Below are 243,793 nucleotides of genomic sequence, written 5' to 3' on the forward strand. Positions count from 1 at the left end.
GTAGCTTAAAGCACCTTCTCTCGGTTAGTCAACAAAACATATTTTGGACCATTGTGGACCGACTAATGGATCTTTAAAAAATCCCTTTGGTACAATTGTTTGTTACATTAGACTCTAATTTCGGGCCGAGTTTGAAATTTATAGGTTAATATTATAGGTAGTAACGGGGTGCGATGTGCGCGTGCCTCCTGATACGACTTTTGTCCCTTTTTCAGACATTATACGCTCTTTAGCGAAGAAAAATAATTCTTTTCATATACAGAACTATTTATTCATTTAAAATATGGAAAAAGAAATTAAAAAAATAACATAAAATAAACTAAATAAATAAATAAAAAATAATCAGTTTTTAGCTGTTATTTGCTATTTCCCAAAGGAAAAACAGTTATTTCTATGTACAGAACACTTGATTCACGTTAAATTGTTGAAAAGTATACTAAAAAACATAATATAAAATAAATTTAAAAATTTTAAAGTCGACCATTGCAGGGATTCGAACCCAGGACTTCTTGAGCTACATATCAACCTAGCCCGCAGCGCTACCAACTGCGCTACGCTTCACATACCCGTGCCGCGATTATTTAGCTTAATGTACCTTCTCCCGGTTAGTCAGCAAAACATATTTTGGCGCATTGTGGGCCCAATAATGGGTCTTTAAAAAATCCCCTTGGTACAATTGTTTGTTACATTAGACTCTAATTTCGGGCCGAGTTTGAAATTTATAGGTTAATATTATAAGGAATAACGGGGAGTGATGTGTTCGTGCCTCCTGATACGACTTTTGTCCCTTTTTCAGTCATTATTCACTCTTTAACAAGGATAAATAATTCTTTTCATATAAAGAACACTTTATTCATTTAAAAATATAGAAAAAGAAGTTATAAAAATAACATAATATAAATTAAATAAATAAATAAAAATTTCCCGAAATTTAACCGTTTACTAAAAAATTTATAATTTGTCCTTGTCCTTCTACTTTCTTAATGCAGATGTCGTTAAAATGCTGTGAATTATTATTAGGAAAAAAATGTTGTAAAACAATTTTATACAGCTTATATTTTAAGGATCCAACACACTGTAACGGTTTATGTTGTTGTTTTCTTTTATTTACATGCTGTTATTAATTGCCGCATTTTCGTGGATCATTTCCTGGACACTTTCAAAATTTTTCTAATTTTTTTGGTTTCAAAGAGGTTCTTGGTATTAATTTCATGCGAAAGGATATGTGTCTAAATTTTCAAAAATATATATATTTTTGTGAAAAAATATTTGTAGAAGATTATTAAAAAAATTGTAATTTGTCCTTGTCCATCTACTTTCTTAATGCAGATGTCGCTAAAATCGGAGATGCTATAAATTATTTGGAAAAAAATGTTTTAAAATAATTTTATACAGCTTATATTTTAAGGATCCAACACACTGTAACGGTTTATGTTGTTGTTTTCTTTTATTTACATGCTGTTATTAATTGCCGCATTTTCGTGGATCATTTCCTGGACACTTTCAAAATTTTTCTAATTTTTTTGGTTTCAAAGAGGTTCTTGGTATTAATTTCATGCGAAAGGATATGTGTCTAAATTTTCAAAAATATATATATTTTTGTGAAAAAATATTTGTAGAAGATTATTAAAAAAATTGTAATTTGTCCTTGTCCATCTACTTTCTTAATGCAGATGTCGCTAAAATCGGAGATGCTATAAATTATTTGGAAAAAAATGTTTTAAAATAATTTTATACAGCTTATATTTTAAGGATCCAACACACTGTAACGGTTTATGTTGTTGTTTTCTTTTATTTACATGCTGTTATTAATTGCCGCATTTTCGTGGATCATTTCCTGGACACTTTCAAAATTTTTCTAATTTTTTTGGTTTCAAAGAGGTTCTTGGTATTAATTTCATGCGAAAGGATATGTGTCTAAATTTTCAAAAATATATATATTTTTGTGAAAAAATATTTGTAGAAGATTATTAAAAAAATTGTAATTTGTCCTTGTCCATCTACTTTCTTAATGCAGATGTCGCTGAAATCGGAGATGCTATAAATTATTTGGAAAAAAATGTTTTAAAATAATTTTATACAGCTTATATTTTAAGGATCCAACACTCTGTAACGGTTTATGTTGTTGTTTTCTTTTATTTACATGCTGTTATTAATTGCCGCATTTTAGTGGATCATTCCTGGACACTTTCAAGATTTTTCTAATTTTTTTGGTTTCAAAGAGAATTTTGATATTAATTTCATGCGAAAGGATATGTGTCAAAATTTTCAAAAATATATAGTTTTGAGTAAAAATATTTGTAGAAGATTATTAAAAAAATTCTAATTTGTCCTTCTCCATCTACTTTCTTAATGCCGATGTCCCTAAAATCGCAGATGCTGTAAATTATATGAAAAAAAATGTTGTAAAACAATTTTATGCAGCTTTAATTTTAAGGATCCATCACTCTGTAACGGTTTATGTTGTTGTTTTCTTTTATTTACATGCTGTTATTAATTGCCGCATTTTAGTGGATCATTCCTGCACACTTTCAAGATTTTTCTAATTTTTTTGGTTTCAAAGAGAATTTTGATATTAATTTCATGCGAAAGGATATGTGCCAAAATTTTCAAAAATATAGTTTTGTGTAAAAATATTTGTAGAAGATTATTAAAAAAATTCTAATTTGTCCTTGTCCATCTACTTTCTTTATGCTGATGTCGCTAAAATCGGAGATGCTATAAATTATTTGGAAAAAAATGTTTTAAAATAATTTTATACAGCTTATATTTTAAGGATCCAACACTCTGTAACGGTTTATGTTGTTGTTTTCTTTTATTTACGTGTGGTTATTAATTGCCGCATTTTATTGGATCATTCCTGGACACTTTCAAGATTTTTCTAATTTTTTTGGTTTCAAAGAGAATTTTGATATTAATTTCATGCGAAAGGATATGTGTCAAAATTTTCAAAAATATATAGTTTTGAGTAAAAATATTTGTAGAAGATTATTAAAAAAATTCTAATTTGTCCTTGTCCATCTACTTTCTTTATGCTGATGTCGCTAAAATCGGAGATGCTATAAATTATTTGGAAAAAAATGTTTTAAAATAATTTTATACAGCTTATATTTTAAGGATCCAACACTCTATAACGGTTTATGCTGTTGTTTTCTTTTATTTACATGCGGTTATTAATTGCCGCATTTTATTGGATCATTCCTGGACACTTTCAAGATTTTTCAAATTTTTTTGGTTTCAAAAAGGTTCTTGAAATTAATTTCATGCGAAAGGATATGTGTCAAAATTTTCAAAAATATATAGTTTTGTGAAGAAATATTTGTAGAAGATTATTAAAAAAATTGTAATTTGTCCTTGTCCGTCTACTTTCTTAATGCAGATGTCGCTAAAATTGGAGATGCTATAAATTATTTGGAAAAAATTTTTTTAAAATAATTTTATACAGCTTATATTTTAAGGATCCAACACTCTGTAACGGTTTATGATGTTGTTTTCTTTTATTTACATGCAGTTATTAATTGCCGCATTTTATTGGATCATTCCTGGACACTTTCAAGATTTTTCAAATTTTTTTGGTTTCAAAGAGGTTCTTGATATTAATTTCATGCGAAAGGATATGTGTCAAAATTTTCAAAAATATATAATTTTGTGTAAAAATATTTGTAGAAGATTATTAAAAAATTTTAATTTTTCCTTGTCCATCTACTTTCTTAATGCAGATGTCGTTAAAATCGGAGATGCTTTAAATTATTTGAAAAAAAATGTTTTAAAATAATTTTATACAGCTTATATTTGAAGGATCCAACACTCTATAACGGTTTATGATGTTGTTTTCTTTTATTTACATGCGGCTATTAATTGCCGCATTTTAGTGGATCATTCCTGGACACTTTCAAGATTTTTCAAATTTTTTTGGTTTCAAAAAGGTTCTTGAAATTAATTTCATGCGAAAGGATATGTGTCAAAATTTTAAAAAATATATAGTTTTGTGAAAAAATATTTGTAGAAGATTATTAAAAAAATTGTAATTTGTCCTTGTCCGTCTACTTTCTTAATGCAGATGTCGCTAAAATAGGAGATGCTATAAATTAATTGGAAAAAATTTTTTTAAAATAATTTTATACAGCTTATATTTTAAGGATCCAACACTCTGTAACGGTTTATGATGTTGTTTTCTTTTATTTACATGCAGTTATTAATTGCCGCATTTTATTGGATCATTCCTGGACACTTTCAAGATTTTTCAAATTTTTTTGGTTTCAAAGAGGTTCTTGATATTAATTTCATGCGAAAGGATATGTGTCAAAATTTTCAAAAATATATAATTTTGTGTAAAAATATTTGTAGAAGATTATTAAAAAATTTTAATTTTTCCTTGTCCATCTACTTTCTTAATGCAGATGTCGCTAAAATCGGAGATGCTTTAAATTATTTGAAAAAAAATGTTTTAAAATAATTTTATACAGCTTATATTTGAAGGATCCAACACTCTATAACGGTTTATGATGTTGTTTTCTTTTATTTACATGCGGTTATTAATTGCCGCATTTTAGTGGATTATTTCCTGGACACTTTCAAGATTTTTCTAATTTTTTTGGTTTCAAACAGGTTCTTGGTATTAATTTCATGCGAAAGTATATGTGTCAAAATATTCAAAAATATATAGTTTTGTGTAAAAATATTTGTAGAAGATTATTAAAAAAATTATAATTTGTCCTTGTCCATCTACTTTCTTTATGCCGATGTCGATAAAATCGGAGATGCTATAAATTATTTGGAAAAAAAATGTTTTAAAATAATTTTATACAGCTTATATTTTAAGGATCCAACACTCTATAACGTTTTATGTTGTTGTTTTCTTTTATTTACATGCGGTTATCAATTGCCGCATTTTTTGGGATCATTCCTGGACACTTTCAAGATTTTTCTAATTTTTTTGGTATCAAAGAGGTTCTTGATATTAATTTCATGCGAAAGGATATGTGTCTAAATTTTCAAAAATATATAGTTTTTTGAAAAAATATTTGTAGAAGATTATTAAAAAAATTGTAATTTGTCCTTGTCCATCTACTTTCTTAATGCAGATGTCGCTAAAATCGGAGATGCTATAAATTATTTGGAAAAAAATGTTTTAAAATAATTTTATACAGCTTATATTTTAAGGATCCAACACTCTATAACGGTTTATGATGCTGTTTTCTTTTATTTACATGCGGTTATTAATTGCCGCATTTTATTGGATCATTCCTGGACACTTTCAAGATTTTTCAAAATTTTTTGGTTTCAAAGAGGTTCTTGATATTAATTTCATGCGAAAGGATATGTGTCTAAATTTTCAAAAATATATAGTTTTGAGTAAAAATATTTGTAGAAGATTATTAAAAAAATTCTAATTTGTCCTTGTCCATCTACTTTCTTTATGCTGATGTCGCTAAAATCGGAGATGCTATAAATTATTTGGAAAAAAATGTTTTAAAATAATTTTATACAGCTTATATTTTAAGGATCCAACACTCTATAACGGTTTATGTTGTTGTTTTCTTTTATTTACATGCGGTTATTAATTGCCGCATTTTATTGGATCATTCCTGGACACTTTCAAGATTTTTCAAATTCTTTTGGTTTCAAAAAGGTTCTTGATATTAATTTCATGCGAAAGGATATGTGTCAAAATTTTCAAAAATATATAGTTTTGTGAAAAAATATTTGTAGAAGATTATTAAAAAAATTGTAATTTGTCCTTTTCCGTCTACTTTCTTAATGCAGATGTCGCTAAAATCGGAGATGCTATAAATTATTTGGAAAAAAATGTTTTAAAATAATTTTATACAGCTTATATTTTAAGGATCCAACACTCTGTAACGGTTTATGACGTTGTTTTCTTTTATTTACATGCGGTTATTAATTGCCGCATTTTATTGGATCATTCCTGGACACTTTCAAGATTTTTCAAATTTTTTTGGTTTCAAAGAGGTTCTTGATATTAATTTCATGCGAAAAGATATGTGTCAAAATTTTCAAAAATATAAAATTTTGTGTAAAAATATTTGTAGAAGATTATTAAAAAATTTTAATTTTTCCTTGCCCATCTACTTTCTTAATGCAGATGTCGCTAAAATCGGAGATGCTTTAAATTATTTGAAAAAAAAAATGTTTTAAAATAATTTTATACAGCTTATATTTGAAGGATCCAACACTCTATAACGGTTTATGATGTTGTTTTCTTATATTTACATGCGGTTATTAATTGCCGCATTTTAGTGGATCATTTCCTGGACACTTTCAAGATTTTTCTAATTTTTTTGGTTTCAAAGAGGTTCTTGGTATTAATTTCATGCGAAAGTATATGTGTCAAAATATTCAAAAATATATAGTTTTGTGTAAAAATATTTGTAGAAGATTATTAAAAAAATTATAATTTGTCCTTGCCCATCTACTTTCGCTAAAATCGGAGATGCTTTAAATTATTTGGAAAAAAATGTTTTAAAATAATTTTATACAGCTTATATTTTAAGGATCCAACACTCTATAACGGTTTATGATGTTGTTTTCTTTTATTTACATGCGGTTATTAATTGCCGCATTTTATTGGATCATTCCTGGACACTTTCAAGATTTTTCAAATTTTTTTGGTTTCAAAGAGGTTCTTGATATTAATTTCATGCGAAAAGATATGTGTCAAAATTTTCTAAAATATAAAATTTTGTGTAAAAATATTTGTAGAAGATTATTAAAAAATTTTAATTTTTCCTTGTCCATCTACTTTCTTTATGCCGATGTCGATAAAATCGGAGATGCTATAAATTATTTGGAAAAAAATGTTTTAAAAAAATTTTATACAGCTTATATTTTAAGGATCCAACACTCTATAACGTTTTATGTTGTTGTTTTCTTTTATTTACACGCGGTTATCAATTGCCGCATTTTTTTGGATCATTCCTGGACACTTTGAAGATTTTTCTAATTTTTTTGGTTTCAAAGAGGTTCTTGATATTAATTTCATGCGAAAGGATATGTGTCTAAATTTTCAAAAATATATAGTTTTTTGAAAAAATATTTGTAGAAGTTTATTAAAAAAATTGTAATTTGTCCTTGTCCATCTACTTTCTTAATGCAGATGTCGCTAAAATCGGAGCTGCTATAAATTATTTGGAAAAAAATGTTTTAAAATAATTTTATACAGCTTATATTTTAAGGATCCAACACTCTATAACGGTTTATGATGCTGTTTTCTTTTATTTACATGCGGTTATTAATTGCCACATTTTATTGGATCATTCCTGGACACTTTCAAGATTTTTCAAATTTGTTTGGTTTCAAAGAGGTTCTTGATATTAATTTCATGCGAAAGGATATGTGTCAAAATTTTCAAAAATATATAGTTTTGTGTAAAAATATTTGTAGAAGATTATTAAAAAATTTTAATTTTTCCTTGCCCATCTACTTTCTTAATGCAGATATCGCTAAAATCGGGGATGCTTTAAATTAATTGGAAAAAAATGTTTTAAAATAATTTTATACAGCTTATATTTTAAGGATCCAACACTCTATAACGCTTTATGTTGTTGTTTCCTTTTATTTACATGTGGTTATTAATTGCCGCATTTTATTGGATCATTCCTGGACACTTTCAAGATTTTTCAAATTTTTTTGGTTTCAAAAAGGTTCTTGAAATTAATTTCATGCGAAAGGATATGTGTCAAAATTTTCAAAAATATATAGTTTTGTGAAAAAATATTTGTAGAAGATTATTAAAAAAATTTAATTTTTCCTTGTCCATCTACTTTCTTAATGCAGATGTCGCTAAAATCGGAGATGCTTTAAATTATTTGAAAAAAAATGTTTTAAAATAATTTTATACAGCTTATATTTGAAGGATCCAACACTCTATAACGGTTTATGATGTTGTTTTCTTTTATTTACATGCGGTTATTAATTGCCGCATTTTAGTGGATCATTTCCTGGACACTTTCAAGATTTTTCTAATTTTTTTGGTTTCAAAGAGGTTCTTGGTATTAATTTCATGCGAAAGTATATGTGTCAAAATATTCAAAAATATATAGTTTTGTGTAAAAATATTTGTAGAAGATTATTAAAAAAATTATAATTTGTCCTTGTCCATCTACTTTCTTTATGCCGATGTCGATAAAATCGGAGATGCTATAAATTATTTGGAAAAAAAATGTTTTAAAATAATTTTATACAGCTTATATTTTAAGGATCCAACACTCTATAACGGTTTATGATGCTGTTTTCTTTTATTTACATGCGGCTATTAATTGCCGCATTTTTTGGGATCATTCCTGGACACTTTCAAGATTTTTCTAATTTTTTTGGTTTCAAAGAGGTTCTTGATATTAATTTCATGCGAAAGGATATGTGTCTAAATTTTCAAAAATATATAGTTTTTTGAAAAAATATTTGTAGAAGATTATTAAAAAAATTGTAATTTGTCCTTGTCCATCTACTTTCTTAATGCAGATGTCGCTAAAATCGGAGATGCTATAAATTATTTGGAAAAAAATGTTTTAAAATAATTTTATACAGCTTATATTTTAAGGATCCAACACTCTATAACGGTTTATGTTGTTGTTTTCTTTTATTTACATGCGGTTATTAATTGCCGCATTTTATTGGATCATTCCTGGACACTTTCAAGATTTTTCAAATTCTTTTGGTTTCAAAAAGGTTCTTGATATTAATTTCATGCGAAAGGATATGTGTCAAAATTTTCAAAAATATATAGTTTTGTGAAAAAATATTTGTAGAAGATTATTAAAAAAATTGTAATTTGTCCTTTTCCGTCTACTTTCTTAATGCAGATGTCGCTAAAATCGGAGATGTTATAAATTATTTGGAAAAAAATGTTTTAAAATAATTTTATACAGCTTATATTTTAAGGATCCAACACTCTGTAACGGTTTATGATGTTGTTTTCTTTTATTTACATGCGGTTATTAATTGCCGCATTTTATTGGATCATTCCTGGACACTTTCAAGATTTTTCAAATTTTTTTGGTTTCAAAGAGGTTCTTGATATTAATTTCATGCGAAAAGATATGTGTCAAAATTTTCAAAAATATAAAATTTTGTGTAAAAATATTTGTAGAAGATTATTAAAAAATTTTAATTTTTCCTTGCCCATCTACTTTCTTAATGCAGATGTCGCTAAAATCGGAGATGCTTTAAATTATTTGAAAAAAAAAATGTTTTAAAATAATTTTATACAGCTTATATTTGAAGGATCCAACACTCTATAACGGTTTATGATGTTGTTTTCTTTTATTTACATGCGGTTATTAATTGCCGCATTTTAGTGGATCATTTCCTGGACACTTTCAAGATTTTTCTAATTTTTTTGGTTTCAAAGAGGTTCTTGGTATTAATTTCATGCGAAAATATATGTGTCAAAATATTCAAAAATATATAGTTTTGTGTAAAAATATTTGTAGAAGATTATTAAAAAAATTATAATTTGTCCTTGCCCATCTACTTTCGCTAAAATCGGAGATGCTTTAAATTATTTGGAAAAAAATGTTTTAAAATAATTTTATACAGCTTATATTTTAAGGATCCAACACTCTATAACGGTTTATGATGTTGTTTTCTTTTATTTACATGCGGTTATTAATTGCCGCATTTTATTGGATCATTCCTGGACACTTTCAAGATTTTTCAAATTTTTTTGGTTTCAAAGAGGTTCTTGATATTAATTTCATGCGAAAAGATATGTGTCAAAATTTTCAAAAATATAAAATTTTGTGTAAAAATATTTGTAGAAGATTATTAAAAAATTTTATTTTTTCCTTGTCCATCTACTTTCTTTATGCCGATGTCGATAAAATCGGAGATGCTATAAATTATTTGGAAAAAAATGTTTTAAAATAATTTTATACAGCTTATATTTTAAGGATCCAACACTCTATAACGTTTTATGTTGTTGTTTTCTTTTATTTACACGCGGTTATCAATTGCCGCATTTTTTTGGATCATTCCTGGACACTTTGAAGATTTTTCTAATTTTTTTGGTTTCAAAGAGGTTCTTGATATTAATTTCATGCGAAAGGATATGTGTCTAAATTTTCAAAAATATATAGTTTTTTGAAAAAATATTTGTAGAAGTTTATTAAAAAAATTGTAATTTGTCCTTGTCCATCTACTTTCTTAATGCAGATGTCGCTAAAATCGGAGATGCTATAAATTATTTGGAAAAAAATGTTTTAAAATAATTTTATACAGCTTATATTTTAAGGATCCAACACTCTATAACGGTTTATGATGCTGTTTTCTTTTATTTACATGCGGTTATTAATTGCCGCATTTTATTGGATCATTCCTGGACACTTTCAAGATTTTTCAAATTTGTTTGGTTTCAAAGAGGTTCTTGATATTAATTTCATGCGAAAGGATATGTGTCAAAATTTTCAAAAATATATAGTTTTGTGTAAAAATATTTGTAGAAGATTATTAAAAAATTTTAATTTTTCCTTGCCCATCTACTTTCTTAATGCAGATATCGCTAAAATCGGGGATGCTTTAAATTATTTGGAAAAAAATGTTTTAAAATAATTTTATACAGCTTATATTTTAAGGATCCAACACTCTATAACGCTTTATGTTGTTGTTTCCTTTTATTTACATGTGGTTATTAATTGCCGCATTTTATTGGATCATTCCTGGACACTTTCAAGATTTTTCAAATTTTTTTGGTTTCAAAAAGGTTCTTGAAATTAATTTCATGCGAAAGGATATGTGTCAAAATTTTCAAAAATATATAGTTTTGTGAAAAAATATTTGTAGAAGATTATTAAAAAAATTTAATTTTTCCTTGTCCATCTACTTTCTTAATGCAGATGTCGCTAAAATCGGAGATGCTTTAAATTATTTGAAAAAAAAATGTTTTAAAATAATTTTATACAGCTTATATTTGAAGGATCCAACACTCTATAACGGTTTATGATGTTGTTTTCTTTTATTTACATGCGGCTATTAATTGCCGAATTTTAGTGGATCATTTCCTGGACACTTTCAAGATTTTTCTAATTTTTTTGGTTTCAAAGAGGTTCTTGGTATTAATTTCATGCGAAAGTATATGTATCAAAATTTTCAAAAATATATAGTTTTGTGAAAAAATATTTGTAGAAGATTATTAAAAAAATTGTAATTTGTCCTTGTCCGTCTACTTTCTTAATGCAGATGTCGCTAAAATCGGAGATGCTATAAATGATTTGGAAAAAAATGTTTTAAAATAATTTTATACAGCTTATATTTTAAGGATCCAACACTCTATAACGGTTTATGATGCTGTTTTCTTTTATTTACATGCGGTTATTAATTGCCGCATTTTATTGGATCATTCCTGGACACTTTCAAGATTTTTCAAATTTGTTTGGTTTCAAAGAGGTTCTTGATATTAATTTCATGCGAAAGGATATGTGTCTAAATTTTCAAAAATATATAGTTTTTTGAAAAAATATTTGTAGAAGATTATTAAAAAAATTGTAATTTGTCCTTGTTCATCTACTTTCTTAATGCAGATGTCGCTAAAATCGGAGATGCTATAAATTATTTGGAAAAAAATGTTTTAAAATAATTTTATACAACTTATATTTTAAGGATCCAACACTCTATAACGGTTTATGATGCTGTTTTCTTTTATTTACATGCGGTTATTAATTGCCGCATTTTATTGGATCATTCCTGGACACTTTCAAGATTTTTCAAAATTTTTTGGTTTCAAAGAGGTTCTTGATATTAATTTCATGCGAAAGGATATGTGTCTAAATTTTCAAAAATATATAGTTTTGTGTAAAAATATTTGTAGAAGATTATTAAAAAAATTCTAATTTGTCCTTGTCCATCTACTTTTTTTATGCTGATGTCGCTAAAATCGGAGATGCTATAAATTATTTGGAAAAAAATGTTTTAAAATAATTTTATACAGCTTATATTTTAAGGATCCAACACTCTATAACGGTTTATGTTGTTGTTTTCTTTTATTTACATGCGGTTATTAATTGCCGCATTTTATTGGATCATTCCTGGACACTTTCAAGATTTTTCAAATTCTTTTGGTTTCAAAAAGGTTCTTGATATTAATTTCATGCGAAAGGATATGTGTCAAAATTTTCAAAAATATATAGTTTTGTGAAAAAATATTTGTAGAAGATTATTAAAAAAATTGTAATTTGTCCTTGTCCGTCTACTTTCTTAATGCAGATGTCGCTAAAATCGGAGATGCTATAAATTATTTGGAAAAAAATGTTTTAAAATAATTTTATACAGCTTATATTTTAAGGATCCAACACTCTGTAACGGTTTATGACGTTGTTTTCTTTTATTTACATGCGGTTATTAATTGCCGCATTTTATTGGATCATTCCTGGACACTTTCAAGATTTTTCAAATTTTTTTGGTTTCAAAGAGGTTCTTGATATTAATTTCATGCGAAAAGATATGTGTCAAAATTTTCAAAAATATAAAATTTTGTGTAAAAATATTTGTAGAAGATTATTAAAAAATTTTAATTTTTCCTTGTCCATCTACTTTCTTAATGCAGATGTCGCTAAAATCGGAGATGCTTTAAATTATTTGAAAAAAAATGTTTTAAAATAATTTTATACAGCTTATATTTGAAGGATCCAACACTCTATAACGGTTTATGATGTTGTTTTCTTTTATTTACATGCGGTTATTAATTGCCTCATTTTAGTGGATCATTTCCTGGACACTTTCAAGATTTTTCTAATTATTTTGGTTTCAAAGAGGTTCTTGGTATTAATTTCATGCGAAAGTATATGTGTCAAAATATTCAAAAATATATAGTTTTGTGTAAAAATATTTGTAGAAGATTATTAAAAAAATTATAATTTGTCCTTGCCCATCTACTTTCGCTAAAATCGGAGATGCTTTAAATTATTTGGAAAAAAATGTTTTAAAATAATTTTATACAGCTTATATTTTAAGGATCCAACACTCTATAACGGTTTATGATGTTGTTTTCTTTTATTTACATGCGGTTATTAATTGCCGCATTTTATTGGATCATTCCTGGACACTTTCAAGATTTTTCTAATTTTTTTGGTTTCAAAGAGGTTCTTGATATTAATTTCATGCGAAAGGATATGTGTCTAAATTTTCAAAAATATATAGTTTTTTGAAAAAATATTTGTAGAAGATTATTAAAAAAATTGTAATTTGTCCTTGTTCATCTACTTTCTTAATGCAGATGTCGCTAAAATCGGAGATGCTATAAATTATTTGGAAAAAAATGTTTTAAAATAATTTTATACAACTTATATTTTAAGGATCCAACACTCTATAACGGTTTATGATGCTGTTTTCTTTTATTTACATGCGGTTATTAATTGCCGCATTTTATTGGATCATTCCTGGACACTTTCAAGATTTTTCAAAATTTTTTGGTTTCAAAGAGGTTCTTGATATTAATTTCATGCGAAAGGATATGTGTCTAAATTTTCAAAAATATATAGTTTTGTGTAAAAATATTTGTAGAAGATTATTAAAAAAATTCTAATTTGTCCTTGTCCATCTACTTTTTTTATGCTGATGTCGCTAAAATCGGAGATGCTATAAATTATTTGGAAAAAAATGTTTTAAAATAATTTTATACAGCTTATATTTTAAGGATCCAACACTCTATAACGGTTTATGTTGTTGTTTTCTTTTATTTACATGCGGTTATTAATTGCCGCATTTTATTGGATCATTCCTGGACACTTTCAAGATTTTTCAAATTCTTTTGGTTTCAAAAAGGTTCTTGATATTAATTTCATGCGAAAGGATATGTGTCAAAATTTTCAAAAATATATAGTTTTGTGAAAAAATATTTGTAGAAGATTATTAAAAAAATTGTAATTTGTCCTTGTCCGTCTACTTTCTTAATGCAGATGTCGCTAAAATCGGAGATGCTATAAATTATTTGGAAAAAAATGTTTTAAAATAATTTTATACAGCTTATATTTTAAGGATCCAACACTCTGTAACGGTTTATGACGTTGTTTTCTTTTATTTACATGCGGTTATTAATTGCCGCATTTTATTGGATCATTCCTGGACACTTTCAAGATTTTTCAAATTTTTTTGGTTTCAAAGAGGTTCTTGATATTAATTTCATGCGAAAAGATATGTGTCAAAATTTTCAAAAATATAAAATTTTGTGTAAAAATATTTGTAGAAGATTATTAAAAAATTTTAATTTTTCCTTGTCCATCTACTTTCTTAATGCAGATGTCGCTAAAATCGGAGATGCTTTAAATTATTTGAAAAAAAATGTTTTAAAATAATTTTATACAGCTTATATTTGAAGGATCCAACACTCTATAACGGTTTATGATGTTGTTTTCTTTTATTTACATGCGGTTATTAATTGCCTCATTTTAGTGGATCATTTCCTGGACACTTTCAAGATTTTTCTAATTATTTTGGTTTCAAAGAGGTTCTTGGTATTAATTTCATGCGAAAGTATATGTGTCAAAATATTCAAAAATATATAGTTTTGTGTAAAAATATTTGTAGAAGATTATTAAAAAAATTATAATTTGTCCTTGCCCATCTACTTTCGCTAAAATCGGAGATGCTTTAAATTATTTGGAAAAAAATGTTTTAAAATAATTTTATACAGCTTATATTTTAAGGATCCAACACTCTATAACGGTTTATGATGTTGTTTTCTTTTATTTACATGCGGTTATTAATTGCCGCATTTTATTGGATCATTCCTGGACACTTTCAAGATTTTTCTAATTTTTTTGGTTTCAAAGAGGTTCTTGATATTAATTTCTTGCGAAAAGATATGTGTCAAAATTTTCAAAAATATAAAATTTTGTGTAAAAATATTTGTAGAAGATTATTAAAAAATTTTAATTTTTCCTTGTCCATCTACTTTCTTTATGCCGATGTCGATAAAATCGGAGATGCTATAAATTATTTGGAAAAAAATGTTTTAAAATAATTTTATACAGCTTATATTTTAAGGATCCAACACTCTATAACGTTTTATGTTGTTGTTTTCTTTTATTTACACGCGGTTATCAATTGCCGCATTTTTTTGGATCATTCCTGGACACTTTCAAGATTTTTCTAATTTTTTTGGTTTCAAAGAGGTTCTTGATATTAATTTCATGCGAAAGGATATGTGTCTAAATTTTCAAAAATATATAGTTTTTTGAAAAAATATTTGTAGAAGTTTATTAAAAAAATTGTAATTTGTCCTTGTCCATCTACTTTCTTAATGCAGATGTCGCTAAAATCGGAGATGCTATAAATTATTTGGAAAAAAATGTTTTAAAATAATTTTATACAGCTTATATTTTAAGGATCCAACACTCTATAACGGTTTATGATGCTGTTTTCTTTTATTTACATGGGGTTATTAATTGCCGCATTTTATTGGATCATTCCTGGACACTTTCAAGATTTTTCAAATTTGTTTGGTTTCAAAGAGGTTCTTGATATTAATTTCATGCGAAAGAATATGTGTCTAAATTTTCAAAAATATATAGTTTTGTGTAAAAATATTTGTAGAAGATTATTAAAAAATTTTAATTTTTCCTTGCCCATCTACTTTCTTAATGCAGATGTCGCTAAAATCGGGGATGCTTTAAATTATTTGGAAAAAAATGTTTTAAAATAATTTTATACAGCTTATATTTTAAGGATCCAACACTCTATAACGTTTTATGTTGTTGTTTCCTTTTATTTACATGTGGTTATTAATTGCCGCATTTTATTGGATCATTCCTGGACACTTTCAAGATTTTTCTAATTTTTTTGGTTTCAAAGAGGTTCTTGGTATTAATTTCATGCGAAAGTATATGTATCAAAATTTTCAAAAATATATAGTTTTGTGAAAAAATATTTGTAGAAGATTATTAAAAAAATTGTAATTTGTCCTTGTCCGTCTACTTTCTTAATGCAGATGTCGCTAAAATCGGAGATGCTATAAATGATTTGGAAAAAAATGTTTTAAAATAATTTTATACAGCTTATATTTTAAGGATCCAACACTCTATAACGGTTTATGATGCTGTTTTCTTTTATTTACATGCGGTTATTAATTGCCGCATTTTATTGGATCATTCCTGGACACTTTCAAGATTTTTCAAATTTGTTTGGTTTCAAAGAGGTTCTTGATATTAATTTCATGCGAAAGGATATGTGTCTAAATTTTCAAAAATATATAGTTTTTTGAAAAAATATTTGTAGAAGATTATTAAAAAAATTGTAATTTGTCCTTGTTCATCTACTTTCTTAATGCAGATGTCGCTAAAATCGGAGATGCTATAAATTATTTGGAAAAAAATGTTTTAAAATAATTTTATACAACTTATATTTTAAGGATCCAACACTCTATAACGGTTTATGATGCTGTTTTCTTTTATTTACATGCGGTTATTAATTGCCGCATTTTATTGGATCATTCCTGGACACTTTCAAGATTTTTCAAAATTTTTTGGTTTCAAAGAGGTTCTTGATATTAATTTCATGCGAAAGGATATGTGTCTAAATTTTCAAAAATATATAGTTTTGTGTAAAAATATTTGTAGAAGATTATTAAAAAAATTCTAATTTGTCCTTGTCCATCTACTTTTTTTATGCTGATGTCGCTAAAATCGGAGATGCTATAAATTATTTGGAAAAAAATGTTTTAAAATAATTTTATACAGCTTATATTTTAAGGATCCAACACTCTATAACGGTTTATGTTGTTGTTTTCTTTTATTTACATGCGGTTATTAATTGCCGCATTTTATTGGATCATTCCTGGACACTTTCAAGATTTTTCAAATTCTTTTGGTTTCAAAAAGGTTCTTGATATTAATTTCATGCGAAAGGATATGTGTCAAAATTTTCAAAAATATATAGTTTTGTGAAAAAATATTTGTAGAAGATTATTAAAAAAATTGTAATTTGTCCTTGTCCGTCTACTTTCTTAATGCAGATGTCGCTAAAATCGGAGATGCTATAAATTATTTGGAAAAAAATGTTTTAAAATAATTTTATACAGCTTATATTTTAAGGATCCAACACTCTGTAACGGTTTATGACGTTGTTTTCTTTTATTTACATGCGGTTATTAATTGCCGCATTTTATTGGATCATTCCTGGACACTTTCAAGATTTTTCAAATTTTTTTGGTTTCAAAGAGGTTCTTGATATTAATTTCATGCGAAAAGATATGTGTCAAAATTTTCAAAAATATAAAATTTTGTGTAAAAATATTTGTAGAAGATTATTAAAAAATTTTAATTTTTCCTTGTCCATCTACTTTCTTAATGCAGATGTCGCTAAAATCGGAGATGCTTTAAATTATTTGAAAAAAAATGTTTTAAAATAATTTTATACAGCTTATATTTGAAGGATCCAACACTCTATAACGGTTTATGATGTTGTTTTCTTTTATTTACATGCGGTTATTAATTGCCTCATTTTAGTGGATCATTTCCTGGACACTTTCAAGATTTTTCTAATTATTTTGGTTTCAAAGAGGTTCTTGGTATTAATTTCATGCGAAAGTATATGTGTCAAAATATTCAAAAATATATAGTTTTGTGTAAAAATATTTGTAGAAGATTATTAAAAAAATTATAATTTGTCCTTGCCCATCTACTTTCGCTAAAATCGGAGATGCTTTAAATTATTTGGAAAAAAATGTTTTAAAATAATTTTATACAGCTTATATTTTAAGGATCCAACACTCTATAACGGTTTATGATGTTGTTTTCTTTTATTTACATGCGGTTATTAATTGCCGCATTTTATTGGATCATTCCTGGACACTTTCAAGATTTTTCTAATTTTTTTGGTTTCAAAGAGGTTCTTGATATTAATTTCATGCGAAAGGATATGTGTCTAAATTTTCAAAAATATATAGTTTTTTGAAAAAATATTTGTAGAAGATTATTAAAAAAATTGTAATTTGTCCTTGTTCATCTACTTTCTTAATGCAGATGTCGCTAAAATCGGAGATGCTATAAATTATTTGGAAAAAAATGTTTTAAAATAATTTTATACAACTTATATTTTAAGGATCCAACACTCTATAACGGTTTATGATGCTGTTTTCTTTTATTTACATGCGGTTATTAATTGCCGCATTTTATTGGATCATTCCTGGACACTTTCAAGATTTTTCAAAATTTTTTGGTTTCAAAGAGGTTCTTGATATTAATTTCATGCGAAAGGATATGTGTCTAAATTTTCAAAAATATATAGTTTTGTGTAAAAATATTTGTAGAAGATTATTAAAAAAATTCTAATTTGTCCTTGTCCATCTACTTTTTTTATGCTGATGTCGCTAAAATCGGAGATGCTATAAATTATTTGGAAAAAAATGTTTTAAAATAATTTTATACAGCTTATATTTTAAGGATCCAACACTCTATAACGGTTTATGTTGTTGTTTTCTTTTATTTACATGCGGTTATTAATTGCCGCATTTTATTGGATCATTCCTGGACACTTTCAAGATTTTTCAAATTCTTTTGGTTTCAAAAAGGTTCTTGATATTAATTTCATGCGAAAGGATATGTGTCAAAATTTTCAAAAATATATAGTTTTGTGAAAAAATATTTGTAGAAGATTATTAAAAAAATTGTAATTTGTCCTTGTCCGTCTACTTTCTTAATGCAGATGTCGCTAAAATCGGAGATGCTATAAATTATTTGGAAAAAAATGTTTTAAAATAATTTTATACAGCTTATATTTTAAGGATCCAACACTCTGTAACGGTTTATGACGTTGTTTTCTTTTATTTACATGCGGTTATTAATTGCCGCATTTTATTGGATCATTCCTGGACACTTTCAAGATTTTTCAAATTTTTTTGGTTTCAAAGAGGTTCTTGATATTAATTTCATGCGAAAAGATATGTGTCAAAATTTTCAAAAATATAAAATTTTGTGTAAAAATATTTGTAGAAGATTATTAAAAAATTTTAATTTTTCCTTGTCCATCTACTTTCTTAATGCAGATGTCGCTAAAATCGGAGATGCTTTAAATTATTTGAAAAAAAATGTTTTAAAATAATTTTATACAGCTTATATTTGAAGGATCCAACACTCTATAACGGTTTATGATGTTGTTTTCTTTTATTTACATGCGGTTATTAATTGCCTCATTTTAGTGGATCATTTCCTGGACACTTTCAAGATTTTTCTAATTATTTTGGTTTCAAAGAGGTTCTTGGTATTAATTTCATGCGAAAGTATATGTGTCAAAATATTCAAAAATATATAGTTTTGTGTAAAAATATTTGTAGAAGATTATTAAAAAAATTATAATTTGTCCTTGCCCATCTACTTTCGCTAAAATCGGAGATGCTTTAAATTATTTGGAAAAAAATGTTTTAAAATAATTTTATACAGCTTATATTTTAAGGATCCAACACTCTATAACGGTTTATGATGTTGTTTTCTTTTATTTACATGCGGTTATTAATTGCCGCATTTTATTGGATCATTCCTGGACACTTTCAAGATTTTTCTAATTTTTTTGGTTTCAAAGAGGTTCTTGATATTAATTTCTTGCGAAAAGATATGTGTCAAAATTTTCAAAAATATAAAATTTTGTGTAAAAATATTTGTAGAAGATTATTAAAAAATTTTAATTTTTCCTTGTCCATCTACTTTCTTTATGCCGATGTCGATAAAATCGGAGATGCTATAAATTATTTGGAAAAAAATGTTTTAAAATAATTTTATACAGCTTATATTTTAAGGATCCAACACTCTATAACGTTTTATGTTGTTGTTTTCTTTTATTTACACGCGGTTATCAATTGCCGCATTTTTTTGGATCATTCCTGGACACTTTCAAGATTTTTCTAATTTTTTTGGTTTCAAAGAGGTTCTTGATATTAATTTCATGCGAAAGGATATGTGTCTAAATTTTCAAAAATATATAGTTTTTTGAAAAAATATTTGTAGAAGTTTATTAAAAAAATTGTAATTTGTCCTTGTCCATCTACTTTCTTAATGCAGATGTCGCTAAAATCGGAGATGCTATAAATTATTTGGAAAAAAATGTTTTAAAATAATTTTATACAGCTTATATTTTAAGGATCCAACACTCTATAACGGTTTATGATGCTGTTTTCTTTTATTTACATGGGGTTATTAATTGCCGCATTTTATTGGATCATTCCTGGACACTTTCAAGATTTTTCAAATTTGTTTGGTTTCAAAGAGGTTCTTGATATTAATTTCATGCGAAAGAATATGTGTCTAAATTTTCAAAAATATATAGTTTTGTGTAAAAATATTTGTAGAAGATTATTAAAAAATTTTAATTTTTCCTTGCCCATCTACTTTCTTAATGCAGATGTCGCTAAAATCGGGGATGCTTTAAATTATTTGGAAAAAAATGTTTTAAAATAATTTTATACAGCTTATATTTTAAGGATCCAACACTCTATAACGTTTTATGTTGTTGTTTCCTTTTATTTACATGTGGTTATTAATTGCCGCATTTTATTGGATCATTCCTGGACACTTTCAAGATTTTTCTAATTTTTTTGGTTTCAAACAGGTTCTTGGTATTAATTTCATGCGAAAGTATATGTGTCAAAATATTCAAAAATATATAGTTTTGTGTAAAAATATTTGTAGAAGATTATTAAAAAAATTATAATTTGTCCTTGTCCATCTACTTTCTTTATGCCGATGTCGATAAAATCGGAGATGCTATAAATTATTTGGAAAAAAAATGTTTCAAAATAATTTTATACAGCTTATATTTTAAGGATCCAACACTCTATAACGTTTTATGTTGTTGTTTTCTTTTATTTACATGCGGTTATCAATTGCCGCATTTTTTGGGATCATTCCTGGACACTTTCAAGATTTTTCTAATTTTTTTGGTTTCAAAGAGGTTCTTGATATTAATTTCATGCGAAAGGATATGTGTCTAAATTTTCAAAAATATATAGTTTTTTGAAAAAATATTTGTAGAAGATTATTAAAAAAATTGTAATTTGTCCTTGTCCATCTACTTTCTTAATGCAGATGTCGCTAAAATCGGAGATGCTATAAATTATTTGGAAAAAAATGTTTTAAAATAATTTTATACAGCTTATATTTTAAGGATCCAACACTCTATAACGGTTTATGATGCTGTTTTCTTTTATTTACATGCGGTTATTAATTGCCGCATTTTATTGGATCATTCCTGGACACTTTCAAGATTTTTCAAAATTTTTTGGTTTCAAAGAGGTTCTTGATATTAATTTCATGCGAAAGGATATGTGTCTAAATTTTCAAAAATATATAGTTTTGTGTAAAATATTTGTAGAAGATTATTGAAAGAATAATAATTTGTCCTTGTCCATCTACTTTCTTTATGCCGATGCCGCTAAAATCGGAGATGCTATAAATTATTTGGAAAAAAATGTTTTAAAATAATTTTATGCAGCTTATATTTTAAGAATCCAACACTCTATAACGTTTTATGTTGTTGTTTTCTTTTATTTACATGTGGTTATTAATTGCCGCATTTTATTGGATCATTCCTGGACACTTTCAAGATTTTTCTAATTTTTTTGGTTTCAAAGAGGTTCTTGATATTAATTTCATGCGAAAGGATATGTGTCTAAATTTTCAAAAATATATAGTTTTGAGTAAAAATATTTGTAGAAGATTATTAAAAAAATTCTAATTTGTCCTTGTCCATCTACTTTCTTTATGCTGATGTCGCTAAAATCGGAGATGCTATAAATTATTTGGAAAAAAATGTTTTAAAATAATTTTATACAGCTTATATTTTAAGGATCCAACACTCTATAACGGTTTATGTTGTTGTTTTCTTTTATTTACATGCGGTTATTAATTGCCGCATTTTATTGGATCATTCCTGGACACTTTCAAGATTTTTCAAATTCTTTTGGTTTCAAAAAGGTTCTTGATATTAATTTCATGCGAAAGGATATGTGTCAAAATTTTCAAAAATATATAGTTTTGTGAAAAAATATTTGTAGAAGATTATTAAAAAAATTGTAATTTGTCCTTTTCCGTCTACTTTCTTAATGCAGATGTCGCTAAAATCGGAGATGCTATAAATTATTTGGAAAAAAATGTTTTAAAATAATTTTATACAGCTTATATTTTAAGGATCCAACACTCTGTAACGGTTTATGACGTTGTTTTCTTTTATTTACATGCGGTTATTAATTGCCGCATTTTATTGGATCATTCCTGGACACTTTCAAGATTTTTCAAATTTTTTTGGTTTCAAAGAGGTTCTTGATATTAATTTCATGCGAAAAGATATGTGTCAAAATTTTCAAAAATATAAAATTTTGTGTAAAAATATTTGTAGAAGATTATTAAAAAATTTTAATTTTTCCTTGCCCATCTACTTTCTTAATGCAGATGTCGCTAAAATCGGAGATGCTTTAAATTATTTGAAAAAAAAAATGTTTTAAAATAATTTTATACAGCTTATATTTGAAGGATCCAACACTCTATAACGGTTTATGATGTTGTTTTCTTATATTTACATGCGGTTATTAATTGCCGCATTTTAGTGGATCATTTCCTGGACACTTTCAAGATTTTTCTAATTTTTTTGGTTTCAAAGAGGTTCTTGGTATTAATTTCATGCGAAAGTATATGTGTCAAAATATTCAAAAATATATAGTTTTGTGTAAAAATATTTGTAGAAGATTATTAAAAAAATTATAATTTGTCCTTGCCCATCTACTTTCGCTAAAATCGGAGATGCTTTAAATTATTTGGAAAAAAATGTTTTAAAATAATTTTATACAGCTTATATTTTAAGGATCCAACACTCTATAACGGTTTATGATGTTGTTTTCTTTTATTTACATGCGGTTATTAATTGCCGCATTTTATTGGATCATTCCTGGACACTTTCAAGATTTTTCAAATTTTTTTGGTTTCAAAGAGGTTCTTGATATTAATTTCATGCGAAAAGATATGTGTCAAAATTTTCAAAAATATAAAATTTTGTGTAAAAATATTTGTAGAAGATTATTTAAAAATTTTAATTTTTCCTTGTCCATCTACTTTCTTTATGCCGATGTCGATAAAATCGGAGATGCTATAAATTATTTGGAAAAAAATGTTTTAAAATAATTTTATACAGCTTATATTTTAAGGATCCAACACTCTATAACGTTTTATGTTGTTGTTTTCTTTTATTTACACGCGGTTATCAATTGCCGCATTTTTTTGGATCATTCCTGGACACTTTGAAGATTTTTCTAATTTTTTTGGTTTCAAAGAGGTTCTTGATATTAATTTCATGCGAAAGGATATGTGTCTAAATTTTGAAAAATATATAGTTTTTTGAAAAAATATTTGTAGAAGTTTATTAAAAAAATTGTAATTTGTCCTTGTCCATCTACTTTCTTAATGCAGATGTCGCTAAAATCGGAGATGCTATAAATTATTCGGAAAAAAATGTTTTAAAATAATTTTATACAGCTTATATTTTAAGGATCCAACACTCTATAACGGTTTATGATGCTGTTTTCTTTTATTTACATGCGGTTATTAATTGCCGCATTTTATTGGATCATTCCTGGACACTTTCAAGATTTTTCAAATTTGTTTGGTTTCAAAGAGGTTCTTGATATTAATTTCATGCGAAAGGATATGTGTCAAAATTTTCAAAAATATATAGTTTTGTGTAAAAATATTTGTAGAAGATTATTAAAAAATTTTAATTTTTCCTTGCCCATCTACTTTCTTAATGCAGATATCGCTAAAATCGGGGATGCTTTAAATTATTTGGAAAAAAATGTTTTAAAATAATTTTATACAGCTTATATTTTAAGGATCCAACACTCTATAACGCTTTATGTTGTTGTTTCCTTTTATTTACATGTGGTTATTAATTGCCGCATTTTATTGGATCATTCCTGGACACTTTCAAGATTTTTCAAATTTTTTTGGTTTCAAAAAGGTTCTTGAAATTAATTTCATGCGAAAGGATATGTGTCAAAATTTTCAAAAATATATAGTTTTGTGAAAAAATATTTGTAGAAGATTATTAAAAAAATTTAATTTTTCCTTGTCCATCTACTTTCTTAATGCAGATGTCGTTAAAATCGGAGATGCTTTAAATTATTTGAAAAAAAATGTTTTAAAATAATTTTATACAGCTTATATTTGAAGGATCCAACACTCTATAACGGTTTATGATGTTGTTTTCTTTTATTTACATGCGGTTATTAATTGCCGCATTTTAGTGGATCATTTCCTGGACACTTTCAAGATTTTTCTAATTTTTTTGGTTTCAAAGAGGTTCTTGGTATTAATTTCATGCGAAAGTATATGTGTCAAAATATTCAAAAATATATAGTTTTGTGTAAAAATATTTGTAGAAGATTATTAAAAAAATTATAATTTGTCCTTGTCCATCTACTTTCTTTATGCCGATGTCGATAAAATCGGAGATGCTATAAATTATTTGGAAAAAAAATGTTTTAAAATAATTTTATACAGCTTATATTTTAAGGATCCAACACTCTATAACGGTTTATGATGCTGTTTTCTTTTATTTACATGCGGTTATTAATTGCCGCATTTTTTGGGATCATTCCTGGACACTTTCAAGATTTTTCTAATTTTTTTGGTTTCAAAGAGGTTCTTGATATTAATTTCATGCGAAAGGATATGCGTCTAAATTTTCAAAAATATATAGTTTTTTGAAAAAATATTTGTAGAAGATTATTAAAAAAATTGTAATTTGTCCTTGTCCATCTACTTTCTTAATGCAGATGTCGCTAAAATCGGAGATGCTATAAATTATTTGGAAAAAAATGTTTTAAAATAATTTTATACAGCTTATATTTTAAGGATCCAACACTCTATAACGGTTTATGATGCTGTTTTCTTTTATTTACATGCGGTTATTAATTGCCGCATTTTATTGGATCATTCCTGGACACTTTCAAGATTTTTCAAAATTTTTTGGTTTCAAAGAGGTTCTTGATATTAATTTCATGCGAAAGGATATGTGTCTAAATTTTCAAAAATATATAGTTTTGTGTAAAAATATTTGTAGAAGATTATTGAAAGAATAATAATTTGTCCTTGTCCATCTACTTTCTTTATGTCGATGCCGCTAAAATCGGAGATGCTATAAATTATTTCGAAAAAAATGTTTTAAAATAATTTTATACAGCTTATATTTTAAGAATCCAACACTCTATAACGTTTTATGTTGTTGTTTTCTTTTATTTACATGTGGTTATTAATTGCCGCATTTTATTGGATCATTCCTGGACACTTTCAAGATTTTTCTAATTTTTTTGGTTTCAAAGAGGTTCTTGATATTAATTTCATGCGAAAGGATATGTGTCTAAATTTTCAAAAATATATAGTTTTGAGTAAAAATATTTGTAGAAGATTATTAAAAAAATTGTAATTTGTCCTTGTCCATCTACTTTCTTTATGCTGATGTCGCTAAAATCGGAGATGCTATAAATTATTTGGAAAAAAATGTTTTAAAATAATTTTATACAGCTTATATTTTAAGGATCCAACACTCTATAACGGTTTATGATGCTGTTTTCTTTTATTTACATGCGGTTATTAATTGCCGCATTTTTTGGGATCATTCCTGGACACTTTCAAGATTTTTCTAATTTTTTTGGTTTCAAAGAGGTTCTTGATATTAATTTCATGCGAAAGGATATGTGTCTAAATTTTCAAAAATATATAGTTTTTTGAAAAAATATTTGTAGAAGATTATTAAAAAAATTGTAATTTGTCCTTGTCCATCTACTTTCTTAATGCAGATGTCGCTAAAATCGGAGATGCTATAAATTATTTGGAAAAAAATGTTTTAAAATAATTTTATACAGCTTATATTTTAAGGATCCAACACTCTATAACGGTTTATGATGCTGTTTTCTTTTATTTACATGCGGTTATTAATTGCCGCATTTTATTGCATCATTCCTGGACACTTTCAAGATTTTTCAAAATTTTTTGGTTTCAAAGAGGTTCTTGATATTAATTTCATGCGAAAGGATATGTGTCTAAATTTTCAAAAATATATAGTTTTGTGTAAAAATATTTGTAGAAGATTATTGAAAGAATAATAATTTGTCCTTGTCCATCTACTTTCTTTATGTCGATGCCGCTAAAATCGGAGATGCTATAAATTATTTCGAAAAAAATGTTTTAAAATAATTTTATACAGCTTATATTTTAAGAATCCAACACTCTATAACGTTTTATGTTGTTGTTTTCTTTTATTTACATGTGGTTATTAATTGCCGCATTTTATTGGATCATTCCTGGACACTTTCAAGATTTTTCTAATTTTTTTGGTTTCAAAGAGGTTCTTGATATTAATTTCATGCGAAAGGATATGTGTCTAAATTTTCAAAAATATATAGTTTTGAGTAAAAATATTTGTAGAAGATTATTAAAAAAATTCTAATTTGTCCTTGTCCATCTACTTTCTTTATGCTGATGTCGCTAAAATCGGAGATGCTATAAATTATTTGGAAAAAAATGTTTTAAAATATTTTTATACAGCTTATATTTTAAGGATCCAACACTCTATAACGGTTTATGTTGTTGTTTTCTTTTATTTACATGCGGTTATTAATTGCCGCATTTTATTGGATCATTCCTGGACACTTTCAAGATTTTTCAAATTCTTTTGGTTTCAAAAAGGTTCTTGATATTAATTTCATGCGAAAGGATATGTGTCAAAATTTTCAAAAATATATAGTTTTGTGAAAAAATATTTGTAGAAGATTATTAAAAAAATTGTAATTTGTCCTTTTCCGTCTACTTTCTTAATGCAGATGTCGCTAAAATCGGAGATGCTATAAATTATTTGGAAAAAAATGTTTTAAAATAATTTTCTACAGCTTATATTTTAAGGATCCAACACTCTGTAACGGTTTATGATGTTGTTTTCTTTTATTTACTTGCGGTTATTAATTGCCGCATTTTATTGGATCATTCCTGGACACTTTCAAGATTTTTCAAATTTTTTTGGTTTCAAAGAGGTTCTTGATATTAATTTCATGCGAAAAGATATGTGTCAAAATTTTCAAAAATATAAAATTTTGTGTAAAAATATTTGTAGAAGATTATTAAAAAATTTTAATTTTTCCTTGCCCATCTACTTTCTTAATGCAGATGTCGCTAAAATCGGAGATGCTTTAAATTATTTGAAAAAAAAATGTTTTAAAATAATTTTATACAGCTTATATTTGAAGGATCCAACGCTCTATAACGGTTTATGATGTTGTTTTCTTTTATTTACATGCGGTTATTAATTGCCGCATTTTAGTGGATCATTTCCTGGACACTTTCAAGATTTTTCTAATTTTTTTGGTTTCAAAGAGGTTCTTGGTATTAATTTCATGCGAAAATATATGTGTCAAAATATTCAAAAATATATAGTTTTGTGTAAAAATATTTGTAGAAGATTATTAAAAAAATTATAATTTGTCCTTGCCCATCTACTTTCGCTAAAATCGGAGATGCTTTAAATTATTTGGAAAAAAATGTTTTAAAATAATTTTATACAGCTTATATTTTAAGGATCCAACACTCTATAACGGTTTATGATGTTGTTTTCTTTTATTTACATGCGGTTATTAATTGCCGCATTTTATTGGATCATTCCTGGACACTTTCAAGATTTTTCAAATTTTTTTGGTTTCAAAGAGGTTCTTGATATTAATTTCATGCGAAAAGATATGTGTCAAAATTTTCAAAAATATAAAATTTTGTGTAAAAATATTTGTAGAAGATTATTAAAAAATTTTATTTTTTCCTTGTCCATCTACTTTCTTTATGCCGATGTCGCTAAAATCGGAGATGCTATAAATTATTTGGAAAAAAATGTTTTAAAATAATTTTATACAGCTTATATTTTAAGGATCCAACACTCTATAACGGTTTATGATGCTGTTTTCTTTTATTTACATGCGGTTATTAATTGCCGCAATTTATTGGATCATTCCTGGACACTTTCAAGATTTTTCAAATTTGTTTGGTTTCAAAGAGGTTCTTGATATTAATTTCATGCGAAAGGATATGTGTCAAAATTTTCAAAAATATATAGTTTTGTGTAAAAATATTTGTAGAAGATTATTAAAAAATTTTAATTTTTCCTTGCCCATCTACTTTCTTAATGCAGATATCGCTAAAATCGGGGATGCTTTAAATTATTTGGAAAAAAATGTTTTAAAATATTTTTATGCAGCTTATATTTTAAGGATCCAACACTCTATAACGCTTTATGTTGTTGTTTCCTTTTATTTACATGTGGTTATTAATTGCCGCATTTTATTGGATCATTCCTGGACACTTTCAAGATTTTTCAAATTTTTTTGGTTTCAAAAAGGTTCTTGAAATTAATTTCATGCGAAAGGATATGTGTCAAAATTTTCAAAAATATATAGTTTTGTGAAAAAATATTTGTAGAAGATTATTAAAAAAATTTAATTTTTCCTTGTCCATCTACTTTCTTAATGCAGATGTCGCTAAAATCGGAGATGCTTTAAATTATTTGAAAAAAAATGTTTTAAAATAATTTTATACAGCTTATATTTGAAGGATCCAACACTCTATAACGGTTTATGATGTTGTTTTCTTTTATTTACATGCGGCTATTAATTGCCGAATTTTAGTGGATCATTTCCTGGACACTTTCAAGATTTTTCTAATTTTTTTGGTTTCAAAGAGGTTCTTGGTATTAATTTCATGCGAAAGTATATGTGTCAAAATATTCAAAAATATATAGTTTTGTGTAAAAATATTTGTAGAAGATTATTAAAAAAATTATAATTTGTCCTTGTCCATCTACTTTCTTTATGCCGATGTCGATAAAATCGGAGATGCTATAAATTATTTGGAAAAAAAATGTTTTAAAATAATTTTATACAGCTTATATTTTAAGGATCCAACACTCTATAACGTTTTATGTTGTTGTTTTCTTTTATTTACATGCGGTTATCAATTGCCGCATTTTTTTGGATCATTCCTGGACACTTTCAAGATTTTTCTAATTTTTTTGGTTTCAAAGAGGTTCTTGATATTAATTTCATGCGAAAGGATATGTGTCTAAATTTTCAAAAATATATAGTTTTTTGAAAAAATATTTGTAGAAGATTATTAAAAAAATTGTAATTTGTCCTTGTCCATCTACTTTCTTAATGCAGATGTCGCTAAAATCGGAGATGCTATAAATTATTTGGAAAAAAATGTTTTAAAATAATTTTATACAGCTTATATTTTAAGGATCCAACACTCTATAACGGTTTATGATGCTGTTTTCTTTTATTTACATGCGGTTATTAATTGCCGCATTTTATTGGATCATTCCTGGACACTTTCAAGATTTTTCAAAATTTTTTGGATTCAAAGAGGTTCTTGATATTAATTTCATGCGAAAGGATATGTGTCTAAATTTTCAAAAATATATAGTTTTGTGAAAAAATATTTGTAGAAGATTATTAAAAAAATTCTAATTTGTCCTTGTCCATCTACTTTCTTTATGCTGATGTCGCTAAAATTGGAGATGCTATAAATTATTTGGAAAAAAATGTTTTAAAATAATTTTATACAGCTTATATTTTAAGGATCCAACACTCTATAACGGTTTATGTTGTTGTTTTCTTTTATTTACATGCGGTTATTAATTGCCGCATTTTATTGGATCATTCCTGGACACTTTCAAGATTTTTCAAATTCTTTTGGTTTCAAAAAGGTTCTTGATATTAATTTCATGCGAAAGGATATGTGTCAAAATTTTCAAAAATATATAGTTTTGTGAAAAAATATTTGTAGAAGATTATTAAAAAAATTGTAATTTGTCCTTGTCCGTCTACTTTCTTAATGCAGATGTCGCTAAAATCGGAGATGCTATAAATTATTTGGAAAAAAATGTTTTAAAATAATTTTATACAGCTTATATTTTAAGGATCCAACACTCTGTAACGGTTTATGATGTTGTTTTCTTTTATTTACATGCGGTTATTAATTGCCGCATTTTATTGGATCATTCCTGGACACTTTCAAGATTTTTCAAATTTTTTTGGTTTCAAAGAGGTTCTTGATATTAATTTCATGCGAAAAGATATGTGTCAAAATTTTCAAAAATATAAAATTTTGTGTAAAAATATTTGTAGAAGATTATTAAAAAATTTTAATTTTTCCTTGTCCATCTACTTTCTTAATGCAGATGTCGCTAAAATCGGAGATGCTTTAAATTATTTGAAAAAAAATGTTTTAAAATAATTTTATACAGCTTATATTTGAAGGATCCAACACTCTATAACGGTTTATGATGTTGTTTTCTTTTATTTACATGCGGTTATTAATTGCCGCATTTTAGTGGATCATTTCCTGGACACTTTCAAGATTTTTCTAATTATTTTGGTTTCAAAGAGGTTCTTGGTATTAATTTCATGCGAAAGTATATGTGTCAAAATATTCAAAAATATATAGTTTTGTGTAAAAATATTTGTAGAAGATTATTAAAAAAATTATAATTTGTCCTTGCCCATCTACTTTCGCTAAAATCGGAGATGCTTTAAATTATTTGGAAAAAAATGTTTTAAAATAATTTTATACAGCTTATATTTTAAGGATCCAACACTCTATAACGGTTTATGATGTTGTTTTCTTTTATTTACATGCGGTTATTAATTGCCGCATTTTATTGGATCATTCCTGGACACTTTCAAGATTTTTCAAATTTTTTTGGTTTCAAAGAGGTTCTTGATATTAATTTCTTGCGAAAAGATATGTGTCAAAATTTTCAAAAATATAAAATTTTGTGTAAAAATATTTGTAGAAGATTATTAAAAAATTTTAATTTTTCCTTGTCCATCTACTTTCTTTATGCCGATGTCGATAAAATCGGAGATGCTATAAATTATTTGGAAAAAAATGTTTTAAAATAATTTTATACAGCTTATATTTTAAGGATCCAACACTCTATAACGTTTTATGTTGTTGTTTTCTTTTATTTACACGCGGTTATCAATTGCCGCATTTTTTTGGATCATTCCTGGACACTTTCAAGATTTTTCTAATTTTTTTGGTTTCAAAGAGGTTCTTGATATTAATTTCATGCGAAAGGATATGTGTCTAAATTTTCAAAAATATATAGTTTTTTGAAAAAATATTTGTAGAAGTTTATTAAAAAAATTGTAATTTGTCCTTGTCCATCTACTTTCTTAATGCAGATGTCGCTAAAATCGGAGATGCTATAAATTATTTGGAAAAAAATGTTTTAAAATAATTTTATACAGCTTATATTTTAAGGATCCAACACTCTATAACGGTTTATGATGCTGTTTTCTTTTATTTACATGCGGTTATTAATTGCCGCATTTTATTGGATCATTCCTGGACACTTTCAAGATTTTTCAAATTTGTTTGGTTTCAAAGAGGTTCTTGATATTAATTTCATGCGAAAGGATATGTGTCAAAATTTTCAAAAATATATAGTTTTGTGTAAAAATATTTGTAGAAGATTATTAAAAAATTTTAATTTTTCCTTGCCCATCTACTTTCTTAATGCAGATGTCGCTAAAATCGGGGATGCTTTAAATTATTTGGAAAAAAATGTTTTAAAATAATTTTATACAGCTTATATTTTAAGGATCCAACACTCTATAACGTTTTATGTTGTTGTTTCCTTTTATTTACATGTGGTTATTAATTGCCGCATTTTATTGGATCATTCCTGGACCCTTTCAAGATTTTTCTAATTTTTTTGGTTTCAAAGAGGTTCTTGATATTAATTTCATGCGAAAGGATATGTGTCTAAATTTTCAAAAATATATAGTTTTGTGAAAAAATATTTGTAGAAGATTATTAAAAAAATTGTAATTTGTCCTTGTCCATCTACTTTCTTAATGCAGATGTCGCTAAAATCGGAGATGCTAAAAATTATTTGGAAAAAAATGTTTTAAAATAATTTTATACAGCTTATATTTTAAGGATCCAACACTCTATAACGGTTTATGATGTTGTTTTCTTTTATTTACATGCGGTTATTAATTGCCGCATTTTAGTGGATCATTTCCTGGACACTTTCAAGATTTTTCTAATTTTTTTGGTTTCAAAGAGGTTCTTGGTATTAATTTCATGCGAAAGTATATGTGTCAAAATATTCAAAAATATATAGTTTTGTGTAAAAATATTTGTAGAAGATTATTAAAAAAATTATAATTTGTCCTTGTCCATCTACTTTCTTAATGTAGATGTCGCTAAAATCGGAGATGCTTTAAATTATTTGGAAAAAAATGTTTTAAAATAATTTTATACAGCTTATATTTTAAGGATCCAACACTCTATAACGGTTTATGATGTTGTTTTCTTTTATTTACATGCGGTTATTAATTGCCGCATTTTTTGGGATCATTCCTGGACACTTTCAAGATTTTTCTAATTTTTTTGGTTTCAAAGAGGTTCTTGATATTAATTTCATGCGAAAGGATATGTGTCTAAATTTTCAAAAATATATAGTTTTTTGAAAAAATATTTGTAGAAGATTATTAAAAAAATTGTAATTTGTCCTTGTCCATCTACTTTCTTAATGCAGATGTCGCTAAAATCGGAGATGCTATAAATTATTTGGAAAAAAATGTTTTAAAATAATTTTATACAGCTTATATTTTAAGGATCCAACACTCTATAACGGTTTATGATGCTGTTTTCTTTTATTTACATGCGGTTATTAATTGCCGCATTTTATTGGATCATTCCTGGACACTTTCAAGATTTTTCAAAATTTTTTGGTTTCAAAGAGGTTCTTGATATTAATTTCATGCGAAAGGATATGTGTCTAAATTTTCAAAAATATATAGTTTTGTGTAAAAATATTTGTAGAAGATTATTGAAAGAATAATAATTTGTCCTTGTCCATCTACTTTCTTTATGTCGATGCCGCTAAAATCGGAGATGCTATAAATTATTTCGAAAAAAATGTTTTAAAATAATTTTATACAGCTTATATTTTAAGAATCCAACACTCTATAACGTTTTATGTTGTTGTTTTCTTTTATTTACATGTGGTTATTAATTGCCGCATTTTATTGGATCATTCCTGGACACTTTCATGATTTTTCTAATTTTTTTGGTTTCAAAGAGGTTCTTGATATTAATTTCATGCGAAAGGATATGTGTCTAAATTTTCAAAAATATATAGTTTTGAGTAAAAATATTTGTAGAAGATTATTAAAAAAATTCTAATTTGTCCTTGTCCATCTACTTTCTTTATGCTGATGTCGCTAAAATCGGAGATGCTATAAATTATTTGGAAAAAAATGTTTTAAAATATTTTTATACAGCTTATATTTTAAGGATCCAACACTCTATAACGGTTTATGTTGTTGTTTTCTTTTATTTACATGCGGTTATTAATTGCCGCATTTTATTGGATCATTCCTGGACACTTTCAAGATTTTTCAAATTCTTTTGGTTTCAAAAAGGTTCTTGATATTAATTTCATGCGAAAGGATATGTGTCAAAATTTTCAAAAATATATAGTTTTGTGAAAAAATATTTGTAGAAGATTATTAAAAAAATTGTAATTTGTCCTTTTCCGTCTACTTTCTTAATGCAGATGTCGCTAAAATCGGAGATGCTATAAATTATTTGGAAAAAAATGTTTTAAAATAATTTTATACAGCTTATATTTTAAGGATCCAACACTCTGTAACGGTTTATGATGTTGTTTTCTCTTATTTACATGCGGTTATTAATTGCCGCATTTTATTGGATCATTCCTGGACACTTTCAAGATTTTTCAAATTTTTTTGGTTTCAAAGAGGTTCTTGATATTAATTTCATGCGAAAAGATATGTGTCAAAATTTTCAAAAATATAAAATTTTGTGTAAAAATATTTGTAGAAGATTATTAAAAAATTTTAATTTTTCCTTGCCCATCTACTTTCTTAATGCAGATGTCGCTAAAATCGGAGATGCTTTAAATTATTTGAAAAAAAAATGTTTTAAAATAATTTTATACAGCTTATATTTGAAGGATCCAACACTCTATAACGGTTTATGATGTTGTTTTCTTTTATTTACATGCGGTTATTAATTGCCGCATTTTAGTGGATCATTTCCTGGACACTTTCAAGATTTTTCTAATTTTTTTGGTTTCAAAGAGGTTCTTGGTATTAATTTCATGCGAAAATATATGTGTCAAAATATTCAAAAATATATAGTTTTGTGTAAAAATATTTGTAGAAGATTATTAAAAAAATTATAATTTGTCCTTGCCCATCTACTTTCGCTAAAATCGGAGATGCTTTAAATTATTTGGAAAAAAATGTTTTAAAATAATTTTATACAGCTTATATTTTAAGGATCCAACACTCTATAACGGTTTATGATGTTGTTTTCTTTTATTTACATGCGGTTATTAATTGCCGCATTTTATTGGATCATTCCTGGACACTTTCAAGATTTTTCAAATTTTTTTGGTTTCAAAGAGGTTCTTGATATTAATTTCATGCGAAAAGATATGTGTCAAAATTTTCAAAAATATAAAATTTTGTGTAAAAATATTTGTAGAAGATTATTAAAAAATTTTATTTTTTCCTTGTCCATCTACTTTCTTTATGCCGATGTCGCTAAAATCGGAGATGCTATAAATTATTTGGAAAAAAATGTTTTAAAATAATTTTATACAGCTTATATTTTAAGGATCCAACACTCTATAACGGTTTATGATGCTGTTTTCTTTTATTTACATGCGGTTATTAATTGCCGCAATTTATTGGATCATTCCTGGACACTTTCAAGATTTTTCAAATTTGTTTGGTTTCAAAGAGGTTCTTGATATTAATTTCATGCGAAAGGATATGTGTCAAAATTTTCAAAAATATATAGTTTTGTGTAAAAATATTTGTAGAAGATTATTAAAAAATTTTAATTTTTCCTTGCCCATCTACTTTCTTAATGCAGATATCGCTAAAATCGGGGATGCTTTAAATTATTTGGAAAAAAATGTTTTAAAATAATTTTATACAGCTTATATTTTAAGGATCCAACACTCTATAACGCTTTATGTTGTTGTTTCCTTTTATTTACATGTGGTTATTAATTGCCGCATTTTATTGGATCATTCCTGGACACTTTCAAGATTTTTCAAATTTTTTTGGTTTCAAAAAGGTTCTTGAAATTAATTTCATGCGAAAGGATATGTGTCAAAATTTTCAAAAATATATAGTTTTGTGAAAAAATATTTGTAGAAGATTATTAAAAAAATTTAATTTTTCCTTGTCCATCTACTTTCTTAATGCAGCTGTCGCTAAAATCGGAGATGCTTTAAATTATTTGAAAAAAAATGTTTTAAAATAATTTTATACAGCTTATATTTGAAGGATCCAACACTCTATAACGGTTTATGATGTTGTTTTCTTTTATTTACATGCGGCTATTAATTGCCGAATTTTAGTGGATCATTTCCTGGACACTTTCAAGATTTTTCTAATTTTTTAGGTTTCAAAGAGGTTCTTGGTATTAATTTCATGCGAAAGTATATGTGTCAAAATTTTCAAAAATATATAGTTTTGTGAAAAAATATTTGTAGAAGATTATTAAAAAAATTGTAATTTGTCCTTGTCCGTCTACTTTCTTAATGCAGATGTCGCTAAAATCGGAGATGCTATAAATTATTTGGAAAAAAATGTTTTAAAATAATTTTATACAGCTTATATTTTAAGGATCCAACACTCTGTAACGGTTTATGATGTTGTTTTCTTTTATTTACATGCGGTTATTAATTGCCGCATTTTATTGGATCATTCCTGGACACTTTCAAGATTTTTCAAATTTTTTTGGTTTCAAAGAGGTTCTTGATATTAATTTCATGCGAAAGGATATGTGTCAAAATTTTCAAAAATATAAAATTTTGTGTAAATATATTTGTAGAAGATTATTAAAAAATTTTAATTTTTCCTTGTCCGTCTACTTTCTTAATGCAGATGTCGCTAAAATCGGAGATGCTTTAAATTATTTGAAAAAAAATGTTTTAAAATAATTTTATACAGCTTATATTTGAAGGATCCAACACTCTATAATTGTTTATGATGTTGTTTTCTTTTATTTACATGCGGTTATTAATTGCCGCATTTTAGTGGATCATTTCCTGGACACTTTCAAGATTTTTCTAATTTTTTTGGTTTCAAAGAGGTTCTTGGTATTAATTTCATGCGAAAGTATATGTGTCAAAATATTCAAAAATATATAGTTTTGTGTAAAAATATTTGTAGAAGATTATTAAAAAAATTATAATTTGTCCTTGTCCATCTACTTTCTTTATGCCGATGTCGATAAAATCGGAGATGCTATAAATTATTTGGAAAAAAAATGTTTTAAAATAATTTTATACAGCTTATATTTTAAGGATCCAACACTCTATAACGTTTTATGTTGTTGTTTTCTTTTATTTACATGCGGTTATCAATTGCCGCATTTTTTTGGATCATTCCTGGACACTTTCAAGATTTTTCTAATTTTTTTGGTTTCAAAGAGGTTCTTGATATTAATTTCATGCGAAAGGATATGTGTCTAAATTTTCAAAAATATATAGTTTTTTGAAAAAATATTTGTAGAAGATTATTAAAAAAATTGTAATTTGTCCTTGTCCATCTACTTTCTTAATGCAGATGTCGCTAAAATCGGAGATGCTATAAATTATTTGGAAAAAAATGTTTTAAAATAATTTTATACAGCTTATATTTTAAGGATCCAACACTCTATAACGGTTTATGATGCTGTTTTCTTTTATTTACATGCGGTTATTAATTGCCGCATTTTATTGGATCATTCCTGGACACTTTCAAGATTTTTCAAAATTTTTTGGTTTCAAAGAGGTTCTTGATATTAATTTCATGCGAAAGGATATGTGTCTAAATTTTCAAAAATATATAGTTTTGTGTAAAAATATTTGTAGAAGATTATTAAAAAAATTCTAATTTGTCCTTGTCCATCTACTTTCTTTATGCTGATGTCGCTAAAATCGGAGATGCTATAAATTATTTGGAAAAAAATGTTTTAAAATAATTTTATACAGCTTATATTTTAAGGATCCAACACTCTATAACGGTTTATGTTGTTGTTTTCTTTTATTTACATGCGGTTATTAATTGCCGCATTTTATTGGATCATTCCTGGACACTTTCAAGATTTTTCAAATTCTTTTGGTTTCAAAAAGGTTCTTGATATTAATTTCATGCGAAAGGATATGTGTCAAAATTTTCAAAAATATATAGTTTTGTGAAAAAATATTTGTAGAAGATTATTAAAAAAATTGTAATTTGTCCTTGTCCGTCTACTTTCTTAATGCAGATGTCGCTAAAATCGGAGATGCTATAAATTATTTGGAAAAAAATGTTTTAAAATAATTTTATACAGCTTATATTTTAAGGATCCAACACTCTGTAACGGTTTATGATGTTGTTTTCTTTTATTTACATGCGGTTATTAATTGCCGCATTTTATTGGATCATTCCTGGACACTTTCAAGATTTTTCAAATTTTTTTGGTTTCAAAGAGGTTCTTGATATTAATTTCATGCGAAAAGATATGTGTCAAAATTTTCAAAAATATAAAATTTTGTGTAAAAATATTTGTAGAAGATTATTAAAAAATTTTAATTTTTCCTTGTCCATCTACTTTCTTAATGTAGATGTCGCTAAAATCGGAGATGCTTTAAATTATTTGGAAAAAAATGTTTTAAAATAATTTTATACAGCTTATATTTTAAGGATCCAACACTCTATAACGGTTTATGATGTTGTTTTCTTTTATTTACATGCGGTTATTAATTGCCGCATTTTAGTGGATCATTTCCTGGACACTTTCAAGATTTTTCTAATTTTTTTGGTTTCAAAGAGGTTCTTGGTATTAATTTCATGCGAAAGTATATGTGTCAAAATATTCAAAAATTATATTAAATTTCAGAGGCATCAGCCATTTTACACAAAACTATATGAAATATAGTTTTGTGTAAAAATATTTGTAGAAGATTATTAAAAAAATTATAATTTGTCCTTGTCCATCTACTTTCTTAATGCAGATGTCGCTAAAATCGGAGATGCTTTAAATTATTTGGAAAAAAATGTTTTAAAATAATTTTATACAGCTTATATTTTAAGGATCCAACACTCTATAACGGTTTATGATGTTGATTTCTTTTATTTACATGCGGCTATTAATTGCCGCATTTTAGTGGATCATTTCCTGGACACTTTCAAGATTTTTCTAATTTTTTTGGTTTCAAAGAGGTTCTTGGTATTAATTTCATGCGAAAGGATATGTGTCAAAATTTTCAAAAATATATAGTTTTGTTTAAAAATATTTGTAGTATTTATAATAATAATCTAAATATTTGTAAAATACCGCACTTCTCTAGGAGGCTTTGTGCCAGCGCGATCGCCTCTGGGCAAAATTTGCAACTACAAGAAATTCTTACTTTTTTTTAAATATCTTGCTAACAATGAAGAAATGTATCTTGAAAAAATGAACAGATGAAAGTATATGTAATAACAAAACAAAATGTAATAGCAGAATATTTAAAAAAAATTTCGGGGGGAGGGGAGGGTAGTTTGTTAGAGGGTTGCACCCCCTTTTATATTATTCTGCCGGCGCCCTTGGATCGTCTCAATTTCCTAATTAATTGCTACACAATAAAGAGCTTAAGTTTTAATTTTTTTGTTCATTCCTATCCTTTCTGTAAGGTTGAGGAATAGAAGGGAAGCAGGCGTTTAAAAAAAAAGAAACGTTTAGACACAAACTGTGGTGGTGCCATCTACAGAGGCATTATTGAAATATAAGACTTTTTCTAAAAATGACATGTAATTCCTTCGTGTAAATTAGTAACTTAACTTAATACATTGAGTTAGGGAAAAGAATGTGAAAATGATAGGTTTAAATTAATTCGAATTATGTCAGCCAATTTCATGCAAAAAATTCTTGATTTTGTCGATGATTTTTATCAAGTCTTTTTCGCATAGAAATTAAAAATATTGGCATAAAATTTTTAAAAAGCTTTTGAATTCATCACTTTGTAGTGGACTCATACCTTCCTCAAATGTGATGGAAAATTTACCTACAATCAATAAATAAATGCCTCAAATCTTACATTGTTGCTAAAATTAATTGAGTCACGTGCTTGAGTTATATTTTATTGTGTTTATAAAATATTTGCTAAGTATTTTTCATTAAGTTATTTTATTGAAATAATGAAGAGGAAAGCGATATTCTTTTTATGAGGAAATACTGCCTTTTCTCTACATTGAATGATCGTTAAATACTGAGGATAGTAAAAATATATTTCTATTTAAAAAGAATACTTAATTTATCCAGATTTCTGGTGCGAAATAAACACATAAAACTTTAACAGATTTTAGACTCGATCTTGACTCAGTGTATGTGTTTTTATATTCAATGTTCACTTTAGCTTGATATATGGGTGATTCTCACGAAATATGACACTGTCCCTTGCTTCAACATCTAAATACTAAAAGAACTTTTTTTAAAAATATCGCACTGCCGTTAGCATTTTAAAATGACTTTGTACTAGCATTGACTGTCTTGTATAGTTAAAAAATTTAATTGAACTTCAAAATGTCATTTTCCTGGCATGTCCCAAACAATGCTTCCAATAACAACTAGCTTCAAAACTTCCTATAAATTTTTCAATATCTAATTTCTTTTATCTCAACCGGTGTGAGCATTTTTAGAATGTACGCAGAGGGTATTATTTACAAAAACTTCGTTTAAAAAAGTTTTTTCTGTCAATAATTTGTTTGTCCCAAGGGATTCTGTCATTTTCCTGGCTACTTTTATTTAGTGATTTATATCCAAAATAGATAGAGCCAGCAATCAATATCTTATGCTAATAGATTGATTAGATACCCTCCTATATGAACATATGTCTCGTAGCATGAATAAAAAGCCAATTTTCTGGTTCAAAATCTATTTCAAAAATTTTTTCAAGATGAGTAGGTTTTTGTGTTGTCATTTTCCTGGCTTCTTGAAATTATTAAAAACATAAACTACCTAGATTTATCTGAGTTATTTTAAAAAAGCCTGTTGTTTTCTGCAGAATGAAAACGTCTTAGGCCAAAATATGAAATTAAATTAAAGTTAGATGCTATAAAATGGCAGATTTGTCATTAACCTGGCTTATAAATATTAGGACATTGAAGAGTTAACAAATTTTTTTTTTAGCTGCTAATACTGCAAGGAGGAAAAGCAAATATTAACCTAATACCAAGTTTAAGTATGATTGTAATATGATTGAATGCAATAAAAGTTATTTATTTATTTAATGATTGATTATTACTATACACAATTTTATTCTGTATATATCAGCAACAACAAAAAATTTGATTCTTTCTACAGTGGATAAAAAGAATTAATTTAAGCAATTTATGGTCCGTCTAACATAAAAGCTTAAGTTGAGTTACTTACTATTAACTTAAAATGACGGTTTTTAAAACTTCTAAGATAATATGTCATTTTCCTGGCATTCAAGATTTGGTTAATTTCTATTTTATTTTTTTTCTCGAGTAAATGTCAATAAACTACACTGCTGTCTGTCAGATATTAATAAATGTAACTATAGATATTAATAAATAGATGTCAGATATTAATAAATGTATGTATAGAAAAAAAAATTAGATTATTTTGAAAACTTTAAATTTGAAGAAATTTTTTGGTCCGAATTGTCATGTTTAAAAAAAAGCACCCAGCATATACTGTGCTAAAAATAAAAAGCGAACGCTCAGAAATTTTTTTTGTTGATATAATCCACTGTGGGGCAGAAGATCATGATCTTTGGCCAAAAATCAAATTTTCAACTAAAAATTTTAGGCATGTGTATCATATATATGTGTAGGCTGTTTTAATATAGCTCAAATTAAGTATTCATAATCATTCCAAACATTATATTTACTTTTTGGATCAACTTAGAGAACGATATAATGAAAAATATGTTTAAAAATTTTTATTTAAAATAAATTTTTTTTAAAAGTTTTTATTTCAGAAATATATATAGGAATTTCACCTTACTGTTGCATTTTTATCAGAGTAATTAGTCTGAAATTATGGTACAATTTTTCAATTTGTTGGATTAGTTAATACTCTTGAGAAACTTATAGTTTATATCTTATCATATGACATTTTACAATGTTTGACTGACTTTCGAAACTTAGTTCCACGAGGCAATTAGCTAAACTTTTTTTTTGTTGTCTTCTTTCTAGGTGTTTCTTATTTCTAAAAAACCTGCCCCATTTTGCCCGTATTGCAAAGGTGAACTAAATATGTAATGAAAAACAAAATGTATGTTTTTTTTCTTCATGTTTTCGGGTTATTTTGTTATTAATTCAAGTTATTTTGTAATATTACTTAACATTATTAATGTTACAAAACGGAAATATAATTTGCTTTTCATTTTTAAAATAAAATTACGAAAATTATTATATTTTCATTGCTATACCTAATTGTTTAAACGTACTATATATATAGTTTTATTTTTACTCGCCATATTTCAGCAGCCATTTTGCTTTTTGGGGGTATTTTTAGTGCATTTCAAAATTTTAACTATGAATTCAATTTACCTGCACATAAAAACCCCTAAATAAAAATCCCAAATTTCATCGAAATACTAATTTTGGCGACACGAAACCTTGGATGCTGTGTAATCTAAATGAACGGATTTTCACGTACTAACAGTTTGAGAATTCTCTATATGTTAATGAATATAGTATTAAGTTGTGACACACACACAAAAAAAATGCTTTCTCAGAATAAGCATATTTTTTTAAAACCTGTTTTGAAAGATTTTGTATTATAGGAAAAAGAGGGGTAGCAGGAATGTGAAAAATTTTGTCCCAATAATTTATACAAGAAAGTCACTCTTCACTTGATGTCTGGAAATTGCTAAGCGAATCAAAGAGCACGAAATTCATTTATTTGATTCAATATAAAATATACTCATTATAATTTATTTTATCTAGTGAAGAAGGCAATTGTAAAGTATAATATTGCTCTTCAACGATAAAATTTTTTATTTTGAATTGATGTTCTCAAGAAATCAAGTTGATAATTTATCAACTCGGAGACAATTCGTTCTAATTTTGTATTTGAAAATTACGTACTTTAAAATGGTGTCGTATACATTACAAATCAAAAAAGCTACTTTTAGATAAAATAATTAAGAATTGTAAATATTTTTAATAAAATTTTCTTTAGATTAACGAATTTTGTACAAAAATCTTTTGATTTGCTTAAAAATTTCTCCTGCATTAGCGAAATGTGCAAAAAGTGAATATTTATATAGACTTTTAACTATAGACTAAAATATAGACTTAACTTTTAAAAATAGACTTTTAAAACCATTATTTAAAATTACTTAAATTATAAACACTCAACATACTGCAGTACTGGCAATAGCACCATCTGTTGAGTATTTTTGCCATCAGCGGATATTATATCGATAATTTAAAGACATATTTTATCGCCAAATTTTTTCTTCTTCAACAAATACAGGTTAACAAGAGATAGTAGTAAAAAACAGGAAACTTGGCAGGTATGAGGAGAACTCTGCATAACCACAAGCCTTTATAGTTTGTCTAAAGTAAGAACTCCCCCAGCCATTCGTTTGAACCTGTGGCGGTGACTATGGAAACGAGATATAATTATTTAAAGTAGGGGTGTGGGGTCATTGTTAAAGACAAGTTATGGATAGGGTCGGGTAGAGAAAGGTAATCTTTTTCTCCGGTCTATTGTGCTAGAGTGAAGAGAGCTACCCTCCCTGAAATACGCTATTCTTGTTTCCATAGCAGCAGACGGTCTCAGACTTTGTGGCGGATGGAGTTCTCACCGTATACAAACTATAAATAAGGGTATATTCTTTGTTGTTAAATGTCTGTAAATCCTTTTGGTGATTGGTACGGATACAGAAATACCGCCCACCACAATTTCATGATGGTGGTAATATAATCAATATTACATAGTGGCAGCTTATACTTTCCAGACAAGGCCTATAAATCTAAAACTGGGGTGAAATTCAGTATACTTTTAAAAATAAAATTAACAATAGCAACTAGACAGTAATTAACAATTTATTAGTTATTAAATTGAAGATGACTAATTTGAATTAAATGTTGGAAGAAAAAAAAAAAACTCTCTGACAAACTATTATACAAATACTTTGGATTCTCCATTATCTGAAGAACAATCTTTCACTTCAATCAAATAATATTCTTTTCCGTCTTGCCCGAGATTCTGAATATCTTCCATAGAGCAAGCCGAACCAATAACAGTCACGTTTCCCTGTCCATCAGGTTCACCAATCATAAGCGTCTCTCCCTCCATTGAATTCAACACAATATTATCACTGTCAAATTCTCTTATCGATACTTCAGGAGACATCAAGTTAGAGCTCTCCTCATCATCAATGATATTATCCTCATCGTCATCCTGTAAGAGATACATATCGTGATCGTTTCTGCCCTCCAGTTTGATACGCGTGGCTTCTTTGAAACCTTCATTGTGGTTGCGCAAGTGACGCCTATAGCTTCCAATCTGTAAGAACTTTTTACCACATATGTCACACACGTGAGGCGTGTACCCAGTGTGAGTTATGAGATGGTTTTCAAAGTTACCCAGTCGCCGGAACCGACGCCCGCACACGTCACATACGTGCGGTTCGTCCTCGGTGTGGGTAACCAGATGCTGTTTTAAGCTACTTTCCCTAATGAAACCTTTCTTGCATATATTGCACATGTAAGTTTTGTCTGTGTTGTGCATTAAGGCGTGCTTTTCCAAGTTGCCAGCTTTGTAAAAGGTCTTATCGCACGAGTCACACTGGTAAACACTTTTCTGCGTGTGCTTCAGTAAGTGTTTCTGGAGAGTGGCTTCCTCAACATAGGTTTTACCGCAATATCGACAGGCGTGGTTTCTTTCCGACTCGTGGGTCTGCATGTGACGCCTGAGATTGCTCATCTGGTTGCAGCCACGGCCACATATGTCGCATCTGAAAGGGCTCTGCTTCGTGTGGGCGATAACGTGCAATTTCAAATGATGTGATCTATTAAATGTTCGTTCACAAATGTAGCAACTGTAAGGACGCTTGTCGGGGGGCTTATGAATAATAAGATGTTGCCTTAGTTGATTTCCTTTCTTGAATCTTTTGCCGCAAATGTCACAGCCATGAGGACGTTCTTGTTGATATTCATAGTCTTGCAATGTATCAATTTCCATAGTCTGGAGAAAAAAAATGCTCCGAATTAATAAAAGCACCATAATATAACAATTCAATACAAATTCATAATTTTTTTGTTCTTAATTTCAAAGATGAGAATATACATGTAGCAGGGGTCTCTCTAGGTTTTTTCCTATTTTGTGAAACTTTAGACATAATTTGTGAAAATTAAAAATTATATTAAAAAAATTAACACAAAAATATGGTAAGGTAAGAAAATATTTTCAGAAATTATCACTTCAAATAAAAATCATATTGGACTGGTTAATTTTCATATATTTTCTCCATATATTCAAAAACAATTTTGCCTTTGTTAAATTTTGGGAATCCATTGTTAAATCCATATTTAAATTTCACAAATATCAGGTTTGACAGCACATTAACTTCATATTACAATTAATTTATCTCTACAACTTCATATTTGACAAGAAAAAAAAATATGCCTGACGGAAATCACTAGATTTTTAGCAATGAAAAATTGTTAAATTTTTTTTAATGTAATTTGTGAAATATGAAAGAAAAATCATATTTTGTGGAGTTAAATAATAAGTAAATCCTTAAAAGGCAAGACATTTAACTGGTAGTCACAAGCTATTCGAGGTAAATTTATTCAAGTTTTTTTTTCTTCCACTGAACCCTTTTTGTGTTAAAAGTACCTTAATAATAATTTATCTTCAAAATTGTTATTAAAAAATATATTATTATAACATACTATGTTTTAAGGAAAAAAAATAATAATTAAAAAGAACGAAAAAGAATATATATATACACAACGCAGGGTTGGGTTTTTGACGTCAAAAAGTGGTTTTTGACATGACAAGAGTATAATACTGGTTTAAACCGTCAAAAACTGAAGTTTGCCAAGAAAATATATAAACTTCAAAACTACCAACAGTTGCCATGCATTATATTGAAATTTAACTATACTAAAGGTAATCAGCAGGTTTTAAAATATTTTTTAATTAAAATTAAAGTAAAATAACAGATTTAAAATCTCAGAATTTTATATTCAAATGCATGTGCAGAAAAATTTTGCACAAAAATTGCTTAAATATTTATACTTAAAAAAAATTTTTTTTTTTGATACTTAAGAAAATTAAAAGTTTATTACTATGCATTTTTGACATATAAGGAACATATAACTAATATTTATAAGGAACTCACAAGTTATGTTGTATAAATACAAACTTGATACAAGCGTATAAAAATTTTTTTTCTTCATGTTATACCGAATATCTTTATTATCCAGTATGTTAATTTGAATTTAAAAGTAGTTATATTTATGAATAATGATAAATATAATTCATATTGTTTATATTTATTTATAATTATTACACTTATCATTTTAAAACAATTTTTACCTCTTAATTTTTTTTTCTCCTCTTGTATTAAGAATACAAATAATGCATATCTTGAAAGCAAGAAGTAATTATTCAACAGCTGAATATTTAGATATTCAACAAAACTATATCGTATTCAGCAAAATGAAATTCACAAGTATTTGGATAGACTAAATTTTCAGCATAGTAAATGAATAGGCTGAATATACTGTAAATCGACACTTAACTACTCTGTGTATTTAACAGAAAGCACTTAAATTTGTATTGTCTTATGTTAGAAAGATTATTAAGAAGATTTAAAAGAATATTAAAAAGATTTTTCTTTAAAAGAAGATGTCTAATGTACAAAACTGCTAATGTTTATCTTTAAAAATGTCTAATTTTTAGTATAATCTATACCAGGGATGGCGAACCAATGGCACGCGTGTTATTTCTGGCACTCCACCGATCACGAAGTTCACTGTGAAGCAATTTACCAATTAAATTAAAATTCAAAATAACAAACTTAAAAAAATAAACAATTATTAGCAAAAAAATTACAATTTATGCCAAAAAACAATTAATTACCATAAAAAACAAGCTAACAATAAATAACTAGCAAAAAAAAAAACAGACCTGCTTAAAATAACATCTTACAACCTAATATAAGTTATTTGTCATCCAATCTGCAACAACAGAAGTCACACTGATGTTACTTTAAGTTGCATTACGCATATAACTGAGACATTGCGAAATGTATTGTTTTTCATAGTAAAAACAGAGTTTAAAACAGAGTTTTGAGTTGATAGCATTTAGTGTTATTATTTTCCCAATAATCACGAAATCAAAATTGTTTGACGGCACGTCTATGACCAAATTAAGCAATTTTTTTTAGAAAAAATGGCACGTTGGTGCATAAAGGTTCGCTACCCCTGATCTATACTATACACTAAATTTGGTTATAAATAAATTACTTAATATCACTGCAGATTTTCAATAACACATGAAAATGAATACATAATATTACAAAAGATGTGAGTTCTCAAAAGTACAAGATTTGGTTACTATTCAAAATATAAGTGTTTCTTCAAAATTTTAAATTTATTTTTTCTAGAACATATTTAGAAACGCTATCCTTTATAAAAAATATATAAATTTTATGTATTCATTAAATTTCACATACGAATATAGGTTTTTGACATTTCCGACAGTGAGGTTCTTGACGTGACGGTTTAAACTGTCACATGTCAAAAACCTGCCAACCCTGATACAAAGGTTTGATTTTAGATTTGTTTTTCTTACTATCAATTTTAAACTTCTGTATAATAACTAATTTTAGAATATGAAACCTTTTAACGTGCTTCGTTATGTTAAATTTCAAAGCACTAAGATTTAATCGAACCTGAAAAATGGAAACGATGTCAGATTCCTATGTTACGCCGCAAGGGCTGCGTCCCGATAGCTCACTAGATTTTTAAATGATTCCAAATCTACCAAACGATTACGAGTATGGAGGTAGTGGGTTCAAATTGGGGGGTTAGGGGAAAAATAATATAAATTCTAAAAAAAAAAAAAAAAAAACCAGTTATGCTCACAAAATGAAAGTATAAAAAAATACAAATTTTAATGAGTATAATATAAATTTGAACTAATTCATTTAATTAAAAAAAATGTATAAGGTTAAAATTTTTTTTTTTAAATATAATCATTATAGTACAAAATAAGACTCAATATTTATTTCATATTACACATAATATTTCATGGATTATTAGAAATTATAAGAATTTTAAATATGAAATGTTTTTTTTCCTTAAAAAAAAAATCATATAAGCTACAAAAAATTTAGAACAAGATTACAAACAGTTTAAAAATATGCTATTTCATTCACTTCTCGAATTTTTGGTATTGCAATTACATTGTACTAAAATATGGGAATTTTATGTACCAAGTACAAATGCATGGCGCCAACTGCCGAAAAAATAACTCGACGAGAGAAAATGCATCTTTGAAATTGTCTACTCTTTAAATCCTGCGATTATTTTTGTATTTCTGAATATTGCTAAAAGATGGTGCAAACAAGTCCCACTTTCTTCACAATGAGATTTCCTGCCTTGAATTGAAATCAAAATCATTTTGTACTTTCAGCAGTTTTGCAGTCACCATTGCATGTCAAAATAGTTATGATGATGTTTTTTAGATAATGTTAGTCAGAGGACAGTAAATTTATTGTCTTTTAGTCAGAAGATGATAGTTCTGATTTGTTTGAAAAATTATTTTTGAAATTTTTTTTTGTGCCTAATTTTAATAATTATTTTACGCAGATATTTATCTTAAAACATCTTAAAGCAAAAGAGTTAATAAATATGTAATCACAGTGTATTTTTTAAGATATAACTTGGGTGCATTACAGGGAAAACTGCAGATCAGTGGATCGGGCATTACATATTTCACCATCAATAAGTCAAGCAAAACACTGCTTGTTGACAAAAATATTTTGCTTTTCTAAATTAAGATAGAACATATATTAATTTTCTGCAATAAAAAAATGCTTTTTTCGGTTGGAAATTCAAAGGAAAAAAAATCAGACAGAGAATGGGTTAAATATGTGATTAGAAACTCTCGTGCCGTAATAAAATCATAGTTAAAAAAATTGGATCAACAAAATCAGGAGGAATAGCAATGTAATAGTTTAAAAAAACATATTTACGATGAAATCAGCACAAATAAGGCGGGTCAATAAATAATTATTTAAGAGACTGATTTAGGGTGACCTGGGGTAATTCCTGATCAAAAAATGCAAACATCTATTTTGTGAAAAAACTATTCAAGATAGAATTTTAATATTTATTGGAAATTTGAGGCTATATGGGATGAGATGCTACCTTCTTTTGTTTGAAAATCTAATTTGAATTTTAAAGATTTTAAATTTTTAGTGATCAGGAATTATCCCTTCTCTTGATCATTTCTGGGGTAATTCCTTATCATTTCTGGAGTAATTACTGATCACCAGTTTATATAGTAAATGGGCTGTTTAAAAATAATTATACAATGGTAATTAACAAATAAGACATTAAGATCAAACAAATAAACCAAAAAGATATGTTTAAGCAGCTATTAAAATGTTTTATTTAAAAGCCGGAATAAAGATTAACACTTCAGCTCTGGCAGCAGCTCTCACACTGAAATTTTCATTTTCAATCTTTAAAAGAAATTTGCTATTTTTGCTTTCTAGAAGCTTAGTATCCTTTTTAGGCTTATAATTTCTCACCATATTTATATTAGGTTAATTTATCAACTTAAAAATTATTCTAACAATGTACACACATAAAAATAAGATAGAAGAAAGGTAAGACAAGCTAGAAATGGTGCATATCAGAACACATTTGTCTTGCATACAGTTAAAAACAAATTTCGTGATTATAGTTAAAATATATTTTATAGTTGTTCCACTTAATAAATATGAACTGTTATATACGAAAAGACGATTAACTATTTATTAACTATTTTTTATACTATAAGAAGAAATGAAAATGATCAGGAATTACCCCGGTGATCAATAATTACCCCATCTGTAGGGGGCAACATTTGATATTGTTTCCAATAATCAATTATAATGTTTACAGAAGATGTGAAACAATTGAAAAAAAGCTTACACTATTTTTATATCAAAGAAAAAGAAAGTAACTCAAAATATTTATTATTAAGAGAAGGAGGGGGATCTTTGCAGAAATGTGCACAATTTGAAACCCATCTTTGAAATGGAAAATGTAGAAAGCATTTTAAAAGATACTTATTTTGTTAAATTAAACAAAAAACTATTAAGTAAATGTAGTTATACTTTAGTAAAGTGTACAAGCTTTCTTGTCCATGTCTCAAATTTAAAAAAAATAATTTTTTAAGAAATAAAACTTAGGTGATCATTATTTACCCCAGAAACAGAGTGATCGTGAATTACCCCGGGTCACCCTAAAATTCGCATATCAGAGTAAAAATTCAACATTTCAAAACTACATAGGAATGCATTGTAAAAACTGTTGAAAATTTAATTTAAAAATAACCTGGATTTCCACTGAAATTAAAAAAAAAAAAAGTGTGTTAAAAAGTGATTATTTAAACGAGCTATTCGAAACTCTCGTCACTGCGGTTCAAATGGTAACGCACCACACACATGTGTTTGCAAAGAGACCGAAAAGTAATGTTCATTTATGCTAGGGCTGCACAATTTTTTGAGTGAAATGGCCACTTGCACAGCAAGTTCACTAACGAACATATTTAGTCAAATTGGTGGCAAATATGATAATTCTCATAAAACGTTAGTGTTTTAGCAGAGCATTTTTTTTAATCAAAATTTTTTGCATATTCACTGAAAATTAAATACTTTTAATAACTTGAATTCGTTCCAAAATTTTTTTTCATTAAAAAAGACATACTTTTCTCCAAAACATTTTTCCTTTCATCAATAATTGAATTAGCAAATATATATATATATATAGGACGCTAAAAAAACATAATGCTCACAGAATGTAAGCATACTAATGCATTAAAGAAAATTTATAGGGTTTAAACAAAAACCAAATCCTTATAGTATGTACAAGATAAGATTTATTAATTATTCAGTACAATACTTCAGATATTAATTCTATTCTTTAATGCTATTGTTTTATTATTTACGCAATTTCTGTCTTTTACATAATTAAAATAGCATAAATTCTTTTGTGATTATGAACTGCACAATTTCGTCTTCTTTTCCACCGATCATGCATAAAAAATTACCGCGCAATTTGAAAAGTATAACTCATAGCCGCTTCCTTGCAAACACCTATTTTATTTTAAAAAATATAAGGAAGTTTAAAACTTGCAAATTTTTTAAAAAAGATGCAGAGGTTTGTTCGGAGTAGTTAGACCCTTCAAGCTGGTTCCCTTCTGTAAGGGGTTTTAGTTTCTCGCAATCCACTGCACGAAGGTAGCCAAGATTACGGCAATCATTCTGCCGCAGATCACAATACAGCAATCTTCCCTCATCCACACCTTTGCGATTGAAGGCGGTACTGCTGACCACGATATGGAAATACCACCACATCAAAGATTTCTTTAAATTGAATTCTATTATTTAAACCATGTTAATCATAGGAAGCAAAATCGAAATTGGGGGATATTTCTATATCGTGATCAGACACGGCAACTACAATTGCCTAGTTGCCATATAAATTTTATACTTTCTAACTTTCCAGTTGGTCTGTCTCTTTCTGTGATGTTTTATTTAATGATATCTTGATTTGGGGCAGAATAATCTCCAAGTCTTGGCAACTTCAGGGCAGCAATCAGCGAGAAACTAAAAAAAAAAAAACACAGAAAGGAACCAACTCAAAATATATAACTCATAGCCACAACATCTACATGTTTTTTGTAGTTATCACAACAGATGAGGATACGGAAATGTCCCCGGAAAAAAAAAAGCATTTTGTAAAAAAATTCTTTTAGTGTATATCAAGCATGAATATCTTGTATAAATATATATATGTATCATGCATTAATGAATAATAGTCAGTTATAAATTACATTAAACGAACAGAATATAAACGTGTAATCAATGTTTTATTAAAGTAATTCTCCGTAAAACTAAACAAACGTACGAGCAACAACATAACTTAAGTTTACTCTTTAACATAAGTTTTATTATTGAGTTAAATTACAGCGAAGGAAAAAATGTAGTCAATAAGAAAGATAACAATTGTTTTATTTTTAAAGCCGAACAAACAGATTATTTAAAATAGTTGTATGAAGTATTCAAATAAAATTAATCTTTTATTTCTAGACGAAGAATTAAGTCTACTCTTTTTAATTCTTTGCAGCATTTCTTCAATATCACATTTCTTATCGTTACATATCTACTAGAACACGTTTAAATTTGAAATAAATATTCGTTTCAATATCCAATTAACAATGCCATTGTAGAAGAAACAATGAATAAACAAATAATCGGCATTTTTCAAAAAAGATTGTAACTTACGGATGGGCAACAGAACGATCTTCACAAACTTTGCATTAAATAAAAGTGGCACCATTAATAAAATCCTTACTGGGAATGTTTTCAAGTAACTTGTGCAATTGGTACATATCAAATCTTTTGAACTTTTGAGTTTATTCCATTCTTCTGCAAGCAACTATAGCTTCCTGAATTTTAGTGAAAAACTGTAAAAACTGGTTAGAGCATATCATTCTCATAGTTTTGTTGATTAGTACCAGAACTGCGAAGTAATTGCCAGATACAAATTTTTTTTTTATTTTTACAATCATTTTAGCATGATCATTCATACCTGTACAGTTTAACGTGAACAATATTCTTTTTTTTAAGAAATGGGTAAAATGAATTGTAAATTTTTTTTTATGGAGATATAAATAGAATTCGTAGCTATTAGCATCAGAATTTCATGGATTTGGTAACCGGCTAAAGAGAAACATTTATTCCATTTCGGCTCAATAACTGTATAAATAACTGTGTATAGCAAGCGGCTTGAAGAGGAGAAATAAAATTTGTGATCTGCGCGATCGTAGCTGTTATTTAATTATTTTATTATAAATCTGAATTTTTTTGCACCTTTTCAAATGGATGCTCCACAACTCTACTTAGCATCAGTGGAACTGGAAGTTAGTAATACACCATGGTGTGTTCGTAGTCAATTTGATCCTGTCGCTCATGGTTTAGACGCCTCATTCCGCCTTACTAAGTTTGCAGAGATGCGAGGATGAGGGTGTAAAGTCCCCCAGGAAGCCTTAAATAAGCTCCTGGAGGGGCTAGATCAAGATGGTTACATTTCCGATGTCGGTGAGCAATTTATGCAAGTACCTGTCACTAGGGTCGGCATTGGTATGGACTGTAGTGTCACTCCTACGAGGCATGGCTTATCTCTAGTACAGACAACCGATTACTTTTACCCGCTCTGTGATGATCCCTACTTGATGGGACGGATCACGTGCGCGAATGTTCTCAGTGACTTGTACGCCATGGGTGTTACAGATTGTGACAATATGTTGATGCTCCTTGCTGTCAGTAATAAGATGACCACCATTGAGAGGGACGTTGTCATTCCTATAATGATGAAAGGGTTTAAAGATTGTGCAAATGAAGCGGGAACTAATGTGACGGGAGGTCAAACCATTCTCAATCCTTGGCTTACGATAGGTGGGGTTGCTTCTTCTGTGTGTCAACAGAATGATTTCATTGTTCCTGACAACGCCGTGGTGGGAGATGTTTTAGTCTTGACGAAACCACTGGGCACTCAAATCGCTGTGAGTGCCTATCAGTGGTTGGACGTGCCCGAGAGGTGGAACAGAATCAAATTGGTAATCACGAAGAGTGACGTCGAAAAAGCATATCAGAGGGCCATTGACGTCATGGCACGCCTTAATCGAGTAGCCTCTCGCCTCATGCACAAATACAACGCCCACGGAGCGACGGACATCACCGGTTTCGGACTTCTTGGTCATGCACAAAATCTCGCTAAAATCCAAAAAAATGAAGTGTCTTTTGTAATCCATAATCTTCCTGTCATTGCGAAAATGGCAGCTATCGCTAAAGCCTGTGGTAGTACCTTTCAACTATTGCAAGGACATTCCGTAGAGACCTCCGGGGGTCTTTTAATCTGTTTGCCGCGCGAGCAGGCGGCTGCGTACTGCAAAGAAATCGAAAAACAAGAGGGCTTTTCCGCTTGGATTATCGGCATCGTCGAGAAAGGCAATCGCAACGCTAGGATCATCGACCGGCCGAGGGTGATCGAAGTACCTTCTAAAGAAAAAGACGGAGAGCTTTGGTGAAAAACTCTTGCATTCAATTGTAATAATAGGTAGCGCTGTATGGAGTTATGATTCTATTCTACTAAATCTTAATAATAGAATAGAGGATGTCCTACTGTATAGCAATACTTTGTGACAACTAAAATAAATGCCGCTTTGTGTGTAATTATTCTTCTTTACTATTTACTTGATAATTTACAATAATTAGTGTCTAATAAAGTTTTTTATTTTCGTACATATTGAGATTACCTGTCAATATTTTTTTTTATCTGGGATTTATAGCTAAAATGTGGTTACATAATATCAATAATTTGTAAGGACCATGAAGTCAATGCGTAAGAAGATTGTTGTTGCCGATCTTGTTTACAGGTCTATCAAATACCACCATAAATATTGCACATACAGGGGTCTGTCCATGCCAAATTTTCTACCGTTTAGCGTTACCTTCACAAATTCAACTTTCAGAAAAACGGTAGTTTCACAAAATACTTTTTCTTAAAATTTTAGTTTTGTATTCCGTAGGAAACAAAAAGTCCATATTTTTGTGTTGATTTTTTAATATAATTTTCACAAAATAGGTATCTCAGAAAAACCATGACAAACCCCTGATATAACAGCACATATTAATAAATAGTTAAGAATATTTACAATTTTCAATCTCAAAATTAATCTTTTTAAATTAATTTTTAAAGTGAAATGGTAATAATTATCTTAAGTTAATTATAAATTCAATTTTTCATTGTTATTTTTCTTTTCTGAAGTAAGTAGCAGATATGACAGTACAAATGTGGTAAGATAGTTTATCATGGAAAATTTAAATATTACTGGTAAATATATTTATTACAGTCTTAGTGAAGGGTTAAAACTCTGATCACATTTTACAAAATTTCATGTAAACGATATCCTTACCATTAGTTAGAGAAAAGAAAATGTTAAATTCAAATGTACGGTTCAGGAAAAATATATATCAGTATTATAATAACTTAATTTTCAATTGTAAGAATATAAACATTGAAAATGAGATTTGTCTGACAATCTTCTATTTGAAGGTAATTTGTTGAAGAATCTGTCCTTTTCCACAAAATAAGCAATACTGAATACACAAAATTACTTTGAAATTTAAAAGAATTTTTAATGTTATTTTCATGGTAGTAGGATTGATGAAAATAATGCTTCATTTTTTTATTAAATTCATTATTTTTATAATTTAAATAAAGGGTGCAATATACTTGAAAGCATTTTATATTCTACTAAAAACATAACCACAGAACAATGTTATGTATTAGGAAATTAAATGTTTCTTCGAATTTGCAGTGCTTTTATTTTCAGTGAAAATGTTGCTATTAGTGTTATGCTAAAAAAATTTTCTTACCGGAATGCAACAACAGGGAAGATGAACATCTCAAGTTGTCAGAGTTTTTTTCTCTTCTTAAGTTTCCTTATTTTTATATTCTTATTGCTTCTTGTCATTTATCAAAAATGATTTGAAATTTATTTTTACTTTTTCTATCTTAGAAATCATACAAAAATAAATTAAACCTTAAAGATTCATGATTTATAAATAAAAACTGTAGCAACCACAGAGCCATCTGAACAGTTAGTAGATGCTCAGACTTTCCTTTTACTTCCTTCTCGTAATTATTCAAATTTCTGTTTGTTCACCTGCTATTTGATATTAATAAAAATATTTTGCACTAAGTTTTTCTTTATTTCAACCCCTGGAGCTCCAGCCAAGGCAATTACTTTAAACAACTGTGTTTTCCACTTTAGCAACTAAATTTTCCCCGAAAGATCTATTAAAGAGTAAAACATCATAATCAGAGTTTAAAAATAGAAATAAAGAATTTCTCATCTCGCAATTGACTAATAGTACATTAGGGCAGCAAAGTTAAGAGTTTAATTATATAGTATATATTTTTTAATAAAAAATAAAGGCTATAAAATGGAAATTTGTTATATGTTCGGTATTGCAGGGAAAATGTTGCATTTTTTAAACTTTTGAAAAGATTTTTAGTTTTTAAAGAAATCTTAAAAAAGTCTTGAAACTCTTGTTAATGAATATTTATACTATACTATGCAAATAATAATAATTAAAGAAAAAAAAAAGAGCTGATAAGTGTGTTATTAAATTAAAAGATGAGAAGCAGTAAAGGTGCTGTTTTATTAATCCAAAGCCACTCTTGGTTTATTCTTATTACTGACTATCGCTAATGGGAATTCCAAAAACTTGAGACAAATATTTTAATGTGTTAATGAAAAAATTAAACTATTAAATAAAAAAGAAATTTTTCTTGTTCCTACAATACCACTTCTGAAATATATGAAAATGGGGATACCAAAAAAAAAAAAAAAATAATTTAGCTTTAGAGGGTCGTAAAGAATCAAGTTTATATGTCAATCATCAATAATTATTCTTTGATTTTATAAGAAAAATGCTAGTTTGCTGTAAGAAATGGAAAAAAGTACAGCATATTCATTTACAAAGTATGCCTATATTTTTTAAGCTAAAAAAAGATTAGCTATCTTAAATATTTCATCTACTTTATGCATAATTTTTTTATAATGAAACTAAATTATAGAGTATAACTTTTATAGAAATTTTTTTTATTCATACTTTGCTGTGCATATATAATTTACTTGTTTGATTTTTAAATAAATCTTATTATTACTACTTCTGCATTACAGAATTTTATAGTTATATTTTTTCATTTGAAATTAGTTTAAAGAATAATTATGGTTTATGTTATTGGGTTTTTTTTCCACTTATTTTTTTGGGGCAAAAGATGAGGGATGAAATTCACTTACTATAGTTTGTGCACTTAATTCAATGCTATTGCATGTTATTTTTCATCCAATTTTCAATGTGTAATATTCTGCAATTATTTTAAAATGTAAATGAACTCTGCCAATTGTAGTAACAAAAGATTTTTTGGAAAAACTTTTTTCTTAATGGAAACGAACCGTATTTATAAGATTTTGAACTTGATAGGAAAGGTTAGAGGTAAATATGAATTTCACTTTGTACCCCTCAACAGTATTTTTTACAAAGAAATAAATTTTTTAATAAAATTTTGGACTAAGTTGCGGAGCACATGGTTTTTTACTCTTTCTTTCTACTTAATATTCATAATTCCTTTATTATTGCTCTGGAAATTATCAATGATCATACAAATGAGTATAAAAATGTTGAAATAAGAGTCCAATTCATTTTTATTTTAATGAAATATCATGCTCTACAATTTTTATATAAATATTTTTATTAATCATTTAACATTTTATTGGATATTTAATCTTATATGCATTTTTATTTTTAATTGTTTATAGTACCACTCAGAGCTACAATCTCTACTAACAATAGCAAGTGTTCATAAAAGCTCTCTTGGTGGTCAAAAGAAAGCTATTTGAGTTTGGTGCATGCCTTACACAGAGCCTGACTAAGGTAGGGACAAACGGGGCAGTTACCCCGGGACCCCAAATCAAGTAGAAAGTTTATTTTAAGTATCCTTCTTTAAAGAAATTTTTTTTTTAACAAAATATCAATTCAGTGTAAAATCCGTCAGTTTTATATTAGCTTCTTCATTAATCTATCGAATAAACACAATCTATATTTCGTAACTTCATGGCTTTCTAAGGCCGAATTCAACTAAATCTTCGCAATTATGGGGACAAATTTACCTATCGCAAAATTCAATATGTTTACAAAAATACAGGCTTCTGACTGGCTTAATTGCGAAAATTTAGCTGACTATTACCTTTATGTCAGCAAGGATATGAATTTTTGGAAGATAGATGAGAAAGTTAACAATCAGAAAACTGCATTCGGCATAATAGACATAGAACTGTCAGAAAATCAATAAAATGGCCCGAAAGCTATTTCGTCTGACCATTGGGGGAGGATTTTAGGTTCTAGTAAATTTTCTTGTTATCTATAATGAGGTGAAAATACCTCCATAAAGTTCAGTTCTTCATTACTGAAGTTTTTGCCCTGGACCCCAATTACGCTAAGTCGGGCCTGGCCTTAAAAATATTTATGTTCCAGTTAAAAAAAAAAAAAAACAGGGTTTGTGTAACCAAGTTTTAAATTTAGGATTTTCATAGCGAAGGAATCCATATTCAATATAATTTTTTTAAAATAAATTTTTACTTGGTTTTTAATTTGTTATCTAAAAAAATTTTAAAATATTTAGAGTCATTAAATGCTGTATTTTACATTGGTAAGTACTTACATAATTTTGGTGATTGAAATTTTCAAACAATAAATGTTAAAGCTTTAAAAATTTCATAAAATGCTTTGTAAATTTCAATAGAATAATCATCGATGATTCCTTTAAAAAGATATAGATTTAATTCTATTTAAAAAAAAAAAAAATCACTGGATTAAAGAGAAAAAGTACTCAGTCGGCAAAAACGTTAAAAAACTCTTTTGCTGTTACCTTTTTTTTTCATATTTCTAATTATTTGCATATTATTAATTGTATTTATATATTATTAGATATATTTTATTAATACTATTATATTTCTTTTGTACTTAATTTGCTATCAAAGTTTTTTTATTTATTTTTTTTTTGCTATACTGCATAAAACATTGATGATGTAGCTTTCTTGTAATTCATTAGTATTTTTTCTGAGCAATAAGCATTTTAAATTGCCTGAAAAGAACCAATTTTCATAACTTCTTGTTGCTTTGTTAGAGAACTCAGAAAAAATATTCAAATTGGTCACTAAATGATATAGGCTTTATCCGGCCTATGTGAAAACTAGAAATAAATTATTAAACTTTAATTGAATGTGAAAATAAAGCATAAAACAAAACATACACTTTTTTAACACCCGCAATTCCTAGAACACTTTGGCTAATCATAAACTAAAATTAGAAAAACAATCCCATTCCTCTTACAATATGCGAAAAAAAGAACTGTGATCATTTCTGTTTTCTTGCTTGTTTTAATGTGTAAAAATGAGTAAAGCTCTCTGAAAGCAGAATTTTATACATTCATACCAAGCATTTTTTTTTAAAAATTGGGATGGCATTTACGGTTCATAGCTTTTGAAAGTGGGGGCAAAATTTTTTCAGCAAAGCGAAACAATTCTTAGTTTTGATTACTGATTGTGTCCAAACCTCTAAACCTAAATCAATATTTAAGAATATCATTTCAGATAGCATTTATTCATCTTAATTCTTGTAGGGTTAAATTTGCACTTTTTTAGCTGTTATGTGGCAAAAACTAAAAAAAGGGCTGAAAATGTAGTTTTTTTTTAAAATTTTCAAAAGTTAAGCTGACTTCATAATCTGTTTGCCCACTTATATAATTCTTGTTTGGGATGTCCAAAGTGAAATAAAATCAATTTCAGCTTTCTGGGAATCAGTTCGAATCAAAAGTCTTTATAATCTGTTGCAAACTTATATAATTAACAATTGAATATTTTTGAACATATTTTTGAGGTTAAAATATAATAATACTTCTAACTGAAGACATAATTTTATGAAAATAATTAAATCAATGTAACCGAAATTTCACATACTTATTTTAAATAGGTTAGATCAGTGATTTTTATTTAAAAAAAAAAAAAAAATTATTAATTATTCCATTTAAGTTGATTTTAATTCAAACCAATAAGAAATTAATTTTAAAATTTTTCATTGTAAATGAGAATGAAATTTTTTTCAGTATTAATTTCAGTGAATTAGAGAAGCTGCAATTAAATTTAAAAGCACAGATTCTGAAAAATATAATAAACGAATATATAATATTAGTCAACATTAAATATTTTTATTATAAATTTATAGATGTAAAATTATATAAAAAAAATGTTGATAAAGATGGGGGGAAATTTTAACAATTAGAAAATAATCTTGCCAAAGTACAAAACAAAGTAGAAGATCTATATAATGCACACATTAACTTATAGTTAACTTATAATTAAGCTCTAATACAAACCAAAATTGATAAATTTGTTAGATATTATTTCAAATGCTCTTAATTAAAAATTTTTTTTTTGTAAATAATGCATATTTTTTTAAGTATTTAAAAATTGTTTTGAAACATTACTACTATTAATTTGTTATCTTGCCATAGGTTAATTTATGAACACAAAACTCTGTACATTGAAAAGTTTAGACTTGGGTTATAAAGATTTTCTATTATATTAACGATTAGAGCTTTATCACTCTTATAATGAACCTGACATTATTAACTCCATTAAATGAAAAACAAAGAATAAAATGGGCAGGCCATGTTATCAGAATGGATGAAGACTGTATCACATAAAGAGTTTTCAATGCTAGACCAGTTGGCAAAAGAAAAAGAGGCAGGCCGAATTTGAGATGGATAGATGGCCTAGAAAAAGACCTTTTGGTCTTAAAACAGGGTGCTTAGCCAGATTCTTTAACAAAAAAGAAGCATCTTTTAAGTACTTCTAGCACTTTCCAAAAAAAAAAAAAAAATCATATTTAGGATCTGCACAGTAATAATTATTTTTTCTCCTATTGTTTAATGTTCTTAATTCATAAAAATAAAATTCCAAAACTTTACATAAAATAACTAGTTTCTGTTAAATATTGCAGAGAAAATTATGAATATCATGGATTTTTTTGCAATTTAGAATGACAATCAACAAGGCAAAGAAAAATATCTCTATTTAAAAGATAGAAAAATTTAGCACTTTTTACAAACCCCGAATTAAAAAAAGCACCTGAAAGGGCTTTTAAAAAACGTAAATAAAAAATAAGCACTTTTTAAAAACGCTATGCACCCTGTAAAAACTGGAAACGGTTGCGGGAAAAAGGTTAGCATTGAAAAAACTTATCAAGAAGGCCAAATCCCACCCTCTGCAGTCGAGCCATTGATGATAATGATGATTATATTAACATATGTTTAGAATAAAAATATTTAATAGTATAGTAATAAATTATTTTAAAAAGTTTATTAAAAGAATTCAGAATTGCAACACATAAAAATAGATCGACATAAAATTTTTCAACAAACAGCATGTTTATTCGTCTCAAAATAAACCTAAAAACAATATGCAATGAAATAATTTTCCAAAATATGTGTTTGAAAGAGAGACAGAATTAATATAAATTTTTAAATTAGAACAATTCCCTAAAAAAAAAAAATGCACAAATAACAAATATATATTCTTACATTCAACATTGAAAATGAAAGTGTTTTTTTATAATCTCCATTAGAAGTAGTAGTCTCTTTTTTATTTTATACAAATCACCAAGACGCAATAAAAACATTTCCCTCTCATTGGCCAGTTTAAAATAACGAATTTACAATCCAATAGCTCGAGTGTCACGTAATTACTGGCAATGTTTCAATGTTCTTTGGCATAGGACTCAAATCCCATAAAGAGTCTTTATTTATTATTACATTTCACTATTTAGGACAGAATGTCAAGCTAGTACCCAATGTGTTTTTTTTTTGGGGGGGGGGGATAAGGGGTGTTCAGAATGGCAATAGCTTGAGATCACAGATACAAGACATGTTTTCAGCCTCAAATTGAAAGTGTTCATGTTCCTAACGTCGCACATATCTCAGCTGTCATCACCTTGGAGGATAGAGACGAGCTTAGAGGCCGATTTCAAGAGCAATTCAGCCCACTGCTCGCTGTTGTCCTCGTTTTTAGGCGAACTTCCGGGAGAATTTAGTTTCTGACGTTTTATTGCACGCTGGTCATCTGCTGATGTTGTTGCTTCTTCCTCTGAGAAGAAAGAATAAAGAATATTAAACAAATGTAACTAAATGAATCAAAAGCACTTCATTGATTATAAAAATTTAATGACAATTGATTCTGGTCTCTGATCTCATATTTAATAAAATTAAAATAATAATTTGAATGTAATTAGGTGTTTTTTAAATTTTTTTAAATTGAGATAGATACAAAGTCACACCTGCCAACGGAGAAATAAAGTAACATAGATTTCACTAGCAACATTTTTTAGGCTACGAGTAAAGTTATGATACATCATGTAAGCAAAAAGAGAAATTCAAAATTGGAAATAATATAAGCACTTACATTTAGCGAAGTAAAAAATATGTATATAACACTTAATCTAAAGAAATATTTTTTAAACAATTATTTATAATTGTTTAAAAAAATTATTTATTTACACTCAACATATTGCAGTACTGGTTATTGCACCATCAGCGGAGATTTTATCTCCAAAATTTTCTTCAAGTACGTAGAAATTTGAGAATATACAGGTAAACAGGAGATAGTCGCAAAATACAGGAGTCTTCATTAAAAAACAGGAGACTTGGCAGGTATGCAAGTTTATTTTGAAGGGAAATGTTTTATTTTTAATTCTAAATACAATTCTATATTCAGAGTGAAGAAAAAGTGTACAATCAACAAATTAGTACAGAAAACATGCGTAAACTGGAAGACATAGATGTTGGTCTATGTCTAGAACCCCAATAATTAAAGATAAAATAATTTCAATTTTTTAAAATTTATTATTATATTTTGTTCCTGCCGATGGCTTTAGATTATAAGATTAAGCATAACACATTTTTAGCAGTTTATTCTATCAAAGATTATTGGAAAAATATTAAACAAATGTAACAAAATGAATCACGAGAAAAAAGCACCAAATTGATTATATAAATTTAATGATATTTGATTCTAACGTCAGAACTCATACTTAATAAAATTAAAATAATAATTCGAATGTAATTAGATGTTTTTTAAAAAATTGAGATAATAAAGAGTAAAAATATTAAAAAATTGAGATAATAAAGTCTAAAAACATTAAAAAATATAAGGCTAACAAAAGCATGAATAAACGAAACATATAACAAGATCTTTATGGAACATCAGAGAGTTGTTGATTTTTGAGAAGATAGTTTTTGAGGTTTATACTAACCTGTTATGGGATTTTATATATATATTTTTTGCACGGTTATTACTACCCCATTACAGGTACTTTAATTTTGTTCATTAATGTTTTGTTAAATAAATTAGCTTTATTTTAAATAAAAAAACTGTTTCTTAATATAGCTTGATTCGTTACAAGATAGACACAAAGTTTATTATGAAGGTCATTTTCAATTCTAAATACAATTCTTTATACAGAGTGAAGAAAAAGTAAACAAGCAATAAATTAGTACTGAAAACATGCTAAAATCATGCATAAACTGGAAGACATAGATGTTGGTCTATGTCTTGGTTGGTTCTAATGCCGCTTGCCACACGGCAAGTTTGCTTGGTGAAACCGAGCAAATTTAAGGCAGAGCGTGCGATTCTTGTTTTTCAGTGGCGCCATCTATGGCCAAGAATTCGACTTCGCCACATCATACGTCACACCAGTTTATAAGGCGGACCCATTCATACATCCATTCATTCGTTCACAGATCGTAATTTTGAATTGAATCAGAGAACGATCGATCTCCAATCTAGTACCTCCAGAGGTATTGATTTGTTATGGGAACATAGAGGACTTTTGCGACTCGACAGATTTAACGTGCATCAGTCACTTTACTACACTTTACTTTGGCCCGCGGGGTTCGAACCCACGAACTCTCAGACATGGGCCCAGCACCCTACCGACCAGGCCTAGGTCTATGTCTTAAGCCATGTGTATGGTCTGTGTCTAAAGCTACAATAATTACAGATAAAATAATTTCAAATTTATTTACTATTTTATTTTGTTCTTGCTGATGGCTTTATGTTATAAGATTAAGCAAAACACATTTTTAGCAATTCATCTTATCAAAATAAAGATGAACTACATCCAGCATCATTTTGCACAACATAGCTCAAAACTAACTCATGATAGTCAAAATTTACTACAATCCAGAAATTTTCTCAAGTACTTGTACTTATCTCTTTCGAGAAGCTGAAAAAAGCACTTTTCACAGTAACTATATTATTACCACACAATTAAGATGTGGTTTCAAGAATGTGTCAATTTACACAATAATTAGATATTAAATATACTAATATCAGAACCACTAGTATACTTGGTAAGTAATTTAATATATTGGGTATCTTATAGTAATCTTTGTTATCTAATTTGGTAATGAAATTTAGAACTGTACTTAAAAGTTTTATTCATTCAGTTAAATTGTATGAAGTCGGTAAAGTTTATTTTCTTAAAATTTAAACTAATCCTTGAGAATATTAATTTTTTAAAAAAATATCTAATTTTATTTAGATAATTATTTGATTACATTATATTTATAGTTAGATACCAAATATACTAGTGGTACCGATAGCAGTATAGTTGGTACCTAGTAAAACTGTACCACCTGCAATAAGTAAGTTAGTTAAATAATTTAGTTTTATAGAAATACACACAGAGAATCCTTACCTTTATTGTCTTGAATTTTTTCATTATCTACAACATTTAATTCATTGTTATCACAATCTTCACATTTGATGAATTGATCACAGATTTCAATTAAGCGATTCATGATTTTTATGAATTCGGTAGGAACTTCATTGGGTGGCTCCACAGAGAAGATAAGACACAAAGCTCTCAAGTCCTGAAAAATAAATAACAATTAAACATTTAAAATAATACAATTATAAAATTATGCCAGAAGACTACAATTCAGAGTTGGCAAGGTTTAGGACAAAATGGATTCATCCACAGTTTAAACAGTCCTGTCCAAAACCCTTTTGTCCAAATTATGTCACAATTTAAAAAAAATAGTGTGAAAAATAAAAGGTTAATTTTTAAACAATAAACAGAATGTAGACAAGCTTTTGTTTCATTAAAAAAGTTTATTATTATTTTTTAAATATTGCCTTATTTATTTTTATGCAACAACATAATTTATTAGCATTAAAAGCATATTTATTCATATTTAAAGTTTTTCACTTTTGTTGTTTAATGAATTACGGAGCTTGAAAACTTATAAATTTTTTCATATTATAATATTTTGCTTTACTAAGGTAAAGCAAATATATTAATAAATATTTGATACTTTTTATACAAGAAATTATTATGAGTGCAATAGTTACACTTATAGAATTTTTACCTTTTACTAAAGTTCAAGATTTTGGACACTTTAAGACAGTAAAACTTACGTCCAAAACCCCAACCCTGCTAGAATTCAAGAGTGATGAAAGTTTTGAAACTGTGAGAAAGGTTTTAGTTGTAAATAAGGATTTTAATGTAAATAATAATTAGACAAAATAAGTAACATTTCAGACACTACAAGCCATAACAACCCTCTAGCCACACCTAAAAAAACAATATCAGGGTTCTTGCTCAATTGTTTCAAAAAAAATTTAGGACTTTTTTAGCACTTTTTTATGACTAAAAAAAAAAAATTAGCACTTGATGTAAAATAAAAATAACATAATTAATCTATGCATGATATTAAAAATATACAAATAAAGTGTTTCATGAAGTAAAAATTACATAATTAATCTGTACATTATGTTAAAAATTTACAAATAAAGTGTTACACAATTTTAAGGTGAAGTTATGAGTTATACTAGAGAACAGTATGAAACTGAACAATTAGAACTAGCACAATGTAAAAAAAATAACCTTTAAAATTTTTTTAATTGTTTTAGTACATATTGTTTTAGTACATATTTAATTGTTTAGCACAAAATTGTTTTAAGTACATATAAGATGGCCCAAGGTACAACAAGACTTTGGCAGAGCTTGTAACTAACTTCTATGGCTGACAATATTCTATTTTCAAAGTGTATGCATTTTTTTAAAATAGATTACAATGTATTTAATTACGGATTACAATGTATTTTATTACGTGTAAATGTTACAATGTATTTAAATATTTTTTAAGATATTAAACCAGATTCTAAATATGAAAAGCGTCGCAAGGTACAACACGCTCCCCTAACAAAGCCTAAAACACAGAACATAAGACATCAATTTATGGTGTAAAGCAAGAACAAAAAACAAATATACACATACAAACATAACATTTATTTGTTTCAGACAGAAAATGGAAGAATTTTAATTGCACAAATGAACTGCATAATAAATAAAAAGGGAATTTAGTTCCTTTTTAACTACTCAGAAAAGATTTATTCAGCAGTTTTCTTCAATAATTCAGCTTCTAATTCCACTATTTTTGTTTTTTTCTGAGAAAGGGATTTCCTCAAATTATTTGATTTTATGAACAAATTTATATCTCTCTTAGCTTCTGCTTCATTAGTTAGAAGTTCTATTTCCTTTTCTGATTCTTCGCAATCTTTCATCAAAAAACTTTTTTTTTGCTTTAAATATGAAATGTCCTCTTCCTTTTTCCTCTTATTTTCACTGATGTTCAGCAATTTTTTTTGATCGTCTAAAAAACTTCGATATTTAGAACGTGCACTGGCAGCAGACACCCGCAGTTCTTTAGATATAGGGACATTTAATATACCCCCAACTTGTTTTATATAGTTACAAATAACACGTTGTGCTATATATGAATCCCCTTTTCTGTTCTCAACTTCAATATTTCGATTCACAGAAAATCCTCTCTCAACAGACGCTTGTCCATGGGACAATGTCATTATTATTTGCATAACATACCACAGTTCTGCAAAGTTCTTGTCATCACCAACATAACTCTGCAAAAATGTGTCCAGCCTTGTTTCTTTTTCATTAAAACGTTTAAATTCTACTAAATTGCACTTAACAATTCTGTCTAAAAAGTCTACAAATTGCAGTTTAATTTTGTCACAATCTTTTTCCTCAATTTTCTTTTTTTGACTCAAGTAATTTAATATGTTTCTCATTTTTAGAACACACTTACTTTTGTTTTCTGACATTAATTTTGGATTGATGCAAGCAGCATTTCTTACAACAGAATAGTTTATTGGACATTTTTCTAGTAAACTTTCCAACATTTTGGTGATAAACTTTCTGCAATCTTTCTTTATATTCATATGATCCTGGTCAGAAATAACTTTTGAGGCCAACAGCTGTTTTAAAATTTGGTCGCCTTTAAAACCTATACTGATTTTTGTCAGAGAGCCATAATTCTTTTCATCACAAAAATTAAAATGGCACAGTTTCTCTAGAGAATTTAAGTTTTCTATAGATTCTGGCTTCAGAATGTTATATAATTGCACACTATGTAATACCAAATTCTGAATATCTGCAGCAAAAAATGGTAAAAGTGGCCGATCTGCTTGATACAGTTTCAAATATGGTGAAACTAGCTCTGACACACTTAAGAAAAAGTTCAGCTTAACAAGAATTAATTTGTCTTTTGTTGCTTCCTGTAAAGTTAAAAAGGATTTACACTTCACTTTACCAAACTTGCCACTTTCAACATTTTTCACATAAGATTTTAGATCATTCCAAATCAATATTGCTCTTTCAGCTGCAGGTGCATTTTCCAGCCAACGGTGGTTACAAAATTTTAGTGGTAATTTGCTCTCAGTTGATTGATTAATAAAATCTTCTTTTCTTGCTGGTGAATCTTTAAAAAGATAGAAGATTGAGCTCAGGATGGAACCAACGAGCCATTCTGTTTCAGATTCACCTTTGTAGAATGCGTTATTTAAAATATGAAGCCCACAGCTTCCTATTGAAATACATTGAACACCATGTTCTTTTAACAAATCTTCTTGAATACTATTATAAAACTTCCAATTAACAGCAGGACCGTCCATAGAAATCTGCAATAATTTCTTCAGGTCTAAATTTTTGACTGATGCATAAAAGCAGGCTAAAAGGTCATCTGCTGTAGAATGGCCCAGAAATGCTGATGTTAAGTATTGCGTCTCTACAATGTTCTTATCTGAGTTCCAAAAGCGGATATGTATATCCAACTGCTTCTGCTGCGTCGCTTTGTTCAAAGACTCATCAAAAAGCAATGTATAAAACTTGGCATTATCAATGCACTTCAGAAGTAGCATGCTAAAATGAGGAGCAAGTCCAAAATGACAGAGATATCTGCACTTAGATTCATTGCAGGCGAATTGACGTGCTATTGAACTGTCTGGAAACATTGCACTAAATAATTTTCCAGTGTCTTTGGAAGAATTGTAGGAGTAGTGGCTTTCGACAACTTTCAAAACCCATAAAATTTCAGATGAAAGAACTTCTTTCCCCAAAGCCCAAGAATCTTCTAAAGAGCTGGAGGCAGCAGTAGAGCAAGAGGCAACAGAATTTAAGGATTTAGTGGAGGGAACAACCTTTCTAAACTCATTCATTGAAATTGCTTTGGTCTTCATGGCATTGAACAGTTGTTGATGCTTCATTCCTAAAATATGAAGCATTAAAATTTAATTAAATTCTAAAATTAATTTTTTTTAAATTTCAAGAAAAAAAAGTTACGCAGCAAGAGGGTTAAAATCTATGTTCACGGGTAAACCGGCTTAAATATGAAATAGAATAAAAATAAGATAATAGAAAATTTAAAAAAAAAATTAACTACAAACAATTATAAATTAAAAGCACAAAGCTAAAGTAGACCTAATAAAAAACGGTACACCCCGGGGTCATTTAAGTTAATCCACAGAACAATAATTTCACAATCCAAAGAAAATGATGCTATCCTATTGCTATAATATACAATTACCTATTTTATTAGTGGCAAGTATTTAAATTTAAAAAAAAAAAAAAAAAAAAAACAGGACAAAATCTATTTTCCCTTATCTTACACTTACAGCATTTTATTTTCCAAAAATCTATACATATAATAAATATATAATATAAAAGAAAATACTATTTTTCATGATTTATAAGTTAAAAATATGAGTACTTCTTATGGGTACAAGTTAAAATTTTAAGACTTCTTTAGCCATTAAAAAAAGTTATTTAAAAAATATTTTTTTATACAGTATGGGACCCTTAATTCGGCACTTAATACGACCGTTTTTTTTTTCCCCCTCCCTAAAGATATTTTTATTGATACGAGAAAGAAAAAAAAAAGTCATATTTTCTTTTTATTTGGAAATTTTTTTTCTTGAAATAAATAACTATATTTTATCTTTTAAAAAGAAACATAGAAAAAAAAAGTAAAAACATTTCCATTTCCAATGAACAAAATAAAGAAATGCAAGTTGGGAGAAACTGACAGCTGTGCTTTACTGCTTTGTGCCCCCCCCCCTCAGATTTCCCTCTCCCGTTTGACCATAAATTGGCCACACCCTGTTGACATTCATTTTGTACACCCTACCACGTGGTGTACAAAATGAATTCTATCCCTTTTGCTTTTTTTATTCGATTAATTTATCTTTATATTTGTCATTAACTGTTACTTTTTTTTGTTAATTGTTAACTTGTTTTTTTTTTTTTTTTTTTTTTTAATCCTTTTTAGTTGTTTGGTTCTTTTCTGCAGTTATTCATTGTTAGTTTCTTAGCATTAATTGTTCATTTTTTTTTCTGCAGTTCCTTGTTAGCTTTCTTTCTTTTTTTTGCGGGATGAGCGTCTTTTGTAACTAAATGTTATGTAAAAAAAAAAAAAAAAAAAAAAATGAGAACAATGATCTCGAGCTGTAGAAAAAACGATTATTTCTGTTTCGGAGGATTCGGATTATTTCATTTTCTGAGTGTATTACGATCGCAAAGAACTGTTAATTCATTCCTCAAGAACCATGAAATCTGAATTCAAATCATCTAAATTCTTTTTTTTTTTCCGAGATTTTTATTGATAGTTTATTTTCGAAGTATTATCTTTCAATACATATTTAAATAAAATTCAATTTCATGTGCCGAATTTATTTTTTTTCCCGACCAAAAAGACGTCGGATTAATTTTGTCCATTACCACACAATCGAATTTTACAATTTTGACGATCCGAAAATAAAGAAATGCTAGTAAAAACAATATAGAAAGGCATTAAGAGGAAAATTCTCATCCCTGTTACAAATAGAATACTTTAAATATTTAATATAATAAGAATGAAGCATCTTATATTTAAATTGGTGTTCTTATTCTTATTCATTGATAAAGGATATTAATTTACTTGAATAAAATAAGAAAAGCGGCGACGCATAATAGTCGAAATGTTGAAAATGGGATATAAGAAAAATGAACGAAAAACGTCGGGGATTTTTTTAAACTATCAGAAAAACAATTAATGCGTATCTATAACAACCAGGCTATAAAATAAAAACACAAAGTTATAATAAAACATCCACTGAATTCCAATTTATAAGCGTAATAAAAATGAAGAAAAGAATTATTAAAATATTTTGCACAAAAAATATAAGCTAAGTGATCGTTTTCACAAACAACATAACTGATCGATGTCCTGTCGTACTACTGAAATTAAAACAGCCAAAAATAAGAAATTCGATCTTTTTTATTTAAAAGATTAACAAAGCGCGAGCATGTCCAAGGTAATGATGCGTATTCTCAAATCAATTTATTAAAGAACACGCTTAATTTTATTACACAAGACAAGCAAGTTCATTCCGAGTCAAAATTAGTTTCGGATTCCGATGACGTCATACAGTCTTTCATTGATCCCTAACCCATATCTTTTTAAAAAATTATGCGTATAGAATAAATGTTAGAAATTAGAAAAACAATTTTAGAGCAAACGATAGTATAAAATTCGTTGTTTAGAAACTTTCTTTTTATATTTTCAATATAAAGCAAAGCTCATATTCGCTGAAAATTCCACCTTACTTTTACAAGGAACAAAATTGTTATTCACTAACAAAATTTCTTTAAAATAAAAAAAAACAAGATAATTCAAAATAAAACTATAAATTCGATAATGTCATCAAACATAAAAACACGCGGTTGATACACTTTTGTTCGTTCGAGGTGGGGGGAGAGGAAGAGGAAATATAATTAAAAAATATTATACCAATGAACGAAATTATTAGAAATATAAAAAGTCGATCACTTACCTTTCATATGAGACTTCACTTGTCCTTCGCCCTGTCCGGCAATATCAAACTCTTTATTGCAAAGACGGCACTTAGCTTTGTGACGATTGTCTGAAGAACAAAGCCAGTCTTTGAATCTTTCGTCTTTCGTCCATAATGTGTTAAAAACACATTTCCCCATTATTTACAAAGTAAATATAAAAAAAATATTAATAAATACAGAGAAGGCCGATATTAAAAAGAGGAGTTACGATGAATCAAACTACATGGATGACCTTCGACCTTGCCGTGGACGATAAAGAATTGCATTCCATTCCATTCTTCTTTTTATCTCCCTTACCCCATGCAGCTTCTACCCGGTTTCTTAACCCCTTCTACAAGAACTCAATGCAACGTCGCATCCTCTACGGGATTAGCAACAATCCGAAAATGGCGCGAAACCAATCGCTCAAAAAAAATTTCGAAACGCCGAAATAAAAAATATTTAGCACTTTTTTAGCACTCAGAAGAAAATTTAGCCCTTTTTAGGCCCTAAAAAAGTTGGGGAAAAATTTTAGCACTTTTTTAGGACATTTTAGGACCGCACGAACCCTGAATATGTACGTTTTCCCACTCAGGGGAAAATTTTAATCATTCACCCTTTCAATTTTTCTTTTTTGCTCTGAATCTCACTCTGTGTATTAAATTAAGTGTATTAAATATGACATCACATACTCCATTTAATTTGTAAGCCTGCTTTGTCAATTCTGTTTCTTCAAATGATTTCACAAAAGACGTCATAAGAGATGAAACAAGGGAAAGCATTTGGTCATTAATAACTTGTTCAGAAACCTATTAAGAGAAAAATAATGATTAAATTTCAATTGATACAATGAAATCAATAAATTGAAGATCTAAAGTTCTGAAATTGTTAACAGCTCTAGATGCACAGGAAAATATTTAATTACTGTATGATTCCGAAGATAAGTTCAAGGATTGTAGTTATGATCGATAAATAATTAGATCTAATTATCTATAGTTGGAAACCATTGCAGGGTGAGTAGCTAGATTTTTTCAACAAAAAATAAGCATGTTTTAAGTGCTTTTTACGCACTCAAAAAATATTTTTAATCACTTTCAAAAAAAAAAAAATTATAATTAAAAAAACATAATCATATTTAATTATCTGTGTAGCAATAAAAATTATCGTTTTCTATTGTTTAAAGTTCTTAATTTATAAATATAAAAATCAATAAAATTCAAAAACATTTTCTAAATTTTACATAATCAAGGTAAAATAACTAGTTTCTAATAAATATCGCAGAAAAAATTGTGAAAATCATGCAATTTTTTTGTAATTTAAGACGACAATCGACATGGCAAAGAAAAAATCTCTTTTTTTAAAAGATAGAAAATTAAGCACTTTTTAGAAACCCCGAATAAAAAAAGGCACCTTTCACGGCTTTTATAAAATGTAAATCAAAAATAAGCACATTTAAGCATTTTTTAACAATGCCCTGCTTTGAATAGTTCATGCAACATGTAAAACAATTAGCACTTATGTATCAGACGACCAAAGAGGATTACGGAACGACACAGTTGTGAAAAATCACTCTTCTCACCTTTTTGCGCAATGCATGGTCACAATTGATATGCTCAAGAAGAAAAAAAATCTTTTTTGAAATGTTTCACACCCTGTTACAAATATTTTTGAAATGAGAATTCATCTTGAGTTACTTTCGTTTTTCGTTTTCGTCTACTCATTTATTTGAATGCCTCTTTGTTTCATTATGGGAGCAAATTTCCCTCATTGATTTTTGAAAGTCAGATCCAGACCTTTCTAGAGGTAACTACCACTTATTCAAATTTATTCTAGTGATTTTGTCTCCTGAATAAGATGTAAAACTAAGAAAAGTTATTTAGTGGTTCAAGATAGCAGTAAATAAAAGTACTTCTATCAATATTAAAGTACAGTAACTAAAAGCACTGTACAAATCAAAAGATTTCTTCAGAGATCACAAACACTTCTGAGTAGTAACTAAAAGATTAAATTAATGGACGCAGAAGCATATTTTGATTCTCAATGACATTAAAAAATACAAAAGTTCATTCCCACAAAGAAAAATGTGTATATGATACACGAATAGTCTTTCACTTTGATCAACTGTATACTTGATCTTGCCTGGAATAAACTTATTTTAGAGATTTTTTTATTATTTTTTATCTGATGCTTTTTCTTTTTTGGTGTCTGGAAAAAATGTTTCTTTCTGATTTATAGTTCTAATTTAAATACTTCTGCTTCCTTAGTGTATTGAAATTTTTTTAAAATATGCATTGTAACTTATAAAACTTAGGTGATCATTATTTACCCCAGAAACAGAGTGATCGTGAATTACCCCGGGTCACCCTAATTAAAATAACGATTGATACACCTTTATCATGTAAACTAGTATCTACTATTTATTTTATAAATCTTAACCATAGAAATCTGCATGGAAAACAAGAATAGAGCAAAACATCACTATTATGCTACATACAATTTTAACTAAAAAAAAGCTAAATTTATGTATAAAACTATAGCTGCATTTATTATAAAAGAGATTTTAAAGATACATTACCACATGCGTTCGTAAGTTAAATGGCTACTGATAAAATCTGCTAGTTTTGTCTGAGTTTTTTGTTCAAATATCAAACAAAAAGGGAAAGGGATTTTACAGCTTTCTCTAAAAGTTAAGTGGCTTGGAAATAAAATTCAAGGTCATTTTCCTCATTTAATGCATCAACATGTATGAAATGTCCTGAAATATTTTGGGAAATAGAGAAAGTGGATCTCATGAAAAGCTCGTTAAATTGAAAATTCACTTTGCTATTTGGAAGTTATTTCAGGCAGAAATTTCTAAATTGTTCTCGAAAAAATCCCAAACCCGAGAAATTCGCAAAATGAAAGTTGGTTAAATAGAAGTCTGACTGTATATATAAAACTGAGCATGTTTAGTTATTAAATAAACAGTTATAGGTTTTCAATTAGGTACTTTAAGAGAGCATATAATATTCTTACCTTAGGTAACAAAACAGAAAATACTTGAAATATTGATGACTGATTTAGACACAACCGTTCATCTAATAGAACTGATTCTAAGTAATCAATAAAATAACTGCTATTGCACAACAATTGAATGAATTCTTTACCCATCTGAAATATAGAAGCATCAATTAACAAAGCAATCATTTAAATAGTTCAAGATATGATATAAATAAATGTCTACACAGAGATTTGTTTTTACCAATTAGTAAACATTTAATTACAAATAAACAATACATTTTTATTAAAAAGTTAAGATTTTAACACTTAAATTATATTCAAAAATTAGTTACATTTTGCAATGTTAATTGTTTTAAAATTAAATTTAATAATTTCATAGATCTTAAATATATTCTCTGAAGTCTTTTCTCTGAAGACTTTTTTCCATTGCTTTGGAGGAAAAAAAAAAAGATTGTCCAGTTATATTTTAAGTTGCAAGTTTATTTATGTCAGTTGAAGACTTATATTCTTAGAAATTCATTTAAGAAAATTCATCATGGCTTAAATGAAAACTATAAATATCCTGATTTGGGGCATTTACCGAGTACAAGGGTAAATACTCATTAATAAATACCTTACGCATTAGGTATTTACTCAATCGACATCTATAGTAAAGGTCACTGTGGCAGAATTTTTTCGTGCTTTCTGCGACATACCTCTCTAATACTAATATCTTTCGGCAAGATACTTTTAAAAATAACAAACATACATGTTACTAATTTAAAGTAACAGAAGTGTCAACTTCAAAGGAAAAAAATTCTTTTTTTAATTGAATATGCAACACTTCTTTTTTAAAATTCTAATATTATGTTGATATTCTTGCATTTTGTGGGAGGAAAAGACACTAATTATTTTTTTTAGTCTTTGTAAATCATCATCAAATTAAAAAATAATGAAATCCGCTTCAGTAACTTCTGTAAAAAAAAAAAAAAAAAAAAAAAAACATCGATGGCAAAATCATGCAAAACCGATTTGTCAAAAAGGGGTTACTAAATGCGTGTTTTCATTTTGAGAATCAGTTGTTGTAATAAATAATACAGTGTTCAAAATATTTGATTTTAAAAACTATGTGGAAATCAATAGTAATAATTGCATAAAAAAATAGAACGAAAATTTCGGCAGAAAATATAACTAAAACTGTTTACTTTATTTTTCATTATTCTAAAATGAGAACAGAAATAATCACAAGCATTTTTTTAAAACTCCAATGCATCTTTTGAATATAATTCTGAAGAAAAGTATTGTTTGAATATAATTTTGAAGAAAAGAAAAAATTTTTCAAAAATTTCTGCAGAAAAGAAAACTAAAGTTTTTTTCTTCCCAAAGGAAAAATCTTTCTGTAAGAAGTCAGTAATGTTCTGCGACAATGCCGCCACAATTCTGCACAGGGGTTAAGGTCAATATTCAAATTGAGCCCGATTTGTCAAAAAAAAAAGAAGAAACTATTCTATCAAGTTATTGAATTATTTTGTATCTTGTTATGCTCATTTAATGGAGGTTGAATTTGCAGAGGAAACACACCAGAACCTCTCAGACCATAAATGCAATAATAAAACAAAAAGTTCATTGAATTATCAAAATTTACTTTAAAAAGGCATTCCTAGCTGTATGGATATGAAAAATGTTTTTAGCCATCAATCTTTACATTTCTTTTTATGGGATGTTACTATATGTCTATAAGAAAGATTTTAGTAGAGACGGGAAGAGGCACATTGCCTGGCCATAGACAGTGCATGAAAAAAAGATTCGTGGCATTATGTGCCAGTTCCGCAGGAAGGGGATAACAAAGTAAGTACCTAAGAAGTATTAACATTAGAAAACCTAAGTATTAATAAATCAAGCATTATATAAATGCTTTCCCAAACACAATAATGTCGTTTACTTGGGTTCTGTAATCAACATCAGGAACAATGGAAATAGAAAGAAGAACTACTATAGATGTATTAATCAGGGATGAGATTAGTCAAAAGGCAAAAAAGCTGAATTTCCACGATAGTAAATTTTACACAAGCGCAACCCTCTAATAATAAATTCCAGACAGTTTAAGGTAATAAATAATGTGTTGACATACAATTGTGTACTAATCTATTATTACATAAATGATTACATTGATACTTAACATTTAGTAAAAATAAAAATTACCAATTGAAAAAATAAAGCTGGAAATTATATTTTTCCTCAGTTCACATAAGAGACAATTATTAATTGAAAAACTACCTGGTGTAGCAAATTAAAACTACTGAGAATATACATTAATATTTCATTTCTTTTAATAAATACTGTTATGTGATTTATAGCAAATATATCAGTAATATTACTTTTTAAATTATATTGAAAAAAAAAAACTTTAACAATGGACCGAATCATTATGTTCATATTATAGTCTAATCTAACTAGAGCCCTTTGAAACATATCAATAACAGTGAAGTAGAAATATATAGTAACTCCTTAAGATACAAAAATTGCTATTTTAGTGTGAAAAATTACATGACAATCAGCAACTGTTTAGATAATTGTTTTTTATTTGATAAGAATTTTGCCTTTTATAGCATAAATAACAGCAATTATAAATAAAATTTTGATGATGAGTTAATTAACTCTTTTTCCAAAAATAAATAAATAATAATAATTAAATTAAATCCCTTTTTAAATGATTGCTTTAGTTTGCTATATCTTTTATGTTTGCTATATTTAGTTGTTAGTCCATCTTCAAACATCTTGTGACAAATCCTATTTTTTCTTCTTTGCAAGCACAGAATGTAAGTTTTGAATATATTCCCTTCCAGTTTCTCTGATGTTGTAACACTTACCAGGGCTTAATCCAGGTTTTCAATCCTAGTACCTATTTTTGTGAATTTTTTTTTTTTTTTTTTTTTGTGAAAATTAAGTATTGATAAAAAAAAAAAAAAAAAAAACTATTTTTTTTTTTTGTAACAAAACTTGAATTGTTTTGCTCTTCAATCATTGGTTCCGTAGCATTTTTAATACACTGTGCCTCGTTATCAACTGTGACGGTTTCTCCTCAGTTTTTTCAGACTGAAAAAATGTTTTAATTGATTTCGTTCCTATACTATCGATCGTGCGTAAACGCTTCATATAATAATCGCTATTCCGTGAGCCACCCGCTCCACTTAAATTTCTTCCTCGCTTCATTATAAAAACTTTTCATAAATCTTGTTAAAAAATACGAATAGAACACGTTTTACGCTAAATCATAACAAAAACACTTGTCTGGGAAAATGAGTTGAGTTGTTTACGCGCTGGCTCAATTTAGCCGGTTGCCTAGTATAAAAACTTCACCACTCACTCCGATTGAATGGCGTATTTAGCAGAAGTGACGTCAGCATATCAAGCCTGTTTTCGAGCTAGTGCGGTTGCGCGGAACGCCGTTCGATGGCGTACCATACGGCGTTCACTGTGAATCCGCTTTTCCGTGAACCGCTCGGAAAACTATTCAGCACTTTAATTCCTTCTTACTTTCTTTTTTATTTTCGTGAAGATGCGTTTTTTTTTTCAAAGTTTGTTGAAGTACTGATTTTTTTTTGTGAAGGTACCGATATTTTTTTTTAATTTTGTAAAGGTACCGATTTTTTTTAAAAATTTTTGTGAAGGTACCGAAAAACGGTACCAAAATCGCCCTGGATTAAGCCCTGCTTACATATACTAATAATCGTCGTTAGAAAAACAGTCCCCTTTATAGTAACTAATTAAAAAAAAATAATTTACTTCCTACAAGAATCGCGATAGTTGATCTTAAAATTGCGTGAATATAAATAACAATTATGGATTTTGAAATCACATGAATATGAAACTAGATATACGATTTTGAAAATGAGAAAATACAAACTGAGATTCCTAATTTTCAGATCGCGTAAATACGAATCATGATGCATAATTTTTAGATTGCATAAATAAGAATTATGAATTTTTAGAATGCGTGAATGCGAATCCATATGCTTCATTTTAAAATTAGTATAAATACAAAAATCAATGTTTGAAATTATAATCCGAATGAGCAAATCAAGACATTGAATTTTAAACTTGCGTGAATACGAATCGCTACATAGGTTTTTAAAAAGGCGCAAATACGAATCACAATATCAGATTTTTAAATCTCGTAAATAAGAATTGCAACGTTTAATACTCAAATCGCGTGAATAAGAATCACAACACGCTAATATTAATAGCTATGTTTCATATTAAAATCGTGTGAAAAAGATCGAGATATTAGCAGATTTCAGGCTTGGAACCTCTAAAAGGCTTGTCAGAAGCAGCGTCGTTTGAACTACAAAAATCGGATCTATCTGGAGGGCGGTTAAAAAATTCGGAAAATCTTATCTGCTGTGAGTAAAAGGGGAGAAAATAGCTAAAAAATAAGTAAAAATGAGAAAGGATTGGTAGCTATGTAGTTTGAATTTTGTCTCTCTTTGAAAATCGGTGAATTTTCTGAAAAAGCGGAATACTTAAAAAAAAAGTGAGATTTGTAGAAAAATCTGAATTTTTGATTAAAAAAAAAAGCTGAAATTCAAGAGATAAAAGTGAAAAATGAGGAAATCCGCTAAAAAGCGGAAAAATCTCATCCCTGAATGGAATTCGAAACTACGTAAAATCTAATGTAATTCAAGCAATCTAAAGTGATTCAATTTCTTTTAAGATCAATTTTAACATATGCTTGCGAACCATATCTTGTACGGATGAGGCTATGTTGGGTAACTTTGAGAGATAGGTCTCAGGTATTTTTGGAGGAATTCAAAAAAAGGGTGTATGGCTTAGAACAAATCTAGAGCTTTATCACTCATATAATGAACCTGATATTATCAACTTTATTAAACCACAAAGAATAAAATCGGCAGGCCTATCAGAATGGACGAAGACCGTACCACAAAAAGAGTTTTCAATGTCAGACTAGTTGGCTCAGAAAAAAAAAAGGCCGGTCAAATTTGAGATGGATAGATGGCCTAGAAAAAGACCTTTTGGTCTTAAAAGCTAAAAAACGCTAGCAGGAAAAATTTTAGAATAGAAAAAAACTTCTTAAGAAGGCCATAGCCCACCCCGGGCTGTCAAGCCATTGATGATGATGAAGAAACACAGAGTTTCTTAAATCATGTTCTGTGGAGCCATTAACCCAGAGCTTTGCCAAAAGGTAGGACATGTTTTAAGTTCACTTAACTAGCTATACTTTTAAATTTTTTCTAAAAAAAAAATATACAGGAAATTATTTAATATGATTTTTACGCTCCTGGCATGTAAATTAAAAATCAAAACAGAATAATAAGTGTTTATCATTGTTCAGGGGAAGAGATTGACTATATAATATAGAGATCAGTACCATATTTGTCTGCTATTTGGCGAAACAAATTCCCAAATAACGGCAACACTATCTGCATGTCAGCGAAACATATTCCTATTTTGCAGATTACAACAGTCTCGCCCCTATCATTAAATTAAATGTTTAACAAAATCAAATAAATTTTTAAAAAAAATTGAAGATTTGCAATATTTACCTGGAATTAATAAATTTTTTTTTCATGATCACGTATGCTTCTGTCTTTAATGGGAAATAAATCCAAGATGATTTACTCTAATGTTCTGCAAGCTTTTAATAGATGTTGCATCATAAACGTTAATGTGTCGTTCAATTTATTAAATATAGAATATAGTTCAGAGATAAATTTAATGCCTTGCTTAGAATTCCAAATTTCGTAGGTTCTTCGAAATGAAAAAGTTTGAGAACCTCTGCCCCTCCTAAATTCCAGAAACAGAGTTTTGTTTGTTTTTAGCAATGCCTTTATCAAAAATGAAAATTAAAAAAAGTAGAAAAAAAGAAAGTTTTTAACGGGATGATATTCCTTGATTCTGTTTTGGTGTCTAGAGAATTTTCTTGGATTTAGAATGAGGGAAGACCAACTTATAAAACTTGAAATACAATACAATTCAAAAAATAAAAATTAACTTGAAGCTTTATTTTCTTACTTCAGTATGAATAATATCAAGCCATAGTTTAGGAAAAATAGGTAAATGCAGTGGAGCACCTTCAATAGCAAGCATTGCACCTAAAAAGATAATGGGATTATGATATTTAAGTCAAAATACAAATTTGGAATGAAATAGACAAAATAGTTTCAAAGAATTCAAATACAATTAAAACATATCACTAATTTGAAATTTGATTTCTTCGAACTATTGAACCGATTTTGTCTAAATTTTGTATTTTGCCTTATAAAATTACATTCATTAAAATAATTTAAAAATTTGGATACCTTACAATAAATTATGTTTTTCACTTTTATTAATAAAATAAGAAAAAATATAAATAATTATTAAAAACTATTTTTTGCACGCAATTGTCTTTGATCTGATTCAGCAATAATTTATTCTGAGTAAAATGAAGGGATTCATTTCTCATGCTAACTACATTATATTTCATAAACATTTCAGATTTCTCTTATTAACCAAAAACACACTGGTTTTGACATTGTTAGCTCTAGTTTTTCTCATTTCTTTTCTATTGAAAGAAGTTTTTTGTCAAAATCAAAATGGTTATTTTAAAATCATGTGCTAGTTGAAATGGAACGTTTTGCAGGGATGTAAGTACCAGTTAGCAAAAAAAGCTGAATTCTACATAAACACAATCAAGTATTATGAAATTAGCAAATGTATGGATCTTAAAAAGCTGAAATCAGAGTAAAAGCTGAAAACTTACTTGCCTGGTTTTGATCAGGGAAAAAAAAATCAAGAATAATAAGACAAAACGCTAAAAATCAGGACTATTTTTAACACTAAACATACTATAAAAGGTCAAATGACCGTTTAAGAACTTTTGCATCGAAAATCCGCATATCATCTTATCGCTTTCTCACATTTGACTACATGACTTTTCCTAAAAATTATATACCGTTAATATTTTATAGACATTTTTTTTTGTATTTTGTTTCTTTAGAATAATACTTGTCATATACCTATTTATACCACAACCGGTCATTTGACCGGCAGAACAATTTATTACTTCTCCAATCAGAAATTACAATGCATGTTCAACATATTGCATTCGATTAGTTACACATTTCTGCAAAGACTGTTGCTTAGTTAAATCAATCATAATAAATGTGAATTCAAATTTCAAGAAAGTACCTAAAATTTTAAATTGGCATTTTGTGTCAGAAAAAGTGACAAAAACTAAATGTTTTGGTAAATAGCTTATCTTTTATTTTGATAGCTTTACATCATTTGTAACTAACTGTTAGTTTTTACCCAGAAAAATGTCGAAACAATCAAGACAGCACAAGTTCTTAGTTAATATTAATTATAAGAATCACAATTTTTATATATTATTATAATTATAAGAATTATATAAATAATAATAATTAGAAGAAATATGTTTGCAGAAAATGTACAATTGAAACACCCTGTATTTGTAAAAAATGCATTAAGTAATGAATTAAAAATTCTTATTCTTTGTGTTGGTAATACATAAAAATTGGCAATGTACAGTTTCATTTAATTATAATAAAGTTCTTGAGTTCATTTCCTTGCTTACATCCATGTTTCATACATTCAATTAAGAAATATAAAGTCTGGTCACTTGACCGGCAATGGTGGAAATAGGTATATATTAAGTGTTGGTATGTTTAGTGTTAACCAGGACAACTACGAATTCTGGAATATTTCATAAAAATAAATAGCAAAGAAAAATACTTACTTAAGCTTACAAGGTCAATAGTTATAAATTCATTGGATATGGCCACTCTACAAAGCATATCAACAAACTGATGATACGGTAAATAAAATTCTAACAACTGACGATCATAGTCTTCATCAACGTTCTAAAAAACAAAAATCAAATCTTGAGACAAGACATTTTTTGTTAAGTGAGTTCTTTACAACATAGTCATAATTTTTTATTGCAAAGAAATATATTTTTAAATGTAGAAATAAAATGAGAGAACTAATATTTTGTGATTAATGATAGATTGATGTTACAATGTGATTTAAAAGTACTTTTTAAACACAAAATTCAAATCTAAAAAGATTAAGCACATGAACAAAGTTAAAGAAATTTTTCTTTTAAGATATCAATGAAACACTAAAGAATATCTCAATGAATTTAATATGTAATATTCTACAGTTGTTTGAGTGCAGGATTTTTACTGATGATTTATTTTAAATTTAATGTGTATTCTTTCAAATTTTACTAAAAATAAGTTATCGCTCTATTTAAAAAGTTTCAAGGATAAAACTCAGTACAGTAGAGAACCAATTATCCGGGATGCTCAGGACCATCGCTATCCCGGATGTCTGAATTTTCCGGTTTTCTGGATCGACCAAAAAGTGTCGTTAATCGATGTTTTATTGAACTCGTATTAGAAGGAAAAAGTGTAATGCATAAAGTAAGAGAAAAAAGAAAGGTACTCCTAACTTTAAAAAAAAAAAAAAAAAAGAAATGGTAGAAAAATAACATTTAAAAGAATAAAAAAATTTGCAAGTTTAGACAAGAAAAACAAGTTTAAAAAATAAAAAATTCTCGTATTTATTTTTTAAAAATAATTACAATTCTTAAATTAACTAATATAAACAAAACCAATGGTTAAATAATGCAATATATTTCATACCCAATTATACGGGGGAAACGATAAAATAAAAGGAAAACTTATTAATCTAAATAAAAACACTTGAAAACTATCGAACCGAAACGATAGTTAAAAAGGCACCAGCATAAATATTAAAATCCAGAACAAGGCAAGATCAACAGAATTTTTTTAAAAAAACCTAATGATAAAATTTAAGAATAAAAAGAATTAATTTATTACAGCAATTAATATTTAATTACAGCAGATGTGATTCCACATCAATCAAAACTTGCAAATGATACCGCACTTCCAAAGAATGACAATTTATTCAGAAGAAAAAGATTTTATTTTTATTAATCGATGTCAAATAGATAAATATATTTTTCTCTTTCATCTTCTGTTCACTGATATGCACGCAATGTATTTCCCCCACCCCCCTCGTAAATCAAACACAAAACGAAATCAGCATGCCACACCCTTGAGATTAATTGACGGCCTAAAGGAGAAAATAAAAAATTCCTCCCTTCCCAGCCTTCAAGGTCACGGAGGAAATGACGTTTCTCTGGGTAAACGGGGAAAAAAAAACTTCAATGATGAGTTCAATTACCGCTTTTTTTATAATCGTTCTAGTTTAAAATGGCGGGAAAACCGATCAAAATTTTCCCGCTTATCTGGATACCGGATAAATGGTTCTCTACTGTACCTGTTTCTCCCATGCTTTTAAGAAAATCAGACTAGCCTTTTTTAAACAGAAAAATATTAGCTGAATACCTGTTTTTCGGAATATTATAAGGCTTTTAAATATCATTCCAAATGTGCTGTGTTACACATTAAGCAATAATGTAATTTTGCTAATAGAAATTTATCAACACAAAAATAAGTTTACAATAAATTGTAAAACTATGAAAAGATTTAAAAAATTAAATAAACTCATATTAAAAGACTGTAAATTTTTAAATTTATAATTTTTCCTTTAAAAAAATCCTTTGGTTTTTACCTCTGGTTTTTTTTTGTTGAAAAAAAATCAGTCGATTTGTATTATTAAGCCCCAGCAAATAATTGATACATAAATTTTGGCCACAGGATCCTTTGTGAAGAACATACTTCTTTTTGCCATTTTCAGAAATTTTTTTTAAAAAATAGTTTTATTTATTTCAACCACTAGTATAAAGTTGATGCCTAGCATTATTGTATAATCTTATTCATAATTTCTACACTTCCTTCTTAACTTAGCTTCGATTGATAACTTTTTCAAAATTTTGAATGATTTGGTCTTTTATTAAACTTTTTGATTTTTAACACCAACAAACAATTTTATTAGGTTTCTTCTCTCCAGCATCGAGGAAAAAAACAACAGCTTTAGTTGAAAAAACGAGTTGGGAAAACATATGAAATGATAAAATAAATTATAGGGAATTCTGTACTTCAAAGTTTTGATTGTGTATATAATTGTACAGATAAAAAACAAAGCTTATAAATAAATTACAGTACACACTGTACCTAAATTCATGATAAAAGAGTTTGCTATATAAATGTCATTAAATAACTGTTATTCAAATAATATCAACAATCTTACTTTAGCACATTCTAGTTGATTGGCATGCAGAAACATTTGCACCACAGGCCTCGGAGGTCGGACACTAGTTTTGGTTGGTAGTAATTTTTGTCCTCTTCTAGGAAAGAAAGGTCCTGTGCTACCTAATGATGGTTTAAAGTTTCTATTTAATGATGACATAAAATTTACATAATGAAACAAATATATTTGCAAGGGTAAACATTTCAAACAGGGGATGCTGACATAAATTGTTTCCCAACTAATATCAAAATGCTGATTTTAATACAGTAGAGAACCAATTATCCGGGATGCTCGGGACCATCGCTATCCCGGATGTCTGAATTTCCCGGTTGTCTGGATCGACCAAAAAGTGTCGTTAATCGATGTTTTATCGAACCCGAATTACAAGGAAAAAGTGTAATGCATAAAAGTAAAAGAAAAAAGACAGGTACTCCTAACATTAAAAAGAAATGGTACAAAAATAACATTTAAAAGAATAAAAAAATTTGCAAGTTTAGACAAGAAAAACAAGTTTAAAAAATACAAAATTCCCGTATTTATTTTTAAAAAATAATTATAAATCCTAAATTAACTAATATAAACAAAACCAATGGTTAAATAATGCAATATATTTCATACCTAATTATACGGGGGAAACGATAAAATAAAAGGAAAACTTATTAATCTAAATAAATACACTTGAAAATTATCGAACCGAAACGATAATTAAAAAAGGCACTAGCATAAATATTAAAACCTGAAACAAGGCAAGATCAACGGAATTAAAAAAAAAAAAATACCTAATCATAAAATTTAAGAATAAAAAGAATCAATTTATTAAGTGCAAAATTAATCGTGAAAAGAAAAAAATATCAAATGTAGTGGAATCAGAAAAACAAAACTGCAATCTGCTTCATAAAACAATCCTATGTTTAAATTAATAAACAATTCTCCTTTTATTATTTTTTTTTTGTTGATAAAAACACGATATTTAATTACAGCAGATGTGATTCCACATCAATAAAAACTTGCAAATGATACCGCACTTCCAAAGAATGAGAATTTATTCAGAAGAAAAGGATTTAATTTTTATTAATTGATGTCAAATAGATAAATATATTTTTCTCTTTCATCTTCTGCTCACTAATATACATGCAATGCATTTTCCCCACCCTCCTCGTAAATCAAACAGAAAACGAAATCAGCATGCCACACCCTTGAGCTTGATTGACTGCCTAAAGGAGAAAATAAAACATTCCTCCCTTCCCTGCCTTCAAGGTCACGGAGGAAATGACGTTTCTGTGGGTAAACGGGGGGGGGGGAATTCTCCCCTTCCTTACATTTTCCTCTACTCAACTTCAATGATGAGTTCAATTACCGTTTTTTTCTTAATCATTCTAGTTTAAAATGGTGGGAAAACCGATCAAAATTTCCCCCGGTTTTCTGGATACCGGATAAATGGTTCTCTACTGTACAACCCTAACAACAATTAAATAAAACATCTACAACAAAATTAAATACAACATAAAATAAATGGTGTTGGGGCTGTTTTAAAATTGTGTAACTTGTGGATCATTATGAGCTGAGAAAGAAAAGAAATCATACAAACCAGCAGAATTGTTTTCTTGAAATGTAGCATGGCAACTTGCAAGAAGTGGCACTAACGTAGTCAAACTTTCAGTTGGATAGAGTAAAACCACCTCACGTAAGATTTCTGAAATGTTAAAGTATAGCTTTATTTTCAAAAATACTACTAATTATAAAGACTTCAAAGCATTGTCAGTAGTTTGCAAGCCCTTCCAGTAATTTTACAACAAAATGTCAATCGACAAATTTAAGACACGCAATAGTTAGTGTTAAATTAAAATATTGGTGTCTTTGTTTCTCATTTTAAAAACTGGGTGGAAATGGCTGATAACAAGATAAATAACTGTAATAACTAAATGATAAACTGTTAACTATGATGATGAAAAAATTCTCGAAAATAACCCTTAAAAAATGCAACAAAAAAAAAGTTTTTAAATAAAAAATTAAATAATTTTTTTAACTATTTAATACCATCATCAGGGGTGATTGTGAGCCCAAGTCAAGATTCCGGAAAATTTTCTGAGTTTAAAAAAAAAAAAAAAAAAAAAAAAAAAAAAAAAAAAAAAAAAAGAACAGTTTAAATTGAAAAATTAGAAAAAAAATTAAACAAGGTTTTTTTTTCTTCCTTTTTCTCAATATTTCTTAGTTTACTTAAAATATATTTAAAATTTTAAACATACCTAGAGCATTTACACATACCTATGATGACCTGGAGAATTAATTAAAATTTACAAATATGTCTTTCTTTTTTGAGTTTATGATTATAACAACTATTTACTGATAAAAAATGAATATTAATCATGAATATAAGCTTATAAAGTATCTCTCTGGCTCTCCCTTACAAACAAATAAAATAAACTGTGTTTTTAAGTTCCACCTTTGAAAATTTGATTTCCGGAAACTTCAGTGATCAATGATTTTTTGAAACGTCTGGACCTTTGATCTCCGGAAATTTCCGGATCACTGTTAACGAAAAATCCGGATTTTTTCCGGAGCACAATCAGCCCTGCATCATTATATCTAAGCTTTTTATGAAATTTTTTTCCAAAATCTTAAATCTATATTTATAAATTTATTAAAAATAAAGTATATAATAAATAAATGCCTGATAAAAATACATAAGAACATATTAATCTTTAGCTAAAATCTTACATCACAATAGTACTATTACATCAAAATGTATTATCAAATGCTTTTAGACATTCTTAAAATCAATAGAATGCCTTTTGTCCATTTTCAAATTTTTAGATCTTGATAAACTTGGATCAATACCAACGCTTGTAATAGGGGCATATTTAAAATATACGCAAGATTTTTTAGAAAACTAATTTACATAAAAGTAAGAACATCAATAAAAATTGATAAAAAATGATTAAGTAATTGAAAAATGATAAAAAAAATGTGGAGAAAAATTTATAAATAATACCCTATAAAGATAAAAAATAAAAATAGGTACCTATGCAGATCTGGCGCAGTTCTGGTGGCGTGAAAGAGTTGAGCAAAGTTAATAATTTGCGCATTATGTCTGGCTGATCTTTCCAAGAAGCTAGCCAATTATGTAACTCTATAGTATCCCTATTAGCACGAGCTGTTTTCAGGAGATCTTGAACAATGGCCAGTAAGTCCACCATGTCAGAAGTCACATGACAGGCTGTAGCTTCATGATACATCATGTGCAGGGTGTAGAAAGCCTGAAATTGGGAATTACATGCATTTATGTCAAAATAAAATAAAAAGAACAGACTGAAATTAAGTTTTAACAGATGATCTTGTTTCACACTAATAAGTTCAAACTATTGCAGACTTAAGATGCTAAAAGTTCACTAAGATAAACCCTGATACAAAATTTATGCTCATAGAAATGTGCTGACATTACATTCATTAAGACACACAAGAAACTTCATGTATAAAAAATTACATTCTATTTAAAAAATAAAATGGCGAATATCAGTACCATACACCAAATCAATGAACAAACCATTTAGTAGAACTCGTGTTTTTTATGAAACTTGTTTTATTTATTATTTACTGACTTGTAACTTTAATCCACCATAAAAACATAATGATAAATCTCAAAAGGAATAATTATACATTTTCAGAAAATTTCATTTGTCAATTGCCGTTTTAAACTAATAATTTAAGCTAAACTGACTGTTTCAAACTAAGCTTTAATAGTTTTAAAAATTTCTCAACAGAAAGTGCTTACTCCAATTGAATTACTATTAGGTTTTGGGTGTCTTAAGAGCCCTTGACAATAGCAGAAAAATAAAAATAGTGAAAAAATAGGTCACAGTGTTAATAAATTTTTGTTTATATTGAAATGGTGCGTTCTGGCCGAAAATGGGTAAACGGAGGATATGTATATAGATAGATCAGAAAAGTAATTTTATCAGTGTGAAATTTTTTTCTTACAAACAATTTTAATAACTTAACTATAGCAACTAAATCAAAAAAGTTTGACTAAAATTTAAACCATTATAAAACTTTAAAACAGTTTTTCTTATCATAAAATTCATGTTTTAAATTAAATTTTTTAAATTAAATTTGGTATATGCAGGAAAGAAAACAAAATTAATTCTACTGTTCAATAACTTTTATTTTCAATACATTTTAAATTTTCAAAAAGGAAAAAATAAATAAAGTAAATAAAAAAATTAGTTAACTACAGCATTTAACTTAAAAATGCAATCTTTGAGCTTTGGTTATACAAAGGGAGCAGCTTCAATATGATATGTGATTATTAGCAGTATCTATAATTATTAAAAAAAATAAATAAAACATTTTGAAGCCAATTATAATTTTTAATTTTTTGGACTTCCAAGAGACAGGAAGAGGACCCACTTCATGAAAATAAGAAAGAGGAAAATAGTAAATGAGGTATAATAGAATAAAAAATAAAATAAAAAACTCACTTGAAAAAGTAAAGGTAGGCCATTGTTATAAATAACAAAAATCCTGTCTTCCGTGGTTTCAACTAATATCCTTAAAACATTTATAAGAGTTGACCAACAAGCTCGAGCATCCAAAACTCCAAGATATAATCTAATGGTAGTTCTTTTAAAATTATGAATTTCCCGTATTTCTGTCTCTGTAGCATCACTGTGCTTTGTAACAAATAACTTCATCAACTTAAAGAGTTCACTAATAGCCTGTAAATACAGTAAAAGAATAAAAAAAGTATTATTATTATAGTATTAAACTATATATAGTGAAAACAGTCACAGTTTTATAATGAATAAACACTGTTTAAAATATGCTCTTCAAAAGTAAAGAAAACTAACTTATCTATCTACTTGCATGTTATTCATACCTGCAACATTGGAGATATAAAATAACGAGGATTTTACAAGTGACATATTTCAGGATACGAGTAAAGTTTTGATACATCATGCATAATCATGTAAGGAAAAAAGAGAAATTCAAAATAACATAAGCATTTACATTTAGGGAAGTAAAAAATATGTATATAAATCTTAATCTAAAGAAGATTTTTTTTAAAAAAAATTAGTTATAATTACTTAAACTTTCTTATTTTATAACCGCTGGCCCATTGCGACTATTAACATTCAACTCCGTAGCCTTGTAATTTTGAACCCAATCTAGAAGACAAAGGAGCTTCTTTATTAAGTATTAGGAGAAATTTACCTTCATGGAAGACTTTTTGATGAAACTAACCCGCATATACGTTACATGAAGAAGAAAACTACAAAGACCTCTGGCAACCATCACTGGGATTCGAACCCAGTTCACCTCATTGGAAGGCAAACGCTCTATCCCCTGAGCTACCACTCAACATACTGCAGTACTGGCAATAGCACAATTTGTTGAGGGATAAGAGAAGTATTTTTGCCACCAGCGGATACTTTATCGAACTTTACTTAAAAAAAGTTTTCTTTAACAAACAAGGAGAAATTTGAGAATATGCGGGTAAACAGGAGTTAGTCGTAAAATACAGGAGTCTTTGTTAAAAAACAGGAGACTTGGCAGGTACGGTTGATTCATGTAGTATACAGGGATGAGATTAGCCAAAAGGCAAAAAAGCTGAATTTCCACGATAGTAAATTTTACGCAAACGCAACCCTTTAATCATAAATTCCGGACAGTTTAAGGTAATAAATAATGTGTTGACACACAATTGTGTACTAATCTATTATTATATAAATGATTACATTGATACTTAACATTTAGTGAAAATAAAAATTACCAATTGAAAAAATAAAGCTGGAAATTATATTTTTCCTCAGTTCACATAAGAGACAATTATTACTTGAAAAACTACCTGGTTTAGCAAATTAAAACTACTGAGAATATACATTAATATTTCATTTCTTTTAATAAATACTGCTATGTGATTTATAGCAAATATATCAGTAATATTACTCTTTAAATTATATTGGAAAAAAAAACTTTAACAATGGACCGAATCATTATGTTCATATTATAGTCTAATCTAACTAGAGCCCTCTGAAACATATCAATAACAGTGAAGTAGAAATATATAGTAACTCCTTAACATACAAAAATTGCTATTTTAGTTTGAAAAATTACATGACAATCAGTAACTGTTTAGATAATTGTTTTTTATTTGATAAGAACTTTGCATTTTATAGCATAAATAACAGCAATTATAAATAAAATTTTGATGATGAGTTAATTAACTCTTTTTCCAAACAAACAAAAAAAAAATAAATTATATCTCTTTTTAAGTGATTGCTTTTGTTTGCTATATCTTTTATGTTTGCTATATTTAGTCGTTAGTCCATCTTCAAACATCTTGTGACAAATCCTATTTTTTCTTCTTTGCAAGCACAGAGTGTAAGTTTTGAATATATTCCCTTCCAGTTTCTCTGATGTTGTAACACGTACATATACTAATAAACGTCATTAGAAAAACAGTCACCTTTATAGTAACTAATTAAACAAAAATTTTACTTCTTACAAGAATCGCGATAGTTGATCTTAAAATTGCGTGAATATGAATAACAATTATGAATTTTGAAATCACATGAATATGAAACTAGATATACGATTTTGAAAATGAGAAAATACAAACTGGGATATCGATTTTTTAAAAAGCGTAAATACAAATCACCATTCATAATTTTTAGATCGCGTAAATACGAATCATGATGTGTAATTTTTAGATTGCATAAATAAGAATTATTATGCATAATTTTTAGAATGCGTGAATGCGAATCCCAATGCCTTATTTTAAAATCACGTATAAATACGAAAATCAATGCTTGATATTATAAACCGCATGAGCAAATCAAGACATTGAATTTTAAACTTGCGTGAATACGAATCGCTACATGGATTTTTAAAAAAGCGTAAATACGAATCACAATATCGGATTTTTAAATCTCGTAAATAAGAATCGCAACGTACAATATTCAGATCGAGTGAATAAGAATCGCAACATGCAAATATGAAAAGCTATGTTTGACATTAAAATCCTGTGAATATGAATCGAGATATTAGCAGATTCCAGGTTTGGGACCTCTAAAAGGCTTGTCAGAAGCAGCGTCATTTGAACTACGAAAATCGGATCTATCTGGAGAGTGGGTAAAAAGTTCGGAAAATCTTATCTGCCGCGTGTAAAAGGGGAGAAAATAGCTAAAATAAGTAAAAATAAGAAAGGATTGGTAGCTATGTAGTTTGAATTTTCTGTTTCTCTTTGAAAGTCGGTGAATTTTCTGAAAAAGCGGAAGACTTATAAAAAAAGTGAAATTTTTAGAAAATCTGAATTTTTGATAAAAAAGCTGAATGTCAGGAGATAAAAGTGAAAAAACCGGAAAAATCTCATCCCTGAGTATATAATCTATTCGAGGAAGAACAGATGATGTCCACCCATATTAAGCAGTACTGCAGAGTACAGTGAGTGTATGGAAAAATCGATTAATTTATGTAAACTAGTGTATTAAGCAAAACTTTTAAGAGCTTGGGTGCTTAAAATACTAAAATTTTTAAAATAAAAAATCCAACACGATAAAAGAATTATCTCCAAAGAAAATACTTTTTTACTTAAAGTTATCTACTTACAGCACTATACTGAGTTGTGTAAGGAGTAATATTTTTAAAAGCCCATTGAATGTTTTGATGATTTGCAAGTTGTCGAGTAAAAGTTCGAGACTGTTGGCAACAGAGACGTAGGAGTCCATAGTAAGCTGGTAGCATGCACCGGTTGAATACTATAACCTCTTGTTCTTCATGGTCAGCGCTAAAATGAATAAAAAAGTTGCTTAAAATCAAAACAGTTAATTAATTGTTCCTAAAAATTACAAAAATAGATAAAATTAATAATTTTACAATGATATGCAAATTAATAATTTTACAATCATACATTACTCGGTCTGCAAGGTACTATTTGTTTTGATACCGCCAAACGCTTGCAGGTTTCTCCTTTTTTTAAATAAATAAAAAAAAAGACATTTAATGGTTCTGCAACAAAGTCTTAAAAATCAAAAATTAATAGAATCAAAACCCGGTTATCAAGAATTCGACTAACTGGAAAGCTCTTACACCTTCTCTTTAACAGTTTTTAAAAACAACTTTTGAAGTTTTGATTTCTTTGTCATTATTTTTTAAAATTATTTGTCAAATCTTTGTCATTTCGTTGTCAAAATTTTAAAAATCTAAAATTATTAGAATAAAAGCCCGGTTATCTGAAATTTGACTAACTAGAAACTCCCACACTTTTTTAAAATTTATTTCAATAGTTTTTTCTCCTTTGCCATTATTTGTCAAAATTTTGAAAATCTAAAATTAACAAAATAATAAAAACTAGATTATCTGAAATTTGACTAACTAGATGGAAAGCTCCCTCACTATTTAAAATTCATTTTTAATAATTTTTAAAAACAACTATTATAGTTCACTCTTTTGTCATTATTTTTTAAAATTTTAAAAATCTAAAATTAATAGAACAATAAAAACTAGATTATCTGAGATTTGATTAATTTCCTCACTTTTTTAAATTTATTTTTAAAAACAACTATTATAGTTTTTACTCTTTTGTCATTATTTTTTATGAGTGTCAATTGTCATAGTGTTTTTTCCCCCTTAAAGAGGTTTTTTTTAAATTTTTTTATAATATAGATTTTTTATAAAAATATAGATTTTTCGTGCTCAAGTATTTAGAATTTCTTTAACATCCTGAATTTTATGGTTCTGGTTATTTGATCTTTTATTGAACTTATCCAGGGCGCGCAGCCAAATTTTTCCAAAAAAAAAAATAAGCACATTTTAAGTATTTTAAGCACTATATACATTAACAAAATAATTTTCAGACTTAACATGATCATGATAAAATAACTAGTTTCTGACAAAGAACTCGTTTTTTGATTATATCAGCCATTATAAAAAGATAAAGAGATTTTTTGATTCGATTTCAGAGGGTGGAAAATAAAGCCTGAAATTGAGAATATCTTGCAAAATGCAGTAGAGTTGCACCTGAGAGTGCAATAATCTATCCGAACGTAGCTCAGCACATGCAAACTCTCAAGTATTTCATCAAACAAGAAAAATGATTGGCACTTTCATACGCTATGCCAAAATGGATTGTGGTTGAATGAACTGTGAAAACATTGAATAGAACAATGTGAAAAGCACGCTTTTGCATAATATGTGGCAAAAATCAACATGGTAAAGAAAAAAAAATCTCATTTTCAAAAAGGGTAAAATTAAGCACCTTTTAAAAACGCCCAATGAAAAAAGCACTTTTAAAACACAAAAATTGAAGATAAGCGCTTTTTAAAAATGCTACGCACCATATTATCTGAGTAAAGCATGCGTACTTCACACCAAATTTGAAAAAAAAAAATTAATTGGTCAAAGCTTATTATTTTTTCATATATTTATGGGACGTTGTTAAAGATTCGTTTACTAACAAAAACACAATGATTCTATAATTCTTACCAAAATGAAAGAAAAAGTTTACTTACAGAATGTAATTAAAAGCAATATTCTTGGTAACATGAGGATTTTGAATGATGAGCTTCACGTTTTCAGGACAGTCAATGCAAACATGATACCAAAACAGAAGCAATGCCTGCAAATTTAGAGCATTCGATTAAAACATATTCATCATTCAATGAATAATATAAAAAATAAACTAAAATTAAGAGACATAAATTAAGTGACTTAGAATTTAACCTAATCAGAAAGTAAATCTAATTTACAAAAGCAAAAAAGAAACAAAGAAGTAAATTAACTATTAAAACATTAAATCAAAATGGAAAAGCACCTAAAACCAAATTTGCTTCATTTTAATTTAGATATTCAAACAAACATGAAGCAGGAAAAAGTAATAAAATGGAATGTATGTGTGTTTGTAAGACAGCACTACTTCAGGGGACACACTGTCTACAAACACACAGGAGCCTTTCTGTTGTCAGTGAATATATGGGGTACTGTCAGTTTTGGTTTTTCCACTGACAACAGAAAGGCTCCTGTGCGTTTGTGAACAATGTGTCCCCTGAAGTAGTGCTGTCTTACAAACACACATACATTCTATTTTATTACTTTTTCCTGCTTCATGTTAGTTTGAATATCTAAATTAGAATTTAACCTATCAGGGGTCTGTCTGGGTTTTTCTGAGAGGTATCTATTTTGTGAAAATTTAGACATAATTTGTGAAAATTAAAAATTATATGATAAAATCAACACAAAAAATGGTAAAAATATAGATTTATGGTTTCTTATGAGACACAAAAATTTATTTTTCAAGAAAAAGTATTTTGTGAAACTACCGTTTTTCCTAAAGTTGAATTTGTGAATGTACCGCTAAACGGTAGTTAATTTGGCTTGGACAGACTCCTGCCTATTTTATTTTTACCAGAAGCATTTGGCAAACAGCTTTTTCGTCCCTCAATGAAATAGATACCCCACAAATGAAAGAAATGTTATATTCCTCAAGAACAAATTACTAAGATAAGGCTTTCTGCATTCCAATTCTTCATAAATCTTTCAGTCCTTATTTCCCCCTGTTCAACCCCCATCCTCTACTATCCACTAAGTAAAAGGGGGCAACCACAAACTATTTGTAGATTACAAATTTTCAATTTGTTTTGGTGGGGTATCGATTTCATTAAAGAATGAAAAGCTGTTTGCACGTAACCTAATCAGCTTTGATTCCAGCTACGAAATTTAACCCCACCACAAAACGTTTCTGGTTGTCCCCTTTAACATAGTGGACACTACAGAATGGGGGCTGAGATGTGGAGAGGACCACCAGTAGGGTCAGCAGAAGGGGAGATAAGGACTGATAGATTTATAATGAATTAGAATGCAGAAAGCCTTATTTTAAAAATTTGTACTTGAGGAATATAACATTTCTTTCAATTTGTTTTTGTAAGATATCTATTTAATTGAGGGGAAAAAAAGCTGTTTGCACGTAGCCTTATACAAAAGGAAATGATTTGCTGCTTTTGAAATTCCTTCAGTTAAGGAACACTCTAGTGCAGGGGTGGCGAACCTTTATACACCAACGTGCCATTTTTTCCAAAAAATTGTTTAATGAGGTCATAGACGTGCCGTCAAATAATTTTGCCTTCGTGATTATTGGGTAAATAATAATACTAAATACTATCAACTCAAAACTCTTTAATTACATTGAAAAAATATATATTTTGCAATGTCTCAGTTATACGCGTAATTCAACTTAAAGTAACATCAGTGTGACTTCTGTTGTTGCAGATTAGATGACAAATAACTTATACTAGTTTGTAAGATGTTAGTTTAGGCAGAACTGTTTATTTTTTTTGTTAGTTATTTATTGTTAGCTTGTTTTTTATGGTCATTAATTCCTTTTTAGCATTAATTGTTAATTTTTTTCATTAATAATTGTTTATTATTTTGCGTGCTTTTTGTGAATTTTAATTTAATTGTTACATATGCTTCATAGTGTAATAGCATTTGAGTAATAACAATTCATAGTGTAATAACAAATATGATCGGTGGCGTGCCCAAAATATTGTGTTGGGTGCCATAAATGGCACGCGTGCCATTGGTTCGCCATCCCTGCTCTAGTGCATTGGTTTCCAAATGGTGACCCAATAAACACTTTCCTCCCCAGGCATATCATTTAAAGAAAATTATAAGGATATTGTACAACATGCTAATTATTAGTTCAGAATGTTAAATATGTAATATAGACACCAAGGTAATCCATTACCAAAATAATAGAACACACAAAATAATAGTTTTGCCAGCTAATCTTACTTTTAAAAAATTGCCTAATAAATTATGCTATCGCAATTTCGTAGAGACATGCCACCCTGCAATATACGCTACACCCATACAATTTTACTAAAAAGGGGAAAGCTTTTTATCAGATGGGCCGCACCAGCTGCACAAAATTTTCCGACAACTAGTGAAGATGTTGGGCGGAAACATTGTTATAGATTAATTTCTAAAAATTTTCAGTAATCAATTAAAATACTCACCTGTTTGTTCATGTGTATAGGAATGGCTGGTTCAGACAGTTTGGGTTGAAACAAATTCCATAAATCAATAAAATAAGGGCTGAACTGTAAAGAAGAAAGATTTCAAATATTTAAAAATAAGATATGGATGTTAGTTAGACAAATAAAGGAAAATAATGAAAAAAAGTTCCTTTAAAAATGTGCATGTTTAAAAAATGGAAATTTTGCGAGGATAAAGTATACCTTTTATTCAACTTTAAATGCAATTGAATAATTAGATAAAATTAAATCTATATCTATTTTAAAAGATATTCCGCAATCACTACCCACAATAAATATTTTTGAAATGAGAGTAAAAAATGAAATTAGATCCTAGATAGTTTTTTCTAATTAAATTAAAGTATAACAAAAACTCATTACATATTATGCATAAAAAGAATGATTAGTATAAATTAAATAATTTTATATTGTTTATTATGTAATTATTAAGAGTCACATTTTAAAACGAAAAAAAATTAGCACCAATTTTTAACAAATCGTTATTAAGTTAACTATCTTTACAATGATTGACAATGTTTAACAATTGTCAAGTTAAAACAAGTTTATTCCTCACACAAAATGGCAGAGTGACCCCTTTACATCTCCATACAGTGAAACTCATATATAATGAGAAGATTAAAAGAGTTTAAAAAAGGGTGTTTGTTATACCAGAGTTGGTGAAATTATGAAAAATAAAAGCTATAATATACATATTAAGAAAAATAATAACTTAAATGTTTAAAAATAGGTGAATATTTTTAATTTACATTTTACAGATAATATGCAAACTATTTATTCATTGTTTTGCATAGCAATATTTTCTTTTAGTTATTACAATAGCGTGTTTTAAGTTTTTTCATAGCAAAGCATCTTTGCAAAGATAAGGTAAGGTGACAGGAGAAAGATTGAGTAGATTGATTGATTCTTTAGTAGTGAAATAGCTTAATAATATTTTTAGCCATGGATAAGGCAAAAAAAATTTCATTCTTTAAAATGGAGCAATTTTTTAAATTCTTGCAATTTAAACGAAAATATTCTTCTTTTTTTCAAATTTAGAAAAAGTAATTTCTGGTTAGAAGAAATAGAAAATAACATTTCAGGGCAAAAATGACTCTCCGCGTCCGCATACTGAAGTGTCCGCTTAGCGGAGAATGTACATTATGGTTTATTCATAGGAGATTCCCGGGGAATTAAAAATATGTCCGTATTGAGAGGTGCCCATAACAAGAGGTTTCACTGTATATATATATATTCAAACCATTGTTCTATGCGCAACTTCAAGACACATTGTAAGTTGTATTACCAACAAACATTACAGATCTTTTTAAGTGTTTAGAACTGCACCTATATTCGCTACATCAAATTATACATTAGTTCAATTGAAAAATGGAATTTATATTTATAATGAGAATTTTCAGAATTTAAGGTTTCCAACCAGATTATAACATATATATAGTTTATAATAATCTTTGAAGTTATAAAAATCACTTTACTAAATGACAAAAAAAAAAAGGTATGTTAGGTCAACATGAACAAATAAGTTAGTAAAAGGTAGGACTGGGCGATGTTAAGATTTCAGCATTGTGATGCATCGCCACTCAAACATCGCGATGTTTCGACACATCACGATGTCACGTTAATGTTTCACATTTGGTTTTGCCAAATTTCGCATTCTTGCACAACTTTGCTTTTTATTTATTTGATGCTACTGTAAAGTAAGACTAAAACTGAAATTTTAAATATACATATTAGATTTTTAGAATTTAAACTTTGTGTGTTTGGGGAAAAAAGAGAGTAAGATTTCAAGACAGGGATAGTCAGATAAAATGTAGGAAAACTGAAAATCTGCCAAAATGCATCAAACTAACATTATACGAATTATATTCATTTTATAGGTATATATAAACAACTAAGCGATTTGTAATTGAATGTTGTATTTAATTTCAATAAAGTTACACAAAAAATATAATCATTAGGGAAAAAGTAAAGATAGGAGTAAATTAAATGTATGACTTTATAGCCTGGTATATCAATGTTTAGTAAAAAATATTTATTGTTATGGTTTTTTTATTTTGATTTTCTTCTTTTGGATTAAAATAATTCAATAGACTGTCTTTTTTAATTTAAAGAAAACACATCTTTTCAACCTTCAGAATTTGCTGAAAAAAATCGGAAGTTTTTAAATTAAAGAGAGTATTGAATAAATAGTTCGAATAATTCATAAACGAATAATTCACTAAAGTTTTGCATGCAACTTTGGATAAAATTAGTAAATTATCTTTAAAGATGAATTAAGAAGGGTAAAAAAAAAAAAATATTATTTCAACCTTGGCCAAGAAAAATTATTGTTAATTTTTAACATTCTTAAAGACAAAAACACATTAAAAAATTATTACATTAATAAATAATTTTTCTAGAAAATAAAATTAGAAGAAATTGGTGCATATTTTTCAGCATTTTTTATATTGTAATAAATTTATCTTAACATGAATATTTTAGCAATTAATATTTGATATTTGTGGATAGAGTGTAGTGCATGAAAAAAAATTACTTTTGACTTAGTAATCGGATTTCAAAAAGTCTCATTTTTTGAAATTTATTTTTCAGAAACTATTAAACTAATTTCTTTTAACTTTTTTATTTTAAAATAAAAAATTATATTCTTTTAAAAAAAAAGTACCTTACAATTCAAACTTTTTTTGACTATTACTAAAAAAAAAAAAAAAAAAAAAAAAAAAAAAAAAGAATTAAAATAATTTTTGCATAAAATTAACTTTAGATAAACGAATTTTATAATTTTGAGCTAAAATTTTTCTATTTGAGTAAAAAGTTCTCGAGATATGATGAAGTACGAAGTATATGAAAGTAGCATTAACCTCAAGAGATACTAACTTTCAATCTCTCTCCTGACAAAATTATTAGGACTATATTTCTCAGATATCGGCTACGCCTTATATTTTGAGGGTCAGGAATCATAATCCGTCAAAAAATTTAATCAGGTAAGTACGTTTTTGTGTCATTTAAAATATTGTCTGCTTAAACTAATTAGCATATTTGAGGTCTCTCCCTCAAACCACTTAAGATTAAGTCCTAATACGTAGAAATCAGATCAATAGGTCATAAGTATTAGCCTGCTGCAAAGTATGTTAGCCAACTGTAAAATTAAAATAGATACAATCATAAAAATAAAATAAAATTTAAAATGCGCATTGAGCCAACAATTTAAAAATCTTTATAAAAAACGGAAAAATAAAAAACGCAAGATGGATTGAGAAAGATAGAAAACTTAGAACAGCTGATGCGTATAACCTCTTGGCCTTTCATTCTCCAGAATTTCTTGAAGAATATCCTTCAATACAGTAGAAATATTGAAGGTAGTAATCTTCAATATTTTTCAGGAAATAGCGAAAAAACTAGTATAAAAACAAAATTTTCTGGAAAAGGATACAATGGAAATTTTTATGGCTTCAATATTGTAAAAATCAATTATTTAAAACTTTATTTTCAAAATTATTGCTAATGTATTATTATGTTGCTAAACTATATTTCGTGAAAATAAAATTTAACTGCACACTCTTATAAAAATAGTTATAAATAAGGAAGATCGAAAAGCAATCAAGTTAAAAATGAAAATGCTAAAGAAATTAAAACGATAAGACTGTCTTAAAAAGAAAATTTGCGATTTATAAGTTGTCGGTTTAAAAACTCGTTTGCCAAAATTTTTTGCAAAAATATTAGATTTTTTAAATATTTTTGAACAATAATAATAATCATTTTTTAATAATTGAAAACGTGGTCAATATGCAAAATTGCAGCTGTATACAAAATTATTAGTGGAAACATTTTATCCACATTGAAGAAATGCAATTCTTCAGATTTAACAAAGAAAATAAATAGCCAAAAAAAATAAATAAACAAAAAGTCTTATCGGAACAGATCAAAAATGATCTGTTCTTCAACAAGACAAAAATGATCTCAAAGTATTATCAAATAATAAAACATAAATAGAGAATCAATTTCTTTTCTTGGATTTGCACGAATTGAAGAAAGCACTTTTTCCATCTTTCATTGGCGGTGAGTTAGTTTCACTCCTAGTCACATCGAAATTCAATGTGTGAGCATATCGTTACTTGATAATTCGCGAAGAAAGAAACACGCAGGAAAAGGTTGTAATCGCAATCGATGTCGCCTCGTGATCGGGGGAAATGCTCATTCCGCGAACATCGATGTTGAATCTGAAGAATTGCTTTTCGCGGCATTGCCCATACATCGGAATTTCCGATGTTTCGTAAAAGACGCCAACCTAAACATGGGATCGGTGATGATTACACAACATCGATGTTTTCAGATGTATCGCCTAGTCCTAGTAAAAAGAAATATTAACTAAATTCAAAGAAACAAAAATTGTATAAAGCATGAATTTAAAGACAATCTTTAATTTTAAACAACATAGCAAAATAAAATTTCACTGGTAAAAAATGCATTTTATAAGAGTCATACCATCAACTTTTCATTTTTAGAAAGAAGGCAATAAGTCATGACAGCAAAGTATGACGTCAGCTTTGTCGTACCATGGATAGCAGGATCTATATAATAGTAGAAAAAGAAAGCTTTATAACAGCAACTATACAACAATATTGGCAAACTTATTGAGAGTACTATGATATTAATATTCTCAATAATTTTCTGTGTAGTGCATATATTGAGAGTTAATAAAAATGAAACCAAATTATAGTATCAATAATTAAATTTGTGCAGAGCCAAATTTAAGATATATATATATATATATATATATATATATATATATATATATATATATATACAGTACAGAACCCGTTATCCGGAAATCAGAAAACCGGAAAACCAAAAAACCGGAACGAAATTCGATAAATTTTCCCACCATTATAAAAAAATTTTTTTTTTCTTTATAAAATTTCAGGATTTTTCGTTCTTTTTTGAAAGATGTTTACCTTACCATCATTTTGGAAATAATCATTAGTGTATTGCTCCATCGTTTTTTCTTCTTTTTTAAGATTATTTCAAAAAAAAAATTTTTTTTAGTTGTGTTTAACAATAAAAAAAACGGCTTTTTGTAGCGATTCAGAAAACCGGAAAAATCAGTTATCCGGAATAGCGATGGTCCCGATCGTTCCGGATAATCGGTTCCCTACTGTATATATAATAAAGATATGAGCACAAATAAAAATGTATTTGTGATTGTCATCCCACTGATCACACACTGTTACTGCATCATCTACGTTTACAAAGTCATGAAATTCCATGTCATCAAGTTTCATGAGTCCGGTCAATCTGTCTCAACCATTTTCGGTGTAGTTTTCCGCAGAATTAACAATATTGATTGTTGGACTACTTTCGTGATATTTAATAAATCCAGCTATCTTGAAGCCATTCATTATCGTAGAGAAAGACACATCATTCCATGCCACTGACGTCTTTATGTCCATTTTTTAAAAAAAGTTTATCATTATGAAAATTGGTTTTCTATTCTTAAATTTTTTATTTTTTTTTTGAATAGTTTTTTTATTTTCAGAAGAAAAATCTACACTCTTTATGGAGAAAAAAAATTCAAGTTATCGAGGAATTAGAAAAAAAATTCGTGAAATCAAGTTTTTTTTAACATTGAGTATATAGGAAATTTGAAGGGAATTTTTTCTTCTTCGAGATATCGAAAAATTCGTGAAATCGAGGTTCGACTGTATATATATATATATATATATATATATATATATATATACACAAAAATTTGACAAAAAAGTGCAATTTTTAAACTTGTAAACCATGTGATTATAAATCCCAATGATTAATTTTAAAATTGCATGAATATATAAATATGAATCAAATGCATGATTTTAAATTAAGAGAATATGAATCACATGCATGATTTGAAATTAAATGAATATGAATCCCAAAATGAGGCTTTTAAATCACGTGAATATAAAACTCTATATCGAATTTAAAAAATGCGAAAATACAAATCATGATGCGTAATTTTTAGATCACGTAAATACGAATCACGATGCGTAATCTTTAAATAGCGGGAACACGAATCCCACTGTCAAATTTTTAAAGCACGTATAAATTGGAAAATCGATGTTTGATATTACAATCGCAAAAACGAATCACGACATTGGATTTTAAGCTCGCGTGAATACGAATCGCTAGATAGGGTTTTAAAAGTGTGTAATTACAAATCGCGATATTGGATTTTTAAATCTCGTAAATAGGAATCGCAATGTACGACATTTAAATCAACTGATTAAGAATCGCAACATTCAACTTTTAAATCAGGTAAATACAAAAATCAATGTTTGAGGGCGGAATGAGGACTTCAATACTTTCGCTTCGGGGAAAATTTAATTCCTCATAAAATATTTAAACTTGTGCAAAAAAAATTTTCAGCTGAAATTAGCGGAAAAAAAAGGAAAAATCTTAAAAAAAAAAGCGGAAATCCGCGAGTCCGCAGAAGAATCACATCCCTGTTTTATACATGTACAAACAATGTTAATGAAGTAAGTGATTAAAAAAGTCAAATCAAAATTATAATTTTTTTTGCAGAAAAGACAAAACAAATGAAAGAGGGTTTTAGTACCCTCTTGGGTCACCTCTATCATAAATGTAATATCCCAGATACCCTAGCAGCAAAATAACTTGGGCCCTCATTAGACCAATACTTAGGAATCAAAAAGGATTACCGATATTAGCCCTGGATAGAATTGTCTGATTTACCTGACATTTTACAACTACTTTAGAACCAATACTGGCCCTATATAGAATTATCAGGGTGTGCTCCTTCAGTGAGAAAGCTAGAGAACGAAATGAAATGCTTTGTGTGGGTCACGTCAAATCATACAGGATTTTACAAAAATGGCACCCACCGTCTCAGATTTTGATGAAAATTTGTACACTTATAGAATTTTTGATGTTGATTTCAAAAATAGCGATTATATTTAAATCAGTTAAGGGGTTTAAAAGTTATAAGCATTTATATTTTTGCCAAAATGGCACATTTGCCGCCATTTTGATTCATACATCAAAGGCTATTAATGGTTGTAACTCACCTTATATTTGTCATAGAGCAATAATTTTTTTTTTAATTTTGCTCAGAATAAAATAATCTGTCATTTAAACACATTTGTTTGCAAATAATTATCTTACTTATTTGGTAAATGGGTCTGTTTTGCAGTTTTTTGATCAACGGAGTTGAGTAACTTCAGGAGCTGATTTCTGGCAACTCGCCCCCTTCAATTTCAAAAATATTTTAGGCAAAGTTAGTTGAAAGTGCAAACTAACATCTGATATAAAAATTTAGATGGGCGGTTCACTCACTTTCTAAAAAAAAAAATATTTTTCTTACGAATTATTATGCATTAAAAGTATTGGTAGTTTGATGATTCATAGTCCTTAATTGTAACTGTAACTGGAGTATAATAAAATGAGAATGGTAGAAAAATATGTAAAATAAAGTAATAATTTATTAAATTATTTTTTTCTTCTTTATTTGATCCCCCCCCCCCCTTCAAAAAAGAAAAGGAAAAAATTTGAGAATGAACAAAATTTCACCTTTTTTGTAAAAAAATTTATCCAGAATCTTATAGCTTTGATAAATGAGAGTGATCAGAATCTAAAAAAAGATAAATAAAAGTTTCTCTAAAAGAGTAGAGGGCAATACCAAGTAATAAAAAGCAGCCATTAAATTTTATTTTTAATTGAACTAACTTTGATCTTTATGGAAGGAGAGAAAATCATTGTACACTTTATTTTAATTCAAACATTTTGTTTGATTCTAAAATGTAATTCAAGACCAAATTATGAATATTTATAGTTAATTTTATCGTTTTATTTGTCACAATCAGGGTTGGCAAGGTTTAGGACAGAATGGATTAATCCACGGTTTAAACCGTCCTGTCCAAAACTGTCTTAAATTGTCCAAAACCCTTTTACTCAAATTATGTCACAATTTTATCTGAACAATATTTAGAAGGTAAAATAAACATAGAACTAATAACATATTGATAATTAAATCTACTAGAGAATATTTGTTTTTAAAAATATAATGTTTTATTAATATTGTTTGACTCTTCAATTTGAACAATAAACAAAGGAAGATTAATCAGTAATCAAGTTCAATTGGTCCTCTCCTGCAATAGTACATAACTGAAGTTTGACCTTTGCCATACAGGTTAAGCTATTAGGGACAAAGTGCTTGGTTACTCATAAACAGGTTATTTTGTACTTCCAATTTAAACTAATATCTTCATATTAAAAAAAATTTTTTTTTTTAAATAGATGTCTTTATCATCCTGTGATGCAGAAATTATAAAAATTTTTTAAAAAAATATTGTAAAAAATAAAAGGTTAATTTTTAAACAAATTTAGTATTTTTTTAAAAAATTATTATTATTTAATATTGCATTATTTATCCTTATGCAAAAACATTATTTATCAGTATTAAAAGCATATTTATATTTAAAGGGTTAGGTATTGATTTTTGTTGTTCAATGAATTGTGGAGCTTCAAAAATTATAAACCTTTTCCTATTATATATTATTTTCCATAAGTTAAAGTAAATTGTATAAAAAATATCAAATATTTATTGATACATGTAATTATAATGTGTATAATGGTTACACCTATAGATTTTTTACCGTTTACCAAAGTTCAAGGTTTTAAACACTTTAAGACAGTTTTATCCAGTTTAGGACAGTTTAAGACAGTAAAACCCACATGTCCTTTTCAAAACCAGTTTAGGACGTCCAAAATCCCAACCCTGGTCACAATGATTGTTATGGTAATGAGATACTCCTAAAAAATTTCATTTAAAACGCTGGTAAGGCTCAAAATATTTATTTTTTATTTATTTTAATTATATTGAAATGCTTTTAAATCACCAACTATCTGATAATTTGTATGCTCTTATTTCATAACTAACACCTGCAGGCCTTTTTTATTCTGTAAGACTTTTATTGTAATTAGATACATCTAAAATTTTTTTTAAATAAAACGTCTGAATAGAAAAAAAAAACTAAAAACTATTGACACACCTTTCCTACCTTCCCAAAATAGAAATCTGACTAATCAGAATGTATCATTTGCCAGAACATTTCTGTTTGTTCCAATCAGAATTGAGTCTCATGTAAAATTTATTTTCTTTCAAATCAATAAAATGGTATTTCCATTAATTTAGAACAGAATAGAAATAAGTTTTCAAAAATTTTATATGTATCAATTTGGTATTTAAAGAAGAGTTTTATTATGGAAACCCAAGTATTATATAGTATTGGATTAACTTTGAAAGATTTTAAATGCAGTTTAAACTCACAGAAGATTTTGGAACTTTCTTTTGAGAACATAGAACTTATTTTAATAAGGAGCAATTTAAATTTTAAGGAAAGTTCAACTATATACCTCATACATGAGGAGCATATCTTGTATCAGTATAAAATATATATATATATAAATAAAACGTTGTGAATTATTTAATTCTCCTTCCAATAAGACCAAGAAAGTCTCCTTTCATGTCATAAGTGTAGATCAAGTTAAAACATATAGAGCTAAATTGCAAATTTCAGCAATTCCTGGCCAGAAATTGTGTTCGTGATGCAGAATTTGTGTTTGTCTTGTTCATTCTCAATTTTTTTCCTTTCTTCCTTTCTTTTTTGAGGGGGGAGGGGGCTCAAAGAAAGAAGAAAAAATATAATTTAATAAATGATCACTTTGTTTTACATCATAATCTACCATTCAAATTTTTTTACATCATTTTATTATAGTCAAGTTACAATTACAATTAAGGACTATAACTCTTCAAACTACCAGAACTTTTAATGCATAATAATTCATAAGAAAAATATTTTTTTAAAAAAAGTGAGTGAACCGCCCATCAAAATTTTTATATTAGATGCTAGTTTGCATTTTCAACTATCTTTGCCTAAAATATTTTTGAAATTGAAGGGGGCGAGTTGCCAGAAATCAGCTCCTGAAGTTACTCAACTCCGTTGATCAAGAAACTGCAAAACAGACCCATTTACTAAATAAGTAAGATAATTATTTACAAACAAATGTGTTTAAATGACAGATTATTTTATTCTAAACAAAATATAAAAAAAATATTGCTCTATGACAAATATATGGTGATGTATGAATCAAAATGGCGGCAAGTGTGCCATTTTGGCAAAAATATAAATGCTTATAACTTTTAAACCTCTTAACGGATTTAAATTAAATTGATATTTTTGAAATCAGCATAAAAAATTCTATAAGTGTGCAAATTTTCATCAAAATCTGAGATGGTGGGTGCCATGGCTGGATGAACTGACATGGAATGACGTGTATGAAATGTTTATGGTTTTGAATCAATTTTAATTTGACAAATTTTATCTTTCATACATACAAAAGAATAATTTGGAGAAAATTCCTCAAATTATTATACCATCTCAAACTAATTTTAAAAATGCATAAAAAATTCAAAAAGAAATTTTTTTATTCACTTAAACAAAATTTTTTTAAGTCAAATACTCCAATTCAAATACACATTAGAAATTTTTTGACACACCATCGTGAGGAAAATTGAATATTAACTCGTAACACGAGTTCTGGGTAAAAGAAAAAAAAATGTAAAATCTATCTATATTTATCTAAATAACTTAAAGAAAGATTTAAAACTTACGAAGTAATTAAAATTGACAAGTGAACAATTTGTGCGTAAATAACATGTTTGTCAGTTATTGATAGGCATTATTATTAAGAGACTAAGGGGAAAAAGATAGTAAGAAAAAAAAAAAAACTAAATTTAAATACATTTAACTACAAGTGTGTACAAAAAAGAGAGGATAAACTAAGAATATACTCACCAACATACATTTTGGCTTTTTTAAGGAGTTTTAAGAGCAAATCATAAATCTAAATGAAAAAAAAAAGATATTCATAAGAAGAAAGAATATCTAAACATTCAGAGAAAGGAAAATTCATGACCATGGTACACTATTTAAAAAAAATTTTTTTTTTTAACAACAATGCTACATTTGATTTCTATTAAGCCTCTACGTACGGCTCTCACGATTTGAGAGGGGTATCAATATCAGTAAACGTAAAAGTTAATAAAATTCTTGAATTTTTTAAAAACAACTGATGCAGATGTGAATTGTAACATATGTAGATAAAGAAAATATAAAAAAAATCTTCCCATATTTCAGGACTCGAAAGTATAAAAACACAGTTGTAGGCGGAGGGTTAAGATTGCATTACACGTTGTTCACTAACTAAAGTTATTCATCAAAACTCGGGATTTGTTACTTTAGAGGTTTTTGCTTATACCTCTTTCCATAACCACATGGTAATTTGTCTGGTGCACAGCTGTTGCTATACAGATAAAAAAGAAATTAACACATAACTTAAGTTTTCTTCTTCTTTGTCAGCGCAACAGTCCCTTGGCTGCCTCAATAGCTGACAAATGCCAGCGCCTCCTATCCATGGCAACTCATCTTCCAATTTCTAATCTTCACAGGTCGTTTTTGATGTCATTGAGCTATCTAGTAGAGGGTCTTCCTTTGGGATGTGATCTCTCGGCATTCTTAAAAGTGAGGATTCTCATGGCGCTACTTTCAGGGCTCCTCCATAGATGGCTCAGTCTATTACTGAGGATTATTTGTGCAATTTGGGGCAGCTTATAGAGTCGGTAGAGCTCAAAGTTATATCTGGTTTGCCAGCATCTCTTTTCTTAAATTGCGCCAAAGATGGCTCTAACAATCTTTTTTGAAGGTTTTTAAGTTTTAATAGTTACATTTCTGAGTAAGTTGTTGGCTTCGACTTTATGTAGATAAGATTGAAGTTAAAAGCTAAGTGTCTGGCGTCTTTGAAACTAAAAGAAGTTGCATTGCTTCTGAGTAAAGATCCTCATGAGGTAGAAAAAGATTAGAAACTGTTGACTGACATATTCCCCTCTTGAAATTAAGAGAGTATTACAAGAAAGCTGACAGTGTTTTCCAAAAATACTCGAGTCAATTATTTGTCGAATGACTCAGCAGAATGCTGGAGATCCACTGCCTAAATTTATTCGCTCTTAGTTAGTGGATCTTAGGCTGTATTTAATGTTAGTAGATCTTTTTAATGTTGTTATTTAGTGGTTGTTTTTAATGCTGTTGTTTAGTGGATGTTTTTAATGCTGTTTAGTGATTGTTTCTTTTTTCATGTTATTTTATTTTGAATATTTACACAGTAAATACTTCCCCTCCAATTTTTTTTTTTAAAAAAAAGAATAAAAACATGTTTAAATTCAAGAGAGAAAAAGCTCAACACCTCTTCTGCTTATTTTCTTTTTTTATAATTGTATTCTATTAGTGGCAAGTAATTTATAACGCTAAACATCTCTAAGTTCTTGGATGATAGTCGAGCATGTTCTACTTTCCATCCAAGTTTTTTCTCACTTAACCAATCAGTTTGTGAAATCAACAAGCAGGCATCAGATTATGTTATTTTCTTGCCTGTTTTCATATACTTTAGTCCAAATAAACCGATCTGTTATGGTCTATTTGTGTTATTATGATTTTGTTTGAATTTATTCAATTATTTTAAACTCATGTAAGTATGATTTTATAATGTTGAATATGAACAATGAGTGTGCGCAAGTTTTTCTTCGGACCAATCAGTGACATTTAAGAGCTTGGATATCATGGACAAATCATCCAATTTCTTGGAGAGAAATTCCTCCAATTTCTCGGATTCAAAGAGCTTGGACCGTGTTAACAGGTCTTAACACATTCTTGAAACTTTGTTTACATTTATGACCAATAATCAATCTATTCTACTTTCATTTATTTTCTAAAATCTATTTCGAGACTTGCCCGAATTCCAACAATTTCAGTGTACATCATTTGTCTATGGAAATCTCGGCAAAATATATAGAATCATCAACACTAAATAAAAATAAAATAAAGTATATGATTTTATTCTTACTTTGTGCATAACTTCAATTGCATCATTGCTCATCTAAAATAAATATATATTTAAGTAAAGAAATATAAACAGAAATAAATTCAATAAGGTAATCATGTTATTCATAATCAACAAACGAATGAATTGACAGTTATTAAAATCCAAAAAAATTATTCATACAAAATTCTATAAATATCTTAACGCAAGCTCTCAGACCCTCAGCTTTATGAATAAGACTTTAACGAAGCTTCACCACCTTAATGTTTACAAATTGTGTTAATAATAATCAAAAAATTATGTTAATAATTAAACAAAATAAATATTCAAAAAATGCGTAAAGAATGAAGAGAAAAAGGAGGAAAATGGAAAGGAAAAGAGGTGATAAAATCTAAAATAAAACACAAAAATTTATTCAGAGGAAACAATTTTTTTGTGCCTTAATTTATAAATTAAAATATTGTTAGAACTATCAAATTAGCATACTTATGGTACCCTTTTTAAATGAAACTCAATATTTTAATACATGAAAATGCAATCATTAGATCAAAAGTTATAAGGATATCACTTTTTTCTTTTACATTGTATACATTTTTAAAAACACAGAAGGAGTTTAAAAATAAAAGATTCAGATTATGTTAAACAGATTGTATGATGAAAAAAAGCGAATTACTTTTATATTGCAGTTAGCATGTGAAACTAGGCTTACAAGGATATCTTTATGAGGCATCATGACACTCCTAGCTGCACGATAAGTTTGCCTGAACTGATTACTAGGAACTAGAGATATTAGCAGAAGAGCAACAACTGAAATAAAAAAACATTGCTTAGTGATTAAAAATAATTATTGTACAAATCAAAACATTGTAAACACAATCCTAATAAATTCCTTCTATTTTAATTTAATAAGAATTCAACATTATCCTCTGCAATTTAATTCTTTTTTATAATCTCATTTGCTCATGATTTCCTCATTGCACTTTATCACTATTATTAAAACATTTATTGCCATTTTGCAGTGCAAAACCTTTCTTCAATATTGCTTTCTACAGCTAACTAATTAACTGGCATACCTTAATTTACTCTCCACTGAACACTTACTCAACAAATTAGTGGCTCCCAACCAGGGAGGAATTTCACAGTTTTAAGGAGAGAATGAAGTCAGTCTGAATACTCTTGATTTATACTACAGACTTAATAGCATGCTTAGAAAATGAATTAGAGGTATAATTTCCTGAACTTCCTGATGGGAAGTTAAATTTAGTTTGCTTGTTGAAAAAGTTCGATATTTTCTTGGACTGAAAATTGTTACCCAAACTTAAGAAATACTTGAAGTGAGGAAAAAAATACAAATTTTTGGTCTTAAAGTGCACAGGTCTTAGAAAAAAGAAGGTATCAGATCACTGATTTTGTTTTCTTATCTTTGAGAGTCAGGTTCTTAATTAGGTTAAAAATAAATTCGACTTATTAAGGAAATAAACTTAATGTTGAAAGTGACCTGCTTTGCAATCCAGTACATCCAAGAATTAACAAACAAAATACAATTACAGACTAAAGAAATAGTAATTTTTAAACAAAAAGTAACAAATAACACATTGCTTTATAAAAATAATATCCTTTTTATCCAATAATTCATTTTGCTTAAAATATTAGTTTGTTAATGTAAATATATATATATATTAATATATAAAAAGGTTTTATGCTATTATTGTTTAATTTTTAAAGTATTTTAAAAAATAACTAGATCAGGTTGGCCACTTAAATCAGGTTTTAAATTTTCCCGATTTTTCCAGGTAAAAAACCTAAAATTTCCAGGTTAGCATGTTTTTTTTTTCCTTCTCAAAAAGTGCAGGATGGGTTTCTGAAATGTGTATTTTATTTAAAATGCTATCTTTCTTAACATATAATTTTGAAAAATAATTAGACTACATTTATTTTAACAACTTAGCAAGATTTTGCTTTTCTTTTCTTAAATTTTTAATGTTTTGGTACAACATTAATTAAAAAAAAAATCAAGATAGATGTGGAGAAAATAATATGTTTAGCTTGCAGAATACATTGTTTTATTGATTAAAAATTTTACCAAATGGTAATAACAGAAGGACCCAAAAGACCTTGGTTAAGAGCTGTTTAACATATTTCCAATAAGCAGAAGAATATAATTCCAGGCAATTATTTATCAATAAATTTTTAAATTTATTTCGATTTCAATATAGGGCTACTTTATGCTATATTATATCCAAGCAATGCTCTTTATAAAATTCATTGATTGTATCTTCTTTAAACCAATATCTTAAGTCAAATGTTTTAATTATGTTGTTTGTTTTGAATAAGCATTATTATTTGAAAAGATATTCAGTATTTAAAAATAAACGTCACAAATACAAAATTTTTAAATTTCTTGTTACATATTCAGTAGAAAAAAAAAAAAACATTTAGCAACCACAGGAGAGTTTCGCACAGCATTCTAATTTAACAGGGTTATAATGGAGGAAATTTTAACGCAAGCAAAGTATTGCCAAGTTGATGATATTGCTCTAAGTTGATGATATTTTAACAATTTGTCAATAAATTTTCGTCTAAAAAAAAGAGGGTATAATGGATAGTAGAATAATTTAAATTAGGAAAAAAATTCAAGCTTCTCTTTAAAATTTCCTGATTTTTCCAGATTTTAATCCAAATTTCTGTCTTTTTCCAGTATAAAAAATTTCCCTGATAATTCCAGGTTTTCCAAGTGGGTGGCCACCCTGTAAATTCTAAATGGTTTTTGTATATGTACAGGGTATCTGTTACATTTTAGATTTTCATATTCATGACTAATTCCAAGAATTTTTCATGACTTAACGAAGTTACAATTTTCTCTGACAAAAACACAACAATAAATTTAAGAAAGCATTATAAAAACAGTCATTGAATTGATAGATATAATCAAAACTGTTATACTCTGCATCTTCATATTTATAGATTTTAAATTTAAAAAACAGAGTAAAGAAAGAATTGAAGTAATAAAATAGCTGAAAAAATACAAAAGTGAACAATTTTTCTTTCTTTTTTTCTGCAGAATTACATTCTAAACACTTTTCTTGCTCATCCGAAAGGAAAAAAATACTCCTGATATTTCTGTTCTCATTTCGGAACAAAAAAATTCGCCAATGACTGTGACATCGAGTCACAAGTTTAATTTAATATCTTTTCCAATTTTTGTTAATTCTAGATGCAATTCTTAAATTTGCCGATCCGATTCCTCTCACCCCTTAAGCTTTTTACAATTGAGACACTCTCCCCCGTAAATTCCTTTCGCTTCCAACCCCTTTTTTTCTTGGAACAACACCTGCTTGCCGGTATCTTTGATCTCCGCGTGTCATGTAAATACTGGATGTGTTTCTCAACCGTAACGTTTAAATAAAAATGGATGAAACATCTCAACTTGTAAAATTTGTATAATTCTACTTTTACTTTCAAAATAAGTAATACGACTTCAACTGTAAATTTTTGTTTGGTATAAAAGGAGCGCGAAAGATGAAGAGGTGCGTCAGAAAATTCATCGACTCTTAGATACCATCTCCCGTGCGGAGAGTTTTTTTTGTTTTGATTTTCTTTGCCCTCCTCTCTTTGAGGGACAGAGTTTTAATTTTTTTGATGGCTTCGACATTCCCACCATTGCGGCTTCCCCAAAATGCTGCAAGATTGGTTTGGCGTTTACATATTTATTCATCCCACAACTAAAATTAAAGCGTTTTTTTATGGAATTACTCCTTCTTCTTCAAAAGATTGCCTTGATCTTCAATAATAAGCAAACTTCATATCTCTTCAATTCAACATGTACGAAGGTAAAAGTTCCAGTTCTTTTTTGAAGTTCACAATGAAGATCAAAGATACCGGCAAGCAGGTGTCATTCCAAGAAAAAAAAGGGGTTGGAAGCGAATGGAATTTACGGGGGAGAGTGTCTCAATTGCAAAAAGCTTAAGGGGCGAGAGGAATCGGATCAGCAAATTTAAGAATTGCATCTAGAATTAACAAAAATTAGAAAAGATATTAAATTAAAGTTGTGACTCTATGTCACATTATACCCCCCACCGCAGAAAAAAAAAATTTGAAAAAAATACTTTGTTTTTTTTTTGAAAAAAATTAATAATTATTGCCAAAAAGAAAATTTATTCCAAAAATTGAAAGGGGTAAAAATTAAATTAATTATTCACAGCCTGCCACTCCAGTCCACTACCTTTGCACTTACTGATATTCAGATGCTACATATAAAACTACATATCAAACATTTTGACAGTAAATTAGTCTAGAATTAGGAATTCTGTGCCCCAAACATACAGTTACAATTGTTATCACAACACATACATATAAACAGCTCCACATGGCGGAGTCGAGATTACGAATGAAAAAAAAAACAATCTTAATTGTTTGCTAAAATACTTTTTGCATACACAATAGTCAAAACATGAAAAACATTAGAATATGCATGGTTACATGCAAATGGATATGGCATTAAGATACCTGTAACAAAATATTCAGACTACCTGAAGTAGACTGCAAAAATCATCTTCAAAGAAAACGTTAAGGAGATAAAATAAAATAAAAATGTATAAATGAGTATTTAAAATCTCACTTAGAAAATGTGAAAAATTGTGGGGTAAAGTATTACTCAAATGATTCCTTGCAAGTAGGAATGAAAAAAAAAATATTATTTGTATGCTGAAAATTATTATGAAAAAATTATAAAGATGCAAACAAAAGAAAAAAGATCAGGCTACCTTTGTAGACTGACAGTATTCCAAGCTTAAACAAAAGAAAAAAAAAATTGTACAACTACATTTTGTACAACAATCCATTAATTGAAAATTCCGAAAAAAATTAAAATCAATCGAATACGACTGATAATTGGTATTCCGAGTTAATGACAGCGCCCGCCCTTATCGCCTTAGGCTTTTTTTCTCTTCTCGTGAAGAATACGAGCCATCCATCTGCTACCGGTCACGCTCCTGCTGCATTGGTTATGTTCTAGTTATCCAGAGTGATTGTGCCCTCATGATGCTGTGTTCATCTGTGTTTTGTCTTCCATTTAAAAATAGAACTCTCTAATAATTCCTGCCTGAATAAAAGAATTTTAAGTGCTCTCCAAAATGGTATTAATTTTTGATTCGGCTACTGTAAACTTTTTTTGTTAGTGCTTTATGGAGAAAATTTTAGATCTACGGTGACTTCATCATCCTTGTTCTTCAAAAGGCATGTCTCCTTGATCACCCTGATTGTTGTTAATTTTGAATGTATTTTTATTACAAGGGTTTTATTGCGGTATTTTATGTCCGCCACTATCATGACAAACCATCAATTAACGTTTACTTTTTGTCAGTTTTTTTATTATTTAAAAAATTAGCCTTTTTTATTTTTTTGGTAAATTATCTAATTTTTTTTGTTTACCCAACCTTTAATGGGACACTATGTGAAAGTCCTAACAGCGCAATGACTGGCTTGCCTTCAGCTAAAATTTTAAATTGATAAAATTAAAATAATAACAAAAATTCTGAAATCACAGAAGTTTAAAAGATAATTCGCTCTAGAAATGATGTTTTTTCTTTCATTTTTTGAAAGAACACCATAATTTTTAAAGAACACTATAAACACATTTCATATTTTAATCAAATATGACTGTGAGTGGGGATTTTGTTACAAATTCAGATGTTTGGAACACTATGAAATTGGGAGGGGGTAAATTCTATTTTAAAAATTAGATTTTTTGACGACCTAAATCCATGACTTTTCATGATTTTTTTAAAAAATAGTTAAAATTGCGACATTTCATGACAAATTTTGTTCAATACCAAAATTCATGACTTTCCATGACTTTTTATGACTTTCCAGGTGTGCGGATACTCTCTATGTATGTTTTTAGTTCTTAATGGAGGGAAAATAATTAGCTGCTTAAAATAATTAAAACCGGGGAATGGTTCAAAATAGATTGGGAATCACTGCAATAAACTTAGTGAAAAAATTAACTTAAACAAATCAAGCACTAATTACTATAATGTTATAATGATATTAGGAAAAGTACTAACCATTTCTAACCCTTTGTACATTATGGGCAATAAGAAATCGTTCCACCCAATTGTCCATACTTTGTAGCACCCATTGGTGAGCAATTTTATTTTTAGGAACTTGCATAGTTAACCACTCCATGCACTGTTGTGGACAATATTCAGCAGTCTAAAAATATTAAAAACATTTTATTACTAAACATACAGTGATATATAAATATTGATAAAAAAAAAAAGAAAGAAATAGATTGACTATCTTTCACAATATTTCGGGTTGATACCAGTTAGCAAAATACCTGCCAACATTGGAGGAATAAAATAACCGAGATTTTACCAGCAACATTTTTTTAAGCTATGAATAATGTTTTGATACATCATGCAAATCAAAAAGAGAAATTCAAAATTGGAAATAATTCAAGCAATTACATTTAACAGAAAATATGAATCTTTATCTAAAGAAGATTGTTTAAACCATTATTTATAATTACTTAAATTATTTTATAACTGTCGTTAAATAGTCAACCCAATTTTTGGTTTACGGCTACTAATGTTCAACTCTGTAGCCTTGTGATTTTGGACTCAATCCAAAAGACAAGGGAACTCCCGGATCAGTCAAGTACTGGGAGAAATTTGCCTTCATGGAGGACTATTTCATTTAAATCACTTTTGAAATTAAATAGATAACATTACCCCGAATTGTAGTATTCCATATTTTAATTTTTCTTGCCGCTTAAAAGCAAGTTTTTCTTTAACACTTTTCATATTGCGACATTGTTTTGCTTGAGGTAGAAAATACAAATTGTTTGTTTTAAATATTACTTAGAAACATTAACTCTATTTCACTGAAAAAAAAAGAAAGTGCTCACTTTCCATCAAGCCAAACTTCTCCAAGTTAGTAATAAATCATTTAATAAATAATTAATAGTGTATTTTATTCTTCTGATTGAAAAATGACATAATCTAATTTTTTAAAGAAATTGCAAACATGCCAAGGCAGAAAAAGTAGAACTTAGTGTGGTAACATACAAAATTAAAATAATAATTTTCAAAGTACATAAAAAACTTAAATTAAAAATTACAATTTAAAAGAATTATTATATTTAGCAAAATATAAATTAAACTACAAAAGATTTTTTTTATAAACATATTCACTTTAAGCAATAAGACTTTTCTGTTAGCTGTTTCAAAATCTCCTTACATTTCAAACTCAGAATTAAAATTATTTCTTACTAAGAGAATCGGAATAATTAATATTTTGTTTACCAAATAGTAATTTAATCAACACACTTTTTTAATCACAACTTAATATTTTTAATTTAAGTGCCACACAAATTTTAATTCAACGAAATAAAAAAAATAATTAGAGAATGAATCTCAGTCGACCATTTTAAAAAGTCTGTGTTTAATGAATTGTTAATTGAATTAAATTCATTTTAAATCAATTGTACAAAGCGATTAATTAAAATTTTTGGAACAAAATCTCCTTCTTATAATTTCCTCTTCCAAAAAACATCAATTAGCATATGACCCCTGATTTTTTTTAAAATTTCCTAATGGCAAAATTTATATTAGCTAGTTTCTTTCCTTTCATAATAATACTCAAGAGGCTTAAAAAATCTGAAACAATAAATTAATTAGAATATACAAGTTAATTCAATCACTTTTGTATAATTTGTGGATGGTTTTTAATGTAATAAATTTGCATAATTTTAGAATGGTTATTAATGTTCCATAATGGAAATTTTGGAGAAAAAAAATGGAATTCTATGGATTCAAAGAGCAGCAGCACTTCTGACACTTTAAAATTAAGAAAATATATCACATAAAACTATTAAAGAAAGTTAAAAATGAATTTTTTTTTTTAGTTCTGTAGTTGGTAATAGAATCACTTAAACTCTGCAATGAAAAAATGCTTAGCTTTTCATGAGGATAAAAAAGAATGTACTGCTTTGAAAGGTGAGATTTGTAAAATTGAGAAAATATGAAATTAAATAAAAAAATAAAACTATTAAAGAAAATGAGAAATGAACTAATTTTTAATTTTAGATAATAAAAAAAAGGCTCAGCATTTAATGAGGACAAAAAAGAATGTACTACTTTGAAGGATGAGATTTGTGAAATTGAGAAAATATGAAATTAAATAAAAAATGAAACTAATAAAGAAAATCAGAAATGAACTTTGTTTTTAGTTTTAAATAATTTGCTTCAGTTCTGTAGTTGCTAACAGAATCTATGTAATTCTGTAGTTTTAAATTAAAAGAAAAAAAGGCTTAACTTTTTATGAGGATAAAAAAGAATAAAGTAAAAATGATCTTACTTCCCAAATTCCTTGAATGATGAGATTTGTGAAATTGAGAAAACATGAAATTAAATAAAAAATATAACTATTAAAGAAAATGAGAAATGAACTTTTTTTAAAGTTTTAAATAATTTGCCTAAGTTCTGCAGTTGGTAATAGAATCTATTTCACTCTGCAGTTTTAAATTACAAAAAAAAAGGCGTAGCATTTTATGACGATAAAAAAGAATAAAATTAAAATATTCTTACTTCCCAAATTCTTTGAAGAATGAGATTTGTGAAAGGCGGCATGCCAGGTGGACCTCCAACAAATTCCACCATTAGTGTCAGAAGCTTGAAAAATGATGCATTCTGCTGGGGAAATATTGATATACATATATAATGTTCTTGATACCATCAATATAACATTTTTATAACATTATTAACAGGGTTGCCACTCAAATGTAGAAAAAAAAATTCCTGCGTTTTTCCGGTAGATATTATATACAATACTTTAAGAGGAAACGCAATTACTGAGCTTTCTTGTGAGCTAACTATACTAGTTTTAATTGCTAGTAAAACTTAGAGAAATAAAGGGAAAAGCTAAACAAATTTAAATAATGCTATAGTAAGCTCAAGTCAAAATTCTTAATGGTTCCATCAAAAAATTTTGATGGTTTCTACTGGTTTCTGTGTGATTTATGATGGTCCAACATCATTCGATGGCCATCATCATTCAACATTTTCCATTATGTGTTCATGGTTTTTGACATGCTAACACGCTCCCATCATTCCAGGATGCATTAATACCATCATGGTTAACCATCAAGAGAAGCTTTCTTGTTTGTTCCCTGGAATATACCATCAAAACAATATAGGTTTTTATTGTTGGCCCATCATAAATCAGTCCGACTGAGAAGACTTTAAGACTGAAGATTGTTCCAGCATTTGATTTCTAAGATACTATGATAGAAATTCGTGACTGTTAAACATGAACAAACCATCAAAACAAGTCGCTATTCTTATGTTTGACCATCATAAATAGGTCTGAATTCCCGCATTGAGATGATGGTTACTTATGTTGTTTACTATCAACATTATGTTACGGAAAATCATCAAAAATTTTGACTTCTGAATAAAATAATTTAGTATAGCTGGAATATTAGCCTTGAATATCCCATTCAGTGGTTACCATTTTTTAACCCACAGGTGGTTTAGAAAATGGGCAAAATTGAGTGAATATTTCACCCCCACATACTGTTCCCTTATCTATTAATATGAACAAAATCGGTTTTGCTATGCGGAGAAAACTGCACATTAAAGTAGGAACTTTTTATGTGCAGAGTGGGTTAAATGGCTAAAATAAGAAACAGAATTTCTTGTATTTTCCAAGTTTCTAAAGACCCCCCCCCATCGAAATTCCCTATATTTTCAGGGATGAGATCGGCCAAAAGGCAAAAAAGGTGAATTTTCACGCGAGTAAATCTTACGTGATTTACAGCAAAAATATCAGTAACATATTCTCATCTAGTTTTGCTGATGTTGCAATGCCTATATATAGCAATAATCGTTGATAGAAAAACTGCTACATTTATAGTAACCAATTCTAGAAAAAACTTACTTTTTACAAGAATCACGATAGAGGATTTTAAAATTGCTTTAATATAAATCATGATTTTGAAATCACATGAATGAAATTCAATATTGGATTTCAAAAATACGAAAATACAAATCATGATGCGTAAAGTTCAGATGGCATAATTACGAATTACGATGCATAATTTCTAAATGGTGTGAATCCAAAACCTAATTTTTAAATAATGTGTAAATACGAAAAATAGATGTTGGATATTACAACCGAAAAAACGAAACACGACTTTGGATAAAATCGTGCGAATATGATTCGTTACATAGAATTTTAAAAACGCCCCAATACAAGTCGCGATGTTGGATTTTTAAATCTCGTAAATAAGAATGGCAAAGAACGATACTGAAATTGTGTGAATACGAATCGCAACTTTTAAATCAGGTAAATACGAACTATCTAGCGCATGGCAAAAAATGGGGAAAATCTTATTTTCTGCTTGTAAAAGCTAATAGCTAAAATACGTAGATATGCGGAAGGGTAGGCAGCTACATAGTTTGAATTTTCTATAGATCTTTCGATATATCATATCATATTTATATATCAAATTGGAAATAAATATAATTTTATTTCAACGGCTGAATTTTCAGAAAAAGCGGAGTATTTCTAAAAAAAACTTTAACTTTAAGAGAATCGGAGTTTTTGATAAAAAGGCTGAAATTCGAGAGACAAAAGTGAAAAAGGCGGAAAAATCTCATCCCTGTATTTTCCAGGTTTTCCCTGTGGAGTGGCAACCCTGATTGAAAACTGAGAAGACACAGTAGAGCTTGCTTCTTCCTTTTAAGAAAAATTATGATACCATTCGGCAAAAACTTGGTCTTTTACTTAAATTGATAAATGAAAATAACCTTTAGCTATGCTTAAGTATAGAAAAGAAATAATAGGAACACATTTTTAAGCATAAAGAACATATTTTTAATTATAACTTTATAAGAGAAAAATCAAAGGAGGAGAGTATTTCTGAAACAAAGCAATAGATTATGTCTGCTTTAAAATATATATTCTACGTATGTTAAAACAAGAGATAGCTTTCATTTTAAATAAACCTGAAAATAATGATTATTTTCAATAATTTAGAAATTATTGAGAATAAAGAGCTTGTTACAGACATAATATATTCTGCCAGTTTTCGATTTGAAAGTTGCTAAAAATTAAAATGGCATTTTATTCGTAATAATAAAAGGTGCTAGAAATTGTTTTAAAATTCTCAAGTTCAAAGTCAGCAAATGTCACAAGAGATGATCAAAATTATGAAAATAGAAAGAAAAGAAAATCATATTAAAATAAATTTTAGCTATTTAATACTAAATAAGTACACATAAAATGAAAAAAGATAACTCTATAAAAAAAAAAAAAAAAAACGCAAGACTTACCTCTTGTTGCTTAGTAATGGATGCAAATATCATATTAATGATCTATAAGAAACAAAACATTAAAGTATCAATTATATTTTATGAAAAATAAATAACAATGGATACAGCACCAAAACACAACAGTTAATTATAGTAAAAATTATATTTTATTGAAGCCAAAATAAGAACAGAATTAAATGATTAAAAAAACAGTATATTTGAATACATACCATCACAGCTAGAGCATCATTCCAGCGACATAAGCTAAATATCAGATTGCACGTTTGCCTTATATTGATTCCATCTCGTATTTGCTGATACAAAAATGGAAAACTCTAAAACAACAATTTTCTAACTTCATTTTCACATAAAAAATATAACAATCAAAATACTTTATATATTTTAACATCTTAGTATGTGCACCTCTAATGATAGGGTGAAAATCCCATTGTCAGATTTTTTTCGAGCTTTCTGCGATAAAACTCTCTAGCACGAATATCTTTCGGCAAGATACTTTTATTAATAACAAAGATGTATGTTGTTTAAGGTAACAAAATTGCTATAATTACAAAAAACAATATAATTTTTTTAATTGAGTATGCAATATTTATTTTGTGCATTTTACAAATCATCATCATATAAAAAAATAACTACTAAACATCATGAAATCTGTAGCAGTAATTAATGAAAAAACAGATCAACGACAAACTCATGTGAATTGGACTCTTCAGAAAGGGGTTATTCAAATACATGCTTTGTTTCAAGATTTGATTGTTGTAATAAATAATATCGTAAAAATATATCTGGTTTTAAAAGCTATGCTGAAATCAGAAGCAATAACTGTGAAAAAAAATTGATATAATCATTGCCCTAAAAAGTAAATTATCAAATGCACAATTCGAATTTCCCATATCACTCCGAAATATATCGGAATATCTAAAAGCCACGCGGAAATCAATGTCAATAACTGCCGAAAATACAATCAAAATGTATTTTTGATATCGGCATGAATTGAGTGCCTCAAAAAGTGATTATATAAAGGCGTGATTCAAATTTTGCGTGTAAATTCAGCAGAAAAGCAAACCAAAATTTCTTACTTCCCAAAAGAAAAATCTTTCTGCAAGAACACAGTAAAGTTCTGCAACAATGTCGCCGGGATTCTGACACTGGGGTTAAAATTTATTCAGAATGTATTTTTCTGTTAGTACTACAATAAAATAAAGCTATTTAAAAAGGCTTACTTTTCCACCAGCTACTGCATTGAAGTCATTAGTTGACAGCTGAAGACGTTCTTCATCTCTAGATTTTTCTACCAGAAGAGCTATTAAAGATATCATTTTTTCTAAGGATGCAGATTTATACTTGTCATCAACAGCAGTTACAATATCATCATCTTCTTCTTCCTCCTCATCAGAAAGAACCTCAACCTAAAGTATGAAAGCTTGTTTCAGGGATATGAAATTATATTGAGCAGTTTGATATTCTAACTGAAAAATTTCTATTAATTTTGTCAGGGAGCGTAGCCAAATCTTTTAACAAAAAATAAGCACCTTTCAAGCACTAAAAATGTTTTTAGGCTCAATATATGTTTTACATAATGCAAAAGACTTTACATGGTCATAATAAAATAACTAGTTTCTTACAAAGAACTCTTTTCTTGATCATATTAGCCATCATGAAAAGATCGAGAGATTTTTCGGTTCAATTTTAGAGGGTGGAAAATGAGGCCAGAAATTGAGATGCAAAATGCAGCATAGTTGCACACGAGAGTGCTAGAATCTCACTGAACATACTCGCAAGTGTTTCACCAAACATGTAAAATGTTCATACACTACGGACCAACGATAGGCCTAATTGTGAAAACGTTGAATAGAACAATGAGAAAAGCTCACTTTTGCATAACACGCAGCGAAAATCTACAGGGTAAAGAGAAAAATCTCATTTTATAAAAGGGAAAATTAAGCACTTTTTAAAAACACCCAATGAAAAAAAGCACCTTTAAAATACAAAAAGCGAAAATAACAGGATCGCCACTCATATCTGGAGAAAAAAAATCCTCGTGTTTTCCCTGTAGGTATATATTATACACAATATATTAAGAGGAAACAACAATGACTGTGCTCGTGTGTGAGCTATATTGGACTATGTATATTTATTAGTTTTAGTTGCTGGAAAAACAGCTGAACATACTTAAATATTGCTATAGTAAATGAAATAGTTTAGTATAGCTGAAATATCATGGTTAAATATTCCATAGATTACGCTTTGAGAGGTGACCATTTTTTAAAAGACAAAAATAAGAAACAAAATTCCCTGTATTTTAGGTCATTTTTAAATTCCCTGTACTTTCCAGTTTTTCCCTGTGGAGTGGCAACCCTGAATGAGCACCTCAAAGCAATTTTTAAAAACACTATGCACCATGTTTGTTTAACAAAATTATTAATAAAACCTGATAAATTTTAATTAAAACTGCAAAAACAAAACGAAATGTTGAATTTTTAAAATCGTGGGATTACAAATAATCTTGATGCACAATTTTTAAACCATATGAATACAAATCGCAATGTGTACCTTAAATAAGGTAAATACGAAAATCTATGTTTGATATTCAAAAGGCGTGGATAGGAAGAATGATATTAGCGGATTCCGGCACAGTTTTAAAAATTCAGATTGGCAAAAATCCGCTAAACTAAAAGAATCATGTGTATGTAAGCGCCTCATCAGCGAAACCTTCAAATTTTAGATAGAGGAATTCCGTGAAAATTTCGTCAGATTATAGTTATAGATAAGTTTTGGATTAATGAAACAGAATTTCGGGATGTTCTCGGAATACAATCAATCACCCCTGATGAGCACAAACTAGTGAAATTGGTAATTTTCCATTTTGTCCACACAAGCGATAAGTCGCAAATGCAAAGTCATCAGGCCCTAATTGAGCTGTTTCTTTCTTACTTTTTTATGCGACAAATTTAAAAAAAATAAATAATAATAAAGTAGCAGAATTCACTTGCGTCAGTGAAATGGAGAAGTACAGTGAAATCTTACTGGTTCTTCGAACCAGAGACTAAATTTTCTTAATTTCTATATACCAAATTTTTTATTTAAATGCTAATCTTACATAATCTGATGATTTTTGTCCAAGGTAGAAGCTAACTATAGAAGATATGGCTTCAATTGATAGTAAAAAACTACACTCTTCCTCTCCCATTTTAGCAAATTCAAGCAAAAAAGCGAAATATTCCGTCAGGTGTTTCAAGTGCTGCTTGGCACCATGCTCAACCTATAAAACAAAGAAGTTTATACATTATGGAAAATATAAGAAAGATGAATTTTTGAAAGAAAAATACTGTTCACAAACAGTTAGAGCGTTATACAAACGTTTTCTTACATTATTTTGTATTTTTTTTAAACATTTCATTTTAACAAAGCTGCCAATTCTACTGGATTATACAGTAAACCACTGGATTTAATAAAAATTCTCCTGGTTTTTGTACATTTTAGAAAATTTCCTAAAATTAATTGAGTAAGTTTCCTAAAAAAATCCTTATTGAAATAGAATTTTTGCTGCTTGCTTGAATATTTAAATAGGCATCACTAATACATAATAAAGCGAGCCTCATTTATAAAATTCAGTTAACTATCTTTGATGAATTAAATGCCTATTACTATTCAAAATTATGAATAAACATAATGCATAAAATTTCAAAATCATTTAATGTGAAATCATAACTGGAAAATATTGCAGTTGATGATTATAAAAATCCCTAAAATTCTCTATGAATAAAATATTTAGTATATTTTGCAACAATTATACAGAAATTTGTGTTATTTCGTAAAATCTGCTGGATTTTTTCCTACTCGTGTTGGCAGCTATGTTTTACTATTACGTTCAACTAAAATCTGAGCAAACTGAAAAAAATGAAAGTGTATGAGTTTTGGAGTGAATGTAGATTAATTTCTTTCCATTTTAGGAAACTTGAAAAACTAAATTAACCGTATACATCTGACTATAGAACGAGAAATTTCGGAAAGTGTTTAAAAAATTAAATTGGTTAGGGTGAGGATTTGACTTATAATCGGGACCATTAACCTTGCAAAATTACATGCCAGCATTACTAACAAAAATTAGCCATATATAGCTGAACATTGTGAGTGGTACACACAGGGTATCTGCTACATTTTAGATTTTCAAATTCATGACTTTTCATAACTAATTCCAAGAACTTTTCATGACTTAATGAAGTTACTATTTTCTCTGACAAAAACAGATTAATTAATTTAAAAAGCATTATAACACTATTAATTGAAATGATAGGTATAACCAAAACTGTTATACTCTGCATCTTCATATTTATTGATTTTAAATTTAAAAAACAGAGTAAAGAAAGAGTTGAAAAAATAATAGCTGAGCAAAAAAATTTTTTTCTGCAGAATTATATTCTAAAGATACTTTTCTCGTTCATCAGAAAGAAAAGAAATACTCCTGATTATTTTGCTTGCCTTCAGCTAGAATTTCAAATTGATAAAATAAATAATAATAATAATAATTCTGAAATCACAGAAGTTTAAAAGATACTTCGCTCTAGAAATGATGTTTTTTCTTTCATTTTTTTTAATGAACACCATAATTTTTAAAGAAAATGATAAAAACATTTTATATTTTAATCAAATATGACTGTGAGTGGGGATTTTGTTAGAAATTCAGATATTCGGAACACCATGAAATTGGGGGCGGGGGGATTCCATTTAAGAAATAAAATTCTTTGGTTACCTAAATCCATGACTTTCCATGATGATTTTTTTTTAAATAGTTAAAATCATGACATTTCATGACAAATTTTGTTCGAAACCGAAATTCATGACTTTCCAGGTGCGCGGATACCCTGTACACACAAAACATATAAGTACAAGAAAATAAAATGCTTAAAAATAACTATCTATAGAAAAAGGAAACGAAAAAAAAATAATAAATATAAAAATTAAATTAAGAAAAAAAATATTTTTGGAGTTTCTTTCACCACTTATTTTTCCCTCATAAAATACCAAAAGATTAGAACAGTAAATGAATAGAACTCAGTTTATGCCATTTAGCACAGAATATTTTTTATAAAATATGCTATTATTTTCTTTGAAATGTGCTCAAACTACATTCATTGATACTGAAAAAATAGTGTCAGGCATGAAAAATAATATTTTATTTAAGAAATGACACATTGCATAAATGCTAACAGTGAATAAAATGGTAATTTTGTTTACAAAACTAGCAATTTTTATTGATCATTAAACATATGATTAATCTCACTTGGATTAACTTTATAATTTCAAAAAACTAAATTTGTCAGGAGCTGCTTCAAGTTTTTTTTTTTCAATCAGAAATTTTTCGTTTATTGAAAATAACAATGAATTAACCTGTGCATTTCACTATTTATTTATTTATTTTTTTTAAAGTATGGAATTATGAAGTATAATTTCTAATATTCAAAACTACTTTATTTCATGCTTTTTCTAAAAAAATTTTCATTTTAAAAATGAAACATGTTATGTTTAATATATTTCAAGAAACACTTTTATAGAAATAAATTATTAGGATCAACAAATATTTTAATCATCTAAAAAATTCAATTTCTGAAAAAATGGCAGCATGTTTTAAAAGGGAGCCATTGTTACAAGTGCAAAATTTCCTGATTTTGCTCTATTGATACTAGCATTCATGCAAACATCATTCACTTACAAAAATTTAAAAAAACCACTGATTTCTTTCATAATTATATTTTATTAACAACAGAACGATAACAGCCCATGAGTTGAAAATTCATATTGTCATAATATACATTTCTAAACTATACATTAGATGTAAGAAAAAGTTTCTCACCAAAGATACCAGCTTTTTTATGAACTTAGTGACACAGGAATATTGCCCAATTTGTGAATTATCGCCATCAGAAGACTCCTCACTGAAATATAAAACAAGACAAGCAAGTTTTAAACAGAAGAAACAGCATACTTGAGCAAGAAATATCAGGGTAATATTGTTTTAGGTCATAAACATTTAAGCTGTTTTTTATAATGGCACAGCTGCCAACAAGAAAGGAAAAAAAAAGAGAGTAGAATTTAATAAGCAGTAAGACATTTGATAAAAATTATTAAGCAGTAAATGAAAAAAAAGGAATTAATTGGATTTTCTATAATTAATAAGGAGAATAAAATACAAAAATTATGTTGCACTGATAAACACAAATTTAAATTGCAAAATTATTTTCAAAAGGACATTAAAACTTTTTTTATGATGTTAATTACAATGTAAAATTTATAATTCTGAACAAAAAACAGAGATAGTTATTTCTCTTTTTCAAAAAAATGTAATTTCATTCTTGAAAAATATGAATGATAAAAATTTTCATGATAGCAAAAATCAATAGTAACTGACTTAATTACTGGAAGTTCTCAATAAAAAATGAATTAAATTTAAACACATTGAAACCTGAAAAAACTGAGTATATCCAGAAGGGTTGCAGGGTTCATCATGACAATGTTTCTTTAAACCTATTAAATATACACTTTTTGGTAAATGAGGCAATGAGAAATTTTAAAGAATGTTAGTTACTTTACAAATAATAAATCAAATCTTTTTGATTAAATGAGGAGAAAGTAGAGTTGGCAGCTATGTAATTGCAGTGTTTATTTCATTACAACTAGTTTTATTATGAATGCATTTTTCACTTTCTTATACTTTAAGTATCATGCTTCAAAAGTTTGCTCCTTATTTAGTATAACACATTGACAATTACCCCATGGCAGAATAGCAGCAACATTTTCACAGAACATTACAGAGTTATTGCAGAAAGATTTTTCTCGTAAAAAATAAAAAATGCAAGTTTTATTTTGTACAGAAATTTACACATAGTATTTGAATCATGCATTTATAGAAATACTTTTTGAGACGCTCAATTTACGCCAATAGTATCGTTAAACGACATGTTTCAATTCCATTTTAGGCAATTATTGATATTGATTTTTATGTGGTTTTTATATAACACAATAGATTTCAGGTAATATGAAAAATTCGATTCGTGCATTTGAGTATTTACTTTTTAAAGCAATATTTCTATTGAATTTTTCACAGTCATGGCAATTGATTTCTCCATAATTTTTAAATCTGATATTTTTTTTATACGATATTATTTAATAAAACAGCATAATATTGAAAGGAAACACACATTTGAGAAGTCCGATTCCAGTGATTTCGTCATCAATCTTTTTTCGGCAATTACTACTAAATGAATTTCATGATTTTCAATTATTTTTTATTGTGATCAATATTTACAAAATGTGAAGAAGGAAATACTTTGAGCGTTTTCCCCAAAAATATTACATATTCAAGTAAAATATTATACAGGGTGCTTAGCCAAATTTTTGAATAAAAAATATAAGCACCTCTTAAGCACTAAAAAAATATTTTTAAACTCTTTTTTTAATAAAAAAAATAAAGGGATATTTACGTATTGTGATCCCTCGTGTCAACTACACTCGCCTAATAGATTTTAAACTTGCAATTTAATACATGTAGCTGTTTGTCTGAGGGTGGCTATAATTCAAGTAGGTCCTTTTCCGTGATTTTCCTTTAGTATCTAGCAGGCCGCTACCAGGAAGTTGCCAATACTCTGCGATTATTCTGTCACAGATCACAATACGGATTTCTCCCCAAATATAATTAGGATACACTCACTTATAAAAAAATTTTGTTGCAGATAGCTTGGAAAAATTCTACTACAGGGGACAATTATAATAATACTTACCTATCTGAATACGGTTGAAGGTACATAGTACAGTGGACAGGTTTCAACTGATTGATAACATGGATGCAAAGTCGTTGAAACAACTAGAAGGAACAAGAGAAACTATTCATATTACAATAGTAAAAGAGAGAAGAGTTGATGACAAACTATTTAGATATTACCTGACGAACAACTTGATTGGGGCATTTTATTAATATCTGCACAGGCCACCAGCTGTTTTCAGCCATGTGATCCAAGAACCACTATAAAGCAGAAATAAAAGTTCAGGATAACATTTAGAGGGCATACACTATTAAAGAAGCAGGGGAACAAGTTTACCTCACATGCAGGTTGGCTAGCACTGAACTGTTTAGTAAGGAGTTCAATCCACTGAGAGATGGTGGGCTATGAAAATGACACACAAGATTTTAAATAAATTTAATACAAATATATTCTTGTTACATAGCAAGGTATGTAGCCAGATTTTTCAATAAAAAATAAGCACATTTTAAGCACTCCAAAAATATTTTTAATAATTTTCCAAAAATAAATCATAATTAGGATTTGTGCAGCAATAAAAATTTATTTTTTCTATTATTTAAAATTCTTAATTTATAAACATAAAATCAATTAAATTTAAAAACATTTTCAAAAACTTAACATAATTATGATAAAATAAGTAAAAGTCAGCGGCACGACAGCCCATTAAGGGCCAAGGCCTACTGTGCCCATCTCAGTTTTCTTGACCTTGGGCTCTGGGGTAGCAGGAGCAGATGTTACGGTCAGGTGGTCAGCCTAACGGGGAACCCCCAGTGTTTAGTTCCCAAGCAGGCCTGGTACTCATTTATCGACCCACTGAAGGGATGAAAGGCTGAGTCAACCTTGCCCGGTCCCAGGATTGAACCAGGGACCTGTGGCACGACAGCGCAACCGCTCAGCTATGGGGCATCGATAAAATAACTAGTTTCTGATAAAAATTGGAGAGAAAATTGTGAAAATCATTCATTTTTTGAAGTTTAGAACTACAAAGAAAAAAATATCTTTTTAAAAGATAAAAAATCATGCACTTTTTACAAACCCAGAATAAAAGAAAGCACCTTTAAGGGTCTTTAAAAATGAAAATCAAAAAAAAGTACCTTTAAGCACTTTCTAAAAGCACTACACACTTTGACAAATTATTCAAACAATGAGAATGGGAACATTTCGATATCAATACCAGTACATGTCAACAACTATGGACAAGGGGTCGAAGGGTTTCTTACAGCTACAAAAATTTCAATATTTAGACACAGGTACAGTTAAAATATTGCTCATTGAAGGGTCAGAAAAATATATTTCTTAAATTTTTTTTGTCTACGTAGCAAAAAGCTAGTAGTTTTTAATTTATTGAAAACTAACTGTATACTTATTATTAAGATTTTGTCAGGGACTCGGAAACTTGTCGTAATGGCAAGTTTTCTTAATATACAGTGTTCGTTATATCTGTATATCAACTGAGAATTTTAGAAAATATATTTATTGAAAAAGGTATCACGCTGTAGCAAAACACATCCAATGAATGTTTAAGAAAAAAAAAGAAATATAAAATTTTATTTTAGTTACTTTTTATTAAATAATTACAATTTTTTGGCCAATATAAAACTAAAATTAATTAATTGAATTTAATGAATGAATTAACATTTTAAAAAACTGTATTAACACCAAGTGTCATTCAATACAAGTTTAAAAAAGTATTTGAATGGATGAATAAAAAGTACTTCATTAAGGATTGAAAATTTGAACAAGATATATGGAGAGTGTAAAATAATAGTAGGAACAGAATAAATAAGTAAAATAACCTTTTCCTTTGCATGAATGAGAGTTTCCAGTACGAAAGATGTGCCGAGTTTGGCAGACAACAGTATGATGTCATTGTGACCCGCTAAGGTTTGAGGAATATAACTGCATATTTGCCACATGAAGCTAGAGAGAAGAATTTCATCAGTTAGAAAAAGATCAATACTACTAAATATGAGAATGCAGTATAAAAGAAACCTGTTTGATACCTACTCAAAGTATGTGTGCTCAAAGAGGCTTTTGTCTTGAAGGAATTGCATGTTGTCTTGCCAAATCCACTGCAGAAAAGAAAAAAAAAATCTGATGATGACAGCCAGGGATTAAAAAGAGCAAAATAAGCTTTATTTAACTACATGGTGCATAGCTCCCAACATGGATAGGAAAAAATCCAGTAGATTTTACGAAATAATATAAATTTCATGATAATTGTTGCATAATGTAATAAATAATTTACGCATAGGGAATTTTAGAGATTTTTACAGTCATCAAAATAGAGAAACTGCAATAATTTCAAGTTTTGATTGACATTAAACATACTTGAAATGTTATGTATTATGTTTACTCATCATTTCGCTTATTAATAGGCACTTAATTCATCCAAGTTAGTTCAAAGATTTTTTTAATTAATTTAAAAAAGATAGTTCCAAATAAAACTAAACTGAACATTTTATAACAAAATCTTTTTAAAACTGATTTCTATAAATGAGGTTCGCTTCATGTATTAGTAATATTCAATTCAATATTCAAGCAAGTACTAATCTGTGTAAAAATTCCATTTCAATAGGGATTTTTTTTTTATTTTTTTTTTTTTAGAAAACTTCAATAGGGAATTTTTTTAAATGTACATAAACTTTTTAAGTTACACACAAAATGTTAAACGTCAGTAATTATAATTATATTAAATATATTGAGGGAATAATATGGTTCTGTTTAAGGGAAAATTTAAAATGTTAATTGATGCATAATTCAGATTTAAATATAGAACCAAAAAGGCAGATGTGAATAATAAGGTGTGAGAAAGTATTTAATTTCGAATAATAAATTAAAAAGATGAAATCTTATATAGATTTATTGTATTATATATATATATATATGTATTCAAATGCATTTAATGGAGAAGTTAAAATAAATACAAAGTAATGAATTCCTCTATAGTAATTTCGAAGTTGCCAACCTCAAATGAAATTTTTCTTAAAAAAATAATGAGAATCAAAATAAAAACAAAATAATTAAACTCTTAAGAAATTTGCCAAAAAATGATTATTTCAATGTTTTTTATTAATTTAGAGTAACTTTGTGATAACAGAACTTAAAAAAAAAGAAGAAAAAAAACGACAATATTTTAAGTGTTAAGAATATTTTATTGTTAGAGTAACTTTATATTATATAGAGAATATTTATATAGAGAATATTTTATATTGTTAGAGTGACTTTGTCATAACAGAACTTAAAAGAAAAAGAAAATACGACAATATTTTTAGTGTTAAGAATATTTTAACACATAGTTATAATAATAAAACTTTAATTATAATAGGCCAGTTTCTAAATACTCTAATGCAATGAATATTGATTTAGTCTAAAGTAGGGGTGCATAACCTTTTTGAGTGAAGGCAGAGCCGGATTATACCTTTCGTAGGCCCTAGGCATAGCCGTTTTTGGGCCATCCCCTCCTTCCCCCACTCCTCCCCTCTTTTTCAAAATATATGCTAAAATTTTCTTGCATGTTTTTTTTACATTTTTATTAATATGGATTTTAATTTACAAATTTGTTTATCGAACTTTATCTGCAATACCGACATACTGTCGATATAGCAGTCGATATCGATAATACCATTATGATTAGTTCGAGCGATAACTATGTAAACACTTCACGTCAACAATACAACAACAAACCAGCAAAGAAAACAGTGAAATTGATAGTGAGATTAATTACAAGAAATATTTATACTACAAATAGCTTCATAGTTTTCATGATACTACTATGAAAATTTTTTTCTCCCAAGTTTTTTGTAGGCCCCTGAATTTCGTAGGCCCTAGGCACGTGCCTAGTGTGCCTATAGGTTAATCCGGCCCTGAGTGAAGGGCCACTTTCAAAGCAGGTAGATTAATGAAGGGCCGCACTCATATTTAGTCATGTTAGTGGCAAATATGATAATTTTTATATAAACATTAGTGTTCTAAGCACTAAATATTTTTGATTATTTGAATTTGTTTTAAACTAAAAAAAACATACTTTTTTTATTTTTTCCATTTTTCACAATTATTAATTTATCAAATATTTATATATATACATAAATATTGGGGGGGGGGGATATATACTCTAACCAAAAAGAAACTTACAGAATGAAGTGCACACACACACAAAAAAGCATTTTATAGAGTAATATATATTTAAATTAAATATTTTAATAAAAGAAAATTTATAATGTTTAAACAAAAACCAAATGAAATTTTTTTAAATTTTATATTGAATTACATTTCTATAAATCATAAAATTTTTTTTAAATACTTTACATTTATTATTAGACCCACTATTACAAGACTTAATAAAATTATAACTTTTAAATTGCAAGAGAAATTTTTCCTGAACATCAAATTGTTCTACAACTTAGAAATTTCTTAATTTCTTCGAATACTCTTCTTTCTTAATAATTTCAAAATTTCTTAGAAACTTTCAAATTTAATTACATACAATGAAATTACATAATAAATTTTTATGTAAAGTTTAATAACATCCAATGAAAAAAAGCAATGAAGTGACCAAGGCACATAGAGGATAAGTAAGTTACTTACATAAATAAATAAAAAGTAGATAAACACGTTTTTCAAAATAATTAGAGGATTTATTAGGAAAAAGAGGAAAACTAAAGAATAAATAAAATATTAGTATTAAACAGATAAACAACATACCTCAGCAAGTTCTGGAGAAAGTTCAATTTGAGGGAGATGATTTGGATTATCTTCAGAATTATGAAATTTGGGTTTGTAATTGTCTGCATTTGGAATGATTCGCTCATAAAAAAGCATATAAGCACTATTTGTCTGAAATCAGAACCACAAACAAAAGAAATTAAGACATATTTCACTTTTATATACCCAAATTATTATTTATTTAAACAAACTCATTATGACATATAAATATATACTATATTAGATATACTCAAATTTAACATCATTAATGCCCGAAGTTAGCAACAAGTAAGAAAACATTCAATAGGTACTTTTCAGAAAACTTACTAATTAGGGAATTTTCTAGAATCAGGGATGAGATGCTCCAAAAGACAAAAAAGCTGAATTTCCGTGAGTAAATCAAATGCGCATACAATTGTGTAATAATAAATTTTAGACAATTTAAGATAATAAATAATTATGTGTTGATATAAAACTAATTGCATAATAATTTATTAATATATGAAATTACATGGACATTTAACATTTAGTAAAATAACCCATTGAAAAAATAAAGTTAGAAATTATATTTGTCTTCAGTTAACATTCAATTTCTTTTAATAAATACTATTAGGTGATTTATAGCAAGAATATCGGTCACAATTTTTTTTTTAATTATTTAGAAAGGAACATAAACTTTTACAATTGGAATCATAATATTCATATTACAGTAGAGAACTATTTATCCGGTATCCAGATAACCGGGAAGAATTTTGCTTGGTTTTCCCGCTATTTTAAAGCACTATAACGATTATTAAAAAAAAAAGCAGAAATTTGACTCATCTTAAAGTTGAGTAGAGGGAAAGGGGGGAATTCTTCTCCTTACTTGCCCAGAGGACCTTCAATTCTTCCCCTGACCTTGAAGATCATTAGATCCTGACGGGGCAGGGAAGGGACAAATGTTTTATTTCCTCCTGCTTATTTTCTTTTTCTGACAAGCTGCCATCAATCAAACTTAAAGGAGTGGCAAGCTGATTTCTTTTTCTCTTTGATTTACAAGGGGGTGGGGAAAATGCATTGCACAGGCATAGCAATGAGTGTTTGAGTTAAGGAACTTGGAACATCTGGCTAAGAGTATTGATTTTAAAGGTGAAATGTGAGATTTATTTTGAATCATCGACTTCAGTTGCTCAGTTTTGTTATTTATTATGGTGAATTGCTTTATTATTTCAGATAATGCATTATTTAATCAATAGTTATATATATCTATTTGACATCAATTAAGAAAACAATATTTTTTTGTTGAATAAATTCTGATTTCTTAGAAATGCGATATCATTAGCAAGTTTTTCTTGACGTGCAATCACATCTGCTTTCCTTAAAAATAGTCTTTTAATAAAAAAATAAAATAAAAGGAGAAGATTGTTTATTAATTTATATTATAATTATTTGTTAATAAAAGCAGGCCATTATTTTATAAAGAAAATAGTAGTTTCTTTTCTTTTTTTTAAAATTTTGATTATGTTCTTCTGATTCCACTGCATTGTTTTTTTTTTAAGGATAAATTTCGTTACTCAATAAATTAATTCTTTTTATTCATAAATTTTATCATTAAGTTTTTTTTTTTTTTTTTAAATTCCGTTTATCTTATAATATCCTGTCTCTTCCAGGTTTTAATACTTATGTTAGTGCCTTTTTTAAATATTGTTTCTGTTCCATAATTTTCAAGTGTTGCTTTTATTTAGATTAATAAGTTTTCTTTTCATCCCCCCCCAGTAGAATTAGGTATGAAATATATTGCGTTTTTTAATTATTGGTTTCGTTTCATATTAGTTAATTTGGGGATTTTAATTATTATCAAAAAATAAATATGCAAATTTTGTATTTTTTAAACTTGTTTTTCTTGTCTAAATTTGCAAATGTTTTTATTCTTTTAAATGTTATTTTTCTACCATTTTTTTTAAATTTAGGAGATCTTATTGTTTTTTTCCTATTTTTAAAACTGTTAAATTTTTTCCTTGTAATTTGGGTTTGATAAAACATCGATTAACGGCACTTTTGGCCAATCCAGAAAACCGGGAAATTCAGACATCCGGGATAGCGATGGTCCAGAGCATCCTGGTTTACTGGTTCTCTACTGTATAATCTAATCTAGCTAACGCCCTGTGAAACATATCAACAATTGTGAGGTAGAAACGTTAAGTAACTCCTTAACACACAAAAATTGCTATTCTAGTGTGTAAAACTTGCTTGAATTTTCTGTTTATCTTTGAAAATCAGGCATAAATATGCTCATTATTTCAACCGCTAAATTTTTAGAAAAAGTCGAATATTTATATAAAAAAAAGTTTTTGATAAAAAAAGATCGAAAATTGAAAGACAAAAATCTCATCCCAGTAAAATGTACAAAAATCAGGAGAATTTCAATTAATCCAGTAGATCTGAAAAAACTGGCAAAATCCAGTAGAGTAATTTCAATCAGTAAGTGACAAACAGCAAATTGATATTTGTGCAGAGAAATAAGTGATGAAAAAAAAAGAGACTTATATGAAAGAATTTAAAATGAAAAAAAGTCGTCCTAGATAGTAACAGAAAAAAATTAACCATTTTTATACAAAAATCCATAGTGTTTTATCTGCTATTTATTAATATGGGTAAATGGGGTACTAACAAAACCCAAAGAACAAGAACACATTGTCTAATTATTTCAGGGTTCATCTTCTCTTTTATCAAAGCAAAAATTATAGAATTTCAAGAGCCTTTTTTGAAAAAATTCAAGAGTTTCTTATGAAAAATGAAGGACATTAAAAATAGTCTAGTAATTATTTATTATCAAAAATACATATCCCATAGTGACAGTGCCAATTATTTACCGCTAAAAAAATATTGCAAGGATTGATATAATTGTATCTATTACAGCATTATTTATTTTAGTACAATTATGAATTTTAAAAAAACGTAGCTGCTTTTAAAAAACTTAGTCAATTGTAACACATTTGAATAACATACACATTTGATTCTTCAAGTTTCTTAGAAATAGTTGTTTCTTTTATTGACTTGAGTTCAAAAATATTTTGCGTTACTTCTTTTTTATAAGCACTAATAGTAGAATTTAATTTCTTGAACTCTGTCGACATTGAAAATCAATGTGAGCATCCCAAAACAAAAAAATCAGGGCTTCATTCTAGGTGAAAGAAAGACAAACCTTTTGTTTCAAACATTCTTGCAAGTCTGAAAAACTGTTCAAATTAACTACAATTACGAGAAATTAAGGATTTTTAAAAACCTTGAACCAAAAATAAGTACTTATAAGGGGCTTTTACAATAAAAATTAAGCAGTTTTTAAGAAATGAGGGAACAATGAATTTATGCACAATTATTACTGATATAATATATAAATATATATATATATATATATATAAATTTCATACTTTTTCGAAAGAGAAATCCATAAATTTATCTGTTACAGAATCATACGTCTTACTCTGAAAAAAGAAAAGAAAAAGATAATTATACAAAAAGGAAAAACACTACGCACCATGGATAAATTGTTTCAATATTTCAAGTTTGATCTTATATAAATATAATAACAAAAGGTATGGTCACAATCTTTAACTAAATGACCATCTAAGACTTAAACAATTATGTACATAAAATTCTTATCAACACACTTTTCTCTTATTAAATAACAAAGGAAAAAACTGTTTTCTTTTTTTGGCAGGAGTTAAAATACATTTTTAGGCCTCACACATGTTGCATGGAAACAAAGAGAAAAAAAATTACTCTGACTTTACTCAATATTTCTGATTTTTTTCAACTGGTTATATAAATTTTAATATTAATTTTTCAGTTAAGCTTTATTTCTAAACATAAAATATATTGTAAAACTTGTACATGAATTGTAACACCTGCATTTGAATAAAAAATAAAAAAACATTTCTTTAAAAAAAAAATTTTAACAAATTTTTTAAAGAAAAAAAAATATTGCACTTACTTTAAACATAAATTTATTCATTTCTCCCAACTTTTTGGGTATTTTAGTTTAATTACCTGACATTTCTCTGATTTTATCCAAAGTGATAAATTTCTAATTCTCAACCTTGATGACTCAAAGGTGACATGATACTACTACTAGTATAGCAAGTACTAGAGTTTGTCTATGGTAAGAAATCTCCCTGCCACAAAGTCTGAGGCTGCCTGCTGCTATGGAAACAAGAATAGCTTATTCACTCCAGGGAGGATAGCTTTTCTTCACTCTAGGGCTAACACAACAGCCGAAAAGAACAAAAAAGAGATTGCCTTTCTCTAGCCGACTGGAGCCATAACCTGTCCTAAACAATGACCCCACACCCCTACTTGAAATAGTTATACCTCGTTACCATAGTCACCATCATGGGTCCAGACGAATGGCTAGGGGAGTTCTTACTTTAGACAAACTATAGAAGTTATTAATCTGGTAAACTGATAGCAAACAAAACTGACATTGATATCAAAAGCCAAACTCTTCCTTAATCAACTAATAAAAATGATTTTAAAAACATGCCTCATTTCTATTTGCTGACAAAAGATAAGAGTAATGTTTTATCTTAATTACATTTTTGAACAAAGAAATCTGCAGCTAATTTTCATTAATAAAGCATAAACTGATTCGGCAACTTTATTTTTTTAATTTGCTTTATTTTAAGCCTATGTAAGACTTATAATATATTAATAGATAGTCTTGTTTACAGTGCAAAATGAACATATGCTTTTATGAATTAATAATCTTATTTACAATACTAATATAGAATAACAGAAAAAGGAATCATTTTTTGCTGAATAAATGCTCTACATTTTTAAATTATTAAGAGTTTAAGTTTTTAATTAATAAAAGTTGTATTATTTTCTTATTTAATAAAAAAAGGAATTTTTCAAGTAACTCAGACCCATTTTTAATTTTGTGTTACATAAAAGATCACATTTTTCATACAGAAAAATAACTCACAATGAGTTTTGATAAGCTATGCCAATGAACTTATTTGTACAAACGATTAATATGCAGACTTTATCCAGTAAAAGTTATTCTAGTGCAGTCTCTGTATACCAAATGAGATCAAAATATAAATTCAGTATAGTCGTTCCCCAGGAGTTGACACGCCTTCGTCACGTGGTATCCGACGATACTATTTCACTAGTTTTGGGAGAAGGATGTGAACAATCCTGAACAAGGTTGCTGTTTAGCGATCGTACGACAAAATTATCCAATTCACAATCTTTATGTGAATTTTTTTAACATAAAATAATTCATAAATTTGATGATATTTCTCTCTTTTGAGTGAATAGTTTGTCCCTTTTGAGACATTTTGCTGCAATACATGTAATTAGCTAGAGTAACGAAAGGTATAATAGAACATGATAAAGAGAAGTGACTGATTGAAAATGAATTCTCTGTTTGCGTTTGGCACGCATTAAGGATTGTCTCAATTTCAAGTGTGGAGACGTCTCTTCTTTTACTCTAGCCCTGAAATTGACTCTTCGTCCAAGGAGGTGGAGCCAAGTGTCAACTCTTGGTGAACGAATTGTACATACAAACCCGAGTAAACTAAATTAGCCATCCTTAAAGTAAAAAATGGCTTTTAATGATTTTTAAGCATTCAGAAGTGTGTTTTAAATTTGAATACATTAATAGTGGAACTAAATTAACATTCAGGGTGTTATTTAACAAAATTATAATACTTACAGTGACTTCACCACCAAAGCATTCTGCTGCAATATGTACAGGGTCAAAGTTTTTTACTTCAGAATCATTAAAAAAATACCTAATAAGGAGAAGAAAACACATTAAATTTTATACTTTAAACTTGCTTTTACTATTTCTCACAGTAAAATTATCTCAAAATGACACAATAGTAAAAAGGAAAAGTCTTTATACAAGTTTTAAAATCGCACGTTTTTTGTCAAATTTTTGTTTATATATATATATATATATAAACAAAAATTTGACAAAAAAAGTGCGATTTTTAAACTTGTAAACCATGTTATTATAAATCCCGATATGAGGCTTTTAAATCAAGTGAATATGAAACTCTACACCAAATTTAAAAAATGCGAAAATACAAATCATGATGCGTAATATTTAGAGCACGATGCATAATTTTTAAATCACACAATAATACAACCGCAAACACGAACTACGACATTGGATTTTAAGCTTACGTAACTACATAGGGTTTCAAAAGCTCGTAAATACAAATCGCAATATTGGTTTTTTAAATCTCGTAAATAAGAATTGCAATGTACAATATTTAAATCGCCTGAATAAGAATCGCAATGTTCAACTTTTAAATCAGGTAAATACGAAAATCGATGTTTGATAATAAAATCGCGTGAATAAAAATCAAGATATTTGCAGAGTCTGAACTTGGGATTTCTGGAGGGCTTGTTTGCATTGTTTTTTGTTTAGGCATAATAAATAAAAATTTACAAGATTAATTGAATGAGCAAATAAATATTTTCACCGCAAATCCACCTCTATTTTTTTCTCTCTTTTTTTGTTTATTTTCACTCCAGAATACAAGAAGCAGCGACGTCTGAGTTACGAAAATACGAGCTATTCCGCAGACGGATAAAAAATAGGGAAAATCTTATTTTCTGTGCATGAAATCGGAGGAAATAGCTGATATTAGTAAAAATGCAGAAGAGTTAGCAACTAGGACGTAGTTTGAATTTTCTGTTTTTCTTTGAAAATCGTAAATAAGTATAATTATTTTACTTCAACGACTGAATTTTTTTAAAAAAAGCGGGATACTTATATATACATCAACAAAAAAAAAACTTTTAGAGAATCGGAGTTTTTGATAAAAAGGCTGAAATTCGAGAGACATAAGCGAAAAAAATCTCATCCCTGTATAAAGGTCTGCAACCTTTCGGATAACCTTGCGAAAATCCTCTAAAATGAGGAAAAAAGGAAACGATTTTTAGAGAAACTTCAGAGGGAGGAATGAGGACTTCAATAATTTCGCTCCGTGGAAAATTAAATTCCTCATAAAATATTTTAACTTGTGCAAAAAAAAACAAACAAAAAAATTTCAGCGGAAATTAGCGGGAAAAATGGAAAAATCTGAAAAATGCGGAAATCCGCGAATCCGAGGAAGAATCTCATCCCTGAAGATGGTAGGTGGCTCAGGGGATAGAGCTCTCGCCTCTCAACGAGGTGAATCGGGTTCGAATCGCAGTTATGGCGGGGGTTCATTCTGATTCTGCACCCAGCTCGCAACAACCACAGAGCTGGCGTAATATAATTTTATTGTTTATTTAAGGATCTGCATTTTTATGCAGACATATAAAAATATGTGAAATGCAAAAAAAGTTACACTAGCTATTCCACTGATGCATTGTTATTTCACACCAATTATAGTGCCCAAAATATGATCTAAAACCATCATCACTGTTGGTGAGAGTGACAACCTGGAAACAGGGCATGCCAATGGCATACCTTTTAGCCAACCAGACTGTCTAGGGGTCAGGGAACTAGCCGTGCGTCGGAAAAATGTTCCGGGCAAGATATGGTGTTCTTTCATTCTCTGTACTATCTGTCCTTACTGTGAGAGCAAAGTTGGCCCACCTAATAGGGTGCCCCTCAAAGAGTGGCCCTGTAAAATGCCTGAACTGATGAAATGTTAACACAGGTGGGCGTTGGAAATAATACAAATGATCAAAAACAAAAGGGTTTATTTCTGAATTGCTAGTGTATGTTTAAGTAATTTAGCACAACATGAAGAGTGTCATTTTGTAACATAGGAAAGGAGTCAAAAATTTAAAAAAAGTGATATCATTTATGAATGTCCCCAAAGCCATATTTTGGAAACAGCTAAAACTCACTAGCCTTCCTTAAGGCTGCTCGCACACAAGCTTTGATTCCACCAATGAAATTTAACCCACTACAAAATTTGTAACTACAAATCGTTCATGGTTGTCCGCCTCCCCCCCTTTTCACATGGTGAACAGTACACAGTACAGGTGGCTCAGACATTGTAAGAACCACACGTAGGGTCAGGAAACTTTCAAGCAATAGCTAAACACAATAAAACCTCGCTACAACAACCAAATAAATATATTGTTGTAGAGGGATATATTATTATATGGAGGGCCAACATACTTTGGTGACACAATTAAGATTTTTTAAAATTTATTATATATGTATTAACTATAAATATATTTGCATATTATAGAAAGAATTAATTTGCTGAGTGTTAATTATGGTTAAATATGACATCAGATAGGAATGTTACATCTGTGACTTCTTACGAGATAAGGGAGGCAATTTTAAGAGCGGAGGTCTTGGGGTGGTCGATGCACGTCAACGATGGGGTATTGAAATCTGAATACAAAAGCCATTCACTGTGGTGAAAAGAAATAAGGTATATAATCAGTTGTGAATCTTCTCTTGTCAGAAAAGACCAGAAAAAAGGCAAAATATGATAAAATAAGATTTTTAACATTATTCGAAGAAAAAAAATATTTGTTTAACTGCTTTAGAGAATATTGCAATATTGAGCGGAGCATGACATTAGTTAATATGCAAGTTCATCGGGACTACGAAACATTACTGTAATAGAGGGAGCTATTGCTGTTTCGGATATCGTAGTAGTATGGCAATAAAATGTTGCCTCCATTCACTGTATATACTTGTTGTCTAAGTAAATTTAAGACCTATGTCATGCAAATATCATACCATTTATCTTTCCCAGGGGAATTTCTTTCCCTTATGAAGCAGTAGTAGTGACCACCTTCAGCGTTTCCCGTATGAACAGTCACACCAATAAGCTCATATTCAAAGCATTCATCTTCTTCCTCCAACCCGGCATTGTCTCCATTATCTAAATAGGAATAAAGCAATAATTAAAAATGCCCCACAATCATGCAATGACCGCAAAAAAAAAAGTGTCATTAAAATACTTGCCAATATGCTGTTTTGGGATGAGGTTTTTCTCCATGTAGTTCGACATATCGAGTTGGAATGGAAAAGAGAAGTGGGTGTTGACTTTTTCTTTTGAGTTTGTCACAAAACTAAAAGTATACCGCATCATGTTGAAGCACAATATTTTAGGCAGTTTCTTTAGGCAAGCCCTGTCAGGAAACAAATTTTAAGATGAAAAATACTACAAAATTTTAACATTCATTCAACTGTGACATTGTTCAAAAATATATTAGCCAAGTGTTCAATATTCCCCTTGTAAATAACATTTTATTGCCTTAAGATTGTATTTTTTTTTGCATCAAAAATTTTTTGGAACAATTTGTAAATGTAGTATATCTTAGTAAAATAAAAACAAAGTATCTGCACACACAATCCAAAACTATCTGCAAGCTCATAATATTTTTTGATAATAGAATAATTTAATATACAAAATATTAAATATACAAAAAGAGTTCACTATTTAAATTTTTTATTGATTCTTGACAAAAAAATATCTTTATATACATGCACATCAACAACACTAGAGAAAGATTAATATAAACGCATTGATAGTTTAGCAAATGGGCAAAATTCGGAGAATGTTTCACCCCAAAGCACTATTTCCCTATCCAATAACGTGGAAAAACAGGTTTTGCTATGTGGAGAAGACGGCAGGTTAAAATAAGACTTTTTACGTGCAGAACTGTCAGTTATACATAAATAGGATATTTAAGAACTGCATTCATATAAAGTAATTATCAAGAAATATTAGTAATTTTGATCCAAATGAAATTTCATTAAAAGATTTTATACTCTCACTGCAATGGTTTATTTTCATTGTAAAGCGATAGTTGTTGTGTTGAGTTAGCAGTAAAAATCTAGCTGATTGCGTGCTTGACCGCTAACCGTGAGATCGTTAATCTTTGGGCTAAAATGGCAGTTATATCTTTTCTCTTTGGGAGCAGACAATTAAACACTGACTTTCTTCTACCTGGCCTAAATCATGATTCTGTCGCCTGCTTCGTATTTTCTTCTTCTCCACTGCAAACTTTTCTTCTTTGCGTGCAAGGATATTTTTTTTTACATTACAATAAATATTTAAAAAATGTACCAGCAAAATTGGAGAATCACCACAAATGTATCTGCGCATGGCGTGCGTCTATATTATCTAACTATGAATGTGGTTTATCATTATATTGCCCCACTCAAGCTTTTTTTTTTTTTTTTTTTTTATGAATGTCCATTCAAATAGTATATTCATCAAATAAAGTAATTTTCAGATAATTTTCTTTTATATTAACTATTTCAACTAACTTTAATGTTATAGTACAGTATAACCTCAAAAATTTGGGTTGCTCGGAGAAGTCTGGATTTTAGATATCCCTTTTTTTAAGGCAAGGGGGTTGTTGATTTCTCAAAACAGTGATTCTATTTTTTATTCTGATTGTTTTTTCATTGTTTTGCTGTTATTTTATAAATTTCCACCTTGATATCTCAATAAAACAGGAGAGTTGAGTGATCTTTTCTTTAATCAGGATGATTAAATCGTAAATTTAGAGTCTTTTTGTTAAGTAATTTTTCATGTTTTTTTTTAAATGAATGTTACAAAAAATAAAAAGCTTCTCTACCCCCTCAAAAAAAAAAAAAAAAAAAAAAAAAAAACTTTTTTGAGAACAAAAAGTTTTTTGCATTATTTTATTTAGGCTTGGTATATCCACATCTATATTTGAGTTTAAAATTGAATCAGTTAATTTTTTTTCTTGCAACATATTATTCAGATTGCAAATGTTTTTAGATTTTAAAAAATATAATGCAGAGTGCTCTCTAGGGATAAAAAAAGGCAGGGCGCTTCCTCTCTGAAAAGGTCATTTACTTAACGTAAAAAATTTATTGAAATGTGTAATATTTTGTAATAACTGAATTTTATTCTAATCAATTTTCATAATATCCTCAAATACTATTTTTTTTGTAGTTTACAAAAATAATTAAAGGCATACCAAAAGACAATCTCTGTACATAATTTTCTTTGTTGAAAAAAGCAAACAAAAAATTATTAATTGATCAACAACCTGAAAGCTTTTTTCTATAATTTTTGCTAAAATTTAGGCTTCAAAAGTTATAAATCTTTACCTACTATATTATTTTACTTTCAAAAGTTAAGGTAAATTGTATATAAAGTATCAAACATTTATTAATATATGTAATTATAATGTGTACAAAGGTTACACATATAGAATTTTTGCCTTTCACCAAGGTTTTGGACACTTTAAGACAGTTTCAGTCAGTTTAGACAGAAAAACCCACATGTCACGTTCTAAACCCCAACCCTGGTTATAGTGTGTTCAATGTTGTTTTTTTTTTTTTTTTTAACTAAAGGCAATTTTTGTTAATTCAAACTTTTTTTCATTTTCCTTTACTTGGTATAAAAAGAGAATAGGAGAGTCCACTAATAACATAATTTTAAGTGCTATAAGAAAGGTAAAATATATATATATATATATATATATATATATTATGAAAGTTAGAAGAAAATAAAAAAAAAATTTGCCTTTTTTCAGCTCGCACTTTTTTACCACATTGAGAACAAGTGTACATATTATCTCCTTCCAACGTATCCTTGACCGTTATTTCATCGATCGAGTCCTGTAAAATACACATTTATTATATGATTTCAAAGTCATCTAAATATTTATAACAACAAAAGGTTTCAGATTAACTTACCAGTAAGTTCCGCATATCAGCAACTTGACAGCGTAAAGTATAAAATTCTTCTAATGTTCTACTAATGTGTGGACAGTCCTATAAAATGGAATAATCAAAATAATTTAGGTAACAGAAAGAATGATATTCATACAAAAATATATAAAACAATTCAGTTTTACACCTGGGAAAAACTAACTTTGCTTCATTAAAATTGGTAAGTTTACCTCAAAAACTATTCGTAAGTTTAATTAACACCTGCAAATTACTTTAAGTCACTTATTAAAACAGATTTTGCGCCAGGGAAAAACTAGTTTTGCATCATTAAAATTGATACATTTATCAGAAAAAACTATCAATAGTAGCATTTCAAGTGTGGCTTATATGTAAAAGTTTCATGTCCTGTCGGGAATCTTGAATAAGCATTCAGTCAGATAAATCTTTTTTGTGATGCAGTCGACAAGCAATATTTCAATGCATCAGCAGCAATTGAATGTTCGTTCTCTTGTATAAAGCATACTGAAACACTTGCATATAATACTTTTTTCTTAATATTAATATTGTTTATTTATTCCATCACTGATTATTTCTACTCTTCAATCACAATATGTATAATTTTCATTTGTTAAAAATTTATAATGCTCTAAATAATTCATATTTTTTTCTCTATAAATTAGGGGTGCACAACCAGTGGCCCGCCTACTGTAGATGTGTGGCCTGCAGGATCTTTTTTAATGCAAGAAAAAAATTTGTTTCAATTTGATATTTTTTAAATATTATAAATTTTCCTTAATTAAAATATTTAATTTAAATTTATATTACTGTATAAAATAGGTATATTTTTTGAAATTTCATTTTTCAAGCCTTTTTTTTTTTTGGTTATAATTTATATCCTCTTAATATATATACATATTTATAAAATTATTATATTTAATTAATTATTTATTATTTAGAAAAAAGATATTATTTATTTAGAAAAAATTAATATAATATTATTTATTTAGAATAAATTAATTATTTAGAAAAAATGGAATAAGCTTTTTTAAAAGAAAAGGAATCAGTTTTTCTTAGTTTTAAATAAATTCAAATAATTAAAAGTATTTAATTTTCAGAAACTATGTCATTTAGTTTACTGACTAAAATATTTATTGCTTAGAACACTAATTTTCATATAAAAATTATCATATTTGCCGCTAGCATGACTAAATATGCGTGCGGCCCTTTATTAATCTACCTGCTGTAAAAGTGCCCCTTCAGTAAAAAAGGTTGTGCACCTTTACTATAAATCATAAATATTTAAGAGTATATTTTTGCAAATGGAGGTATTTAATTTGTATTAAAAATTTTAAAGCATTAAAATTGATCTGTTTAAGAAATATATTTTGCCATATTTATTAGGTAAGTTTAACAATATTTGAAATGATCAATATAATGCAAAGTCTTGCATTATGAAGATCCTCAACCTGAGAAATTCTTATGTTTTAAATCCCTTAAGAGGAAGTTGTTACACAATCACTGTTAATTCCCTCATCATAGTAATAGTATTCCATTATAATATTTGAACTTTCAGTTGAATTATTCATATAAATTATTTTTTTTTACTTGAATAAACATGCTGTATAAACTTCGGAAAAAGTGAACACTCAGTTGCAGTGAACTTTTTAAGGGGTCCTCAACAAAAGTACATTTGTATAGTGTTATTTCATATCCTTATAATTAAGAACAGTTTGTTTATATTTGGACTTAAATTTAGTTTCCATACAAATTTCATATATTCACATTTCCAACAATATAAATGACATCATGAAGCATCATTTATGGTAGACATATTGCTGGATTCACACGCAGCTAGTTTGACTGTAGCAGTATTGAATACTCCACCAACTGAACACAAAAAGACTAATTCTTGTGCAATTCCTTAACACAGGGGTTGCCAACTGAGAGAAGAGACAGTTTAAAAATTAAAATTTTACATTGGGGAGTTCTCTAAAAATTTTGTTAGATTGTAAGTTTTTGTTTCGTGGCAAAGCAGCCACAGAATTCCGTGAAATTTGAAAAAAAAATCAAGCTTTTAGACCTGATAGGATGGGAAAAAAAACTAAGAATTAGTTGTACGAATTTATTAAAAGTTTAAAAATAAAACTTTGAATAAGAAATTATTAAGTTATTTTCTACAGATTACAATAATTTAAAGTTAGTGTTTTAAAAATTATACTTACTAAAGAAACAACATTATTTGATATAATACCACAAAATAGTGTCTTCACAAGCTCTTTCTGTAAGAACAAAATATATAGTTTAAGAAAAGGACATAAGGATAAAAGCAAACAACTATAATACTAATACAATTTACATTCATTCATAAAACTTCCATTTTTTTGTAGTAAAAATTTAATTGTTGCAATGAATTTTAACATATGAAATTCAACTATATCAAGAAATATATAGAAACTCTTAACCAGTGGTCAGAGTTTTCACTAGTTTTACAATAATCTTTTTTGGCCGATTTAAAACATTACAAAATGTATGCTAGTCAGTAATGGGATTCAAATAATTTAAGAACCGGTACTCTCAAAATATTTATATTTTTTTAATAGAAAAACAAAGATACAGTAATTTTTGATTACGCTGCATCTGCAAAGGACATAGGAAAAAATTTCAATTATCATATAGGTTGCACTTAAGCTTCTTTCACTAACATACAATAAAATATGCTATGTCACTGGATTTACTCAATTACATTGATAAGTACTATAAATAAATCTGGCTATGATTCCCTTTCCAAATATATAATTAAAGTTTGAAATTCAATAAAAGTCATTCGCCGTTAAAAGAAATATCTTTAAAAATGCGCAATAGTGGACACTACATCGATTCTTATCACATGCATGATAAAACAGGTATAATTTTTTTACACTTACCATAAAAAGAAAGAATGATACAGAAGACACATATATAAGTAATCATAATTTGAAATGAATGAGAAATGAGATTGAGAAATGAAAAATAAACTAATCACAAAATGAATGTAAACAGGGTATCTTCAAATTCATGACTTAACAAAGTTACTATTTTCTCCCACAAAAACACAACAATGAATTTTTAAAAAAAGCATTATAATAACATTCATTGAAATGATAGGTATAACTGCTATACTCTGCATCTTCATATTTACGGATTTTAAATTTAAAAAACAGAGTAAAGAAAGAGCAATAAAATAGCTGAAAAAAATACAAAAGCAAATCATTTTTCTCCCGTAGAACTACGTTCTAAAGATACTTTTCTTGTTCATCTGAAAGGAAAGAAATACTCCTGATTTTTCTGTTCTCATTTAGGAATTTAAAAAAAATCGCCACTGACTGGTTTGCTTCAACTAGAATTTTAATTGATAAAATTTAAAAAAATAAATAATAAAAATTCGTAAATCACAGAAGAGTTAAAAAGATAATTCCGTCTAGAAATGATGTTTTTACTTTCATTTTTTGAAAGAACACCATAATTTTTAAAGAACATGATAAAATAATTTTAAATTCTAATAAAATATGCCTAAGTGGTGATTTTGTTTGGAATTCAGATATTTGGAACAAGATGAAATTGGGGGGGGGGGGGGAATTCCATTTTAAAAATTAGATTTTTCGGAAGTGGTGTAAGTGGCAAAACATGGTTTTGGAGCAACAAAAAAGCAATTTTGGAGCAGCGAAACAAAGATTTGGAGCATATTTAATAAAAGCAATTAAAACAAGAATTTAATAACAAGAGTTTTTAATTTTGTTCATTAACAACATATCTTATTTTTTACACTTTTTTGAAGGTCCCTGCATAAACAAATTAAGTTTCTTTTTGGAATCTTCCAATACTGTTAAATATTCTGCTATCCTCGACTTAGTCTCAGATAAGAGGATCTGTCCACTTTCTATAATCTACATGTCTTTATTATTTAACCCATCTTTAATATTTTTTTCAGCTGTGGCTATGAGATCTTGAGAAGCCTTCAATTTTTTTTAGCAAATCAATTTCAGCAGCAATCAATCTGCTTTCCTCAGTTTCAGTGTTATCACATTCTTTTTGCTTTCTTTTTTCTCAACCTCTAATCAAGCAGAATAATTTTTAAATGCTGCACGAGTCCCTTCAATCATATCTTTGTCAACTTTAAAGTTATTTAAACCCTCAGGTGATATGTGACACAACTTGTCTCAAACCATTAACACTATGGTTTGCCCTATTGTCAAGCAGCTTTTTATTCACACATATGGAAACTAAACCCTCTCTAGTACTAAAACCTCTTTCAGCATCGGTATTCCCATGTGGTATGCACGAAAGAGCTTTAAAAAGCTTTGTTATAAGAGGATATTTGATATTTCCCAAATTATCTTTCTTTGCAAAATAGTCCAAATACACATCAATTCACAAGTCACAAAATAGTTCCAAAACACATCAATAGTTGCATATTCATTTGAGTCAGAAGAATAACCTTCTGGTTCTCTACGTAACAGCAACAAAGATGCCTCTTCAGGAGTGTCTTCCATTCTTATTACAGGATTCAGCAGTTTAAGATGGTACAGTGACCTATTTTCAAGAGGCACATTTTAATAACTTTTTTGCACATGCCATAGACCTGGCACCTAAATAAATAGAATTTTTTATTGAAGAAGATAAGGGATTATGAGCAATTAATCCTCACTTCGGCCAGATCACGCTATTGGTTGAAAATGACATCACTGTTTGGGGGCAGGGAGATGGTGGCTATTGGCTGGTGTTTGCATGATTCTGGCGACAAATTTCGTATTCACACAGGCTCGCTTGGAATTTATTCCTTCTCTTATCTTTTACAGTTATAAAGTAACAAAAATTGGAATAAATATAAGATCAAATTTACTAATACATCGTAATTTAGTTGTGTTATGAATAATTTTAAAAACTTCATAATCAAGCAACATGTATATTTAGTTTAAAGTAATGACCAAAATTCTGGGCTAGCCCCCCCTGCATTTCTAGATCAACCGCAGTTGCCCATGACGTAATAGCAGTATAGTTGAATATGACTTACTTAGATTCTAATAAAAATTACCACAAAACTGTGAATATTGTTTTTATTACTTAACATTAATACCACGTGTAAACAGAGCGTGTTTGAAAACTAAATATAAAATGTGTCGACAAAATACTATGCAATACACAGCATGGGTCTTCTCCCAAACAGTGATGTCATTTTCAACCAATAGTGTGATCCGGACGAAGTGAGGATTAATCGCTCGTAAGGGATTGGATTGAATGTAGGGTTTAGTAGCACAAAGTCCAAAAGAGGACATGCTGTGCCAAACACGGTAAGAAGAAGATAAGGATGTAATCGCATTTGTGGTATCTAGTCCATAATCTATTAAATTTGAATTTTGCCAAATTTCTGCGTTTTCTACATCCAAAGATTTTAAGTCCTTCCCTGTCAAACTAAGAAAAGCAGAACTCCTTAAAAAACGCCCTAACAATGCTTAATCTAGAGACACCATTTCATCATACAGCAAGTGAAACAATGATGTCTCAGTTTGGAAAAGACCTAAAAATTTATTTGATATAGCCGAAATATTTCTTAAAAACGAGCTTTTGGCAAAAGCAATTTAAATAAATTCAATATTCAGTGGCTTATATTATTTATTAAATTAATAATTACATTATTTAATTCTGAAAAAGGTAATTTAAAACTCTAATTAATTTAACTATTATTAAAGGTTATTGAGTGTATTTTTCTTAAAATTTAAATAAATGTTATTTGTAATAGTATATTCAACAAAACATTAACAAGATTAATATTGATCATACCAAATTTATAAAAATATGTAAAGAATTAAGCAAACTTTAATAAATTTATATTACAAATGTAAATTACTGAATGGCTCCTAAATTTTTTAAAATTAAAATTGGTTATCTAGTACAGTATTTCATTAATGAAATGATTAAAAAAAATTAAATAATTTTTAAATGCAAATACAATGAGAAGCTAAAAAAAAATTTTCAGAAGTAAATTATTATATTGTCTCTACACTCATAATATTTAACAAATCGGAGATAATTAATTTTTTTTTACATCAATTGTTTTAAATCAAATCATTAAGAGATGAATTAAAGTATTAATGAATGACAAATCCAAAAAACATAAGATATTTTTGCTACTTTAAAAATTCTGAAAGCCCCTCTCTTCATACTTATTTAAAATCTTGCCTCTAAATATTATTAATTCTTTTCCTAAATCAAAATAAGAGCACTGAAAATTTTGAAAGTAATATCACAGTAATAAAAAGCAATAAGTAAAAAAAAAGTAATGAAGTAAAATAAATTTTTAAAAACAATATGCAATTAGTGGATAGTCCTTCAGATAAAATTTACTTTAAAGAAACTCAATTAATTCTTATCTTTATTAAATTAAATGAATAAAAGGAAGATGGAAATTTTGAGGTTATGAAGCTTTGTGATTCTTGACTGCTCTGAGGATCAACATGAAAATATGTACTTAGTGAATGGTCCCCAAGTTAATTCCAAGATCATGGGTACCATTCTATAAATAGAATAGAGTAAGAAGGCCATTAGCTTGCCACTGACGATGACACTTTAATAACAATGAAATTAGCAAGAGAAATAAAATTTTCTTTTGCTATTAAAATTTGGCAATGTTTAGCTGGTCCCCGAAAATTCGAGGGAAGTTTCGGTTACATTTCAGAGAGGAGAAAAGGAAACCTGAAATTGAGAATATCTTTCAAAATGAAGCAGAGTTGCACATGAAAGTGCAAGAATCCTTCCCACTGAATCCATCAAAACTTTAATTTTAGGAATTAAAGTTTTGATACATGATGCATAATCATGTAAGTCAAAAAGAAAACTCAAGGTTGGAAATAATATAAGCACTTACATTTAGCAAAGGAAAAAATATGAATATTTTTTTCAAACCATTATTTCGAATTACTTCAATTATTTTATAACTGCTGTTAAACAGCCAACCCAATTTTGGGATTACAGCTACTAATGTTGAACTTCATATCCTTTAATTTTGAACCCAATGCAGAGGACAAGGGAACTCCGGGATGAATCAAGTATAGGGAGAAATTTGCCTTTGTGGAGGAGTTTTTGCTGGAACTAACCCGCATTTGCATAATATGGAGAGGAAAAATACAAAAACATCCCACAGTTAGCTTGATTGGAAGGGGTACTAAAACTATTAACACTCAACATACTGACTGCAGTACTGGGAATAGCACAATCTGTTGACGAATAAGAGAAGTATTTTTGTCACCAGCAAATATTTTATTGTCCCAATTTTTTTTTTTTTTTTTTTTAAAGTTTCTTCTACAAATATTGAAAAATTTGAGACTATGGGTAAACAGGAGATAGTCTAAAAAACAGGAGACTTTGCAAGTATGAATAAGTCATAAAACCAGCTTTAGAAATAAAAATCATAACAGGTGCAAGTACTGTAAATGACTAAATTAGTAAATATAAAGAAAAAAACTTACAAGTTCTGGTGTCATTTCCTCCAGCTTACTAATTAGATTAGTGAAAAACTCAGCCATGTCTTTCTGTTCTCCAGTATTTAGAACCTGATGATCCATAGTGTAAACTTTGCAGAAGCTTCTGGGATTATATGCCTTTCTTTCACTTTCCTAAAGAAAAAGAAATTTATTAAGAGAAATAAATATCTAAATAAAATAAATATCACATCGTTATTCACAGCACAGCAATAAAAATAAACTACAAAAAATTGTTTTGAGAATAGTGAAAAAGTAAAGGAATTCAAATTGGAAATAATGAAACAGTTAATTTTCTTTTACCAGTGAAATTAGATTTTGAGTTTTTAGTTACTTAATTTCAAAGACTTGCACTAAAATCATATAATATATATAAAAGTCATATTAAAAATGTTAAAAAGATCTTCATGGTTCCAACAAACTTGCATATAAATTAGCATCATGCTCCTCTCAATATTACAATATTTTTTTCAGCAATAAACCCCTGAAAAACAATGTTTTTTCGAAATTTCAACCTTATTTTCTTCATTATTATTGGTTTTCATTTATTGTAAAAAATCTTATTTTATCATCTTTTGCCATTTTTTCTGACAAAAGAAGACTCCCTGCTGACCACCCCAAGAGCTTCCATTCTTAGAATTGCCTCCCGTATCTCTTAAGAAGTCACAGATGTAACATTCCTATCTAATGTCATTTCCTTCATGTTAAAAGCTGATCATGAGTCACAAATGACCACAAGCATGACACTAACACCCGAAAGAGAATTATTTCTGTAGAGGGTGGAACACTATTCACAAATGGAAATCACTTTTGTGCTTTGGACTCAATGCAGACTTTGTTGGTTGACTTGACAGTTTAAAAAAAAAATTATTGAACAAACAAAAATATTAGATTATTTCCAATAAAAACGGTTTTCCGGTATTTGGCTATCTTATTTTCTGAATTCAATTCCATTGTTTTTAATATTTAACCATAATTAACACTCTGCAAATAAATTTAAAAAAAAATCTTATTGTGTCCCCTAAGTATACATGCCATTGATATAGCAATATATCCCTTTAAAACAATATATTTATTTATTCTCCAAAATATTGCTGTAGTGATGCTTTGGTGTATTACAATGAGGAACCTGAGTGGCATTTTTAAAATTTTTTAATATAAAACTTTAAACCATTCTATGACGATAGACATGTATTTCAGTTCAGTGTGTTAACTAGTTATTTTGTAATTAATATTTAAAATTGCTCAATTAGCCATGCCCTCTAAAACGCAGTTAGTTTCCTCATCTCGGCTGATGATGTGGAAATACAGGAAAAATACGACTCTCATCACCTTCTGATACAGTAAAAGCGCATGCCGACACTCGTAGAACATTTTTAAAATTCTCAAAAATAACTCCAAGCACTTACAACAAGTATTGTTTTATATCACATTGTAATAGCTTTACATATAACGCACCATATAAAATGTAATAATATAAACTTAAATATAAATGTTCCAAAAGACGAAAAATTACAGGATTGGTGCAAAGCCATCTAACGTGATGACCAATACGAAGGAAGAAAAAAAATTGGCAACTATTTGAAACTTTATTATTTTGTTATAAAACTATTTTACAGCACTTAGTAATATTTTAATTTTATAAGAATGTTTTTCTTTTGATTAAGCTTCTCTGGAGAAATTTCTCTGAAGAAATCATTCATTATACTGAATTAAAATGTTTATGAAATGATTTTATTCTTAAAAAGTAATCTAGTACAGCTTATTCCTTTTTATAAAGATTTTTTTAAAACTTAAAGGACCTATTTTGTTTCGTTCTGCTTTAACTTCGTTATCTAACACATGTCATTTTGTTTTTTACCTTATTGAAATCGAAATTTCAGAGATAAAAATAATTCATTTTATTTTTGTGTAGTTGGGTGGAGGAAAAATGTAAAAAGAATAAAATAAAAAATTGAAGGGGCTTAAAATCTTTTGCATCACTTCTAATAACCACTAAATAAAATATTTTAGAAGTAAACAATAAAAAATAAGAAATTTTTTAAGAAAATTTTTAAAATTTATTTCTATAAAAACTTTTTATTTAAAATCTTATCCATTTCAATTTGCTCAGTCTGCAATCAAACCAGCTTGGAATTTTTAAAACAACTCATACTTTAATGTATGTTATTCATAACAATAAACCAACATTAATAAATAATAATAATGCTTTTCAAAGGTCATTGAAAAAAAGTACGAATTAGGAAAGTAGTTTAAAACTATTATTATTTTATTTTTTTTTGCATTCATCATTTTTGTCAAGGGCACCTACAAAATTTTTCTCAGAAGGGGAAGGAAAACTCAATAGAGGAAAAAAAAAAACAGTCCTCAAATTATGAAATCATGTTTCAAAGTTAATTCTGTGACTTTTGAAATTTTAAAACACAATTTTTATAATTTATTCATTGTCACTAAAACAGCGAACTTTGAACCAAAATTAGCAATTTCAACAATATTTAAATTTGAAAAAAATGAAAAAAATCATGTTTCATTTTAATTATTCAAGAAAATGTAGTACTTTATTTACATCACACTTTAAATTCTAAAAGTTTTCTACACACACAGGCAATTCGCTATTGGGTTTTTTGTATATATTTTTTGTTGGTAAATTTCGTATGAATTTTATTTTGCGAAATATAATATTTTAATGTGAAATATTTTAGCTAATAATAGTATAAAATTTTAAAATGCAAATTTCGCATCCAGTGCATTACTTTGCATATATTAAATATTACACATAAGAAAAATTATTACAAATAATAATTTATTTTTCGTAGTTTTTCAGGAAAAACGGTTTTAATAAAAAAATAACTTAAAATAAATAAATAAGAGATTAAGAATTATTTGCATCTCTAATAAAAAACTTAAAAATCTAAATCCTTAATATTTCCATTTTTTATCTGGGATGAAACCATTAGGTGAAAAATTTCGAAATAGTTCTTATTTCTTACAACACTTTAGAATGACAAAATTAATATTTTTGATCAAAAAATATCCAAACCAAACACCTTTCTCTCTCTGCATTAAACCAAAAAGTTAACTCAATTTCAGCAATAAAAAAAAATATTAGAATAAAACTCCTTTGTAGACAAGACCACTATGACAAGTTTAGGTTCGGCCAATTCTGTTTACCCAGGTACTATGTACTGACATCCTAAGCAATCTCTTTTTGAGTCACATGAGCCTCGTTTCATTTAAAGCTAATTTTGAGTTACAAAAATCAACTTTTTGTTATAGATTATTTTTTATTTAGTTTCTTGTTATAGACTATTCAAAATAATCAAGATTACGTGATTACCCTACGCATGCAGGTTCCTCATTTAAAAAAAATAATAATAATAATAAAAGAAAGTGAGGGAATGTGCTAAAAAAGTCTTGCTAGATCTAATTTTTATTTTATTCAATAATTTCTTTTAAATAAAACAGCTGTAATAATATTTTTATTATTTTAAAATTTTAATTAGTATAATAAATTAATTGCATAGTTGAAAAAATGGCACCCAAGAGCATTTTATAACAAAAACAAAATGTGCAGCAGCTTTTGTAAACCGTCATATAAATTTTAATTGTATTTTGCATATTTTATACAATTTATCTATGAATACAAAATTGTATAAATTATCTATTAACAACAGTGTATTTTCATGTTTTTTATCAACAGATAGCATTATAAATTACCAATAATAATCTAATAAAATATTATACTTCTTAAAATGCTTAAAAATTTCTCATGGGACCATTAATTGTGAACGATATATATATAAAAAAAGCAAATGCGGATTAACATAAAATATCAAATTATAAACTCAAAATTTATGAAAAGTAATCAATAGAAAATTAATCATTAAAAAAAATATGCACTTAATATAAAAATGCTTAAGATGCAAAAGAAAGCTAATTAAAGAAATTTATTTATTCAAAAAACTTGGAAAATTTAGTATGAACAAACTTTTATTCCTTTTAATTGCAGAGTCCATTTTCTTAACGATACAATTTGAAAAGAATAAAAAGCTTGCCTATAATTTACAATATTGCCTACAAATAAATTACATCCTCAACAGTATTGCAAAAGGCAAAACAAAGTTATTTTAATGACATATATTATCTGTAATGCTAAATTTAAAATAAATACTTACAAGTAAATATGCAAACATTTTTTGCAATTCTCTTAGGGTATTTTCATGCTTGCAATTTTCATCTATCTATTAAATAAAAATTTAAATTAAAATACGCAAATAAAAGATAACAGCTGAAAAAAAAAATTGATAATGGACACATTTAACAAGTTTAGATAGAAGAAAACTTTAAAAACAAAATAATTTACAAAAATATGCAAATTAGTTAATAAATATAATTTACAAATGATTACAAAAAAAAAAAAAAAACTTAAATATGTGTAATCTTTTTCTAAAGGTTAAACGATTTTTATTGTGCACCTTCAATTTAAGAAAAATAAATATATCAAACTTTAATAGTTTGTCTTGTCTAAAGAACTTCCCTACTGGACCCGTGATTATGATAATGAGCTATAACTATTGCAAGTGGGGTGTGGGGTCAGCGATAAAAAGGGGGAATATTTTTCTTCGGTCAGTCGTGTTAGCCTTAGCGGGAAGAGAAGCTACCCTCCCTGAAATACATAATTCTTGTTTCCATTGCAACAGACAACCTCAGACCTAGTGGTGTGGGGAGTTCTTACTGTAGACAAACCATACATCCCTAACAGTTACAATATAAAGCAATTTTAAAACCAGAGCTGAAAGCACTAGCTGAGCATTGAATTTTATTATATTTCCTTGCATTCGATAATTCAAGTTTTTCCATAATGTGAAAATATATTTGTTTTAAAAATATCAAAACTACCACATTCAAAACTTGTTTTACGAAATATACAACTAAGAAATTTTTTAAAAACAAAAAAAAATTCTTAGCTAAGACATTGAATGGGGGAAATGAGAGAGTAAAGAAGAGTTAACACCAGTCAAAAATTTAAACTTATAAAATATAAAACAAAATTATTACAATTATTGCAAAATGTTTAAACTGTGACCATAACCTTATTATTATGAGCAATGAATCAAATATTTAATAGTAAAATTTTTCCTTTGGAGAATTTTTGATTTTTTTTTTATACTTCTACTTCAAATTATTAATTTATGAAATAGACTAATTTTACAACAAAAAAAACAACAGTCTATATGCCACCTGTCATGCCTCCATGTTGTGATGGCGCTGTCATCAGGTAGATGTTGTAAAAAGACAGAGGAGGGAACGCTCTGATGGAGAGCGGAAGTGAATTGTTTAGATGTCTTGGTTATATTAATTTTCTAATCTTTTATCATTATTAATAAATGTTTCTTTTGTGTTGTAAATTGGTTACCATTTTTTGATCAATTGTGTTTTGGGGAAGTATCTGAGTGAACAAGGGAAAAGGAGGAAAGAATATACATAATATCACACCACCCATTGCGGCAACCTTCCCATTATAACGACCAATACATAAATTCTCTTTAAATAATCCATACATACGTTATTGTTATTATCATTTGTAGTTTTAGAATGAAAGTTATTATTATATCTCCCATTAGAACATCCATACTCGAACCGTTTATTCTCTAGTAACAATTTTATCTTGATTCCAGTTTGGCTTAATATGGGTCATTTAGGAACAGGCACCAATATTGGGATGTCTAGATTTTTTAATATGGATCCTATATAGCAGGGGTGGCCAACCTGCGGTTCGCGAGCCACATGTGGCTCTTTGAAGGATCATTTGTGGCTCTCGATACCAGAGTTCCCTTTTCATTTTTGTGCTATTATATTTTTAAAAAAAATATTGTTCCTTGACGAATCGACAGATATCACAGATCTTCCACAATTGGCAGTTTTCATACGTTTTGTTTCACTGACATTTTTTGTTAAAGAATTATTAGATTTAGTAGCACTTCAAGAGTCAACCCATGCATGGTGTCGATATTAAAAATGCATTAGATTCCAGAATGAAAACTTTTGATGTGCTTCTTAATAAACTTGCAAGCATTGCAACTAATGGAGTATTGTAACTGGGTAAAAAAAAAAATCGGTCTTATTGGGATTTTAAGAGATGATTCTCAAATACCACAATTCATACCGATTCCCTGCATAATTCACCGAGAACATCTTGTTACAAAATATTTAAAATATCCTGATGTTATGAAAACAGTGTTACACACTGTAAACTACATTCGCTCTAATTCAAAATTTCCTGAAAGAATTAAAGAATTCCAAAATAGATTTAAAGACTTTAAATCGTCTCTTGAATTTTTTCTGAATCCATTTGAAATTAACATAATTCAAGGTGAGTTTTCCATTTTCAATATAATTAAGACCCAAAAAGCATCTGGAGAATTAGAATTAATAGAGACGAAAGAAGATCAAGCTCTGCAATTAAAATATAAGTCAACGTCTATAACCGAATTTTGGAAATTTGCACCAGAGTCAAAGTATCTTGAATGAAAAAAGGCTGCTTGCCAAATTAATTCAATATTTGAAACAACGTGTTTATGTGAATAATTTTATTCCACTTTAAAATTCGTGAAATCAAACACCGATCAGTATTTTATTAACTAACCAGTATTAAGTAAGCATCTCAAAGAATTACTGAGAAGTGCTGTCACCAATTATTCACCAAATTTTAAAGAATTATCTAGAGAAGTAAAATAAATGTGTTTAATTTTTAATATTTAAATTCAATATTTTGTAATTTTATTTAAATGTTTTCAATAAATATAGTTACAGTAAAAAAAAAAAATTTCATTTCTTTTTCGCCTAATTGCATATTTAATTGTGGCTCTCGAAAAATTTCAAATTTTGAAAAATGGCTCGACTATCAAGGAGCTTGGCCACCCCTGCTATATAGGGCCAATATCATCAGAAAAAAAATATATTGGGTGAGTCTGAAAATTCTATATATGACTAATATAGGAAAATTAACAACTCTTTGAACCCTTATTGAGCCATTATTCATGAATATTGGTTCAATGTTGTGTATTGGTCCAATGTGAATATAGGCCCAAGTTATTTAGCTGCTAGGGTTTCAATAATGAGACCAAATTAAGTCTTTTGATTCAGAAAAAGACATTATTTCTAATAATGTTACTATAAACATCTGGAATTCCTATTGTATTAAGTAACACAACCTCCAAGATTCTTATCCTTAAAGGTTGTGATTTATAGCAAAAAGAAGAAGAAAAAAAAGTGAAATAATATTTGAGAAAGTAAATCACTCATTTTTTTAAATTTATATTTTGCACTACATTGGGGGCAAATATTGTAATTAAGGTAAACACAGAGATAATCTTACTTTTGCAGAGACAATGGATGCTCTTGCTTCAGGCAACATATACAAATGCTGAATACAAGAGGCTAAGTAGCAAGTTGCACCTAAATTGGTCAGACCAACATAGCCACAATCAGCACGGCCATCATCGTGAGGCCAATAATCCCAGGGATATGGATTATGAGACTCTAAAAAATACAATGTTTTTTTTTTAAATGTTGTTTCAGTAACAAAAAATACACACTGCGTCCTATCTGCATAGCTGCCAACATAGAGAGAAAAAAATCCAGTAGATTTTACGAAATAATATAAATTTCACGATAATTGTTGCATAATGTACTAAATATTTTAGAAGTAGGAAATTCTAGAGATTTTCTTAGTCATCAAAGTAGAAAAACTGCAATATTCTATAGTTATGATTGGCATTAAACATACTTGAAATGTTATGTATTACGTTTACTCATAATTTTGAACATTAATAGGCATTTAATTCACCAAACATAGTTCAAAGATTTTTTAAAAGTAATTTAAAAAGATTACTGTGAGTAAAAATAAACTGAACATTTTAGAACAAAAAAAGTTTTGGACTGATTTCTATAAATGAAGTTCACTTCATTATGTATTAGTAATACTTTTTAATTATTCAAGCAATAATCTGCACAAAAAATTAATTTCAAAAGGGATTTTTTAAGGAAACTTACTCAATTTTTGGAATTTTCTAAATTGTACAAAAACCAGGAGAATTTTAAATAAACCAGTAGACCAGGAGAAACTGGCAAAATCCAGTAGTCTACTGGAAAATCCAGTAGAGTTGGCAGCTATGTATCTGTGTTTAAGAGTTAAATTATTGTAATGTGCAGGGGAATCGAAAGGGGATGCGCCTACTCAACGATTTAATTTTTACACCAGCTTCGAGCAAGAATACTGCGAACAATGGGGATTTAATCAAAAATAAATGTTTCCAAAGAAATTTGTAAAATAACAGGCCAATATCAATTTGCTCAAAAAAAAGTATATTTTTCTCATTCTTAATTAACATTTTTTTAATACTCTATGTCATACTTGATTGTTAAATTTTTTAATTAACACATTGAAAGAAAAATAATCACATTAGTACAATAATCATCACAATAATCACATTACAAGTTATGTCAGTTTAAACACAAATGTTTCTATCCAAATGCAGTTTCTGTTTATAGCACTAAATGCTTTTACTCAAGGTCGACAAAACACCATTAAGAATCATTGAATTAAACCTAATATATTTTTTCACAATATCATATTGTCTTTTCTCAATAATTCAAAATAAAGTCTTGAGGACTCCTTTAAAAATATCTTAGTTTACAACTATAGTATAATCTAGTTTTAACTTATTTTATGACATAGTTACTTTATTATTTTTTTGCTGCGAATTTCAAGAGGATATATTGATAGCATTTTCAACAGTTATTATAGATCAGCAAACATTTTTTAAAATCATAATTTCTTTTACAATATAATATTCTAATTTCGAATTATACAATAGAATTACCCCTTTATGAGGCCATGCTTAGTGGGCCAGCATCCAAGGTTTCGTGGCCAAAATTAGTATTTCGATAAAATTTGTATTTAGGTGTTTTTATAAGCAGGTAAATTGAATTCATAGTTGAAATTTTGAAATACACTAAAAATACCCCCCCCCCCTGCCCAAAAATACCCCCTGAAATATGGCAAGCAAAAAAAAATAAAAGAATGATATAGAGTTGGCAGCTATGTACTTTTAAGTATTGGTTTTAAAAGCAATGGCATAAAAACAGGGTTGGGGTTTTGGATGTCCTAAACAGATTTTGGACATGACATGTAGATTTTACTGTCTTTAACTGACTTAAAGTGTGCAAAACCCTGAACATTGGTAAAGGGTAAAATTTCTATATGTTTAACTATTGTACTTATAATAATTACATATATTAATAAATATTTGATACTTTTTATACAATTTGCTTTGACTTATTAAAGAAAAGAAATATAATATAATAAGAAAAGATTTATAAGTTTTCAAAGCTCCAAAACTCATTAAACATCCCTTAAATATAAATAAATAAGCTTTTAATACTGGTAAATTATGCTTTTGCACAAGGAAAAATAAATGCAATATTAAAAATAATAATAAACTTTTTTTAATAACACAAAAACTTGTCTTTTTCTTGTTCAAAAATGAACCTTTTATTTTTCACAATTTAAAATTGTGACATAATGAGAATAAAAGGGTTTTGGACAGTTTTAGACAGGACAGTTTAAACCATGGATTTATCCATTCTGTTCTAAACCTTGCCAACTCTGCATAAAAAAAAAAAACCTGAAATTAGAATCGATAATAGTAAATAATAAATCATGAAAAATAATGTTTTGTAAAGTACCTGGAGTATGCTGCTTCATTAGCTTCTCCTGTAGAATGTTGAAATTTTCAAGAGAACCTTTCAACATTTCAACGATGAGATCGTACGCAGAGGAACGAACTGACTGAGATTTGCATTTGGGTAAATGCCTTTGTTTAGGACTTGGAAGTGCAAATAAAGCATCATACAGGTGTAAAACCAGTTTCTAAAAACAATACAAAAGAATAAGTTCCCCCTTGACAAATAAAGATACAAATTATGATTTGGAATGCTTACTTTTCCCTGAGGAGAGCATTTGAACGATGGATTATGCTTCATGATGACGGTCATCAGGTTGATTAATCCTTTCAGACCATCGTCCTCCACAGTGCTGTGTCTGGCTTCTCTGCAGTCGCGATTCGTGATAGATTCACCCAAATAAGTAGCTAAGTTCTCAATATCTAATGACTTCTAGAACAAAAATTACTAAAATTCATAATGTATTATTTAAATTAGTTATGATCTGAAGCCAACAGCACACTTGCCACAAACGTTGAAAATAATCCATAGCTGCTAACACGGATAGGAAAAAATCCAGTAGATTTTATGAACTGATATAAATTTCATGATAATTGTTGCAAAATATACTAAATAGTTTACACGTAGGGAATTTTTGGGATTTTTATAGTCATCAAAAAAGAAAAACTGAACTATTTTCCAGTTATGGTTTCACATTAAATGATGTTGAAATGTTATGCATTATGTTTATTCATAATTTTCAATAGTAATAGGCATTTAATTCATCAAAGATAGTTAACTGAATTTTATAAACGAGGCTTGCTTCAATATGTATTAATGACACTTATTTAAATATTCAAGCATGTAATAATCTACAAAAAAAATTCTATTTCAATACGGATTTTTTTTAAAGAAACTTTCCCTATTTAAGGAAATTTTCGAAAATATACAAAAACCAGGAGAATTTTTATGAAACCAGTAGAGTTTGCAGCTATGATAATTATTTTTTTTAAATGTGTATATGTATGTGTTTTATGTTTTTTTAATATATATACACGTACACACTCATATATATAGTGTGTTGAATAGTATAAACGTGCTATTAAAGAAAACTTTATAACACATTTAATTCAAACTAAAACATCGGACTTCAATCTTAAATTTCCCCCACTTTTTGCTTAGTTCCCCGATTTCTTTGGTCTGTGTCCATTCTTAGTACATCATACTCATGAGCGTCTGCCTCCTAGAAAAACACGATTTGGTGCTTGAATTAACAAATTGATTTACTTTTAACTTCCGTGAGAGTCAGAATTAATGAGAAGGCAGCACTATTTTAACAAAAACCACTTTAACTGACTGAAGTGAACCTTAAATTACAATTAATTTTTTGAAAGCTTAGAGTATAATTACTCTAGGCTGGTTTCATAAATTTTTAAAAAAAATTTTCATAAAAAAAATATAGCTTCGATTCACCCAAACAGAAAAAAATACTGACTTAGAAAGCTCTTTGGAATGGAATTATTACTTTTATAAATCAGTAGTTAAATTGAAGAAGATGAAAAATTTTCATTTAATATATGTATTTCAAACACACTTTATTTTATAAAGAGGAAAAAAGTGATCTATAGTTATAGCTAAAGCACCCTATCTTATGGTGGTAAGCAGCAGAAAAGTATATTCCTCAACTCAAATGTTATTACAATTAAATTTAGTTAGGTTGTTACTTGATCTCAGCTGTCAATATGGATAGGAAAAAAATCCAGTAGATTTTACGAAACAATATAAATTTCAAAATAATTGCGACAAAATGTACTAAATATTTCACACATAGGGAATTTTATAGTCATCAAAATAGAAAAACTGCACTATTTACCAGGTATGATTGACATTAAATATACTTGAAATGTTGTGTATTATGTTTACTCATAATCTCTAATAGTAATACGCGTTTAATTCAAACATAGTTAAAAGATTTTTTAATTAATTTAAAAAGAGAGTTCTGAATAAAAATTATTGAACTTTTTAGAATAAAAAAAGTTTTGAACTGATTTTCATATAGGAGGTTCACTTCATTATGCATTAGTAACATTTAATTACTCAAGCCAGCAATAATTTGTGCAAAAATTCTATTTCAATAGGAATTTTTTAAGGAAGCTATCTCAATTTTAAGGAATTTTCAAAAATATACAAAAAACAGGAGAATTTTTATGAAACCAGCAGATCAGGAAAAACTGGTAAAGTTCAGTAGTCTACTGGAGAAATCAGTAGAGTTGGCAACCATGCTTAGTGCAGTTTTAATAATACTTGTTCGCATAGGAAATTAAAGTAAAAATTAAAATAACCTCATTAGAATTGCGTAAAAAATACTCCTCATCAAGGCTGTCAACAAGACGGCAAATCAACCAGAAATAATCCTTGCATCCAGGCCCATATGGCTCTTTGTCTTCTTCCTAAAATGAATAAAACAAAGCATTAAAAAATTACAGAAATATACCATCATATTATAAACATTCATGATGTACAAACTCTTCACTAAGTATTATAAATATAAATATTTACTTTCAAGCACACGTACAGAAAATATCAGATAAAATAAGAGTATGAAATTAGTATTTTAAAAATGTCTTTTACATTTTTTAGAGAAAATCAAGCAATATATTGTAAAAAAAAAAAAAAAAAAAAAAAAAAAAAAAAAAAAAAAAAAAGACTGTTGACAGAAATTTATTGGTAAACAACACAAAGAGAATAAAATTATCTTTCGATTTCGTAATACTTACCAATACCAAATACATTTTCAATCATACCATTTTCTTTCAAAATATTTGTTTAAACCAAATTTAACAACAAAAAAAGAGGGATATTGTATTGCTATAAATCATAATTAGTAACAAAGTCCCTACTCACAGTTACATTTTATTAAAATGTAAAATATGGTGTTTTCTAGAACCATCTTTAAACCTTTTCGATTTAGGATTTTTTTTTAAATCAAGAGATTTCTTAGGTTGATATCAGAGGAATGAAAATGAAGCCTGAAATTGAGAGTATCTTGCAAAATGTAGCCGAGTTGCACATAAGAGTGCAATAATCTCACCGAAACCAGCTCAAAACATGCAAATTAGCAAGTATTTCATCAAACATGCAAAATGATTGGCGCTTTCATATGCTATGGGCTGACAGTACACTGAAATAGATTGTGGTTGAATGAATTGTGAAAATGTTGAATAGACAATGTGAAAACTACCTCTTCGCATAATACATGGCAAAAATTGATATGATTAAAAAAAGGGAAAAATTAAGCACTTTTTAAAAACACTCGATGAAAAAAGCACCTTTTAAAAATGCCATGCACCATGTTTAAAACTAATTCTGCAACCACAGGAGTATATAATAATACGACGGATTGCAGTACAAATACTTACATCAGAATGAGGCTGTTTCATATTTTGAGCAACAGAGAGAAAACTAAGTAATTTCTTCAAAAGAGGAGCTACAAAATGAGTCCCAGTATGACCATCCACGTTTGATCCAAGGCATAAACGATACAATCCAGTACATGCTTCTCTTCTCAATGCCGGCTATAACGAAAGAGACACTATGATATAAATTGCCTGCTTTTGCTTCATATATAACTATTCACCATATTTTTCGGCAAAAGTGCAGCGGCGCTATCGAAAAAAAAGTTGTTTTTTCCCTACATGCGGCGCTTCCGACGAAATAATTTTTAGTAGCAAAAAAATTTATCAAGGAAAATTATTCAAGATGAAATAATTTTCTGAGAGAAAGACTATTAAAAAAAATTAATAACGAAGTCGACGAAATATTAGCCCGCATCGCGATCTGCTGCAGAACAGTCGCCAATTCTTAGCAAACTTTCGACATCGGCCTGCAGGAAAATAAATAAGTGAAATAATAATTTTAAAAAAACATCCCATAAGGAGACTAATTTAAAAGGTATGCATCTTGTATCCACCCCCATCTTAAAGTAAGATCACAAGCTAGAAATCCACTTAGCGCCTTGGAAATTTTAATTGGAATGATAAGATAAGGAAGTAATATGACCCCAAATCCGGCACTTACGGGTTCAACAAAATTCCAATATGGTGCCCATATATTACTGGTAATTCAATTATACTGTTAATTGCAGAAAAACCAATAAATTTAATTAAGTTTCTATTGTAGATTATGATGAATTTAATGAATTATGGTGAATTTAAAACTGCCCCATCTTCAGAAATTTTATTAATTAAAATAATAACCTATATAATATAATCAAGGAGAAATAGTAGCGCTTTTGCGGAAAAATACGATAATGTAATAACAAGCAATGTAAAATTCCTACTTAGGTCAACAAAGAAACATTTTATATTAGTTACTTTTTATTAAATAATTACAATTTTTTCTCCCCTATAAAACTAAAATTAATTCATTAAATTTAATGAATGAATTAATATTTCAAAAAGCTATATTAACACCAAGTGTCATTCAATACAAGTTTAAAAAAGTAGTATTTGAATGGATGAATAAAAAGTATTTTATCAACAATTGAAATTTTGAACATGATATAAAAATATGTACACGGAGAGTAGGAAAAAGTACTAGGAATTGAAGGGGAAAAAATACGTGCGGCATCGGACAACTATAAAAATATAAATTTGGTAACGTGGATCGCACATGTAATGTTCTTTCTTGAATTTATCTGGCACAGCGAATATAAAATTATTAAATATTTAAATGTGCGCAATAAACTTTTTTTTGTTGTTCAAATAGAGCTATAAGTTAGTAATGATCACTAATGTTATTTTTAAAATATGTGAGCAACTGAATCGCCTATAGTAAAATTTAAAACAATGATTAACGTTTGGCCCATCAGAAAATTACAATTCGTTTTTCGCTCATTCCGATTTAATGAATGAATTAGTATTTGGAAAAAAAAACTGCATTAACATCGAGTGTCATGTTTAAAAAAATGTATTTGAATTTGAATGGATTAATAAGAAGTATTTTATTAAGGATTGAAAATTTGAATAAGATATAGGGAGAGTATGAATTGAATAAGCACCTCTGGATCATCTAAAACTAATCTCTTGAGTAGAGTTTCGAGCAATGGATATCGAAAGAAGTGAGTGTGAACTTTAGGCTGCGAGAAGGCCCAAGAGACAAGCAGAGTCATGGCACAGGACACTATCTGTGAACGTCCCCAGAAGCCAGTTTTGTATTGATTGGGATCAGTTGGAGAGGCCGCTTCAAGGAATAGAGATAAAATAGTATTCAGGACGTTCTCTGTCTCACTCATCACATGAAGCATCACCTGCAATAAAGTATAAACCTTAGTTTCAAGAAACATAAGTATGTATAAATTCTAATGATTGTTTAAATTCTTTTGGTACTATTCGTATTCGATATGAACTTCGTAATATGTATGTTTATAAAATTTGGTCCATCTTTTTAAAAAACTTTGAAGAAATGTATAAGTACAATGCATACCTGCCAGCATTGAAGAAATAAAATAACGGAGATATTGCTTTTAATCCTACGTGTAAAGTTTTGATCTATCATGCATAATCATGTAAGTTAAAAATAGAAATTCAAACACTTACAAAAACACATTTAGAGACGTAAATAATATATATATATAAATCGTAATCTAAAGAAGATTTTTTTAAAAACAATCATTAATAATTATTGAAACTATTAACACTCAATATACTGTAGTACTGGCAATAGCACCATCTGTTAAGGAATAAGAGCGTAACCCAGCTCAGTATATATGCACATATGGACTTGCAAGTATTTAATTAAACAGGTAAAATAATTTGCTCTTTCATACGCTATAGACCAACGGTACAACAAAATAGATTGTGAAATCATTGAATAGATCAATGTGAAAAGCACATTTTTGCATGATAGGTGGTGAAAATGGACATGGTACAGAAAAAAATCTCATCTCTGAAAAGGGAAAATTAAGTACTTTTTAAAAACACCCTATGAAAAAAAGCACCTTTCAGGACTTTTAAATAACGAAAATAAAAAATTAGCACATTTAATTACTTTTTAAGAATGCTACACATCATGGTAAATATATAACATTAATTAAATTGCATAAGCAAGCTTGTTTATTTAAATAAAAACACAATACTGGCGAAATATAAATGATGAATTTCTTTTACCTGATTCAGTTTTGGGATTAAAAGTTTGTCATTGCTGGTTTTCCTTGTCCTCTTAAATCTCTTTTTGGGTAAATCGGATTCCCCATTGAGAGCATCTTCTTCAAGAGTTTCCACACCAAATTGATAGATAAGACGTAATAAGCAGGTCATGCAGTCTTGTTTCCACTGAAAATTAGGAAATCATGTTACTGACCAGTAATATTTTAAATAGTGGTCACTTTTTAATAATTAAAAATTCTAAGCAATAAAAAAAAAGTTCATAATTTAAAATAAAAAAATTTCTTTTGAAGCAAATTTCTGAAAATTTGATAAACAATATCTAATGGAAAACTGTCCTAATTTCTTCAAACTGGTTCAACGTAAAATTTAAGAATTATATATCACATTTTCAACCCATGAAATGCAGGGTTCAAATTTTTGAATCAATAATATATATATATATATATTAACAAGTTAGTGTTTTCCAGTTTTTATTTTTTTCAACAAGAGCAGGAAAAAGGTTAGCCTGGAAAAAGCTTCTTGAGAAGGACAAGGCTCACCCTGGGCTGTTGAGCCATTGATGATGATTTATTAAAAAGCATAAAATTGATTCATTACAAAATAAATTTGGTAATGTTGTGATTATAATAGTGAAATTATAATGATCAAAATTTTACCAGATTTCCTTTCTTCAGAAAATAGTATAACTAATTATATTCTTTTATAAAAAGATGAATACTGTTAATTAAAAAATTAATACAAAAACATAACTGGAATTAAACCCTTGATAACAAATTCAGTCCCTCTGAAATTTTAAAACCAGAATAGAATAAAGCTATTCTAGCATTTAAAGAAAGATTATCTAAAAATTTAAAATGCATTCAATGTGAACTGAAGTGAAACAAAAAAAAAATTAAATTAACCATTGAAAAAGTTTACAAAAGGAGGGAAAAAAAAGATTATCAGAAAACAAAATTATATTTAATATTATCTAAATATTTTATTTAAACTTCTAAAGAAAACACAAAATACATTAATGATTATAATTGTCTGCTAAGAAAATGATAAGAGTTTGATAAAAAATGTGATGATACAGTTATTTAATCGATACTTTTTATATTTAAGTGCCACGCGATTAGCGGCCACCGTTAATTTCAGAAATTGAGTAAAATTCCGTTTAAATACAATAAATATCAGTGGTCAGAAAAACTACATTTTCTTTGTAGTTAACTGCAACTACTTTATTACAATCGTAGTTAACTACAAATACTTTTTTTATAATGTAGTGACTACAAACTACTTTCGAAATGTAGTCACTACTTTTAGAAGTCAAACTTAACAGGAGAAATTAATTTTCACCAATATTCAAAATGATTTTAAATAAATTGATTAATTGGCTAACAAATGATTTAATTGGCTTCGTCAAATATGAGGAGATAATAAGACATTTCAATTTATGTTTACATGAAATAGATTTTCTAAAGTATTTTTTTATGAACTTGTTCCTTTAACCTTCAAACTCTATGCTTCTCCCGACAGTGATTTAAGAAATCCTATGAAATAATCAAATATTTGTGATCCAAATTAAAATTGGTGTTTATAACAAAAGGAAGGCTTTTAATTTTAGGGTTATTTTTTCCAGTAATTTTGATACAATTTCGTGTAGTAATATTTTCAAAATTTCAGTTTTTTCTCAACTGTCTGGAATTAATAAAATTTGCAACAATGTTGAATGCTTTCAAGAGGCTACTAGTAATTTTTTAAGTAATCTGGAAAGTAATGGTTTACCTTTTAATTTTTACAATATTGAAGGTAAAAAAAAAGAAATGATTGAAAATAATTAGTTTTTTTTCTTTCTTCTTTTTATAGGGCTAGATCGGACTTAACCGAAGCTTTTCTAGCAGTTAAGTTTTTCTACTAACAGAGGGCAACTGCCTTCTTGCTTTCCTTCTGCGCATTACGTGTGGGCGCAGTTTGTTTTAAGATTTCCAAAAAGTTGTGTGCTTTGGTTAGAAATAGAAATATTTTAGGCAGGCTTTTTTCAACAATGTTTTCCTTCTGTAATTAGTTTATGTAATTTACTTTTGCATTTTGTTTTTGTATTTTATAGAGGAAAGTATATTATCCTGATGAATGAGAACATGAATATCAAATTTTTCATAAAAACAATCACTAAAAATGAATCAGGCAGCGTTTTCAGACAAGTGGTTGTTTAGTTTTATACTAAGCAATACAAATAATCTCAATTTTTAAAATTGAGTCAAATAATATTGTTTCAATTAATATGAATAATGAAAAAAAAAATTACTTCACTCCAATATCCCTCATCAGAAGCTTGAAGAACTCCAGACATGAAAATTTGAAAGAGATGATTCAGTCCACCACATTTCACAAACTAAAACAAAAATTAAGTTGCATTTAGTTTTGAATTGAATTATGAAACAAGATGAATGATACAGCCTTCAAGAACGAATTGAAATAACGGGGACATTTAGAGGTGATAGTGTCGAACTCAGAAATCCTGAATAATAATTGAATAAAAACATTAACGACGCATTTCAAAAAATTTATGTCTTTATAAATTTAAATCATTGATATTTTAACAACATCAAATTCTAAATAAATTGCATGGAACATAATTAAAATTAATAACTATTTATAAGTTTACTTTTATGTCTAATCACATTCATTATTCTGCCAAAAAAAAATATTTACGAATGAAACAGATGTCAAGTATAAATTCTAGTTCTAATACTTTTTTAAATAAAATGTACAAGAATTGTGATGGATGATTTCTGGAAACTTCTCGATCATGGTTAGCAAAAAATTTGGAACCTTTCCGAAGCACAATCATCACTGGAGGTTTATGCTTTACAAACTATATGGGGAAAAAATATTGTATGGAAAGTAAACTTAAAAAGTGATATATCAAATCTATTTTAGACTGACTTATATATTATTAATTTTTCAGTTTTGACTTGCCCTTAAAGTTGGTATTAAATAATTTTTTAAAAAATTATTTAATATTATTAAAAATTATTGCACAATAAATGAAACTAGAATTTCACATGCACAGATTTGGTTAGAAAGCTGAATTTAAGAAACTGATAGAATTTATGGATTTCTAAAACTTCAATTTTTATTAATTATTAAGGTTACTATAAATTTGGATATTGTCGAATGTTACCCAGCACTTGATGCTTGGTAAAATTGGCCACATAACTGGTACCGTACCAAGTTCTGAGACATAAAAACTGGATTCAGGTACTTAGTGACGTAATTATTTGGCTGTGTAATAACTTGGTAATGAAACTACAGCATGCACACGGTATATCCCTAGTTTTGAACATAAAGGCTTCATTTAAATAGATAAAACTTCTCCATACTTTTTTTCAAAAATAAACTAGTGAACAACTCTATTAACAATTATTTTTTACGAAATGGAAACAAAAAATCCCCAATTTTTCCCGGCTGATTTTATCAAATTTCTCTGACTTATGTAATTGAAAACATACATATTCTTATTAATTTTTCATTTACACCTCATTTTAATACACAAAATATATTTAAAAAAAAACAATTATAGTTCCTATTAGAATTGAAAATAAACATTTTTTTCAAACAAGAGCAATTGTTTTTGCAAAACTATTAGTTTATTACATACCCTGAGGAATTCATTTTTCCAGTCAGTATTTTAATTAAATTTCCTGATATTTTGCTGTGTTCATATTTTGAAAAGTGTGTTGTAGGAATTTTCCAGCATCATTGAACATGAAAATATACTCTCTAAAGTTTTAAGTTTCATATTTCGATTTAGTGATGAAAATATACTCTCTAAAGTTAAGTTTCATATTTCGATTAGAATTTAAATATTTTTTTTTATAGCGATTTTGTAGTTAGTTTTATTTCAAAGGCAAATTAAGTTGCAACGTTTAATTTCTTTTAAAAATCACCACAAATAACAAAACTTTCTGAATGATTGTTTGTTGCTCTTCTTACCCGTTGCTGTTACTGTACGTTGTGTTACATTTACGTTATTTATTACATTACAATATTCAGTACATAAATATTATACTTTATTAAATGTATTACATCGTGTTACATGTTGTTTTGGCATTTCAATATATATATTAAAATGTCAAAAAATAGCAAAAATCATTTTCAAAAAATGCTCACTAATGCAAGAGTCTTACGCCTAATATATACATATATATGGTTGAGTTTTTTCTTATGATAACAACAAATAATTTCAATGCATAAAATTAAATTTGCTTAGAGATTATGAATTGAATGTAACAATTATGAGACAATCAGACCTTAAACCAATATAGTAGGGCTTAACATTTTTGGAGCATATTATTAATGATAATGAAATAGAGTCAACTAAAAATTAATCAATAAAAGAAATTTCAAAGCTATCAACCAGAAATCATCATTACTTTTAAATTCCAAGGTGTGGTTTCTTTTTCAACCAATTTTTCTTTGGGTGAGACACTTTCCAAATTCATTCCCTATAAAAAATATATATATCTTTCATGAGAAATACAATAACAACATTATTTATTAAAGCAGTCAGGGTTTATAGCCAAATATTTCAACAAAAAATAAGGACCTTTAAAGTACTTTTTCAGCACACAAAAAATATTTTTAAGTACTCTATACATTAACAAAATGCAAAATAATTATCAAAGACTTTACATAATCATGATAAAATAACTAGTTTCTGTCAAAGAACTCTTTTCTTGATTATATTAGCCATTACAAAATGATCAAGATATTCGATAGCAGAAAGTGGAAAAATGAAGCCTAAAATTGAGAGCATCTTGCGAAAGGCAGCAGAGGTGCACACGAGAGTGCAATAATCTCATCAAACCCAGCTCAGTAGATGCACATGCGAACTCGTAAGTATTTCATCAAACGTGTAAAATGATTGGCGCTTTTATACACTAACGACTGACGGCACATTGAAATAGATTGTGGTTGAATGAATTGTGAAGATGTTGAATAGAACAATGTGATAAACACGCTTTTACGTAATACACAGAGAAAATCGACATTCCTTTTTCGAAAAGGGAGAATTAGGCACATTTTAAGAGCGCCCCATGAAAAAAAGCACCTTTAAGGACATCTAAAAACAAAAAATTAAAAATAAGCACCTTTAGGCACTTTTTAAAAATGCTACACACCATGAGCATTGCAATTTCCCATTATAAAGAATACTACTACTTTCAAAGATATAAAAGCCTTGAACAGAAGAAAAAATACTATAGATACAAGCATGGATAAAGTACTTATTTTAGAACTTAATTGAAATGTCTATTACACCTATCAAAGGCTTAAATAAAAATTATTTTAGCTTTAGTGAAGCAAATGTCAACCATAAATACATTTTGCTATTGCGAGATAAATTTTGACCAAATTTGAGAATGTATTCTGTTTGAGTGACTTCCAGTTTTGATTATCACAATGGCTAAGATTGCTGTGAGGTTATATTTTTGTTATTATGAGGAATTAGAAAGACTTCTTCATGCAATGTTATGATTTATATTTAGGTCCATTTGAATTTTAATATACAGAAGGACCTTAGTTGAATAACAATATAACTACTGAATCGAATGGATGCCCGCAGTGGTATATTTGGTTTTTTTTAAAAAAAGGTACCTATTTTGTGAAAATGTAGACATAATTTGCGAAAGTTAAAAAAATCATATTAAAAAATCAACACAAAAATATGGTAAAGTAAGAAAATATTTTCAAAAATTGTCATTTCAAATAAAAATTATTCTATGACAGGTAAATTTCTGTATATTTTTCCCCATATAAAAAAGATAATTCTGCTTTTGTAAAATTTTGGGCTTAAAATATTATTCAAATTTAAAATTCCATAAAAATCATTGTCCATAGTTATATTTTAACTTGAATTTAATAAAAACAGGCATTTAACAGTATTAGCACTAGAAGTTATTTTCATTATAAAAACATTTTTGTCTTGGTCATACAGAATAAAGTTTCACAGGGAAAAAAATTTTTCATAAAAAATGAAGCCCTGTTAGAATAAATTTAAAATAGTGTTTAATATAATGTTTGAGTGTTAAGAATAATGTTCAAATTTTGACTTTCTGTTAAGTTTATAAAGGGAGACCTTTGTTGTTTCATTTTAAAAATCTCAGAAAATAAAAAAATAAAAAAAAGAAAGAAAAAAAAAGCTGCCTTTGATACGTGAACGACCGTTTAGGTTTACTACACTGCACTATCTGACCAAACACGTGCTACCTTTTCCTAAAGGACGGCTGGCAAAAACCTCCTTTTTCCCCCTAGATTGCAACGAGAACAGGGTTTGCATGAGAACTTGCTTTATTAAAAGTATTTTGTGAAACTACGGTTTTTTCAAAAGTTGAATTTGTGAAGGTACCGCTAAACAGTACTAAATATACCCTGGACAGACCCCTGGCACGGATTGTTCTAGCAACCTTGCACGGCTGTCAAAAGGCGGCAGTTACTAAAGATGGATGGAAAAGTCATTTTAGATATCTTCGTTAAATGAATTGAAAAACAACTAAAGGATAATTACAGAAGCATTTTAATGCACCAACCTTAGAATGTCTGAGTGAGTCTACAATTTGTAAGCAATACATTAATTTTTGAGGGCTCTTTGGATTAATCAATGATTCTAAGTACGCCTTGGCTTCTGAGTCACTCGGATCAGACACCTAAAAACAAATAAAAGAATTAGAAGGAGTTTATCCTATAACATAAAATATGTATACAATTTCACTTTTACTAATAATAAATTGTTGAGCCCGCAGTTGGGCTCAAAACTGGCTCAATATGGGTCCTATGTGAACACACACCGAGGAACCAACATTAGGATGTCTGCATTTTTTAATATTGGTCCTACATAGGGGCAACATTGGCCTTTAATGGCTGATTAATGAATATAAAATATCGGGCGACACCGATAATTCTATTTAGAGTCAATATTGGTTTTAAAGTGGCTAAAAAAATATTGAGTAAATTGGACAATTCTATTTAGGGCAAGTATCGGAAAATAATGGCTCTTTGAACCCTTACAGACCCAAAATTCATGAATATTCGGCCAATGAGGGCCCAAGTTATTATGCAGTTGGGGAATACATGGGCAAACAGTATCAATTTTCGTCAGGATAGGCATGATTTAAATAACAGAAAACATTTTTTCAACAAAAAACATTGATTCAATAGAAAAATATTTTTTTAAAGTCTAATTTCATTGATATTGAAGGTTTTAACAAGAGAATTAATTCTTGATTATAAAACAGAATAAGAAATATTTAAAAAAAATGAGCCCAAATGTGAAAAAACAAGATAATAAATAAATATGTGATATATTTTTTTAATGATAAGCATTTTAATTTTATGTTGGTTTAGGTTACATACAAGCATTTTTCAAACTTATAAAATGTGCAATTTGTACAGATAAGTCTTTTTCTGCCAAAATAAATTTAAATAATTGATTTTTTCTAATGTTTCCTGACTCTTCATTTGAAGACTAACTGATACAGACTAGATGTTTACAAATTCCTGATGGCGTTGAGCTTGAATAAAGATAAACAGAATTTTCGTTCATTCCTTGATTAGTTTATGATAAATTTACAATAGTTTTATTTATTCAATTTGGAATATTAAGTATGTTAAAATAGTATTTTCAAATAGTACTAAGCATTGGTTATAAATTTTATCAGTTTTGTTTGGTAAATGTTAAGAAAATTAAAAAATATCTGATTTACACAAAAATAAGTAATATCTTTTTTAAAAAATCATGAATTTTGCCAGCCTCATTTTTATTAGATGTAATTTGCAAATAACTTTTTTTTAATGATTGGCACAGTGAAAAAATTTAAATGAAAAAAAAAAATTCTCATTTACGAAATTCTCAATACAAAACATAGAAAAGTACTTTGGATTGTGATGGGTTAAAGACAAACTTATTTTTACTTGTAATTAACTCATTTTGCTTATATAAAGCAGTAGTTATCTTATTTCCACAGTATTTCCTTTAAAAACTAATAAATATTTCATTAGTATTTTTCTTAAGATCAAGAAACATTTGTAAAGAGTTATGTTTATTTCAGTTGTTTCTTACCACAATCACTAAAGCATTTTTGAAATAAAATATATTTTAGAAGAGAAGAATTATATAAACAGAATGTAGTTAACCCCTTGCCAATGTCCAGTCCAGGCAACTACTACGTGCAGTATTTGTGATGCTCGAACTGACTTCGGGCAGGAGAAAAATTAACCTTTCTACTTTTTTAAGCCTGAGCTGAGTTCGTTTCTACTTTAGGCTACTTAATTCACTATTTCACCTGGCGCTAGTGGTCCTAGTTTTTTAACGATTACGACTTCGGTCGAGGGCAAAGAGTGCGATATGGGCTTGTGTGCAGTAACATGTTTTGGGATATACCATACTGTAAAATTTATGTATTGAAAATGATTTTGTCGTGTTTTTATAATATACTAATTACAGTACACTCTCAATTATCCGGTTTGCGGATTATCCGTGCTCATTCCGGAGTTACACAAAAAATATAAAGAGAAACATTTTCAAGATTAAAAAAAATTTGATTCATAAAGTTATAACACTACCAAATTTTTGGAAGCAATATTCGTTATTGGATTGCAGTATATGGAATATCAGCAGTATGGTCAAAGGTAAAATCGTCTACGTTATCACGATCGTGGAGAAAGACCATACCGCTTGATGAACAATCTTCAGATGTTCAAGAAAAATATGATAACAGTACTCTCGAACAAGCAAAAGAAATCTAAGGTTTCAAAATTCTTGATGAAGAAAATTTGGAAAATTGGTTTCAAAGTGATGCATGTGAGCCTGGCCTCTAGTATTTGACTGATGAAGACATCGTTATGTTGTTAAAACAAATAAAATAGTGATGATAGTAACTGATGCAGAAGATGTAGTAAATGAGGGAAATAAAATTTGCTCTGTGGAAACTTTATTACATTATATGGGAGGATTTGATTACGGTGACATTACTGCGGTTCGTAAAATATGTGTATCGATATATGGCGAAGACGCATTACACATTTTTTTAAAAGGAAAATTCCCAGTTTGATGTTATACAGCATGTAAATGTCAGTAATTTTTATATTTTTTGTACTGATATTGATATTTTCTTTAATAAATGGAGTTTTCGTATTATCCGTGTTTTTCGATTGTCCGTGCGACCTGTCCCGGTGATTAACCCGGATAATCAGGAGTGCACTGTGTATAATATTTATCTTCAAAGTATTTTTTAATTTGCTCTAATAGAATAAGATGAGTGTGTAATCCATTACTTTTTTACGTGTAATTAAAAATCATAAATACAGCAGTTATTGCATTTAAAAATTTTACTTTTACAATAAAAAGCAGTTTTCTAACTTTTATAATAAAAGAAAGAACAAAATATGTCACTGTTAAGGGGTTGAAATCACATATTTATATTTAAAAAAAAATACAGCAGATTTCCAATAGGTACACTTTTGTTTCAGAAAAGTTATTCTATCAGAGAAAGGATTACTAAATTATAACCTACCTTATTGAGTTTCCTAAATCCTTGAAGCATTGTAGGAGATGTAGGTAGCATCATTAAAATCTCCCAAACTCGACGTGAAAGAACTTGTGCTTTAGTATGTGGTAATGTTGCCTGAAATTCAATAGAAACTTCATTAAGTATAGTAAGATAAAAACAAAGTATCTACGCACCCAATCCAAAAGTATCTGCAAACTCATAATATTTCTTGATAACAAAATAATTTTATTAAATATACAAAAACTAGTTAATATTTTTATTTATTCTTGACAATATATAAATATAATATATATATATATGCACATTAACACTAAGAATATTAGAGAAAGATTATTATTATTAGTTATACATAAATATGAAATTTAAGAACCGCATTCATATAAATATTAGTAAGTTTGCTTCAAATTAAATTACATTATAAGATTTCTTGCTGCCACCACAACTGTTTACTTTTGTTGTAAAAAAGATTAGCTGATAGTAGGCTCATCCCGTTAATGATGGGGTCTCTAATCTTTGGGGTAAATGGTCAGTTATATCTTTTTTCTTAGGGAGCAGCATGCATACAACTAAACATATATTTTCTTCTACCTTGCATAAATCATGATTACGTTATCTGCTTCTTATTTTCTTTTTCCCCCCACTTCCAAACTTTTTTTGCACCTGCAGATGCTTTTTTTGTTTAACATTACAATAAATATTACATAAGTATATGCAAAATTGTAGAATCACCACCAATGTATCTGAGCACAGCGTGCGTCTATATTATCTAACTATGCTTATAAATATAGTCATGCAAACCTTTTTAAATAACTATGCCCCTTTCATAAAAATGATAAATGCTACATAAAAACAATGAAAAATGTAATTAACTAAGTAAATTACTAATTGCAACACAAAAAAAAATCTTAAAGAAAAATAATAATTTTAATTAAATTAGTCACGGCAAATAACACGTATTTAAGATAAAATATCACTATGATCGTAATGGAGGCATTCCTGTTACACTTTCAGTTACAGCATTGTTCTCACCATAAGCAGAGACTTGAGGATTCAGGGTCCGTAGCCAGATTTTTCAACAAAAAATAAGCTCCTTATAAGCACTCAAAAAATATTTTTAATCACTTTCCAAAAAAAAATCATAATCAGGATCTGAGCAGCAATAAAAATTATATTCTCTATCATTTAAAGTTCTTAATTTATAAACATAAAATCTATAAATTCAAAAACGATATATGATGATAAAGTAACTAGTTTCTAATAAATATTGCAGAGAAAATTGTGAAAATCATGCATTTTTTGTAATTTAGAATGACAATCGATACGGCAAAGAAAATATTTCTTTTTAGCCCTTTGACTACAAATTTGAATAAACGATTTTTGTCCTGTTTATAATTCAAAAGGTTAAAATTGGTCACAAATAAGGCAAATTTAGTATTTGGGATTTTTCTGACAAGTGGTTATCAATTTAGAGGCAGGAACATATATGGTCCCGGCCGTACTTGATGGTGGGATATATATGTTCCACCTGTAGTGATCGACTTACTACAAGCAAATCTATCATTCTGGAAAAATTTATTATATAGACTTTTTTTTTACATGGTATGATACAGGGTGAAGCTATCTCTGCATAGCCTGACATTACACATTGGACAACTCATATTTGTTTCTTTTTCTATGTTCATTTGAGAAAATATGAATAAAATATAAATGGATATAACAATCCCAATGAAGAATACGAGTGGGATATATCTGTCCCAATGAAGAATACTAGTGGGATATATCTGTCCTAAAGCAAAATCACAATGCTATTTCATGCAAGAAAATCTTTAGCGCCATCTAGGGGATATTGTAAGCGTTTCACGGTTAGCCTGACTGCAAGGGGCACTTAAACTATTAAAACTCAACATACTAGCAATAATATTATCTGTTGAGGAATAAGCATTTTTGCCAATAGCGGATATTTTATTGCCAAAAAATTTCTGAATAATTTGAGAATATACGGATAAACAGGAGATAGTCGGAAAATACAGGAGTCTTTGTTAAGAAACAGGTATGTAACTAAAAAGGGATTCATTTAACATTCATTTGCAATAAACAACACAATAAGAAAACACACCCCAGATTCTGAATATGAAGTGAATGAACATAGATGTTGCATAAGTCCAAACAGCTGCTCAAAGTATGTGGGTTTCAGTAAAATTATAACAGGAAGTCTATCTCTAGGAGGAGGAGGTAAAGTGGATGCCGGTTCGAGACCCTCTCGTCTTCGAGACTGCCTGAGAGCTCCCACAGAGACAAAAACTAACTGAAAAGGAAAATCAAATTTAGGATTGGTTTATATTTTTTAATTAAGTAAGGCAAAAACAGATATCTATCAGGGTTCAAAATTAATGATTGCATGTTCATCCAGGACCATTAAAATTGATTTCGACCACCATAAAATAATTATTAGTGGTTTCCTGGAACAGCAATCAATTTGAATGAATTATATGCTGTTTGGGTTTTTTGACTTTCAGTTTCATGTCCAGGTCTGTGTTATTATCACAAAATAATATATTTCCTCATAATTGCAAATATTTGACATTCTTTGTATTCCAATTTTTTCATTTAAATTCATATTAAAAACTTTTCAAAAGTGTAATAAATATGTGTTAAAAGACCAGCAAAAAATGTGCATGAACAAGTTATATTTTTCAGGAACCAATGTCTCAATTTTTATTATTTTTACACCTGTCTTTATACTGAAACAACATGCAATATTTAAGGTTTGTATTTCAACACATAAAATAAAGTCAGTGTTGATTCTAGACCTTAAAAAGAGCTGTAGAAGCTGAAAAGGGCATTTTTCTCAAATATTTGCATAACTTTTAAGATACCCAAAATGTGTAAAATTTTTCATTTTATCAATAAAAAAAAAATCTAATTTTTTAAAAAAGATAAAATGCAAATTAAAAATAATTCCTTAGTTAAATCTCCACATTCTAAAAATTAGTTTTCAAACGAGCGTAATTCTCGAATTTTGAAAATGTTGCATGTCATAATAACTTATCAAATATATAGGTATGTCTTAATGAATCAATGTCAAAATGAATGAAAAAACAATAAATAATAATACTCGTTGAAAAACCGATTACTAAAATATGAAATTCGGTATCCATGACATAGTATTATAAACTAAAAATTACTAAGTTTTACTTCATAAGACAAAATTTTTTTGTGATTTAAAAAAAATATTTATTTTTTAATTGAAAATAAATGAGTTACTTGATGATCCTTCATCCCAAGTTCTGCTAATGTTTTTTCATCTAAATCACTGGTCAGTTCCTGACCTTGTGATATCATTCTTATGGGTCCATCTGACAGCATGGTGCCAAAAGCGTGGCATATATTTCCACCAGTATTCATTCGAGAAGCACTATCCTTGGTCTCCTATAAATCAAAAGCATGCATTTAATGTTAAACTAAACACTTCTCACACAAAATCTAATGTAATTCATAGAAAAACAAAAGTTTTATTATATAAATCTCTTTGAAGATCAATTTCAACATATGCTTGGGAAATCTGGACCATGTCTTGAAGGGATGAGGGTCAGCTCCTGCATATAACAACTCCATATAACTGAAATTAGTCACTTCGAGAGAAAGGTCTTGAGAAGTATTTTTGGAGGAAATTAAAAAAAAACGAAAAAATGGTGTGTGGTTTAGAAGAACAAATTTAGAACTTTATCACTCATATAATGAACCTGACACTATTAACTTTATTAAACATCAAAGAATAAAATGGGCAGGTTACGCTATCAGAATAGATGAAGACCGTACTACAAAAAAGAGGCAGGGTGAATTTCAGATGGATAGATGGCCTAGAAAAAGACCTTTTGGTCTTAAAAACTGGAAAACGCTATAACGAAAAAGGTTTGTTTCGAAAAACGCTTCTTGAGAAGGCCATGCCCACCCTGGGCTGTTGAGCTAATGATGATGATGATGAAACATTTCTCAATATAACAAGCTTTAATTTTTTTTCTAAAACCTAACTATATAAAGATGAAGATATATATAAATATATCCTCATCTTAGCAACTTGTCTGGGTTAAACGCTTAAAGATTTTATATATATAAGGCAGTAGCATAGTATTTTTCTATTAAAAAAATTATAAAGGAATATTTTCAAAACCATGGTTTATACTTTTATGCACCATAGCCAAAAAATTGTGTGGATCTTAAGCCCATAATATTGTAAGTTCTTTTATTCTTATGAAAAATTCATTTTGAAAATTCATATTTCTAAATGATGTGTGTTATAGTAATAAAAATAGTGTTAGTGAAAACGACAAATAAATTGCCAAAGAAATTGTGAATATTGTAGGTCCCATTGTGAGCCGAGGTGGACAAACAATGTAAAGTCATATTCAAAATCTGCCTGTGGTTTAAAATCATTTGAAAACATCGCGATCTGTAAAAAATATTGCAAGTTGAAATGGCCGGAAGGAAAAAAAACCACAATGGGATTGAGCGCCTCAAAAAGTGATTTTCAAATGAATTGCTTGCAAATAGACATTGAAATAGACATAAATCTTACATTTGCATCTCGTAATAACATAAAATTAAATAAAAATATAGGAATTTGGAAAGCTATGCTAAAATTAGCTCAGCATTAAAGAGAGTAAATTAGCAATACAATACATTTTAAAAATGAAATTTAGTTTCTTATATACTAACAGATAAAAAAAATACTATACATTAAAAAAGAAAAAAAACTATCAATCAAAATGGAACAAACAACATTGTGAACATAAATAAAAATAAACATACCGAAACAGATTGCTTCTTAATTTTTGCTTGCAAATGCTCCCACCATTGTGTAACTTCAGCTCTTAAATCAGCCACAGTATCACAGCTTTGAACTTCAATTGTAGTCTATAGAAAATACATAGTTTTTATAATGCTTCAATTAAAATAATCTGTTTACTCAGTAGTTTTCAACTAGGGGGAATTAGAGGAGGAACTGATTAAATTGATTTCCTTAGTATAAACATAGTTTGTCTAAAATAAGAACTCCCCAAGCCATTCGCCTGGATCCATGGCGGTGACTATGGTAACAAGGTATAATAGTAATAGGGGTGTTGTGTCACTGTAAAGGACAAGTTTTGGATCTGGTCGGCGAGAGAATGAGAATATTTTTCTTCGGTCTATTGTGTTATCCCTAGAGTGAAGAGAAGCTATTCTTGTTCCCATAGTATCAGGCGGTGGGCGGGAGTACTTACCGTAGACAAACTACAAGCCCCCTTGTATATTCAGAAAATGAATTAACGATATGCTTTCTGTTGAGAAATTAGTTTTAATTCATTTACTCCTTTTGTTGAAAAAGTTTTTAATATTTTTCTTAATGAATTTCTTGGATTAAAAAATTATCCCCAAACAAAAGACACATTCTAAGAGAAATCAGTCATAGAATTTTAGTCTTAATTATTCATAAGTTTTAGGAAGAGCTCTCGGACTTTTCTTTGTAAATTAAGTGTCTCACCTGAATTACAAATGAAAGAGATTAAAAGTGTGTTTTTGTAAGTGCTACTCAGTGTATGAAAGAATAAGCAAAGAAATAGTGACTGCTTTACTTTAATAATACGTTTCTAATAATTATTTCTTACACTTAAGACAAAATTATGAAAGCACTTCAATGGATTAGTTGTAAATTAAACGTGATATGAAATAAGCAGAATCTGAACAAGTATTGTATAAGTTGTTAAAAGGGAAATAATAGTGAAAAGGAATTGGGAAGTGCTTTTTTAACCTTTCATTTGGAACATCATGTGACAGATATATACAGCTAATCTTGTTTATTACAAGACTGAATTTAATTTTACTTTATTACCGTCCTTGAGCAGTCAACCTGATATTTTTTGGGTTAACAACTTCTAATGTGTTGTTGTTTCTAATCCCCAAGAGGTCCATCCCAATTAGACCAATTCCATAAGTCCAAAAATGTCCAGGAAGTCTAAAAACAGATGAGGTTTTGAAAAAACCTCGTCAATCTTAAAATCGATACAACTTCTAATGCTCAACGAGGTAGCCTTTGAACACAATCCAGAAGACAAGGGAACTTCTGGATCAAGTATTGGGAGAAATGTGCCTTCGTGGAGGACTTTTTGATGGAACTAATCCACATTTGCGTTACACGGAGAGGAAGACCACAAGAACCTCCCATGGTTTGCTGGAGGCAAGTGGACTCTAACCCATGATTCCCGTAAGCACTGAGGACATTTTATGTCAGCACTGTGGTCGAAGGAAGCCGGATACGGAATTCGTATCGACTGGGATTCGAATTCCGCTCACATCATTGGAAGGCGAACGCTCTATTCCCTGAGCCATCGTGGCTCAAGACTGAATTTAGAGAAACTCATGCTTTATTGTGGAAATTTTTAGTATATTGTTGGTTTAATGTTAAAAAGTTCTTTTGGAACCTTGCTATTAAGAGCTGTATTTACTGAGAAATTTTGAATAACATTTTGAAAAAATATTTTCTTTTATGAAAAACTATCTGTTTTTTCCCAAATAACATAAGAAATTTATTTTCTTCCTTTCAATACCATCTCTAGTTCAAATTACTCACAAATCTTATGTTTGAAGAGTAACAAAGCCTCTCTATAAATTTTGTTTAAAGAAAAAAAAAATGATAAATACAGGGTATCTGCTACATTTTATATTTTCAAATTCATGACTTATCAGGATTTCCCATGACTAATTCCAAGAATTTTTCAGGACTTAAAGAAGTTACTATTTTCTCCGACAAAAATGTAAAATTAAATTTAAAAAAGCATTATAATAACATTCATTGAAATGATAATTATAACCAAAACTGTTATACTCCGCATCTTCATATTTATAGATTTTAAATTTAAAAAAACAAAGTAAAGAAAGAGTTGAAGCAAAATAGCTGGAAAAAAAAATACAAAAGCTATTTTTTTTCTTTTCTTTTCTGTAAAATTCAATTCTAAAGATACTTTTCTTGTTCATCAGAAAGGAAAGAAATACTCCGTATTTGTCTGTTCTCATTTTGAAATTTTAAAAAAAATCGACAATTATTGGCTTGGTTGAAATTTAAATTGATAAAAAAAAAAAAAATAATAAAAATTCTTAAATCACAGAAGTTTAAAAGATAATTCGCTCTAGAAATGATGTTTTTTCTTTCATTTTTTGAAAGAACACCATAATTTTTAAAGAACATGATAAAGACATTTTATATTCTAATAAAATATGACTGTGAGTAGTGATCTTGTTAGGAATTCAGATATTTGGAACAGGATGAAATTGAGGGGGGGGGGGGGATTCCATTTTAAAAGTTAGATTTTTCGGCGACTTAAATCCGGTACTTTCCATTATTTTTTTTAAAAAAATAGTAAAAATCATGACATTTCATGAAAAATTTTGTTCAATACTGAAATTCATGACTTTCCAGGTGCGCGGATACCATGTAAATAGAAAAATTTCGAAATAATAAGAAATGTTTGAAAATGTTAGAAAATTTTCAATTAATGTACAAATTTTAACAATGACATGAGAAAATCTATGGGGAACTGCAAATATTCTTATATTCAGAAAAACTTTTGAAGCAAGAAATTCCTGAAGTACAGTGTTGCAAAATAATAATAATAATAATAATAATTACAAACATGGAACAGCATAATCATTTGAGCAGAAAAATGTGTTATGGAACAAATAAATATAGTTTTTGGAGCAAATAGTCTTTATAATCTGAAAAGTGCTTATAAAATTAAATTTTTGAGACCATAAATTAAAATTTTATATCATATTTAACAGAGCTTGAAAAAAAATGCATAGTTAAAAAAATAAAGAAATAAAAGAACTTTTTAGAATTTTATTCTGCAGGTTTATATTATATTTAAATAAATATGCATTTTAAATAATTAGATAAAAGAAATATGCTGATAATATTTAATACAAAATAAAATTTCCATTAAGTAATAGAGGATAGGTAATACTGCATTACCTTTTCAGATAATCCTGCTGGTTGACAAATTATTCTAAGAACTGATGCTTGTTTTTCAAGAATACTTGATCTATGACTATTCATACCACGACCATTAAGCTGCCACTTTCTTAAATGATATGCATACCTAAAATAAGGACACAAAACATTAAAAGTCTGCGATCTGTGATCCCCCAAAAAAAAGAAAAGTAAAGAAAGACAAGTATTCTCACCTTCGTCGGAACGCCTCAATATGAGTTTTTAGCAACAGTAAAGCTCTCTGAATAATCATTAAATTACTATCTTCAGCCTATCATAAAGAAAACAATTTGTTAAACAAAAACATCTATGCAACATAAGTTTCAGAGAATCAAACAGAAAATTATTTCTATTGAAATTGTTAGAAAATAAAACATTTGAACTTATGTTCGCAAACAGAAAAAAAATATTAACATGAAATTTTTTTAAACCAAAATCAGCATAGTCAAAAATTAGTGTGTGATCCTTTGATTTACACGAACGCGGATCGCGTGTGATTTTTAAATCACCTGAACATTGATCATACTAATATGGATTAGAATGTATACTTTTTTTAAAACATGTGAATGTGTTTCATGATTAACAATTTTTAAATTGCACAAATGGATCTCATTGTAGGAATCTTTAAATTGCACGAATACGGATCGCACTTTGTGATTTTAAATTCAAATCATGATATGCAATTTTTAAATCACACAAAGATAGATGTGATGCGTGAATTTTTAAAAACTGCTTGAATGCAGATCGCCATGTGTCATATTTTAAATCGGACGAATATAAATCACGATGTGTAATTTTTAAACCACGTGAATACAAATTGTGATGTGCCATACATGGATTTTCATACTTTTAGGACATTTTTGTAAAATTTATTATAACGTTCACATTTGGAATTTGAGTTATCACTTTTAGAGGTGTTTGATGTGTGATGATTCCATCAACATTTACATACTTTTGTTATACTATTTCAATAGTTATTTATCATATTTTTGGTCCTTTTTACATGGTTCTTCAAACTCTGATATTTTTAATGCAGAATTACGCCATTTGAATTTCAAATTTGAGTTGTCACTTTGGCACGTTCAATTCGCAATGACTCCCTAAATCCATGCCACTTTCGGACATTTCCACTAGTTTTATTCTCATTTTGATCATTTTTATTTGGTTTAAAAAGTCAATTTTTGACATGCACAGTTAAGATCAATTCTATCATAAATCCAGGTCATTGGTGGATCATTTTTTTGGTAGTTGTTTGCTGTTTCTTAAATATTTCCTTCCGATGCAATTAATAGGATATTACAGGTAGCAATTTTCACATTTTCCCTCAATGATTCCATTACTAGTTCACATTAATTTTCTATTGCGGCATTTATTACAATTACTTATTTTTCAATCATTTTGACATCATTTTTAAAATACTGATATTTTCAACAAGTCAATATTACGACACACCACATTTTCAAAATTCCACAATTACGTTCAATTTAAAACTATGTGTCAATAAAAAAATAATGTGTATAAAATGTATGAATTTAGCTGAAGGAATTAATTTTGTTCAAATTAATTCTCTTTCATGATAAAATTAAGAGCTTTGGATATTTTGGAAGTCTTTGGTAAATATGTGTGAACAATATTCCTTTTTTAGAGGGAAATACTTTTCAGTTTCTAGCACCCTGCCATTTTTAAAAGTGTAGAATAAAAACTGTTTCCAATTTGAGAAATGATGCCTTTTAACGAATAAAATGCGGGGTAGATAGCCAAATCTTTCAACGAAAAATAAGTACCTTTTCAGTACTTTTCAAGCACTCAAAAAATATTTTTAAGCACTATATACTTTAACAAAATGCAAAATAATTTTCAAGACTTTATACGATCATGATGAAATAATTAGTTTCTGACAAAGAATTCTTTTCTTGATCATATTAGCCATTATAAAATGAACAAAAGATTTTTCAATTCGAAATCAGAGGGTGGAAAATGAAGCCTGAAATGGAGAATATCTTGCAAAATGCAGCAGTTGCACATGAGAGTAAGTAAGATATCGTAACTGCAAGGTATCAAGGTACCTTACAGTTATGATTAACTGTTAACTCACCATGATTTTTCAATTTCGATAATAATTTGAGTTATTCAAATTTTATGGTACTAGCTCACCATAATTTGTACGCTTCTTTTAAAATATAAATTGCAATCTTTCTTCAATAAACCAATATATGAAGAACAAAGAATTTTGCATTTCAGCAGAATTTTTAAAAGATGCTTAAAATTAAAAGTTATCCTAAACTATTGTAAGTCATTATAAAGGCAAACATAAAGAGCTTCTGTGATGCTGCCGCTCACTCTGCTGGTGGTTTAAGTTCAATCCCAGCAGCCAAGTAAGCAACCAGTGCATGCGCAACAAGGTACAGGTTACACCAGTCATGGCTGAAAGTCTCGTGGGTTGTGGTATGGAAGTTATAGTTTGTCTACGTTAAGAACTCCTCCGGCCACAAAGTATAAGGTCGTCTGCTGCCATGGAAACTAGAATAGCACATTTCAGGGAGGGTAGCTTTTCTTCACTCTAGGGGCTAACACAATGGACTGGTGAAAAAGATTCCCTTTATCTTGTCTACCTGAGTCAAAACCTGTGCTAAACAGTGCCCCAACACCCCTACTTGAAATAGTTATACCTTGTTACTATAGTCACCGCCATAGGTCCGGACGAAAGGCTAGGGGAGTTCTTACTTTAAACAAACTATAGGAGAGAGGGGTGCCAGCAAAGGTATTGCACTGGGATGAAAATTACATAGCATTCCTACCATGAGTATTTAAATAAAGAGCTTTAAAAAAATGGACGATGTGCTCGCGTATGGTTGAGTGGAGTGGACAAAGAAAAAAAACATATATTACTTCTTTAGTTTGCTCAGATGCTTTCATTAGATTATCCATACAATGTTGAATGAATTCTTCCTCTCTTTCAAGCGTCCCATGATGAACTGTAGAAGAAATTAAATTTATTTAGCAATTAAAATTGCATGAAAACAAGTAACATAAAAAGAAAAGTTTTTTAAAGTCAATTCCTACTTAGGGTCAAAAAAGAAAAATTTTATTTTAGTTACTTTTTATTAAATAATAAAGTTTTCCCTAAATTTATTTTTAAATCTAATTTAAAATTAATTAAATTTAATGAATGACTTAATATTTGAAAAAACTGCATTAACATCAAGTGTCATAGACTACAAGTTTAAACACAAATGTATATGAACTTGAGTTGATGCATAAAAAGTATTTAATTAAACAATTGGAAATTTGAACAAGATATATAAATATTTACAGGGAGAGTGTGAACTAATAATAGGACTTGGAAAAGAAGAAGAAAAAAAGGCGTGTGCAGACATGCCAACCTTAGAAAATAAAAAAGCAGGAGACTCTTTCACGACATAGCGCAATATTGAAAATTAAACCTGATTCACATTTCCTACAAAGTTTATTTCAAAATATGTTATTTATACTACATAAAATAGACCACAATAAGATTCTAACACTGACTAATAAAGATATGTATTCTTATTATAAAATATAAGGCAGTGTTTTCACTACAGCGCGAGAACGCGAGAATCTCGCATATTTTTTTCTTTTCTCGCAATAAAAAATGATTAACGCGAGAAGTTCGTGCACTCAATTAATCAATTTCAAAATGCGCGAATTTTGGAAAAAATTTCGCCTTTTGCCATTTTGAATAAAATCCGTTTCACTTTTCTTCCTTGATCTTTCATTATTTTGAACATCAGTCCTTGTTATCTAGCTTCCCTATTTACCAGTATTATTCAGAACCGGTGCGAACAGCAGAACACCACCCCCAGAACTACAGAACCCCTTTCAGAACACATTTCTCTGCAACCATGTTTTCACCGTAGGTAAGGTTTCTTCATGTAAGACGTTTACATTTTGAGTGCATGAATGTAAAATGGACTAATACCTTGTTAAGGCCACATCTTCTACTCCATAACGGACAAATGAAAATGGAACAAATGTCTGTAGAAACAGTCAAAACAAAACAAATGCGGATATTTTTCAGCCAAAAAATATAATAGCTGATGAAAAGGTAGGTATAGAACGTTTTCCATATGATGATGCATCAAAAATATTCAATTAGAAGATGTTAAAAATGTATTATAATTAAAGAAATAATTTTTTCTATGTCTATTCGTGTTTTTTTAATTTTTAGAAATCTCACTTAACTTTTTGAAATCTCACCCTGTTTTTGAGCAAGGGTGAGAAATTCTCTCCCATTTTTTTCTGTAATGAAAACACTGTAAGGTTCTATAGAATTACATTAAAACACATCTTTTGATTTTATAAAATTTCGGAAGAGGTTCAAAATTAACAAAATATGTCAATAATGAATAAAATACTTTATAAATGTATTTCTTATTATTTTTTTTTAACTGCTACTGTTTTAAAACTGCAGATGTTGCTGATTTAGCATTATTTCAAAAACTGCATCTATAGAAAGCGAAAAAACATTTTGCCTAATTGTATCCAAGATACATTTCCTCTCCGATTTTGCCATTTCATCGGTTATTGCTGCTGTTTCGGTTCACGCACGCTCGTAATTTTTAGCGATGTTGCTATCGGGGAACATTTTTCTGAATAAATGCCCAGCATCATCTGAAGCACAAATTGGGAAGGAAATTGCACAAATTGTTTTTTTTCCCCTCTATCATGCACTAAATAGAAAAAAGACGGAGACAACACCCTGACGGAGAAGATTTGAGGCAAAAGCAGGAGAGTTGGCAGGTCTGCGTGCGGTATCAGACTAGAAAAGTATAAATTGGGTGCTACCACGTAATGTTCTTTATTGAATCTATCGGACACAGCGAATATAAAATAATTAAATGTGAGCAATAAACTATTTCTTTGTTCAAATAGATAGAATAAATAAGTTAGAAATTATTACTGATGTTATCCTTAAAATATGTGAATAGCTGAATCGCTTATAGTAAAATTTAAAACAATGACTAAGGTTTAAGTAATCAGAAAATACCACTTTGTTTCTCGCTCATCCCTATTTAATGAATGAATCAATATTTGAAAAAACTGCATTAACATCAAGTGTCCTCCACTACATGTCCAAAAAAAAAATTATTTGAACAAGATATGCGTAGGAAGAGTGTGAACTAATAGTAAGAATTGAAAAAAGAAATTTATTCCTACAAAACTTACCATTAATGTAATAGTTATTCAGATATTGGATGGCTGCCATACTCACATCAGTATTCAATGCACGGAGAGCAATTCCCCACAGCTGTTGCATTCCGTTCACCTAATGAAAACCATGAATGAAATTCAAAACAAAATAAACACACTCAATACCAGGTGAAATGGTAATACACGGGAGTGATTGTGACAAAAGGCGAAAAACCCTGAAAATTTCATGTGCAAAAAATCGATATCAATTCATATGTTATACATGTTTCGTATGCAACATACTTTTTAAAAAAAATAAGATTTATAATTTAATTACCTACCAACCTAAATTACTACTTTTATAGTAATTAACTTAAGAAAAATCTTAGTTCTAACAAGAATCGGAATGTCGGATTTTTAAAATCGTGTATATATGAACCACAATATTGGATTTTAAAATCGTGTGAAAATGAACAGCAAATTTAAAAATGTGTCAATACAAATTGTGAAATAGGATTTTACAAACACGTAAATACGAATTGCTATGAATAGCTTTTAAATCACGCAATCCCCCCCCCACACAATAATTTTGGTTGCCAAAAATTGCTATTACAAGGTTGCCACTCAAATCTGAAGGAAAAAAAAATCCCCTGTGTTTTCCCTGTACATATTATACACAATATATTAAGAGGAAACAACAATAACTGTGCTTTTGTGTGAGCTATATTTATTAGTTCTAATTGCTGGATATACTTAAATATTGCTATAGTAATTGAAACGGTTTAGTATAGCTGAAATATCAAGTGTTAAATATTTCATAGATTACGCTTTGAGTGGTCACTATTTTTTAAAAGACAAAAATAAGTAACAAAATTCCCTGTATTTTCTAGGTTTTCAATGTTTTTCCTATGGAGTGGTAACCCTGTATTAGTTAAAGTAAAATATCTAAAATACGGAATTTCCCAAACTCTAGAGTAATCACAATTTCTGAGATTATACAGTAATATTTCCAAGTTAAGATGTTTTTGTTTGTGAAATTTGTGATAATTTTAGAATATATTTACATCAGCAGCAGAAGATGGAGTGTCATAGGAAGCGGTTGCTAAATGTGCAAGACTACTAAGTTGTTGCAAAAGATTTAAAGCCATCATGCTAGTAGATTCAGGTGGCAACTGAGGCATCTTGAAAACAAAAAGAAAGTGTTTAATACACTCATATTTACAGTTTGTTTACTTTTCAAAAATATACATCATCAATAAAATAAACATGATAAATTTTATTCATCATTTACAGCAGGGTTGGCAAATCCCAAATCAAATAAAACTAAACTTTCATTATTTAAATTTAGATTCTCGTTAGAAATTTTTTTTCGTACACAAATCAAAGCTTTGATGAAACATGTTGACAACACTTCATATTATTTCAAAACAATAATAGAATTACTACAGACTAGACACTGAAGAAATTAAATCTCAGCAGCTATATTCAAGAAAAATATTTTAAATTACTTTGTAAAGAATGAGACAAAATTTGTTGGTTTGATATCAAATAAATAAATTTAAATCAAACAATGCAATATTTTATTTACAGCTAGTAGAAAGAGATAATTTAAATGTTTCATGTCATTTTCTTCCACATATACTACTTTGTACAAATAACAATACTTCTCTGTAGTTTTTTTAAATTAAGTATTTTTTAGCATAAAAGTTGGATAACTAATTTTAAGTCACTCTTATATAATTATTCTGTTACATAACAGATTTCTTATACATAATTATTAGGAGAGAAAAATCGTAGAAAAGAAAAAAAATTATTAAAAAAAAAAAATCCACTTTTTCCTCCTATATATTTCTGAAAAGATAGAAGATGCTCTGCAAAAAAATAAGCCATGGAAACGGAAATAAAAATTATGATGCAAAATTTGTAACACTTCCCTAATGATTCCCTATTTGTATTGATCTACATAAAAATACAGAATTAGTGAATGATCCCCAAGTCAAGTACGAAGATTATGGTACTGATCTATAAATAGAATATCAGAAGAAGACCATTAGTTTGCCAGTGACGAAGACGATGGCACTTCTCCAATGCAGAAATTAACAAGAGAAATAAAATTTTCAATAACTATCAGGAATTTTTTTTTACGTTTAGTTAGTTTCCGTAATTAGCGAAAATTCGAAAGATTTTTCGACTCCATTACAGAGGACGGAAATGAAGCCTGAAATTGAGAATCTCCAGCAAAATGCAGTAGAGTTGTACATGTGAGGCTAAGAATCCATCTTAACACCACTGAATACAGCTCGATATATGAAAATACTGACCTGCAAGTATTTCATCAAACACGTAAAGCGTTTTCATACGGACCTACGAACCGAATGAAAACGCTTTACACTGAACATACACCGAAATAGGGTAAAATGAATTGTAAAAACTTTGAATAGAACAATGTCTTTTTGCAAAATTCGTGTCAAAAAGAGACATGGCAAAGAAAAAATATCATTTTGGAAATGGAAAAATTAAGCATTTTTTTTAAACACCCAATGAAAAAAAGCATCTTTAAAGGCATTTTAAAATTTTTTTTAATTTAAGCACCTTTTGGTACTTTTTAAGAATGCTATTAAACTTAATTAATACAATAATAGTATGGCGTTAATAATAGCAATGTTACTTCCTTGCAGTTTACTCAAAGTATTAATCATCTCTACACAACAAAGGTGTTATAACATACCTTTTCAAGGAGAACATGCTTAAACAAAGAAATATTCATAGCATGTTGATCTTTTCCTTTTGCCTGATTGAGAAGCCAACCAAAAAGTTCATCTGCACACTCTGTATCTTGAGCTAAACACTGCCATAATATATCAACTTGTTCATGATTTAATTCTAGAAATGAATATACAAAAGTATTAATTATAACTTAAAATGTTTTAATCATTGAGTTCAAACAATCATAACTATGACAATTATGTATCATAATTTAAACTTAATGTGGTCACCTAATAAAATATGTCCTATTCATATATTTGAGTCTTTTAGCGAACAATTAAGACACATGCAAATAATAAATTTTATTTAATTCTATGCAAGAAAACGTAAGTAATGACCCCCAGGGCAGAATTGCGGTGACATTGTCGCACAATGTTACAGATTTTTGCAGAAAGATTTCTCCTGAGAAGGGAAAATTTTTGGTTTTTCTTTCTGCATAATTTTTCAAAAAGTGTTTTTTTTTTTCTACAGAATTTTTTTGAAAGATGTTTTTCTTTTGCATCAGAGACGAAAAAAATAATCATGATTTTTCTATTCTCATTTGAGATTTTTTTTTAAAAAAAATTGGTAACTGGCTTCAGCTGAAATTTTAAATTAATAATATAAAATAAAAAATTCAGAAATCAGGAAAGTTTAAAAGATAGTTCCGTCTAGAAATGATGTTCCTCCTTTCATTTTTTCTTTTTTTAAAAGAACAACCATATTTTACTTACACTTATTTCAGTATGTCCTTTTTAAAGAGTCCTAGTCACGTCATCTTTATTTTGGGAGTTCTGCACGGATTTTAAGACTTTTAATTTATATACGAATTTTAATTCATTATCATTTAATTTCTTTATGAATTTTACTATGTGTAATGATTTACAAAATTTGAAATTGCATTATCTGCAAACAAAATGTGAGAATATCGCCTACAATTTTAGAATTAAAAAAATATTACTTTCACAATTTAAAATTTTTATTCTATACTTTCTTCCGTAAAAACAAAGTTTCTATTACTTTAAATTAGTAGTTGTTATAATTAAAAGTATTTAAAAACAAAATATAAGTGCTAGGGAAGTTTGTCGCAAAAAGCCCGAAAAAATTCTGATACAGGGGTAATAACTGAACAAACAAGATAAATAAAAAAAATAATCACAAGTTTTTACTTAACATAAGATTGAAAAAGGAACATTTTACTATGTCAACACCTTTGTTCTAAACTAGTAGCATAAATTAAATTTTAAGTATTTAAAATTATGAGTGATATAACTAATACAAGAAAGGAAATTTACTTTTTGTCAATATGTGAAACATCAAAACTTTCACTTATGAAAAAAAAATTTCAAGACTTTTTTTTGTCGATTTCTTTTTAAACAAGTAAAAAAAGTTTAAATTTATTTGATTATAGAATCGACAGATGAAGCAAAACTTTTTTTTAGTAATTAATGTATACTAAACTATTTAAAAAAAAAAAAAAGGAATGACTGTTTTTTGAAAGAGCAAACATAAACTTTGTAACTTAAAAAATATATAATTAACAACCCTAAAGATTTAATTAATAAACTTAAAAAAAAGTTATCAAAAATAGATTTAAAAATGCTTTTAACAGTTAAGATCCGAAATTCCTATTTTATGCTTTACTTATTTGAAAGTATACTCAGTCTTAACTTTCAGAATGAGAAAAAGAAGACTTTTTTAAACCTAAATTAGTTTGAATGTGTATGGGCCTCCATTTTCAGCATGGTTTAATACAAGATAAAGAAAAAAAAACTAAAACCAATAGACATGAAACCTAATGACAGAAGATCATTAGAGAAAGTGCAATTAAAGAATATTAGAAAACTAAGATGTTAAAGGTACTCTTAAACATAGTGGAGAGTCAAATCTTTCAATAAAAAATAAGCACATTTCATTTTCATTTTCTATAGTTTTCGAAGATGATAATCATGATAAAATAACTAGTTTTGGACAAAGAACTCTTTTTTTAAAAATTATATTAGCCACTATAAAAAGATCAAGAAATTTTTTGGTTCGATTTCAGAGGAGGCGAAATAAAGTTTGAAATTGAGAATATCTTGCAAACTGCAGCAGAGTTGCACATGAGAGTGCAATAATCTTACAGAACCCAGCTCAGTAGACGCACATGCAGTCTCTCAAATATTTAATCAAATATGTATCATGATTAGCGCTATCATACGTTACAGACCGACGTCACGCCGAAATGGATTGCGGTTGAATGAATTGTGAAAACGTTGAATAGAATAATGCGAAAACCACTAGTTTGCATAAATACAGAGCAAAAATCGACATGGTAAAGAGAAAAAAAATCTCATTTTTGAAAAGGGAAAATAAATAAGCAAAATCACCCCATGAAAAAAAAGCACCTTTAAGGGCATTTAAAAAATGAAAATAAGCACCTTTTAATAATGCTATGCACCATGAAGAAGATAAAGAAAAATAACTAAAAGCAATAGCCCCTGACAGAAGATCATTAGAGAGAGTAGAATTAAAGATTATTAGCAAACTAAAATGTTAAAGGTACTCTAAAATGATACATGAAATTTACGATGTTCATCAAACTTATTGCTCAGATAACTGACCCAAATGGTTTCACTAGATTTTTGGTCTCCCCCCCCTTTTTTTTTGACTAACAGGACCATTTAGTGCTGTAAAATTTGATATGAAGGAAACACCTAAAAGGTTTGATTTTCATACTTTTCAGGAAAATAATTAGTTAATTTGAATTTCAGAAGGTAAATTAGGTCAATTGATACTTACGAAATATTTCAGGAGAACCAGTTGTAGAGAACACATTTGTAAGAAAATGCAAGCGAACCTGAATTGCATCCTTGTGAGAATACCTATACATGAAGAGTAAAAAAATCTATATTATACACATAATACATATATATATTGATAAAAAAACAGATGAACTCTCGCTACTACAATATCCAATACCAGAATAACTCTTATGATAATGTTTAGTGGTCCCCACAAACTTGCATATGAATTAATGTTATCCTCCTCTCAATATTACGCTCTGAAGCAATTTTTTTTCCAAATTTCAACCTTACTATTTATTATTGGATGTCACATAATATAAAAAAATCTTATTAAATCATCTTTTGCCATTTTTCCTGACAAGAGAAGACTCGCTGCTGACCACCACGGCAGCTTTCTTTCTTAGAATTGCTTTACTTATCTCTCAAGAAATCACAGAAGTAACATTCTTAATTGATTTCATTTCCTTCATGTTAAAAGCTGTGGGGCACCATTCACAAATGAAAATCATTTTGGTGTTTTGGAATCAAGGCATACTTTGTTGGTTGATATAACAGTAAAAAAATAATAATCAAACAAAAATATCAGACTATTTTCAACAAAAACAGTTTTCAGGTATGTTTACGATCTTATTTTCTGAATTTATTTCAAATAAGTTTTAATATTTAACCATAATTAACATTCTGTAAATTAATTTCTTATAATATATATAAAAATATTTATAGTTACTCTATATAAAACTAAAAAAAGTCTTATTGTGTCCCCAAAGTATGCAGGCCCTCAATATAACAAATACAACAATACATTTATTTGATCCCCAAAATATTGTTGGGATTATTGTACAAAGGTTTTACAGTATCAAGCAAGTGAGCTGTCGCAAGTATGAAGGCACACGATTACATATTTCTGATTGAATCGCCAGAGAAACGATTAACTTAACTACACAAACTGAGCTATAAACTTTGGAGAAATAAAAAGCAATCAATTCATTTAAATAAATTGACCTTTTTGTAAAAATGCTATATGGGTTCAATAATAATTTAGAGCTATATTTTAATTTCAAAGATACTTCACTAACTCGGGAGAGATGCATTCTGATAAAGATCAGCCTTAAAATAATGGAACACAAAATGTTGAAAAATTGTGTTTAAAGGAAAATTCAAGGAATTATTTGTTTCAAGTATAATTTTCAATGCATACAAATTAAATCATAATATATATAAATCAGTAAATGATATGTTTATGAATCAATAAGTTTCACAGAATGCATATGTCTCATATCTACATTATAATATGAAAATGTTATGCATGTGTAGATTAGTTTTACAGTTATTTCAAGCTTAAGATTTTTTCCCAGTTGGTGTGTTATTTTATCACAAGCAAAAGAATGGTGATTTTTCAGAACCATGTACTACTCATGCCTAAAGTTGAGCAACATCTGTCTTACCTTAAATAAGTTTTGCTGTAATTAAATTTTTTTATTTAAAGGGCAAACTAATTGCAGCAAAACTGTAATTTTATGTAGCAGGTTATGTCTGAAGACAAAAGGATCTTGAAAAGTTTGAATTATCTTTGGAGTAATTATTTTGTATAATAAATAAAAGGTTAAATAATAACTCACATTTATTTTCCCTTAGAGGATTAACATGGGCAAACAGGCCGCTTAATAAATTGAATTAAGAGGTCTGTTAAGCTGCCTAATTAAATTAAAAGTTGCATTATTTTAGTTAGTTGTAACTTAAAGCAGTCAATAATTTAGGAACCCTTAATATTAATATTACTTTTCTTGAGACTTAATGTTAAATGAAAATTTTTTTGCATCATTTATCCGAAGCAAAAAATAATTTTTGATATATATATATTATTTTCTGTTACTTTATTTAAAAATACCTGAATATTTTTTCATTGTAAAGTATACAAATTTTTATGTTACTTCAAAGAATGTAATATTATAAGGTGCAGAATTTGGAAAATACGGCATTTGGACAAAATCTGTTGATTTGTTCTTGAGAAAACAAATTTGAAACATACAATTCTTTGAAAATTTGATAACAGTATAAATGTAATGATTCCAGTAGGGAAACAGGAAATGGCCAAAAAATAGAGATGAAATATTTTATAAGAAAGATAAAATTGTAAAAAAGCGTTGAATCTTCATCTGTTGTTAATTCTTAAAATCAAGTTTGCTTCAAAGAAATTAAATAAATGCACCAACATATAAAAATTTATTTATACTTATTATGTCTTTCATAAATTTCTTATCAAATCTTTTAAAGAGAATGTAAGAAGAGTAACAAATTTTTTTGTAACAAGAGAAACCAAGAATTCTTCTCATAAAAAATAATGTGTTAGTATTCATAACTTTTTCATGACTCTAATTAAATAAGTTAACCATCCTTTCTTGATATTATTTAAAATTAGATTTTATTATATAGTTCAGATAGTATGATTACTCATTGCATAAAACTATTAAAATTCATCAAGTTTTTCTAGCACAAATATGAATGTTTGTTCATTGTTGTTCAGGGCGCATAGCCAAATCTCTCAACAAAAATAACCACCTTTAAAGTACTTTTTAAGCAACCAAAAATATTTTTAAGCACCATATACATTAACAAAATGTAAAATATTTTTAAGCACCATATACATTAACAAAATGTAAAATATTTTTAAGCACCATATACATTAACAAAATGTAAAATAATATTCAAAGACTTTACATGATCATGATAAAATAACTACTTTTCTTGATTATATTAGCAACCATAAAAAGATGGAGAGATTTTTCAGTTCGATTTCTGAGGGTGGAAAATGAAGCCTGAAATGGAGAATATATGGCAAAATGCGGGAGGCAATGTTACTCGCATCCGTGATATCTTTAAATCACACGTGCCTCCTGGGTGGTACTAAATGAGTAACGGCGATGGCTAAGGCGATAAGTGCAAATAGAGCAAGGAGTTTTAGTTTTTCTATCCTGCAGTGGAATGCCGGAGGGCTTTCTTCTGCAAAGTTTTCAGAAATTAAGAGAGTAGTCGCAGAGGAGAACATCGACATCCTGGTCGTTCAAGAAGCTAATATTACAGAAGACAAAATGAAGTTCCACAATTTAGAATCTTTCACCATGCATGGTCTTTTCAAGAGCAGACAGATCGCAAGTGGTATCCTTGTGGCCGTGCAAAACAAACCGACATTGTCCTTTGAAGTGTTGAAAACAATAAATAATCATGATACATCAGAAATCGCAGCCGTTAACATTTGGAACAAAAATACTATTTTCAGGGTTTTCGGTATATACAGTCCTCCAAACAACAAAAATTTAAATTGCTTAACTTCTCACCGTAACACTATAATTGTAGGCGACTTCAACGCTGCTTCCCCCAACTGGGGATACACTTATCAAAATCAAGTAGGACAAATTGTCAAGAACCTTGTAAATAGCAATGCCTTGCTTGTCCTTAACAATAAAGATGATCCAAACACCTTCATCCACTTTTCAGGCAGTTCTACAAATCCTGATCTAACTATTGTTTCAGCAAACTTAGTTGACTGTTGTAAAAAATCAGTGATTGGAGATCCGGGAAGCGGTCACCGAATGATAAAAACATCAATCACTACAAATCAAATACCGACAAGATGTAACACAAAAATCATGTGGAACTTCAAAAAAGCTAACTGGAAAGCCTTCACTGAAGATATGGAACATCAGGTAAACACCTTTCAAACTGATGCAACTCCACAACAATTAGTATCAACTTTTTCCTTAGCCCTTCAAGAGTGTGCTAAAAGGAACATTCCAAGAGGAAAGAGATTTAACTACAAACCATTTTGGAATACTGAACTTGAAGAACAAAGACACATCAGAGAGCAAGCAAGAAGAGAAGCTGAAAAGATAGAGGGGAAAACTAATGACGAACGGAAACAAGATGTAATCAATTGGTGAAAGGAATGTGCAATAATGAAGAGAAAAGTCCTAGAGGCTAAACGACAAGCATGGAATAAGTGTCTAAACGATTTAGACTATAGGAAAGCCGGACGCAAAGCTTATCAATTAATGAATAACCTGAACAATAAATATACACGAAAAGATAATCACCCCATAAAGAGAGGAAACAAATATATAAGTGATTCAAGACAGATAGCAAAATTATTCAATAATTTTTACCTTGATTGGTAGTCACTTAGTAAAGAACAAAAGAAACAAGAGAAAAGAAACAACAAACTAGTAAAAAGAGGAACATCTAAGTTTAAGTGCCCAGAAAACCTTTTTACGGAGGACTTTTCAATAGAAGAATTGAACAAGGCTATTCATGACCTCAAATACGGTAAACAACCAGGTCCCGATAACATATTCCCTGAGTTCCTGAAACACCTGGGAATATCAGTGAGGGAATCCCTACTACCGATTTTTAATAAAATCTGGAACGAAGAATCAAGCCTCCCAAAAAACTGGTTGAAAGCAAATATCATTCCAATTCTAAAACCGGGTAAGTCACCCAAGACATAGAATCATACCGACCAATCTCACTGACATCCGTCATGGTCAAAACTTTTGAAAGAATGATAAATGCAAGATTAAGGTTTTACCTGGAGTCAAATGATATCCTAGCAGCAGAACAGTCAGGTTTCAGAAGCAACATGTCAACCGCCAAATCAATTATGAAGTTGGTTCACAAAATTAAATCCGGTTTCAGTTCAAAGAAAAGTTCTTTGGCAGTATTTGTTGATTTTCAAGGAGCCTACGACACAATTTGGAGAAGCAAACTTCTAACCAAACTTCAAACTTGTGGAATTTGCAAACAAATGTTTAAATGGTACAGAAAGTTCTTATCCCAAAGATGGGCAAAAACAAGATGGAACGAACAGGAATCTACCTACAAACAGAGCAAAGTTGGTCTACCACAAGGAGCAGTAAACAGCTGTACCCTATTTAACATCTACATCAACGATTTGGTAGACAAACTAACAAGCTTATAAGGTATTAACGTTTGTATGTTCGCAGATGATGTTGTCATTTGGACGGAAGCAGAAAACTCCCAAGCATATGAAGATCAAAGGAATAATCTTGAAGGTGTTATGAATAAAGCTCTCGAGGTCTTGCAGTCTTGGTCCAGAGAGAATAACATGATTAGCAACAAAAATAAAACCGTTTACCAATTCTATTCTCTAAGGAGTGTTAATCCAGACTTTGATTTGATAATAGATAATAGTAAGCTTCGAAAAAGCAACCTTACCACATATCTAGGTGTAGTACTGGATAACAAGTTAAGCTTTACCAATCATATCAATACTGTTATAGACAAAGTAGAAAAGAGAACCTCAATTCTGAAAAGACTAGCTGATGCCAAATGGGGAAGCTCACAACACACTCTAAATAAAACCTATAACACCTATATCAAACCAATTATCAAATACGGAAGTGAGGTGTTAATTTCTAGTGCACAAGGTAAGCTCGACTCTTTGGAAAGAGCCCAAAACAATGCTCTCCGAATCATTACGGGAGCAGTGAAGACAACCCCAATTATAGCCCTACAATACTATACTTCTAATCCACCAATTACCACTGAAATTAAAATACAAGCAGTTGGCACTTATGTTAAAATGAAAGCCTCCCACAGAGCGCAATGGATGAATGAATGTAAACCAAGTTCCATGAAGACTCAAATCTCTCCTCTAGAGGTATGTGAAAAATTACTGCATGATTTCCAAGAAGATGAGCCAATTATCTGTAACAAGAACATCACAAACCCTCTCAAATTTATAGATGTTAGGCACCAACTAGATATCAATGATTTGGGTAAGAAAAACATACCTGACACAATACTAAAAACAAATGCATTATGCATGCTACAACAGCAATACCCTGAACCAGAATGGACGAGAGTGTACACTGACAGCTCAAAAATACAAGACAGCACCGGAGCAGGAGTACACAGTAAGCTCTTTTCTCACAGCGCCCCTGTGGGATACTATATGTCAAATTTTGATGCAGAGATCTTCGCTATATCGATAGCCCAGGAAAACCTTAAGAATAAGATCAATTACTTCACTAAAGCAGTAATTCTTGTCGACTCTAAGGCAGCTATCCAGGCAATTGCCATAAACCATGATTCAGATACTCAGACTATTTCAGATATTAGAGATAATTTGATTTTTCTCGAGAATGCCAACAAAATTATTGTGTTCCAGTGGATCCCTTCGCATGTAGGAATCAATGGCAATGAAAAGGCAGACCAACTAGCCAAGAAAGGGACACTCGAACCACAATGTAATAAACCGATTCCACCAGACTCCCTTAAAAAACAATTTTCCGAGAAACTTAAGACCAACCTAAAGCTCAACCAAGCAGTAAAATCCACTGGAAAACCCTGGGCTAACATCCAAAATAGTTGGAAGAAATTTTGTCACAGTCCTCATAAGAAGGCTGTGGCAAACTTCAGACTCTCAACAGGCCATGACTGCTTGGCAGAGCACCTCAACAGAATAGGTATCCTTCCATCTAGCGAGTGCCAAATCTGCAATTCGGAAACCATGAACTCAGACCACTTGCTTGTATGCCCTTTACTGGACAAACAATCCCAAGAGCGGGGTGATCTGTGTAAACTTTACTGGGATGCCAGAGATCACATGAACTCTCTGTAAAGACTACTCCTCATTCTTCACTGTATGTGTGTATATATATATATATTTTTTCTTACTTTAATTTTTTCTATGTGTTCTTTTTGTATTAATATGTGTTTGTCATGTGTCTTCTTTGTTTGTTATTGTAATTTTGTTCCTTTTTACTCCTTGTTTAAGTCCACTTAAAGTTGAACATTGTATATGGATTAATATTTCCAATAAAGCCATATGTAACAACACAACATATGGCAAAATGCAGCAAAGTTGCATATGAGAGTGCAAGACGGTACGCCAAAATGGTTTGTGATTGAATGAATTGTGAAAATGTTTAACACAAGAAAGACTGCAACTTAGTATATACCTATATTGCCTAAAAGCAGTCAAAATGACTAGATTGTGAAAAAATAACTAATGTGTAAAGAAATTTGCTTAAAATAAATTTTTTATATTTTGTTACATTATTTACAGTTATACAACAAGTTATTATTAAATATTAATAATAAAAAAATTCTATGTTGTACAAAAAGTCACTGTGTTCTAAGAAATTGTGTCATTATATACATCATTGTTTTTCTAATTGAAATTAAAAAGCAGTCAAAATAACTTTGTTGGGCAATCTAGTGTTAATAGAACAATGTGAAAACCACCCTTTTGCACAATACATAGCGAAAATTGACATGGTAAAGAAAAAAATATCATTTTTGAAAAAGGAAAATTAAGCGCTCTTTAAAAACACCCCATGAAAAAAAGCACCTTTAAGGGCTTTTAGAATATGAAAATAAGCACATTTTAAAAATGCTACAGGCCATGTTATTCAACAAAAAAAAACAAAAAAATTCAATTTAAAATAAAACACTCATTAGTAAAAACAAATTGATGTGCAACACCACAATACAAGTAACCATGAAATTGCCTAAACTGATTTCCAGGACCAGATAAAGCGTGCGCGGGGCCCAAGGCCATTCAATTAAGTTGTTTTTCTCGTATATTTTTTATTTATTCAAATATAAAAGTATTTATACATCTTTTCATTTAAGAAAGCATATTTAAAATTAAAATAAATAATAATAAATTAAATTTTACTTTATTTTACTAAAAAATAATCATAACATTTGGAAAAAATTTTAATATATCTTTGAAATTGATTTTTTTTTAAAAAAATCATTGTTTTTCGTAATTTTTTAAAATTTATTTTCAAAAAATCCATTTTAAGGGGGCCCCTAATGATTGGGGGCCCCAGGTCAGGCCTAATGGGTAATCCGGCACTGCTGATTTTTTAGAAAGACAGTGCATTTTGTTAGAATTGTGAGTGTAGAGAGGGGGAGAGTGTGGGGATATTTAAAATGGAGTATAAAAATACACCTAAGTATAAAACCTGGGTGAAATAAACAAAGAAAGCAAGTATACCAACACATTCTCTTCCTTTCATTATTATAATAAATCATTCAACTGACTTACATTGGGTTTTTATTATTATGCCTATTTGAAGTATAAGTCATGAGATTGTTGAAAAAGTGCTTCAGCATTTTATGTTCTTTCTCTGCCCACCTAAAGAAAACAAAATTTGATTTAAGTTCTAGATGCAGAAATTGGAAAACATAGTGGTTAAACTTATTTCTAAAATAAATCAAAAAATTTTTAACATTAAAGTACAAAAAGTCAAAGATAAATTGTGCAAAGTTACCAAGTACAATTTAAAGGTAATTGTAATCCATAACCAGCATTAACTATCAATGTATTGACCGATGACATAAGGCATCTATAATATGCCGGAATGCACGCCCGTTTGCTTATATTCAAAATTCTGGTGGTTACAGCGGTTATTAATGTATCAGTATTTCATATTTAAAATGGTTTTTCTCTAGATTGCCTTAACTTGTGATCTTGAAACTTTCAGGGGTGAATGTGAGCCCAAGTCAAAATTCCGGAAAATTTCTTGAGTTAAAAAAAAAAAGAGTTTAAATTGAAATATTAGAAAAAAATTTAAACAAGGTTTTTTTCCTTTTTCTCAATATTTCTTAGTTTACTTAAAATATATTTAAAATTTTACACATACCTATGATGACCTGGAGAAGTAATTGAAATTTACAAATATGTCTTTCTTGAGTTTATGATTATAACAACTATTTACTGATAAAAAATGAATATTGATCATGAATATAAGCTTATAAAGTATATCTCTGGCTCTCCCTTACAAACAAATAAAATAAATTGTGTTTTTAAATTCCACCTTTGAAAATTTGATTTCCAGAAACTTCTGTAATCAATGATTTTTTGAAACATCTGGACCTTAGATCTCCGGAAACTTCCGGATCACTGTTAGCGAAAAGTCCGGAAATCTGGATTTTTTCCGGAGCACAATCAGCCCTGAACTTTGATAAATTTAATATGTTACTATGACAAACACATTACCATAATTTCATTATTCAACAAAATAATTTTTCTCGGTGCAGATATTTTTTTCCATCAGTGTATATACATATACTTCTTTACATACAGTTGAAAATATGTTCTTTTTTCTACCTGATTTCTATTTTTCAATCAATGGTACAGCCTGCAAGATTTCTTTTAATTAGAAAAGGCTTTATACCATTTTACTTGTGCAATATAAGAGCAACTTTTTAAGCTATTGCTTTATTCTATTTTGGATATTTTTTAACATTGTATAACGGCACACCCTAATACTTAAAGGCAAATTTTTATGTATTTAAGTATTTATTTAAATCATTTTATGACTTATCTGTTTTACTATTGCTACCATGTTCAACTGGTAAGTTTGAAGATATATTAAATGATTTGTACAAGTCAAAACTCTGTAAGATGCTCTTGCAGTTCAAGGTTTATTTTATAAAGATCTATGTATGTACTATTGGTATTGCTGTAATTATATGTGCTATGGTTGTTGTTCATTTACGTCGCACTAGAGCTGCACAATGGGCTATTGGCGACAGTCTGGGAAACATCCCTGAGGATGATCCGAAGACATGCCATCACAATTTTGATCCTCTGCAGAGGGGATGGCACCCCCGCTTCAGTATCCCGACAACCTGCACGCGAAGTCGAGCACTTTACGGTAGAACAGTTTAACGAGGACCAATACCGCACACCCTCGGTCCCTACGCAGGCTGATCCAAGTGGTCACCCACCCGCACACTGACCGTAGCCAGTGATGCTTGACTTCGGTGATCTGCTGGGAACCGTGCCTTAACGATCAGTCCACTGCGGGACATATGTGCTATGGTAATAGGTATTTTATGACCTCTGAAAGGACCGTGTGGCAGAATTTTTCCTAGCTATCTGCGACAATCTAGCACTAATATCTTTCTGCAAGATACTTTTAATAATAGCAAACATATATGTTACTAACTTAAAATAACAAAAACACAGTGTTTACAAAAAAAAACTGTATAATTTTATTGAAATTAAACATGTAATAATTTTTTCATTCTAATATTATGGGTGATACTCTCGCATATTGTTGGGGGGAAAAAAGCACAAATCATTTCCTTCTCCACATTTTGTAAATAATCATTACAATAAAAAATAATTAAAAATCATGAAAAAATAAAGAAATAATTGCAGAGAAGGATCGGCGGCGAAATCACGCGAATCGGACTCCTAAAAAAAGGGTTACTCAAATGAGTGTTTTGTTTCGAGATTAGGTTGTTGTAATAAATAAAATCGCATAAAAATATCTGATTTAGAAACTATGGAGAAATCAATAGCAATAACTGTCAAAAATTGGATAGAATCATTGCCTTAAAAAGTAAATACTCAAATGCTCGATTCTAATTTTTCATATTGCTTGAAATATATCGCAATATTTAAAAATCAGGTGAAAATCAATATCAATAACTGCCGAAAATACAATGGAAACAATACATCGATTTACGATACTATCGGTGCGAATCGCGTGCCAAAAAGTGATCATCTAAATGCATGATTCAAATATCACGTGCAAATTTCTACTGAAAAGAAATCTGAACTTCTTTTATTTTTAATATTTCTCATAATAAAAATACAAACGAAAAATCTTTCTGCAAGAAACTCTGTAACGTTCTGCGACAATGTCATTGTGATTATGCCATGGAGTGAAAGGATAAGTGTTGAATGAGTTTCTATAAACATCAAATTTGAATATTTGTGAAAAATCAATTTACATAGCAAAATGTTTAAGAAGCTTACAATGTCACTGAATGAGTATCACTGCTTCCTCTGAATTGCTGGAAGGATGAGAACAGCTTGGGTAATAAACGCATAGACATGATGACTGATCTAATGAGAAAATAAAAAGGCTAAGGAAAGGTTGAAAAAACTAATCATTCATTTTATGAACTGAATAAATTTTTACCTATTATTTGCTATATTTTGTAGGCAGCCTTCTATGAATTTCATTCTTATCATTTTGTCAGTACACCAACAAACGAGATTGCATAAAATTTTTTCTGCTTCAACTGCAAGACCCTCACTCAGCTGACCCTAAGAAGAAAAAAAAAGAATTTAAGTCTGGATGAACTCAAAATCATGTGAACCTAACAAAAATACTTGAAATATAAATATTCAACGAAACTGAATTTTTAAATTAGGAAATATTTATGCAAAAAGTTTTTTTGAGCTTCCAAATTGTTCTAAAATTTTAAATTTTAGCTGCAATTCTTATATAAATATATGTTTGAATTTCACATGGGTTTGTCTAAAAGAAGAGTTGTGTAATTTGTAAAAGACTGTTTTAATTTGTATATATTCTCATTCAACTGATAATAAAAAATAAATTAAAAGTAGCTTCAAAATTTTATGGCAATTAAAAACTTTTGCTAGAAAATAATTTTTACTTCAAAAAGTACTTTGAACTTACACTTAAGAAATTAATAATGTATCTTTTACAAAGCTAACAACATAGATAGGAAAAAATCCAGTAGATTTTAAGAAATAATATAAATTTTATGATAATTGTTGTGTAATATACTAAATATTTTACAGATAGGGAATTTTAGGGATTTTTATGGTCATCAAAAAAGTAAAACATGCAATATTTTGCAGTCATGATTGGCATTAAATATGCTTGAAATGTTGCGTATTATGTTTACTCATAATTTTGAATATTAATAGGAATTTAAAAAAGTTCTGAATAAAATTAAACTGAACATTTTAGAATAAAAAATAAGTTTAAAACTGATATCTATAAATGAGGCTAGATTCGTCATGTATAAGCAATACTTATTTAAATATTCAAGCAAGCAATAATCAGTGCAAAATTTTTACTTTAATATGGATTTTTAGGAAACTCACTCAATAGGGATTTTTCTTAGGAAACTATCACTTTAGGGAATTTTTTAAAGTGTACAAAATCCAGGAGAAACTAGCAAAATCCAGTAGTCTACTGGAAAATGCAGTAGAGTTAGCAGCTATGCTCTTTAGATAAAAAAAATTCCTTTTTCTTTTTTTCCTTTAATCTTTTTTTAGCTCAAGCAGTTGACCCTAATAACAGGCTTTATCATCATAAGTTAAAGATAATTTTCCCCATTGTTACTTTGAATATTATCACAACAATTATCCAAAATAATAATAATAAAGGAGTAATTACAATTTTGTCATCTTGCAAAATGTCCCATAAAAGTGTTTGGCCTGATTCACACACAGACTCCAGTTGGAAATGATTCCCCAAGTTGTCTCTTGCAGAATGACCTAAAAAATGTTTCCCACCATGAATCTGGGGAGAGTACATGCAGGCCATGTTATTAAGTCTCTGAGCCATCGGATGAAGTTGAACTTGAGCAAGCTGCGCTAGTTCATCTTCACAGCCTGATTCTTCTCCATCAAAGTCAGCAAGATTCTTCTCAGATTTGTTACTGACGTGCGAACTGTTGCAGCTCCCATCGTCTGGGCTTAAGATGTCCTCAACAAAGTCTCTGGAATTAAAATATTTATACCAATCATCGAATTTCATAATAAATGTCTCTCAGGTATATTACAAAACACTTATACCCATCATAGGAAGTAGTGATGTAACGAATAGTGATGGGGCCGAATAGCCAAACACCGAATATTCGGCCAAATTTTAGGCCGAATACCGAATATTCGGTGGCCGAATACTTACTTTTTAAAAATTTCTCTTTTGATTGTAATTAAAGTAATTTTCAAATTTTAAATTAAAAATGAAATAAATATTAACAAAATTGCTTTTTTAATCTTTGTATATTTAAAAAAATTTTAACAACTTGATTTATTTTTTGTAATAATTTAAATATCTTGATGCCAATAACAAGGCAATATGGCTTTTATAAATCTAAATAATTAATAATAGCATAATTTAGTTTTAGTTATACTTGTAATTTATATGCTATTTTATTTAAGATAAGAACTCATTACTTACTACTGTTAAATGTATTCTTAACTTTCTTTTTTGTCAGAAAAATTATTAAAACTCAGAAAATTAAGAACTTTTTAAAAAGTTTCACTTTTGAAATTTTAATTTTGTAATGAAATAATTTTCAAATTTTAAATTAAAAATGAAATAAATATTAAAAAATTTTATTTTTTAAACTTTCTATATTTTAAAATAAATTTAACAATATGTTGCATTTTTTGTGATATTTTAAATATCTATTTTAAATATCAATAAGGCTTTCACAAATCTAAATAATTAATAATAGCATATACTTCATTATTCGGCCGAATAACTTCAGTATTCGGCAAGGCCGAATATTCAGCAAAAGGGCCGAATACCGAATAGCGGCCGAATATTTGTTACATCCCTAATAGGAAGACAAAATTATATGCAAAAAATATCGGTCAAAAAAAGCACATCATATACCCAATGGTAGAATTTTTTCGGGCTTTCTGTGACATACCTCTCTAATACTAATATCTCTCTGCAGGATACTTTTAAAAATAACAAATATACATGTTTCTAATTTAAAGAAACATTTGCATTTTTTTGCACTAATTTCTTTTCCTGTCTTTTGTAAATCATCATTTAAAAAAATCATGAAATCCGTAGCAGTAACTAGCGAAAAAAAAAGATCGACGGCAAAATCGGACTCTTCAGAAAGGGGTTACTAAATGCGTGTTTTCATTTTGAGATTCAGTTGTAATAAATAATTCTGTAATGTATCTACAAATACAAAAATATAATTCCAATTCCCTAGTATATAAGACATGTTATGGATCAGTGAGCCAATGTGGGAATCAGCAAGTAGTTATCGACAATGTCAACCTTCATCTATGAAAAGGTACCCCACCATAGAATCGAGTTAACATGTCTTATATACTAGTGAATCGGAATTGTATTTTTGTAGTGGTAGATACATTACAAACACAGTATTAAAACTATATGATTTTAAAAGCTATGTGAAACCAATAATAATAATTGCATAAAAAAATAGAACAAAAATTTCTGCAGAAAAAAAAAAAACCCCAAAACTTTTTTACCTCATTACTCCTTGTTTTTCATTATTCACAAATGAGAACAGAAAAAGGCGTTTTTTTCCCACCCCAATGTGTGAGAAAAGCATCTTTTGAATTTAATTCTGAAGAAAAGAAAAACTTTTAAAAATTTCTGCAGAAAAGAAAAATAAAGTTTCTTACTTCCCAAAGGAAAATTCTTTCCGCAAGAGCGAATTGAATGTGAAAAGTATGCTTTTGCATAATATGTGGCTAAAAACCACATGGTAAAGAAGAAAAATAAATAGCACTTTTTACATACACCTCATGAAAAAAGCACCTTTAAGGGCTTTTAAAAAACGAAAATAAGCACCTTTAAGCACTTTTTAAGAATGCTATGCACCGTGTTAAAACCTGCAAATTTCTGAAATCTTTAACACTCAATACAGTACTTTTTTGAACTCAGCATGCAGACTGTAAGTTTATATTAATTTAACTAACTATTATAATTCGCACCAAAGAAAGAAAAAATATTTTTCAAGGTAAAAGGAATGAAAAACTCACCCCGAAGGTGGAGCATGGCGTTGCGTAGCAAGGTACTGTCCACACTCGTACATGTCGTTATCGATATTGTCACTGAACCCGGCAACATTTTCTTCCCTCTCCAAAGCAACTTTAACAAGTTGCGGCAGAATTTCCGGTGCTTGCTGCCGGTGAATGGATTTCTTTCCAGGTAAAGAATTTATTAGTTTATGATTCCTAGAATTTACAAATGTCTTATTTTCTCCCTCGATATCCTTCGAGGGAGAAACACACCTCATAGCAGGGTTCTTATGAGGGTTCTCCACACTTTCGTCCTCTGAAAGTTCGGCTTTTGTCGTTCTTTTATTCATGATGCGTTGCTTTTTATTTGCCACTAGTCTGGCTCTTTTTCTCCTGATTATTTTTTGACTCCAAATATTGCACAATTTATTGCACTCTCGGCCCGAATCCTCAGAGTTCTCCATCAGCGGGGGTCTACTTATCTCGGCGGGATCCTCCGAGCAATCCCCGGCGTCCGTATCGCTGTGCAAGCTGTCGTCAGTGACGCTGCTCAACTCGCTCTCCTCGCCGCTCGAACTGTTCTCGACAGCACCCGCGACGAACACGGGTGGTCGAACATGACCGGGACACACCGGATGCCACTTCCTGCCGTTTTGATGCCTGTGGCATGGCTTGTTTGGAGATTGTTTGCACTGCTCAATATCACAAGGACTACTAGGTGGACTGCCTCCGCTGCCTTCAATGCTGCTTCGAGGGTGATCACTTACTTGAGAATTCATCTAGAAAGACACATGTAAAACATTTAAAGCATTACTTTTTTTCAAACAAGGATAAATACAGTTTATAAGATCTATAATGAAACAATTAAAAATACAATAGCAGAGCTTACACCATGGATAGGAAAGATTTTACGAAATAATATAAATTTCATGATAATTGTTGCATAATGTACTAAATATTTCACTCATAGGGAATTTTAGAGTCATCAAAATAGAAAAACTGCAATATTTTCCAGCTATGATTAAACATATTTGAAATGTTATGCATTATGGATTTGAAATGTTATGAATAATGTTTACTCAAAATTTTGAATATTAATAGGCATTTAATTAATCAAAGATAGCTAAAAGATTTTTTTTAAAAAAGAGGTTCTGAATAAAAGTAAACTGAACATTTTAGAAGAAAAAAAATTTTGAACTGATTTCTATAATGAGGTTCGCTTCATTATGTATTAGTAATACCTATTTAAATATTCAAGCAATAATCTATACTAAAATTTTATTTCAATTGAGATTTTTTAAGGAAATTTACTCAATTTTAGGGAATTTGAAAAAATCTAAATAAACCAGGAGAATTTTAATTAAACCAGTAGACTAGGAGAAACTGGAAAAATCCTGTAGAGTTGGCAGCTATGCAGTAGCTATACTGTGGGTGAAATCTCTTTCACAATAATTAGAAACTTAAAGTATATAGGAAGAGTGAATTTAGATAAACCCAGAATAAACCATGTTATAAATTGTGGAAGAAGAAAAATTCTAAATATCAAAACACAAACAAATTATGATATAATTACTACTCAAGATTGCATATTGAGAAGTAATTCTGACACGATTTGTTCGCATCTTCATAGATTGAAAGGAGAAAAAAAAAATCAGTGCTTGTGCAACTTTATACAGCTAACTCTGGTTTTAACGAAACACACTTTGTTGATAATTTAAATTTAAAATGGAACAGAATTTGTCACGAAAAGTTTCTCAAGTGGTAAAGCATCCTCTTAATCAGGAGATATCAAGGCCTCACTCTAGTCTTGAAAATGGTATGTTGAATTTCAGAATGAACTCAAACAAATTGAAACATACACTTGAATCTTAGTTAGCTAATTAAAATCAAAGATACTTTTATATAGGTCAGCAAGCACATTATTAAAAATTGTATTTAAGCTCTATATAAAGGGGTTGAAAGTGTGAATACAGGATAAGAGAATTTCACTTTAGTTACACCTTTATGAATACATTCATTAACAAAAGCAACTCCTAATAATTTGTTTTTAATTACCTTTTGATAGGCACATTTGTTTAAAAAGCTTCATGTGATATGGCAAAATAATATTTCATATATATATAAAAAAAATCAATATATTTTTATAACACATATATCAATTAATAATTTTTCGCAAGGTTCAATCAATTTCAGAAAAGAAAAAAAAACTGACTTGAAAAAAAAACTTAAATTCAATTCTAATTTTTTTAAAATAAATTTAACCACATCTAAGACAAATTTATTTAAGAAATAATTGGAACGGGTATTTTAATTTTTAACGTAAACCACATTGTCTACTTTATCATCATAGATTCTGGCCTTCTCTAGATTGCTTCTTTAAGTTTTAAACAAATACCAAATTGATTAATGTTTTTTTTTTTTAAATGTTATAGCAAGTGGTTTATGGTTGAAAATCTCATGTGTTGTGCTAGTTGTACCTGAATAGTAAATATTTTCTGCACATCTTATTCTGTTTAACTTCATACATTTATTACTATTATGTCCACGTAAGTTCTGTAAATCTTTGTCCTTCTTTAGAGACTGCACTCTTTGATTTGTAAGATCCTTTTTTCTAGATTAACTACCTATTATTGTTAAGTTTAAGAACCATAGCTGCCAACTTGGATAGGAAAAAATCCAGCAGATTTTACGAAATATTAATTTCCTAACAACTATTGCAATATACACTAAATATTTTACATATAGGGAATTTCATTGCTATCAAAATACAAAAAGTTTATTACACTAAACACTACAAATGGTCTGCAATATTTTCCATTATGTTTAGCTCATAATTTTGAATAGTAATAAACAAGTAATTTATTGATAGTTGAAAGTTTTTTTAAATTAGTTTAAAAAGGGAATTTAGAATAAAAATAAATTGAAAATAAAATACAGTGCAGAACCCGTAATCCGGAAATCAGAAAACCGGAACGAAAGTCAATAAATTTTCCCGCCATTTTGTAAAAAAAATTTTTTCCTCATAAGATTTTAGGATTTCTCTTTCTTTTTTGAAAGATGCTTACTTTACCATCATTTTTTCTTCTTTTTAAGATTATTTGAAAATATTTTTTTTTTTAGTTGGGTTTAACAATAAAATAACGGCTTTTTGTAGCGATTCAGAAAACTGGAATAATCACTTATCCGGATGTAATAATAAACTAAAAATAAAAATCAATAAATGCTTACTAGAAATGAGGCTTGTTTCATCATGTATTAGTGACACTGAAGAGCCAAAAAAACTGGTACACCCATGAGTATGCAAATAAAGGGGTATGGAGCCCAGCAAAGAACTGTGCTGCAATCGGCAACGCGTATATAAGACAACGAGTGTCTAACACAGTTCTTAGATCGGTTACTGCTGCTACAATGCCAGGTTATACGATTTAATTGAGTTTGGACGTGGTGTTATAGTCGGTGAACGGGAGATGGAACATAGCATCTCCGAAATAGTAATGAAATTTTGATTTTCACTTATGACCATTTCACGAGTATAATGTGAGTATCGGAAATCCACCAAAATCCCAAGACATGAACATTATTGAACGTATTTGGGATGCATTGCAACGTGATGTTCAGAAGATATCCCCACTCCCTCTTACTCCCACTGGTTTATGGATAGCCCTGCAGGATTCATGGTGTCAATTATCTACAGCACTACTTCACACATTGATCGAATCCATGCCACGTAGTGTTGCGGCACTTCTGCGTACTCACGGGGGGAACTACGCAATATTAGACAGGTATACCAGTTCTTTTGGCTCTTCAGTGTATTTGTTTAAATATTCAAGCAAAGCAATAAATTGTGTAAAAATTCTGTTTCAAAAGGTTTTTTTCTTTTTAAAGGGAAACTTACTCAGATTTAGGGAATTTACTAAAGTATGCAAAAACCAGAAGAATTTTTATTAAACCAGTAGACCATGTGAAACTGGCAAATTCCAGTAGAGTTGGCAGCTATGAAGACTGGTAATTTTTCTATATTTATAGAAGCACATCCAGTGCTCGATTAAATATTAATAATAATTAGGAGAATATTTCAAGATTTATTATTTTATTACTGACCTCATTAACAACACGAACATGTCTGATATCACTACGTTCATCTTCACTATTGCTTGCTTCGATACTTACACTCCTTTCACTACTACTAGGCTCACGTTTCCTCGTTAAATCTCCACTATTTACACCTAAAAACAATTAAAACCAGAATTAAGCTTTAAATAAAATTATTTTTAGAAAAAACTTTAATGGATATAAAAGTTCGCTAAGATTTTAGCACCAAATATTTATGACTTTTCATCACTACAATTATTGTGGATCCAGAAAAAATAATGAGCTTTTGAAAATTTAAATGTAAGCCTGCATGCAACTCACCCATATGTAATGATCCCTTTACAAGTACTGAGAATGGACTATTGGGGTTTTGATGATCTCTCAATTCTGATGCCATCGTAGAAGATGAACTATTTCCATGCAACCATATAAATTTGATTAGAGCAGAAGCAAGAAGAAGTGTCTGAAACAAACAATTTTTATATTTCATTACATAACACATCTCAATTGCTCATTTTAATTAAAACTATGTCAGCTGGGCAAAAATTTATGTACATTTTGCAGGTAAAAATATGAACACGAATATTTAAAGAAAAAAAAAATCCCTTCATTTACACACTAATTATGAAATTATTAAATCCAAGATAGCAAGAGAGATGGTACTGTGGGGGATTTGCTATATTTTTCAGGTATTAAAAAAAGAGTAAATAAAGAAATGTGGCAACTTTTAAATCTAGTAAATACGAAAATAGATGATTGATATTAAAATCGTGTGAATAAGAATCGAGATATTTGTGGACTCTGGACTAGGGACTTCTAAAAGTCTTGTTTGTATTGTTTTTGTTTAGACATAATAAATAAAAAAATAAAATAAATATAAATCAAATAAATATTTTCACCGCAAATCCACCTCATTTTTTTTCCCGTTTGCGTTCACGCCAAAAAACAGAAAGCAGCAACGTCTGAGTTACGAAAATACAAGCTATCAGGAGACGGATAAAAATATGAAAAAATCTCTTCTGTGCGTAAAATCGGAGAAAATAGCTAAAATAAGTAAAAGGTGGAAGGGCTAGCAGCTAGGATGTAGTTTGAATTTTCTGTTTATCTTTGAAAATCGTAAATAAATATAATTGTTTTATTTCAATGACTGAATTTTCACAAAAAAAGCGGGATATTTATTTTAAAAAAATTTTTTTAAAAAACCCGAAACTTTTAGAGAATCGGAGTTTTTGAATCCGCGGAAGAATCACATCCAGGGTTCATGCTCTACTTTAAAAATAAAATTCAAGTACTTTTCAAGTACTTTTAAGAATTATTTAAAATTCTCAAGGACTTAAATTTTAGTAAAAGATAGACTAAAATTTAAAATTTTAAACCAAAATGTCTTGACGATAATAGTTAGTTGAGGATAAATGTTAGACGATAATAGCAGTACTGAAAAATAAAACTTCCATTGCTCTGTAATCTAAGTGTAAAAAAAAGCAAAGGGTGATTGACATCAAGTCAAGGATAAAATTCATGATGCATAAAAATGTCGGATTTGAATTTTACATAAGGCCTATTTTAAACTAGGTATACAATCTCTGAATAAGCAAAGAATCGGACAAGTCATGAAGAAAAGAGGAACATTTCAAACAATCTATACAAAAATGAAAACAAAGTACACTCAAATTTTTTTATAATAACAAATCTACAGTTAGAGTAAAGAAAATAGAAAACATACTACTTAAAATTATTAAAAAATATTTATTAGTAGAAAACTCATGCATCTTAAATGATATGTAAAGAACAAAACTATCATTAACAAATATAATAAATAATTTTTGAATGTCTGTGGTAAAATATGATTTAAAAAAGAATCAAATAAAGCAGACAAAAATAAAAAAAAGCTGAACTTCTACAACATAGTCACAGGGAAGATGGAGGGGGGGGGAGTGTTCTATATAATACTGTAATATCAATGAGATATATAAAAACAACTCTGCCAGATTACTCTACTTTATTTAATATTTTTAAATATTTAAAGTGGAAGAAGCATTTAGACAGTGAAATTTAAATTGTTCTAAAATAGAATTTTAAAATTTTGATCACTTCTCTAATAAAGAAAATTAATCAATAATTGTCCCAGCTTAATTAGGATTTTAAATTAATTACCGGTCAGTCATTTTAAAATGAAACAGTTGCCAGCTTTCACCTTAAAATCTTCTGATAGATTCTTCCTAACAATTTTCGTCACTTTGACTGCTTTAATTAACCAATCATACTTGAATTTATTAAATTTTTTTCAGTAGCATTAATCGTACGCACTTTGTGTTTGCCTTTCTACTTGATTAAACGCCATCAAAAAAAAATTTTTTTTAATTAACAATAATATATTTTCATAATATATTTAATGGTAGCTATGATTTTTCTTATTTCGAAAAAATTTTTGCAGTATATATAGAATTGACTGTTTTAATTAACCAGTAATTGTTTTAATTAAGCAATCATACTTGAATTTTTTTTTCAGTAGCATTGATCGTAAGCACTTTGTGTTTGCCTTTCAATTTGACTAAACGTCATCATAACTGAACTGACTAAAACGTAATCAGAAAATAAATTTTTTTTTTAATTAATAATAATATATTTTTATAATAATATATTAAATAGTAGCTACGAATTTTTTTTTGATTTCATGAATGAATTTTTGCAGTATATATAGAATTACTGTTAATATTTTTTTATTCAAAAGAAAAATAACAATTTACTAAGTTAGTTTTTTAAACTTTCATTTGTATTAGATTTTTAAAAAAAAATGCCTCTCAAAAAGCAGGTAAGGTCAATACACTAAAGAAAGCATGTATTATTTGAAACACACAATTCAAATTTTCTGTCAAATAAAAATTTTATTTTTCAAAAGTAAGAAGAAACATAAAGCATTGCTCTACTGTTGTTGGCTAACATATAATAATCCCCTTTCCCGAAATTGTGTAGCAGGGGCAGCAAATGAGTAAAACGAATCACCCCATTAAAAATAAAGTTTCGGGTTATCTTTAGAAGTCCCCTTCTACAAGAAAGTATTATTCCATCATTTGCAACATGTTGCTATTGACGAGACCCATGGCTGAACCAATTATTTATTTCACCTCAATCTTTCTCACTAGCTAATACTTTTTTTTAACAAATCAGTTAGGATTTTTAAAAAAAACGAAATGTGATAAACTTCAGGGGCCTCATTGCAATGCGGGGCCTGGGCCCATCCTTAAAAACGGATCTGCCCAGGAGGCTACGGCAGGGGGAAAAAGTTCCTTCCAAGTCCAACTACTCATATTTCTCTCTTTGAGTTAAAAGCAGGGACTACAATAGGGTCAAACCCAGAGCTAAGTCAAACCAGTTTTTGCTTAGGACCACGTTGACCAAAGAGGGAAATCGTGACGTGAGCAACTGATAAGCGTGGACAGCCAGGGCTAAAGAGAATAGAAGGGCTGGTTTACTCCTTTGTAGAAACCCTCGACGCGCCAATCCTCCGATTTTCTCTAGTGACGTCAGTTTGGCGCAAAGTTCACACTTTTACTTCAAGAACGGAGCGTTCGGCCTCAATAGCTCTAACTAATATTGAAATATTTCTTTTTTTGACATATTCTAAGACATTTGCTTTTTTCTATAATGACTTTCCTCAGTTTTTGTAGTGAATTTACAAACATTTAAAACTATTATCGAAATGCCAGTTTGAGTGATTGCAACTTGCAAAATTTCTGATAAAAAAAAACAAAAGGAAAAAACATAATTTTCCGTGTGTTCCCTAAAGTAAATGAACAACTATGTAAAGAATGGATTCCGAAATGACACAGTTAATATAAAACAGCAATACGTTTATTCTATCGTTAAGAACTTTTATAAAAATTCATTATCTAAATAGAAACCACCTCATTACTTCAAAAATAACAGTAGGTGAAAAAAATTAAAAAAATTATAAAGTCAAAGAAAATTAAAATGTAAATAAAAAGTATAAATAAAATATATAGTATAAAGTTGAAATTCTCCTAATTTCATAACATATTTTTAATGTGAGTTAGTCTAAATATTTATGATTTTTTTAAAAATTATATTATCTTAAATTTAAATATCTATAAATTGTATCATCATAAATTTAAATATCTATAAGCAATTGTAAAATTTCTAATGTCATTATGAGCCTAAATTATTATTTTGTTTCAGTAATTAGCGTTTAAGGTTGATGTTTCCTAAGTATGAACAAATTAATGGCATATTTAAAAATCAGGGATTCTAAATTTAACTCAACTTATTGTTATAAAAGAATATGCATCGTAGATAAAAAAAAAGTGTCGATCTATGCTTTTATTTTGCTTAATAATTAAAGTTAAAACTGATAAACTTATTAAAATAAAGTATTTATAGTGTCATTTTCGCAAACTAGTAAAATATTTTTATAAGTTTAAAATGGTATTTTTTTTAATATAATGGCCAAGGAGGTTTTTTTAACTATGTTTATGAACGGAAATAATGTGTTAATTACGTCAAGCTGAAAGCTAATAACCAGAAAAAGTCTAACTTATTTTTACAAAGAAAAATATGCAAAGTTATCATATTATCCTTGCGTGCGATCTTCCGAGATCTGTGGACACAGTGACGCCATGAAGAGGGAAATCGTAGCTTCAGCTCTAAGAGCGGTGTGATCTAGCCCTTCTATTCTCCTTAGCCCTGGTGGACAGCATGCGTCATCATCAGAAAGGTAGGAAAGTCATTCTCTTGCACTTACGTGCGTCAGAAGTTAAACACAGAAATGCGGAAATTGGGGTGGTTTTTAAAGAGTTTCAGATACTTTTCAAGGTCATTTTAAATTTTTCAAGGATTTAACATTATTTTCAAGTACTTCTAGGGGCCCTTGAAAATCAAAATGAAATTCAAGTACTTTTCAACTGTTATTGGGTAACGTTTTACAAAAAATACTAAATCAGTTTATGAAAAACATATCGAAAATGGGATGTAATTAATGCATTTTGAAATTATTACTAAACAGCTAATGTGTTGTATTTAATTTTATGATGGGCTTTACATAATATTACTAAACAATCTGGCAAAAAACATGAACTAATTTTAAAGCAATCAAAAGTTGAATAAAAAGAAGAAACAGTATATTAAGTTGCAATGTTAACTGAATAAAATGATTATTAAAATTCAAGTTTAAATTTTATTCTAATAGAGAATAATAACAAAAAGTTTGGATCTTTTAATTGAGTAGATAAAAAAATTTATGTAACAATCTGCTTATCCTTAAAGAGTAAAAGCGTAACAATCTAAGACTTTAAAAAAAATTTTACATTAAAACAAGCTATAAATAGCAAACAAAGATTTGACTTTCTTATTAGAAGCAAATCATGCATTCTTATTTAGTACTCAGGAATAAAAACTTGAAGTATTTCTGAAATTAAAGACTTTTAATAACCTTGTACGAAAATTAAGTACTTCTAAAGGCCCTTATTTTCCAAAATAAAAATTAATCAGTTTTTAAGAACTTATCAGGATTGTGGGAACCCTGTATGAAGTTCACGGTCTAGGCCGCTCCTGTGTTGCATTTAGTAGTCGAGTGATTACGTAATGTGTGATCAAAATTAAGTAGCAACAGCGCAAGGAGGTGGATAATGTCGCAGTCACGAGTAGGAAGTCAACTGTTTAATGTGGACCATCCATTGAAGTGGGCGTTACTGTCAAGGTAGGTGTGTTCACATCACGCCCGGGTCACCAATGTCCGCCTGATTCCGCAAATTCCGTCTGATTGATTAACTCTTTGGATTGAGTCATTTTGAATTAGCCTAAAGACATACTAATTGAGTGTAATAAATCTCAGACTGAGAGTAAAATAAATAAGGCTTTTCCAACTTGCCTGATGTATTACAAAATAACAGATTTTTTAGTTAGCTTAAGATATAAAAAATAACACAAATTTAATTAGCAAACAATTAATTAATGACACAGCTATGTCAAACTATTATAATTATAGATTTAGAAACACATATTATTAAATATTATGCGAAAAAAACAATGAAATATTTCAAATTCAAGGAGAATAGAGCAAAAAGCAGTTTATTATTAAGGTGTTTCCTTAATGTCAGCTAAAATTTTACCTAAAGAAATAAAATGCAGAGTACCTGTTCTGTTTGTTCCTTTGTTTCAATATTGCACAGTAATTTGTATAAATGGAGAACAGGAGAAACTTCCAAATTTTTGATGAGAGGAGGTAACAAATCAAGAACTTGCCGAGAACAGTGTTTCAACTGAGCAGCACACCAAATTGTATCAATGTGTTCATTAGTTATGCGTCCTTCCATCGCCAGAAAATTTAAAATAATGTGGCTCTGTTTTATTAACTATAACAAAGATAAATAGAAATATTTTAACTCATAATAAAAACACATCTACCTCAAAATCAATGTCTTAATGCTCAATTAATAATAGGCATAGCTGCTAACATGGATAATATTAAAAAATCCAGTAAATTTTATGAAACAATATAAATTTTATAATAATTGTTGCAAAAGGTACTAAATATTTTATGCATAGGGAATTTCAGGGATTTTTATACTCATCAAAATAGAAAAACTTCAATATTTTCCAGTTATGATTAATATATAAATGAACTTGAAATGTCATGTATGTATTATGTTTATTTGTAATTCTGAACAGTAAGAGGCGTTTAATTCATCAAAGATAGTTAACTGATTTCTATAAATGGGGTTCGTGTCATTATGTTTAGTCACACTTACTTAAATATTCAAGCAAGCAAAAATTTATTTCAATAGGATTTTTTAAAGGAAACTTACTAAATTTTAAGGAATTTTCTAAAATGTACAAAAATTAGAAGACTTTTTATTAAACCAGTAGAAACTGGCCAAATCGAGTAGAGTTGGCAGCTATGAATAAGATTCTAATAATCTCAAACTGAAAACACAATGAATATGCTGCTTAAAACATTTTTGTACAAAAGCAATTTAAGAAATTAAGTAATTGTTTACCCTCACTTTATTTCAAAATTCTATGATTGCTGATTATGACAGATCTCTTTTAAAGTACCGTATTTTTCAACAAAAGCGCCGCACATCGATAAAAATGAAATTTTTTTAAAAAAAATTATAATAAGCACCGCTCCGGCGCTAGACTGCGCATATAAGCATCCTTATAAAAAAGACCTTTATATTACCAATTAGAACATCTGTATAATAAGAAATTAAATATTTTTATACATTTCATTAAGTAAAGTTTTAATTTCTAAATTATAATAAAAAATTTCTCTTTCAGCAAAAAAAAAAAAAAAAAAAAAAACACCAAAACGATATAAAATAAAATTGTTCTTACCAGTTGGCACCATGCCAAAAAAAAAGAACAGCAAAAATATTTATATGCTCAGTAGGTGAATTAACGCTGAACTGATTACAAAAATTCCTGAACTGATTACAAAAATCCGTAAAACAAGTAGACAAAAAAAAATCAGCTATATTCTTTTTATTTGGAATTTTATTTTGAAGTAACTTATTTTATTTTTTCTTTTAAAAATAAAAAAGAAGCTTGAAGAAAAAAAAATCTGTGTCAAAGGAAACATCTGTTTCTAAAGCAGTTTAAAATAAAGTGAGAAGTAAAAACACCTGCATTTCCAATGAAAAAAATAAAGAAATGCAAGTTGGAAAAAACGGATCAATCAATCTTGACAGCTGTGCTTGTGCTTTACTGGTTTGTCCCCACATTTCCCTCCTCTGTTTGACCATAAATTGGCCACACCCAGTTGACATTGAAACTACCATTAGTTAATTTTTTTTTGTTAATAGTTAGCTTGTTTTTTTTTTCTTGTCATTAGTTGTTTGCTTGTTTTTTTTTATCGTTATTAGTTTTCAGCTTGTTTTTTGTTGTTATTCATTGTTAGTTTCTTAGCATTAATTGTTACTTTTTCGTTTTAGTTCCTTGTTAGTAAATATAGTAATATTTGAATGTAATTGAATTATAGTAATATTTGGGCGCCATACTGGAATTTCCGAAAGAGATCCGAAGTGGGGCATTTCGCCAGTCCCGTGAGTGTCGGATTTAGGGTCCTATTAGGTACTTCCATTTCTGTTCGCTCCAATTACAATTGCCAAGGCGCTAAGTACATTTCCAGCTTGTGATTTTTCTATAAGCTGGGGGTACAAGATACATACCTTTTAAATTTTCTCCTTAATGCGATGTTTTTTTAAAAATTATTATTTTGTTAATTTATTTTCTTACAGGCTGCTGCTGAAAGTTTGCTAAGAATTGGCAATGTTCTGCAGCACATCGCAATATGGGCGAATATTTCGTCGACTTCATTATAAATTTTTTTTTAACAGTCTTTCTCTGAGAAAATTATTTAATCTTAAATCATTTCCTTGACAAATTTTTTTTGCTACTAAAAATATTTCGTCGGAAGCGCCGCATGTAGGAAAAAAACAAAAAATTTTTAGATAGCGCCGCGGCGCTTTCACTGAAAAATACGGTAATAGGAAAAAAATATCGGTAATTAATAACAACAAAACTTTCTCCCACAAAACTTTTTACTCATTTGCAGAAATTAATAAATAAATGCATGACCCCCGATTTCATCACCATAAAAATTTAATAACGTAAAATTGAGTTTTTTTTTTCTTCACAAAATGAAAAGGGGAATCTTACTAATAAGGGTAAGTCTGAATCATGTATACAATTGGAGGACAATCCGTTAATTAGAATTATCAAATCACCATATTCATGATCATCATTATATAAAATATAATGGGTCAAAAAAATAAATAAATCTTTCGATACCATACAAGAATTCTTTTAAGATTCGCATTGGTATTCATAAAAAGCAAAAACTAGGCACACACAAATATAAAAAAAGAAAAGGCAAAAATCAGGGCAAAATATTCCTTAGAAATTATTTTATTCATCATTTGAAATAAATATCAAATAAAATTTTTTACAAATCCTTAAAGATTTTAAATTCTAGAAAATTAAATAAAAAATCTAAAATAAATGTTGGTACAAACAATATTTGAAACACAAATTTTATATTATTCATTATAGTGAAAAATACATGATCTTTTTAAATTTAGTCTACTGAAGTTTTAGTAATTTTTAAAAATCTTTTGAATCAAATAAAAGTAAATGTTAAAATGAATTAAAAAATATGATCCCAAGACAACTCACCTCAACATGAAGATTTGGACCAAATATACATTCAATAATTTTATTTTCTATAAGCCAGTTAGCTAAAGAACTTCCAATATTTTCAGCATCACTTAAGCTTTCATTTTGACAAAGTTCATTAAACATGTTGATATGGTTCTGTAAAAAAGACTATAATTAGAAAATATAAAAAGTTTTTATAAATTAGTAACGAAAAAATAGCTTAATATTAGAAGCATTTATAAAATTCTTTAACAAAAATATTGGTTATTTTACTTTTTTCGAGAGATGTCTAAAAATTCCAGACAGTCTAAACACATACAAAAAAAACAAAGAATTATGAAAAATTTAGCATAAAAGAAAAAAGGTGTAACACTACTTTCTATTTCATAACATATCGGCCCATATAAACCTTGAATTCTTGCAGACCCTTGCTTGCAGGTATCCTGAATTCTCTGAACCCCCAATGAAGTGTACAACAGTTTTCATAAAAACAGGGATGATTGTTAGCCCAACCCAAATATCCGTAAAATTTTCTTGAGTAAAATCATTAATGACGCATTTCAAAAAAATTTATGTATTTATAAATTTAAATCATTGATATTTTCAAAACATGAAATTTTAAATAAATTATATGCAGCATTATTTAAATGAAAAATTATGTTTAAGTTTACTTTCATCTCTAATCACATTTACTATTCTACCAGAAAAAATATTTACAAATGAAAGAAATGCCAAGTATAAATTCTAGTTCTAATACTTTTAAATAAAATATACAAGAATTTCTATACATAAATGTGATCGATGGTTTCTTGAAACTTTAACAAAAAATCTGGACTTTTTCTGGAGCACAATCATCTCCATTTAACTTTGTATAACTTAATTAAAAATCTTCAATTACTTTTAATATTTTTTTGGAGGAATAATTCTAGGGCCCTCTCCACTTGTTCTAAAACTTTTATAAAGTGTGCAACAGTTTTCATAAAAAAAATGCACAAAAATGCTGAATTTCTATTTTCTGTATAACTTAATTAAAATTCCTCAAATACTTTCAATTTTTTATTTTCTAGGAATAATTCTTGGGCCCTCTCCACTTGTTCTAAAACTTTTTGATTTCATGAATATTAAAAAAAAAAAAAAAATACTGTTAGGGACATCACTTATACAAATGTCATAGATGGAAATTAGTTTACATAGTTAATGAATTATTTTTTTTAAAAAAAGTTTTTTAATTCTTATTCAAAAGATTATAAAAATTTCAAAAACATTCAAGTTTCAAAGATTGAAACTTTTAATATTTCTGAAAAACACAAATTCATTTGTTGCGGATGAAGCATTTAGTGTAACGGATGTAAACTCCATGAATTTTGAATTAGGGATTAGTTTTCACAAAATGGAAACCATATGTAAAAGATTACAAAAAGAAAATGAATTATAACTAAGAACAAATTATTTTATGAACTGTAATGCCTGGTTTAGCCGAAAGAGGGAGCTAGGGAAAACTTCACCCACGATCCTCTCGGGTTTTTCTCTAGAACGTTTTGTTTTTTTGAAGATGTAGTAAAAAGCAATGTTTGTCTTTTATTAGTGTTGTGTTTAAATTTTTTATATTAATTAAAATGTTTAAAATAACATACTGAGCTAGCGTGGTTTATTATAGAACAAATTTGATAAGGAAGAGAAAAATGTATTAACAAAGTTTTGAGTAAAACAAATACTTCTTATACACTTCTTTTAACAAAGAAATGTCTAGTAAGTACTTCGTTTTTCGATCTTGCTTGCGATTAAATAAGTAATAAATATTCATCATAATCATTAATGGCTCGGCAGCCCAGGGTGGGTCTTGGGATTCTCAAAAAATTTTTTTACATGAGAACCTTTTTTCTGCTAACATTTTCCAGTAATAAATATTACTCACTGTTAAATTTAGGACTGTTTCAAAGAATAATATATCCCATAAATATCACAATTTTTACAATAATAATAAAATAATAGTAAATAGTTTTCTTTCTTTAAAGTCAAAATCTTATAGTTTGTAAAAAATTTTAGAACAAAAAATTTTGTTAACTTATATAGTCTTTAATTTTTTACTAAAGATAAAACTATGTACTTCCTGTCACTCTGAAGCTTTTCTGTTGCCAGACTTGAATATTTAATCAACATCATGGGTAGAATCAGTGGTATTATAGTCGGTTCTAACATCAAATACTTATTACAGTCAACTATATGCTCTAATGAGGTGAAAGGGTAGGTTGGATAACAAAATCAGGGTGGCCACTCAAATCAGGTTTCAGATTTCCCTGATTTATCCAGATATAAATCTTAAAATTTTCAAATCAGTCAGTAATTTTTTCTCATTAAGTGTAGGATGGGTACCAGAAAAATGTCAATATTATTAAGTATTTTACTAAAAATGTTAGTTTTTAATATATTATCTTAAAAAAACAGTTAGAATATATATATCCTAATTATACTATTACTGTGGTTGAATGAATTGCGAAAACATTGAATGGAGCGAGAAAGGAACACTTTTTGCACAGTTCGTGGCAAAAACCGACATAATAATAAAATAATTTGGAAAAGGGAACATTAAGGAAATTTTAAAAATACCCAATGAAAAATGCACCTTTAAGGGGCTTTTAAAAAACTTTAAAAAATGCGCCTTTAAGTATTTTTTAAAGACGCTACGCACTCCGTTATCTTAAAATGTGTTTTTATATAGGGAGAAGAGTTAGAAACAGAATACATACATTAATTTGAGCAATCCCAGCAAGTCTCATGGTCAAAGTGCAGCAGTTAAAATACTTGAAAGCAAGGTCCATGCCTTCCTTGTCAAAAGAAGTATGGTTATCCAGAGGATCCTTCACTGTAGCCCACATAAATTCAAATAAATTACGTTTGCCAGCTGCTCTTAAATGACTATCTTTGATTTGACATAAATATCTGTAAAAATAATAGTGTGAAAAGTATTTTTACATATTGGGCAGCAAAGGCAATAATCATAGTAAGATAAAAACATAAAATATCTGGGCACACAATTCAAAAGTATCTGCAAGCTCATAATATTTTTGATAATAGAATATAGTGTTTTCATTACAGAAAAAAAAATGGGAGAGAATTTCTCACCCTTTCTCAAAAACAGGGTGAGATTTCAAAAAGTTAAGTGAGATTTCTAAAAATTAAAAAAACCCGAATAGACTTTTAAAAAAAATATTTGTTTAGTTACAATAAATTTTTAACATCTTCTGATTTCTAAACCATTGAACATTGAATATTTTTGCTGCATTATCATATGGAAAATGTTCTGTATCTACTTCTTCATTAGCTTTTCTCATTAGGTTTGCTCAAATGCTTACCAATCGATCTGTTACGATATTTTGTTTTAATTCGGTTTGGGGGCTAAATAACCTTGCAACAGATGCTGAACTATTCGGAATCACTAATTAAATTTGTAGCATTGTGCACACACTTTCCTGTCCTCTACATATGCCAGCATAGGTTCTTCACTTATTTCTGTTATGGAATAGTGAAGTTCGTTGAAGTTATTTCCATGTTCATACTCTTTGTCAGGTCTTCCAGATTAGTTTTCACAGACTTAAACTTTTACAAATTGCTCTAAATTGTCGATGAGGGAGTTTGGTAATTCATTAACAGCGAAAACTAGAGATAACTTTAAACAACTTACTATAAAGAACTCACTTTTTTTCTCAACACTTGCCGTAGCTGTTTTCATGTCTTTTTCAAAATAGCGGAAGACTAAATTTTTTCCAAAATTTGAGAGATTCGTGCATTTTAAAATTGATAAATTCAGTGCGCGAACTTCTCGCGTTAATCATTTTTTAATGCGGGAAAAGAAAAAAATATGCGAGATTCTCACGTTCTCGCGCTGTAGTGAAAACACTGGAATAATTTTAATAAATGTATGTAAACAGTTAACTATTTCATATTTTTATTTATTTATATTTATACATAAAATATATACATTTATACATGCAAATTAATATTAGTAGTTATACATAGAACTACATTCATATAAAGTAATTATCATAATAAGTAATATTAGTAATTTTGCTCCAAACGAAAAAACATTAAAAGATTTCCAAATGTCACTCAAATTGTCTATTTTTGTTGTAAAGCGATAGTCAAGTTGAGTAGTACAAAATTGTAATATCGACTGCTAATGGTTGCAGGCTTGACTGCTAATCCTTGGACTAAAGTGGCAATTACATCTTTGGAAAAAGCATGCATACAACTGAACGCAGACTTTCTTCTACCTTGCATAAATCAGTGTCATATTCCCTTCCGCTGCAAACTTTCTTTTGAGTATGCGGATACTTTTTTTTTAATATTACAATTAATAGTAAAAAAGTATTTGCAAAATTGGGGAATCACCACCAATATATCCATGCACGTCACGTCTATATCTAACCATGGCAGTAATAAAACTCAGAGAATAGTAAAATAACATTAACATATAGAAAAAGAAATTTCTTTTAATTTGACAACATACAATTATAGTAGTTGACCAAAGATATTAGAGAGAAACACTGTGAACAGCTCGAAAACGTATCTTTTAAACGTTATCTTTAAAATAATTTTTAGTAACCACAGTATAAATAAATACAAATGTGTGCTAACAACAGATTGTAGTGAAAAACAAGGACTTTTTTTAGAGGAAAAAAAGATATTTTATGAGGTATATTTTTTTTTATGCTGTTCAGCTTGAAATAGTAAAAACTGGGCAATCCTGATTGTGGCAGCAAAAAAAAATTCTGTTTTAGCCTTGTAAATTATTATACTCTCTACTGATTATGTTATCATTCACTCAAAAAACTTCAGAAAATTCTGTGAAATTCACTGAAAAATCACATGTCTTGCATATAGTTTTTTAGATCCAGAAGGATGATAAGAAAAACCTGAAATACAATCATCCCTGAATTAAGACAAAAAAAATTTATAGACAATATTGCTTTAAACATTACAGTAGGATTGCATTAAAATTTTAAAGAAAAAGTACATTTATGTGCATTCAAAGAGGGTTATCTAATCTTCGCAATGTCTATGTACAAAACAATGTGAAAAACATAAATGAAAATTTATATATTTATTTCGCTTACTTGGCACCGAAAATGCAAGTATTTCGTAATCTAAATTGGAAACATTACAGTTATCTACAATAATAATTCATTTCGATAGATTGTCTTAAGTAATACTTTAAGTATTGTTAAATAACTAGTTATACATTAGCTATTTCTTTAAATTCATTTTGTGATAGTTTAAGTAGAGTTAAAAATTTAATTACATGTTAAGTATTTATTTAGAATAATTAGGTATTTTTATAGAAATAAAAACTTTGCTATGAAGTAATTATTTAGAATCATTTTTTATCTTCCATAAAAAATTACAGTAGAAATTTTTTAAACATAATAACTGCAAACTGACATACCAATTATTGATGGAGCTTGCCTTTTTTGAGCAGTAGCATATTTATACAGGGTGCGTAGCCAAATCTTTCAACAGAAAGTAAGCACCTTTTAAGTGCTTTTAAAGCACCCAAAGAATATTTTTAAGTATTACATACATTAACAAAATACAAAATGAGTTTCAAAGATTTTACATGATCATGATATAATAACTAGTTTCAGACGAAGAACTATTTTTTGATTATATTAGCCATTATAAAATGATCAAGAGATTTTTTGGTTCAATATCAGAGGGTGGAAAAAGCCTGAAATTGAGAATATCTTGCAAAATGCAGCAGAGTTGCACATGAGAGTGCAATAATCTCACCTAACCCAACTTAGTAGATGCACAAGCGGACTTGCAAGTATTTCATCAAACATGTAAAATGATCGGCGCTTTCATACGCTAACGACCGACCGTATGCTGAAATGGATTGTGGCTGAATGAATGGTGAAAACGTTTAATAGTAGTACAATGTGAAAAGCACGATTTTGCATAACACTTGCCGAAAATCGACATGGCAAAGAAAAAAAAAATCTCCTTTTGGAAAAGGAGGAAATTACACTTTTTAAAAATAGTCACTGAAAAAAGCACCTTTAAGGGCTTTTAAAAAACGAATATCAAAAACAAGATTTTTAATAGACAGATTTTTAATAATTAAAAAATTCAATACTCAGAGAATTTCGGCGATATCGCAGTTAAAACTGTAACCAAAGTACTTCCACCCAGGCAACAGCTAACTGGGATTAACATTAAAAAATTTTAACATTGTAAAATATTATATTACTCATAACAGAATAAGATAAATAAATAAACATCTGGAACATAGACAATTAAAATATATATATTACCGTATCACTCCTGAACGAGCTAGCATTAGAGGTTGCATTATGGTGCCTATGTTCATCCACAGCTTTAACTATAAGAAAGAGACAAATCAAATTATTGGTCTATTATGAAAAATAAAACATTTTCCTATTGGAATGTTCTTTAAATCCAAATTTTAATAACATCTCATCTAAAAGTTTTTACTCAATGACAGTGAAAATGAGCTTGGTAAAAAGTTTCTGAAACAATGCTGGCATTTCAATAAGAGTCTATTATTGATTGCACTAGAAAACATTTAAGCTGAAAAATTTCATACGTAAATAGATCTTTTTAATGTTATTTCTAACAACATTGTGGTGTGCAATCACAACAAACATCATTGTAATGTTGTGATATCACAAAATTTAACAGTTAAAAAATAAGTTTTCCTAAAGTTAAGAGATGCGCACTCTTTGAAAGTGAGGAACACATTTTTCTATCACAGTTACTTTTGTTTCAAACATAACTTTAGGGCGCAAAGCTAAATCTTTTAACAAAAAATAAGCACCTCTTTTATGTACTTTTCAAGCACTGACTAAACATTTTTAAGCACTATACACATTAACAAAATGCAAAATAATTTTCAAAGACTTTATATGATAATAATAAAATAATTAGTTCCTGACAAGGAACTCTTTTCTTGATTATATTAGCCATTATAAAATGATCAAGAGTTTTTTTTGGTTCGATATCAAAGGGTGGAAAATGAAGCCTGAAATTGACAATATCTTGCAAAATGCAGCAGAGTGGCACATGAGAGTGCAATAATCTCAATTAACCCAGCTCAATAGATTCACATGCGGACTTCAAAGTATTTCACCAAACATGCAAAATGATTGGAGTTTTCATATGCTATGGACCGACGGTATGCCGAAATGGATTGAAGTTGAATGAATGGTGAAAACTTTGAATAGATCAATATGAAAAGCACGCTTTTGCATGTTACAGGGGCAATTGTGAGCCCAAGTCAAAATTCCGAAAAATTTCTTGAGTTAAAAAAAAAAGAAAAAAACAGTTTAAATTGAAAAAAATTTAAACAAGGTTTTTTTTTCCTTTTTCTCAATATTTCTTAGTTTACTTAAAATATATTTAAAATTTTACACATACCTATGATGACCTGGAGAATTAATTAAAATTTATAAATATGTCTTTCTTTCTTAAGTTAACCTGATTATAATAACTATTTACTTATAAAAAATGAATATTAATCATGAATATAAGCTTATAAAGTATCTCTCTGGCTCTCCCTTACAAACAAATAAAATAAACTGTGTTTTTAAGCTCCACCTTTGAAAATTTGATTTCCAGAAACTTCTGTGATCAATGATTTTTTTAAATCAATGATTTTTTTGATCAATGATTTTTCGATCTCCGAAAATTTCCGGATAACTGTTAGCGAAAAATCCAGAAATCCGGATTCTTTCCGGAGCACAATCGGCCCTGATATTACGCAGTGAAAATCTTCATGGGGAAAAAATATAATTTTCGAAAATGTAATATTAAGCACTTCTTAAAAACTCCCAATATAAAAAAAGCACCTTTAAGGACTTTTAAAAAACAAAAATAAGCACCTTAAAGCACTTTCTACACACCATGAACTTAGCATCTAATTTAAATAAAGGCTCTGATAAATTAATACACCATATAATAAGAGAATAATAATACTAATACTTTCATAACAACTACTTTTTCAGCAAAGTAGCACTACTTTTTTAGCAATGTAACAAAATAATCTACAGATTTAAATTAAAGGTTAAATAATAAAAAACTAATAATAAAAAATTTAGCTGCAATGAAAAACAAGTACAAGGTACAATGTATAATTATTAATATTTTTTTTCTATCATTATTATTGTTTGGAGATCACTGCACTTAAATTATAATATAGATTTAACGAGAGCTGAAATTATAATGTTTGAACACGCTTCTTCTCGCCCCCCTCCAAACAAAAAAAGCTACATCATAATAAATGCATGATTATTGTCAGGTAATTATTTTGTTTGCTACTTGCTTTGATGATATGTACAAAATTCTGATAAATATAAAACATTTTCAAACATGAAACCTTTTAATAAATTTTATTTTAACCCACTGACGGTTCTGCACATAAAAAGTCGCATTTTAACCTGCAGTCTTCTCTGCATAGCAAAACCGGTTTTCCCATGTTAATGGATAGGGGAACTGTGTGTAGGGGAGAAACATTCTCCCAATTTTGCCCATTTCCTTAACCGCAAGTGGGTTAAGAGAGCTAGTGCAGAAAAAAATCACACTATAAAATATCACAGTTATCTTTCAGTAACTTCTGAGTTTAATCGTTAATTTTTATTAATTAATTTATAAATTTCAGAAATTGATAAATTATTTTTCCAAGGAGTATCCAAGGAGTCCAAAAATTTAAAGACATCAAAAATTAAAAAACTTCGTGCAAAAGATAACTAGACAGTTTTTTTTAAATTAAAAAGCAGTTATTATAAGAAACTCACAAAAATGTATAGTTTGCATATTGTTATAAATGTTGAAATAAATGTTGACTTTGTCAAACTTTATCAAGAAAAATAAATAAAGTTATCACTTTTACACATAAATACATTTTCCAGTTTCAAATATTTTAATATATCTTGTTTAAGTACAGATGTTAAAGATTAACATAAAAACCTACCAATCTTATATTTTTAAATTTCAATACATAAGAAAATCTAAGGCATTTTATACCCAAAAAAAAAGTCACAGTAAATTATTAATTAAATTTGCTTGTAACAAGTAAAATTAAATTATTTGCTGTTATTTTTTTCTTCTAACTCTTGCAATTCAATTTTTTTTCCTTTAAAGTTTTTCTTAAACTATTAGATTTTGACAGCTAAGTCATACAATTCAGTTTCCCTGTTTGGACAGCAAAAATTCATCAGCGTACTTAGTAAGTTCATCTATGCAACACAATAATTTAAGGAGTTTCTAAGGACTAATTTAGAAATCTAAGTAGTTCCTAGTACTCCTTGGAGACTTTTTAATTTCCAAGGAGTTTCTAAGGAGTATAAGGAGTCTGTACGCACCCTGGGGGATATAGTAGTTATCAACCACATCAACCGTCCACTATGAAAAGGTACTCCCTCATAGAATAGAGTTAACATGTCTTATATACTAGTGAATTGGTATTGTATTTTTGTAGTGGTAGATACACTACACAGATAAAATCATTGCATTAAGTCTGCATTCAGCTATAGTCAGCAGACAGATGATAAAATAAGCTAAAAATTCTAAAAAAAGAAAGAAAAAAGCTATAACTGAATCACCTGTGACACTTTAACAAGAATACTTACATTAGCAACAAGGGTTGATAGTGCATGTGCTAAGCTCAAAGGGAGAATTTCTGGATCAGTACCTTCAAAGGAAGCAACAAGCAACTTTAAACCCCCTTTATCACTAAAGAAACACACATTTCGAAACAAGTAGACAGGAATTTCCATTTCCTAAAAGCAAAACATCATTAATAAGAGATAATGGCGATAGGAAAAAATTTTTGGAAATATCAAATTCTTTTTAAATCAGAAAAAAAAATTAATTCCAAGGTAATAGGATGATATATACTACATTAAGTTCAGCACTTATATTTTCAAAACAAAAATTAACTTTAAGACATGAAACAACCAAAGAGAAAAACATTAAAATAATGTAAATGGCAAAGCTGCCAACATAGATAGGAAAAATTCCAATAGATTTTAGAAATACAAATATCATGGTAATTGTTGCATAATAAACTAAATATTTATCATATAGGGAATTTCAGGGATTTTTATAGTCATCAAAACAGAAAAACTGCAATATTTTCCAGTTATGATAGGCATTAAACATAACTTGAAATGTTATGTATTGTGTTTACTCATAATTTCGAATATTAATACGCGTTTAATTCATCAAAGATAATTATAAGAATTTTTTTAAATTTAAAAAGAGAGTTCTGAATAAAAATAAACTGAACATTTTAGAAGAAAAAAAGTTTTGAACTGATTTATATAAATGAGGTTTACTTCATTATGTATTAGCAATACTTATTTAAATATTTAAGCAAGCAATAACCTGTACAAAAATTCTATTTCAATAGGGATTTTTTTAAGAAACTTACTCAATCTAGGGAATTTTCTAAAATATACAAAAACTATGACAATTTTAAATAAATCAGTAGACTAGGAGAAACTGACAAAATCTAGTAGAGTTGGCAGCTATGCTCTTTGTATTGAAAATTAAAAGTGGGGAGAATAACACGCACTACAATAAGTTTAACATTTTACTTATATTTTCGAAACAAAAATTAACTTTAAGGCAGAAAACAATCACAGAGAAAAAGATTAAAATATGTAAATAAGATTCCAAATTGAAAAACAATTTTTAAAAACAAGAAGAAACTACAGCTTCAGAAAAATTTCAAATCCTGCATATACTATAACTTTTATTAAGCTATGTTTATTCATTTCCAGCTTATTCACATATTAATCATTTCCTTTTTTAAAGCATTCGTTCTTCTATTTTGAAAGAAAAAGTTTAAACAAAATTTAAAAATCCGGCTGTAATTTTACCCAAAAGAAGCAAACTAAAGAGTAAGATCTATGAATTTAAATCTTGTTACAGACATTTTGATTTCGATAATTAGTAAAATCACTGGATGTTTAGTTAAATATTTCCACAAAAAATAAGCACATTTTAAGAATTCAAAAAATATTTTTAAGCACTATTTATAATAACAAAATGCAAAATGATTTTCAAAGACTTTACATGAGCATGATAAAATAACCACTTTCTGACAAAGAACTCTTTTTCTTGATTATATTAGCAATCATAAAAAGATCAAGAGATTATTCGGCGCGATATCAGAAGGTGTAAAATGAGCACTGGAATTAAGAATATCTTACAAAATGCAGCAGAGTTGCACGAATCTCTCCGAATTCAGCTCTATAGACGCATATTTGAACTCGCAAGTATTTCATCAAATGATTGGTGTTTTCATACGCTATGCACCAGCAGAACACCAAAATAGACTATGGTTGAATGAATTGTGACAATGCTGAATATAGCAAACCACTATATTGCATAATATGCGACGAAAATTTCCAAAATGGGAAATACGGAAAAATGGAGCATCAATAAATTATAAATAATCTAAATTTTAAGTATTTTCACATTTTAATTTTAATTTGTTTTTAAATAAGTTATTTTTTTAAATTATTTTGATTTTCTGCAGAGGGGATGGCACCCCTTCTTCGGCAGTCCGACGACCTGCATGAGAAGTCGAGCACTTAACGGTAGAACAGTTTAGCGAGGACCAATACCGCACACCTTCGGTCTCCACTGGTCACCCACCCGCACATTGATCATAGCCTGTGATGCTTGACTTTGGCGATCTGCTTAACGATCAGTTCACTGCGGGACTCTGGGAGAGCAATTTAATGTAATTTTGAATTTTGTAATTGAAAATCTTGTCTTTGAAACATTATAAAAATTAAACAAATCAAAGGTTGTTTTCGTTTAAATTATTTACCAATGTTACGAACTTCAAATTGCAAGTTTCATACTTTAAAGTTAATGCAATAAATCCATATAAATATATTTTATAATCGTATGTTTGTATAAATACATTGAATTGTAAGATTTAAATGAAAAAACTAAAATTTAAAATTAAATGACTGTAAATATATAGTTAGACATTAAAATTTTTCAGGCAATTAAGCCACATTGAGATTATGTTTGGGTATGTGACATATTTCAGAAAAATTGATTTTTTTTTTTTTTGACTGTTTAATTTTGTTCTTCATATTATTATAAAAGTTAGAAAATAGTTTTTTATTACAAAAATAAAATTTTGAATGTAATAACTTCTGTATTTATAATTTTTATATACACATAAAAAGTAATGGATTACACACACATCTTATTCAACTAGAGCAAGTTTAATGAAATTATGAAGCAAAATATAATATAATATAAAAACACAATAATATGATGCTCAATACATTAATTTTACAAATCTTTTACAGTATAGTATATCCCAAACCCCCACCCACAATTCCCTCCCTCGACTGAAGTCGTAATCGGTGAAAAACTAGGACCACTAATGCCATCTATTAGGAAAATAGTTAATTAAGTATCCTAAAGTAGAAATGAACTCAGCTCGGGCTTTACAAAAAAGAAACGTTATTTTTCTCCTGCCTGAAGTCAAGTGGGGCAGCACAAATAATGCACGTGGTAGTTGCCCGAACTGGCCGAGCAGTTGCCGTTAAAAATAAATACTAAAATGAGCAGAAAGGTATACAAAATGCCTGATCTTTTCCTCTATTTAAACGAAAGAACAGCCTCCTGTTCTACAAAAAAAAAATGGCACTTACTCCCTTGAAATGGAAGGGAAATGTAACAAAAATAATCTTTTATTATTAATGAATACTAATAAAAGATTTAAAACATCCTCCAGTTAAATCAAAAATCTGAAGAAAAAAAAACATTTTACCAGCTATCAACATGGGAAACATAAACTTTGTTGGAAAAACATCAAAATTCTATTTGAAAAAATATTTAGCAAATATAATCTTATATAGTATTCTTGTAGTGGTAGACACACCATAAACTTCTTTCATAAAATATTACATTTGGTATATATGCTCAGTTGGAGAATCAAGGTGAGACATTAACAACCAAACTCAAATCAACAATTATAAAACATGAAACAAATCACAATATTTCAAAATTAGACTTATATAATGAATAAAAATTGTTTCAATCAAAACATCAATTTAAACTATTTAAAAGAGATAAAATATATATATATCTATACTTACATCCAATTTTGATTGCATACTATGTTTAAAAGCAACATATAAAGGAAAATTAAGGAGAAAAACCTTAGAGAAAATGCAAATATATTTTTCTTTCTCTTCTAAACTCAGCACATCTTTCGTAGTAGAGTCTTTGTTTACTAACGCTTTCTTTGATTCTTTTTCCGTTTCCTGTAAGGAACTAAGTTTAACTTTTTCTTTTGAGTCTTTCTCATTATTTTTCCCATCAGACTTTTTATGTTCACTAGATATTGCGTCATTGGGGTGAGGTTCTGAATATTTCAAAGATTTAACATCTTTGACAATCTGTTGCAGTATTTCAATAATGTTCAAAATAAATCCTTGCACTACCGAATTGAATCTATCAAAGTTTTTAGGGTCCTTGAAACAACATGTGCATTGCCTGAAATAGGAAAAAAAAACTCTTTTAGCACACTCTGATAGATGATATATTGTTAGAATTTACAACCCAATGGCAGAATTTTCTCGAGCTATCTGCGACAAAACTCTCTATCACTGATATCTTTCTGTAAGATACTTTTTAATAATAACAAACATATATGTTACTAATTTAAAATAACAAAAAAAGTTATGTGTGTGTTAAGATAACAAAAATTTCTGTAAAATGTGATTACAAAAAAAAAACTATATATATTTTTATTTAATTGAACATGTAATATTCAGGGGTGATTGTGAGCCTAACTCAAAAATCCAGAAAATTTCTCGAGTAAAATCATTGATGACGCATTTCAAAAAATTAATATCATTATAAATTTTAAATTATTGATATTTTCAAATAATGACATTCTAAATGAATTATATTCAACATAATTTAAATTAATAATTATGTATAAGTTTACTTTTATCTTTCATCACATTTATTATTCTATCAGAAAAAATATTTACAAATGAATGAGATGCCAAGCATAAATTTTAGTTCTAATATTTTTAAATAAAATATACAAGAATTTTTATACATAAATGTGATCAATGATTTCCGGAACCTTCCTGATCTCGTTTAGTGAAAAATCCGGATTTCCGGAGTACAATCATCTCTGAATATTCTAATATAGGTGATATTCTCGCATTTTGCTAAGGAGAGAACGCACAAATTATCTCCTTCTTCACATTTTGTAAATAATCATCACTATAAAAAACATAATCAAAAATCATGAAATCCGTAGTAGTACTAATTGCCGAAAAAAAGATTGACGACGAAATCATGCGAATCGGACTCCTCAAATACGTGTTTCATTTCGAGATTAGGTTGTTGTAATAAATCAGGGGTTTCCAACTTACATGAGACCGAAGGCCACAATTAAAAACACAAATCAAATGACGGGCTGCAAGTTTATCAAAATTTCATGTAGGACTCTTTTATGTTTGATGGAATATTAAATATTACTGTCAGATTTTTACCAAGTTGTACAAAACAAAAGTATTGACAAAAAGTATTGAATAAAAGTAAATTAAAATAAGAAATAGATTTTTAAAAATATTTAATTGCATATTAAAAAATTTAGGCTGCAAGAACTTTAACGTGCACCCATGTATTAAACAATTAATGTGCAACAGATTCATTTGCAATTGTTAAGATATAAAACTTTGAAAAGGTTGGTATTAAAACTTACATAGTAGCACACAAAATGTTCAAAGACAAAATTGAAGTTTGTCTGCTGCAACCAAAAGAGAACAGATATTTACATTTTAAAAATACAAATGTGTGTGTAAATATTTTCGTCCAAAATGAGTGGTTTCAAAAAGTTAAATCGGAGAATTTCTTCGAGAAAATTTCTGATACACACATGCTTAATTATATTCACAAAATACAAAAAAAAAGAAAGAAAAGAAATTAAAAAAAAAGAGCAACATACACGATTATTTTTGTATCTGAATAAATATTTTCTTCGATGCAAAACCTGAGAAAAAAATTTTTTTTTGCACCATTGGTATCATAAATCTCACAGAAACGAAGAAATTAGGTTTTCATTAATGAGAAAAGTATTTTAAACCCATATAGATTTTTTATGAAAATTGTCGGCAAAAAAATGACAACTAATAAATTTTAGTTCGCAGGCCACAAAAAAAGGCAACGTGGGCCGGATACGGCCCCGGGCAACCAGTTGGAAACCACTGTAGTAAATAATATCGTGTAAAAATATTGAATTTAAAAACTAATGAGAAATCAATAGCGATAACTATCAAAAATTCGATAAAATTATTGCTGTAAAAAGTAAATACTCAAATGCACGACTCGAATTTTCCATATTATTTGAAATATATCAATATATTTAAAATCCACAAGAAAATCAATATCTATAACTGCCAAAAATACAATCAAAACATTACACCGATTTACGATGCTATCAACCTAAATTGAGCATGTCAAAAAAAATAATAAATATCTAAATGCATTATTCAAATATTACGTGTAAATTACTGTAGAAAAAAATTTTTATTTTTTGTTACCTCTCAAAAAAAAAAAAAAAAAAAAAACTTTCTGCATAAACTTCGTTACGACAATGTCACTGCAATTCTGTCACAGGAACCACACTTCTATTCATATTTCCAGAGAAATAAACTTTAATATTAAACCATTTCCTTCATCAAAAGTAACAAATGAGGAAGGCACAAAAAGATAAATGATGATACCTTTGAATCCAATTCTGAAGAAATGTACAGAAATGGTTCATTTCCTGTCTAGATAGGACTCGCAATTCTCCTTTTTTAACTTCATTTTCATCTGCAATATAAATATTAAATACATTAAATATATTACAAATTTTACACATAAAAGAATTTGCAACACATGTCAAACAATCAAGACGATAGAAATGCAGGGTTGGGTTTATGACATCAGAAACCTGTGGAAAAGTGTCAAAAAACCTAGAGCTAGTTTCTTTTTTGTCATTGGATTAGTCTGCCATTGGAGGGCCAGTTTCTTTTTTGTCATTTATAAAACATTAAATCTGTTACAATACTTGCATTATATAACGCTATAATTATGATTTATATTATTATAAAATATAGCCAAAATTATTGAAGCTGTGAATTATCCAAATTTTTTTACAAATTATAAACCCCTGTAGCAAAATTTTTTCGAGCTATCTGCAACGAAACTCTTTAGCACTAATATCTTTCTGCAAGATACTCTTAACAAATATCTATGCTATAAATTTAAAATAACAAAAGCGCTATGTTTACAAAAAAAAAAAAAACTATATTTTTTTTAATAAAGCAGTTAATAATTTTTTATTGTAATATTATGGGTGACATTCTCACATTTTGTAAATAATCATTACTATAACAAAGATAATAATGAAATTGGTAGTAGTAATTATCACAAAAACATTGACGACGAAACCACACGAATAGGGCTCCTCAAATTCTTGTTTCATTTCTAGATTAGGTTGCTGTAATAAATAATATACAGCACAAAAAATATTGTGTGAAGTAAGTTTTCGGACATGATGTCACTTCAGCTTCGTAAAGCAATCAAAAGAGAAATGTACTAAGGAAATTTGTCAGTTAAATATTACTGAGCACTTTCTTTTTGCACATCAGACAAGCCTTCTCCATTATATTTAGGGTTTAATAAATAGGCAAAGTAATGAAATGAAATACTTCATTGCTTGAGCCATTCGCTTTGAAACTTCTTGAAGACGGAGTTGTAAATTGTATTCTTTAATAGGCGTTAACAAGCATGGCATACTTCATCTAAAATGACAGTGTCACTTTGCAATCGCTCTAGTGCATCACCAATGGGTTATAGTTGCAACATTAAATCTTTAGATTAATTCAACAAATTGAAATTATTTATAAGATTTGCTATGTCCCTATCAATGAGATGCTCATTTTCCTCAATTATATGCTGATAGGCTTGACTTTTTTTCTGTTAAGTCTCAATATAAGCCAACTGGCTCTTCAAAATTGTATCCCCTGGCAGTTGCGGTTTCACTATATTTGGTATTTCTTTCAACAATGCACTTGGTATGTGATGATTTCGAAAAAATTTCTGAACTTTCATTAAAAACAATTCTTTTTTTAAATAGATGTCTTTTTTATCATCCTGTGATGCAGAAATTATAACATTTTTAAAAAAAAAATATTGTGAAAAATAAACGGTTAACTTTAAACAACCTTATTATTATTTTTTTTAAAATTATTATTATTTTTAATATTGCATTATCTATCCTTATGCAAAAACATAATTTATCAGTATTAAAAGCATATTTATATTTAAAGGATAAGGTATTCACTTTTGTTGTTTGATGAATTGTAGAGCTTCAAAAATTATAAACCTTTTCCTATTCTATTACATTATTTTCCTTTAGTAAGTTGAAGTAAATTGCATAAAAAATATCAAATATTTATTGATATATGTAATTATTATCTGTACAATGGTTACACATATAGAATTTTTACCTTTTACCAAAGTTGACTTTTTACCAAAGTTCAAGGTTTTGGACACCTTAAGACAGTTAAGGACAGTAAAACCCACGAGTCTTGTCCTGTACGTGTCTTTTACTTAGTCCTATGTCAGTATTGTTTTGGGCTTTGTGCGACATATTTCTCTAATGCTTATATCGTTCTAGGAGATACTTTAAAAAATAGCAAATATACATGCTACTAATTTAAAGTAACAGAAAAGTCAACTTCAAAATAATAATAATTATAACTTTTTGGTTAAAATAAAATATATAACTTGAATACATAAAAATTTTTTTGTTCAACATTATGATCGATATTCTCACATTTTGTGGGATGGGGGGGGGGCATTCTAATTATTTCTTTTTTCGCATTCTGTAAATAGTCTCATTGAAAAAATAATTTTTAAAAAATCGTGAAAACCGTAGTAACTAATGATAAAATAGATCAATGATGAAATCATGCAAGTCGGACTCTTTGAAAGGGAGTTACTAAATGCGTGTTCAGGGGTCTGTCCAAACCAAATTTACTACCGTTTAGCGGTACCTTCACAAAATACTTTTTCCTTAAATTTTATTTTTGTGTTGGTTCTTTAATATAATTTCTAATTTTCACAAAATAGGTACCTTGGGACAAATAACAAGGTAACTAAAAAAAATTTTAAAATTTTTTCTATGACAGATACAAAATCAAAACCTAGTTAAAAATGTTTTCAAATGTTACAAGAATACCAGGTAAAATTTTGACAATAATTGATCAAAATAAAAAAAATTGATCAAAATAATAAAAAATGAAAATAAAAAAGTGTCTCAAGGTTAGCCACTCTCCCCTAATAACTACATAAAAAATAGAATGAAAATTTCTTCAGAAAAGAAAATCAAACTTTTTGACTTCCCAAGGAAAACTCTTTCTGCAAGAAGCAAACGTTTTCAACAATGTTGCCACGATTCAGCCACAGGGAGTACTAGCTGAGCTAATAACTGATTTAAAGAAAAATACTTAATATTCTAATTTTTCCTTATAATAAAGTTCTTTGTGGCATTGTAAATCTACTATGTAACAATTAAGTATGAAGATTATTTCTTATTTCATGGTAAACAGGACATGCTTGCTAAATAAAAATCTATATTTTCTCATTTATTTTATCAAAAAATATGCACAAAAAATAATAGTTATACTCAAAAAATCTTTCAATAAAATTCTTTTTAGCTTATCAATATGTTCATAAAATCATTATGACTATTTATTCTTAACTATAAGTAGTTTTCCTTTCGTAATCTTCCACATATTTATGGTTTTTATAGAGCAAAGCTAATCTAATTTAAAATCATAGTGTTACTTCCATAAAAATTAATTTGCATTAGTCATAACTATTAGAAGTCACAGTCTTTAAAAAGTGAATCTTTTCAAAAACGTCATAATTCACGGAACATAGATTTAAAAAAAAACTTCTTTTAATAAATTCTGAAATAATTCACTGAAATACGTATTAAACTAATTGGCCACTAGGCAATTTTGATATTTGTATCAGTCACATCCTTAACAATCAAATTTTTTTAAATAATTTCAAATTTATAAATATTAAAAAGATTTAGAACAAGTTGTGGAAGACCTGAAGATTTATCACCACAAATAAAATTTGAGGATTTTTAATAAGTTATATACATTCAAAATCTATATCATAAAATAATAATTCAATTTATCAATTCCCAAATCAATAATATTAAAATTTATATATAATTATTCTTTCAAAATATACAAAAAAAATTTACATTAAAATAGTTATAATATGAAGATAACTCTTTATCCGAAATATTGAGGAAGTTGCTACAAATAACTTGAAATAACATCATAGATTGATTTCTTTTTTGTCTTCTCTTAAATCAAAAAGGATGTGGCTTCCCTACACTAATTTAACTCTTCATTGAAGCAGAGCAGTTGTAAATACATTATGCTTAGCATAGCATTTAAGACTGAAAAAAGCGAACTACACAATTAAATTTTAAATAATAATTATTTTAAGACTTATTGATACATAATCGATCAACAATGTAATGCTAGTTTAATAAATCAATCGAACAACCAGGATAAAAACTGAAAATTAAAAAATATTTACATAAATATCTGAGATCTCAATATATGCGTTAGATTATTTTCATAAATTTTATGATATTTTTGCATCACAACCCTATGTAACTGAACGCTAACGATAAATACGATTATTTTAGCACAAATAAAGAAAGTCATAACTAAATATAAATTCAATATTTACAAAATAAACTTAAAAACATACATCTTTGGAGCAGTTCGAGAACGTCTGCACAAATATCACACATTTCCAAAGTGAAAAACAGAACATTTGGAAATGCCTTTTATAGTTAAAAGTTACTTAAATTAACAAAAAAAAAATTAAAAAAAAAACCTTGAAAATTCATAACTTTAAAAAGAGTAAACATTAAATACAGGAACATTTCTGCTCAAGACCGCCATGATGCCGCTTGAAACACAAATTGATGCCACGCAAATAATTCCTCACTGAAAATTAATTCTTAAAACAATGTGTATTAAGCTTATAGCTTACAAGCTTGCATACAGAAATTTAGTTTCGTTTTCACTTTCGCTGATGGAAAACCTGCATTCGTAAGATAATCGCGTAATGTTGATTATTTTCCATTGCGCATAATTTAAAACTCTCAAATATCAACTCAGCATGTTCAAAATTAACCTGAATAACTTTAAGTTAGATTAAAATAAAACTAACTTCATGTTACTAGTCCCGCAGTGGACTGATCAGCAGACACGGTTCCCAGCATATCACCGAAGTCAAGCATCACTGGCTTCGGTCAGTGGGCGGGTGGGTGATAACTTGGATTAGTCTGCGTAGGGACAGGGGGTGCGCGGTATTAGTCCTCGCTAAACTGTTCTACCGTTAAGTGCTCGACTTCACGAGCTGGT

At 28.4% G+C, this 243,793-nt stretch overlaps 4 protein-coding genes across 15 annotated transcripts; 1 reads left to right on the plus strand and 3 right to left on the minus strand.

Annotated features, from left to right (window-relative positions):
- Window positions 1–43,102: 43,102 nt before the first annotated feature.
- Window positions 43,103–51,732, minus strand: LOC107450129 (uncharacterized). 6 transcript variants are annotated; one of them, XM_016065863.4, is made up of 2 exons: window positions 51,592–51,732; window positions 43,103–44,264 (listed from the first exon to the last, which is right to left on the minus strand). In XM_016065863.4, exon 2 carries the CDS (start codon window positions 44,259–44,261, stop codon window positions 43,197–43,199), a length of 1,065 nt encoding a protein of 354 aa, XP_015921349.1. In that variant the 5' UTR covers window positions 44,262–44,264; window positions 51,592–51,732; the 3' UTR covers window positions 43,103–43,196. The 6 variants fall into 6 exon arrangements, with proteins under 6 accessions (XP_015921349.1, XP_015921350.1, XP_071036854.1 ...); XM_016065864.4 differs by lacking the exon at window positions 51,592–51,732 and adding an exon at window positions 51,415–51,562; XM_071180753.2 differs by lacking the exon at window positions 51,592–51,732 and adding an exon at window positions 50,441–50,913.
- Window positions 51,733–51,832: 100 nt separating this feature from the next.
- Window positions 51,833–53,612, plus strand: Sps1 (inactive selenide, water dikinase). Its single transcript, XM_016065862.4, has one exon. It carries the CDS (start codon window positions 52,188–52,190, stop codon window positions 53,394–53,396), a length of 1,209 nt encoding a protein of 402 aa, XP_015921348.1. The 5' UTR covers window positions 51,833–52,187; the 3' UTR covers window positions 53,397–53,612.
- Window positions 53,613–60,348: 6,736 nt separating this feature from the next.
- puf (ubiquitinyl hydrolase 1 puf) lies at window positions 60,349–243,358 on the minus strand. Of its 7 annotated transcripts, none has more exons than XM_087158626.1 (75): window positions 243,132–243,358; window positions 239,063–239,153; window positions 236,414–236,813; window positions 232,910–233,059; window positions 229,577–229,644; window positions 226,013–226,205; window positions 223,284–223,421; window positions 220,241–220,459; window positions 214,413–214,554; window positions 214,101–214,225; window positions 210,021–210,778; window positions 207,658–207,982; window positions 206,425–206,552; window positions 206,259–206,348; window positions 203,532–203,621; window positions 195,453–195,535; window positions 192,655–192,809; window positions 190,991–191,107; window positions 189,963–190,062; window positions 187,647–187,732; window positions 184,952–185,028; window positions 184,740–184,866; window positions 181,544–181,648; window positions 179,999–180,163; window positions 178,851–179,039; window positions 176,738–176,848; window positions 173,756–173,872; window positions 171,602–171,673; window positions 169,471–169,557; window positions 167,184–167,348; window positions 166,076–166,324; window positions 164,436–164,591; window positions 163,359–163,466; window positions 161,296–161,466; window positions 161,041–161,224; window positions 158,669–158,832; window positions 155,466–155,531; window positions 151,279–151,425; window positions 145,999–146,055; window positions 143,801–143,878; window positions 143,628–143,722; window positions 141,083–141,249; window positions 140,855–140,999; window positions 137,861–137,939; window positions 135,573–135,626; window positions 132,163–132,294; window positions 129,466–129,530; window positions 129,255–129,378; window positions 127,756–127,821; window positions 127,599–127,679; window positions 127,438–127,520; window positions 125,514–125,595; window positions 122,760–122,921; window positions 120,883–121,068; window positions 119,872–119,976; window positions 119,663–119,704; window positions 116,915–117,019; window positions 114,389–114,536; window positions 108,997–109,130; window positions 108,348–108,380; window positions 106,247–106,295; window positions 99,879–99,964; window positions 95,361–95,444; window positions 92,859–92,965; window positions 90,958–91,135; window positions 87,828–88,064; window positions 86,372–86,606; window positions 84,938–85,042; window positions 83,350–83,471; window positions 80,906–81,029; window positions 79,180–79,259; window positions 73,183–73,317; window positions 70,860–70,976; window positions 63,694–63,868; window positions 60,349–61,082 (listed from the first exon to the last, which is right to left on the minus strand). In XM_087158626.1, the coding sequence occupies exons 1-75, from the start codon at window positions 243,172–243,174 to the stop codon at window positions 60,916–60,918; spliced, it is 10,185 nt and encodes a 3,394-aa protein (XP_087014752.1). In that variant the 5' UTR covers window positions 243,175–243,358; the 3' UTR covers window positions 60,349–60,915. The 7 variants fall into 7 exon arrangements, with proteins under 7 accessions (XP_087014752.1, XP_087014754.1, XP_087014750.1 ...); XM_087158628.1 differs by having other exon boundaries at window positions 109,033–109,130; window positions 116,915–117,016; window positions 161,296–161,469; XM_087158624.1 differs by having other exon boundaries at window positions 116,915–117,016; window positions 161,296–161,469.
- Window positions 65,270–70,448, minus strand: LOC147812715 (uncharacterized). Its single transcript, XM_087158631.1, has 2 exons — window positions 70,167–70,448; window positions 65,270–67,564 (listed from the first exon to the last, which is right to left on the minus strand). Exons 1-2 carry the CDS (start codon window positions 70,324–70,326, stop codon window positions 65,391–65,393), a joined length of 2,334 nt encoding a protein of 777 aa, XP_087014757.1. The 5' UTR covers window positions 70,327–70,448; the 3' UTR covers window positions 65,270–65,390.
- Window positions 243,359–243,793: the final 435 nt, after the last annotated feature.

This window comes from Parasteatoda tepidariorum, chromosome 3 (assembly GCF_982258835.1).
Source record: "Parasteatoda tepidariorum strain Cologne lab strain chromosome 3, Ptep-v5.0, whole genome shotgun sequence".
NCBI lineage: Eukaryota > Metazoa > Arthropoda > Arachnida > Araneae > Theridiidae > Parasteatoda > Parasteatoda tepidariorum.

What these genes read in the sequence shown, in the direction of transcription:
- LOC107450129 (XM_016065863.4), bottom strand. Translation starts at nt 44,261, where the DNA reads ATGGAAATTGATACATTGCAAGACTATGAATATCAACAAGAACGTCCT.
- LOC147812715 (XM_087158631.1), bottom strand. Translation starts at nt 70,326, where the DNA reads ATGGGGAAATGTGTTTTTAACACATTATGGACGAAAGACGAAAGATTC. An exon ending in AGTGAAGTCTCATATGAAAG is followed by an intron (nt 67,565 to 70,166) that starts GTAAGTGATCGA and finishes TTCATATTTTAG; the next exon opens with GAATGAAGCATCAACAACTG.
- puf (XM_087158623.1), bottom strand. Translation starts at nt 243,174, where the DNA reads ATGTGTGATATTTGTGCAGACGTTCTCGAACTGCTCCAAAGAT. An exon ending in TAGTTTTAGATGATCCAGAG is followed by an intron (nt 164,592 to 166,075) that starts GTGCTTATTCAA and finishes CTTTCGTTATAG; the next exon opens with CCGGCATTGAGAAGAGAAGC. An exon ending in TTGATATTATTCATACTGAA is followed by an intron (nt 73,318 to 79,179) that starts GTAAGAAAATAA and finishes TCTATATTTCAG; the next exon opens with ATGGGTAAAGAATTCATTCA.